Raw genomic sequence first — 239,183 nt, 5'->3', positions numbered from 1 at the left:
AATACAAATTATGAAATTAGATAAAGTCACACAAACACAATACTGTCTCCAGAACTAGAACACATGTTTGATTGTTTAGGAACCAGTTGATCCATAGATTGCTTGACCTATGGGATCTATAAAATGTGACTGCAGGAAAGCTGATTTCAGAATATGAGAGGACATCACATGTATATATGTATGTTATATATATATATATAGTTCCTAAACAATCAAATGTATTTTCTAGTTCTGGAGACAGTGTTGCCTACTTACACAGTCTCATGTCTGTGTTGTCTGTGGGACTGAAACCTTTGACCTTCGCCAAGCTCTCGTACTTTCCCAAACACGACATCCGGCTGCACCAGTGTACAGGTTGGTCTCTAATGGCCTCCTCCAAACTGCACCATCATGGTCTCTGGGAATCATTGATGTCACGTCGGTGGAGGTCCTTGGACCCGTATGTAAATATTTGCAATTTGGTTAATATTTTATTTGCCCCCAGTGAACATTGCTGGAGATGTGTTGTCTGGGGTTATTGGGAAAGTGTGCGTGTGGAGCATAGCCCCACGTGTTCTCAGAGAAAGTGCCCCGTGCTTTTGTTTGTTTGGTGTCTGGAGAATGTTTTCATTCCGCTCAGTCTCACGCAGTTCAGAGGTGATGTTTGTGTTTTCATTGACACATCTCCATATTAGTTGAAAATAATCATAGGGCTCGTCCCCGCCCACCATCCGAAACCCCCCCACCACAACGCAGTGTCAATCACAACACGCAAATTCTCTTTGAACAACCGTTAACCCAGTTTTCATGAGGGTTGAGACTCCAGAATCCACAATCCTCTCTCTTTCTCTCCCTCTCCCTCTCTCTTGGTAAATCTCTCCAAGATCATTAGCTCCCTTGTTTTCCACCCACAATCTTTATAGACTTTTCAAGTGGAGTCCCAACAGCCTGTGAAACTGTCCTCAGAAGATCAGAGGGATGATAACAAGCAGCTATTTCTGGATCGGGACAAGCCTCCTAATATAAGGCAGCAGCCTGAGCGAAGAACCAAGCCTAAAAATTCTTTGTTCTCGTTCTCATTTAGCCAGAACGAAGGAGGGTGGATACAGGAGGATGAGATGCTGGAGGCGTGCTGGGGTGTCGGTGTGAAACTTTTGAAGCGTTGACGGGGCCTGTCCGTCTCACTGATAGGAGCCATGTGTCGTTATGTAACATCGGCCGGGTCCGAATGAGACGCTGGTTAAATGAAATCAGGAACGTGGCCTGTTCTTGTCTCAGCGCCATGTAAATTCTCTGGTGAAAGTTAAACTGCTTTTCTCTGTCTAAGCTTCTAGGCCTTAACAGTGTCTTAAACATTTAGAGCAGCTTCAGCAGTACATGTAATTGTTGAACAGGTCTCACAAAAACCACAGAGAAAATTATTAGTTGTACAAAATACTTCACCGCACTACTACTTTACTTATTATTGCGGAAAATGTCTTATAATAACTGTTGTGTCAAAGTGTAATGACAATAAAGTTGAGTGCAGTTGAATTAAACATTTCAGGCAATTAGATGGGGACTTATTTTTTATGTTTAATCAATAGTCATTAAATTACAGGTTAACCTTTCATCTATATTATAGGAACATTAGGGTGACTTATGCATTTTGGTCACTAAAGGTTACAGTAAATTAACAATGACACTTTATCTCGTATGAATATTAGTTGCCGCCGCATGATGCTATAATAACTTCACATTAAATTGAGATGTAGTATAAGTGGAAGTAGTCATTACTGTAGATAATTCTTATATTAGAGGGTTTTTTCAATCTAATGATCATCTCATGATGTTCACGTTGCTTCACAAGATTGGGACTTTGCATCCTGAGAAAACAGAATTTATATCAAAGCTCAGAATTAAAGGTTTTCATGCTGAGATTTGAAGATATTTCCGTAGTTCACACATTTTCCGTCTGTATGTAGTGAGACATACTGTTCTTTTTCTAACACTTACCTGTATTAAGTTTGTATTGTACTGAATGTAAGGCAGAATTTGATAAGGCAGTTAGCTCAAGGGTGCACCTGTGTGTGCTACAATGAAAAACTGACATTTCAATTGATTATTTTGTGTATCTATTTTCGCGAACCCTTTACTTTCAGAAATATACTACAGGACAACAGGCACATTCATTTGTGCTTTGTGTATGGCTTGTTGAGATTTTTCATTGTTTTATTCGAGCTACAAAGTGGGACCAAAGTTTAATTATCCCTGAATTGTTGGGTTTTTTTCTGTGGCAAGAAGTTTCACCTTTTATCAGCTCAAGGTGAGAAAACGCAGGAAAAGTGCGAGTGGAAATGTAACAGCATTGGTTGTCAGGGAAAGTGGGTCTTGTAAAACTCACGGAGGGTTGTGTTTTACAAATTAACATGCATGTTCACCATCAGAGGAGAGGAATGTAAAGTGAAGATTTAAAATGCGTGAAGCCGTTAGAAAAGCAAACAACTGGCACACTGGCGTCTTATTTACCATCAGCTCATTAGAGCAGCTCAGTCTGCCCGGCTGATGCACTTGATCATGCATTTCTAATATCACATTAATAATTTCTGCATCAGCACTATAAATTCAAACATCACTTTAGATTTAGTGCAGGTTTTTTCTCACTCGCAGCTTTTACATCATTTGATTTTAATTGAGTTTGAGCTTCTTAAAATATTCAAACTCAAGGCCAGGCTCGCTTCAGAAATCCAAACATCCACCAGATTTCAACCTGCATGGGAGCAAGATTTATAGTCATAGATGCCGATTCATTTCAGAAACCATCATTTCTATACAAGGTCACTGTGCTCCACAGAAAGTCAAAATCATCGACCCCGCATAAACTCAATCTCGAGCATAGGATGAACAGTGTGTGACTGTGATTCCATGTAGAACACACAAAATCATTTCATATCTGGTCATGTTATTCCATATGTCGACCTCCGTGTTACATACATAAATCGAGGCTTGACTGAATTATGAAACGCGCCTCATTCCCCCCAGTTGCTCTGATGTAGTTATTGCACGATGCTTTTTGGTCTTTTGATGTTGCTGCGAAGTCGTGCCATCTCTTCCACGGGCCTTTGAAGTCGTTCTAGTTGCACTGCGTCGAGCGGGAGGCCGCGCCGCCGCTCTGCCAGGGCCTACTGTGGTCACAGTGTGATACTGCAGCAGCACCGTTGATCATTTTCATATAACCGGTTCATCTATTCCATTTGATGTCTCTTTAAATTAACCTGCAGTATCTAAAAGTGGAGCCCCCCCCCCCCCCCCCAACCCTCTGGCTCATTAATCATCGTTATTTGACTGGATTATTTGAAGCTGGGGCCTGAAAGCAACAACACATTCTCTGGCCTCGTGGAGAACATGGATAAGTGTGCCGCTACCATGACGTATGTAGATGAACAGTCAGCGTGGCGTCTCTGTGAACTATGCTCTTTGCACCACTAGGGAGCATCAAAGCACTTTTAAGAGAATGTAAGATTTGAATGCTTTGTGTTTGACAGAGCCGAGTTTGTGTTTGAAGATTTTTGCAGCAGGGGTTCGAAACTCTTTGTATGGGTGTATCGGAGAGGTTGGGGTGGGGGTATGTATAAGTTCAATGTAATTTTTGTGTGAAGTAACAATAGAAACAGGCTCACAGGGGGAACTTTAATAAGATGTTTCCATTATAGGTTGGTGCTGAAGAGGGCTGGGATACCCGGAGGGAGGAGAACTTTGAAGGCGTGTGTTTCAGATTTTGAGCCGAGCAACATTCAAAGGAGTTGCTCTATATGTCATAAAGCATAATTCTTTTTTTTAAAAAGACAACATAAAGAACGTGTGGGATGCGGGAGCAGTGTAGACGAGGTCAAAAACAACAGCATAAAACAACCTTTGAGCACAGAGCACTCCCTCCCCATTTGGTTTGAAATGCCGTTTGAAGTTTACCATGAAAAAGAAAATCGGCTTCATATGGAGGGGGCTGTTTTCAGAATTATGCATTCAGAAACTCTTCAATGCTTTGATGAGTGTGAGCACGGAAGAAAAGCCGATCACAGCCGGCCAAATATAATTTCAAATAAAATTGGAGCTATCAAATGTTCAAACACAAACTCATACCTCAAATTGTTGTTGATTGCGATGCTGAATGCGTGGATTAGGTCATTTTATTTTCGGAAGCGCTCCACATTTCAGGCAATTGATGCCGAAAATGACCTTATATTTCAGTTCAGAGCAGAAGATGTCTTTTTAAGGAATTAATGTAATTTGGATGTTTTTTGAAATACTGAGAACATATAGATAGAAACGCAAATATCTGGCAAGACTTCCTAAAGAATGCACTATATCCAAATTAGTGTCCAAGTAACTCACCACCTCCAAGTCTTTCACTTCTTATATTTATTTTAAAACTGAGCAGTTTATCTGTGAGATGAGAACAAAACAAAAAGAAGTTGTTCACAAAAACGACACACCGAAAAAGAAACCCCAATATCATTTTAATCCATGAGTGCATGTAACATTCAAACGTAAAAAAAAAAAAACCATACCTACCGAGAATATCGACGTGATCTATATTTGGATCTGCTGTGACCTTGCTTATGCGCGCAATGGTTTCATGAAATATTTGTGTTGATGAAATATTCATTGGACAGGAAGCCAGGTCAAAAGGCATTATGCCCAACAAACATTAAATTTAGTGGAAATAATAGTTGACTGCATGTTACAGATACATCACCACTTGTAAAAATACTTGTCACCACATGCACAGGTTTCTGTTAATTACTTAAACAGAGCATTGTGAAGAAGCCCCACAGCCACATTGGAAGGAATGTAACTGAAAAGAAAACGAAAAGCATGTCTGGAAAATAAATAAAATAAAAAAAAAAAACATCTAAATCTGATGGAGCTTTTTTTTTTTTATATGTATAAACACAACATAAATTACTGTTAATATGACTAGTACAGACATTTATTCAGTTTCTTAAAAAAACAGCATAAAACTCTTGCATAATTTACAAAACATGGTGTCCCTGTGCTGTCCAGGACACAGCTGTGCCTTCTCCTCCCCAGAGAGAGTCCGTCATACCTTTGCTGTCCTTTTTCTTCCACGATGAATATTGGGTATTTAAACAAAGAAACGTTTCATTTTTTTCAGTTTAAAAGCATCTCAAGAGAATAAGACATGTCAATGTTTACAGTGCTAAATCTGGTATACATAGTGGCTGTTTGGTGAGGATATCTCTAATGTCAGAAGTCTCTGATTTGAAAAAAAAAAACAAAAAAAAAAAACATTCGCTCAAGGACACTGCTCGCTCGGGGCGTGTGAACTCATGAGCCCTGTACTTCCAGAGAAGTGCAGATATGCATAATGTAAACATTTCCTTTGCTCTTAGAATACTCTGTTGAGACAGACTTTTTCTTGATTAAAAACAAAAAAACAACAACAGAAGACACCTAAAACTAGCTCACGGTTTCCCAAACACACAACTATGTCTCTGATTGAGAGTCCAGAAGGCTTGTGCTACAGAGAAACTGACCTGTAAAAGCCATATTAAGGCTTGGTGTAGTTATACATTTACTCTGTAGTCCCTAGATCACAATGCACAGCATTGCTTTTGACCGTCTGTATTTTTTTTTTTCTTTGTATTTTTGTTTTATAGAAAAAAACACATGGACACTCGGGATACATATCGGCAAACCTTTGATTACAGCTGCTCTTCATTTCGTCCGCTGGCATGTCTCTACCAAGACTTTGTCTCTTTGGCAGAAATTGAACGGTGTAGTGTTACCTTTTCCCAATTTCACTTTGCCGAAGAAAGTGAATGTTATTAGCGCTGTCTGCTAACTCTGGGTACTGCTCGATGGAGAGCACATAGTACCCATCATACCCCAGCACTTTCCCACTGCTCAGAAGCTGCCTCTTCTCTCCCTCTGTCCAGGGGCGCACCCCTTCCTCACCCTCCCGCACTCGCTGCTGCTCCCTCGCCCATGCTCCCGCAAAGGCGCGCTGACGAGCGAGCTCAACCACCCGCGCTTTCTCCTCGTCCACCGTGGATCCATATCGGATGTGGAGAGCTAGAGCCCCAGCGCGAATCTCCACATCTGCAAAACGGCGAGTCCGACTATCCATGACCGTGGTGGACTGGGAGACGGTTACGTTGACGCCGTTCTCCAGAGTCTTGTGCCCACTAGTGAGGTGCATCGCGGCGAGGTCGGCGTCCGGAAGGCCCGGCTTGACAAAGTAGTGCGTGTCCCGTCCCTCTATGGTGAAGTGGAGGTCTTCCAGATAGAACGCGTTGTTCAGGATCGTCGCAACCTTGATGCAGTCCTCACTCGCCACGTTGAGTGTGTGGGTGTGGATGCTGCCCTTGTAAATGGCGAACATGACTGCTCTTCCGATGGGAGACATCGCCGCAGAGAACCACAGCCAAGACTTTTCACCCCTGCGACCTCGGCTGAGATGGACCTCCGGCAGCCGCTCGAATGACAAGAGGGAGTGTGCTTGTCTGGTTACTTCCTGCTGGACCCCAGAGATAGACTGCAGGAAAAGTGCAGTGAAACGTTAACGCCTGAACATGGCACAACCCGGCTCTCCATGCTATTTAGAACCGGCTCCTGCTCTGCTTCAGACAGTTTCTCCTCCCTGTCTGAGATAATGGTGTTTTTAAGCTGTGTTCTCAGACCAAAAGCAGATAAATCTCCCATGACAATTTTACTGCAACACTTTTAGTGTAAAAGCATCAGACCAAAGAAACCTGGCATAAATATCTCCAGATCTCAGATTGGTGTAACAATAGCAGCACCAAAATATCATATATATAAAGTGAGAAAGTGTGAAAGTGTGTTCAGCTGGTTACTAAAACCAGTAAGAGGAAAGTACTCTTAGCTTATTTTGTGTATTATTATGCAAATATGGCCCAATTAAAACTGATATTCTTTGAAATACAGCGTCAAAATACTGGTGTAGAAGACAAAGTATTTTTCTTTCTTCTTTGTCTGAACTCTGACACTGTAATAAGCATTTTACCTCTTTAATAGTTGTTTTCTTTTCCAGTATTCAGAATATTTATGTTTAACATGCACACAAGATGTTAATTGTACCCACCGGCAGATCATCCCACAGCTGACTCTTCTTCAGCTCGTAGGATGGCATGCTTAAATCAAATTTCGGGACTGGAAACCCAGGAATGGTGTTGTGAAGATGAAAGCCAAAGGTTACCAGCCAGCTGTTCACATCTGTGGAAGGAAAAAGAGATGAAAGGCAGAAAGTTCCAGGTTACAACGCATTTGCAGATAAAATAATTTGTGGAGAAATTCCTCTGCAGAAAATATAGCTGCAGGTTCAACTGCAATATCTCTTACCTGCCACATACTCTCGCACTTCATGGACCTTGCTGATGGGGTTGTTATTTCTGAACATGTATAAATTAAAAGGAGCAGGATCTTTGCTAACTCTCTTCCAAGTAGATATATCTGGAAGCGTCCACCTTCCCGACATTATATCGTAGTCCTGCTCCCCAAAGTGCAGCAGCTTGGTCAGGGGGTCGTACAGTCCTCCGTGAAACCCGAGAACAAGCTGGAAGTCGGGGTTGGAGTCGAAGTAGACCTCGCCGTACGCCGTGTACTGCAGCTGTTTGACCAGGAGTCCGTTGCTGGTGAAGACAGCCAGAGGTGTGCCGGTGTTATCACAGGCAATGTAGAACTCCTCCCCGCTGCTGATCTCCATCGCGAACAGGTGGCCTTGGAGGTCGTAATAGAGCGAGGTGATCTCTGAGCTGGAGTGGTTGTATACGTGTGTAATCCTGGCCGGGTAGCTCAGGTCTGCGTAGAAGTACTGCAGGTGTTGGCCCAAGCTGGTTTTGGTGGAAACTCTGCGGCTGAGTCCGTCGTAGCGATACTGAATCGTCCAGCCGGCGCTCTTGCTATAAACCCGCACCAGGAGTCCTTTGGAGTTGTACTCAAATATTTCTGCTCCTCTCTGACGGAGGAAACCGTCTTCATCCATTCTGTACTGAATATCTCCGAGACGGGTGATGCGGTCCCTCAGGTCGTAGCGCAGAGGCAGAAGTCTGGCACTGCTTCCTGCATTCAACAGGTGCAGGTTTCCGTTAAGGTCGTAGGTGTAGCGCCACATGACCTTGTCGTTCAGGTACACAGTCTGGAGCTGTCCGTCCACGTCGTACTCGTAGCTGTACTTGGTGGTGTTTGCAAAGGGACCAATCTTGATCTCCCGCTTGGTGACTCGGCCGACGTCGTCATACTGGAAGGTGATCCAGTACATGAGTGAGCGAAAGATCTCGTACTGGATCTCCTTGATGCGTCCGTGTGCATCGAAGTGTTTGGTGTAGGTCATGACCGCCGTGGAGATGATCTGATTTATGTCATAGTAGATGACCCCGAACTTCCCAAACTGCTCAATCTTCCCCGAGATGTCGTCGAACTGGTATAGATCGATGGGCAGGGGCGTTTCGTTGATGACGCCCTGCACGCTGGTGACACGCAGGCTGCTGTCGTACGTGTAGTCGAAGCGCGCGTTGACCATACCGTCCTCACTGAAGCGGAAAATCTGCCTGTCCACCAGGGGGCCGACTTGCCGATAACGAATGGAGCAGATGAAGCCTTCATTTTGCAAATTGACGGTCTTCAGCACGCCCGCCATTTCGTCGTAGGTGAAGCTGACCCTGGTGCTGTCGTACAGGATCTCTGACAGTTTGTTCTGCCTGCGATACCGGTACAGGACCCTGCGTCCCGTGCCGAGGTGGGCTACTCTCATCAGGAGGCCGTCTTCGCTGTAGTCCACAGCCACTGAGGCGTTGCTCTCTGGGGGGTGGTACAGGTTCCTGTAGTATCCCACCGAGCGGATCGTCTGCATGGTGTAGCGGGCCACACTCGGCATGGTGACAGCAGAAAGCCGGTCGAGAGAGTCGAAATCAAATATGTACTGTCGCTGACTGTGGAGCAGGAGCACCATGGACTGCAGGGGGAGAAGAACAAAAAAGCAAGTGTCTACTAGAGTTGCACATTTTTTATACATAATACATGTGGAGCGCAAGCAGAGTGAATAGAAACTTTCTGTTTGAGAAAAGAATATGAAAAATGCACAAGCTGGTGTTAACTATTACGATGGTGCTGCAAATTGTCTCATTTGCAGAATATATGCAGTGTTAGATTTGAGTCCAAAGAAATGCATTGAAAAATATAGACTGCTGTAACAAACATTTGCTTAAGATACAAAATTTTTTTTATGATCATCTTGTACGATCATTACATTTATTACCATGAGCAATGTTTACACTGATCACTTTATATTTATAGAGACTTGTGTAATTCGTATATTTCAAAATGCCATTTGGAGTGAGGCTTCTCTTCTATAGGTTCGCCACCTCCTCCGTTTAAATGTCATGCTCAGTCATCCGTCACCACATCGAGGTTCCCTGTGCTCCCTGAGCTCTCGGTGTTCCTTAAGTCAGAGTGTTGACATGGCCTCTCCAGGTCACGCAATGAAAGGATGTGGCCATCGAGCAAAAAGAGCTCTGCGTGTTTCTATAGCGTTTTTCCTATCAATAGAGTTTAACATCTTTTATTTATGCTTAGTATACCTGCACCATACTATGCCTTTAAAACAAATCGTACAACTGTTTCCAACAAAACAAACATGCTTTCAGTATTCAGTCAGGAAGATGTGCAGCTATAACAACTTACTAAATTCAGTGACAACACAATGGGCAACAGATGATTCAATAATTAGGCATAAAATAATAATTCCTGTACCAAAAACAGAAATGGGACCTTCATGAATGAAAAAGAGTTTGGCTCTTATATTTATACCAATTTGAAAAGAGGGTAAAGCAACACAGGGAAATTGCTCAAATAGCAGGTGGTGGGAGCACTGAGTGTTAACTGTGCAGAGAGCTGAAGGTGACTGAACCTCACCGGCACCAAATCCTGCTGAATTAAAATCTGGTGATGTGAATTATCATAAATATGTACATGAATGAATAAAAGCTACTCTCATTTGCAGCTTAGCTCACTATTTTTCCATTAGTTTTATTTATTTTATAATAATAAACTATACCGCTGGAATACATAATATTCAGCTGTCTTAAATAACAGTTGGGAATATTTTAAAATAATCTAAACAGGGGGGCAGCATCCATCTTGGACTGTTTTCTCCGAAGAGATGAAAGAATTGGATTTGATGGTTGCATAATGCTGTTAGGGCTCGTGTTCCAGTGTGTTGTTTCAGTATTTACTCAGTTATACTTCTCTCTTACTGTTGCTTCTGTAAAATTGATTGGAGGTTTATTTTACGTGCGGTGTCCGGCTTGTTTTCGGGTCCAGACTGCTACCAAATCAATTCAGTCACGCCTGGGCACAGATCTAAAGATACCGCCGCCATCAGCTGCTTCCTGCAGGAAGTCTAGACACCACGTCTCGCAGCAGCTGAACCCAGGTGACACTTTTTTTTTAATAATAGACCATTTTCACATCGGAGAGTTTTGAGTTGTCGTGTCAGGGAACAGTGAAGGTGTAATTAAAGACATTAACCATCTCTCGGATGTGTTAATTGTTGCAGCTATTTTTAAGTGAGCCTGAACGATCACCAGTAATGAGCTGTCACCGTTGCACTTTAGCTGAAAGGGATCTATTGGCAGAAACGGAATATAAAATCATCCTAGAGATGTTTTCACTAGTGTGTAATCAATCTTTTTCTTGAGACCTTTATATTAACATCGGGAGGGGGTCCTTTCTATGGAGGATATTTTTTTACAGTAGCCCAGACTGTACAAACTAAACACCTTTTGAGTTTTGATTTCTCTTTCATGTTTGGACGGGGAAGGTGAGTTGCGGGGTGTTCTGCTGCAACTTGCAACTTCACCACTAGATGTCAGTTAATTATACATACTGAACCTTTAAGTTGTTAGCTCTGCTAAAGTGGTTATATTTTTCCGGTTGGTTTGTTTTAATTTACTATGCGAGCAAGGTCCTTATAAAAATTAGACTGTGCTATTTGAATGTGGTTTCATAAGGGAGCAGTTGAGCCTTGGTGGATGTACGCACTCATAAATACGTAATCACCTTCTCTTTAATAGTCTGTTGTTTATTGAATATGTCTTTATTTTTAATGGATACTTCTGTTTCTAAACGAGCGGCTGATCTGTGGAGAGCGGTGTTTCTCTCCCATGCATGCTGAGTGTATATTGTGGACTTCTGACATCAAATCTGATTGTGATGCATGATAAAACCAGGACCTCCTGTGTGGAGCCATGTTGATAGATGTACCTTTTCCTGCGGTGACCAAATATCTGCCATGGAAAAGCTCTGTTCTTGTTTACTGTGAAGATGAAGTGCAGCTCGTAAAAACAAAAGCTACACTTCTCCTTGGATCTACTCAAATTTGTATATCTTAAGTATTTGAATGATGCTCATAAATCTGCAGTTTCTATGAAACGATTACTACGTTTGCTAAGTACCTCCGTAATAAGCAGAATTATACGCATTGGAACTGGTGATTACTTCAAAATAAGTGTCTTCAGGGTGACCTCTGCTACATGTCAGGGTCTTGATTCACCCTGCAGCGATAATGACTTCCCTGCAGGACGATACATCTTCTTTATTGCCTCCTCTGGTCATTTTATTTGCTCACCTGCTCTAGGTAGGTGTAACTCCATATCTTCCCATCAGCAAACACCCTGGAAACCAGTCGGCCCTGGCTGTCGTACTCCAGCTTCTCAGTGGTGGGACCTCTCTGCAGGGCACTGATTTGGCCGCTGCTCGTTCGGCTCACGTTCACCGGCAGGAGCTTGCTGCTGGGCACCCAGAGCACCGGGTGTCCCGCTGTGTCGTATATAATCTTTAAGAGGAACTTCCTGTGGTCGTCGTAAATCTTCTCGGTCCTCAGGGTGCGATCATAGTCGACTGAGAGAATGTTTCGTCCATTCACCTGGGGTTAGGATTTGATATGAGAAGATGTAAGAAAAAAGAAAAAGACAATACTTCTCATAAAACTACTGGTAATAATAACTTAGCTGTTTAAAATAGCACATCTGCACATAAATTGCACAGGAGCTCCATATGAAGAAGACACTCCTGGTTTTGATAACACTGCTCTTTGTCTGCCAGGCTCTTTAATGCACTGATTTTCACTACAGTTGTCACAGAGATTAACACCCCCTTCACGAGGCTCTTTAAACTGAGACACGCTGGCAATTGTTCAGGTGAGCGTAAATCACAACCTCCTAAATTTACTGGAGATGAAAATTACTGTGAGGCAAAGGAATCGCCCAAGTTAAGTTCATAAAGTCGTGTAGGCCATAAATCTAAGAGTCACATTCTGAGGAGAAACAAGAGGAGGTGAACTCGTGTACGGCTCCGGAATATTGATAATGCTCTATATATAGAACTAAATGTTGATGTGCCCCATGAATTTAAATGGTCACAAAGAATTGCAGCTATTCAACAGTGACGCAGCCGTAAATATACTTTGCTAGACACTGATAATCAGTGTGGGAAAACCTGGATCCCCCTCATATTGTCACTGCCATGCTCTGTCCTCCACTGATGCTCAGCAAGGTCACAGCGGGAAACGTCCACTGGTGTTTGGACAGAACGTGGCAAAGATCACTCGAGAGAGAAAAGGGGAAAAACAAAATCCAACGTACCCGGAGCTTGCGTCCAAACACGATAACTTTCCCTCTGGCTTGCTCTTTGCGGAAGCGCCACTCAACCAAGTTCTGCCCACTCTCCCCTGGCAGGCTCATGTTGCGTCTGGCCACAGTCGGGTTGGCGGCACCCGCCAGGATGTGGGGCTCAGTCTGGTAGTGGGTGTCCATCCCGTTGGCATAGGTGATCCTCAACGAGTTGTCGAAGCCGACCTGGTAGCTGCTCCTACACTGATCTGTGAGGAGTGAGCAGGAAGCGTGACTCACAGCAGAGGAGTCGATACAATTACATCCTTAAAAATAAATTACCCAATATATAAAATAAAAATATAAAGATATTTATCTTTAATATAAATTACATACAATAGGAAAATATGTGCAATATATTGTGCATATGAATGTTATTGATATTTAAGTCCCTAAAAACATTGGGCATTTCCCCCCTGAGGCTAATTTGCTGTCAGATGAGGGACAACGGATTCCACCTATAATCTTAAATACTAAGAACTCGGAGCAGACGATTTTCAGATCAGAGGAATGAACGTGAGTGATGCTCTGAAATAACCGGAGCATCTGGCTGTGGCCAAGAGTAGAAACCATTTAGACGCAAGGTTGATACGTCTCCCTGACACCCAAACCCACACGCTGAGAGAGTAATCATTTACACTGTCGTCTGTCAGACCCTCGGAGCTGTAATGATACACGACTTAAGCTTACTCAACATTGCCCCCGTGACCCCCCCGACAGAATGACAAATAACGGCCTCGGAAAATAGCGCGGAGAAGACGAGTGCCATTTCCCTTACCCTGAGCCAGAGTGTAGAAGGCACGGAGGGTGGAGGTGTTGGTGGTGATGCTGATCTCCTCGTCCGACATGGAGCTCTCGATGTCCACCGTCAACGCGCTGTATATGTCCGTGTACAGGTTGTTCACCATGCCGGTGGGGAACGTCACGTTCATGAGCCGTCCCTCACTGTCGTAGCTGTGTGACGGAGAGAACACGGGATGACAAGGCACTCAGTGGTTTCAATTATCTCCTCTTTTGTCCTTGTTGTGTAAGAACTTCACTGTAATTAAAAAGTCACATTCTCTTTCTTCAGAGCGCGAGAAAAATGGATGTCGACTCAAGTCACAATCCAAATATTTGATGGGGGAGAATGACACATCTCCTCAGTGATCATTTTTACGCACACTCACCAACACAGTGTGTAATAAATTTCAATTATTTTGGGATGAATGATGTGTCAGTATAATCTCAACTGAATGCTTTGCTGTTTTGAGTTATAGTGAGCATATCATTCACGGCCTAATGTGACATGACACGGCTCGTTTTGTTCAATTTGACTACTTTTCTAATGTATGTACGCCGACTCATCGCGTCCCACACACTCCCCAACACTTTCAGTGAGACTTACTCGGAAAAAGTTGTAAATGTTGTTGACACCGAGTTATTAAAGTCTTAACTAGGCTATTTTATAGATCTGAGGCACATTTTATAATTAGATTTCAATTACATGTTCACCCTTGAGCAGTTCACAGGTAATTTGGTTCCCAATTATAGAGTAAACCTCAGATATGAAACCAGACACAGGGTCACACACATTTACTCTTTGTGCCTCACGCAGTTAGGTTGCAGCTAAAAATTGAAAAGGAAGATAAAGTCAGACCCAGTTTTTTATTGAGTAACCAGCTCATACAAAAGTTAATTGAATTAATTCCTTAACCGCAGCGTAGTTAACCCTCTGAAAACCGACCTGTGGCTGAGTCCTAACTACTCCATGTTTAAATCAATGTAATATAAAAATAATAAAAGATAAAGCATACATTCGTTTTGCAGCAGCAAAGCCAAAGATCTCAAGCCTCTGCCTCATCACCTTGTTCAGTCGTGACAAATCTCAAATAACTAAAAAGTTTCCACAAATTCCTAAAGGAGTGTTAGGAACTAATTCATTCATGCTTCTATATTTATAATTATTCAGGATCGATATGTTTTGTATGTTTATTTAGCTCAATTTGAAAAAAATGTTTAAATTTAAGACAATTTCAGTTTGTTTATCATCCATTGTGTTTTATTGACTTACACAACTTTTAGCTTAGGTTGAAGAGATTTTTAGAAATAAGAAATGTTTGATGATAAATAATTTCACAGAATGCAGGAAAGTCAATGTCAGGGACGGGTGGTTCATTTCTATTCCACAGCTCAATTAAAACTGCATCGTGATCTGAGAGGAGCCGGCACGGATGCTGCTTTTTTTATCGACTTATACTTAACAATATCTGCCCGAATGCAAAGACGATTTGTTAACATCTTTGCATTAATATGTATGAGGTGTGCTTCACTTGAGCCATGTGTGGGTTTTACCGGATGCAGAGGGCTGAAATGAATCAGAGCCCAGATCATGGTCTTGCCAGTCGCCATCATACTTACTCATAGAACGTCGTCCAGCCAATCTCCGAAGTCTTCGTAGCCAGCAGGCCGTTGTTACCATGGTAGGTGAGAAGAACCAGCTCCTGTCCCTGCGTGGTGAGAGTCTTCAGCCGGCTGTTGGTGCCCATGGAGAGCCAGATCACCTGGTTGTCCGGGGCCACGATACGCACCGGCATGCGGTTGGGATCCCTGCGGATCCTCAGGGTGTTTCCGCTGCTGTCGGTCACAGCCGTGATGTCGTTCTCCGTGCTGTAGCTGAACGTGAACTTCAAGTCCCCGGTGAGCAGGCTGGCCGTGTGCTGGTGGGTGCCGTTGCTGTCGAACGCGTACAGCTCCTGGGCGTCGGGGGAGGCCACCTCGTATGTTCCGGCGCTGGAAGTCAAAGTTGGCCCGTTTCGGCTCACGGCCCGGATGCGGATGTTGCCCAGATCTGCCACGTAAAGCGTTCCATCTGGAGCCGCCACTAAAGAGGACGGGGCATTGAGCCTGGCATCTTTGGCATAGCCGTCCCCTGTCTGGTAGCAGTCGCAGTTGGCATCGTTCTTGCAGTCGCAGTCGGAGAGAACTCCGGCCAAGTGCGTTATCTCGCCATCCACAGAAACCTTCCGGATCCTGCTCATCTTTCTCTCATCTGTCTCGGCTATGTAGATGGCGCCGTGGAAAGATATGGCGATGGAAACCGCTGATTCTAGAGGGGTTAACTGAGCCCTCTGACCGCCGGCCACTCCGCGGTCCAGGCCGGCCAGCGGGCAGTGGACGGGTCGCCCGGCTGCGATGCTCACTTGACCGTTCTCTGTGATGCGCAGCACTATGTTGTTGTCCAGGACGTACAGGGAGTTGTCCATGGGGCTGACGGCCAGGTCGGTGGGCCACTCCAGAATCACCTGAAAAACAGAACATAATCAGATTAATATTTTAACCCCCTACAGGACGAAATTACAGTGTGATTACACAAATCAAATCAAATATGATTGCTCCTTACTCACAGCAATCCAGACCCAGGGTAGATTTAATTAAATATCCCCATATATTCAATATTTTCTCGTTCTTGCTTTTTATGATTAATAAAGTGCAGGAGCACGAGCCCAGTACATGGGGCTGGAATCAATGGCGCACATCTCAATTTACATATTATGTAATCTAGTTGTTGATTAAGCTGGTGTGGGAATCAAACATGCCATATTAGTGACAGTGTAGCCTTTCTACTCCATTATGCACATTTATCAAACCTAGACTGTATAATTTCAACGAGCCAGGAGGGAAAAAAAAGAAATAATAAGTGATGATAGAGCCTGGGGTTTATAAGTTTATCTCTTATCTTAATGGTTTAATCCCTCCTCGCATTGCTCAACTTGTACGAGCACTGATACCAACATTTTAAGCATAATTCTGACCACAGCGAATTGATGAGATGATTCCCGACTCTTAACATTTATATTGCGACTGAGATTTAAAGTATCAGCTCTTCATTCCCCCGTGTGACTGTGCTGTAGCTAGAAAATAACCTTGAGCCTGCACTTCACGCCTTCCTGCACCGTTTGTGCTGCACTAACCGGAGCTGCAACCTGAGAGAGAAACTCCCTGTGGGGGGGGGGGAGTGGCTGAGGTCAATTAAGTGTATTAAAAATAAATCAAGTAAAATATACTTCACACATTAAAAGAAACTAGTGCCGTGACGTTCCTGTTTATAAACAGACTTTGGTGCAGAGTGAAGTTAGAAAACTTTGAGTTAATCCCACCTGGTTTATCTGCAATGAAGATTTCATACCCAATGTTTCTCATGAAATGAAACTGAATTTGCTTCATTACTGTTCACACGTGTGTCTTGTTTATAAGTTTGAATGATTTTCTGATCTTCAAAATAAAAGCTCTGTTATTCCGTTAAATATAAAATTAAGGTTCAACTCGGTCAGACAGTTAACTAACAGTTAATCAACAACTAGCTTCCCGACCCGCACGCCACCGCACTTTCTCGGGCAATTTATCCAGTTTACGAGATATTCGTTCCACGTCCATTTGTGGAATTAGTAGGTTAATGACATTAACCACATCTTGGAAGTGTTTTTGATCTTTTACAGTCTGCTCGTCAGAAAATGTGTCTGTGCATGGAAAGTTTATTTACAGCAGCAGACTGACCTCGACCTCCGAATACACAGCAGTTCGGATTAAAACTGTAAAACTGCTTGTGAACTGTGCTGTTCTCCACAGGGTGATCAATAATAAAACACGGTGCCTTTCAGGCTGCCACCAGTTAAACTGCAGCGAGCCAATTCTCTGGCTCGGATGCCTGAGGATCATACAGTCTTGCCAAAACAATGTCTTTACCGGCTCAAAGCAAATTACTTGGTTAATTTGCAAAAAAGTGACAAGCTTAATCCTTTGTCTTCATGTTCTCCCCCCCCCCCCCGCCTCACGTTCACCACCCACACATGCGACAGAGATTTCTTTCTCCTCTGTTTACCTTGAAAATACTCTCATGTTGCCAAAAACACCCTTTCATTTTCCTTCTAGCTTTTATTGTTTTTATTATTTCAACGTATTCCCATTGTTAACGAACCTTTTAAAAAGGACACGATAACACGTGTGATATCTGCTCGCACTTTGGATGCCGCACTTCTTCCTATCTCCTAAAGTGTTTTGTTTGTGCTCTTTCTCTTTGGAGGCTGATCTGGATTGAAACAGAAAACTAATTAAAATGTAAATTGGATAGTAAAATGGATGGAAAAGCAAACAAACAAAGGAAGAAACAACCACAAAAAAAACAAAAACTCCCACTTATGTAACACGTGTAAGAGGCGGCAGAACCTGATCCTGTGGCAATCTCCTTCTCAGCAGTTCACTCACTTTCAGAGAAAAGGGAAATAGAAGATGCGGCGAAGGCTTCCTGTTTAAAATGATAAAACCCCTTTTTTTTTATTGTCCTTCATTATTCATCTTAAGTAAGTCCTCAAAACTGTGGAACTCCCTTAAAAGAGAAAGGGCTATTACGCACAGGGACCTGCACTCCTCCTCTGAATGACCATTGTGCTGCATAGAGCTACAATCTATTGTGTAACGGCAGGCCGCTGCTTTTATGTCGCCTCATTCCCAGATACTGTAGATGGTAAATTTAGTCGGACAAAGCCGGCCGCCATCAGGAGCCACTGAGGGGAAGGTTTTATGTGCTGCTTCATTATGAGCTGCTTCATTATCATGTGTGGCGTAAGTGTCCTCAATCCTGAATTTCCAGTGGAACACTAAACACTAATTCAGCTCCAGCCACATCACAACAAGGCCCCCAAAACCGAATAATTATTCCTCCCTGCTTATCATCTGCCGTGACCTGAAAACTCATCTCTTCAATAAACACTTGACGTCCCCACTTCCTGCCTGAATCACATCCTCCTCCGAGCAACATCTTTTTATCCCCGCTGTACTTTCCGAGAAAAAATACTTTGCTCCTGTTTAGAGCTGGAGGAGGAGAGAAAAAAGGAAAAATGCAATTTCTTCATCTCTTGTTGTTTTCTCTCCCTATAACAATTCATTCTAAGAATGTTGAGCTTTTTTTCCTTTAATGTCACCGCTATTTTATTCAGGGTAATACCTGTCAGTCAAGTGCCATTTCTTTTCATTTAGCATATTATTCTAAACAGGAAATATTCAGTTGCATAAACAAAAAAAAACTTCCTTGGCCCCGACAGGAAATAACAAGGTGACTTAGTGAAAGAAGACAGAATTTATAATATCCGAATTAAACAAAAAATTGAAGGATCATTTAAAAGATCACATCCTTGAAACACACTAAACAGCCGAGTTCAAACGAATGACACCCTATTCTAATATTATCCTCCTACAGCAGCCGGAAAGATTATTTTTTATTAGTTATTAAAGTAGGGTGACTTATAATAGAAAAAATAATAATAAAACGCCCCCGCGTGTCTTTCTCTCACTCAAAAACCAATTGCTCCTGAAAGATTGTCACTCATGAAAAACAAAAGCATATATTGCATATGAAATATATATGGAGTTATGCAAGGCTGCATATTAATGATGAGTCACGGGTGAGCAAACTGAAGCAGGAGTCAGAGGGGCAGCAAGCGGGGGGGCGGGGGGGCACAGGTTGGTGCTGTGACAGGCTCTGTGGGAGGCCGGGTTCACGGCGCTCTGGTTCGTGTGGGAGGCTCCAGGTCACCTGATTGATGTCCATGCTGTTGTCACAGGTCAGGGGGCGGGCCGACGTCAGGTCGTTGGAGCCGAGGAACGTGGAGAGGATGCCGTTCTGGTCCACCTTCCGGATCGTGGTGCCGTCCACAAAGTAAATCAGACCATTCTTGTCCACGGCGATGCCTGTTGACATCAGGTAAGAGAGGAGGAGGGGGGGGGGAGAACAAAACAAACCATGTGATAACAGGACAACAAGGTGGATACGCTGCTTCTCCGCTTGCATGACTCAGTGGACGGGAACACGACGGATACATGTGTCAAGCTTGCCTTCCCATTATTCAGGTCACTGCAAAAAGCACACCCATCAATATTTCACCGGCTGCTTTTCTGGTTTTAAATAATTTCTCAGGCAGAAGTGGGAAAGGCTGTATTCATACGGCATATACGTATATGCACTTGCCACGTCTCGTAACCCCCCCCCCCCGTGCTCTAAAATAAGGACCTCGTGAGGTGTGTGTGTGGGGGGGGGGGGGGGGGGGGGGGGGCAATGAGCAGTACTGTTTGGGAGATTTTTATCGACAGTGGCAATCATCAACAATCTGCACAGCATTTGAGCATTTGAGGGAATGAATGAGCCGGGGAGCGGAAATGACAGCTCCGGCCAATTTTAGACTGAAAGGGGGTGAGAGACAGTTGCCATGGGGACAAGTGTGGACTAAATTGTCTCGATGATTGAGTGTCTCCGCTCCGAGACGTAAGCTGCATCCGAGCCCGTTTGGATTTACATGCGGGGGGGAGACTATTTGGTCAAACTCCACATTGGTGTTTGACGCAGCGTGGCCCTGGGGTGATTTCTGCAGACTGAGACTCTGATCTCAGGAACATGAACATTTTGCATATTGGGAGGTTATGTTTTTTTTTGGGGGGGGGTGGGTTCGGAGGGGGGATTTTAAATATTCTGAAGTAGCGTTTTACCTCCAGAGTACAATTTATTTTTCATTGGGAGTCTTTAAAAGCGTCTATGGGAAGGTGAGTGGTTTGGTTTGACCTGTGGCCGGGTCTGCTCAAGATTGCTTTCTGCTGAAACATTGACGAGCCCGGGGAGCCCACGGTGAAACCTCGGGAGCCGGCTGTTTGACAGTCTGAGATTCTCAGACAGATGAAAAGTGTCACATTTGAGCAGAGTTCACCAAATGTCTGAGAGGAGGAGGGGGGTTGGGAGGGGGGGGGGGGGGGGGGGGGGGTGAAGCCATCTGCTGTTTCTTCCCTGGCCCGGGCTTCCACCCACTCGATCATTAGAGACGCTCTCCCTCAAGTTGCCTTCACTCAGGGCCCTTATCACCCAGCTGAGGCAGAGCATGAGTTGTTCATTCAGAGCCGGGCGACAACGGGCGCAACACAATTCATCTCGGCCTTTTCATCCAGAAGAATTGGGGAAAAGTGGGCAATCTGAGCACAAATGACACATGTACTATTTGAATGTGGACAACAGGTTGTGTGCGTCGCGGGGAACTGACATGTGCAGTGCTGGTATTATTGACACTCACAAAAGATGTTTGAGACGAAAAATATCTTCATTTTCCAGGATTAAATGCAGAATAAGTTCAGTTAATTAAGCTGGAGGAGCTCCTTTGAGAGGCAGCAGCTCTGCACGGACTTAATTGCATCGCCCCAAGGAAGCTGTGTTTGTCGGTACAGGTTTGTTTGTTTGATTGTCAGCAGGATTCAACAAAAATGGCTTCACGGATTTCCACGCAACTTTGTGGACGGATGGAACACGGGCCAAGAAAGAAAACATTAGGTTTTTTGTGTCACTTTTTTCAACATTGCTTTTCACAGGAGTGTGATTGGGGAACCTTCACCAATTTTAACATGGAATAATCAATGGCTATTATAAAGAAAAAAACTATTTTAGAGACTTAAATCCATGATATGAGATGAAATTCTGGATCCAGCAGACTTAACTGAGGTTTCAAAGGGGAACTGTTGAGGTGTGTGTTGTACTGGGTGCCATTGTAATTCATAAAAGCATTGATTTGAATTCTTAGATTATAGTCCTGCTTAGTTTTTAACTTAAAAATGAACACAACCAAAATATGTATCTGAAAATCTGTCGGCTCAGAGTTGGCACAGACGCCAGTGTCCACATAAATTGAGAACAATTCATCGCCCCCCCCCCCCCCTTCCATTCAGTACGACATCATCACCAGTTTTAAACGATACCTTTGGGTCCAGTGAGCGACGCCTCTGGAGCTTTGCCTCCGTCGCCGCAGTGGTTCTCGTCGAAGGGCAGGCAGTGCTCCCCGGTTCCGGCCACCACCTCTGCGTTCGCCTGCAGATCCTTGGTCCCCGTCAAGGTCTTCGGTCGGTAGATCCTCCGGGAGTTTGTGTCCGACACGTACAGCTGGCCGGTTACTGGGTGAGTTGCCAGGTAATACCGGTGCGCTGGGTTGTTGCTGCAGTCGAGACAACACCTCAGTTATATATTGTCGTTGCAAACAGGGAGTTGTTTTTTTTTTTTGCTTTAAATGTCATCACAGTGCGGCCGAGCTGCTAATACACCTCTGAATGTGACCTAATGCAATAATCTCTGAAAAATACCTGCAAAAACTGTGAATGCCAACGAACCCCTAATGAAATTTAGCCCAGTTTCTCCCTCTGAATAAAACATTTAGTCAAGAATATATCCAAGAGTAGACTCCATAATATTTCTCCAGAGAGTTAACGTTCTTTTCAGTATAAATTTAAACTGAATACAGAACACATCTTTTTTTTTAAAGGAAATACTCTCGGAACATTCAAGGGAACGTGGAGAGTTGTGTTTTAATACTGACCAATAGCAAGTTGTGCATTCTTTTAATAGTAATGAAATGAGAAAACCTTCTTCAGGCTCACTTGTTTGATTTAATTGCTTTTAAAGAGTTGACAGTTAGTAAACAACAAGGGTTCATTTTCTCTGTATTTAAGCCGAAATTAGACATGTCATTCTCCAAGACACACAGCGTACATGGCTGTTTAAGTGTAACTTGTTTTTCTTTCCAGTCCAATTGCAGCTTAATTTAATCTTATAATCATCTCAATTAATGTTGTGAATGTGGATAATGAACTGAAGAAGGTGATGAGATGTTTTCACCGTGACAATATCTGACAGAGACAGACAAACACCTGCACAAGTAATGAAAACTGCCACGTGGAAGTTTCTGCTTCAGCCTCCAGGTCCACAAACACATCCAAACACACACAAACACACACTCTCTCTTGTCTTTAAGTAGTTGTGGGCACACACGCTGACATGATGCATTACCAAGCCCTCCTTACCCTAACCGTAACAAAAGTTTCTGCAGGTTTCAACAGGTTCAATTTAAGATCTTTATAAAACCACAAGACAAGTTTGACAGATGAAGGAACATCAGTGTCCAAGAATAACTTTAACGTCCCCAGAATAGAGAATAACCCTCGGAACACATGGAAATATTTCAAACCTTGCATGCCACCAAACTATTCCCTTTCTTTAACAATAATAATAATAATAATTAAATGGAAATTAACATAATATAACCCTCCATAACATATTTGAGAATAGTTAGTTTTACCACGCCCATGGAAACCCTGTTAACCACCATCACCAAATGTCCGACCCCTGCCCTTTCCGTAACCCTAGCCTAAACTTAATCCTAAAACAAACACTTTGCCCTCATGCAGCCTTTTGAAGTTGTGAGGACAACCTCAAAATGACCTCACAATGTCAAAATGTCCCCTTAACATGTCAATTTCACCAAAAGTCAAAATGTCCTTACAAACCGGTGCTTTTGAACCAAAATTGGTCCTCACAACTATAGAACGACTTACACAAACACACACACACACAAACACACACACACACACACACACAATCAAGGTAAAAACAATAAGCAGATATTTTGGTCGTGAGACACTGGAGAATTCCCACAGCGGGAGAGAAAGGGCAAAGCCTTTGAGAGCGGATAAGAAGCAGACAGAAGGTTGAAAAGATGGAAGTCAGACAGAATTTAACAGGATACCAGTACAGTGGGGGGTTCCAGTTTGCAAAGCACAAATGACAACTTGTGTGCCAGATCATTTTATTTGGTATCACTCCCCTGCGGGGAGAAGCCTTTAGAAGTTTCAGAAACGACCGGCTCATGTTCACAAAGTGCAACAACTAATGACACTGCATCTGCTGCTGCTTATTTGCATTTATTTTGCCCCGTCTCATAATGAATCCAACTCATTTTTGAATCAGAACTAATGTGTCTTAAGATTGAGAATCAAAACATTTTTTCGGCACATGATTGACTGATACTTAGATTTGAAGGAAGTCAATTAAATGATAATTTTCCATGTCGGTCTCTTTTAAGCAAATTTAAACAAACCGTTGACAAACCGTTGAATTAACCTTTTGTGTTCAGGCAGCGTTGATGCATGGGAGATGCTCACGTGTCATTAAAGAGCTCAAAACAGAGGCCGTTAATATGAAAAACATCTTTCTTTACGGAGCAGTCGTAAACACACGGCGTCTCTGCTTGTACTCCAGCTTAATGGAACCCCGAGTCAATACTGGTTGGCTTAGAAGTGGGATAATGTGACGGCAAAATAAATGTGGCAATGAAACATCTTTGTGAAATGATGAAGATGGAGTCGTAAAACCTGACAGCCTTTATGAGTCAAAGTAAAATGAACCAAACTGGGTGGATGCAAGTTCCTAGAAAGAAATTCACAGAGACGCACACAAGTAACTCTCTCTTTTACAGTCGACGTGCCGGTGGGTGGACGCTATAAATGAAACACCTGTACGACTTTATGTTCGGTCTTATAAAACAGTCCAGCAATAAATAAAAACCTTCGTGAAGCTTCTGATGTTAAACAAGTTTTACGGTTTTACTTTATGGTGTAATATCTAATATTTTGTTTACCTCTTGGGTTAAAAAAAAAGAACCCCTCAGACAGTAGCCATAAAAAAAGTCCAACGTGCAGGTAACCTCAAGCCTCCGATGATCCAGAATCCAGAAAGTCTCATATCAACCTGTGCTTTAATATTTCCACACACTTCTTTATTGTCCTTGTTTGAACTCCCTCTTCAGGACACATTTTTAAAAGTTTGTTTTCATGGGACTCGAGGTCTAACTTCATCCTCAATCTTTCTCTTTGGTCTCTGATCTGGCTCTGATCATTTTCGACAGTTCTATTACCTCCGCTGAGGAGTTCCACACTCGGGCTACTGGACGGATGACCACAGCCGTTGGTGGAAGGATGTGGTACGAGTCAGGAAATAATACAACTTGAGGATCAGGGGGCGGATCCAGACTTCTCCACTTTATTTAAACTTGAAAGAGGACGTCTTGTCAACATTTAGTTAATTCAGGGCACATTTATGTGTGGTCAATTTGGTGCAAATCCAAATTAACAACTTGGATCTAGAGAATTTGAATGTGGCTTCATAAGGGAGGAAGGTGCTCTCTGAGCGTAATATCTTATTTTGACTCTTTTCTAATCCACAACATTTTTATATCTCTCCACCGTAATGTTCTGGGATATTAAAACAGTTATTGTTTCCAATTGTTTTCCTTCAATTCAAAGTTTTAGCTTGTAAAACACCTTGTAACTGTTTTAAAAGGTGCCGTATGAATAAATCTTACTACTATCATAATCGTTATTATTCACTGGCTTTCTGTAGACGCTCATAATTAGCATAATACCTTATTGCTATGGCCCACACAGCCAGGACTGGGATGTAATCTGAATCCAATCACTTTATATAACTAGAAAACAACAAAAAACAAACAGAACATCTCTGAACAACTTTGTGAATAGTTTGTGTGCATCCCGGGAGGAGAGGAACATTCCAGTCTTTTTTCTAAATGTGTGTGTTTCATGGCTGCAGTTCGTTTCCTTTGGCTTCAACCAAAGAGAAAACAAACAAACAGAAAGATCAGTCGTATCCTTTGAGCTCTAGTCAATGTAAGATATAAAAAATAAATAATAAATAGGTCACATGGTGTGAAAGTGATCTGGACCGTTGTGGTCAACTATCCTGCAGCTGCGGACGCCCACAGATCTTTGGAGGAAAATAAACACAAAGTTTATGCGAGTGACTGATGACAAATCATGTTTCAGTGCTCTGCGGGGGGGGGGGGGGGGGCTTTTATTCTCTCTGAGGGTCAATTAAGCTCACAAAGCTTACAAGAAAATCCTGTGATCCAGGCACTAATCAAAACTATACTGCACCTGCAGCTAGAATAGAATGAAGGAGAGACAATGGACTCTGTGGTGGAGGGGGAGGGGGGGGCGTGGTGATGGTGGGTGGGTGGGTAAAGTGCTGTTGCAAACAAATCAGGCCAATTGGTGTTGATTCTAAATTCACCCAACAGGAACACGCAGCACATCATTTCACTGTCACACCGGAGACGTTACCTCGACGGGCGGCTTAATAAAGTTATTCCAGTTCGCTCTGCGGAGCACCTCTGGCACTGCCGGTCAAGTTAATCACGGGACGACCTAATTGCCACCGATCTGCAGCGTCACTCGGTTCGATGCCGTTGTCTTAATCATGAATACAAAGCAGTTGTGTAATCCCCCCGCGGATAGCAGCATCTGCCGAACCGCCATTACCGGAAATGTAATTATAAGCTTCACAATGGCACTGTTAATTGCAGCACTGTTGTACTGGACTGCATTATAATGTATACATATATGCTGATTGTATACATTTACATTAACACCCTGCTGGAAGGTTACTGCTCAATTCTTTTTTTATAATCTGTTCCAGGGGCCCAGCGTATGTCGTGGCCGTGTCGTTGATAATCACATCGCACAAATCTGAAAGATGTAATCAACCAATAATTGTGTGTGTTATAATAACACTTGCTAATCAGTGGTGCTTAAGGTTAACGCAAAAGAGAGAGTTACTTGTATATACATGGAACAGATGATGGAGGTGATGATAACGGGAGAGCGACAGGAAAAAACATGCACTCAGGTTGAGACACCTACCTGTGTCTAAAGTCTTTATTTCTACGACAGGGAAGAGGACGAGCAGGAAAAGAGGAGAAGAATCAGGACAATGAAATTCATCAATCTCAAAGGGGATACTTTGACTTTTCTTATTTTCAGTGTTATTTGTCCGCCAGACGGCATTCTTGTAGAAATTACTTGTCACAAAGGCCAAAAAAAAAGCAGCGAGCGACAACTCAGGCACGGTTTTAGCTCCTTTCCGTAGAAGACAGTCGCCGGTATAATCCCACAAGCTAGAGGGAAACTCGTCCCTGAGGTAGAGCAGCAGTTTACTTGAGCAGCGTGAGAGTGTGTGTGTTAAACACAAACTTCCTAATCAGCCGACCAGGACTTCACAGAAAGTCTGTGCGATGTTTAATTGAGCCAGCGAGTGGGCGTGTTGATGATATAACTTCTCAAGCGTGTTTTATCGAGGCGCCACTCCTCCTCTAAATTGAAATAATTCCAGTAGATGAGAAGAATCTGCGGTTATGTTCAGACCCGATTCTCTGAGCGCTGCCCAGGCTTCATCCATAAAAACGAATAAATCAATCGATGTGTTTCGTTGCCTCTAACTCTCCTTATCAGTCTGCATCACATCAGAGTTCTAGAATCAGATTCCAGTGACTCTGCTGGCTGACGCATCGTCTTAATGGCGCCGTGTCTCACTCCCTCGCTCGTACTGGTTCCCGTTGTCAGGGAACAAACATGTAAATGAGAACATTAAAACGCTGCGTATGTGTGAGCACAGAGTGAAGAAGACGAGCAAAGAGATAAAGGTCTGAGAGCGAGTGACACTAAGCAGAATCAGAATGCGACGCGGCGATGTCATGAATATGCTGATTGGCCCATTGCAGTTCCACAACCGTGCAGCCGCCGCCATGTCCTCCATTTTGCACAACGACCCTTAACGGTCCGGCCAAATTTTCCGGGGGGGTTGCTACCTAGTCCTGCTCCTAACAAGTGTCTGCTGAGAAAAATACAAACTGCCGAAAAGTCCGAAAGTCAAAACATCCCTTTGAGAGCAAACCCAGCCACTGGAGAAATCACAGTCGTTCTGCAGAAAGTGGAGAAGTGGGACAGTGGCCGAGAGTTAAGACCACAGGGAGGGAAACTGGTGCTTCTATCTACATAAAGCCTCATCCTGCATTACCACTGCTGTTCTCCATTCAACCGCTCATATTGAAATATTGATTGCTGTAGCAACTAATGCCGACTTTACACTCAGAGCTGTTGAAAGGGATTAAGGGAATCCCATATGATGTGTTTAGGCTCTTGCACGGCCACGATGCATCATAAATGCCAACAGCTTTGGTTTCAGATACTAATATCGAAAAAGAAAACAAGCAAATACTCTGCAAACGATGAAGATACAGTGCGTTTTGCACAGAAAGGGACTCTTCTCCTACTCTAACGGTTTAAATCTTTGCCGCAGCCGTCACCTGGGTTGAATTCAAACTACCCTCACTGTGTCTTTTGTGTCGGAGTGAATTTAACTTGGCTTCTTCACGGAAGTGGTTTGTGTTTCTCTCCTGTTTGCTCGGAGACACAAACCATTTCTGAAACCATTATTTATCCTGTAAAGTGTTGCTGAGCATGCACGCTCCTTAGCCCCGGCCTCATCCCGCTCCCCATTCATAGTGTTGTACCCCCCCCCACGAGAAACTGCCCTGTAGTGGCGGATCAATGTGCAGGTGCGTCAGCAGGTTACTGAGCTAGAAAGGATTTCTTTTCATAACCTTTTTGCCTTGTCCACACTAATGCAGATATTTAGCAGAACAAACTTTTTCCTTTGTGTTTGGGGGGGGGGGGGGGGGGGGGGCTCTCGTTCACAAGCAGGGCGATACGGGGGGGGGGGGGGGGGGGTTACGTTTCTGTGTCCTCGTCTGGAAGGAGATATTTTGTCAAATCAGGTATTATTCGTCAAACCTGAGGGAAACTAGCTGCAGTCGTGAAGACAAGGCCTCATAATCCTATCGCTGACTCACACACCGCTCGATGTGCAGCGAGCTGCTCGCACCGCTGTGACCCCGCCTCCCCCCGAGCCACTCTTCATATGTTTGTCATTTACGCGTCTCGAGCAGGACGATCGCCCAATGTACGTTTAATCAACACCTGCTACTCTGAAATAAGCCAACTGGCCGAATCAGAGTCACTGCAGAGAGAAGCCAACTCGGCATGAGGGCGTAAATCATCCCAATTACACGCTGAAGACAGGATGTCTTTCCTAATTATGGAGATGGATGGGGGAAGGATTTCAGATTTCTATGGGCAGTGGAGAGACGTGTGTGAGTGGAGGTCTGTCCACCGTGACGTTTCAAGTTTCCCTCTCCACACCGAGCACCCGATGTAGAAAAGTTTATTTTCTGTTTTTGTCAAAGTTAACATTTGTCGCTGAAATACTGAAATACAAGTAAGTATAAAAAAAAAAACATAGAAAAACATAAATTCAGAATAATGCTAATTCTCTTTTGCATTAAACCTCTTTCCTTCAACTTAACACTACACAAACTGTAGATAATTTAACACAAATTTCAAGGTTAATTCTTAAATAAATAAAACTTTTAACAGTTTAGATACATTTAACAAAACAATAACCTATAAAACTAATCCATCTAAAAAGTAAACCCCTACCAAGGGCCTGGTTCTTACCGGAGCTCCATGATACTCGTGACGTTGCCCGACGGGTAGATTCGGCGGATGTAGTTGAAGTCGCCGACGTACAGGCTCCCGTCGATGCCCCACGCCAGAGCCACCGGCGCCAGCAGCTTGTTGCCCTGGGCCTGTCCGTTACAGCTGGGGCACGAGATGCTGCGGCGCCGCCCGTTCCCCATGACGGTGGAGATCACAGGCGGCTGCAGGGAGATGAACTGGTTCTCCCCGCTGCCTTTGTACAGAATACCTGGGGAGACGAGAGGGCAGAGCTGAGGACACGGCGTGTTTGTGTCACCGCGAGCACATAATGGACTCGTTTCTTATCCTTTGCCTAAACAGAGAGTCTCTTGAGATGCAGCCTTTATATGACACATCCGGCTTAAATGGGAACAGTCCATTTGCAACAGGCTGATATGGAACATGTTAAAGGAAGGGGTCCACACTTTTGAGTGGGTTCATTCAATATGTGGTTGGGATGAAAATAAACTGCACAGGTAAGACTTTCTTAATGATACAGATGAAGTGATATCCAGCTTCAGCCAAAGAGCAATATATATATATGTATATTTATATATGTATGTCTTAACTAATTCATGTTTATTAACCCTTAAATGTTGTATTGCAAAGAATCAGGTGAGAAAATCAATACCACTCAAATATCTGTGTTTTAAAAATGGAACTGGAGCCAGGAGGTAAATATCTTAACAAAGGGAAAAAAGTTAGTTTGACTCTATCCAAGGTTCAAAAAGACGCTTTGCTGAATTGCATCTTGTTTAATTCACACACAACCAAATATAAACACGACGTGTTAATGTTTTTGACATTTCTTTGTTGATGCTTGACTGTTCTATCTGTGTCCCGACTCCAGCTCCATTCTAAACACTTACAACTGAAGTATTGTGACGAGAGAGGACAAAACATGACATGGGGGAAGCTATGCCTTATTCAATTAATTACACTTATTTAACCTTTGAATTTAAGAGAGAGAAATTACAAAAAATATATTTAGTTCAGCTGAAAAAATTCTCATAAACGTGGTGAAAGAAAAATACACTTAAGGACATAATAGATGTATATCCAATGACTTGTTACTGTGGTTACTGTGGTCCTTGCTCTAACTAAAAAGTTTTTAATTAGGACAAAAATTAATGACAAATGCGGTTTGTTTATTACACAATTTTAGGGTGTTTAATTATACACTACTTTAATAAGTGTTTGCTTAATTAACACTCAAAGATAAGGCAGCGATCAGATTCAGATAGTGCAGAGCGGTCGACAGCACACAAGGAAACACGTTATTATAAAAACCACTTCTCCCTCAGAGCTCGAACATATTGGATCTAAAATAATCTTTCTCCTCGACAGATGGACTGATTTCCCCAGGTCCGAGAAGAGGTGGAGAGCACCACCCGGGCCAGTGTACCTCCTCTTATAATGGTGCGAACATTTCACTGTGGACTCACTGGATCTTTCTTTCTTTTCTTTAGGTGGGATGGTGTGGAGTGGGGGGGAGGGGGGGGGGTGGCGCTTACACTCTTCAAAGGGGGAAAACACATCAAACGGAAAGACGTGCACGCTAGAAGCTGTTAATTATTCACATCAAGTAACTTGTTTGACTTCACACTGCCTCTGTCCTAATTAGCGGATCTATGACACCACTGAATGGACACATAATGTCGCTCTCCCACGGCGTCACACTAATAATGCCCCCCCCCCCCCCCCCCCCCCACACACACCCTGATTAGTTCCTCTCATTGATTTAATTGATTGAAGGGCAAATTCGAATGGAGGCCCGGTCTGACCAATCCGTCTTTTGGTATTCCAGAGCGTTGCACCCCCGAGCCTCTAACAAAGACAAATAGGTCTGGGGGACAGCTTTATGCGTGACGCCATCAAATGTGCGACCTTGGGACTTTAATTGAAATGTGATCCATGTGTCTGCTCAGTGAATGAAACGCACGGTGCGATGGAAACTCTCGGCTGAGCAGAGAAAAACATGGCGACAAATGACAAACAGCGTGACTAGAATTTCACGTGGGATGTTTGTGTAATAGCTTTTTAACATTCACCCCAGGAAAAAAAAAGACAAAAGATGTTTCTAATATCCAGAAGCCTAATGCGGTATGTATGACATGGATCAGTTGTAGCAGTGAAGCCGTCGAGGAAAAGGTTTGGCCGGCGTTCAGCACAGAGGAGGAAGAAGGGAAAAGAAAAAACAAATTCTGAGGTCATTTTGGCAAACTGCCGCGGTCTGTTCTGTTTACACTTCCATCACGGTTTACTGTACACAAGTCTTACTGTAGGCTATTAGACAACATAATGGAATAGATTAAATACACCAATCAATCACCGGCTGCCCCCCCACGACCAGTCCCCACATGGACGCTGAACTCTTTCACTTGGATTTCCTCACAAACACACACAACCGCTGCCACTCTTCTGGGGAGCAGCTGTGAAGTGAGGGAGCAGATTAAGGTTCAGTCTTCTCCCCTCAAGGACACATGGTCATGACACATTACTGCTGATGATTGTTGCGAGGATCGAGCTCGTGACGTCTCAGCTGGAGAGCCGCGCTGATGGGAATTCGGTTTCCTCGCTCTCCGGCGCCGCGGGCCGAGGGACGAGGGACTCAGACGGTGGCCGCACCAAAAATGGCTTCAGAGTCTTTAAAAGTTATTTATACATATTTTATGAATTCACCGCGCTCTGCTCTGAGTTCTCATGGAATCCTTAAAGCCGCAAACAAAAAAGAAACTAAATAGAATTTATTCGATCTGGCAAAGTCGTGTTGTTTTTCTTTCCTTCCCCCGGTTAAAACAAGCTTTCAACAGATTCAACAGAGGAGACTTCAAGTCAAAGTGCGGCAGCTGAATGGATTAACAATTAGAGACGTGGCTGCCTATTGATTAGTCAATGACTATGTGTGGAGGCGTGTTTTGACTTTCGGAGAGAAATGGAAAAATAATAATGAAATCAAATCACTGTTTTGCTTGGCACACGCAGAGAAAGAGCTTTTTAGAAAGTCTGAGAATCGGTTGTCTCTCGCTCTCACTCTAAAGATGACTCCGATACTGATTCATCCAGCAATTACACCGCCTGTAATGTAATGTCAGCTCACGTCATCTGCAGCAAACAGCCACACACACTTTGACTCTGGCAGCAGTGGGAGATTTGCCAAATAGTAATGGAAAGAGAACGAAAAACAAAACATAAATGTGTATTAGAAAGAAACGAAAGTGACTGCGGAGCAAACCTGAAGGCAAATGTCTACCAGAGAAAAACAAAGCTGAAAATAGAAACGCATGTACGGGCACATTGGAGCCGAGTGGAACAAGCTGTTGCTCCAGAATATTCACCCACCTGCCTCCCGTTAATAGAACTCATTACACGACCAGCAAGGCCCTCGCTCTACGTCCTTTAAATAAGCAGATTCACTCACTGATGACTGTTTGTTCAATTGATTCCACTTTTACAGAAGCATGACAGAAGGCAGAGATTTTTCTTTGATAAGAGGCTAATTTGAGTCGTGTAGTGAAAATACTTTAATACCGACTTAAACGCGGCTCTATAGGTGATTAATGGTTCAAATGCAAGGCCGAGCCTCAATACCTGGTAAAAAAAAAGAGAAAGAGGAGAAGTCGCAGCGCCCCGAGCAATGTCACCTTGGTGCCACGTGGAGAGCACAGAGACCGGTAGGGGAGGAGCCGCAGTGTCTTAATTGCTCCGTCCTTCTTTGGTCTCTGTGTCACTGTGTCTTTCTAAAGATACCACCCGTGTTCCCGATGATTCACAGCGATAAAGGCCAGAAGTGGAAAGATCTCTCAGGGCCTCTGATGCTGTACGAGTATAAGCTCCCTCCGAGATACTGAGTTCCAGAACTCTGCCTGTGTCCACTAACAAACAGTTATGTTCCCCGAGATAGTTTCCCTACAGTTTGAGGGGGAAGCCATATCTGCTCGTTACGAGGAAACGGAGGGGGGGGGGGCAGGAGGACATGACTGAGGCACAGACACCGGCAATTTGCCTTATCTAGTTTGACAGGCTCTGGAGTGGAGGCAGAGAGAGGCAGAGAGAGAGAGCGAAAGAGAGAGAGAGAGAGGCTCGGGTCTTTGGCCACAAGCCATGAGAGGAAAAAAAAAAGTCCTCAGATGTTGGGAGCAATGTGAAAATGAAGCAGGAGTCACAACAAAGAGCGATAGCGAAACGTCTGGAGCTGAAGTTCTGTGCGGCCGCAGAGGACCACCACTTGTTAACATGTTGGGTGAAGACATTAGTCAAGGTTTACAGCATTAAAGAATCGATACGGGGGGGGGCAATGAAGGCAAACAGTGATATTTGGATTCATCGTCACGCCGGCTGAGGATATCGAACTGCATCCGTTGCCCGAAAACCCACACGGGCCATAAATCACACGTGTCAAAAAGTGGCCGGATGCGAGACTGAATAATTCAGTTTGGAACGAGAAAAATGCAAGAAGATAAAACTAGATGCCGAGTCCCGACCTCTGTGATAAAAATGAGTATGTGTGAGGGGAATGACAGACAGGATTATAGATGGAGATATGATACTTGGATGTGGATACTGTAAAAACTAGAATACAACAAATTTTCTACCAAAACCATTTAACAGACGTATGGCAGGAACACACTGATCCAGGCAGAAGATGAACAACGTGACAGAGAAGTGGAGAAATATTTAAACGTGGCTCCAAAATGGCTTTTCTTATGTGATGAAAAAAAGACCGGGGACAACTTTGTCAGTGTCACAAAATGTAGGATGACAAACTAACACTGTGTGGTGACGTGTGAGTCAGTGGGCGTTATCACACAGTCGTCGTAGATCAAAGTTGATGTCGTAGCCGTGTTCATTAGATCCATGTCGCACAGCTGCTGAAGTCTCAGAGTCTGTAGGCGCCTTTGGAGAGCTTACTGTCTTTCAGTCCAGCTAATAGGATTGCAGCATGAAACCCTTTTGGCAAATTGATTAAGCTCCTGTCAGACGTGGCTAAATGAGACAAACACAAGTTTGCTCAACTAATTTTAAATTCTTTTTTTCCCCATTAAATTTTCAAGTTTGTAATTTATTTTTGGGGCAGTGCTTGAAGAGGACGAGTGGAAGGTGTAAAACCGCCTTGGGGGGGGGGGGGGGGCGGGCACAGCCGTTAACTCCGCAGGAAAAAACTCGACACCATCTGGTTGATGTTTTATTTCTGTCAGCACTGGTTCCACGTAAACGTGTGAACCGGCACATGACGGTTTCTCCTGCGCACCAACGAACAATTTTCGGATAAATCCACACACGGCGTAGCTCAGTCTAATAAAGGATGCAACACACATTAGCATATCACACAGGCTGCACCTATCTGTTGAACGCAAAGAAAATGCTTCTCACAACTGCAGCTCCGACTGTGATGCTGCCACAATGAACTCTTTGGATTCGGGGTGTGCTACACTTGGAGACAGGTGGGATGAAGCACAGTGCACCAGCAGCAGTCGGGCTCGAGGCACATTTCCGTGTTCTCTTTCGCACACTTCACAAACTTCACGTCCTGGATGGCTTGACAGATTGGGTTCGGCGATGGGCCCCTTCTGTACGTCTGTTCTTTTAATGTTCAACAAAGAAGCAGGACAGAGGAGCATCAAAGCAAAGGAAGAAGACTCTGTTTGAGGGAGCTGGCTCTCTGACAGGTTTTCCACAACCACGTCCAACAGAACACTCTTTGTACCATCCCCAAGATGCACAAGGACCTAATATACATCCAGAATAGATGGACTACAGTAACTGTGGAAACCCGATGAGCCTTGTAGAATAAATAGCAGTGCCCTTGCCAATGTGTAGATGTGCAAGTAAGATGCTAGAAAACACTACACTCAACATCTCTTTTTCAACAAAACAGGCTTCTCTGGTTGCCAAAATATCTCGTAACACAAATGACCTCGGAGGTTTATTCAAAGCTCCACAGACCAGGCCAAGAAAGACTCAGTGGCCAGTGCCAGATTTATACTCTGAGCCAGGCGGTTGCAGAGGGCACGAGACGAGGCTCCAGAACTCATGTTAACGTCTTCATATCATACATGGAACCCGTCACCGGGGCTCTGTCAGGGGCCACAAAGATTAAGATTACTTGCTTCGGTTCCCTATTTCTTCTCCCGTGTGCTTTGAAGAACACGTTATACGTCTTATTCAATATATCAGCACCGTGGACACGTATGGGCAACGAGCTGGAGTCTTTTTTCATGCACAATTAGCCGCACAAACACTTTGATAGTGTGCTGTTAAACCAGCAAACCTCATTACCTTCTTCAACCTCCCCGGACCGACTGGCGGCGCCTCAGATACTGCAACCTAATCACATACATGCTTTTTATTATGATAGTTTGTGTCATTTAGGAACCGAGTCGTTGCAGAACTCTCAAATGAGGTTTAATTGAATTGTTAGTAATACATCAGTCACACTGAATATAAATGCAACAATGACAGAGTTAAGCTGGTGAACGCTTTTGCAGTGAGGCAGCCTCACGGCGTCTTGCACTAAAAGTGTTGATAGCCGCTGAGGGCCGATTGTGTTGCCTGATAAAAAACTCACCTACTGCTAAATTTGGACGCTTTTGCTGCCTCTTCAGAAATCAACTTTATTCTAACTACTGCAAAACACTGCAGAGGGAAGTGATTCAGAGAAAACCTGTGAGGTGGAACCTGCGACCTCTGAATGAGTAGGTGAAGGTAGGTGTACAATAAATCTCTGACTTGTACAAGCTGGCAAAAGGCAAACCGGTCATGCTAGAAGATGTTTTTGCATATTGAGTCACATTCCGTCCTCTTATACACGACATTAAGAAATATTTCATCTCAATAGTAGACTCACTTTTAAATGAAAAACATTATCTGCATCCGGATGATGGAGTTTTCTTTATCTTTAACACAAAGTCCTCTGAAAACTCATTTTTGACTTGACAGCCGCTCAAAGTCAGAGAGACACTGCAAAGATTATTGTTATTTCAAGTCATTCACAGTTCAATCTACATGTTAAATGTGCAATGTTATATTTCACAATGCCCGAGTTGACCCACACACTCAAAAGCACTGGATCTGTTTTGGATGTCTAGAAACAAAAGTCTGAGAAAGGATGAATGGATTGATCAACACATTACATCAGCTTTAATATTTCACATTTTCTCTTCCTTATTGATACAAATAATGTTGAATGAGAAGAACTGAAGGAACACATGACTGTAAGACACAATAAGCTGGCTAGAACTAAACCCACCTACCTACCTACAAACCTATAGCTACCCTCCAACTTACCTATAACAACCAACCTACATAACTTACCTTCCTACCTACCCTCAAACCTACCTACCTATTAACAAGCCTATAGCTACCATCCAACTTACCTATAACAACCAACCTACATAACTTACCTTCCTACCTGCCAACAAACCTACCTACCTATAGCCACTAGCCTCCTACTATCCATCCATCCACTATAATTGTTGGGTACTACTGATTTAAATCACCCCCAAAAAAACGAGTACACAACAAAGAAGTAAACATGCAAGAGAAACCAACCGAGCATCCAGTCAAGAAGTCCGATCTGACAGCGTAAGACTCAGGACTCTGCTGAGGGCCATGACTGGAACCTCCACTATCTCCCAGAGGAAAGGGACACAAATTGCGTTGGACAACTGGAACAACAGTTGTGAGCTGGAGTGGGTTTCATGTCAAAACAGCGGCCTGGCAAACTGACAACGCACACCACCCTGAGGCCTACTTCCTGTAATTGCGGTCACATTACTGCCTGCGCAGTTAAAAACACGGCTCTGAATTCTCTGGATTATAGTGTGTGACCTCCCGGTGCTGCAACTCAGCAGTGACTCTGTGATGTATGTATATCTGATGGTTTCATTATGCACGTTTCACTTTCTCTCGCTGCTGCACCGGCACGACAAAGACGCCGACTCTTGTCCGTTTATTGTACTTGGCGATTAAAGCGATCCTGGTTGATGACAGAGCAAGAAATTTAATTTGCTTTATTGAATTAATGCAAGAATTAAAACATGACGCCTGTTCATCAAAAGCCCTGAGCCTTCATGAGCAGCCAACAGGCCGTCGTCCTGGAATAGCTGAGCCGTGTGGAATCCGTGGCGAGCCTTGCACCCCCGATGACTCGCTCGCTGATTTATTCGATCATTACTGTGAATGATCAGCCCTTCAGAACTCTCCTCTATTATCTCCAGATGGGACGACGAACCGTAATTCATTTTGATTCACATATTTATCGAGGGTGATTCCGGGTGAAGACTGCCTTCCTGTAACCCTAAGAGTCCAACTACCCCCCCCCCCCCCCCCCCCCAGCACGCACACGTTCACACCCACGTATGCCCAAAGGAGCATTCTCTTACCGTTCTGAATGTCCAGTACGTGGTGTTTGTCCAACATCCAGCCCCCCATGTTGGCAGCGTCCAGCTCAAAGCCTTGCAGCATGGCCGTCCTCTTCTCCCAGAGCACCACATCAAGGCAGGACTCGTACTCGTATCCCACCGACACTGAAAGTAACGACAGCAGAGGCCCGTGGTGAGCGAGGTGGCGACCTCCTTACCCGACACTCACAGCAGCAATGAGGCCTGCGCTCCATAACACATTCAGCACACGTTCTCGCTGTTTTCTGTATCCGCTGCTCCGGCGCTCTCATTGACTCGGTAATTTCCTCCAGCTGGGATGATTTTAGCAGACCTGTGGGGGTTTCTGTGTTTCACCTGCACAGTTTGTATTTTATGGGCTCTCCTCTCATTTGTCTGTTTTATATTGTGCGAAAAGCAAAATCAAGCGCAACTGCGGAACAGTGTGTAAAGTGGCATGAATTATTTAGACAATAAAAGGCTCGGATGGAGCACATTATCGTGAATATCATAAATGCTGGGATACGACCACAGCCGTAGGTCGTGAATGAATCCTGTTGACTGTCGGGGGTCGTGAAGTTTTTCTTCTGTAAAATCTCAAACACACATCGTGCTTTACAAAAATCCCACAGCTGTTTTGGGGGGGGGGGGGGGTGGATTAATAAGGTGATAAAATGCGCTTGTAGTTTTGCATAAACAGGAAAATATGATCCATGACTGGTGCATCTGGATCACAGCGTGGTGGCTGGTTGCTGTAAAGGTCGCGAACCCTGCCTCCTCCATGTTAGTGAAGGGGACAGGGACCAAACTAAATATCCACACTGCAAGTCAGAGATGTCTTCTGTGTATTTAAGAGGTTCTTATTACACTGATTTGTGTCCAAGTTGTTATTATTTCTGATAAATTTGGTAACTAACTAGTGTTATGTGAATAGCTATTGGTTGTGTGTGCGTATATTGACTCTGGCTCTGATGGCGGTGTTAATATCTGGATAGTGGGAGGAAGTAGAGAAGCATCATCCATCTATATATACAGTCTATGATATAATCCCTAAAGCAGTGTGATACTTGAGATGACACTTATTGTTATATAAGTATTATATAAGATATTCTCTATGATCAGATCAAAGGGTTCTGCTGTTATTTGTCACTATACCGACTCCTTGCAGGACATTTTTTCACACTCCTGCCTCATAGGCCATTTTTTATTCAGTGCACTGAAACTAAAATATCATATATGCAAAACAAAGAAGTCAGCAAAAGACCAGTGGCCTTAAAAAAATTTGGCGCTGGGGGATTTCAGGATTTCAGACAACTCTGTTAATATTGTACATGGTAATAAAAAAATTAAAAAAAGTCCCTGACTGAAAAATCCACTCTTCAAATAAAAAGGGAGAATCAATATTCACAGGTTCAACCAGGGTTCATCGCCTGAAGGTAGCTCAAGCATCTGACAATGAACCCATGCTTACACAACAGTCTTTAGTCGGCACGTCGCAGTGGGAACTCACCCACAGCCTCCGCCAGGCCAAAGACCTTCTGGTTGTAGGCGTCTGTTTTGTCCCAGATGAAGGTGTAGGAGAGGTCGGGGAACGCAGGGAAGGACTTCTGGAACTGACGGCCCATGACGGCCACCATCAGGTGGACCTTCATCAGGCCAAAGGGGAGACGCTCCGGGGTCAGGAGCACCTTGAGGATGGGCTTGTAGCCAGCTGCCCTGGAGCTCAGGTAGACCAGGTTGAGGTCACTGCCTGGTATGGCCACTTGCTCGTGGAGGACCTGAGGATTTTAATTAGCAGTCAGGCTGGTGCCAAATACACAGAGGGAGGTGTCCACTTCACAGGAGCAACAGGAGTTTGCTGGTATTTAATGGAGAGGAAGATTGTAATTACAGTAGATTATATGAAATGCTAAAGGGATTTCAAGCTACACTATGTAACGTCCCCTCAGCTACAGCGCCCCCTGCAGCCACACAGGGTTATTCATTCTCTTGGGCTCAGTTTCCAGGTAATTAAGTGATTTACATTTTGGGAGAAAACAAAAGTCTGAGGATCTTTCAACCGGAGCTCTGACTGCGTGGTCGCTGAACCGAAACACAACTGAACGTTGGATATTACCCATGATCCCCGGCTTTCCTGAACTGCGGCTATAACAAATACACCCAGACTCCCTTTAGAATTCTTGATATTTTTAAAAAGTGTAGAGAAAAATGTTTAATGACTTCCAAGTCTCTTTGACTGATGTAAGGTTCGGCATCGCTCTTGAACTTGCTTGGCCCGATTCTGGTAATTTAAGCGGCGGCTCACAGGCGATCGGTCACCAAAGTTACACAGAGCAAGAACCGGCGCTCAGGGTGAAGAGTGGGAAATGAGCGAGGCACCGCTTCCTCTATTCCAAGTCAGTGAACCGTCAAGCTCATTTTGAAGCTGCTATTTTAAGGTGTAACAGTTGCATAGTGTTGCTTTATTGAACAGAACCATTAATGTCATGTACGAGAAAGGGTTGTTAGGTGTTGAACTCACACATACAGACTGTTATATTCTACACAGTACAGTCAAACCTGATGAATTTGTGTTGAGTAGCAAAGTATTAGAACTAAGTTCCTTCATATGCCCAAACCCTATTAGCTCGTATGCAAATTGAGCTGAAACCTCCACGGGCAATTAATTCATTCTTTGTTAGCTGAGAAAGCCAAGGAACTTTTTACATGACAAACTCTAAGTGTGGAAAAGTTAGACTCTTTTATTTATTTTTTTTACTGTAGAGTTATAGTTCAAGTCCAAGTCCAAGCTTTATTTTCTCCCCCCAGAAATGTTTTGGTTGAACCGGCGACAGCTTCACTGTCACATTTTGCATTTGGGGATTTTTTTAACTCTGACTGGAGCCAAATGGAAAGAAACCAAATTCCTGAGGCATGTAACCTCCATGTGGTTTGCTCCCAGAATTTATCAGTGTTGCTGTGAGACAATTTATGGGCTTAGCATTTGGGGAGAAGCCTGAATTCAATCGAAGCTCAAAGGCAAACAAAGCCAGGGAAGCCATGGTGAAAGGAAGATAACAGCATTATCGTGACTTCTTTATTTGTGTGTTCACGTCAGTAAATCTTCTAATGTTGGGATCAAACACGGGTTAAACTATTGAAGTCCTTCATTCCGAGGAGCAAATGTGGAATTGACAGTAAACGCCATTGCCACGTGACGCCTGTGTCCCCTGTGCAGACTCACCTGCGTCTCGGGGATGATGGGACTGTCCTCTGGGGACGTCTTGTACAAGGTGGAGAGGGGCGTGGCCACGATGAGCGGGTGGGGTCTGAACAAGCCGGTCAGGTAGCAGCTTGGGATGTCGTTCTCCTCCCGCTTCATCACCACCGTGTCCATCACGTGGAACACGTTCCAGGGCAGCCACACGGTGCGGTGCAGCGTGGGGAACGGGGCGCGCTCGTAACTCAGCGTCAAGGAAGCGCCGCCGTTGGCCAAGAGGTCGAACCTTGACAAATGATCATGACAATGTAAACACAAACAGGAAGTAATCGGATAAACAGCTTATTTATGGGCTATAGATATGGTAGATGCAGAGGATTCCTGGCTGATCTGGTGACATGTGGTGCGATGACAAGTAGCTGGAGTAACTGCTGAGAACATGGTGTCAACCATCGATCCATTATCTGTACCACTTGATCTTTGTGGGCTGCTGGAGCAAATCCCAGCTGACTTTGGGGCGAGAGGCGGGAAACACCAGGTCGCCAGAGGTCAACATACAGAGGCCTTCAAACCATTCATGCTCACGTTCACACCTACAGTCGATATAGAGTCAAAGGAACCCAACTCCAAGCTGCAGGTCTCCAGCCTGAGGGAGAAGCTGGAGAAGAAACCTACGCAGCAGACATGGTAACACTGTGACATCCAAATCCCAATTTAGAAACAATAACTTTGTAAACAAGTTGTTAGAACAGGTCCTTCAACGGGCACTTAGATTGTAAATCGTTTTTTTGTATCACTCATTCGAGCCTCCAAGAAATCAGTGTGTGCACATGAATAAATATGCAAACAGTAAATAAAGGGGACAACGCTGTGAACTACAACGTCTGAGTTGATATGAGCACTTCTGCCTCTGCACCACAGTGTCTCTCTTAAGGATGTCACATTTCCACATCTCGGTAATTGGTTCTTTCAGACGGGGATAATGGCCAAACTGTAAACTGTAATAATTGTATAATTTAACTTTAAGTGCAAAGCAGCAGAGTAAATAATGATTTCAACCCTGAGCCTGACAAAGCTTCTTTTTTTTTTCTTTTCTACTGAACAGAGAACTTTGCTCTTCCCTCCGTGGAGCCTGCACATATTATTATCATTCACTGAGTCTAATTTATGACTTTTGTTCAGCCAGGCATATCGTAAGAAGACACTCTCTGGTTGAATCTGGTTTGGAGTGTTGAGTCTGGGGACTTTTCTCTGGTGAAATGGTTTTAATTAGTACATTACTCAGGGAAAAGTTACTGGTTTGGAAATGAAGGCAGAGTCTTTGAAGTGCTGCTCTATATATCCGGCGAGCTCCACTACCCAGGGGGTAAAGCATCCGTGTGGTGACATTGCATGTGCAGAAACACACACTCTTAGCGGATTTGAAGCCTTTTTTTGCACGTGGCCCGTGCACGCGCCTGCACCCAGAACGACACACGGACACACACGGACACACACTTCCAAGCTGTGCAGCTGACCTAAAACAGCTTCCTTCTCGAGCTGCCCAAAGTGGAGGGAGCACACAGCTGCAAGAGGCCATGCTTTGAAGCCCCCCCCCCCCAACACACTGAGCCGATCTGTTGGCTAACCAAGTGTGATTATCCCCGAACCATTTATCACGCTCCTTGTCAGAAGAGTTACGGGGCGGAATATCAGAAGGAATCTGCTAATCCTCAGATATCTGGGGACCTAAGGATTGTACTTCATAACAACAGCTGAACAATTCTCTGACACTCACAGGGCTTACGTTTCCACACCACTGACTCATAAACACGACCTCTGTACGCCGGCGCTCTGGTTCACCATCTCTGTGGAGCATCTACAAAATAGAGGCTCCAACCCGAAAACGACCCCCCCCCCCTCCCCTCCTGCAAAACGGGTGACACACGATTGTCTTGTATGTATTTGCACTCCCATTATTAAGGAGCCGTCTGTGGTAATAGCCGGAGAAGGTCAGACAGTAATCTCATGTTTTACTACACTGCAGGCAGATTGATTCCACCCGCGCTGATTCAATGCATTTTAAACAGCCTGGTTCAAAATGGCCTCCACCGCGGTGACATTTGCATGAGGAATTGTTCTAGGGCACAATGTGCTGCCGTTTGGATTTATTTTGAACGCCTTTTCTGGAGAAGAGCCAGGACGACCCTCCTGGACAGCTTTTAAAACATGTTTTCCCCGCACTAGTCCGGGGACAGCAGAGGAATCGTTGCAAGGGCAAAGGTCGAGCCTTGAGGCGGAGACGCGGCTCGTGTGTATTTGTGGAACCGGTGATGATGGATGCAGATGGATCCTCGTCTCTCCCCTGCACCTACGGACACATCTGCACACAGGGACTTGCTTACATGCCATCTTGCCGGGTGACGGTGTAGCCGAACTCCGGGTAGTGCAGGAAAGACACGTTGACTCCAATCAGCGGCGTCCCGTCTCCGGTGAGGACCTGACCCCGGATGACCGACGCCAGGCTGTGTGGGCAAACAAACAAACACAGGAAGGGCTGAGTAAACAAACAATGGCAGCTGGCATCAGCGAGCGGTTAAAGCATCAACGCTGCTAACAACGGCCCTCTCTCTGCCAGCGGGGGCAGCGGCGAGGTATGATTTACTGACCGTTACGGGCACACACATGTCAGTGGCTGTTATTCATGAAAATGGCACCTCACACTGCACCCCCCCCTCCGCCTGTGTACTGCTGTTAAAGGCCCCGTAATTCAGAGAGATGAGCTTTTCAAGACATCAAGGACTGAGCAGATTTTGCATAATCTTGCACATGTATTGCAGCATTTATGTTCTTCGAGTACACTGAAGTGAGGCCAATTTCTCCCCCCCCCCTCCTCTCGCTCGCCCTTCTATTTCTATTAAACCTGTTATTATTGTGTTATTAAAACAACATACAAACAATGTATAGCTCTCAGGACATGTCCCTTTGTAAAAAAGAACAGTGGGCATGAAAACGGGAAGAAATGCTGGAGCCAACATGAAATACACACACACAGTTAAATGATCAGACTGATGAGGAAAGTCAACGTGGTTAATGAAGTGTGCAGTAAACTCAGCAGCAGGCGTATCACATGAGGTTAATGAGTGAAACAGCCACAGCCTCGTTATCACCCTGACCTCGCTGAATTCACAGTTTCCCCCGAAATTGTATTTTTGAGAGGACGTGATCCAAGTGTGATTATTCTTTGCAAGTACTTTTATTTCCACAGAAAATAAGAAAAAAAAAAAAAAAGAGCCTTTTGTCAGTGTCACAGTCGAGTCTTGTGCTCGCCGGTGTGATGAATCTCTGTGGCGATACCTGTGATGAGAGATAATATATCAACAGGGATTGTGCTGGAACAAGCTCTTCAGCTCGGCTACAGATTTTCCTGTTGATGTGAGAAGTTGCAAAGCTCGGCGGCCGACGTGTCAAGAGCCACTTTACAGAAGCTCCGAACAACAGGATGGAGGCTGGAGGCAAACTGTCACAAAGAGAGAGAGAGAGAAGGGGGGGGGCAACACGGCGATAGAAAAGAATCGCCACGGCAGTTCGGAGAGGCGTAGCCATGAACAGAGCAGATGTGGAAAGAAAATGCGTCTTGAATGTAAAAAGGTTTTTTGTTGGTTTTGAAGGTGGTCTCTCTTTGTAGAGACGAAAAACTCTCTCACCTTGTTTTTGTGCCATCACACCTGGTGGCTGCTTTATATAACCCACCTCCCACCACCGGCCATAGAGCAGCACCACCACGGCAGGCGGCTCTGGGTTAAATAACACCTCTATACTAGGAAGTCCAGCATGGGAGACCATTACTCACAGCCTGTCCCCACCCACCCAGATCCACCCCCCATACCCCCATGCTGGAAAATGGATTTACTTCTCGTCTAAAGACTTCTCCACCTCCAGCCTCCCCCCCCACCCTCTCTCGCTCTCATCAGAAAAACTGCATTTTCCTCCTGACATGTTTTTGCTTCATAAATCACAGACATGCGAGGTTCATACATGATTAAAGCCCCGGATATCGTCAGCGATTATTCAACCCGACTGCTGGGCCTCTCCCGTAACACTTTGCCCCAAAGCGGCTTCTCCTTCGCCTCGAGTGTGAAGTCATATTTAAAGTCAGTTGTTTGAAAGTAAGTAGGGGAGACGCGGCGATATTTCTCCATCCACATTTAATCATAACCCACTTTTCAACCGAGCCGAGCAGAATTTTTTTTTAAAGTGTCCCCTCTGTATTTGTCACCGGTCGGCCAAAATATGTCTTGTTCTGGCCGCTTTATCTCCCAGGGTCATTACGTATATGAGGCGAGGACGCTCATCACCTTCACCCTCCTCTTTATCCCCCCCCCCCCGCTGCACGCCTGATTCAACCGTCTCCCATCCTTTATTTACCGGCTCGGGGAGCAAGGCCACTTAAGGGCCGCGGCGAGGGTTCACTCTTTCTCTTCCCTGTGTCTCTATCAATCTTTCGAGAGGCAGACGGATGCAAGAAGAGCCGAATCCCCCCCCCCCCCACACACACACACACACCCGAACAAACGGCGAGTTGCACCACCTGCTGAGACCCCAGATATGAATCGCACAATTCATGCATTCTTATCTGTCATTGTCTCACGCAGCGGCTGTGGAGGAAAAACACCATCTGAAAACCCACTGGGAGACGAGTGCGGGGACATGCGATACGGCTGGAGGACTGGTGGCGTTGTTGTTTCGGGGGGGGGGGGGGGTCGAAGAGGTGTAGAAAACCACAACACATGTTTTATTCCCGGTGCGACGCGGGGGACAGGTTTACTGCCGGGGTTCTGAAACCTGACCGCACGCCGAAACCCCGCTCACTTCTTCCTGGCTTTACACTTTGTCTTCTCCAATAGAGAAGGAGGGAAGTGACCTCTAAGTGTTTCCCGTCCCTTCACCGGCAGACATCAGATCCCCCCCGCGAGGAGGCGGCGCAGCCACCACCGCCTGTTGGAAGTCTGGATGCTCCGCCGGCATCCTTCCAGTGCTTCAAAGACCTTTTTATAATGTATACTCTGCAAAGGCTGTCATAAATTATTCACCTTATACCCCTCAAATGAATGTTTGAAAAATATGGGTCTCGTTGAACAAACTCTGCCACTCCTGAAAATCTTCCTCTCGATGTGACTTCTTCATCCGGCAATCATCTCATGTGTGTGTGTGTGTGTGTGTGTGTGTGTGTGTGTGACACGCGTGTGCTGACGAGCCACGCCTCTAACTCGACCACGTTAAGCGCTGCGTTCGATTCCCGAGCTTCCAAAAAGGTGGTTAGACGACAAAACTATAACTTCTACAAAAAAAAGATGAAAAAGCCAAATGAATATTTTGAGCAAGAGAGCTAATGCCACTGCCAGACATGAAATCGACAGTAAGCTGAAGACAATGAGGACGAGGATTACTGAGAACCCGGCTGGGGGGGAATCGCCTCTTTCTATATTTTCAGTAAAGCATGCTATTTACATAAGGATTACTTTAAACTATTGGAGGAAAATATTCCCAAAGCCTTCTGCACACAGTTGGCAATCACTTTCCTCTCCATCACTCACAGAACAAACTCTGCCCGTGGTTCTGAACAAAGTGTGGATGTGCACTTGGGTGAGAACTAGAACCTCTCTCCTCGGTTTGCACAGGGACGTGTCCTGGTTGTCCTGGAACTGGATAATGTCTCCGTTTCCTTTTGGGCAACATTTTAATTGACTTCTTTACCTTGGATTAACACCTCTAACTTGAATTCTTAAAGAAGAAGCTCGACAAGATTCACGATCAAGAACTGTACTTTACCTCCTAAATAATGATGGGTGTGTTTTGGCCACAACATACAATTAACCAATCAGAGAGCCGTCTCCAGGCTCGTTGTGAGCCCGCCTCCGTAGGCGTATATTACTCTCTTCATCATGTTCCCCTGCAATAACAATGACACGCTAACAAGTGCTGCTGCTTTAAGACGCGGCTGACAGCCTCTTGTTTTAAGATCAACTCGCCCATGGACGCAAGTGGTATTTAAATAACGCAATGGAAAATCACCACCTCGTTACTCTAAAACTAGAAAAGTCACTTGCCAGCATTGCCAGATTCATGAAAATTATCATTTAGTGTGCGATAATTTCGCCCTCTGTACAATGCACAACGAGTAATATCAATAATGTCAATATTTCCATCTTTTAGACAAGGTGTAGTGTAGTAAAATATTTCAGTGTTTATGGATCATGCTCATCTCATGTGACAGCTTCCCAGCCAATGCTAATTCCTCTTAATATGCGTTTTATAAAAGTAATATTTATTTATAATCAATCTTATGTATTGTAACTAAATTACGAGCCTCTATGATGCGTGGTAATCTCCCATCAGGGCAACGCAGAGTGTAAACATGATTATAGGAGCCACACTGGCTGCTCTGAGAGAGTTTACCCAGCAATGATTTCCGTTAACATCAGCATGTTTTTAAGCCGTTATTAAACTGAGCATCCTCACATTGTTTCTAATGTGTTTGCGTGCTGAGATTTGCTAATGAGCTCTAACCCCAAAACACGTCGGGCTGCAGGAGAGTTTTTCATTTATACCAGTGAATCTGCATTTTTACACCCATGTCGGTCCAGACTCATAATACTGAGTGAATGTGGTTCTAATGAGTTCAAGGACATTTTGACCAACAAGTTCATCTTTGAGTTTCTGCCAAATTTTGAAAAAATATCCAAAAGCTGATCCTGAGAGACTGAAATTCATGAGGCATAGGTCACGCTGATGTTGAACTTTGACCTCTCACCTCCAAAAGTCTAATCAGGTCATTCTTAAGTGTAAATAAATGTCTGTGGCAGATGCAGTTAAATTCCATCGTCGATAAATCCCATCCACATAACAGGAGGTCACACTGACGTTGCATTGCGACGTTGAAACTCCAAAAACTAAAAGTCAGAATGAACGTTTCTAGCAAATGTGCAGGGATTCGCTCAATTTGTGCAGGAGATAGCTTCAGACTCGGATGTGAAGGGATGAACCCAGAACCCGATGCCTCCAGCTACAGAAGTCTGTGTCGCGGAGGCATAATGAAGCTTGCGGCAGTGAGACCAGATAAACACACTCGCTGGTGTAACTGCAAAGACAAAGGGAAGTGAGATTGTTTGACGTTTCAGAGTGGCTGCACAAACATCGGTGCCTCTCCCCAGCCGCTAATGAGACAGCAAACAGCCGACGTGATCCAAATAATTAAGAAGCTGTCAGAGCTTCATTAAGCCACTTGCCTGCCGTTGAACGGGTTATCCCAGGGTATCACGTGACTGCCGCTGGGACCAATCAGAAAGCTGACGCGGTCGTAGAAGCCCTTGGACGTGGGCTGGCCGGCTGAGCTCTGGCCCTGGCCCGCGATGGAGGTGGGGTCAGGCGAGCCGCGACAGTAGGTCTGACCCTGGCAGGAGATCTGAGCGCAGCAGTCCGGGTCCATGCAGTCCACGAGGCCGTCTGGAAAAACAAGAGACAGGGGGGGGGGTGAAGCTGTGTTGACCTGGATGTGTTCGGGTCTGACTAAAGAAACAAGTGAGCATCTCCATTACTGTGTCGGGCTTGGAACATGGACCCCAGTTCATTAAAGTGACAGCAGAGATCCTGACTTGACATGAAAGTATTAACTATTCAAAAAAAAGTGCGTCGCCTCATATGAACCTCAGAAGTTCTGGGCTTGTTGGTCGGTTTGAGGAGCAGCCAATCAGAAATCCAGAGTTGTTAATACATAGTCTCCAGTAGAATTCATAATTGATCTCCTGTATATTTTAAAGCAGAGTTTTTAACAATCTGCTCCGCCGCAGCATTTGCATATTCTTTCCAGAGATGTTTTATGTATGATTGATTTGTTTTGTTTGTTTGCTCTGTCACTGAGGAGCCACATCAAAGCCAATTTACTGTCTGCCACAATAAGCGATGCGCACACAAGTTCCTTTCTTGTTTAGTTTTTTTTCTTCCAGGAGCTAAAAGACTATTTGTACCAGGCTTTTATTTCTTCCTACCTCCCTCGTTATCCTTGCCATCTGAGCAGAGCGTTTCGGTCGCTACATCGCATCCCAGCCCTCGCCATCCTGACTGACAGATGCAGTGCCAGACATTCTGATCCAGGACGCACCTTCCGTTGTTGTTGCACAGCCCGGGGCAGCCGTCTGTCAACACATCATGTACGTGTCAAACAGCAGAGCAAATCAGAACGAGGCCGTGAGGGGGAGAAGAGGAAGAGGAAGAGGAAGAGGGATGGTGGGTGGGTGGGAGGAAGAGTTGGAGGAGAAGAGGGGGGGTATTACAGATTGGACAGAGGCAGATTGGAAGAAGGACAGTGCTGAGTGAACATACAGGTACGATACACCTCTGACAGGACTGGGGGGGTGGGGTGGGGGATGTGGAGGAGGGTGTGAGGAGATACGGTCGTTTCACATGAGTTTCAGGAGCTTCGTCAAAAAAAGTGAAATGTATGAGATCCGGAAAAGAAAGAGGAGAAAAGGAAGAGGGGAAAACCGGCTGTTTCAGAAGTTAACAGGCCAGACCTGGAGGTTTTTGGTGTTAAATCCGAGTTTGAGTGATTCCTTTTGAGCTCCCTGGCACAGTGGAGTTGATTCTCTTTGGCTTTTGGGTTCGAGATTGATACAAAAAAAAGAAAAAAACATTCTCCCTGATCTCCGAGCGGCTGGAAACCAGTGGCATGTCTCGGAAAAAGTGGGAGGGGCCCATTGCAGATGTTAGAAAAACACTCATGTGAAGTAACAGCAACATCAAAAGGAAAACAGGGTGGGGGGGAGGGAGGGAGGTATGTGAATAGGAGGAGAAGAACAGGGACGATCGAGAGTCATCACAGATAAAACAGAGCCCTGGCTGCCAGATCGCATTCCTGCTGATAGTGAGGGGGGGGGGGGGTGAAGACATGGGTAGCCCCAAAGAAAACAAAGAAACAAGGACTGAACCACACCAGTTGGGGGCGTTGAAATCTGGAAGACACACTGAATTCAGACAGGGGGGGGGGGGGGGGTGGAGTCTGTGTTGAGACGGACAGGAGATGAGGGGACATATCGGTGGGGGGGGGGGTGGGTTGAGCAGGATCACAGCGGAGACATTATGATCGACTGGGACATAGAACAGGTGTAAATACGCCGTGCTAGGAAAGACAAAGAACAGGGAGGGATTGCTTGTGGCAATCTCCCTGGGAGGAGGGGGTGGTGTGTGGAGGGGGGTGGGGGGGTGGTAGTGGTTCAATTTACCTTTATATCCTATCTTGACTGCTCCTATTACACGAGCCGAGGAAAGGGAAACATTTGGAAAAGAAAATTACTTATCTCCGAGCTAAGACTGACAAACACATTCTACTTATTGCTACTTACAGGGAGCATAAGAACAAAAAGAGGAAGAAGAAGTGGAATCGGACATGAAGCTGATGTACCTGCCAACTTTTGTTTATTTATGCGGAGAAGGAGCCGTGCAGGGTTTTATTTTTTTGTGGATTCTGCCCTAATTTCAATCTGTCAGCCGTTTTGAGCTGAGCAGCTAGTGCTAAGCATGAGCGACAGGATGTGGCTGATATTACTGCAGGAGAAGAAAGCTGCAAGCTCGCCCATTGTTTCATAACTGAGGTCATAAATAATAAAAAAGATGTTCTGCTGGATCAGGAAATCAAAAAAAAAAAAATCAAAACAATCCTGCATCTAGAGTGTAAATCTCAAGCAAAGATTTAGTTTTTTACCTGATACTCTGGAATCCAGGGCTATACATGTAAGCCGCGAGGGAGTCGGAGAGACAGATACAGACATGAGATAGAAAAGAGTTAGTCAAGGGAAAACAAACAGGACAATACAAGAGGGGAAACTGATTAGAGAGGGAGAGAGAGAGAAGCTGCTGATTTTAAAATAAAAAAAAGACCCTCCTCAAGCAGTTTATACAATCGTCTGTCACTTTCCCATTGATCTGTGCAGAGATTCTTTATAAACAGTCTTTGGTGCAGAGGTAAAACTTTGCGCTCATCCCACCTGGTTCATGTGCAATGGAGTTTTTAAAGTCAATGTTTGGATTTGCTTTATAACTGTTCACATGTGTGTTTGTGGCTTTTATACAGGTTTGAATAATTTTCTTTGCTGGTGTTATATCTTTGAATTTCATGTTTCATGTTTTTAGCCTAAATGTTCCACTGTTTGAAGAACAGTTACTTCATTTACTTTGCATTTGGCTGCAACGCTGTTTACCCCTGAAACTCCAGAAGGGTTTTGTGGACTCAAACACTTCACCCACCACCTCCATCGGCAAAGAGGTGAGTCGATAATTAGTAAATATCATTTTTGGGTGAAATATCCCTTTAAGCAGTCGACACAATCCTCGGATCCGAGTTTGCAACTTTTCAAAATGAAAGCTTTGTGATTCCGCTCAGTGTAAAGCGTAACAGCAACGAAATGAACATTGTGCTTTTACTTTGAAGATTATTTGGTAAAGAGGAAGTGATTCAATCGTCTATCTGAGGACAGAAGAAGACATGTTCAGCTGGTTCCACAGACTGAAGACTCACTGTCTGTCTCTTAAATCGTATTAATATTGAAGGTACTGAACTTGATGGACGGCTTGTGAGACACGAGAGCCACATACAGACAGAGCAAAGAATCAGAGGTAGATTAGATTCATGGTTAAGGGAGAAAAATGAACTGTTTGAAAAAAGTTCAAGAGTTGAGTTGTTAATTTAAACTGGGAGTGATTAATCAGAATAATAGATGATAATCATTCTCTCTCTTTCCCGTAAAAAAAAAAGCGCCTCGGATGGTGATTACACTTCTCTCCATAGGAGGCAACATAAATAAATTCAGCATCTCCAGCTCCAGTAAAATATTCATTGTTAACACTCTCCATCTGCTTTGGTTAGCCGGAGCCCGACAGGAGGACGGCAGCCCTGCTCTGGATATCTGAGTGTTTTCAGACTGTGTGAGCCACTTTCATCTGGGCATGCTTCAAAACATTCTACTGTCTGCTTGTCAGGAGCCATGTCGTCTCACCCTCGCTCTAATGTGAACGCATCATGAAGCACAGTACTAAAGTCCTTCCTCTTTTTGTTGTTGTTGTTGTTGTTGTTGTATGTTTTTTTTTCTTTCAATTTCGCAGGCATCACCACTTCAGTGATTTCCACAGCTGCACGGCGGCGGCGGCACATTAACAGCGAATCAAAAAACACCTTTGTGGTAAACTGTGGTGCTGAGAAAGCGGTCGACAGCGGGTTAAGGCCTGCATATAAAACAGGATCTCGACGCGTGGGACAAAAGAACGGCCGAGGAAGTCCTCTATTCAAGCTTTGGCCGTGTAACGTGATTAGAAGGCGCTTTGTGCAAGTGGCAGTCATTCAGGGTTTGAAAGACTAAATAAGCTTCTCGGCTCTCCCAAGAAAAAGGTAAAACGCGATCGCCTATTCATCGCCGTGGCCTCCAAAACATGGAGTTACTTTCCCGACGGGGGGCTCGAGGAGGAGGAGGAGGAGGAGGAGGAGAGAAGGAGAAAATGGAGGGCGAGCAGTTTGCCCAGAGGAGGGAGGGATTACTGCGATCAGGAATGTGACCCCGCCGTCAACCCTCTCCCTCGCAATCTCCGCCCCCCCCGGAGAGGGATCTGCCTCCAACGAGAGGAGGTGGAGGAGGAGAGGGCTTGTAAATACATAATTGGGGTTTGATGGTTTTGGAGTGCGAGATCTTTGTTTCTCAGAGATGAGGTCGCCATCGAGAGGTTTGTGATGACACTCGGGGAAACGCGGCTGGACGAGGCGTGTCAGGGTTTAACCACAGGACCTTTGACGGGGGGGCGCGGTGTCGAGGAGGTGGGAGCTAAAGGTCGATAGAAAGTGACGTCTCAGAAGTCATTATTCTCACTAATGCCGGTTGAAGCACCGCCATCTCACAAAAATGATATTCCAAAGAGGCCTAGCCGTGGCTTTTCAGCTCCCTACACACCTGCCCTTGACTCGCTAATACAGGAGCATCACTTCAGCAGTCTAAAAGGTTGAATATCTAAATGGATGATAGAAAATATTACAAAGTTGCTGTGAGCTGTTGCAGAAAGGACAGGATTTAGACAGGAGGGAAGGAAACCAAAGATCACTCGGCTGAAAGCAAGGTGGATTCACATTTTCCTGACTCCTTTCTGTGGAATAGATGCTTTAAAATGTATTTTAGAAGCTGTTTGATGTGAGATTACTTTTAGTTTGATTATCTCTATTGAGAGAAGTGAATATTGATTTTAACCCATGACCATCTGCCCCAAAACAACATTTCGTGAGGATGTGTGAGTCTAGAGGCAACATTTGCTTGTAGAAAAGGAAAAACTGGAATGTTTATTTGTCATGTTTGTTTATATTTATGGAAGGAATAACATTCAAAGGCTTGATTTAATGAAAACTAGAAGTTTTCCACAAAACTGAATGGCCCAGATAAAACAGATGGGACGAGGGCCAGATAAGAAAATGCTAAATTCTGGCCTGGACCAAGAAAAAGGGGCAGATCAAGGATATTTAAATATTATTTTTTTCTTTAAAGCCAAATAGATATCTTGTTTGACATTTTTTACCAATTTCTAAAGGAATAAATCCTGGATCTTAATGATTCACTTGGTGCGGCTGGATTGAAGTTGTGGTCGTAAGGAAAGCTTGTTAGGAATCAAGAGGCAGCAACAGATCTGTGTCCTGAAGCCGGATTCAAAACACTGACACTCACACTGACACTCTCTGCCATTTTTAGCCTGTCCATGAATGAACTTCCTGTACTCAGTGCCCTTCTGTCAAGTGTGTGTAGGTGTACAACGCTGTGTGTGTGTGTGTGTGCGTCACTGCGGCTCACCGATGGTGCAGTGTTCACCCGTCCAGCCCTGGTGGCAGTCACACTTGCCCTCTCGGCAGACTCCGTGGTCGATGCAGCGTGGGTGACAGTCCCTCTGCTCACATTCTGGTCCTGTCCAGCCTTCCTCGCAGTGACACATCCCGCTGATGCATGAGCCGTGGGGACCACAGTCCACCACACACACCTCTGTCGGGGGGGTGGGGTGTGTGGGGGGGGGGAGAAAAGGCCAAAGAGACATGAAGCTTCCGTTTCGGGAAAAGCAAACTTTTTGCCGGAATATTTTGTATGTATTTTTTCATTTTGCAAAAGATTGATGCGTCTGCCAGTGAAGAGAAATGCTCTGATGTTTGCTGAGACGTGTTGGTTTCTTTAGTCATGAGGCAACAACTGCAGTGTGAGATAATATTTCATCAAAAGAGGCTGAAAATGACTGTCATCTATTAAAGGAAAGTTTCCGCGGCATCATTTCACATGGAAAATATCATAATTTACTGCTTCCTCTCCTGCTTTATGGATCTCAACGGATTTGTCTTGTACGCAATTCAGTTTTTGAATAAGGGTCGTCTGGGACACAGTTGACGTGAAGTGATGGAGCATTGAAAACTCTGATGAAACAGAATTGTCAATCAACTTTTAATCAGACGCCATTTTACTTAGACACAAAATTTATAATTAAGATAAAAAGGGAAACATAAAAAGGGGACAACCTTTAAATATTATCATGTTAATCACCATATATATCCTGGTGTTATCAATACTGTGAGTTCAGGCTACAGGCTGTATATAAAGATGGTCGACATGTCTCCAATCCCTCCAACTGTTCAGATGTAAAGCCAAAGTATCCAAGATGCACAGTAGTATGCTAATGACAATTTGGAATGTGGAATTGAACCAATTACTTTAGTCAGTGGACAACCCTCTCTACCTCCTGACCAACCAATCATATCAGAGAAATTAACACCTGGGAATATACCAGTGTGATAAGAACAAAAAATGACAGAAACCATGTTTGAGTTTTTAGTCTCTTTTAGTTTGCCCTGTGTCCCGCCCACTAACATGGAGCAGGTGGGTGGGTTTTATGACTTTATGACAAATGGCTTCACTTTCGGGGACACGCCCGCTCCCTGGAAAGTGAAGCCAAAGGGGCCTGATCTTTATATTCAGTCAATGGTTCGGAGAATAATAAAGAGCCTTAAATTCTCAGCGCTTGACATTTAATGTGTAAATTCTGTTCCGTGTAACACAGAGAGAAACAGCAGCGGCTCCTCCGAGGGCAGTGAATCCAGTTTAAAAGGAGCCTGTGTTCAAATGCACATCGAGGGGATAAATCTCAATGTGCTGCATCAAAAAGAAACAGTTTACATGTATTTCATGTCAAAAGAAATTCTGAACGACTTTAATTTAGCTTTATCGTCAGTGCTGCAACCAGAGTCTGAGCATCTGAGCTGCTTATCACACTAAATGTGAGTAAACTGAGTAATTACAGTGGAATAATAGTGAAGGAGTTCTTGCAGAGGCCATTTTAATTTCTCACGAGTGCAGAAGCCGTAAAAAATATGAAACCAAAGCCACCGTCGCCGGGAATGAAAAGTCGAAACTCACAAGAACAAGAACAATAAGGCACAGCAATTAGCTCGGTCTGAAACCTTCTGCGGCAACTCGTTTTCAGCTTTTTGACATGTTCTGAAAGCTCATTTGCATCGAGCACACGGGCGGACGGCAGCGAGGGGCCGTGGGTTTGAACAGCTTCTCAGTCTGAGCTCAATATGTTTTCCTGGAGTGCCCGAGCAGCTGTGAGTCTGCAGCTACGTTCAGAAAAGTAAAAAAACTCAGATGATTAAACCCACGGGTGGTAAAGTAAATCAGGCTGTACGAGGCTAAAACTGCCGCTCGACAAGCTGCGGCCGCTCTCGTGCGAGGAAGGGAAATGTTCATTCGCTGGGACCGAGAGTTTCTATCAAAAGCCTGTGAACCAGAGGAGCCGCGACAATAGCCATCAGAGAGCCGGAGGAAAGTAGCTGAAGTACGTCCTCAAACGCTAAGAGACTGGAAGCTGCAGGATGCTTATGGAACCACTTCACTGGAAAGTTTCTGACTCTTTGACAAACTTCGGTCGGGGGAAAGCAAATTAGCCAAAGAGACACGGAACAAGTCATGGATGAAATATGTACAGATTTGACTCATGTATTTTAGATTATTTTCTACCACTGCTTCACTCTCATCCCGTCTATCGAGGCCCTCCTCTCTCGCCGCCTGTTTCCAGCTCTGTGAATAGAGTTTTCCTTCGATTGAGAGACCTTGGATGCTTCTGATTAAGTCGAGCCGACACTGTAGAATATTAAGCGCTCCTCTGGAGGGTAGTCATTAGATTCCAAAGGGATACCTCCTTCCCATAGAATCCATGCAATCAATTTTTCATTAGTGCAAAAGTGTTTATCTGCCTTTAACATGCCCCTGACTCGCGCTGGATAGGGGCTGTGTGTGGTCGATGCATGCTGCGCGCTTGTTAATTAAAGTTTATTTAATTGAAGAAGAGCTGCAGCCTTCATTAAGAAGGAACCCTCCCCTCCGCCCAGGTGGGTTAACTCCCCGACTTTCAGACGGCGTCGAGGCCGGACACGTCAGTTCTGCTATCGACCGGCCCGAGACGTCTCGCTGAGTGAGACGCTTGTGTCCGGAATATCGAAAAGATTTAACTGAATAACAACTCGCAGGACACTAGAGAAAGAACTGAAGGAACTGTTCACCAAAACAATCATTCTTTCTTTGGGATCCGACCAAACAGGCCGCCTGCTGCTTTTAAAGGTCTGCACGTGCATCTATCACATCACAAGATCCATCAAGCCTCCTTAAGCTTTAATTCTTCAATTAAATTTCAGCCAAGAGGAATTTATTGGAGGGCTTCTGAACCGACAGAAACAAACTGCAACTCCGGCTTTTTAAATGTTCGACCCGTGTGCTTGAGTCCACTCGGGGTGTTTTCTTCTCCCTCTGGGTTTCGACACAGAGAGAAGGAATCTATTCTGCTAAAAAAATCCAGTGCATAAATTACCAGTATCTCAGGGAAAGATAACAGATGGGAGGGGTCGGCCTCTGAACTAACATGTCATCTACCTGTGTCCAAAGGCAAAGTCCCTGAATACAAAGCAGGTGATGAATGAAGAGGCTCTGCACCGAGGGAACACACGATTGTCTCCTCTCCTCTAGATATATAAATTACCGGGAGAAATTAGAGCACGAGCCATATGGACGTTTGGGCCTATAGCTATATCGTCTAATATAAATGTAAAAAAAGGAAAATGGCAATGAAGATGTTATTAAGCTCTTATGACAAAGACATTTAACTGATGCTTGATATTTTACAGATGATCATTATCATACAATTGACAATAAAATGGAGATGTAACATTATCCATTTTGCATTGTTTCTTTAGAAAGTTCACTTTTGAAATAAAAGACGTGCGAGGTCACACAACCTCTGTCGTTTCCTCTGTCGTTCCCACACGTTCTACAGGTGTTGATTACTAAACTTTGGTGGTGTGATGCCCCCATGGGTTGGATTTATTTATTCTGAGACATAATGAGGCTGTGACGTTCAGGTTCAAAATGTCGGCAGCCAAATCCTACTGAGTCACAGTGCAGGGGTTTGCGTGATAATGGACATGTGATGGGGACGAGGCTCATTAATCCACATGAGTTAGATGAAGAGGGAAATGATCTCAGGTCTCGTGACTGAAACCACAGACTGAGTTTTCTTATTCAACCGTCTCTGGTGAACATGGAGTGTTAAAGCTCACAGAATGCACGAGGAGGATACGAGTGTCGGCGCAGAATGAGGTTTTGCCATCGCTCCTTTATTTAGTTCTACGTCCCTCTCAGAGCCTGAGTGACTCGTGGATATCAGAAGTCAGCATCTGTCGCCTCACACCCCTGAAAGTGTCTGAGTGTCACCCTGTGTGCTGGCATGGCCGGAAGCAGGATATTGTGTTTGGGAGCGTGTGTGTGTCTGTGTGTGTCTGTGTGCATGGAGAGATTTTCCCATCACTTATTGGAATTAATACTTTGAAGGGCATCTCCACATGATTACCTTTAGAAGCCGATGGGCCAAAAAGATATCTCCGCACATTATAGAGATATAGAGACAATCTACAGCTGATATAATTAATATAATAAATGACTCTCCAACATATGATGTCAGAAAATCACGTCATGTCCAGAGATGAATGTTTTCCAGGTTTCTCTGCATCTTATCAAACTATAGACACAACCTAGGGCTTATATAGATCAAATTTTAAATTCATCATAGTCGAGTTATGTCATCGTGAAGTCATATAGTGAAGTAATAAGAACAGACACCATCAACCAATCATTCATCATCCTATATTATAAATGACATCATGATGTTGCTAATAACAGATTAAATTATTACAAAATAACGTGCGTGGGAACATCTCCCCTCAGAGGCCTTTTTAATGTTTCCTTTACACTTTGTTTCATGTTGTCACTTCCGATTACTTAGTTTTACCAAATTTTCAGAATAACTGAGACCCTTTAATGCATCTTGGTGAGTTTGAGACATTTATACTTGATGTTCTCATCAGGATAATTGATCCAATTTGTTTAGATATGATTCAAAGTTTCAAATGTGCTTAATGCAAAGACATGAACATCCCAATACTTCCTCGTCATCGTAACTGTCTTTCACACCAAAGTAAAGCTTCCCTGGACGTGATATAGGAGGCGATTAACCTACAGCTTATAAGACATAGTGCTGACAGGCCTGTAACATACAGCCCATCACTCACTGGATGGACCACATCAGTCACTCAGGCTTCCATTCATCATCTCTGGTGCACGTGCACACACACGCATGCACACACACACAAACACACACACACACACACACACACCTGAGAAAACACGAGGAAAATACCGATCAGACTGTCGATACTATCCTCAGAGTTAAGTTTAAGATTGAGACACGTTCATGTGAGAAGACAAATTGTGACTAAATCTAAATGTTCACCAAAGACATACATTCACCAGAGATGATGAATTACCTCAAGTCATTCAAAAACCAGCACATACATCACATCCTGTGAGTTTATCTTGTGTTTTGAGTTGTGTATCTACTTAATATGTATGAGTCTTAAAGAGGCGGCTACATGTTGACATGTTGTGGAATAAATAAAATAAAACAACTCCTCGTTACAGAGACTCAAACTCCATCTGCAGAAAACAGTGAAAAAAGATGTTGCAGACGTGAACCGGCTGTTTGAACGGAGTCAGTGGAGCAGATCAAAAAACTGCACTAATGCATCAATACATTAATAAATCAATCACAGACCTCAAATGAAAGATTACAGCTTCAAGTAGCTTAATATGCCTTTTAATTCATTTAAAGCCAAAGTGTAATGTGTATATTTTCTATTAATTTATTCCAATAAACAAAGAGCGTCTGCAATCTGAATATTTATAAACATATTAGAGCTGAAAACAATTTGTCGATGAATTTATTTGTGAGTTAAGTGTTTAAGTCTTTTCAATTTTTGAGTTAACAAACCAAATTGAATCTTTTTATCAAGCAATATAAAGATTTTCTCACCATTTGTTCGACATTTAATTAAACAAATGGATGATAGAGACGTAATTTAATGAATTAATAATGGAAAGGATTGCAGTTGGAGCTTGAAACCCGACAGAGAGTGGACACAGTGGACACAGTGGTTGTGAGAGGTGGAGAGACAGTGAGACGGGTTCTGACCTATGGAGCAGTCGGCGCCCGTCCAGTTGGCCTCGCAGACGCAGGTCCCCGAGTCCGTGTTGAAGGTGCCGTGACTGGAGCACTGCTCGGGACAAGTGCTCTTCAGGATCTCGCAGCTGATGCCGCCCCAGCCCGGGTTACAGTGGCACTCACCGTGATGACAGGCGCCGTGACCGGAGCACGCCGGGTCCACACAGTCCACTGAGGACACACAGCGAGGGCGACAGCCCTGTCAGTTTACCACGAGCACACAGCCTATCAAACCTCCTTATTTACCTCGGCCGCTGAAACACCGCCACCGGCCAAATATCCCATTTGGAGGGGAAGTGCTCCGGTGCCAGATGATGGCCGGTGAGCTGCAGCCTCGCATTTTGTGCCTCGTTTCATTGGTAGTCATTTCCTACCCTATATTCAACTTATCTCCCGTGTGGTGCATTACAGTGTACTTCCAACACACTGAAAGCATAATTACGCCCCATTACAGGCATGAGGAAAGGAGCCCAATTAGAGTCTAGACACACATAATCAATTACTATTAACAATTTACAGATCAACTCGCTGATATAGGTTCATAATTGGCAATTATGAGCAACATAATCAACCCATTACTAACAAGGGGAACATTTTGTGACAATGTTATTGTGCTTCCTCTGGAGCTGATTGCTCTGTGCATTTCACTATCTGCCTGGACACCGGTATTGATTATTGAGCCGAACCTATTTGTCGCCCCGGAGCTCTCGTGTGCAACACACTGAAGCTCCTCATGCCAACGTTTCCCCAACGATTTCCCTTTAAAAAAAAACACACAATATTCTCATTGAGCGAACTCAATATCCTTTTACACGTGAGGTCAGCGACCTGCACGTGTAAATCTGAGCTGATAATTGCCTTTTGTCTGCGCGGGGATCAATAACGTTAAATGAGCTGAAGTGAAGGGGGGGGGGGGCGGACCCTCCTCAATAAAGGAATAAAGGAACAGATGTCATTGTTGGGAATCGATTTCAACACGGTGTCTTCAGCTGGGGCACATTCCGGCAGGTGCCTGCATCAATGGGCACCGAGCAATCAGTTCCAGTCTGCGCCCTCGTGTGGTCTCGACTCCGACGCGTCGCTTAATTGATACACACGGTGTCAATAACAACATCCAGAGCATTACCTGCTCAGCGGAGTTGAAAACAGCGATTGTCTCACCGACGCACCGAGTCGATTCCCCGCCCCCCCCCCGAGCTCAAACAGAAGCAAGTTGCGATCTAACTGCTTCAAGCCCGACGGGGATGAAGCAGTTTTTCTTTCTACCTTGTTCACAGTTGGAACCCTTGTGGCCCTTGTTGCACACACAGCTGCCTGCCACGCACAGGCCGTGCCCCCCGCACTGCGGATCGATGCACTGGGCGGAGGGAACGTCACACTCGGTGCCCTTCCAGCCGCTGTAGCACTGGCAGCGCCCCCTGGTGTACTGGCCGTTGCCGCTGCACAGGACGGGACAGGAGGCTGAGGAGAGAGAGAAACGAGATGTCGGGGGTCCATCTGTGCTTTTTTCTTAAACGGAGGTAAAACGTTTAAATAAATCCAATTAAAAATTATTCATAAGAAAGTTCACACTGTCAGGTCCATATTTTGATTCAACATGACAAAATTCACCTATTTTACAACTTTCTCTGCGACATTGTGGAGATTCTTTTTCAAAACGTTCTGATTTATCCCCTTTACAAACCTCTCGCTCCATTATAATGGAGATGAGCCGTTTCTAACAGGAGTTCCTCCCTTGTTCCTCGCTGCATTTCAAAGAAACACGTTCCAACTGTTTTCAAAAGGACATATTTTTGGTTTCAAGGTGGTTTTAACAAACGTTGTGGCTGAGCAGGAAAAACTAGTTCCTGAGGTCGAGACAGATATTGACAGTTATAAAAACCTGATCAAAGTAAATCAGCCACTTTTAATTGTGCTTGATTGTAATATGTTTTGTCGTCATTTCTATTTGTGTATTTGTATACTTGTGTCCGCATTTTTTACTCATACTGTGTCGGTCTCATGTTCTTTTTCTTTTATTTCTTGTATTTTTACTGTACCATATTTTGTATGGTTAAAACAAAAGTTTGATAATGTGATCTGTCCCTTTCAAACAAACACGTCTACCTGTGTTGATGAATACATGTACACACAGTACACAATGTACACACAGTTCTCTGTCAATGTTGACACCGTCTCTAAATTCCCTCAAACAAAACATTTTGACATTTCACTGGCGACTGCCTGGAGACCTGTTGGCTGACACATCTATCAGTCCCAGTTCATCTGCAATAAACCATCATACTGGCTGATATATATATATATATACGGTCCAGGAGATTTATTGGTCCAGCTCTGCCAAACACAGTTTGAGGGGGAATATGAGTGATTTTTCTTTTTTTTCTAATCTTTGAGCGAAAAAACAAAACTCCATCCGTCGTCCTTTTGTTCTGATGGAGCAGGAAAACTTTAGAAACATAAAACTTGACATTCTCAGCACACAAGTAGAAATGAGGCTCATCTTAATGGGTCCTGTTGTCAAGCTTCTACTGTTCCCTTTTCAGGTAAAACAACACAAACTACATTTAAAGCTATTCATTTGCAATACAAACACAATTTAATATCAGTATTATTATTTTTAGAAATAGGCATCAGCAAGTCTGTAAATCTATGTTCTGATCTGATGTCAGGTCTTTGAAATGTATTTGATTAACTCGGATAAAACCGGAATTGTTCTTTTCCCAGAAACCTCTCTTTCTTTGCCGACTCCAAAACCAGCAGGTGCACTTTACAGCCAGTGGCCGGTGCAGTTTGAAGAGCAGCACTCCGGAGGATATTGTGTATTGTTAGATCTATTCATTGGTAATAATTAAGTTCTATGACGTTCATTCTCTCTATTAAATTTGTTTTTCTAAGGGTTTGACCTGAGCCAGGACATAAAGCTATGAAAAACTTAATAAACTGCATAATAAATACACCAGTATTGCATCTGTACTCCGTTTTGGACGATACACTAAGTCCAGATATCAGAATCAGTATCTTAGAAGGTAAAATGCTATCGGAAAATCTCCCGGAGAAAGATATTTTTAAAACTATGCGGTCAACTCACCCTTTCAAATCATGTACAGAACGGACAGAACAGGAAGAGAAGAGCTTTATAATTACCTCTGGAGCAGTAGGGCCCGATGAATCCTGGGAAGCAGTGACAGGATCCCGCCACGCACTCTCCGTTCCCGTAGCAGTTGTGCGTGCACTCCATGACCGACTCTGTGGGCGCAGCGGTTACAATATATTAGAGTCACATTATACCAAAATCCCACAGTACAGTTTTAAAAAAAAAAGAAATTCTGCCAGAGATATCCCAACTTTTCTCCCCCCCCCACCCCACCCGCTGCATAACTCTGAGCTCTCTAAGCATCTCTTATCTGAAGCGCTGGAATCAGGCACGGCATATATCTACAGCTGTTTGTCCACGTGCCACTAAGGTCTAAGCTTCCAGAACAGGCAAGCTGCTGCCCGACTCCTTCCATCTGAGCCATGCTAAGCAGAAGCCACACAGGCATTTCATATGAGACCCAGTAATTCCATTTCCTTGACACAATTCCCCCCCCCCAACAACCCCCTGAATGACTGATCATGCCCAACACAAGCCGTGCGATCTCCCGAGTGTTTACAGCTCCAATCCCCTCTGAGTTGAAGTTAATCTGACACATCCTACAGACAGATCTCGTGTCCATTCAACAGACCGCTGCTCATAAAGGGCGCCCCCCCCCCCCCCGAAAGACCCGGGCCCCTCATTTTGATCGGCGTTAAGAGGGCAAACTTTTTTGTTATTGCTCAGGCGTGTATTGGATGTTCAATTGAGCCCGGGCGGTGGACCCAGGCAATTTTGACCCCCCCACACATCGATACCTTCATCTTCGTGGAGCCGGATCAATGGAACTCCCCGAAGGAAACAGAAAAATATGAAATAAATAAAAAGCCCTTAACTCAACCTTAGTGTTTCTGCCGGCTCAAAAACCCACAAGGAAATTTCACAACACTGAGGAGGTTGTTAGGCGGGATGGATCAATGCCGTGTATGGTCTGGTGATATAGTGTCGAGCACAATAATCCACAACCCTCAGGTGAGAACCTAGATCTGCCTCCTGGGGGGGGCGGTGGGTGGGGGGGGCAAAGTTTGAAAAGCTCAGCTTGTTTGTACGGCTGCCACAATTTCCCAACAATCTTTGTGGTTGTCCTTTCGGGCCCAGCTGAAATTAAAATCTCCCAAACATGTCATTACACATCATTCCAATCAGACTCATCATTTGTCCTCGTACCCTGGATGATGGTGTTGTAGGACACCGCCTCCACGCTGCGTCCATCGTTGTAAAACGCCAGGTGCCACACCCCCGAGTCCAGGTACTGGATGAATCCGGCCTGGTGGACGGTGACCGGGTGATCCAGCCGCGCCCTCGTGTCCAGCTCGCTCAGACTCCGGTGCTCCTTGGCGATGAGCCGGCTGCCGTCCAGCAGCTCCACAAAGTCGTACTGCAACACAAACCACAGCAGGCGGAGCGGATTCAAGCAGATGCAGACGACAGGTTGTTTTTAATGTGGGTGTAATTGAATCAGACGGTGAAGAGGAGAGAGAGTTCAGGAAGTTTAGATTTTCTTTCTGCTCCACTGGTGATTTTTTCCTCACGGCCCGAGAGGAAAAGAATCGTCAAAGTTGTGATTCAAGACACAAACCACAGCCGGTTGTGTACAAAGCAAATATTGGAGTATAACAAATGTTGGTTTTTCTGTGACAGTTTTTTTATTTTATTTTTATGGGGTTGACAGATGTTGTTGGGAGATTTGTTTGTTCGCCGATGGAGCTGATATGGCTCCGGGGCAAATGCTCCACATTTTTGCACAGGAATATATTGTAAACTCTGATGGGAGTGCACTTAAGAGGAAGGTGTTTTAATTATTTGTTAAATTAACATAGCTAATTTCCCCTTGGGGATGTGAGTACTTAAAATGCTGTTTTGTTCAGAGCTGCAAAAAATACATGAAAAGGATAAATCAAGTCAAAAAATAAGCTTTTATACAATACACATCTTTTTATTTATCTTCGTATAATTAAATTAAGAAATCATTGGTAGACTTGTGTTTAATGTGTATTGAATTGTTTAAATATACGTTGTCTCCCTAAGTAGAACCTGGTGAAATACAATCAACCAAAGCCCCAGAAACAAAATGAATTAAATCAAATATACACTCGTTATTTTGTCAATACTAGATATACAGCAGACAGCCGCTCGTGCACAGTGCACTCTCCGTATAAAATAAATATGACGTGGTATATATCAGAAGCTTGTATTTTCTACCTGATACCTGCTGGAAATGCAACTGTAACAGTCTCTCTGTCTCTCTATCTCTCTCTCTCTCCCTCTCTCTCTTTCTGTGTATATACATGTTTTCTATTACCAACATTGATTTACGGGATAAACAAGGAGCAACCAGTCATTCCTGCCAAGTGGAGCGGTGCATCTGCTCCCAACGCCGCACCTGCTCAACACCTGAACCTCTGCCTGAGTGAAGCTGTGAGGGCACAGAGCACCGCAGCAGAAGACCGTGTAACGCACACCGGCAACCCCCCCCCCCCCCCAACAGGCTACGGGCTGGAGAGCGGGCTCGGCAGATGCAGACAGATCCCCCGGCTGAGGCGGTTGTTAGATACACAGATGCACCGAGCCGATGGTGAAGGCGAGAGATGTGATGCACACACACACACACACACACACACACACACACACACACGCACACGCACACACACACACACACACAAACACACGGAGCTGGAGCTGGTTTGAGGAGGACTTTGGATTCGAATTCCGCGAGGAGGCTGCTTGCAGAGAGCTTTGATTAACCATTGATTTTTAACTCGCACAAATCATTTAGATTTCTTAAAAGAGTAGAACATCGTATGAACTTAGAATATAGAAATATAAAATGTCGTGTTTTTTTTCAGGGGGTCAGTTCAGCGGGATCGTTACCTCACTGTGATGTCACACCCGTAAACACAAAGATCTATTTCGTGCCTCGGGAGGATCCGACACACACAGGTCACACAAACAGGGGGACGGCAACAACAGCTCTAAACATGTTCACAGCAATAAAGTCCATAGAGAGAAATGGGGGGGGTAATAAAATAAGATGTAATTTTGTTCCCTCTCACAATAAAATATGGGAAAATTAGAGATATGGAACATTTTTTTCGGACTATAATAATTCCCCCTCCATTAAAATAGGAAATAATGGGCAGTGACGATGCTGGGACTTTTAAAACTGTCTAAAAAATATTATATTTATATTGGTGCAAAATATGAATGTTTATTTCACTTGAATTGTTTATCTCAAATCTGCAGATATTTTTAGATATTAAATGTTTTAGCCTCAATTAGATTAATGTTCAGTCTTTCTTTCCAACAGCAGGTGATTTTTTAGCTGAAAGAAGAGAACAAACAAACCTTCACCTCAAATAAAACCACTGAAATATACGTTCATCACGACAAAGGGTAGAGAGACTCATTCTGCACCTAATTACAGTAGAGGCCAAACCATATGGTTTTCTGGAGACTGATGCTCATGCAGATATCAGGAACTTCGGGCTGGTTAAAGTTTAAATTTCAGTTTCAGTGGATATAGAAAATTATGACAATAAAATGATCCTTTCTGCTCTTGAATACGGTTTGTGGTTTAAAACCAATTGACCGTAGATCAATTACTATAACCATTATATTGATATATATTTGACTTCTGCTAAATTGCTATAGATTTAAAATTATAATGCTATTATTATTGATATTGTTTTTATCGCTCAGCCCTGGGGGGAGGAGAAATGTCAAATACGGACTTGTTATCAATTCCTACGATGCTTTAACACCCAGATGACAACGATTTTACAGTTTAACCATAAACCTTATTATAAATAACCATAAATAACAAGACTTAATAAAATAAAAACTAAATATATAGAACTCAAAACCAAGAAAATGTTTTCAAGTTAAATGTCTCTTCTTCAGTGTATAATCTGTATAATAATCGTTTTCATATTGGCTCCTATCAGATCACACGTTGGTAAAAGGCTGCCTTGATATTGTGATTAAAGATATTTGTTCTGAAACGCTGTTGGAATCCAATCAGATCTAAAACAGCATTTGACCGACATTCATCAACTCTAAATGAATGATGCATAAGTCGGCAGCTATTTGCTCACACACAATTATAACTCAGCTATTTGTCAGCACTATGTATCCATCACCTTTTTTTATTGAGGTCCCTTGGCCCCTAGTGGCCACACATCAAACACCGGGGCTCTAAATCAGTATGTGCACAACATCCAGTCTCACAGAAACACAATGGACTCTTTGAAATTGTTAAAAGAACAAGATGACGGGGAGGGGGGGGGAAGAAGAAAAATACATTAAAACAGGATTTAGTTCGGAACGTCTGGAATGTGACAAACATGGACCCTTGCAATCTTTCAGTTGATTGGCAAACAACAGGAAGGAGAGCACTAAGAGGGGGGGGGGGGGGGCTGTGAGGTGGACGCTGTGATTTAAACCCCTTTGAGTAGATCAGGGGGCAGGGGAGCGATATTAACCTGGCGGAAGTTGACTTCTTTGTGTTGCTGGCTCCAGGGAGAAGCAATAAAACAGTTCATCCCACAAGCCCTGAACCTCCGGGCCAAGTGCATACATCTCGATTAGCTGCTGTGAAAGCAACACCCCCCCAAACTCATCTCAATCCAACAATGCCGGGCGAATAAAAGGCGAGAGGCCGAGCGTGGAGAGACTGGCGGATGCCTCACGGAGGAGGAGGGAGGAGGAGGAGGGAGGAGGAAGGAGGAGGAAACACTCAGAGCCTGTAAGTTCTCCAGACTTTAGATTGAACCAACTTGGTCTGGTACTTAATAACAACTGAGCAGGAATTCCTGAGTGGAAAGAAACACAAAAGTTTGCTCGGTTCAAACTTGTTTGCTTTGTATCAGCACAGACAGACACTCGATAGCAGATGGAGGAAGTCTATACGGAGGTGGAAAGACTCTTGTCTTGTCAAGCTGTGAATAAGACTAACAGTCAATTTCTCTCATTGGGGTCTTTCATGCTCAGTTAAGTAAATGCATTGATTTGTGCCGGCGGTACCTGAACTGAATGTAATTTAGGGAGGAAGCCACTATGGACACCGAGTCCGGCATTGACAAGTTTGAGTGTCTGTGTAACAATCGGCGGAGACATAAAAGTAGTGTCTGGTTAATTAGTGTCCGTCGGTCTTTGATTTTTTTGTCGAGCTTCCTTCTTTCACCTTGAAAGCGCCAGGCGGCTCACCTGTTGTCAGCAGCATCGGACTCTCCTCCGTCACAGAGTGGCCCTAACTGTCTACACTTGAGTGAAGCCCATCTTTACTGAAAGAGAATGTCAAGAAGGTGAGGCTAAGAGCTTTTGCAGTCAAGTGCGGTGGAAAGTGGCCATTGTCTGAGTGCTTCCATCACCGTGGGCCCGACGTCGGACATTCAGATCCGGAGAAAATGTCATTCAAGTGACACATCAGACATTTTGGAAACACTCCAGTTTGCAAATGGCAGACATTTAGCAGAAAGGGGACGAGAGTGCACGTCCGCGCACGGAAGAATCGAAGCTGACGGCAGAAACCAAACTGGGGCTCGGTTATCACGGCTCCACGTCTTGAATATCCAATGAGGGATCGGATAAGGGCAGATAAAGAACCATTTTTTAATATTTTATATTTATAATATTCGATTTTTCTTTTAAAACTCTATAAATCCGTTTTGATTGTACTTATAGAAATAAGCCTCATGGGGGGAGGGAAACGGCCTCTTTTTAACCTTAAAGCTGCGATTAATCAGTTTCTTTTCGGAACAGCTGATCACATGGTTACATTAAATGGAGAAGGGGTCGCGTGTAGTGATTAACCCACAGAGAATTATTATTATCATTAACTCATCAGTTCCCCTCCGCTCCCTGCAGCTTTTCAGGCTTTTCTTCATCTTCATCACTCCAGTTATTTTTAGCCACGGTTGGAAGATGTTTTCAGAAAGAAAAATATAGATTTAAAATGTTGATTTTGATCAAATAGTGAGATTTAACATTTAAGTTGACGGATATTTCCCTTTGGAGTTGGAAGAGACCGAAACAGAGGGGGAAAAAATCAATAGTGGAATTAAAAATCCCACATCTCTGCATTATGATTATTGATTGAATATATCAATATTATGTTTCCGACTTTTAAAACCTCCAGGTAACCAAAAGAAAACCTGAATAAATAATGAAGGTTTAATGACTATTACTTTAACATCCTTGATATGATGCAGAGAGTGAATCATGTGTTAAAGACACAAGCAGTTTCTTCTGATGGGCCGGTGTCTGTGGAAAAACTGGGAAATGACTTAATCCTATACTGGTTTAATTTTCTGTTTTTCTCACTATAACGAGAAACAGAATTTCCCATTATCTCTTTAAAGTTTGGTTTTTACTTTGGGGATAAAACAGCTGAAATGTATGTAACATGCAGCAGAAGCAGAACTAAAGACAATTATTCCCACTCAAGTGAAAATTTGTCTTTAAATTAATCTTTAATTTGCCACCGCTATGAACAATTGGTGAGATTGGACCAAATAAGGCTGTATCTGAAAAAAAGCTGTCTTCCATTAAGGAGGTTATGTTTTCATTAGTGTCCATTTGTCTTTTGTCGGCAGGATTACGAAAGAAAATACGATTTCCACGAAACTTAGTGGGAAGATGGAACACAGGCCGATAAAGATCAGGCCCCGGACAAAGGGGCAGATGCAGCCGCCTCCCAGGGAATAAGGCTCAGATCATGACTTTAAAAATGTGACATATTTATGGAACTGATATCTATGAGTGTATTCAATTTGGAGCTGGCTTGATTGAATTTAAGGTCTGTTGGGCCTTGACGGAGATATTTTCTCTGCCCCGGGTGGAATCCTCCTTTATGTCGTCTTCCCTTCGGAGACTCGTTGTGTCGTTAATCTCAGAGACGTTAACCCGTTTTTAAAAAGATGTCTCAGAGGGAAAGCCTTTACCTGCGTGTGAGTGGGAGCGAGGCCCTTTCGCCCGTAGACTCCGATCAGAGCGTTCTTCTGCACCGAGATGTTGAACTTGAGGAAGCGCGGCTGGTCCATGCTGACTTGGGAACGCCAGAACACCCCCGGGGGGACGCTCTGCCCCGCCCGCTTCCCGATGTCCACCTGTCCCGTATCGATGGAGTTGTTCTCCTGGAGCAGCACGGTAGTCCTTCCTTTAAAAGACATTACACCCCCCCACCACCATCAGATTATGTAAGAATGAGAAAAAAAGCAGCTGAGGTCAAACATTGATCATCACACTGGCTTTCATGCAATCAGTTAAATCCTTCCACAATCATCTCACACACACGATATTGCTTTTTTGTGTAAATCTGATATCCGGATATCAGCAAATGCTGCGTTTTATCTTTTGCTTGTCAGTGTAATCAGATTCCTTTATTCAAGCAGGAGCCGAGACAATAACACAGTCACATCTTTCCCCAAATGAGCAGTGACCGAGCGAGACAGGATTAAAAGTAATGGTTCCCCGCGGCCCATGATGCACTGCTCGGCGGAAAAAAATGACCGGACATAATTGGCTTTTTATAAGACTCCAACAGGCCGCATCTCCCATCTTTTCTCTGGTCCCGGTGACTCATGGAGTCAGGCTCGGCATCAGATAAGGTCTAAATGGAATCTGTCAGATATACTGAGTGCCACCGTTCCACAGCAATAACCGCAAATCAAAACAATTTGGAGAACGATGTCCTTAAACTGTGTCCTTACCGAAGCCAAAAGACGGAGGAATGGCCGGTTTTAACATGACTCATGAAAAACCGTCGCCTGCAGGGTGTTATCACAAGAACAGATTTCATTGTTAGGAAGAAGAATCTTTAAAAAGCCTTTAAAGACGTCGCCGTCCAAATCCGTGCTGTCGAAGAAGCACGGATTTGTTTGTGCTTTGTTCTAACCGGTGGAATGACTCTTCCCTCGTTAGCCCGGATGATGAGGAGTCGTCCCGCCGCCTAATAACAAATCAACCCTTTTGCTCCTGCATCTTGTAGGAAGCGTTTCAGTGTGTGGGGGCTGTTAATACTGCAAGTGCCTGTTTGTGCCAGACCTCGATTATTTACATCCCTCTGTGTTGTGTGTGTGTGTGGGGGGGTGTGTGTGTTTGTGTGATGAGGCCATTACCTGTCACTTTAGCTTCAGTCAAACTGAAGACTGGAAGCCAAGTTTACCTCCGGGGAGAATAATAGCCAGCTATTGATTGCCTTTAAACAGTCCAAAACCTGCCTCATGCTATCTTAATTAGCAGTACTTATGAGGATTTAAATCTAGCCGAGTTTAAACAATTGAGCTTTCTGCCCGGGCATACTCAACTCAATTAATGCTTCCATGGCTGTGCATTATAAATACAGCCGTGTGCTCGGAGATTAATTTAGGTGGCTTTTGCGGTAAAGGTGAGCTGAGAGCGGGCCCGGCTGCTTGTTGTCGAATACACAATGGTCCCCCAAAAAAAAAATTATGATTAGGCTGCACAGAGCCGTCTGGAATCTGCCAATTAGTATTCAGCAGGTGAAAAGATCTCAGGAAACTCTAAAGGCTGACTGAGGGTCGAGCATCGAACGTTTCACTCTTGTCATTCAGGCGGCTGAATGGTACCGCCGCTGCACTCCGTCGTTCCTAATTGTCATTTAAACCTTTGGGTTTATTTAAACGTTTGTGCTTTGAGGGACGTTTAACCTTTTAAAGTTTGATTTCCCACCAAAAAAGCATTCATAGCAGGAGTCCTCATTTTCTTCATATACATGTGGTTTTATTTTTCAATATCATGCCACAATTTGTTGACTTTATTACTTTCATTTCTGAAAAGAAAGATGTGACCATGATAGCAAAATATATTTCCAACGCTCAAAACACGGACCAAAGTAAATTACTACAATAAAGAAAAAAGCAAAACAAAGAATAAAAAGCATTCGTACTTCAAAAGGCTCATTCAGAACGTTAACTAATCATTTAGTCAGATGTGGGTCTTTCATTTCCTCACCGTCAGCAGCCAGAGCTGTCACTACGCTCGACTGAGTGGGCCCTGTCTTCCCAGCTCCTCCATTTTCAAAAGCCGGCTGGTTGTCCAACTCTTGCAACTGCCAATTGAGGCCGAAAAGGTGCATCGCTGTGAAAAACACACACAGACACACACAGACACACACACACACAAAGGAAAAATCTGAGTGGGCTTGTAGAAAATGGATAAAAACAAATAGGCAAATCAATGCACAACCCAATCAAGCCACTTCAGCTCAAAAAGACCTGTGGGGGAGCACAATGGATGGAGCCAATGCAGGTGGGGGGGAGAAAAAAGAGACTGTTTAACTTCCAACGTTTTCAGTTCACATTTTAGTCTAGCTTTTTTGCAGCTTCTCTGCCATGGGTGTCTTTCTTTTGTGCAAACACAGAGACTCGCCAGAGCCGCTTCAATCAATACCCAGGAACCCTGTTGCTCTTGCATGATTCCTCTGGGAGAGCGGTTCATTAATGTGCCACGCAATCAGTCGCCGTATCAAAGACGAGGAGCAGGCGGGATTTCTGCTCCCGACACAAAAGCTTCACTTCAGACGGAGCAGTCGAGATACGAGTCACTCCACTCCTCAAAGTCTGGAAACAAGCGGGAAGGACACAGTGGTAGAGCGGCACGCCGGTGTGAGGAAGAGAGAGAGATAGAGCGACTTGATAACGTGTGAGTCGGTGAATTGAGTCGCAGCAGCAGCAGGAAGTGTGTGGACAAGATGTTCCTCTTTACGTCTCTTACATAACTAAACTGCGCCGGGCTCTCGATCGGCCGACCTGCTTTATTGTCACGGTTTCGGGATTCAACTAAACTGTGCTCACGTTGTTTTTTTTTGGGGGGGGGGGGGGGGAGAGAAAGTGTGGTGCCTGTGTGAGCGCAGCGAGACGCCCAATCTCCTTCAAAGTCACCGGGCAGGGAACATGCCGAGGAGGCATCTTGATTTCCGACCATTTGATCTGCGGGTAGGAACTTTTTCTACAACACCTGTCGCTCGCTGGGAAGATGGATATCGACCGCGGCAAATAACTCCAGAGGGGGATGTGGGGCCCGCGGAGAATATCAAATATAAAAGTGGTCCAGAGAAAGGAAAACTAAACACCGACCATGTAGCAGGCTGGTAAAAAAGACAAGTGTTCTCATCAAAGCCTGCAGAACGGAGATCCACACAAAGCAGTGTCCTCGGTGGATCAAATAAACAGGTGCCCCTGGAAATCCAATTAAATATTGCAGATTTAACATTGAGTGATGATGTTTAGCTGCCGCCGTTCATTCAGCCAGCGTCTCCATTAGTGTCAGAATCTATTCTCACGGCCGCTGGAGCAAACCAGCAACATCACCAGCAGCAGAAATGAATACTGACTCCTCCGTCAATATTTCTGACAAGTCTGACTTTTCTAACCACCCTGAATGGTTTGTTCTGACAGAGCCTTCGAAGGTGAAAACTTGTTTTTGGGTTTATTTTCTGCTCTGAATCTTTTTATTCGTCTGTCCAGAAAATAAGCAACTTCAAGTAATTTGCCAAGAATCAGACACGTCTCTAAAAATACTCCCAGTACGTTGTCTTGGCCTCGTTGAACTTCAAAACTCATTTTTTTTAAAAACAACTTCTCCAAACAGCAGGATGTATAAATACGTCCGTCTCTTAGACTTATAGACGGCATCGGAACCAACATGGAGGGTTAGACATGTTGGATAATGTGTACTGAGTCGGAGAGACATTTAAAATACTGATGGAGCCGAGTGCCAGAGCTGAGGCGCCAAAGAGGAAAACAAAAAAAATGTGACACATACTCAAAATGGCTGACAGCCAGACATCAAAGCAGGGTAAGTGTTACTTAAGGGATAAAAGGTAACTTAATCCTTTTACTTGATAAGAAACGTATATAGTATTATACTCGTATTAGGTGAATGAAGCTCTTTTAAATGTTGAGAGAGACGTCTCTGTCAAAGCTGACACTAAGCTTTAATAAAGGAGACGTACATATATATATATATTTATATATAAATACATAAATGCATCAGCAACAGTCTGTCAATCCATGTTTCCAAGTCTTTTTTTAATAAAGATGTCTTGTTGCTTCTGATGAAAAGTATAGTTTTCTTTGCCGAGCTATCTCTATGAATGTATTTGTTTGTGTGTGTGTGTGTGTGTGTGTGTGTGTGTGTATCTCCTACATGTTCATCTTTTTAGGAGAAGTAGCAGATAGTTCAGTTAGACAGTAGTTGACTGACCGACTCACTGACATTTCTTCCCCCAGGGCAGTTGCTGATACCTTAACTAAAAATAAAACTTAATGCGGCACCTTTAGGCTAAAAAAACGAAATAAATGACTTTACACAAGTGTCCTTGGTTTGATTCCTTGTTGAAGACTCTGGTTAATTCCACATGATGAATGCGGCGACTCCCCACAGCTTAATGCACTCCCCTGTATCATCAGCTTCCCAGGTCTGCAGAGTGGAGAGCTAATTGTGTGAGGCAGTGGGCTCTGGTGTACCCGACACGCCACAGTGCCACAGAGAGCCGTCCCCACTTCACTCTGCTTTAGTCCACCGGGGCCCCGATCCCCACTTATCTCATCAACAAATTGCTCTGAGGTGAATAGCCCTCCTTTTCTTCAAATTAGCATAAGTAGTTCCTGCAGCATTGGCCTGTTCATTTAATATTTCTGCACCATGAGCTGTTCTCTTCTTGGGTGAAAACGCCGGGAAAAGCTGGACCTCAAATCGCAAAATGTCAAAAAAGTGCCCTGTGGAAAACCTCCACCGGCCGAGAATGGGAGGTTCACCACATCGCTGGTCTGAGCTCTGACATCTACGTGGTGTTTAGTGAACAGGAGCCTTCACACTTCTGCTCCAGACAATCCCGGCTTGCTCACACGGCAAATTCACCACGATCTTGTTCACGCCATTCGTGGTCGTGTTGCTACCTCGAGCACACGCTGTTAATTATGCTCCAGTAGAAGTGAAAACAAATTCAGAGCAGCGACTAGAGGTGTTAAAAATAGAGACGGGCATAAAGAAGCGTTTCCTGCTAAAATATGCTGATGACACTATTCTGATGGGCAATGTCGCCCGAGGATAATTAGTCCACTTACCGGTTTGAGAGGTCGCCCCATCTGGAGTGGGAGTGTGCCAACAACAACTCGGAGCGCCGCGGCCTCCCAGTGATTTTGGGATAAACATTGTTTTTATGCTGGAACCTGGTTTGCACATCTCTCCAGAAAACTTCCCAGGGGGCACTCGGGGAAATAAGCTGCCGAGTTCAGAGCGTGACTAAAACGTTCCCTCTGTGTGGGACAGCGTCTCGGGAAAAAAAAAAAATACTCCAAGATTGACCAGGACACGGCTCGGTTCTGCCAGCAGTGGTGTAATTGAAAGAAAAAAAAAACTCTACACTCTCTTTGGGATTTCTACTAGATTTGAGTTGAGTAGCAGAAGCAGTTTGTTTCTCCCCCCCCCCACCCCTAGATCCCAGAGCACCACCAGCGAGTAGGTATCATCCCCTGTTCTCTGGGAACTGCCGGGAACTTTGAGCACCGTGTCAACAACTTCACGAGAAACAAGCACTTTGATCAACGAGCCAGAGATCTCATCTGTTTCCAATGGAAAACACACGAATACAGCAAAAGAGTTTTTCCTCTTTGTCTGATTATTAATTCATCACTTTTCAACACGTGAAACAAAATAATTCATGCTTCACCTTTTTTAAAGAAGCATATAATATTTAAAAAAGTGTATAAGAGCCTGACTGGGACTTTTTGGGGCTGAGTAAAGTAAAATACAAATAAAAGTAATGTAAAAATAATAACAATAACTCATGGTGTCGGTCTATAGACTGAAGTGTATGACAAATAAATGTAATTGAGGCTTTATATTCAACATTTTATCCAGAAGCTTTATTATAAATAAGTATAAATTAAAAGAAAACAAAAATATAACAAATATAAACAATGGGGATTAAGAAAAAAGATGTAGTTTTAGCAAAAATTATAAAGTTTTCATATAGGTTCATATCGGCAGGATGTCAGTCGCACTCTAATTATTGTATTTGTGTGAAACTCAAAATCAAATGTCAGACAATAAATGTCTCTTGTCTACTACAAACATTTTGATCAAACGTGTCCACATTGAAGACATTTGTCCACTTTTAAATTTGTTTCTGCTTTTCATCTTCAAGTTCTAAAAAAAAAAATCCCACAATCTGTTTCTGCTTGCAATCAGAGGCTGGAAACTGGACTCTGTCCTGATTGGCTCGTTATATCTGAGCGAGCGCTGAAATCGTTCCAATCAGTGGAGCTGGAAAAAGCTTCACCTCAGCAGGTTCTCCTCATTTGAATAGAACAGCTGCTGTTGTCGGTGAGACGGGTTCCAGTTCCGTGACGGTTCTGCTTTCTTAAAATATGTTGAAAAAAAAAAATCACGAGGTATTTTCGTGTACAGAACAAATAACATGAGAGAATTTCTAAAACTATCACTTCAGTACAGGTGTGCTTCTATTTTTCTTTGCACTAATGGGATTGTGTTCACTGACAGTAAGACGGTTCTACAGTGTGTGTTTGCATTATAGTCGGATGAGTCCCTGCACCTGGCAGGTGAATTTGGCGGCGGATGAAAGTGAGAGGAAGTGGTGGAAACACTCAGAGACACCTGAGGCAAGTGGCAGAGGGCTGCATCTGTTAAACACACTCACACATACAGACACACACTCGCCAAAAGAGCGAGTACACACACACACACACACTCTGGAATCAGACCAAACACACACAAATCCCAAACATCAGCACGGCCTTAAATCAAACAGGTCGGTGAGTGTGTGTGCGTGTCAGGATGAAAATGCTGTGAATGAATCTAATCTGCGAGAAGTGTGAATGACAACAGCTGAACAGAAGCAGCGTCCCTGCTCGTTCCTACTGTATCTGCCACGAGCAGAGGCCACAAAATAAAAATAGCATGTGATTCCCAGACACAGAGGAGCAGTTAAGTTATAAAAAACGCACGCGGCACATCTGTACTAATTTTTTTTACGACTCCACATCATGAACAACAACAAAGTAACAAAAACAGTTAGGTCAATAAAAGGGAAATGTGAATATTGATATTGATACGGCGCATTTATGACCTCTCCTCCAAGAGAGCACTTCCCTCTCCATTCGCCAATAAAACACGGGGTTATAGGATCTTCCCGACAACGCCGTATTTCTCCTTATACAACTGTGTCACATTCCCTGCTGCCTCCAAGCTGGATGAATACTTATATGTCCGCTCGGGGAGGAAGCCACAGTGTAAAGATTAAGGGCCTGGATGACAAGGGAGGGCATAAGGAGAGATGAATCTGTAACAGGTTTATTGCTGTGGTCAAGATTCTAAAGGTTAGCAAGAAGTCAGCTTTGACACATGCTGTAAAAAAAATGCTCGAAATCTCTCTCGTAGGAAATAATGCCCCAGAGGACGGGGGGGTGTTTCCTGTTTGACAGAATGAGCAAGTTTTGGTTAGTACAACAAAGGCTTCGTTGACCAAGGTCTTCTGTAAAGATCAAGTGTTTCGGGGGCTGTTTTCCTTTTCTCTTCCGAGGGCTCAGCTCCTCCACTTGTGTTCCGTTTTTTTTTTTTTGACGTCTCCATCTGTGCTGGTCATTTTAGAACTCCCCTGTTTTAACACAAACCCCCCCCCCCCCCGGGGACGCAAATTGGCTGTCGCTTTGCAAAAAAAAGCCGCGATCAGAAGTGTGGGAGTGATGCACAGGCCCCCGTCAAAGGGAGACAGACAGGGATGTCATGTCGGGGGCTGCACCGGGGCCATGTCTGCAAATATCCGACTGAAAGCTTAGTCAGACAGACACCGCTGAATCATATCAGGACATCTGCAATTTCTGCACTAAAAAAAAAAAAAAAAAAAAGGGGGGGGGGGGGGGGGTGAGGCAGTGAAATAGAAATACTCCTGGCAGGGATCAAACTTCTTACAGATTAAGAGCTACGCTGGCTGCATTCACTCCAGGCAGCTTGTCTATCATGTGTTCCATTCGGCTGAATGACAAGTCTAAAGATTGTCTAATGTCAGCGCGGATAATGGAGTCGTGTTTTCTCTCCTTTAAAAACTCAAAGAAAACGACTGGTTCTCATGTAGTGTGAGCGACGGCCTCCGCAGCATCTCCACGTCGAGACACAACAGCAAATATCAGGCGTCACTGTTTACTGCTCATCGTGTGTGTGTGTGTGTCTGTGTGTGTGTGCAGATCATTCACAGCAATTAAATTACACGTTTCATTCCTCAGGATCTTGTCTCGTGCAAGGATGGGATCTCAGGGAAATTTAAGACCCTCCAGAGAATCCAGATGGAAGTTAAACCTTGAACATCTGGTGATGTGAGTGATTAACAGCCGAGATGTTCACCTCCTGACCTCCGTCCAGACACGACCTGAAACTGGACCTTCTCATGTGAACAGGAGAAGTAACGGCTGAAGGTAAAAAGAGCAGCAGGAGTGTGGCCTTTTCAAATGACAAGTTCAACGTGTTCTTAAAAGGTCCAGATGTGGAGTCCTGGGGGGGGGGGGCAGTGTAGATAGAAAGAAAGAAAGAAAGAAAAGTAAAACATGTGATTAAGAGTTAAGTTTCAGGATATCAGATTTGTAGCGTATGATTATCGCGGGCGAAGGAATTCACGGTCGTGATATTATCGCGATATCTTGAACATATTGTAAAATTAAATTAGTGTGATGGGATGTGAACCAGATGTTTCCTCAGAGAGAAACAGGAATAATTCAACATCTTAGATTCCACCTTCCTTAATGCCGTCCAAATGAAAACTAACTTTCAGAGTAAAATGAATATGTAAGATATTATCGTTTTTTTTGGGGGGTGGGGGGGGGTGCTTGTTCAACGTGGGACTAAAACACAACCTGCACATGCATCAATTCACAAACGGTCCAAGAAAGGAAAGTATTTTTGGACCTTGCCAATAATAAATCATATCTGAGTAACAACAACTGGGGCAAGCTTTATGCAAGAACTATGAAAATCACCATATAACATATCGCAGCTGTATCACATTGTACACGCTCCGCTGTGCACCATGGGACATGTGGACCTTTCAGTTTGTGGTGTGACTCGTGTCCAAGAACCTCCAAGAAAAACGTCTCGGGATTGAGCCGCTGCCAAATCCTCCAGTGGGAAAACAGGCCGAAGCGTTTCGATGAGAATGAAACTCTGACTCCAGCTCTTTGTTCTCTGCTCTCTCCTCTGTGAGCGTTCTGCTGCGTCGCTGCTGCGTCAGTGCGCCTTCAACACTTTAGAACACAGGTCAATATCCCCGTGTCCAACCCCCCCCCCCCCCCCCATGCTCACTATCATTGGAAAGGGCAAACACACACTTGTGTGCCAAACAGCAAGAGACTCTGATCCTCTGCTGTTTTTCCAACCACTCTTAAGTAGAACTGATCTTTATGAAAACCTACTGACTTCATATTTATGTTCCTGGATAAACTGAAGTCAAAAGACCAATCTGAATTTCTGTCTCTAGGAGTGTGTGTGTGTGTGTGTGTGTGTTTGTCTTCACACAACTAACCATCGTATTTAATTAGTTTTTAATCGATGGTGTGCGATGAGGTCAGGTGACTTTAACCCTGATGTCCTGGCTGTGTGTCTCGGGTCGTGTGTGGCAGCTGAGCTGTGTTTAAAAAGTGTCTCATAAACTCTGAGCGAATCAAACAAGCACAAAGTAAACTCCCAGAACCTCCTAACCTCTGATTAGTGTTTGGTGTTTATTGTTAACGTGTAAAGTGAGTGCAGATCAGCAGAAATGAACCTGAGGGAGAATTCATGCAATTGGGGAAAGTCTTTACAGAATTAATGAGCAAGATTAAGTCGATGAGAGGTTATAAAAGCATTTTTCCATTAATTTTCAATTTTCCATACGGTGAATCGCCCAGTCCTACCACAGCTGGCAGATTCTCTTCATTCTCAGAGAAGCTGCGCTCGCTTCACTGAAACTCACCGGAACCATGCGAGGACACAGAAAACTTACAAAACAAACAAACCCAAGGTCCTGCAGCAGGAAATAAAATGTTTTCATGTTGAGAGTTATTGCTGTTTTTCATTTGTTGAAGAAATGTCAACAAAAAAATACTCAAAACTTTGTGAAAGTTGTGTAAAAAAACCAAACACTTTGGATTCTTTTCATCAGAGGAACCTTGTGGGCTTCACAGTTCCGGAGTCGCCATTGTTAGTTCCTGATGTTGCCATATTTCTTCAGATTCTACACGTCTTCAAGTATGTGTGAAAGGAAAAGAAAGAATTATGCAGAATTTCTCAGAACAATGTGCAGAACACATAAGATCAATCAGATCTTGTGTGTTTATGAATGTTGCTTAACGCCGACATGGTGTGAAAGATTCCACTGCATCACATGACAGAACAATCCCTTATTTTCTGGTAAACTTAACAATGTTAAATTTCTCTTTTCAAATATGAAGCGACGCGTGCAAACTCGTTTAAAAAGTCAACTTGAGCTGCACTGCTCCAATTTGTAACTGCACACTCCTCTGTCATACACACCCTCCCAGTTTGTGGCCTATTTAAACTGGAAAGATTTCCCATCTCTCCCTCTGCTTGTCAAGTTTCAGTTTCGCTGCCGGTGGATTCAGCTCAGCCTCCACCTGAATAGGCTCCGACAGGGGGGTTAAAGATTTTGGCTTGTAGACTCTAAATATATATTTCAATAATTCAACTGATTGAGAAACTAGTAGAGAAAAGGGTTTATCAATAACCCTAACCCTAACCCAATCCAAGCTGACACTGGCTGAGAGGGGGCGGGGGGGCTCACCCTCAGTGGCGAAACTACCGGGGTGGCAAGGGGTGGCAGCTGCCACCCCCCGAAAAATGCTTGCCACCCCACTTGCCACCCAGGTTGTTAGAAGTGTCTCCAATATACATTTATTGAATGGTATTATATTTTTTGCTACTGAAGCTGTTGATCTCATTGGTAACTTGTTTAAGTTTAAGAACTAAAATCTTTATGTCCCCCCTCCCCTGTAAAATGGTTGAGTCCATGAATCCTATTTGCTCTCTTCTCACCGTGCGCATCTGCCGCTTCATTCAAATGAAGACAGAAACGGTTTGAAAGCCAAAGAACTGGAGACAAGCCCACTGTACGCTTGCAGTGATGAAAAAAGGTACAGTACAGCTGAAACTTGAATCAAGAAAATGTGATGGGTGGTCATATGTGATAGACAATTCCGTTGTAATTTCAATCGTTTCTTTAATTGCTAGCTTGCAAAAGTCGATAGGACTAGTAGCTAGCTCGCTATACAGCTGCATTAAAATGTGAGAGGATGACTCGGTTATATGCTATAGACCCTATTGTGTATGTGGTATAAAGGCTGGGACGAATTTGGATTATAAATATATTAACTGTTTTCATTAGCGATTGGTATAAATAAATACATATAGACACCAGGCATGTGTGTTTCCAACAATAAAAATACTTGACTTGACTTTGTGTGTGTGATTTGCCACCCTTGAATTTAACTTGCCACCCTTCTGCCACCCCATGTAAAATTTTCTAGAATCGCCACTGCTCACCCTGACTATGTAGAACTATGTGAGCTCCTCACAGACAGACCCAGGCCAAACCCGGGAGTTGAAACAAGAACCTTCCAGCTCTGAGGCGACGGAGCTAATCACTGCACCACCGCGCCACGCTAACAAGTCTCATTCATATGATAATACCATTCCATAATCTCTTGTGCACAGTTTCCCTCTGATCTTGGAATCTGGGTTTGTCTCGTGAAAACTGTCCTCGTGCACACGATGCAACCAGAATCTAAATCTACACGTCGGAGCCTGATCCGGTCGTGAACACGGTCTTACCTATGCAGTAGCAGAGGATGATCGACAGCGCCACAGCTATGCCCACAGCGATCATGGCGGTGCACTTCCACGAGCAGTGCTTGGGCGACTTCTTGAACTTGAAGGCCCCTCTGGACAGGCTGTTCCTGGGCAGCGGGCGTGCCGGCGTGGAGTAGACGGCCCCCGTGGCCATGGTGTAGCCGGGGGCGGCCGCGCCGAAGAAAGGGGTCGTTCCCGGTCCCGTCTTAAAAAGAAAGTGCCTGCAGGAGGAGAACGTTTATAAAGGAAGACATTTATTATTATTATTATTTAATCAAATGTCCACATTTCTAGATGTGTTAGTATTGTGTTTGTTTGTTGACTGTGCACTTTTGTTTGCTCTCTCGCCTTCAATTGCCCCTTGGATGACAAATAAAGTATTTTGAATTTAAATTAAAATGGTTAAATTAATGACGGGTTGTTCAAAACAGAATCTTAAAAGTCTGATTCATGAAACAACCTCAACTCCAAGAAATCACGTTTCTATACAAGTCCAACAAAACATACAAATTGATGGAAATGTTTGCAATTCACACAACAAGGACACATCATTAAATTAAATATAACCCAACATTTCAACACTTTAATACGGAATCAAACAACACAGTATGTCCTTCCACAGTGTCGCTCCCATGGGAATCAGACTGCAGGAGGCACTGGGTTATATTCCAATATCCAGTCTAATCCTGACATTGCAGGAGGTTAACAAAAAGTACCTCATAAAAACAATCATCTCCCACTTGCCCTTTTACAACTGGGCCTTTGCTAATAGCCCATTATACCTGGGGTAATTAAGAGGGTTTAATCAAATGCACTACGGAGTGATCGTCCTATTAACTTTTAAACCCCACGTGAAAAGCTCTTAAGTAAATGAATTAAGCCTTGTTGCCACTCTTGCCACTACTTATAGATTAATACCCAAATGCCTCCAGGCTTATGGGGACAACCAGGGAAATTGGACAGATTGACCAAGCATCGCAAATGCGTCTTACTGTCTAGGACTGTGGAGTTTAACCACTCAAGAATATTAGAGAAAAGAAAAATGAATTTATTATTTATTACCAGTTACGTAGCCTTTTTGGAGTGCATAACTGTTTTATTTTCTTAGATAATGGATAAATCATACTTAAACTTTTAAATTCTGCTTTGAGTCGAGCAAATGATTGACTACAAAGCAATTTTGTTTTTTATTTTGTTTTTTATTCTGTATTTGATGGATTTGGTGAAGGACAGAAAGTAAACAGGACGAGAGAGTAATTCAATTTCCGAATAGCAAATTTTAGTTAAATAAAAATTCATATAACACAACTTCCATTATTCAGTTGCCTATTTCTTTACAACCTTTTCTTCAGCCTGATATTGTCTCATGATTCTGTTCACGTCTGTCATCATTTTTATTTTTTTTATCTATTTCTTCTCTTTTACTGCATTTGTCTCTCGGCTGGATTTAATTCTTCTTCTTTACTTCTTATCGTTTGAGCGTTCTTTTCCTTTCCCTTGATTGTGAAGCACTTTGGCTCAAACCCCCGTTGCTCTCAATGTGCTACATAAATAAATCTGACTTCACCATCGCTGTTGTTTCTTTTTTTTTACCTGAACGAAACTACCCTGTTATTACTTCTCGGCCGGGGGAGGTTAAGTGCCTTACTCAAGAGCACTTCAACACCGGGTAAATAAAGTAGAGAGGGATAAAAATTCACTTCCTTGTCCAGACACTTTCGCCACAGTGATCAGCAGCTACCAGAATAAAAGTTAAAAGTTCTTTAGAAACTCTATGTGAGGTCGGGTCAATGAAAAGAGAAGAAAAGACGCAATCAGAGAAAAATCTGCAAATTGTTCCAAATTCCCAAAGCAGCATTTAACAAATCCCTTGAAGAAGAGCAAAATATATATCTAAACGTCAGTTTACAAAAACAAATGTGGGTTGGATCATTAGATTGATGTTATTGTTTGGAGAGGAAGGAACAGAGGAGGCATGTTTCTTCCCAGTTTTCCAGCCTCCTCTTATTTCTGTAACAAAAACAACACAACAACAACCTTACACGTTTCACACAAGTTGCGCTTCATGTTCTATAGATATTCCAGGAGTAAGTGAGTTGCCTTGGAAACAGCTTATTTAAATACACCAATAAACTGATAAGTCGGTGTTTGCTCATCAATTATTTGCGTGGCATCTCTGAAAAGTCTCGGTGTGAGTTTTGTCAAGGTTTTCCTTTTTTAATCCTGCCGGTAAATCTGCAGTAAAAGAGCTTGAGAAGAGCTCATTAGTGGAATAAGTGCACAATCTGAAGCCGAGCATTAAGGATTGAGAATCCGTGTAGGTCCCTGGTTACAGGATGGTCACGGTGGGTCAACAAGCTTTTGGGCGAGCCACACTTCAAACGGATTCGAACGAACGACAACGACACTCCTTTATTTTGGACTGAATGTTTCAAAGTGAAGTTAATCACATGTTGGTTTAATACAGATTTAATGGATGTCAAAGAGGGGACACGTCAGAAGAAGGATTTCAGTCACGCTCTCTGGTATTTCAGCTACTCCCCCACATCTCCTGTGAGGATATATATCTCGGAGCGAAATCCTCCTCTGATCAATTCTCGGCTAAAAAGAACAAATGTCAAATTTGGATTGTCTGGCTCCTCGATGGCCCGATTGACACCCGCTGCCACGGACAGACTGCGATTCCATTTAAAAGGTTACGGCCGTGGCACCGCTGGAATGACAATGCTGCGGGCGGCTGCAACCGCCGAAGAAGAAGAAACTGGGATTCTTTAATCTGGAACAATCTGTACTCTAGCTGCGGCAGCCTCTGTGATGTGCAGTCGGATATGAATTGAGGTCAAAACTGTCAAGACGTAGGAGGCGGCAGACGTGAAGTCAGACTCAGGCAAATAGACACTGCTATCTGGGGAGTTAAGTGTAAGTGGACGCAATCTGATGAGGTGGACAAGAAGCGACGAGGACGTGTGAGTGTGTGTGCGTGTGTGTGTGTGTGTGTGTGTGTGTTGGCAGGGGTATGCATTCTATTTGGGGGATGGTGAATAGCTGTTGCAAGTTGTTTGAGGATTTCTGGAAACAGTTTGGCTTGTAAATGAATTTATTTATCCACGATGTTAGTACATGATGTTCCCAGGTCAGAGACACCTGAACTAAAAACATCAATGACTCATCTCTAGTGGAGATGCAGTGCTACAGAACACAGGAAGTCGGACAAAATACAAATCAAATGCCAACAACCTATTTCACCATGTTTGAAAAAGGGGGGGAAAGATGCCCTGGATCTGCTCAAATGCGGATTTGCTCAAAGAAAGAATAGAATAGAAGAGTGCTTATCGCTGTAAAGGCCCAAAAGTCACAGAGATTCAAACAAGCTACAGAAAACAAACTATCAGTCGCCTAAATATGCTTGATTTTTTAATGCAGGCATTATTCCCTAAGAAATTAGCGAAAACTTCCAAAAGCAGCAAATCTCATTATCCTGGATCCACATCCTGATGCAGATCTTCACCCTAAATTTCACAGATTCTTCCCTTATCCTTCCACAATGTTTTGTGGTAATCCGTTAATGCATACTCTTGCTTAAAGGAAACAAATAAACAAAGATAGAGGTAGCAAATATTTCAAACTAGAAGGTGTTTAGAGAGGACAAACCTCCCTGAATGCTAACGCCCTATTCTGTCATGTTAAAAATGTCCGCCCCAAACTGAATGGGCTCTTACTGGGGGTATTTGCCAAGAAATGGATTCAGTTGTTTCTGCAAGCTCACAAACACCAAAGACATTTTTACATCCTTGGCGGAGGTAGAGATAAAGTGCTTGAGTTGAATTTGTGATTCCCAGTAACCATATGGCCCCTTGAGGGTTGTTTCAACTTCACTTTTATCACAGCCATTTATATTCCTTTTGCTTTCCACTACTGCAGAGTGAAAGTGAAAGTCAGAATCCGTGTGCACCGGCGTTTGCCAGACACACTTCCGACACTGGACATTTACTGCACTCTGTGTTTAAAGTAATTCCGGCTGCTGATGTTTTCCATGTTTTTCTAAAGAGGAGAATGAAGGGGTCTAAAGATGAAATGCTGTCGGACATGATTAACAAACACCGGAGCGGTGTAAACGTCTGCAGCTCTGCACACGGCTTGAGCGGCTGTAATTGATTACAGCAAGTGTGATGCAACACGCCACATTACTATGCTAATCCAGGCTGCCCCGGTGATAGGGACGTCGTACCCCGGGAGTGAGAGAGGGAGAAGGAGAGCGAGAGAGAGAGAGAGAGGGAGGGAGACGGAGAAGAGACAATCAAGAGAGTGTGAGAGCGAGGGGGGGGGGGGGGGAACAAGCAAATGAATGGCTTGTGTGTCAGTGTGAGCGCGGTTGTGTTTGCGTGCACCGCTGCCTTTCCCATCGAGAAGCCGGTAACACAAAAGCAGCAGCAGCCAGCCGGGTCTCCTCTGCTCTGCTCTCACAGCAGCGCTTGTCATCGGGGTGACATTTGAAAACATCCTCACAGAGGACAAAGGACTAAACACCGAGTGGGAGGGTTTGTCTCTGGCTAAGCTCCGGCTGGAGGGGCGAGAGAGCAACACCAGAAACAATGCAAATCAAAGCCCTCGGAGCACGTTATCTGCCCATTAGCTGCTGCTCCGAGTTAGCGGTGCAAGGTGAGAGTCGGGAATAATCCGGCACTTCTAATCCACGCTCGCAGAAACAACTAAAAAAAAAAGGGCTGCAGATGTGTGGCAAGGCACCGCTGCGTCTCGGTTTCACACCAGCCTCCGCCACCAGGTCGCCACCTGCCCGCTCCACAGGGGGTCGGCCAACACGTGCTATTCTGGTACATCCACACCCGTGTGGTGCCATCTTGAGCAACTCCCTCCGAGTGCTCAGATTGTTTGCACACTGAATTCATCAAATCTAACAAATTTGATGAGGGAGAGGAGCTGGGCTGCTATGTGCACTTTAGAGATGGAGTCCAAACGGCCTGAGTCACATTCTCTGTGGATTAATCTTAAAGGACAATAATGGTGCAGACATGTTTCCACCACAGGGAAAAAAATGCGTATTTAAGCCGCTGCAGGTTAAATTTGTAACGTGTAATGTATTTTTTATATGAACTGAACTATTTAGATTGCTCTTCACTATCTGTATAGCCTCTGTCCGTGAAAGCTTTTACAGTCGCTGCCAAAACTCATCTGGAGCAGATGCACTTTGCGTTGCCAGCTGCAGGCAACAGTTTACACAGTGCCCGAAAAATAAGAGGAGAAATATTATATTGCAGGACTGTGGAATAGTCACTGAAATGTGTGCTTGGCTCCGGAGATGTTGGCAAAATAAACAAAAAGGAAAACACATGAGAAAGAGGAGAAAAAAAATATATATATATCTTGAGGATTACCACTTTGTCTACACCGCCATCCTCTTTGGCAGGTGACCAGCGATCACTGCATCACTGCTTCTTCCTCTTCCAGATGGCTAGTTGGCTGCTAGCTTCCACATGACTAATCAGTCCTGGTGCGAACCTGACACTGTGGCTGGCGCACAAAGAGAGAAGTTCAATTCCCCTCCTCTGATGTGAAGCATGACTGGGTGACTCACGGTTTTCACACGTGCGTCCCACAAAACAACTACACGCACTCGCGCACACACGTAACACAAAAAAAAGACAAATCCCAACAGGATCACCTCTGCTATTCTTTTCTTTTCCGCCCGTGAGAACAATTCCAACACATTCTTTTTCCATCAGGAAACGCGGCTGTCTGTGGGACGCCGCACCACATGATGACTCTGGAGCGGAGACATAATTTCATTTCACCAGAGGACTCCCTTGACACACGAATCCAATGAGGATTGACAGCACGTTTATAACTGCTCCGTGTGGCTGGGCAGGCCTTCAAAAAGCCTCATTCGAAAAAATGTCTCGCTGAACCTCTCTGGTTCTCCAAGTGAGGGAGAGAAAACTGCTGAAGTGGGCTTGAAAGGACATACTGTACATATGGAAGAGCAGACACCTACCTGCCTCTCATCCAGCCGAGCACTCAGGGAACTTATAGCTCCGGCTGCCAAGGCGCCAGAAACACAGATTTCACACATGCTGATATGGTGGATTTTAAAGAAAGGATTAAGTGCTGCTCAGGTATAATTACCACGTATGTGCAGTGGCCTCCTTGGAGTTATGGCAATTCATTTTCATAATGAAACTGAAAGGAATGCTGCTAATTGAATAAATCACCGAATGCTATAGGAGTGGAGTCAAGTGGTTCATCCGGGAACCCTGAGGGGGATTATTTAAAAAAAATTATTCCAAACACTTTTTTTTTCTAAACAGCAACAGGACAGCACAGCCACGTCCCTGAGCCCTTTGAGTGGAGTGGTGTTAGCTAGCACGAGGCAGAAGTGGAATCATCTCATAGATTTATCTCGAGTATAAAATCTGTTTCTCTCACGGAGACAGAAACTGCAGAGAGGATAACTGATCCTGATCAGAGCTGATCCTCGGTCTGGGATCAGAACATCTCATCGCCGTCATCGTCCTGCTTTAGTTTCAGAAATTACGATTTTATGTACTGTGATTTTATGTACTGTGTTTGCATTAATACAATATTGACTGATATGTGTTTACACCCCTGTCCATCGGTTTGTGTGTTTGTGAGCAGGATGATACACAAAACTACTAAACACATTAAACTTGGAGGAAGAATTGAAACTCAGGCCGAGAAAGATCCCATTCAAATTGGCACAGCTCAGGAGGAAGCACTGAATCATGGAAAATGTTATTTCTCTTCCTCTTCCACTGAAAGATTGTGTTTTCCTTCTCTCCTTTACCGACAGGAGGGTTAGTGTGATTTGGGGATAGAGAGCCTGTATCTAGATTGGCAGATTTTTGACATTTTCACCAAGTTTCCCAGGGAATAATTCATGGATCTTGATGAAAAAACTGGAAAATTGTGCATAATTTTGGTGCAGATCCAAAAGTATTTTAATGTGGTTTCGTCGGAGGGGGGTTCGCTTTTCTTTTTTTTACACCACAGAAACAATTACAGCTGCAAACCTGTAACTACTAAAACCCATAATTATGGTAAAATCCAAAGGCCTTGGTAGGAGGTACGTGCTCCACTATGCTCGTACTTAATTTTTGCACTTTTCAGACGCATGAGTTTGATCCTTTAAAGCTACATGAGTAAATGAGCTGAAATCAAACTTTCCGTGTTAACTTTTTACAGTGGGATCACAGCGGGATCGGAGACTCCTTCCACTCGCCCACGTTCTAATGAGCCGTCGGTACAGACGCAGTCACACAGTGCAGCACTTCACTCATTTAGGAGGAACAATGAAAAGCCATTCTCCATGAAAGCCGGTCGGTATTGAGTCAAATTAGCACAGTGCTGCTTTGAAGACCAACACTTTTATTAGAGGTTACACACGCACATAATCCATTAATGTTAATTAGTGCAGAAGTAGCTAACGCCGTCAAGTGAGTGCTGCGTTCTCAAGGAGGTCATGTCAGAGAGAATTTATTAGAAGAACATCAGAGCACTGTGGTTTGTGTTTGAAAATTTTTTTTTTTAATCAACTGACTAATTCTCAGTCAAATGTCACGTGTGATCACATGTGAGCAAGGATAAAAATCCATATCGATGGTGAGGATTACAAAAGAGCATCACGCCCGTGTGTGTAGTGTACGTGCTGTGCAGGGACGCCCCCTGAAGGCAGCACAATAAACACTCTCTCTCCAGCTCGTGCTTACATTTGCTAACCCGGTAGTTTTCATGACATGTGCAATTATGTGGTGAACCTGGCGGCCTTCCCTTTTGGCCCCACTGGTCTCCGCTCCCACCCACTGACAAGCACTTGATTTAGAGTCCACTGTGCTGATAGTGATTTATGCCTCACCTGATGATAGGTGTGCACATATTGTTTCGTCGATGTGCGTCGATGACAGCCCAAGGTCACGGCGCGGTTAGTGTTCAATCACCGCGTCTTCCCCGAGAAAGCGGAACTGTCACCGCACATCCCGATTGATTCAGTCAGATCACAAGACGTCGTTGCTCACCGCGGATTTCAAAGTTTGCGTTCATCTGAGGCTCGGAGAGGGTTGTTCTCCGTGCCAGGCAGATATCGGGCGAGGACGCAATCATCTACTCAAGGCCGTTTCCGAGTCAGAGCACAACGTACCACACTTCATTTGCCAGGATATTTTTGAGCTCACTGATTAGGAAAGATGTAACTGATGTTTTTTCAGGGAGGTGGAACTTGGCAGTGGCTCTCGCGACGGTTATCTTGCACAGCAAAAAATTTGATGTAAGACAAAGTCTGCTTCTACCAAGTTTCCTGTTAAGTTACAGCCTCTCTGATTCTAACTGGCTCGCTCTCTGATGTTCCCGCCGTTCACTATCATCACGTTCTTTCCTGCAGCTCTGTGGGATTTAGTATCAGCTCCTAATTGTAGGTGCATAAAGAAAGCAGAAATAAGAGTCCTTCAGAAAAAAATATATAGCTGTATTCATCAAGCTCAGCAGATACCATATTAAACCATGTACAGCAATAATTTAACAGGATGAAGTGTAGTTCTTACAACACACACTTAAATATTGTAAGTCCTGTATTGAATTATCATTTTAATACCCATCAATGTTTGCAGGTATATCACTAAAGCACATTAATAAAAACCATCAGGTGTTGAGAATGATTAACATTATTTTTAATATTTAATGTTTAAATCATCAATTGTTCGCAGCTCCACTGTTGCCATGGGGAAGATGTAGAATATTCGTGAGACTATCAACTGCAGCGAAAACCAAGTTAAGGTTGAAATCACAGAAACACAAATATTAATGAAATACCAGTTGTTTAAAAAAAAACACTGCAGTCACTGTTAAACCTGCCAGATTGAGTTTTATGAATATGTCCAATATGCAATATTTCGAAAACACATCAAACTTGCCAGTGAATTAATCAGACCAAGCCGAGAGCAAGAGGCAATAAAGCTATTAAATTTAATATTATTAAAAGAAATAGTTATTACTGCTATTTACTGTGGTTTAATTTATGGATTTGCCCACTGGCTGGCATCTCCATATCATTGTGAAAAGCCCTGTAAAATACTTTGACATATAACATTCACAAAACCCATAATTTCACCGAAAACGAATTAGAATTTTAAACATCACCTCGTCCTTTAAGCTTCTAAAATGCCTCAGCTCATCATTTGTTTTCTGACTCAGTGAAAATTGCCTCATGGTAAACACCTGGACCTGAATTTCCCCCTCCCGCTGGAGGTCATCGCGGGTCACTCACCTGCTCTCCAGGGCCACATTGCTGCCCAGGACCCAGCTGTCCTGCAGCTGGACGCATTCTGCCGTGCTCTGCAAGTCGGCCGCCAGGCCGCCTGTGGGCGGAGGGCTCGGGCTCCTGTGATTGGCCAGTGAGCCGCGGCTCAGGGACGTGATGGACGGGTGCTGCTTGTGTGGGGGTGGGGCTGGTGGCAGAGGTGGAGGGCCTTGCGGACTGGATAGATGATCCCCTGAAGAGAAACACACAGACATCAGAATATTTAGAGTATTCTTGCAGTTGCAGAAAAATCCAAAAGGCAGTAATCTCCTCTGATGGTTTTAAATTGCACCCAGAGTTAAGAGACTGGGTTGGTAAACAGACAGCAGATGGATACGATTATGCATCTGCCTCGTGTGCAGGATATGACAGCGTACAGCCAGCTAACAGACCTGCAAAAGTAAATACAACCGAGAGCAAGACATTAAAATGAGATGCAACCACTGCAAAAAGAAGGGAAATAAGTGCTGCTTTTATGGCGACACACATAATAATTGTCGCAAAACACCAAACGGCTGACAGTTGGGTTCTCTTAAACAGAAGGTCACTTAGAGAGGCAGCTGTTCTTTTATGGGCGCTTAACGCAATGTTTCACGTTTGATTACAGCCAGTGAAGACTCTCAAATAACTAATGACCAGAACATCCATTAGAGCTCTGAGAGAACAGGTTTTCCAATTTCACACAAAGCTGTGTAATTGGCCCCCAGAATGGCATGTGGTGATTATCTATCCATCTTCCCTGTTTAAAAAGGTAAAAACCCACAGTGCTGACAATTCTGATTTGCTCCAATGAGCCCCGAATGGGTATCCTCTTTCTTTCCTCACGGAGGCTCGGAGAAGATTGAGAAAAGCTCGGATATTCGTCTTTTAGGAGTTGGTTTGTTGTTTTTATATTGGCAGCATGAATTTTTATAAAGCCTAAAGGAGTTCAATTCAAAACCTATGAAGGCTGAAGGTTGGTGCGGGGTGCATGATTTTACTTTTTTTTTACTTTCTCAACCTTGCATGAAGACCTTGTGGACTTAGAGCCACGGATCAAAATCGTTGGCACGACGGAGCTACTTCATTTGAAAGGACGTTATTCATTGTTTTGAAAAGAGCCATTAGTGGCCGTGCAATTTTCGTCCTTGTCGACGTGGTTCCACTTTACACTGCGCGTCCTTCTGTGCATAAAGGAAGCTGTTCAATGCAGATAAATGAGCCTTGAATCTGGTTGCACACAGGAACCGGAGTAGAGCTAGGACGTTATCGCCAGAGCTTTGGGGCCAAAACCTTTAAGCTTCAGTAGCAGCAGCCTATTCAGATTCTCTCTCCCACGCTCAAACTAGAAATACTTCAGAAAATATAAAGTAAACCGTAAAAACTACTGCAATAGGAAATGATTACAGAGAGTAAAACCGCTTCCCCGGCAAATTCACAGCAGGAAACTGCAATAACGTTTTAGCAGGTGCCAGTTGTTCCAATTATTTTGTGACTGATTACTTGCATTTCCTTAAATACGACGTAATGGCTTCGAGAACATCTGTTTCATCCGAGTGGAAAACAAACAGGAAGACAAATAGACTTGGAGACTGTTGACGTTGTGCTGTGGATATATCAGGAGGATTCCGGAGTTATCAGAGTGCACAGGACCAATCTAACTGATTCCCCGCCGCAATTACACAGCAGCAGCATGTGGCTATAAATACCATAAAAGCTAAATCACCAGGAGCCAAATGAAAGTTGTTGTTTTTTGTCCTCCCCCTTTTTTGTGGCCTGTGATAAGACTTTGATCAGACCCAATCAAACGTGATCCCCTCATAACCCAAAACAACCCTGTTCAGAGGCAGAGTCCTGGGATATGAATTACCTGAGATAAACTGTGGTATTGGCATTTGAAAATTATACGTCTGCCATGACTTGGTGATAATGAATACAAGATGTTCCACTCATCTCCTGGGCTAGACGGTGAGCCCTATTAGAAAAGTGCTAAGTAGGCTAATAGAAATGTGGATTATCTACTGACACGGGCTGGTTTTACTTCACCTCGGGGTCTTATTCCACCGTATGAGCCTGCAGCAACCACAAGCCCCACTTCCCTCTGCAGAGGAAGAGAGTCATCCTACGTTTAGGCGAGAGGAACGTGAGCTAGAAAACATTATTTTCGAGTAAAGCGAAGGTTATGAGCCAAAACCAACCCAGAAGTAAATTTCAAGCAATCAAGTGAAATAAGAATTCATTAGAAATAAGTGCAGCTTCCCATTAGAAAAAAAACATAATAAACGCCAGCCTGTTGTACAACACATAATAGCTGCTGTGTTTGCTACCCTGCAAACAACATCTTATTATCACGCCCACATGTTACACACTCAATCCCCTGTAAACAATTTGTCCTCCCATTACGCATTAGAAAATAAAGATACATGACAGATATTGCACAATTCTCTATCCATTTATCTTTGTTGTCTGCGTATTGATCCGTTGGCTCACAGTGCACGTCAGCGTCTTGATTGCCCTTGTGTAGTTTTGCAGCCGCCGCTGTGCTGCTCACAATGAGAGGTTGGAAAACGCAGCACGGTCTGACCTCACAGCCATTGAGGTTTGCATTGTGTAGGTGCATAATGGGTGATGTAAACAGGGCAGGCACGGCAGCAACAAAGATGAGTGTTAACGGTCGATCTCCAATCAATTTCCGACGAATCGATATTTTTGAAAAAGGCACGACGGAGCCGTGACATGCAATGCGCCATGTTTCAGGTGAAAGCTAAAGCTGAGCCCGATGTTCTGAAAACACACACAATCCCAAAACCTTCAAAGGAGCGGGATTTGACATGCGGCAAATCTGACGGCATAATCCCTCAATGGACCGAGGGAACATAAAACCCCATGAACTGAATTAAACCGACTGTATGCACACTTTGCAAAAAGCACACAAAGACCTTTTCAGGGTATAAATAAGACCTAGTACGAGAAACGCTGTGTTTCAGTCAGCTGTGCAAGGATGAGATGAAACGGTGAGTCTACGGAAATAAAGATGATAAAAGTGTTTTGGTGACGTCAAACATTTCCCCAGAGCTCCACAAGAGGATTTAAGAAGTTTGAGACTTAGGGTGTCTAACTTCAGCAGGTGGAAAGTTCCAGATAGTGCCCTTATAGCGACAGCCAGGTCGTCCTCTGTCACAAGCTCTGACCTTGGAGCAGATCTCAACGGTCAAGACGGCCTACAACACGTCAATAAACCCCGGAGAAGCATTTTGAAGCGAGAGATCGTTTCGTGCCATTAAACGTGAGCAGTTCAATTCCAAAATCAATATGAAATCTATGCAGTCGTGCTTCTTTGTCCGGGTAATAAGCCGAGCACGGTGGAGGCAGCTGAAACCCTCGAACAGTCTGTAGATAGAAGCTCGTACAACTCTTTGTATCAGCAGTTGATAGAATGACCTAATTTTTACATCTGCAAGAAACAAGACTGAGCAACATTTCTGACTAGGTCATCAAAACAAAGGTTTGTGTGGAACATTACTCGACAGATGCACGAGGAGAGCTGATGGAGCTGATGGCGTTGAGCAGTCCGAACAGCACGACCTAACACTCATCACCGCTGACATCGCCATACCTCCACGATTTAATATCACACAAGCAGGTTGTCAGATTTGAAAGGCTGCTCGTACCTGTGGGTTTCAATGGCCTGACTGATGTGGAAATCACAAGAACCCTGGTGACTTTGAATAACCTGACCAAGAGGCAGCGTGCATATGGAAGACAGAAGGGGGCCAGGAACAGAGCCTTGAGGGACGCCCCACCCCCCGCTGAGCCACTGAGGAGGTGGACTTACAGAGAGTGACCCAGACGGTTCAACTAGTGAGGTGATAGTCAGATAAGAGATTTGTGCCCTTGACTTCTACCCAAGTCTCTAAGCTATGTAAGAGGATTCTCTGATTAACAGTAGTGAAGGCGGCACTTAAACCCAAAAGAACAATCTGCAGTCAGCCATAGGTCATTAGTAATTTTAACAAGCGCTGACTCGATACTATGAAGTGCTCTACAACCAGATTGGAAACTGTTAAAAACACTGGGCTTAGGGGGAAATAAATTGAAAGGAGATTACTCTCTTCAAAACTTTTAAAAAAAAAGACATTTTGGAGACTGGTCTTTTAATTATTTCGGGAAAAAAGGGAAAAGTCCAAAATGAGGTTTCTTCAGCAACGGTTGAATAATGATGAGCTGGAAACTGCCTGGAAAAGAACCAGGGGCCAATGAGTTGTGAAGAAATGTGTCAAATGACGGGCTGACAGTGTAAAGTACTACCTGGAGCAGTTTAGTGCGGGTGGTGTCCGGGATGCAGGAGGAGGAGGAGCTCATGCGTTACTCATGACTAAACTCCTCCACACTGAGACTGTAATGGGTTGAAACTGGGTAAGAGAGGCTGAATTAACATGAGGACGGAAGGAAAGGAAGCAGAACTAGACAATGTTCTGCTCAGCTCAATATTAGCTCCAAAAAAGAGTGGATAGTAAAATGATCTGCCTTAAACAGAAGCTAATTTTGATATGTTGAGTCTATCTTTAATATTCTTTCTGATAAATAAAGATTCTTTTGAAAGAACTTGCAGACTTCTACTGTCGCTTTGAAGTCGTTTAAGGACTCAAGCATGATTCTTCAATCAGGGGGGAAATCTGTTTTCTGTACAAGTCTGAGAATAAAATGTTTTAACTCAGAGAATGTGCATTTTTCCCCCCCCAAACAAAAAAGCATGAATCCAAACAAATATTTTCCCTTCGTTCTCGGAGGCTTTCATGTGCCGGTCTTTGTACCCTGCACAAGAAAAGGTTGCTATGCGACCATTCACTCCAGTTTCAGCTGGAATGAAATGACAAAAATTCAATCATTGTTTCTTTCACTCAACTGTCATAACCGTACAGTTCACCAAGTCATATCAAGGAAGATGCAACATCAGTGAGCGCCACAACAAACATCCCCCCCCCCCCCCCCCCCCGCCGACCAACTGCACATATAACATGAGAAGTGCACTGGTCAGATGAGCCATTGCAAATATTGCTCATCGCCAACTTCTGTCCTTTTACGTATTCAGAAGTGGAACTCGACTTCTCTGTGGATTTTGAGTAATTAATAATGCATTCAAACTTTTTTTTTTTTCTAATTTATAGGGTTTTATCATCCCTTCAATCAAAAGTTTTCCCTTCACATGTCTGGATTTTACACAGACACCATCGGTCTGTATATACCGATAATTTTCAAACAGTATGGAACCTCGAACAGATACGACTCCATTTGCTTTTTGGAGCACTCAATTTCCCTGAGCACAGTAGGTGCTGGTGGGTCTGAGTGCTGCTCGGCACAGTGGGGACCGGTCTCCAATTTGAGGCATAGGTTTGAATGCAATTTCTGACCAACAGCTTTACACTCAGGAAAGAGTCTCTCTGTGATGAAAACCCCAAGAGTGATAACCTCAATGTGATTCCCTGTAATGAGCGAGACGGGGCACTGCGGCGACAGCGGTGCAGCGGCACAGTTTACTCCAGTTAAGGTTTGAAAGCCGCTGGGGCAAAAACCAAGGTATATATTAAAATGTGTACTTTTGGCACCATGGCATTTTGAATTAGGTTATCCACTGCATTGCATATGTTGGCTTGTGTGTGTGTGTGCATTTTTTTCTAAATAGGAACACTAAACAATGAGCCTTTAAGAAAGCCTGGCCCTGTCTTCCATCGAGACACACAGGGAATTAAGATGGCCTTTAAAGTGCAGGCTCAGTGACTGGGAAGGCAGATGAAACAGCTGTGTGGTTTATGGGGCTTTGCTTTGAAATCAGATCAAGACGGATGCCTCCTTTGCATAATTCCTCAACGTCAGCTTGTCATCATCTCCATCAGCAACATGCTTTTAAAGGACCTCTGTGATTAATACTGCATGCCAGCACTAAAATGACAGACTCATTCCCGTCTTAATGATGCTTGCGATATCTATCAGATGATGCTTTATGAAGCCTCTGTGTTTTTACAGAAACACTTCCAGTTTCGGTGGCTCTTAACTCTTAAGAGGGTTTTCTCTTCACAGGAGACGAGTGCATCGGGCTGCGTTAGCGAACTGCAAACGCCTGCAGGCGTGAAAACATCCCACAGTTTTTCATTTTCTCATAAAAATGTATTTCGGATGCAGTTAATAATGTTTAAAATGGTGTGTTTTTGTTTCCTTTTGAGTTCAAATTTAACAACAACAACCTGGAACTTGTTGATTCCACCTTGTATGTTATTAAAATATATATTTTCTGAGTAGTGCACTGACAATCTTTGAATACCGAGTCAGAACACATATGAAAGCTGCTTCTAAGAAATGTTTTCTTCTTTTATGTGGATCTTCACCAAAGTAAATGCACCCAAAAATATCAGAACCCTGAACCTGGTGGAATTTTTAAAAATCTTCTAGATATCAATGAAAATGTTTCTCAATGTCGAAGAAAGTGAAACAAAGATCTTGGATCCAAACCAACATTTAATGGGTTCTTCCCTGACCCAGATCACATCCTTCCATCAAGTTTCACTGTGATTCATCCAGAAGTTTTTACGTAAACCTTTTAACTAACAAACAAACAATTGGCAAAGTGAAACTAAAATGCCTGCAGGCGTAAAAACATCCTACAACATGTCATTTGCTTCTGATATAGTCATGTCATTTCAAATGGTTTAGATTTTTGAAATATTCATCCTATTCCAAAACAACCAAGTTCAAATTTCATACCGTTTTATTCTTCAACTTTTTCGATGTCCCCTCTGGACTCAGACGATCAGGCCCATTGGGTTTCTAGGATATCCACTCCTTTGAAAATATATTTGTTCCGATGAAAGCTCAGAATACACAACACACACTGTGATGGTCTGACACAGAGTCAGGACACAATTAAAAGCCGTTTTGCACTCACTAAAACTCGGTGAAAGCCTTTTCATATTCATCGTGTAAGTACTACAGCCAAAGGTCTTATGCCATTCTGCTCTCCATTAAGAGACTGATGCAACTACTAATGCAATTGAAAGGCCATTTGCTTTGACTGGCCTGCCCTTCATCAATAGGAAAATTGCAGGATGTGTGCATCATAAGAATTCCATCAAAACAGAGCAACCTAAGGAGGTCACGCGTTTTCCTTTTTACACAACAATATTCATAACTTACATTAACAAAAGTGCAGCATCTCTGCCTTGCAAAATTTCTAATAATATGTGAAATAATAAAAAGGCAGACTGCAACCAGAAAAAAAAAAAAATCCCCATTCAGTTTTATTTGAAATGAATAATGGATGAACTCCAGGATGAGACGTCCCGTTTGGGCCGCGGTAGCATGTTTATATATGTCAAATCAATAAATTAATTCTTATCAGCTCCTGGTTTTTCTGTTCACCTCCGCTCCGGCAGTATTCTTAAAAAGAGATGGAGGAGGGGTGGAGTTGGGGGGTGAGGGAGGGAGGGAGGGAGGGAGTTGGTGGTGGTGGTGGTGCCCGGTGGAATTCGGGGCCATTAGAACAACCTTGCCCTAGGTGAGTTTTGGGATTTACTCTGCAAAGAGAGTTGGCAATTTTCAGGGGCTTGGGGTTTAGAGGGAAAAAATAAAAAGTAGAGGAAGAGGAAGATGAAGAAGCAGCAGCTGTTTGAATTCCATCAAATTTCCAGCCAGAGCACCTCCACTGCTCTCACCGCCTTGCCCACTCTCCTCCTGACTCTCTATCAGATCAAACGCAGACATTTCTTTCAAGACATTTCTCTGCAGGGTAACCAGGATGTAACCAATATTTCAGGGGTTACATAATCATTGCAGTACAGGAAGAAAAAAGAAGAAGAAGAAAACAGGCATCAATCCATTTACCCAGACTACATGTGCTCCTGCTCAGTCACACAGAGGGCACGCGTCAACTCACATCCAATGACTGCCGTTCATTTAAAAAATGCATGATTTTTAAATACACAAACTTAAAGCCACCGAAGACGCACAGTGATTCTGAGCAGCCGCACGTTCGTCCATCCATCTCCCTCTGTGTCTCGCTCCCTCTCTCACCCAGACATCGCTGCAGATGGCAGATCATCGTACAGATGATGACTGCTTAGCAGTTCTTCCTGACAGCTCTCCGATTACATAGCAATTAGACTCCTTCTCAAAAGCTGCTTTGACAATTAGCCTGCTGACAAAACACTTAGTTGTATTTATTCATGTGTGGACAGCTTCGCCGTCCTTGTTTGTCCAGAGAGAGATTACGTTCACACTCAGGTAAAATGTTTTTTAGTGTCAGTGCAGGCGGAGCGGTGTCTGCAGCCCAGCGTGGAAAACACATGAATACACGACACAGGGGGAAATGTGTCACTGCTCACACAGACCAGAGCCATTCAGGATGAAGTCATTGTCAACAGAACCAGTGATATTAAACTCCACAGTAAAGATTTTGAATGGGTATCAATAAATGTTGATTTTTAAACAGCTTTAAAAGTCCTTATATTTAGTTCCAATGTAACAGCATATTGAGTTTCAAGTAATAACACAAATGAACTTGTAAATGTCAAGCGCCGTTGACATTTACATCTTTTACAACAAATAGGCAGATAAACGCATTTATTTCTCTCCCATTGCCGGTGGAGGAGTTTGCTTTCTTCTCTTGACGGGGCTGCAGTACATTCACGATACCGAGGAAAAAAGGAACAGATGTACAGAAGTACACAAACGCTCGTGGCTATTTACGAGCCGGTGCCCGAAAGTTCAACGTGTGCCTTTACGTCACGCCAGAGAAGCGGCAGCGGCGGCTGACAAGTGGAAAAGAGCCTCGAGTTATCACCGCGATGCTGGAAACATCGATGCAAGAGTTCAAAGCTGGAGGAGAATGATTAAAACCTGCTCCTCATGATCTCTACCAGATCTAAGGGCTATAAACACAGCACTGTCATATGGTTGAGGAATCTTTGACCATCCTCTCACACAACTGTATATCCCACTATATATTATGTACATTGTATAGTACACATTATATCTGTACAGGAGAATAGTGCCTGTCTAATGCCACAGATAGTCCCTTCGCTCTATTAGCAGTAGCCAAGGTCAGGTTATAGACAAAGGGCCAAACAGCAGTTCATTGTAGTGTCTATGTTGAGGGACTTTCATATCACAGATAGGGAGAGAGACATCGACTTTAACTCTTTTGCGTACATCACGGAAGACGTGAAAGGACACAATTCCAGCCATTCATGGATGTGCTGTTGTAATGGGTGAGAGAAGTAGAGGGAGATATACTGGGAGGCTGTGGGAGACGTCTTCAGACTTGCTGCTGATAATTGCTCATGTTGCTCTGTTAGCGTTTGTATACTGTTCCACCTCCTGGTTCATCAAGTCCTCATTAAAACCTTCTGCACAAGAAATCCGCTGCTGCCTGAGTTCTCCTTTCACCAACTTCCAGGAAACGTCCATAACACAAATTAAGTTGTCATTTAAACACTTCCAATGACACTTCGCAACATATGCACTGATCTGAATGTGACAAGAGAAAAGTGCATGTGGATAATAAACCAAAACAAGATGCTGAGAGATGCTAAAAAAGGGCCCGTAATCCTAAACCACTTTAGCAGCATCTCTTGTGTCCACGAGCTTCATTTCTCATAACGCCGGGGAAAAAAAATAATAATCTCCCTCCGTCGCTTGTCAACAGGAGAAAAATGTTGTCATCATTGCAAAAGCCACGTTGGCTACAAATCCTCGGCCTCCCCGTTCGGCGCGCGCCCTTGACGTGTTGTTATAATCGCAGTATCAGCAGCAACCTGCCTCCGTCTGTCACTTCATCAGCCATTTTTTTCTGATGGCTGAGCACCACAGTGAGAGCCGGTATCTCCGACTGTATAATCTAAACAAATCAGCAACAAGGCAGCGGGGAGACCGGGCCACGGGAGAGACGCCTCCACTCAGCGAGTCACTGTGAATCACTGGTGAAAGGCTGTTTTGCTTTTTCTTTTAACCAGGGGTCACCATCTCCTGCATGGGGCTTCCACTGAGCCGGCCCTGAGACGAGTCATTCAACGGGTGTCTTAATTGCCGCCGTGGCTCAAATGGCTCGGCTCATCAGGGAGAGCTGGTTTGTTGTGTTGATGCCGAACTGCAGGAGACGACATGAATCCTCGCTAAGTGTCGGCCACCTCAAGGGAAGCTGGTTTAAACATTCAAAGAAGCTCACAGACGGATTTTTTAAGCAGTTTACAAACGAACCAAACTTCCAAACATGGATTTGAATGAGTGAATGAACGAGGGATATCGCCCACATCGTCTTAGGGGTCATGGAAATATGACATGTGTACTCGGGGAGAATTATTCATGTGCCTCCCCGTTCATTTACAGCTCGCTTCCCCAATCACTTGAGGAAATGGGTGCAGGGAAAAAAAACACAAACCACTCATGGTTGTATTGGCACAGTCTTTTTTCCCAATGGCTGCTATAATTGCATTTCCTGCGCAAATCATTCAGTTTGTGGGAGAACCAGACAAAGGACGCGGGATCCAATCCGAAGAAAGGGAAAGTCTATCTTTCCCCTGATTAATTGTTGGCGTATTGTTCTCAAGTGGATGCACTCCACTCGCACAGATGACTAATTTTCACCTCCATTGTAGGACAATTTGAGGAGAAGGAGATTTATACAGTGTGTATCTTTCCCACCACATTGACACACAGGGAAACGGGTGCCCATAAAGAAACTATATAATATTGCACAGAGGTTGATGTTTTTATAACCTGCTTCCCCGCGAGCACGTAAAGTTTTAGCTGAGTCTGAGTCTCTATACTCTAACTGTCATATATACCCTGCATATTTCTATTAAGATTAAAACTTCACACACACACACACACACACACACAACGCAGCAATGCCTTATTACAACACAAACTAACACCTAAAAGAGGCTCAATTATTTTGGAATAAATAAGTTGGTTTTACAATAAATAAAACCAACCCTGCTTATTTGACAATGTAATTGATGAATAATCATTATAACGACATTGACTATATGATCAATTAGTTAGATCGATGTTACCGATTGGTTATTTGATTATTTTCTTGATTGATCATTGCTTTGTCCATAAGAAACGTATTTTCTGTGAAATACTCTAAACGCTTATTTAGTCAGATCAACAAAACCAAACCTTAAAATTTAAAGTTTATTATGATATGATACAGAAAATCCTCACATTTACCATAAATTTAAAAAGTGAAAAATCTAAATAGTTGCATGTAGATTTTTGTTGTCAATCAGCAGATTCTTTTAAAAGCAGATTAAGTTAAGTTTACGTTTGTATTATTTCTTATACAACTTAATTTATGCGTTAAACAAGCTGATTTTTCAGAATACAGGACTAGGTGGTGAATATCCCATGTACATCTTCTAGTCCTATATTCTAAAAACGAATTATTTCCTGGATGAGATTTGAGAGTTCTTGTAGCATTCTTCTCTAAAAAAAAATCAGACTGAGAGTTTAAGCGTTTCTTGGAGCACAAAAAAGAAAGTTAGAAAACACTGTATCACATACTTCCCTACTAAGTCTCATATAAAACACGGTACATTTGTTCCTTCATCAAGATGTATTTATGCGTTGCCACCCACGTCTCTAAACAGATGAACCACAATGAGCAAAACGAGGCAGGGTGGGGCTTTTTTATTTTTTTCCTCCCGACCGACTCCTCCAAACATTCCCACACAGAGTTTCCCGGTAAGCCAAAGAGAAAAATGTCTCTGCAGTGTCTGTCTCCAGAGCTACAGTTTCAACACACAGGCTGGAAATCCCTGTGCTTTCCAAAGAGCTTTCCTTAAGGCCACGGCTATGAATTGATACCCCACTGCTGCATTACTCTGGGCCACCAAGCACAATACGAGGCAGGAATCCTAATAATAATAATAATAATAATAATAATAATAGGAGGAATTGCTGTTTCTTTTCCACCCTCATAATGTCAATAACCTCGGTGGGCATGAGCAGTAAACTTAATGTGTGCAAGTCCATGTTTGGATATACGGGCCGTGTTCACACACACACGCACACACACACAGCATAAGCGCACACTTTGATGCTCAGCCTCCCAGCACTACTGGTGTTTTTAGAAATGTTTCCGTCAGAACACCCTCTGCCTCTCCTGACATGAACAACTGAGATGCAACCTGCCGACCCTCTGAGGCTCGGTGCACGCTCAATCAGAAACATGATATGGCCCAAGGCTCTGTGCTGAGGTCACTGCTGGAGTCGTGAAGACTGATCATGCATGAGGTAGCAACACACAGTGTTTCACCCACTAATGTGCCAAGCTAGCCATGCTGCTTTCTACCGATAGTATTCTGCTGCACAGAACCTGAGCTCAACCTCCCGAGGAAAACCGCACTCTACCTCAAACTCTGAGTTCCGCGCAGTGAAATGGGAAGTGGAGGAAAAAAAATATTCAGGCACAGCCGCTCAGAACAACCAGCACCTCCTGCAGCTGTCAAACATTGTGACTTATCTGAGGATTCTGTGCCGTTAGACAATGACACTGTTGTGATCTGAGGAGCGATCCACTCTAATCAAGATGACTTCACTTCCGTGCAACCCCGGGTTGCCGGCAAAGTCTCTTAAGTGGCCCCGGCATCGCATTTCATTAGTGAAACCGGCCTTTAAAGTTTAATCTACTGTGCAGTCATTCTTGATTTTCAAACCGCATCCTCCCCCACACACACCCCCCACCCCTCTCCACTTCAGAGTGACTCTCACACGTGTCTGCAGCGTGTTAATCAATAATAAAAGTAGTCAGGGAAGTCAGACCCACTGTCCTTCAAAATCTCTCTAATGCCGCTCTGCTTGACAACAGCAGACAGCGCCGCCTGCGTCCCAGTCTTCATTCACCTCACAAAATACCACCCTAAGCCTCATCTGTCATGTATCGGCTGCAGCCTAACATTTCACTTTGTTTGGCAGACATTGATTTTTACCTCCAAGGTGTTGTCAAGGAGGCATCCGACTCACGCACACCTCCCTGTGTTGTCTCTCAGGAGGCTGCTTTTGGAAGGAAATCGCAGGAGCACACACAGACAGAGGAAAGCTCAGAGAAACGACTGTATTTGAAGGCAGCCTAAATTATTGCCAGATCTGTCGAATAAGGACACTGGTGATGGGGATGAAATGTGAAAACTACGAGCTCATCACAGCCGAATGTCTATGTGCCTGTTTTGTGGCTTATCTAAATCGGTCTTGTTCACACTGCGCTCAGAGGCTCATATATACAGATTCAAATATATAAACTGTAAATGCACATAAAGATGCAAGCTGCATAGAAGCATCAGATCAGCAAGTGAGGATCTATGAGACGCTGCCAGCCATGCTACGCTCAGATGCTCCATCCATATGTCGGGGGTGTTTTCCAACACAACAAATCCGATAAAGACGCTTTATTAACTTTAGTCTTAGCTCAGCCTCCACCTCACCCCTGTGCGCACACAAACACACACACACACACACACACACACGAAGGGACACGTTTGCAGCCTAGTTGAGCAACACTTTATATTCATTAAGTGTCAGGAGGATATAAAATATCGGGTTTAAAAGAGCAACAGTACATCTTGTTTTAAAACATAATTTGGCAGCACAGAGCAGAGATTTATGAGGAAGCCTTGAAAGAAGCATCTTTCCACAATTCCACAATAGCATATAAACACCGGCAGCAACACTGATGTTAATGAAGCACACTTGTTTAGCACTTTTAACTCAATTTGCACTGAGGTACAATGATGCAATCCATTTAACAATCCAAAGAAACCTTTTTAAGAATTAAAGCAACACTGGGCTATATTTTTTTTGTTAAAATATCAGCTTCAAAAAGAGTTTGTCATTAAAAACCAGCGTTTATCTCCAATATTCAGCAGGAAACTTTTAAAATACAAAGAATTCCAAAAATACTTTGATTGTTTTGTTACAGCTGCAGCTGTTCAGGTTCTGGAAGCCGAGGATCATGGGTAATGTCCACATTTCAGTTGTGTTTGGGTTTCAGCCTTGGTCAAAACGTTCTTCTTGAAAACGTCATAATTACACAGAGCCCAACAGACATAATCTCGATGTGTGGCTGCAGGGGGCGCTGTCCCTAATTAAAGGGCAATCGCGTTGCTTTTCGATTTATTAAAAAGTAGCAATGCAGCTGCCATTACTTCTGGTCCAGAGCAAATATGATAGAGGAATTAACAACATAAATATATGATATAAATAACTTTTCTGAAGTATCTCGGCCGTCTGAGACGAGCAGACAAACAAACATTACAGTCGACAGGGATGATAGAAATCTTGCAAATGGCAAATCCTGCTTCGTGTAACTGCTGCAGTGATTTGCTGCAATGAGCCTTCCTCTCCTCTCCGGGATCAATCTCAGCCCCATTTTGATAATTTGTTGGAAAAAAAATATAAGCCATAATCATAGTGTGAGCATCTCTCGCTCTTTTTCCAAATGGACTCCACGGACAGAAAGAGACATAGAAAGAAAGAGAGAGGAAGGGAGGGAGGGCTTGGCTGTGCATCTCTTGGCTGCTTGCACAAGAGGAAATGTACGGGCATCTTGAGCCTGCTGTGTTTTTAAAAGCTTGATGTAAATATCCTGATTATTTATGAAAATGAAAGAGACAGCTGGAGAACAACTACATCTTGTAAACGCACGACAGAGTGGTTTCCTAGAGTTGACTTAAGGGGGGGATATTCAGAGCAAAAGAACACTCTGAATTTCCAAAATTAAAGTCGTAAATTTAAGAGAAAAAAATTGAATATTCTATGAGATTACAAAATCATAAATATGCGAGAGAAACTATTACATTCTCTGAGATTAAAGTCACAATTTCACAAGTGGGGGTTTGTGTCAGGGAACAACATCACTTAATTTTGAAAAGGCCACTTGCTGAGTATTTTAACTGCAGCAGTTAACTAAAACTTTGCAACCAGATTCAGTAATAAAGTAATATTTACGATTTAACTTTAAGAATATAGAAAAAAGTTATTTTCCCAGAAAACTTTAATCTTATATATGTATAACCTATCTTATATTCATACTATGTGATCTACTATTATGCCCCTTCACCAGCTCCACAACTTTCATATTATTATTGTTTTGTTTTTGTAAACTACTATGGCTTTAATACACTGTTGTTGAATTTGTCCAGAGTTAAAAGGTTCAGTTCCCGCAGCAGCTTAATATGTTCATTGTGCGAGATGCTTAACTGGTTGTTATTCACTCTGGAACAACGTCAACTAAATGTTTCATAGGCAAAATGTATTTTTACTGCAGCTAATAGCACAAGTAGCAAAAACTATCATTCAGGCTAATGGCTGCAAATGCAATCATTGCTACTTAATGGCTTTGACGAGTATATGTATAATACACTAACGAAACTGATGAGGAAACGTCTGTCTCCTTAATGGAACAGAATCTGCATCTATCTCCGCTGGAGCTCTTTGCGAGGCGACTGTGAATTATAATTTTGTTTCCGTCCAAAGAGCGACTGTGCAGATTTGTGCAGGCAAATTCCCACATGTAATTATCTTAGGTAAATGTGTGTGTTTGTGCCGGCAACATGATAATATGTGGGTGGGCAAATGAGTGCTGTGAGGGCAGCGGAATGGCAGGAGAGAGGTAACAGACGTGTGTGGAGAGGCTCCATTATGCTTCATCATTTAGCCTCTTCACACGACTCCGCGGGGCGGCTGCATCGTGTGCATATCTGCAGTTGTGTTGCTGCACTTGTAAACTATGCAATTGGATGTTTTCGTGCCGCAGCAGGCATCAGTTAGCACCTCTCTCACGCCTCTACATCTGAAATGCATTAAATCTGCTCGTGTGCCGCTCGCAACTGGATGCAAATTTGTCCCCGACAGTACAGCCTGAAAGAAAGTGTTTAACAGTGTGGAGCTTGTTTGCCGCTCACCTGCTCAGATGTTGTGCTTCTTGGTTACTGGAAGTCGTATTTTATCTGTGCTGGTGGATTATCTGCAGCAGCTATGGAAGGGGGTCTTTGCCTGGGATGCACCTTGATTTTTTTAAAACACATGTTATCTTTCATAACACTCAATACTGAATTAATTACACCTGAACCACTGCTGGGCTTGTTGTTTTTTTTGGTCAAACGCAAGGATAATGAAATGTGTTGAAATCGCATAAGCCCCAGATACAACTGCACAAAGGTCGAGATTTCAGTTTCATGGCTGAGTGCGATAAATTGTGCTGGAAAATGTCTCATCAAATTTCACTAGTCATGCTGAGAGCTCACCCGATTTCACCCCCCCCCCCCCCGCCCCCCTGTCTGTACCTGACAATCACTGCAGGTGAATTTCATTTGCAGTTTGAGAATTACAGAGAGACTTCCAAATAAATGGACATTCTGCTTTGGCTTTTCGAAGAAAATAGGAGGAAAATACAGAAACTATCCAAAAGCACTTGTTTATATCGTGTCAGAGCAGGAGGTGAGGTGGGGATTAGTGTTGTCCAAGGTTATCGACTTTGACAATAGAGGTTTAAAATTAAACATGACGTTCCATAACTTCCTTAATTAACTCACAAGGCTTTCAGTTGTTGTGAACTTACTAATTTCTCCATCGCAGGGCCTGAAGCTGAGAAAACCCTCGAGCGTAAAGGCTGTTTTTTAAAGGTGCTGCGGAGATGAAGTTATAATGTGAAGTAAACATGTTCTGCTGTCACTTCTCTTCTGTTCAAACGACAGCTTGATGCGGTCGCCCGACCGGCGCCGGCCCGCCTCTCAGCGGCGCACGCAGCAGAACGCCAACGACTGGGAAGCGTCTCCGCGGTGGAAGCCACTGATCGTCTTTCAGATTGGGTCTAATCGTGTTTGCTTTGCCCCAATTAGATGGGGAGGGAGGCTGTCAACACACCAGCCGGCTCACGTCTCCTCCTCCGACTGTCCCCGCGCTTCTCCACCCGCTCACCAAATGGTAGCAGTGGGAGGCAGAGGACGGTCCACGCTCACACCCGGCTGAGTCACTTCACACTGGAATACATCCATCAGAATTAGGATCATAAAAAGCCAAGACGAGGCTGACAATGGAAACTGAGGAGTGAAATCTGAGAGAAGAGGGGGGGTTGGGGTGGGCAGCATATGGCGTCGCAAAACCATAAGTTGTCTGTTGATAAAAGGCAGCAGCTGGTTAAGTTTCCTGGCTGGGATTAATACTGTATGACTACACCGTGTATTCTTTACTCCTGACCAGATTCAAACGACTCGCAGACGTATTGATACAGCGAAACCCACAGTTGGCACCACAGTCTCCAGTCACACTTGTTTCCAGTGTCACGTTTCAGCCATAACACACAATGTGAGGCCGCTATTTTCATGAGAATTCCTCGTGCGTATTGATGTCATATTTTCCCTTTGCCTGCAGAAGCTCCAGCCCCATGTGTGAGGCCTCATCCAGGCTATTAACCCTTTTTGTTTTATTTTTAAATTGCATCAACTCTGATACAGATGCACCTGGCGTCCACACTAAGCCCTGGAGTTTTAGTTTGAAAACTCCAGGGCTTAGTCCGGACAGGCAGAAACTGAGATGTTTTGAACACCCTCTTGCTAATTGGGTCTTTCTGGTCATAACGTGGCCTTTGCTAATTCGTCAGGCTCCAATCACTCGGCTACCAGTGTACAACACAACATAAATCCTCCATTACAAGCGCTGCAGTTAAATTTACCATTTTACAAGCATACAACAGCTTAAATGCAGAGGAGACGATTATTATGGGATCAATTCCTATGTACATGTGCGTGATTAGTGTGTGTAAGTGGTCATATAATATGTGTTTTAAGGCATATAAGTATGGATGAGTATTAAAACAGACACGGAGCCACAACCCGCATGTGGAAAGAGTTTAGTGTGGATGTTTCCCGAAGCTGCATCATAACAGGATTGTCCACTTTAACACAATAAGCAACGCAGCAGTTTGGAAAGTCCCAAGATGATATGCTTCACACACAATCTGTGACGCTGGACAGGATCTGATACCACAGCTAATCACCCTCACAAACACACACACACACACACACACACACACAAACACACACACACACACACACACACACACACACACACACACACACACACACACACACACACACACACACACACACACACACACACACACACACACACACACACACACACACACACACACACACACACACACACACACACACACACACACACACACACACACAACAACAACAATATGCCTTCTCCCTGGCGTCAGCACAAACATGAAATCTTATCTGATTATTCACATTGAATTATGATAATTCATCACACGAAATGATTATTCAACACCGGTGAGACGTGCCCCCCCCCCCCCCCCCCGTGAAACCTCGACATGCTCCTGACGCTGTGCAAACGCTGGAAGACGATGAACGTTGACCCCCGTCCTGATGTTTATTCAAGGCACCGTCAATAACGTGTAATCCCTATGATTTAGTTCTGCCACATTCAGAGGAAGGCCACTTTGTCTCCTACATATTCATCGCCAACTTGTATTGACTTAATGTCTTGTCTGGCTAAGTGTACAATGGGAAGTGCCATACCTGCAGGATCAGTCAGTGGGAATATAAGCGGAGGGGAAATGCATACAGGAGATTCTGGGATTAGCTGTGAAAGCTAGTCTGCTAACTCTGTGTCGGGTGGGGGGGGGGCTGGCTGACAAGCTGGGACTAACTTTCAGGCAGATGTTTGGCAGAAAAGCTTACAGCAGTGTCCTAAGGAGAGAGAGAGAGAGAGAGACAGAGAGAGAGAGAGAGAGAGAGAGAGAGAGAGAGAGAGAGAGAGAGAGAGAGAGAGAGCGAGAGAGAGAGAGAGGACTTTGAAGTGCCCCATGTTGTCGGTGGCTGCCGTTCAAAGACACACACAAACACTCGCGGCATCTCCAAACTCCACGGGTCCTACCTGTGGCGAGCCAACCTGTGGTTACAGTAGCACTTCGCAAATGGGATGTCAGCGGCTGCAGCAAGTCACGTTCACCGGGAAGCCTTGGTGTTCCCGGAGTGACAATAGAATCTCATTGTCAGGTGCTTAGTCAGATAAGGTCGCGCGGCCCGCAGGGATTAGCGTCTGCTTTTCATCAGTGTAATGCTTTTAAAAAATCAGGTTTAGCAAACGTGCGGTGGATCAACCAATTTAAATGCTAAACCCTTTTTCTCTCTAACCAAGATTGGGGCCAGGGGCTAAACACGTACAGATAAACAAATCGACCCGGTGGTAAGGACTGGGAGCGGGGGGGGGGGAAACAAATGAGTGACCCTCTGTACCTGTGTTTGTATGGGGGGGGGGGGGTACTGGGCGATATGGCTCACAAAGTGCCAAGGTGAGCAGCTGAGTCCCTTGTTCGGTGCGATAATACTTCCAGTGTCAAGTTCCTTGGTATAACAAAATAATAATGCTGGATATGCAAACACAGCTTCAGGAATTTGTGATAACAGCAGTAGGAGGCGGTTTTGAAATGTCACTGGTTTTGTCTTTAACGTAACGCAGTCGGAAAAAAATAAGCCTCTTGTATGTACAGTAGCTAAACGCACCGCCGCCGCCCACAGGAGCAGTGGAATTAGAAGCCGGCTGGATCACGCTGGGAAGTGACATTACTCTGTGAGAGCGGCATAATGATCGCTATCAATCTCTTCATTGTCGAGTCACATTACCGGGATATCTGGGAGGAGCACTGTAAAGAAGGGGGAAGGAGACCGCCGAGAGACATCCTCCACCGCGGCGGCCTGGCAGTGCATTAATCACCAGCACGTGGAGGGACCCTCTCTCTCTGCGACCGGGCCGAGCTCTGTCAGAGTAAACACCAGCCAATAGAGACGCTGCTACATCGGAGGGGGGGGGGGGTTCCACCACGTCTGCAAAGCGGGCCAGCTTTCCTCTTTGCAACGCACACGACTGTCACATTTCTTTTCTCTCTCCCACCTCATTTCAGATTCACAGTTTTCTCTCAGGCCATTTCAGAAAAACGTGTCAGTTGATATCTTCTGTCATCTTTCTGAACAAACGCGTAGCCGGGCAGGATTTGACAAAACCGTCATTACTTTATAATCAGCCAGGCTCGACGGCGGTTTTGCTTTTTGCCGCAGACGCATAACCAGTCGACGAATCACTGTGTTTAAAAACACCAGCACATCTGACATGCACCATGAAACAGCTGGATGGACGCTCCACCAGTTTTCAAAGCCTGTATGAAAAGGCAAATCCCTGAGAACTGGCAGCGTCTTCAGCCATTAACTCCATCAATCTGAGTTTGTTCCATCAGTTTCAATTAGTACGACCGCCGATACAAGTGTCCAGCCTGGGGGGGGGGGGGTTGAGTGGGTGGGTGGGGGGGGACATTTTTGGAAATGAATTTTCTTCTTTCTTTTTTTTCTCAGTGATTTCCTTCGGTCTGGTATTGCAGCACACATGTCAAGTGGTTTATGAAACACCCATTCCCTTACTCCGCAACTGCCGTCTAAATAATGAATACTCTGCCACTTGCAGCAATCCTCCTGCTGCCATCACCCAGAAATAGAACAAAGTCAGACAGGACACTCCTTCTGTCTCTCTTGCACTTTCCAAAACAAATAATGCAGATTTCCTAGGGAAAATTATATATAATAACCACCCCTCCAATCGTACCACACATTAATTTACTCGCCCCAGTTCTAATTCCCTCCCCTCCAAAATGGTTTTTAGTGTGAATAGTGTGAACTATTGTGTTGATTCGTCATTCTTGGCCTCATCTAGGTCGTGACATCAAAGTTTTGCCCGGGATCCATTTGAAGGCAACATCAAAGCGTGGGTAAGCCGAGCGATTTCAAAAAGGCATCGGGAGGTAACCAGGATGGTACAGTAACTGTGAAGGGCACCTCTGGGCGGCCTGTGATGGATGATGAGGAGGAAAGACAGAAGGGCAGAGCGAAGCAGGCGAGAGGCGGAGGAGATGGGCACAAAGAGAAATTACAGGGGGGAGAGAGGTGAGCTTACTTTAGAGGTATCCTTAATTAGATGGAATGTTTGCCCTCTTCCACAAATTCCTTTATGTGGTGCCAGGAAAAAAAAGACCAAAGCTGATGAGTCTGGGGAGAACTATCTGCCTAAGTGGCCTTTTATTGAGGGATAAAAAGCTCGTCTTCGCCTCTGTTCCCATCCCCTGCCCCTGATGGTGGAAGAAGTGAAGGCAAATGAAAGGAGGGGCCAGGGATCTCTGACGCGCCCCATTGTATGCAGATGCCATGAACAGGACCAGCCATGGCAGATGAAACCTGTGGGCTGCCTTTTGAGATCGCAGCCAATTACGACCAGGGAAAACAAACAGGAGGGAGGATGCCCACAATTTAACACATATCTGAATAAGCTAGGATATAGGGGTATTTTGTCAAGCCTGAATATCCAGCCCTTATCTCTACTGCTTATCCTGTGAAGGTCACAGGGGTGGGAACTGGTGCCAATCCCTGCTGTCACTGGGCGAGTGCTGGGGCACACCCCGGACAGATCGCTGGCACATCGCAGGTTGAACATCCGGACAGAAACAACCATTTACACAATCAACCCTAATCACAAACCTAATCTGTCTCTGGACTGTGGGGGAGGAAACCCCATGGAAACACAGGGAGAAGAGTCAAACTCCACACAGAAAGGCTCGCTAATTAGGATTCAAACCAAGAACCTTCTTGCACAATCCAGCTCTCGTCTGAAGATTCACTCCAAAAGGATATTTAACACGTTATCGCCATATTACAATCAAAGAATTCTGGTTAAATGTCAATGAAATTGGAACGAAAGAGAACCCGCACACAGCTATGATCATCTGAGCAGGTGAAATACGGCTTTCATCTAAAGAGGTGGCATAGTTTGGTGCTTGCAGCGGTGCTGATTGATCAAGTGCCGCGCTAATGAAAGCTGGGAGACTGAGGGAGATTAGATGGCTGCTAAGCTTTGACCCTGGACGTGGAAAACAGCAAGGGCCGGGGATTGCCATCATAAAGCAGCTAAATGGCTTATTTCACCTCCAGCTCTGGTCGCCACCCACTGGCCTCGCTGTTTTGATAATGACACCCGTAAATGTCCGTAGTAAACAGGCTGAGGAGCAGGATCCCACATTACACCAGGCGGGGGGATCATTAACTCGTGAATCCTGGTCACTATACGGCGAGACAAACACACACACAGTTAGTTATGCGTTGCAAGAGAAACAAACACGGACACAAATAGACTGAGACTCGCTGCAAAGTCTGAAGTAACTTTTTACGATGCTGAGTTTTGAGGAAAAGTTTCCTGTGTCCCGTGGTGGTTTTAATAAGGTAGCCATCGTGGTTAGTGTGCAAGGTCGGCGTAAACACTGAATACACAGAGGTCAAATATGAAAAACATGGAATATCAAACAAACAACACAACAAAGTATAAGCATTCAGAATCCAGTCAGCCTCACCTCGTTTTCAGGACATATGGGAGTAAACTACACAATTTATTGTGAGAAGATAGACTCAAATGAGGCTACTGGGAGGCATTCTGCAGGGGGTGAAGAGTTTGAACTGGTCTGTGACCAGTGACCAGTGACGGTCAACACTGAGTTTGCCCTCCAGACCCGGGGGCGGGTTTTCGAATAAATTCATAAATCTGCATAACCACAAAATATGCAGTTAACGGCCTTGTCCACGAAGTAGGATGAAAAGAAAAAGGATAAAAAAAGTAAATTTATGTTAATTCATGTGCACACAGGGGTACATATACAAGTCAGTATTTATAAGTATATACATATATGCATATCTGCTTGGAGACTTATCGACTCTCACTTACAAAACACATGTTGTTCTTTTTAACTCCACTACATCAATCTGAAAGCTGTGTGAGCTAATTCAGACATTACAATATTTACATAAAACATACAATACTTAATGTAGTGTTTCAAGTTGTTTCACATTTATGAAGTCACCCCAGTCCACAATGTTAGAGATTAAAATACAGAACCTTTCTATCAATACATATATAAAAGAAGTTATTCAACTTCACCCCACCCACCTATAACTCTGCATCACTAATAATCATAAACTTTCATAATCCGTAACAATAATTCAATATTATAACATGTCAGGCCTCAGTTAGTTTGATTTTGCTTGAGATTGTTTTAACAAATAAGCAGGACCTTTACTTGTTAATGAGTATTTATGACTGTGTGGCATTGCTTCTTTCTTGTAAATGAATAATGAAATATAGATAATACAGACAAATGTAATGCAGTTTTAATAACAGTTAGTATCTTCAGATCTGTGGCGACTGGAACCCTGTTGTAAGTGAAGCCACCGAAAGTGCTTTGCTTTAACTTATTACAAAGTTAATGTTCATTGCACAGTGTAATGGCTTTAGAATAATGACACCATCAGCGATTAGATTGGTTCCCTCTTCGACTCACAATCATTATTTAATTCTGTCAATTCCGCCACCAGGACATTGTGTTACCAGAGCAGGAAGAAAAGAGCCCTCATTGTTTTTTCTCTGGCAGCGATCGGAGGCTCCCCCCCCGGGAAACTCGAACACAAGACGAAGGTGGATCAACTGCTTACATTAGAAAACGACATCATGAAATAAAAACAGAGCCCTGTTCGCCAACAAGCCAAAGACAGAGAGAGGTAGAACAAACCTGGGACAGGAACACAAACTGGATGGATTGAGTTGTCCTCCACCTCTATCACAACACTGAGAGTGGCTCACAGCTCCAAAGCGGTTTGGGAGCTTAGAGCCACAATCAGCCGCACTCGGTGCATCCCCGCCATCGAGATGACACATTACAGGAAACCTGCCATCAGACGGAATTTCCCCGTGTTTGACAAGGTGAAGAAAATCCAGTGCAAGAGCAAAGTGAAGTGTTTGTTTTTAGAGGGACTCCGAGCGACCGAGTCCCCGGTCGCTCGGAGTCGCACAGCCGCACCGTGATAACAAGTCAACTTCAGTCAATCACGAATCGCAGGCTTTAATTACCCCCCCCTGAAAGTTAAGTTCAGGAATTGTGTTTATATTTCAAATGATATAATTCCAAACAATCAATTAATTTTCAGAATTGATTTTTTGGTCCCCCCCCTTTGTAATTATGTTTCATTTTTAATTAACCGCTCCCAATAGACACTGGTACAGGCTTAAAGGTGGGCTGATTTCTCATCCACGTTATGTGACTGAGTTTTAATTAAAAACAAGGGTTCAGTGTCTCCCAGATGACATCACTCTGTGGACAATTTCACACTCACATGCTCCTCAAAAAAACCTATTAAGATTAATTTCAGATGTGGATATGAAGATAATGTGAAATAGGAAAAACATATTGTCTGTCACCTGTCTCTGCTGAGGAGGCGGGTTCAGGGAACCAGCGACCTGCTAACAGGTGAGTGTGTTCACAGATTGTACTGCATGTACATTACATATGTATACATTCCGGTAGATTACAGTATGTGTGTGTATACATGATTCCTTTGATTAAATATGTAAACACAAAGATTTCCTGGTTCTTTTTTTCCCACATGTTTGCCCTGTGGGTGTTTTCTTAGTCGTTATGTTGAGAATACGATGATTAGTGAACTAATAGGATATTGAGCGACTTCTTTCTGATGTTTATTATTGGATAATAAAGCTGCTGACATGGTTCCTAGCCAGACACGAGTCTAGCACAACATGTACTCGGAGATCGAGCCCCGTCCAATGAGCAGATGCAGCCCTCATTCAGACATTACATAAATTAGGCAACAGTTCACCCTTTCACGACATAAATTATGGAACGATTGATCGCAGAAACCGCATCATAACGCTCAGAAGCCTTTTCTTGGCAACGGCGCTCGTCGGTGCCGAAAGACCTGACGTGTGTTTGCCAGTAAGCCTTAAGAGGAGAACCCGACTGGCAGAGCCGCCTGGTGAAACACGAGATAAGAGAACTCAAATAAAAAAAAATCACCCAGACCCCAACTGTTAATGCGAAGGCCGAGCAGCTTTGGTCCATCGAGAAAACCATGAATCAAAGAGCGATGCCTGTGCACACTATTGATAGTCCATCAGGCCGTTATGATTTATGATGCCGGAGTCATTAATGCAATTCTGATTTCACATTTACTAAATGCCACCATTAAGACTTTACCTCTCCTGGAGGATGCACCACCACTCAGCATGTATGGAGGTACATTCGCCTCCTCCGCCTCCAGGGACGCAAACCCACTTTTCAATGTAATTACCTCTGACACATATAAAGATGGCTGGATCACAATATACCCACCTCCTCAGCAGCACGCCCCCACCCCCTCAATTACCCCCCCCTGCACGCTGCTGCACAGGCAAACACATGTAGCTGAAAGTCTGCAACTGCAAAGAGCCCCACCGGCACCGTGAGGCTGCGGCTTTTAAAAAACACACGACTGATGAATGTTAAAAAGAGCAAATACATGCATAATCGAAATTAATCATATCCTGCTTATAGAGAAAGCTAAAAATATACCTCCCCTGCTCAGTGCTGCACCTCACAGGCCTGCAGAGTAAGTCACTGTGACGCCTGGTGTGGTGCAATGCTCGGGGGGGGGGGCTCCCTCACGTCTACCTGCTTGCATCTTACCTGTCACCTGTGAATGTGACGTGGGGATGCCACGGTGTGACCCGTCGCAGCACTCAGCCGCTCGGCTCTGCCTACACCGGCCACCACTCACTACACACCAATTACTCTTTGTCTTTGTAGCCATTGGTCTGCTAAGCACTTCAATCCATCTCTGTCTGCGAGGGCCGTGACGTCAAACCCGGAATGATTAATCAAAGGCAAGTCAAAGCCCGAAAAGCAACACCAAGGGTTCCCTCCGTTTGCATACGTTACCCAGAATCCTTCATGGGTGTCATGTTGAGACAATGAATGTGAGAGGAATTCTAAAAGCAGCAGCAGCAGCAGCAGTTCCTTTTTTGGGAGCAAGAGCCAAGAAATACAACTACAATGTGTTATCTTTCTGATGCGGTTTAGAAAGCTCCAGGCGATTTACTCTAATATTGTATTTCATACAAATTCTGAAAAACCTTTTGCTCCATTTGTTCCTCATAATCAGGCAGTGTTTCTGACGATGTGTGAGAAATATACTCATGAGAACTTGAATTCCAACACAAAACCCCTCATTAAAGACACTGTGAAAACATCTTGACCCTGATTTAGTCTGACCATGTGCCTCCAGCTATTCCTCAGTGCAAATACCCCCCCCCCCCCAACACCTGCAGGACATATAGTCTTTAGGACAAATGCACAACACTGTGTTATCAATCTACATGTGTTAGGCTGCAGAGCCATTTAAAACACAGCACACAACGCCCCCTCATAAGAAGAAGAAGAAGATCCACGAGGGGATTGGAAGGAATACAAAAGACTGTATATCTCTGCAGTAACAATAAGGCCTGTGGCTGGCAGAAGAGCCGCCCGAACACAGCCCTGGTTATGCATTAAACATTATCCCGCCACATCCAAGTTGTTGACAGATGCACTGCGTGTGTGCAACTCCAGATTTTTAATGTCCGGCACGAAAAAAACAACCCCTGATACAAAATGCAGTGGAATCAGACACAGATATGAATCTGGGTTAATTCCCCCCCGGCTCGTTGTGAGAAGGACGACAAAGAAGTTGGTGTGTTACCTCAAAAGAAGGCGTGTGGCAATCCCCCCCTCACTGAGGCTCTACTGTATCAAGGTCCACTTCTCCGGCTGCGATGCTGCTTTGTGCCGGATTTACAAGCTCTCCGGATTCCCCCTCCTCTCTCCCCTCTCCTCTGCTGCCACACCAGCCGCACGCTGCACGAGAACACCACCACAGCACCGGCACATGGACGCCACTCAAACGATGTCAGAAGGGTTAAAACCTAGTGGACCGGAAAGTCACACCAGCGACGCTCTACTTGCCAGCTATACGGCTGCCGCACTCACCGCCAGCTCTTCACCACCTCCTCCTCCTCCTCCTCCTTTTTTTTCCCCTTTTTCTTTAAACTCACCCTATCTCACGGGCTTCTCCTCCCCCTCCTCCTCCTCCTCCTCCTCCTCCTCCTTGTGCGAGATGGTAGACGAAAGGCGCTGGGCGATTTGCACCACTCTATCATGGATCGTGTTACACTGTCTGGCTGTAGCGGCGGTCACACATGATAGGCTAGAGGAGCTTCGCGTGTGTGTTTACCCCATAAAAAGAAGTAGTGGGAGAGGAGGAGGAGGAGGAGGAGGAGGAGGAGAGGGAGGAGAGGGAGGGAGGGAGGCAGAGGTAGGCTGCCTCCCTTAAACCCCCCCCCCCCCCCCCCCCAAAAAAAAAAAACCCTGGATAGGTCTCCAGAAAAGATTACCGAGCTGTAGGTGACGGGGCTTTTTTGACGTAGGACCTTGGCGTGGATTCATGAGACGGTCGCTGAGTAGCTGTAAGTGCCACTTTTCAAACGTCTCTCCTTCAGTGTGACGTTTGATGAATCACACGTGAGGCTTTATCTTTGCTTTGCTTACACCACGCACACCAAAGACCCTTTTGTCTGGACTCACACGTTTAATGTCTCGTGACGTGTGAGGCTCGTTAAAGAACAGCGGTCGGGCAGATGCGATAAAAACAACCACAGATCCAAGAAATGTGATAAAAAAAAAATATGAAAAGCCTCGTCTTCCATTGAAAATGCTCCTGTCACATCGTGATGTTTTGATCAGAGTCGAGTCTGAACACCAATAATTAGTCAGACTCGCCCCAGTCGATGTTTTGATCTCATCTCGCCGGCTAGTCTCAAAGTTGTTTATTTACTTTTGACAACATCCTTAAAAGGGTTTGTGAAAGATGCAATGAGAAAAAGAGTTTATTCAGTAAATTTGAAATGCTGTTGTCCTCATTATCTTATAACAGAATTGCCTCCTATAGCGTAAATACAGGGTCATATCTAGTTCACAGTTCCAATATGTATCCCTGATGGATATATATAGCATCTGCTGCTATCAGGGAAATATTTAGGTCGCGTAGTTTCCCTGAGCTTGATTGCATTATACCGTCTCCATCAAATATAAATGTGTACACGGATTGATTGATTAATAGAATATCAGCAATTGGTGTGTCCATTACTTTTTCTATTTGCCTGGCCCAAATGAAAAAGATTAGCCTCTTGCTTTCCCGTGAAACAGACAATATAAGTCGCTTCCAGTTTTGCACATTTAGTCAAACTCTGCCCTCTATTAGCGACTCGCACACCGGTCTAGACTTCGTTCTTCTAAAAGCAACCTAGACCAAGTCAGTTTCTCAGTTACAAGTTTCAGACGTGGGTAAAGTAAATTAAAGCGGAAACTTTCCTTTAAAAAAACTAAGAAAAATACTAGGTCAAATTAATTTAACTAACTTTCCTCATAGCATTTCTGACGGCAGCTTTAACTGGTTCCCTAAGCATTTTATTTACATTTCCATAAAGATGGTGGGCTCACAGTGGGACGATTAATTAAATAATGATCAAAACCCGAAGAAACAAAGATCTAGATATCCTCATCTGTCCCTGGCATTGCTCAACCATAACAAATAGTGGATCCTACACAGGCCCGGCCCGAGGCATAAGCGATACAAGCGGGCGCTTGGGGCCTCCTGACCGCCAGGGGGCCCCCTATCGGAAAAAAAAATTATAATTAAAAATAATTTAAATAATAATAATATTAAATAACTTAAACAAGTGACCTGATTGAATGAAATAAAGAATACATCTATACAAGAAAATTCTGATTTTACGATCAATATATCTGCCAGCGTACAAGTCATGCATATCAACTGCGTGCTCAATCTGCTGACAGATAATTCGCAGTCATAGACAGACACTGCATAATACTCAAGGTTAAATTGGAAGGGACATATATAAGCATGTCATCTAAAAGGACGTATCTCTCTGGTGCCCAAAAACGGAAAAAGAAAAGGACAGAAGATGAGAAAAAAGAGCAAGATAAAGGTATGATTGCATGATTATTTAAAATATGTGTTGAACTCATTTGAGGGAGGAGCAGCTCAAGCTATCATAGGAGTTAGCTAGCTAGCTAGCGAGTTAATGTCATCTTATATTTGACATCACATGAGCTATATTCATCAACAGTGTATGTATCTCATTAATATACATTTATCTAGGTGTATATGTCAACGATATTGGCAGTGTTTAGGATGTTCAATCAAACATGTACTGCTAGCTCTTGCCAGGCTTAATCTAACGTTAGCTCGCTGACTGAGGTGGACATTAGCACTAGTAGCTAGCTACATGAAAACAGTACTGTTTTATAAATGTGACATAGTGGTGAGTCTGACAGCGACTAAGTGCAGAGTCTTAGTCCGTGAGATATCGGTTTATATTGGAGGAAACAGCCAAAGGTGAACTTAACCTTCTAGGTGTAAGGGATGCAAGCTAGCATTGCTGTGCTTGTGCACGTTAGTAAAAGTGACATCTCAGCCAAAGATGGAGCACAATGTGCGCTCTGCTCTAAGATCTTTGTTGAGAGATGGCCTATTGGTCTTTATGAGAAAACACCATGTTGAAGTGAGGAGACGTCTGTGATAAAAATATACTTATATTGTATTAATATTATATTTAGGATGTTAAGTGTTCACCACACTGCAATTAGGCTGTGCCTTATTTTGCCTCACTAGAATAGGAATGGTTACGTGTGGAATTGTTTGTTAATGAGTGTAAGTAATGATGGCAAAATAAACTAATTTTTCATAAACTCACTATCAACTATGCACTTTTGCAATGTTATTTTTTCAGGAACACTGTTGAAGTATTTTGGAGCACAACCAACTGTACCTGCCCCCGATGTGTCATCAAGTGTCAGTGCCTCCACAGCTGATGATACAGCAGGTGAGGTTTTTCTTGATGGCAAATGGCTACATAGTCTTTTAATATGACATGACACATTTAAAAAAAAATAATTACATTTTTTTTATTTGTTGATTTATTTATTTTATCTTTGCAGGTTCACCCCCAGCAGACTTACAGTCACCTGAAAGTGAGGAAGAACTTTTACCCATTGAGGAACAGTTACCAGCATTGACAGTCACTAATACACCGACTTCAACCTCTGCCGGCATGACAGGTCAGTTAATCTAACAGTTTTTGTTTTATGTTGCCTTACTTAACTGTGAAATATCTTGTGTTATGTTATGATTCTATTTTTGTATCTAATGTCCCTACAGGTCCTTCTACAGCATCCACTGCTATGGATGTCCCATCCACTCCCTCAACAAGCACCAGCTATCAAGGTGGATCAACAGCTCCTCCAATTGACCCAGCTGAATGGTCAGCATTCCTGTCTGACTCAGAAAGGACTGATCTGGTAAGAAGAGGGCCAGTGCAAATTAGTGACACCTTCACCTTCCCCAAAAAATCAAATGGTCGAAGCTTTCATTACCATTATACGTGTAGACAATTAGTTAATGGGGTTTAAAAGGTTAATTGAATACTGAGTCACTTTCATTATTTAATCTATGTATCTATGTAACGTTCTATTTTTTATTATATTCATGCTTGTCTATTTTGGTTTTATTTTGTAATTGGAAATTGCTAACTTAATACGCATTTGCAAATTATTTATTTAATATGTTTGTGATCGTTTGTTTGGAATACAGAGGCACTATCATTATTTATTTTTTATTTTTTAATGTTATTTTTGATAATACTAATGTTTGTGTATTTTGATTTCAGTTTAAGATTGCACATTTACAAATCTGTTGAAAGATCTGTTTATTAAACTGATACTTTAAAAAAAAATACAAATGCTGTTGTATTTAATTATTTTACAATTTAACTTCAGTAAACCACAGTTGATGCTTTACTTTGAATATGAAAGTTTAAAATAAATCTGTGATCTAAGTGCCCTCTAAGGTTAAAAGGTGACTGTTTTGGTGTAAATAATGACTATAATAATACAGGGGTCTATCAAGGGACAAAAGTCTAGAATATATTTGGCATGAGAGCAACTGAATGAGCCTTCCAGGCCCAAGAGGTCAAGGGGCACTGAAGCCCAAGCCTAAGTCACCATCTCAATAAGTCAAAAAGCAAAATGCTATGAATATGCTTAAATTTAGGTATTTCCCTTCTCCAGCTGGCCATATAAAAAATACAGGAAATCACATCTACGTAATTCAGTATTAATACAATTGATAATGTCAATTAATTCATTGTCAAATCATTGTAGTGTGACATTTTTGTCAATAATCGTCGAGCGCAAATGACTCCGCTAGTGGGAGGGGGGGCCCCAATATCAAATTCTGCTTAGGGCCCCCGAAAGGCTTGGGCCGGCCCTGATCCTACACTCTTTCTTCAGACCCTCCCTCCTGTCCAAACCCCAACCTCCTGTTTGTGACACAGAAAAAAAGCTGTTTGCACAGATAGTGAAGACATCCACATTCGCGACAGCCACTTTTAACCGCAGCGAATGTGGATCAGGTGAGTTGCTGAACATCTGGGCTGATGGTTCCAGCTGATATGCTGGAGGGTAAATGAAATCCCCTGTTCTCTCAACTGAACCGGAACATAATGGGGCACTCTGGCCCCAGTGGCAAAGTCATAAAGGGACTTCCAATGCACATATATTAACTATAGTGACCTCGATGACCTTGTTCCACCTTCAAGATGAAAGGATTCCATCGTGTCTATATCGTGAAAAACTGCAGGTTATTCATGGAATTATACTGGATTTAAAACTCATTGTGTATATTCATATCTATATGAACACACTGAGTTCTCCATGAATAGTGTAGTTTGTGTATTTCTAATAAAGATGTGCACTTGCTGCTCCTCTGCCTGTCTATCCTGTGAGCAGGTTCAGGTTGCCTCCAGGTATTAAATGTGCTACACAAACAAAATGTTCTTTCTTTTCATTGACAAAATTCCGGCTGCACCTTTTCCTTTATCCTGTTCTACACGTGCTGTTTCTATGTAACTATAGAATCGCTGCTCTTTAATTTTTAAATAATCACCTGTCAAACCAAACAATACGTAGTAAAAAAATAAAAGCCCGTGTAAAACCGCTGTTGACGCAAATGTATCCACTCCGGTCTCGTAAAGTCTAATAAATCGTGCGGCACTGCTTCGTATCTTATTGCCAAATCAATGAGGCATTTCATTTCTATAATTTATCCTGCATCACTCGGCAACACTCGGCTTTCTGTAATGAGCAACAACTAAAACAGGAGCGATAAGGCGTCTTTGAAGGTGGACATCAAAAGTGACGCCTCTGGGGCCGAGAACAAGGCGGCGAATTCTTTGACATTTTCCCCAGCGCTGCCGCACACCGACTCAAAGCGCTCGGTCACGCCTGTGGGGCTCAAGTGTGGGGGGGGGGGGGGGGGGGTGGGGGGGGGGGGGGGAAGAATATGCTACAAGTGTGGACTGTGCTCCCTGTAATCCATGAGTGTCCCAGTTACGTTTGGCTTGAGTGAAAAACTCAAATCGAGTGGCCCAAATTATTATGTTCATCATCCGTCCTGGAGAGACGGCGTTTCGAGACCCAGTGGGAGACAGGCTATTTTGAGATGGAAGCATTTCTGCATTAGTCACTTTTAAAAACACCTCAGAGATTATGTCAATTTTGTATTCTTTAGGGAACAGCGATCGCCCTCGTTACAATTCCCACCGGGGGCTTCAAAGTGAGATGGTCGATTTAAAAGTAGACCCAGTCACATGGGCGAGTCAGGGCCTCATCCACGGTATCCTAATGCTCGTTTAGGAGATTTCCCTGTGTTCTTAATGACAACGTCAACAGAGCAACAACAACAAAAACACAATCCAGAATTTGAGCATGTCTTGCCATGTTGTTTGTAACGGTCAGCCGAGCACATTGGGAATACAGTGTACGGTGTGGATGTGTGTGGAAGGCTTGTTAGAGCCCGGTAATTGGGGCCGGCAGAGTAAGCAGTGGCAGCTGGAGAGGTGGTGGGCTTGGTTTGGGGTTCGCTCGGGGAATAAATATCAATCTGCCGGAATACCTGCCTTTGGACAGTCACTCGTCTGCTCTTATCCGTCCTCTGTCGAAGCGGGATTACTCCGAAAGCCGCCCTGGATACAGAAGCACCTACAGCCAAGTGGCTAATTCTCACCACAGCACTGTGTACAAACAAAGGGGGCGGGAGGAGGGGAACTGGTTTCTCGCACTGGCAAGGATGCTGCAGTATATTTCAGCTGGGTAAACAATATGGGAAACGGGCCAGGACCATCTTCTCGTAATATGCTTAATTCTTCACAGCTAATGGGGGGGGGAAATGGACTCTTCTTTCCACTGAAGAGCCGTTGCTAAAAAGGCGGCTATTCAGCCCACTTTCAGTTTTGACATGCCAAAGCTGTCTGAGGTGCTGAGTTACTGGGGAGTGGGATGTGGGCGGGGGGGGGCGTTAGGTCTCCTTGTGCTGCGTGGTCTCAGTCCAGCTGGCCTTTAGAATATGGATTATGTGATGCCGCAGCCAGGCTCTCGCTCCACGGGGGGGCCGGACCGGGTGCCCGGCTTCAGTGGACTCCCCACCGAGACCCCTGGGTGAGAGGACGCCGAGAGCCCCCTTGGTTCTCAAGGCTGGATCACTGAGAATGCAGCCGATGCTTCCCACACCAGCACCACACGTCAATGTGTGAAAGAAAACTAGCAAAATAAAAAAAAAAAGAAGATGAAGAAGAAGAAGAAGACAGTGAAGAGGGGGGGGGGGGGGGGTGGTGAGTAGGTCGGAGGAGGGAGGGGGCCGCGGCGTCGACCACGAAGCAGAAGCTACGACTGTGATTGTGGCGGAGCGGCGACACATGCGTCACTGCCAAACACAATGCCTGCTCTGTCTGCCGCAAAAAGAACAGGGTGAAAAATAGAAAAAGAACCACAGAGTGCAGCTGTGCAGCAGATTTACCTTTCAGAAAAAAGTCTGGGGTGATAATAAGCATCCGAACGACAGCTCTGTGCCGCTGCATCCCCGACCAAAGTTAACCAGAGGTCCTAATGTCGAGCACCAGCGGCAGACACAAAGGTCTGAGCAGCGGGGCGCCGCCGCAGCTAGCACAGCATGGCTAAATGGGGCAGGTGATTTCCCATCTCCTCCACTGCCCTCCAGGCACAGCCAATCACTGCCGGGGAGAAGTGGCGCCCCAGCCTGCGAGCCACGCACCCGGGCGAGTGGAAGGGCTAGAGAGGGAGCAGGAGTCTATCTGGGACCATGCATTATTCACATGCACCGCTACGGCACTAAGACCTCCACAAAGGAAAGGCCTCGGGTTCCATCAGTGCCGACTTGTTTCCAATCTATTATTGATGGCAACACTACACCCTATACTTTTCCCTGATTTACTGGATTCTATCATTGTTTCTATAATAAAAGCTATTTCCAGTAAAGTCTGAGCAAATGAGTGGAATATTTCCCAGCCCGGGGCCAGCGGGGGCTTCTTGGCTTTAGTTTGAAAAAACACAAAAACACAAAAACACCTAAATATGCATAATATTCTCACGTTGTGTGCGCAGTGGAAGCTTCCAGCAGCGTGTGTGTGTCCTCGCCCTTAACACGCAGCCGAACCCGAGCGTGCACGTCGTGCTAATCATCAATCATGTCAGAGGTAGGCTTCCATGCAGAATTAACTTCAGTGTGGAGACCTCCAGTTAGACCTAAGTGAAATAAATGAGCTATCCAATTACCACATTATGATCACATGTAGTAAAAAAAAGGTGCCGCGACAAAAAAGAAAATCCCCCATCAGCAGCTCCCAATTACCTAATGGTGACTGTATGCTAATGTTTGAAGCCATAAAGTTCCCCCCCGAAAAAAATTATTATGATTTCAAGCCAGTGCCCATTTACAGCCGGTTGTCATCCATTCTTCTGGTTTCATGTCCGGAGGCCAGAGGACGCAGACTGGACTCGGGCAGCACCGAGCCGTCATTAGAGCCCTCGTGTGACTGTGCTTCATCTCACAACTGTGAAATGGGCCAAGAACTTTTTAAAGGAGTAATGCGATGAAGCGATGGGATAAAGATGGTCATCAGATATGAAATGATACACTATCAGTGTGTGTATTTATTGTCATTGCATTCCCAGCCGCACAAAAAGCCAAATTATCCTTTATGTTAAGATTCCTATCGAAATATGTTAAGAAGGCGCCGGGCTCTTGAACTCGGAGGCGGCTCCTGGGATTTCGTGGCGGTGTCGACATTATTACAGCGCACACATCAAAGATTTCCCCCCCGAATCTCTGCAGGAAACACAATCAATCTGCTCAGTATGCGCGGCTGTGACAGCGGGCCATCTCTCCCTTTGAGGATGTCGACTCGTTTGACCGATGTGCAGTCGATCCCCCAGATTGTGGCTAATCATCATTACCAGCTGCTTAAACAATGACTTTCCTTCAGCCGGCACGGCTTCCAGAAAGGACACGAGGGATCTGACGGGGTTTTTTCTTACGGTGGCTTAACACTTGAGTCTGGATTTAAGGAATTACGGCCGACTTGGACAACAACAACATGCGCCCACTCTGATCACCCGTCCAAGTCCTCGACCACGGCCGGGCTCGCACTGGGAAATCCGTCACTGGAATTACACTAAACTCAACAGTAATCTTTGTATTTTCATTTCTGTTTTTTAGAAAGGGGTGAAAGGAGGTGAAGGAATTTCATTTTGTATATTTGCGGTGAGAGAATAAACGATGACGGCTGCACATTTCCTTAAAATGAAAATTTGAAATATGTATAATATAAAACAATAAAGAGGGGAAATCAGGACAGATGCAAAGAGGGCACAGGTTTGCGAATTCTCCAAAAATGGACAGCGGATTATGAAAAATGACTTCTTCCTCGCAGTGCTTAAAGGTTAGGTCTCTATTACACGGAGAGCAAAATGTCAGCAGTATCCCCTGAAAGAGTGGACTGTGATATTAATGGAGAGTCCAGGGAATGGGCTTCCCCTGACTGAGTTTCCCCTCCACCAGACACATAATTCATTGAGTTGTCAGCCAGCACCTGGTGCATGTAACACTAACATCTACAAACTAAATGATGGAGAGAATCAGGCCCACCCTGGTAGGCAGCCGGTGGCAGAGTCAATGTTGTCCAGCGAAGTATAATAGAGAGTAAGAGCACCGCCGCTACCAGATTATCTGAGAGCTCCTCGCCCCCAGAACCGGAGTCGCCACCGAGGACGTATCAGCATAATGTTCCATGTTCCGGGTGGAACTGTTCTTTTTATGTTGCTCTGAGCTACCTTGGACATTGTGAGGATGTGGGGAGGCTGAGCAGACGATACACCAACTCGAATTACAACAGAGGAGACAAATTTCCTTTTATCTCGCAATCTAAAAAGCCGAGGATCTGACTTACACCCCAAAATAAACAGGTTTATGAAAAATTTAAGAAGGAAACAAGTTATCCCTGGTTCGAGTCGGTGTGCGTACCAATTTCATATTTATCCCTGACCGCAGACACCCTCATCGGATTCCTAAAAGCAATCATGCAAGAATTTTCCCATGTAATCTAAGCATGTAGCATCACTTCAGACATAAATGACAAAGAACGGTGTGCGCCATGGAAATATGATAGACCCAGACAGGATGACAAGATGATTTAATATGCTCCACAGTCATCAGTCACGTTATCTAAGATGCAAAATGGCTTCTGCGTGAGGCAGACGGTGCCGGTGGATTATATGTGAGTAATATTCTTCTGCCGTGGTAAATATATGGTGTCATGCAGCAGAGGGTGGAAGACAAAATTCTCTCTCAAGCTTTTTTAATGAAGTCCCAAATGTCGTCCTCGCACTTCTTTCAAGAGCAAACTCGGAGAGAACTCCTCCAGAAGCCGGACCGACCCTTGGCGAGTCGCCGGGCGACTTGAAAACAAGAGGCTCCGCTGAGAGGACGAGGACATCAGACATGGGGACGCCTCACAGACGAGGACTGAACAGGTGGACCCTCAGAGTCTTATCTTTGTGATTGAGGACGTTTGATGAATCGCTCCGGCAGCTGGGAGCTCCGATCCAGGGTCGGCTGAGAGCGTCCTTTGTCCTGGAAAAACTAGTTAGATAAAAGAATACTTTTGCCGACCCCTTTGCCGAAAATTACTTTAATCATCCCCCATTTTTATAATTCATTTGAAATTACCCTTTACCACGACGTCGCGGCAAAAAAGGGGGCTAATAGAAAAAGCGATTTCACAGTAACACCATTAAAGTGAAAAATGTCAACGTAACGCTGTGTTTTCGGTAAGTGCAGCAGGGAGCGTCAGAGGCTCGGGCTTAAATTAGAGCCAACACATTTTTCTCTCAACAATGGCGCGGAGCAAAGAGGGGAGGAGGCAGGGGGGGTGGGCGTCCAATTACTGGAGGACTGTGTGTCATCTCCGCACAGTCAGGCGTCTTCAGCGACGTATTAAATGTTTGACATCTACAAAAACGACTGAGGAACCAGGACTCGCTGCTGAAGATCATTTGTTTTCACAGGGAAAAACTCAATATTGTCTCTCTGCGTCCATTTGGACAAGTCGCTCTGTTGAGTCACTGTTTGCCGCTCGCTGGCCGGTCACTTTACACCACATGAGGCCAGAGGGGATGAGCGCGGCAGCTGATCAAACTTTGCACAGTTCTGCTCTTTCTGGATGGAGACGCAGCAAGTTGGTCAGAAAGATGAAAACGTTTGTACGGAAAAATGCAACGGCAACAAAAGACTCAGAAATAAGTAGAAGTCTCTGGTTGTCACTTCTCAAATGTCAATGATAGATTTTTCAGTCATCTCTAAAAACTAAATTGAATATACTTGGAGATGGACTATTATATCAAGATGAAAAATTATTATTTATTTTAGGTTTAAAGACAGATTGTTTGCTCCTGAGTGAAAGTTGTGGTTTTAAACTCTTCTTCATGAACAGATAATCACTTTAAAACATTTTAAAATCTAATGGGGAACAATAAACCATTTCAAAGTGCTTTCCCAACTCATTAGTAAAAGTCAATACATACGTATATAGATCCTTTGTTGTATAGTTATTAATGATAGTGTCTTTGGGCAAGATGCTGGAACCCGAATGGCCGCTCATAGATGTTGAATCCACTTCTTGGAAGTCGCTTTGGATAAAAGCGTCGGCTAAATGACTCGTAATGTAAATGTAACAAAGTCAAACATCGATGAGTATACTTTGAAAATAGTTTCTTATTGTTCAGTCTCATCAAAAAAGAATAGAAAATAAAAATATTAAAACACAGCTAAGATTTTAGCTGGGGCCAGTGCCCCCCTGCCCCCACCCCTGGATCCCCTGGATAGAGGGGCTCTTGGCTGCTGCAGCTTTTATCTGTTCAGTCTGTAAATGTCTTCCTTAAATTTTTACGTTTCTAATGTACTGTATTATGGACGTGACAAATGAGGCTGAATCAGAAACAAGAACAAAAGAAATTAATCAGAATTAGAACTCAGTTTGCCGCGGCCGCCCCAAAAGTTAGTTAACGATGTAATAAAGTTTTTTTTGCCAGATCAATACTGTTTGGTGGAGCTCACTGTTCCATATAGTTGCTCAACTGTGAAGGTTAATGGAACAGTAATGGATGAACAGAGGGTTTTTATAAAACACGGCGCTGCACTTGCTGCACCTTGTTTAATGTGAGCCCCTTATAGGAGGTTATTTTTGCAATTTATTTTACATATTTATTACACCTCTGCCAGAAGAAAAGAAATCCCTTTGGGCACAGCAAAGTTAAAGCTGAACATTTAAAAGTAAAATATAAAAAGGTGAGAAACAGCATAACCAACTATAATGAAATGACATTCAGGGTGATAGGTTTTTTGTTGTCGTATCTTTTGAGAGCGACAACACAGTTGATATATCACCTTTGACGACAGATTGAGCGGACATGTGTTCCAATGCTGTTTTTGCTCTGTTCACTTTGTAAAGCCATTCCTCAGAAAATCACCCAGCCTGCTCCCGTCTGTTTGTGGATCCTCTCTCTCTCTCTCCGAGCCTCCAACCTTTTCCAGCTGCAGTGCAAAGCTCCCGCCGACAGCTCCTCCGGGTAATGTAGAAAAAGACAATAGGTGGAAACTGCTCTAACCTATTTGCCAAATGGTCCGTCATCTAATGCCCCGGTGCTGCTCTATTGTCTAATCCTACTGCCGGGGCCTCTAAAAGGATACACCGGCCTAATAAGATGAATGGGCTTTGACCCTGAAGCTGCTAAAAGCCAACCTGGCCAATTTATCTGAGTGACCTCTACTCTTGGCAGACACGGCCCTCACCTCTCCGAGAAGCCTATTGGGCCGGATCAATAGCGCCGAGGAGAAACAATCCAGAACAAGCAGCGTCTGGAAGTTTGCATTCATCACCTCATCGCCTTGTTAGGACCCTGGACTGAGCACTCATTTGCAAAGAGCAGGGATTTGCTTCATGCAGTATATTTATTATGTTCGGATGAAACATGCTCAACGTAATTTGGGTTTAAAGTGATTTTTATTTACAGTCGCGCTTTTCAAATCAGCTCTAATCCAATCGCCTATTCTCCAGTCGCAAATGGCCGATGTCAAGCAAGATGAGAAGGGTAGAAAAAAATCATGTCAGGCCCTGGACTGATTCATCGGTAATTTTATTATAAAAAACCACAATCGTGGCTATTCCAGGACCGGGACTGCAACATGGAGAAGTGCAATTTAAGGGGAAAATAAGATTGTGTCGACTGAATTAAGGATTCTGTTTCATGTTCTGTTTGTTGGTGTTGGGTTGTGCTCGAGATAAGATAAAAGGGCCGGATCATTCAGGTGGAGACGGTGCACGGGGGGGGGGGGGGGACGACCCGTTTACACGACAGTCTGTTTTCTTTCTTTGAGCATGAATCAGTTTACATGGTATACGATATCAATCGTTGGCCTCAAATCTATATCTGCAAAGTGCTTAGGTTTGCATGGGTGATTAGATGAATTGAACTGAGAACAGTCTGTTACTTGAGCACCCCCCCCCCCCCCCCCCCCTCCCTCGAAGGCCTGATACCTAATGCCTTCCCTCTGCCTCTGAAGTGACCACAGTTTCAGGATGCTTCGCTCCGGGCCCTCGGCCAGAGAGCTTTATGTATTCCGATACCATTCATTTTTAATCAGGACCAGAATATCCTTCCAAACCCTCTCGCGAGTTGCTTTGGCTACAAGACTTCAATTTTGCTATATTTTAATTGATTTGGCTCTTCTCCTGGTTGTCGACCGTGAGTTTGATTGTTACTGGTCCTCCATAATCCGGGGGAGAGCCGCCGCACCTCTCGTTCTCTCCCTCTTCTGTGTTTCCAGCTGCTCTCGTCGCACAATTATGCAATTTCTCGATACAGTGTGGTAGCATAAAAAAAAATTCTGCGTGTTCAGCACATTTCGCCCGGCTTTTCCATTTTGACGCGCCCCAGCTCTCCTTCGCAAGGCGGCGGAAGGGTTTCCTCACATGACTGCTGAAGAGAAAGGGACGTGAGAGGAGGGGAGTGAAGGGGGACAAGGGGGGGGGGGGGTCTTCTTCTGTGGTATAATGAGTTTGACAATGAAAGTGACACGGCGTCCTCCCTGGACCTTGCCGTGTGCTCAATCATAACAATGGCTCACCATTTCCTCCTCTAGATACTGACCTTTCTCCCTTAAGGAAAGGAGGTGTGTGTGGGCGATGAAGTGCATACAAGTGTGTGTGTGTGTGTGTGTGTGTGTGTGTGTGTGTGTTACTTCATTGTGCTATCACCTTCCTTCCAATCAGCCTTGAAGTCCTTCTACAGACTGTCCTTTAGCAGGGGTCCTTTTTTTAACTTCAGTGGGAACACTGGTCTATTTTCTCGTGTTGTGTCAACTACTTTAAGCTCGGATAACACACTTCAAGATTTTGGGAGCAGCGGCAGAATTAGGCTTAAATATATATATTTAAAAACCCGTCACCAAACCAGCTTACAAGGTGATATGATGCTGTTGGACCAGTGAGACGAGCTGCCAAGATTTCATGCAAACATCCACCAGTCAGATTATTTTAGGGCCGTTTCCCTGAAAGTTCAGAGCCCAGAACTGAGGAGTGACAGAAGCGGGAGTGACGTGCGGAGAAAGCCGGGAGCGTGAAGTGATGGTGCAGGGCGTGGAGGTGACTCCGCCTCCTGCCCTGCTCCATGCTCACGTCTCAGCTTCAGCCTACTTACTGTAGCTTCTGTGACATGTGTGTGTGTGTGTGTGTGTGTGAGGTTTCTACTTATCTACTAAAATAAAACATTTAAAAATAAATCTAAAAATATTGCGTCTTTCAAAATCGTCCTAATTTGCCCTTACCCACAAACGTCCCATGTCGACACTGAGGCGTCTCTAGATCATATTTTATAGCCATTTATTAAGTTAGGCCACTTTTAATTGTGGTTTTTTCTGCACGAACAAAATAATATAACATAAAATTCGGATCAATACACTGAACCACTGGAGAAACGTTGTACAGTGAGTCAAGATCTGAACTTTAGATGATAAAATATTTTATATTATTCTACTTAAATGGAAATTTCTTCACCTGGAGGCGTTCTTGGTATCAACCTATGAGGACACGGAATAAAACGATTTCTTAATCATGAAAAGGAATATTATATACATAAATATCTCCACATATATTTATGATTGTTATCATGTTGTCATCTTTCTTTACACTAAAGAGCAGCCCTTACAAAATAAGGGTTTTAAATGATAAACAATTCATGTTATAGCTGCTGGTTATTGTGCTTTCCATAATAATGGAAAACATCTAATAGTGCTCGACTTCTGTGCTTTACTCATCTTTTATGTACGTTTGATTATCGTGAATATTTACGGTTTAATATAAAAAGAAACATGGAATGTGTGTGTGTGTGTGTGGGGGGGGGGGGGTTGTTATGCCCTATGAGTTATGTCTGCAGGACTTCCTCTTCCTCAGGCTGAATTCAATCTGAAAAAAAAAACAATCCGAGAGCCAAATGTCTGTGACCCTCCCTGTCGCTGTCTATTTCAAAAATGTGACGGGCGGGGCAACATACACCCCCCCCCCCCCCACCGTGAACATTATTGAATTATTGCCTGTTAAAAAAAACTCCTCTATAAGAGATGCAGCAGCTGGTGTGCAGGCTCCATTTCTGTGCACGAGCCTCCGACGTCGACTCCCTTCACCTTATTAACTCGGGCAAATATTCAGAATTATGTGAAACACTGAGAATCAAATGGAGAAGGAATCCCTTTGATTTGTGGCATTGTTCGAGCGGCGTGAAACCGCTCACATGACGAAAACTCCCTGAAATCCCGACTGAACTCGAGTCTTTTAATGAAACATTTATTCATGTGTATGAAAGACTCAAACCCATTTCCCTGCTGCCAGCGAAAAGATCCAGTGGTGTAATGTGCGGTTAAAAGCTGCTCTTAATTGCTAAACGTCAAAAAGGAAATTAAAAGCGGCCTAACACAATTAAAACAATATATTTAGTCTATACTTTCCTCTTTATACTCAATTAAAAGTATCTGAGAGTGTTTAGATGAGTGGATTCGCTTCGGTTTCACCATCAATGAACTCTTTCGATTGCCTTTTACCTCCACGGCCTCGAACACCTGCCTCCACGATATCAAGTTGTGAGTGGATGTATTGTGTGTTGCTGTGTGTGCGTTAAACACAATTCCCAGCCTCTCCCTAGAACACCGAGGGGTTTTCTGAGCTCGTTGTCTTGCTCAAGGACACGTAGAAAAGACAATGAACAAAAAGACTTGTTCTAAAGCCTCGGTATAGAGAAGAAATGGGGGGGGGGGGGGGACCGACAAGCAAGCGTGACACGAGATGATCCTACGAGTGCGGGCAAACAAAGCAGGGGGACGCGTCTACATTCAGATGAGACAACAAAAGAAGAATCACCTTGACTTACAACTTTTTGATTGCCGACATCCAACGCTAAAGAGAGCAAAAGGTCGAAGCCGCCGCGCCATGACAGGGGGATAGAACAAATATATATTCCTGTGTCCCAAGATAGGGGGAGAGAGCGAGAGAGAGAGAGAGGAGATCGTAAAGAGAGGAAGACCAGGAGGCAAATGGATGGGGGGGGGGGGGGCTGCCACCAGTCTGGGGACAACGTCTCCAGGAAACCAGCAGCGCTCCAGGAAATATAAATATATTCACGACGATATACAAAATGAAGACTGTGATGCTCTTTCCCTGATCGTCCCAAGCCTCTCTCTCTCTCTCTCTCTCTCTCTCTCTCTCTCTCTCTCTCCCCTCACTTAACATCTGCACTCTGTGATTGTGGTTCCGATTGTAACAAAACACAAGATGTCATGTTTTATTCACTTTGCAGTTTAATATTTGTATATTGTGTTTCCAGTGGTGGTTGGTTCAGAAAAAAAAAATAAATAAATAACCCCACTGATGGTCCCTGATTGCCGAAGAGACACCAGACACACCTGTAATTACCAACAACACCACCGGGCCCACATGCTAATCCCGGTGTTTCTTGCATTGATATTCATAGAGTACGAAATGCCTTCCCCGACTATTTCCGTACTGCATTGGTAATACAATCACTCAATTAAGCCGTGTGATGAAATGAAATGAGCCATTTTCTCTCGAGGATGGTAAATAGTGGCCCTCATAATTGACAACTGCAGAGTGACTGCTAATCGTAATAACATGTCCTGCAAACTGGCAGCCGGCGAGTGATTAGACCCCAGTCAAGGATACTGGGCTCGGGGGGGGGTTGTGTCGGTGTTGCCTGGCAAAAAATGAAACTTAAGCCAGAGCCGGGAAATGTTGATACTTGACGTTTAGGTGACAGACAATAGACGCCGAGTAAATAGCTTTTTTTACGATGCAGCTGCGTCTCCCGGAGATTAACCCGAGTACTGGAAGCCTCCAGGCGATAGCTGCACACGAGTGATCCGCTCCATCGCAGGAAGTCCAGACATTAAATCAGAAATTGTTTAAAAGTCAATTTTTTAGTGTAATGCAACAACACAAAAAGGAGCAGTTGGTAAAATGTGAGAATTTGCTGTTTTTTTTCTGATTTAAAGTCAAATTCCTTTTGGCTTTTGGACGGAGGCCGATCATCACGAGGTCTGATCGCGTGTGAATTGATCGTTTTCCACAATTTTTTAATAGACTAAATGATTAATGGATTCATTTAAAAGGAAAACTAAAAAGGTAATTAAAACGGCAGCCCTCATTATGAATGATAAAAAAGAAAAAAAAAATCCACTGCACCATATCCACATTATATAGCTGACAAAATACCTTCCATCAAGCCTGAATATTAATAATCAACCACAAGCATCTTCTGAACATCTCTGTGTGTTTTTACATCCATGTTGTCAGTGTTAACTCTCATCTTTGTATGAAAGGGACCTGGTAGCTTCAAGAAAATCTGTTTTTGCCAAATTAAAATGTAAATTTATACAGCGAGACACTCCAAAGTCTAATCAGATCATCCACTCTGCGGGGGGGGGGGGGGGGGGCCCTCTGTGGTGTGAGCAGAAACTTTTCCACCATGTGCTGCTGGTGTGTTAATGTGTTGACAGGAATTTGTCAGCACCCGAAGACGAACGGCCGAATCCCAGAGCGGCCAGTGTGTCGCTCGCTCGGCTGAAGCTTCAAATGTCACCGACCTCAGGAAGCAGGGCGCCGGCGTCCACCGGGGCTTCACCAGCGTCACGCCCAAATAGAAAATCTGCTCATGACACCGACGAGCCCGACACCTGCTCGCACCTTTGACACCATATTCGACGCCCCCCCCCCGAAGCACTAACAATGTGAGCACTTAAACTGGAGACGGGGGAAGTGATGACAATAAATGACGGCAGTCAAAGCGCCCCTCCTCCTCTGACGAGACATGAGACACCTTCCGCCTCCCGCTAGCAAATGATGAAAATGTTTTCTCAGCCCTGTTTGGCGTTTTCTTCAAAAAAAAAAAAAACACACATCAGAGATGGCCGGCCCTTTAGACCAAACAGGGGGTGGGGGGGGTGGGGGGGGAGAAAACCCCTCTCTGATGTTATTTATTCTTTTTTCGTGGTCTGCTTGTGCCATATTGAATTATGAAAGCAGCGAGGGAGGATTTCTGCCTGCCACGATCAATACGCTGATTCCACTGTCACAATACAAGGCGCAGATCTGAGACAGGAGTTTGACAGATGGCGTGCCACCTTCGTCAGCATGACGTCCCGTGTGCGCGCCCCTGTGTGTGTGTGTGTGTGTGTGTGTGCGTGTGTGTGTGTGTGTGTGTGTGTGTGTGTGTGTGTGTGTGTGTGTGTGTGTGTGTGTGTGTGTGTGTGTGTGTAAACGTCTGTACTTTCGCTGGCTTTTTCCTATTTTAGCGAGATAAAGTGCGAGGAAGCAAAGTGAGAGTGTGTTCATATATGTGTGTGTGTGTGTGTGTGTGTGTGTGTGTGTGTGTGTGTGTGTGTGTGTGTGTTCGTGTGAGGGCAGACGAGAGCGAGGGAACAGGAACACATGCACACGGAGACGCATGTTCGCGGGTGTCTGATACGCTTTCATACTCCCACCCAAAAAGCCTTTGGTGCTCGCTGTGCTACAGCACACTCTGCTGTGACTCCTCCACTGATTTAATTAACCTTTCCCTGGCACCGCTCACACAATGAATCTGCGAAGCTATAAAATGGAGACCTCTCACTCGGACAAATTATTTTCTGATACATGTCCTCGTGAGCAGTGCCGGACGCCGACAACGAGCCGGTGAAGCGAACACGGCGCCGAAGCTTCCAACACAGGCCGTCCACCGGGGGCGGGGAAACATCCATTTTTTATTTCTCCCCTCCCCTCACAAATGATTTAGGACGGAAGGTGCAGGCCGGAGCGAGTGATGCCTCCTCACAGAGGATGACAGGCGTTGCAGGAGAAGTCTCTCTCTCCCACCCAGAGGTCAGCGGGGGTCGAGCCTCTCCCACTAACAATCAACCCCATGTGTGACGGTTTATAGAGGCGCGGGGAGCTGTCACGAGGCGCTGCAGTGCTGTAGCTGCAGCACCTCACAAGTCAGCGCGCGGTTTTTCACACTCTATTAGGAATACAACTCAACTGGGCCATGCTGGGTTCCTGCTCCGCGCAGTCATTCAAGTTTTATGAGCGGAATAATATTGATTCTGGAGTGAGCGCAGTCAACATTAGAAAAAAAAAAGATCTTTCTCTGTTTCTCTTGTGTGTTCACCTTTATGCAGCAGCTATACATTGACCTACTTTATGAATATTTATACACAGCAACAACTGAGGCTAAACTGTAATCATTTAATATTAAAACATTGAAGTGCTTTGCAAGTAAAGTGATAGCAGAGGGCAGGGAACTGCAGAAAGGCGACATACCCACAGAGGAATAAATTTACAAATTGATTTATTAATTAATTCACAAGTTTGCTCCTCTCAGGCAGCACAGCACCAACAATATGCTTTGAGTTTTCACATTTTTAGATTATATATATATTAAATAATGAAAGTTTGACATATATATATATATATATATTCTATCCTTGTAAAAAGTTGAATTTGACAAAAACAGTCAAAAGGGAATGGTTTTCAAAATACCAAAAAAAAAATATGCACATATTTATACTTTTCCTTATGTACCCAGGGACATCAAGTGACCCATATTCTAACCCCATGCAAATCAAGTGTCTGCATGTTTTTTTTAGATTATTTCCAGCACAAATAAAGCTTTGCTGCTCACCTTGAAAAACCAATTTCATATTTTGTGTTTGAAAAGCAGTTTTTCTTCTATATGAGCATTTCTTTCAATCGCACTACAAAGTACATTAAAAAGTTACTTTTATTAATTTACATCACGACATCCGTTCAAGTCACTTAACAAAAGGTCGAGAATTGTAAACATTATAGAGAAAAGCTGCAATTCCCACAAAGAAATCTCCTTTTAAAACTTTAAAACAACCATTTGCATCCTCTCCATTCTGTGCAGTAATTTATAAAGATGCAAATCACAGTGTTTCATGTGTTCCACAGAATAAAGTTCCCATGGGGTTTACATTTTCTGTTTTTGCAGCATCAAGCCCCTTAAAAATTTAAAAATATACTGAATTATATATGTACCTATTTGATTTTCTGTACTAATCTCCAGCAGCTGAAAAAAGGCAAAGCAAGGCAATTTTATTTTATAAAGCCCCTTTCATGCACAAAGGGTAGATTCACTGGGCAGCACAGGGACATTAAAAAGCAACACAGAGATAAAATTCAAAGAAAACTATTTAAAATCTGAAAGTTAAAAAAAATGTCATGCAAAGTCAAGGTTTAAAAAGAGTGTTATATCAGGGGTGAAACAATTAAAAAGGTTTAAAGAAATAAAAAAGGATAATTCAGCTTTAGAATCTAGCAATTCAAAAAATAAAATAGCTTGAACAATGTAGAATAATAAAATAAAAATATAATAAATGGTATATGACCTTGTAAAAGTGGCTAGTTATATGGACTTAAAATTTTAATTTGACTGAAAGCTGCTCCTCCCTGTTTGGAGCTCACCCTGAGCAGCTCCAGCAGACCACTCCCCCCCATGTGACCTCAGAGGTATCCCAAGGTCATACTGGACACGTCTGTGATGTTTTTGGGAGCGGCTCCATTAAGAGATTTTAAACACTTTAAAGTCAGTCCTGTGGCTCACTGGCAGCCAGCATACAGATTTAAGTATTTTTTTACATTTGGTTAAAACTCACAAAGCTGAGATTTCTTAGTCTTGAGTGCCAAATTGTCTTTTTCCTGTGTAAAGTCCTCTGTAGCAGTCGGAGACAAAGTTTAGACATTTCACGGTCGGCAAACTGCTTAAAGCTCACTTTTATATATCACCTCGGCCGCTGAGTGCAAACATTTCTTTTTTTATCAGGGTGCCACTTACTGCGAGGTTACACTTCAAGTTCCAACACTTTACAGCTGCTGCATGTCACAGCGCTAATGTAACACGAGACGCTAAGTGAACATATGTGCTGTGAGTGTGTGTGTGTGTGTGCACGTGGGTGGCTGTGTTTGTGTTAAGCAAGCTATCACTGTCAGGTAAAGGCAATGAGTGTAAATTACTCCCGCGTGAGGAAAACCAGCGTGGATTGTGTTTTTTATTTATTTGTTAATATCGGCACATATTTATTTATAAGGGATCTGATGAGTCGCTGATGAGAATAATATTTTTAAACATTAGAAAACAGGCAATTCATGTGATTTTTAACAAGAGGACATCAGGGGTATGGTTCTCTAATCTTTACAGCAAACTGTACTGTGCACTGCTCATGTAATCGATGCTGTGAACACACAGGACGCCGTCATCTATTGAGACACGCAGCAACTGCTCAGGGTCACGTGGACATTCTCACAACTGGGAAGCCAATAAAACCGACACTTTAATCAATCAATTTTGTTTTCAAGGGATTCTATCAGTGGCAGGGGATTATCTTAAGTGCAAAATCAATGCAAGCTGCTCAACGTATATTTCTTCTTTCCCTTTTTTACAACTTTTTTACAGCTTCGTGTTGTTAGAATCTACAGTGATCCTCTAACCCTAATAAAAATAATAATAATACTATTAAATAATATGTTAAAGGCCACTGTAATCGAATTTGGAGATTGTTTTTTTAAATATATATAATTATTAGACGCAAAATAAGTAACAATGTGGATATTAACATTGTTTTAAAAGGTGCCATGATCCCAGACCTCTTTCCCCGGGATCAGGGAGGTTAAACCCGGCAGATGCCGCTCTGCCGATGCACTGAGGCTCTGGTACTTGTCTGTGTCGAACACTAGAACAGAGCGAATTAGAATGAAATATTGAGTTCATTTATGAATAAGTGGGGCTGAACGGCCCCTTGTCGCAGCTTCTGCATGCATATTCAGCTGATGGAAACCTTCGGATGGGCCATTTCTCTTTGCTGCTTCATTAAACAGTGAAAGTCAAAAGTGCAATGCCTCCTGACAAAAAAAGAAAGAAAGAAAAAAGACCGAGATCTATGAAGATGGAACAGAGGCGAGGTTTTGTCTTTGCTCCGGCTCAAAATCCAAATGATGAAAAGGACTTAAGCTTTTGAATTCAGGGGTTAGAATGTTTTAAAAGTTCCATTGTTCTCTGTGCAGCAGAGCAGTTTCATCAGCGTGTGCAAATGTTGTGCATTAAAAAGAACAGAGACACACTGATGTAAACATATGAGTCATTAGGGGGTTTATTTATAAAACACTTAAAAGCATGGAAACTGGTCCAGCAGGGCTTGTTTATTTTTCTCTGTAAAGACGTCAGAGAAATTCTCTTTCGGTTTACATTGTATTAACAACAGCCAATCAGCAGCGGTTTCTGGAGATGAGCCCAAGACAAACTGCAGAGACAGTGTGTGTGTGTGTTTCTGTGTGTGTCTGTCTGTGTGTGTCTGTGTGTGTGCTGGAGAACAGGTGACCACCTGAAAGCAGACTCCCAGCATTGTCTCGCAGAATGAGGCAGCGGCTGGTGATTTGGTTTCATGCCTGGCATGTTCCCCAACAAATGTGCCTGGAGCCGGGGCACTAAGGAGGCGAGGGTTATGTTCACCGGCACCTCTGTGGTTAGGCTCCGGCTTTTAGTGACTCATAAATGTATACAGCGTACCGGACTAAGGCAAAAGGCCAGACGCTGGAGCAAATACACGCCCTTGGATTCTGATGGCATTTTGAAAAAAGTAAAAGATGTACTCAGCTCCCCCCCCTCCCCCTCCTCCTCCTCAGCCGCCACCGCCCAGAGACGAGCTCCCTGTGATGAATTCTGCCATTAAGAAAATGACTTGTCTCAAATGTCAGAATGAAGCCAATGTTTTCAGGATGAGAATTGATGGCACACGAACACACAAGCCATTTTTACTTTTTTGGCCTGTCCTTAATGTGCTTGCCAGGAAAGTGTGATCAACCCTAATTATTCTAACTGCCTGCCACTCTGAGATCATCAGTTTCCTTTAGAACAATTAGAGCTGCACGTGGAATGAGGGCGAGCGAGGACTGGACGTGGGGTTGAGTGATGCACAATGTCAGGAGCACTCAACGTCACAGAGGAGATTTTAAAAGCTTTACACTGAAACATGTCAAGCTGAGAGGGAACAACACAAATCCATGAAGGGCGAAAACTGATTGAAAGGATGCATTTAATTAAAAATAAATAAAAAAAGAGACACATACTGTTGAGAAGCAGCACTGAAAACCATTTTAAAAGCAAAGTAGAAGACGTGTGAATCATTTTTTAACCAAACTGCAAACTGGCCTTTCAGGGAGTCGTGGTAAAATAAACAAGGGAGCATAGAGCAACAAAGCAGGTTCACAGAAGTCCTCTGCTCGTTGCCTCCGCTCGAGGGAACAAAGATTTGCCCTTTTCAACAGAAAAACCCTCGATCCTTCCATCTCAGGTTTCCAGCGCGATCAAATTTGCACTTCAAACCATTGTACCCATTTAATCAGCCATTGTGCCTGTCCAGTCAACCCACCGAAGAATTTCCAGGCATAATCTCACACAAAGCTATCTTTGACTATGCGCTAGCCCGTGGGGGAAACTTTATCAAACTCCTCTGCTTCCTGTGGAGACGGACCAGGTGACCAGCGGCCGCTCAATCACGAGGCCGGAATCTTCCGCTCATGCGGCGAGGACTCGCGCCTTTGATCCAAAGAGAGGCAGCTGCAAAACGCCTCTCCAGATACCAGCCCCGCCAATCGCAGCTCGCACCCTCCTTCCACCAATCAGGGGGCCTCGTCTCCAGCAGCCAACCCATAATCCAACCTACTGCTGCTGCTCTTTCCCCACATAGTGATTTTCTCCCCCCTTTGAAAAGCAATGAAAGCATGAGCCGCAAACAAATAAGCTTTTCAAAGCTCCAACAGAAAGACAACGTGTGCCCTACTCACCCATCTCATTGTCCGATTTATTGTCCATTTCCGTGTCAGTGAGCGTCAGCGCCGAGTTAGAGCGGCTGGAGAGGCACGAGTTCTGCCCAGACTTGGCCCCCGTTCCCCAAAGAGTCATGGTACGTTCCGGTGATACAGGCTCATGGTTTTCTGTGGCGACGGGTCCCCGGGAGTAGCTGCTGAGCGGGTGGGAGAGGCCCGTCTCGGGGCAGAGCGCCAGGCCTCTGCGAGCTGGAGGCTCACAGATCCCGAGTTGCCTCAGCGAGAATGTCTGCCCTGTGAATGACAGGAGTTGTAAAGTTAACAAACCAAGCAACAACGCGGTTAATGGCCGGGAGCCGGGCGGGACAAAAAACACTTAACCCATGAGCTGATGGTGTGGGGAGGAAGAGGAGGAGGAGGGTTGTTAAATTAAAGCCATTACAGCATCCTCCCAATCTGCTTAACACTCATCAAGACCCAGGGAAGCTTTTTCTTTAACTCACATCACGGAGCAGCTTTGAAATAACAAACTAACATTTAACTTCATTCAGGTTGACGAGACGTGTCAACCAAACACATGAAATATGAGAGAGAAAATATTGTCCTCTGTTTATTATTTATAGTTTTTAGAAACCAACCCTGTTTCCCAATACATCATTACCATAATTTTGTTTTCTCTTTGATTGTTCAGGCTCATTACTTAAGGCTCTGGTGTTGACTGGGCACAGAAATAATGGCCTCCCATGTCTTCAAAGACACTGTCGTAAAAAAAATAACATTTATTTATTTTATTTTGGAGAAAGAACACAAGCGTTCTGCCAATAAACAAAAATATCCGGAATTAACCTCATTAAAAAGTGCCCGAATTAAAAAATATATTCTTAATGTTTCAGTGAATTCATATACTCATACACTACTTTAAGATCAATAGCAGACTTTTATAGTGCATGTGACATATGAACTTAATTAACTGCATGATATGATGTGTGGATTGTTCTTTTTAACTGAGTGTACTGTAAGAGTACATCACTGCACGAAAGGTTACTTATATTTAACTCTAATGCACCAACCAGGAGAAGCACTCTGAAATGTATTGTATTTTTTAACAATGACGATAAAGTCAGTTTATTCAATTCTATTCTACGTACAACTCAAATCACATTGGCTTCTTATATTTTTTATCTAAATCTTTTAAAATGTTTATACTATAACAAAATTGGAAATCATAAAATGTTATTAATACAATTTATTATAGTATTATTATTATAAATTATATGAATATTAGCAGTTATCATTGGTCTAGATAGTTATTGAGCAATACTTAAGTACAAATACTAATTACTTAAACTTAAGGTCACTCATGTGAACTCTGGAAAAAAAGACAATGGAACAAAATATTTCAAGTTTAATTGATTTAAATTGATTTTAATTTAAATTGATTTTATACTTTTGTTACCTTGTTATGTGTTTTTTTTTCATTTTCATAAAAAAATATGCAAGATATAAATAAATATATATATATATTAATAGATGTGTGTGTTTGTGTGTGTGTGTGTTTTTTCAAAGTCATTGGACCAAATCTGGAAATAAAATAAATAAATAAAAATGTCTAATAATGTTTAAATGCTACAATGAATAGACCTGTTAACACTAAAATCCATAAAATTTAAAATAACCAGATGTAGATGTTTTTCCATATATCACACACACACAGACACACAGACACACACACACACACACACACACACACACACACACACACAGAAACACAAACACACAGACATACCAACACAAAAACACACCCACACACACTTGGAGCAGATATAACACCTTCATCAATCCACACATAGACACCTGCTCTTGTCCCGCCCCCACATGGATCACATTAAAATCTGACATCTCCTGTGACGATGTAAGAAACCATCATTACGACTTAAATTTGAAAGAGGGAATAAAGAGGAAAGCTGCATTCTTCCAACAACGTCATCATAATCCCATTAATTCTAAAATGGGCACCAATTAGCAGCAAGGAAATGTAAGGGAGTAATGGATAGATTTTCTAATTGCAATCTTATGAGCCAGAGGAGTGCCATAAAACAGAACAAACTGCTCAAACTTTTTAATTACAGAAATCACAGCACTTTCCTGCAGCCAATTTAAGCAGCGAGTTATTTACCGAGCCTCTCCTGCTATTGTTCTACCAGCGTCCAGCAGGGTCTGTGCTTTATGGCCCGAGTCCACCCAACTGGATCGCACCCAACGTGAGCTTTCCCCCGGACGTTTGTGGGAAATGAAACAAAGCTGTGCCTTTGTTCGACATAATTTAATTGTATTTACCGCTGACTGGATCTCATTCTGTTGTGTTACTTTTCTAACGTTGTTGTCCCCCCCCCCCCCCCCCCCCCGCAGATTAAGGAGGAGATAAAACTAAGGATTCTGCAAACACAGACAAGAAAGTCCTCAGATCTATTTGTGTTCACTGATGACGTTTGTCAGGTTTTTGTGTTTGTCGTGCTAAAGTCGTACAACCACAGATTTGTAGCCAAATGTTTCCTCTTCGCATTTTGGATAGGATATTTCTAGAAATCTGAAATTTGTTGTTTGAATCGACAGGTCATCAAACTAATACTCTGACAATAATACGCCTCAGAGTTAAACACAACCCCACAGCATCAGTGGCCCAGTCAATAACCATCCCACTCAGCTTAAACATGGAGATTCATCTGGCGAAAAAAACAGAACCGTGAGTGGAGTAACCATTTGCCCTGGCTGACCTGGCCTGCTGTACTCCACGCTTTCCTTGTGGACCATCTCCTTGACTCTGCCTCCGAACAGCATCCGCGTGGGGTCATGGTCAAAGGCCTGGAGCGTCTCGCTGGAGCTGTAGGATTTCTGAGTGGGCACGCGGCAGGCTCCCTCCTCCCGGTCGGAAGAGGAGGCGGTGTAGCGGCGCTCCCGGTCCTGGTCTCTGGCGCAGTCCCGCTCCCTGTCTCTCTGGCTCTTGGACAGCGAGCAGAAAGGCCGCTGCTCCCTCACCCGTTCCATGCTGCCTGCATGCTGGGTGTCCACCTCCCTCCCCTTCGGCACAGACGCTCCCCTCAGACACTCGCCACTGGATTATTTCTCTCTCTTTCAACCCCTCCTCCTCCTCCTCCTCCTCCTCCTCTCCTGGTTGGGATGCTCGTCCTGTAGCCGGCTCTCGCCCCCCCCCCCAGCCGCACCAAAACTCCCCCCCCCGGCTCCGGAACCTTGGCCGGTCACTCCTTCAGTCCTCGCAGTCGTCAACCCCCTCTACCTGGAGAAAGAGAGAAGAGGAAAGGAAGCAAGGAGCTCAGATAACACTAATCCATCTGCTTCATCTTCAAAAGCACACACTTATCCCCCTTCTCACTGCCCCACCCCCACCTCCCCCCATCCCTGAAACCTCACCCGTGAACTCTTGCCATACATGACTTCCCCTCTTAAGAAGAACCCTTCTCCACCCCACCCCCCCCCTCTCTCATCCCCCCTGTTTTTACAGCCCTCAAAATCAAGTTCATCTGCAGTGTGTCGATTTTTGAAAACTCGTCCTTCACACACACACACACACACACACACACACACACATTCACACACTGGAGAAAAAGCTGTTTTAAAAAATAAATAAGCCCTGGTGGTTTTCACAGTTTTATATTTTCAGGGAAACATCCAGAGATTCCTTTTTCTTTAGTATTTTTTTTCATATTGAGTTGATCCACAAACTAAAAAATCTGCCATGTGTCAAAAGCTGGTGTGAATCAATAAGACTGAACATCATGGAGGCCGGGGACTTTCCTGACACCATCATATCGTGCTTTAATTTTTAATTAATCCCGCGGCTCATAGAGAATCATAACGTTGACCCACGATATGCATGTTAACCCAGAGTCAGATTACATACATAGAATAGCAATGATGAGAAGAAGATGACATAATATAATTAATTTGTTTTTGGGGATGCGTGTTGGTTAATACCACGCTTCTCTCCAGGAAGTGGTACTTATCCAATCTAGTTCTGGTTTTAATCGGGAGGGGACGTTTTCACCCCTTGTTGCTTGATTTGTTGGTTTGTTGTTCAGAATAGTTACACAAAAACTACTAAGTGAATTCACACTTGTTGGAAGGATGGGATAGGACCAAAGGAAGAACTGGACAAAAAGGCAGGTGAAGGTATATTTTATCACTTCATTTATCATTGTGTGAAAGGGCTTTTTTTCATGGACATTTTAACTGGCAATAATTCACAGATCTTGATGTCGTATCAGGTATATTTATGAGTGTGTTAAATTTGGTGCAGCTTGAACTGAAGGGGGCTGTTGGGGCCTCGGCAGCAGATGGTTTGTGCTCTACTGAGTTTATCCAGGTTTTGAGATAACTGTGAGATTCCATCCTCCATTCACAACGCGTGCAACTTCCCTCTGGGTGCTGAAAACATGGGGAAAAATAAACCTGGAAAGTTCCAGCAAGACAGCCCAGCTCCTCTAGATCGTGCAATCAACAACTTTCACAGGGGCTGCTTCTTCCATAGGAGGTGGTTCTACTCCAAAGTGATTACAGTGCGATCTATGGATTAGAGTGTTGACTCGGATCGCGATTTTCTGTCTGAGCCCAAGAAAAAAACGAGTGTAGTCTGACCTGCTTGTATCCAAACAGAGCCGATTACAGAAACCCAAATATCGTTCCTGGTCGGGTCCCCTCACTGTGGATTAGTCGAAGCTCTCTATACAAACTTGGGAAATTGTGTATTTCTATTATTTTTTTTGGAGGGGGGGGGGGGTGAATTGATCCTTTAAACTGAAGTCTGACTCTGGTGTGGAAACAAAAAGTCGATCAAGAGATTAAACATCAAACAAAGGGTGAAATGACGCCGTATTCCTCTGAAAACACAGAAAACCTGTCCAGTGCCATTTTGTGTAAACCAGTCAATAACACCGCCTACGACCCAGCAGTGCCCCCCCGAACCCCTCTGACCGCGGCTCTGAGCGAGGATGTGCCTCGCATCGAGAAGCCGGATTAGGCTCTGTGCTCACCAACGTTAGACGTGAGTCGGTGTCAGAAATGTTCTTCAACTTGTTTGGAATTCAAAGCTGAGCCTCTCGCAGGTGGACACCGGGCTCTCCAATGTGGACAAGGGGTGTGAGAATGGGACTAATCTGCAAAAAAAAAAAAAAAAAAAACCTTGAGTGGAATGTGGATGAGAGCCCCGGTGTGTCAGAAGTGTTTATTACCAGCCATTTTCCACCGCCTCCTGACACACTCGCAGAAACACAACGCACTCTCATCCCTCTCCTGGCCGAGCTGTGAGTCTGGAGTATCTGACTCCAGCTTCCCCCCCAAATGAGATCTACTTCATTTCACATCAAGCTTTAAAAAAAAAGAAGCCAGGATAGCGCAGTGTCGCGGTGCAAGATAGCGCCAGCCCCTGGAGAGACCCCCCCCCCCCCCCCCCCCAAAAAACCGGAGCTAGTCGCTGGCAGAATGCAGGGACTCGGGGATAATGAAAATTGGGAGCTGTTCTAGGCTTCTTCAACTTATTTTTTCCGGTCCCTTCTCGCCGAGTTGCCGGTTATCATTCTGTCCCCCGATGGGCCGAGATGCAATCAGTGACACTCTCTCTTGTAACCCTGAGAGTCAACTCCGAACACTCCCACACACACACACAAACACACACAGCATCTCTGACTCATCTCTTCACTCTCAGGATCGCACACACCCGTCCAGATTGGCAGATTAATGCACAGGATGAGTGCGAGCGGACACGCCCAGGAGCCTCCCTGATTACGACCCCCCTCGTCTTTATGGACTTGTAAAGAGATTTCCACCATCTGAAAAAGCCGCTCACGCCACGAGTCCTGCCCACCGAGCCGCCAGCCGCCACGACGGGAGGAATCAGATTTGTGTCCTAATCGCTCATAAACCCTTAAGTGGACAATCTCGTCCCCGTATAAACATTCACACTTTTCTCCGAGGACCTGCCCTCTTTTCCACAGCTCATCAAAAACCACGAATTCTTTGCCAAAACCCCTTTTTTCTTTTTCATTTAACCTTTCCAGTGTCACCAGCTCCTCCATTGCCTTTTAGACTCCACCGTGCCGTTTGGATCGGGACAGTCAGTCACCCATGGTCGCTTCGGTGGAACAGTCGACTCTGCAAAATTAGTGTCACGCAGAGGTCCTCCAGCCAGCCAGCGAGGCAGGGAGGAAGTTCATGATCTACGCAGCGCTGCTCAACACGTATGCCAACGACTCCCATGCCGGTTGAGTACAGTCCCCTGGACGCCTGGCACCGTCCTACACCTCTGCACTCCTCTGAAGCACGAACCATAAACCATCTGTATTATATGGTGCGGGGGGGGGGGGGGGGGGGGACGTGTCCAAGTCAATTGGCTCTCGGGGTAGTTGGAGAAGGTTCAGGGATCTAAGTGAGATTTACCTGTTTCATGTTCCAACATACAGTTTGCTCTTCATCACAGATAAGAGCGGAGCGGGGGGGGGGGGGGGGGGGGGGTTGCACGCTTCCAACTTGAGGGCTTGGAACCGACGACCAAAAGGCGAGACCAACCTTTTTAAGCTGCTTCGGAGCCAATAATTAAGTTGACATTTCTCTAATATCATTCAGTTTGTTATTCATCAAAACCTGTCAAAGGAAAATATTGATATTTTTGATAATTCAAGCAAATGGGGAAGTATCTTAAGGTCTTAAAAGTGTCTTAAGGTCATCCCTAAGATGCTGGATGGACAATTCAACTTGTGGAACTTGAGATTGGGTGTTAGTTTTTTTTTTTTTTTACTCTCTGTTACAGACTAAAGCATTAATCCAAAAATATGAGCATAAAAAATTGGAAATATGAAATGAAAATAATTGTTGGTCGCAGTCCTATAATTACACAGTCTTGCATAAGGAAACTACTTGACAAGAGTTTAATTAATTAATAATTTAAAGCCTCTGAAAGCTCAACTTTAAAACTTAAACACTTATCTCTGACACTTATTACTTATGGCTTAATAAGCAGGAATCGAATTAAAAAAGTAAAATATCTTTTGGTATTATTTATACAAGTGCCCATATAATGCTTCTTGTGGTCCCTCCCACCCCCCCCCCCCCCCCCCCTCTAGTCTGTCATAGAGTGTTTCTGAGCATGTCGTATGTCTGCCAAGTCACAAAGGCCACAGTCTGCAGCAGAGCGAGTCAGAACACCTCATCTTCATTCCTGGATTTATTCCATAAAGTGTCTACGTCATAGGTACCAGGTCCACCGAGCATGAGAGGCCTTTAAGGATCTCATTACTACACAGAGAAGCTTACAGCTGATCAGAAAACCTTAGGGTGAAGGGGCAGAACATTTGTGATGCACACTCAAACCAACTGAGCCATCGCTAGTGGGTCAACTGGCCAATCAGGGCAGATTTGGTTTTTGGTAGGTGGGCTAAGGGCTAAAACATAGCATTTCCAACTTAAGGCTACAACAGGCACTGCAGCTATGGGGGGTAAAGATGCTTAATCCTGATTGGTGCAAGGAGATTTATGAAAATGTTTTCTCACCAGAGCCCCGCCCACTTTTAATCAAGTGAGGAGAGCGCATTAAATAATTCAGAATGAAAAAATAGATTAAGAGAAGGTTAGCTTTTGGGAATCTGTTGATTTTACATTAATCTTGGTGATTGACCTTGAAGATGATCAACATATTTGGGACATAATATATTTGAATCGTAATTTTGGGAAACAAGATGTGTTTTTAAACGTATTTTCTGATATTTTGACCAAAGGATTCATCATATTTGAAGTTATCAGCAACGTTAACTGATCCCAGGTCCCTCCTAAGAGGTCTCGGAACTGTTAATGACTTGTGTGTTAAACCAACTGAATAAACAAATGTGCCGGCTTAGACTGAGTTGGCACACTCCCCTGACTTCAGCAGACAAAGCATTTTTTGCAAAACAGGAGAAGCCACCGCTGACCAGAATGCTGAAATGGCAAACTCCCGGAGCCTTTGTTCGGTAATTATATTTCCACAGGGTTTGCTGTACATATCAGCTCAGATCTCCCCGTCTCTGACCTCTGTAAATAACGGTAATAAAGAGCGAGCTTGTCGACGCCGGCGTGTCCCTCCAAGACAATCCACCTGTCACCAAGTGGCCAGGCCGGTCCCCTCTACCCCCCCGCCCCCCCTTCTCATCTTGTTGTTGGCCACTTGCCGGAGCACAGATCACACGGCGCTCAGCCATGGGGAGTGGTGAGAGTGGTTGATGGAGCTGGTGGAGATCAGGGCCGGCTCCCTTTAACACAGCCAGCACCTCCAACAATAGCCGCCTCTGACAGCTTTGCATAATTCATCTTGTCGAGTCTCTCTCTCTCTCTCTCTCTCTCTCTCCCGCTCCCTTTCCTCCTTGACGCTCCTCTCTCCCTCTCCTCCTCCAGTTTCTCCTCAGTTCTTCTTTTTATTTGTGCCTCCCGGCGCTGTGAGGAGAAGGGGGAGAGGGAGAACCAGTGCAGTGTTCCATCAGATGCTGCCTGTTTCCCCCCCGACACCAGTGATTTTAGAGACACACAAGTGCTTGTCTGTAGCACGTTGCCCAGGCTCCGTGAATTCTGGATGCCATCTGAACCAGATTGTGTAACGTTCCTCATCGAGGCTCAGCGACTGAATCCCTGACTGCAACATGGAGCCGGGGAACTATTACCTGAACGTGCTCGACAATCCCAGTCAAGATGATCAGTTTTATGTTAATCTGATCTTTCCATGTGTGAGTTTTAAGGGGATCTGATCAGCTGCTGTGACGTTTCCCTAGTTGGTAAAATACCAAGGATGTTATGTTTGTTTGTTTGCAGGAATACAAAAACAACTAGTGTCTGTATTTCCTTGAAACTTGGCGGCAGGATGGGAAATGGGCCGAGAAAGACCCTGTTGAATTTGGGGTTGGATCAGGACAACATCCAGGATCCCCTTTCTTCAACATTGCATGACATGATGGGGTTTTATTTGACATTTTCACCATTTTCCCAGGAGGTAATTCATGGATATTGATGGGAAAGGCAGACAGTGTGTGCAAATTCTACAGAATGCCATTCTAGACTAAGATAATTTATTTTTGCACCAGGGAGGGTTCCAGTCCCACTGCGTACGGTGAGGTTTGTGTCTAAAATGAGCAAAATATGTTTCGGTAATTTTGACAAGGCCCAGGGAAATTGTTATTGGTCTCAGGGAACATGCATGTGACAAAATAATCCAATTAAATAAGCTTTATGCATCATCTGCTCTTTTAGCGTTTTCCCATTGACTCATTATTTTTACGATTACAAATATAGGTTTGTAGAGAACTTGTCGGTCTAAGATTCAAGTTTAGGACTTTTTAATCAAGATTTTGAAAGAATTCCCAGCACTTTCTCAGGGGAATAATTACTGGATGTTGATGACAAAAAAATTTGGGGGAGTGATAGCTTTGATTGTGTGCAATTTGGTGCGACTTGATTGAATTTAAGTGGACTGTCTGGCCTTGATTGTGGTATGTGCTCCACTGAGTGCCTTACTGTTAAGTAATATAGTCCCATGGAGAGATTTTTGGGGGTATTAGTCAAATTCTAGCATATGTGCAATCATAAATCATTAAGAAAGTGTCAGATAAAGACCTAGAAAGTGAGCAACTGGGGGAAATAGAGCAAACAAAATCATGACAGCATTTACCAGCAATTAAATTCCACTGGCAGCTCCATCCATGGCGAACTTGGTGACGGATGAGCTTACTAAACTCAGCGAGACTCTGAGGGAAGATGATGAAATCCTGCACCACACTGAGACAAGTCTCTTGTCTCAGTGCATGATGCAGAATATTCACCAGTGGAGTAAAGTGATGAAAAAAAATCTCTGATACAGCCACTTCAGATTATTCCACTCACACTAAGCTCGGAGCCTTTATCCCTCGTAGTTTCAGCACATTCTAAAAGACAAACAAAGCTAATGCGACTGTGAAAAGCCAATCGCCAAAGAGCTTCTCTGTGCTCAGTGTTTTGATTTGTTTTTGTTTTGTTTTTTTTACTTTTCTTGTCTGTCAGTGGTAAATCACAGTGGTCAACGTCTAATCCTCACCATTTTATTATTCCCCCTTATTTTGTCTGGGTGAATTAAATAATAATAAAAAAGGCATCTGCCAGTGCCAGAATGCAACATAATAAGCTGAAGGGGGGATGTTTACAAATCCCCCAAATAACCCTTCACCAGTGACAGTACGAGTTATATATTCATTGAATCCTTAGTGGGGGGAAAAACCGCAAGCGCAGCCAAATTCATTTTTTAAAATGTAATTGTTAGGTATGGGCAACCGGAATATAAAATAAGCAGGATTTTTCTATAATGTTTGCTTCTGCAGTATCTGCCTCTATATCTTCGATGGTAATAGCAGGTTATTCAGTGCATCTGTATCCAAGGCTACTGGTATTGAGACCAGCTCTTATCAAAATAAGTGCTCCCTTCCATATCACACACCCAATTACACCAGACGGTCTTAATTCAAAAGGGCCACAGTTTGCCGTTCTCCCATATTGGTATCACTGGGATATCATTTCACACCGGGGTCTGGGGGATGGAGGGAAGCACTGACGTTCAATGTGCGTTTGTTTAATTGAGAATCCAGCAAGGCGGCGTCAGCAATCGTCATCCGATGCTTACTCAGGATGAAATGACTCCACGGCGTGCAGAAAATAAAATCCACCGCACAGACCTGTGGCAATTTACAGCCAAATCCACGACAGACCTATTGTTACGGAAATAAATTAAATTGAGGTGATACCGCGGCTGCATGGTAATGAAGCTGGAGAGCAGTCACAACCCGGTGAGGGGATGATTGAAAGAATGAAATTCACATCATATCTGTCCACAGAAGTATCTGGTAAACAAAAGGAAAATGGCTTTGAGACCTCCACTGATCCTGGAAGAGAAGCGTACTGCAGGTATAGTGTTTATTATTTACATAAAAAAACACCATGCTCCTGAATCACGAGTTCTCAAATCCAATATCATCCCCGCTTGATGCTCTAATCGAGGCATCTGGAGACGTTATTGTAGCACAACTGTAGCCCATCAACAGAGCATTGAGAGAGTGGCTGAGAGTCATTACTCAAGCTGCATTTGAAATGCAGGGAGCATACAAACCTGGGCTACTAGATAAAAATTCTAATGCAGACAAATATCTAAAGTGCTGACACCGGGTGCGATTTAAATGCATCTCACGCAACTGGGTGACAAAGTAACCCTACCTATTGTTGTGCATGTACCCGGGGAGATGGAAAACACAGCAATCATACGCTAGTGGCAGAAAACTGAAGGGTATCTGGGGGGGGGGGGGGAGCTGGAGTGCAATACCGATGCAATATCCAATCTGACCAGACGCTGAGTCTGACCTGCTCCTGCACCGGCTGCGCGTCAACATGACTTGTGCAAGAGGAATCAAAATACTTGCTTAAATAAAATGAAAATAGAACTATTTTCCACTTAACAGAGAATAATCTAAGGAGTGTGTTTGTATCTCGAGGCATGCGGCGCCACACAAACCACACAATGCATAAGGAAACCGTGTGTTTTTCTATTTTTTTCTCCAGTTGTCAGCGTTTTAAAAAAGGAGTATGTAGGTCATGATGGCACACTTTCAGAATACTGAGAGACTGCAAGCCTTATTAAAGAAACATCAATCTGAGGATTCACCAACATCGCACTGGTTTTCTCTGACTTCCAGGGGTGAACTTGGAGAGTCTGCCCTGTAGCGACTGGCCAGCTTCAGGATGCATGTTGCTCTCTCCACTGGAAGTCAAAGATTGCTGACCTGTATACAGTCACCCTGGCTCCGAGGCGCCGGATTTACACTCCTCAACGCTCGGATATTCAATATTTTCTTCTTTTTTTTTTTTCGCCAGGCTGAAAATAAACAAGACCGAGGGAAGTGTTGCTGCTCGGCTTTCCGCATGAGCCGGCCCCTCCGCCTTGTCCCCGTCGCCGTCACCCGTCAGACCTGCAGCTTTCTGCGCCACAGAGGTTCCATCAACTGAATTATTGAGGCCGTCAAGAAGCTCCTTCAACAAGCATAGCTGACGCCCAACTTCCCACTGGGCTGTCCGAGGGCCACAAAAGACCCAACCTGAGGCTCTTGGCAGCTTGACGCTATTCTGGGAAACCTCCTACTGGGCTAATGGTGCTTTGTGCAAATATGGAAAAAGAGCAGAACTCCGTCTGCAGGAATTTGGCAAAGAAAAGGAACCATAAAGGCAACAGAAATATACTTGTTCCCTCAATACTTGAGTATTACCTACACAAACGACTAATAATGATTTACAGGGTAAATCTGTCCACGTGTGGTAACTAGCGCCAGAAAGAAATTGCCATAATGTCTTTTAAATATGTAACATTTCCTGACTTTATATATAATGACTGTATTTCTCGAAGGCCTGAGCCGAGACACTGCGCAGGTATTCACTCAAGGCAATTTTCCCAAGCAGCGAGCACAATGCATTTCTATTTTATTCTCCCTATGAGGCGACCGAGCACATTTCCTCCTCGGCTCTGCCCAGCGGCCCTCGGCCCGGAGCGCAGTGGAGAGATGTACCATTCCACCGTCAGGCCCACTCCTCAATCTTGCCCACTTGGTCCTGACCCAGAAAGTCCACCGGTGCACGCTGAGCCATAAATGTTAATCTGTAGGTTACCACAGTGTGAAGCGCCGCCGCTCCCAGAGCCGGACCAGCAGGACAGCATCCTGTGGCTAATCACAGGTGGCTTTCATCTCAGCCTGCTTTGGCCACAGGGCCGTGGTAAATATTTGAAACAAACCCAAGAGCCGCCATGTTTGAGCGATGGCTATTTTTTTTTATTTTTTTTTTTAAAGCAACCCTCATACACAGCTAAACAACAGTCTCAAGGTAATTATAAACAATTACGAGCTCGGCTGTTTGGTCCATGAACTCCTACGCATGCACACATCAGCCAGCCAGCTTATTTGCACGTTAGTGAGATGCAGGTTTCTGTTGTGCACAACACATGAGGTCAGGCAGCGAGGCTACATCAGCCACGAAGCAGGTGCGGTAAGCTTCTCCCTCGAGATCACCTCTCTCTCTCGCCATCACAATGCAATGACAGGGATCACATTATACTGAGTAGACATTCCAGATGGAAAATACTATGTAAATCCATTTTTAGCCTAATGTCAAATTTGCTGCTAGGTGTTACTCAGACTCTTTGAGGCATCCGCATTTCTAATTTAATAAAAGACAGGATAAAAATACCTCTCCTGTTATATAAGGGGATTTGGTAGAAAAACACCATTAGAGCTCCAGACACAGCATTAAGCACGTGCAGTCTGAGAGGGCTCACATCCATACCACGCTTTTTTTTCCTCTGGTGTTTCTTTCCCCCCCGTCTCTTGCTCTCTCAGGCAGCGTACAATGTAGTTAAGGACCACAGTGGTAATGCATCAAGTCCTGTCACTAAATATTCCTACACTAAGCACATTTCAAGAACATGCAATCTCCTCCCCCTCCCCCTCCCCCCTCAAAAACATCCGAGGGTGACTTTCAGCAATAATTGGCAACTTGCAGGGATAAAACATGTTTTGTTTTTGCCATGAGGGTAAAGTTGTGTGTAAGTATCCCATTGCTGCAGCAAATAATCCCCTGACCTGAGGTCCTTTAAAAGCCAAGACACGCTCCCCCCCACCCCCTGCCCCCCCCATCCTGGTTTCTTTACATTTCTAAAAAAGACCCTAAACCCTTCACGGCGTGCTTTCCTTCCACGGGAACTATTTATCACGATGTCTGGCCATTCTCGTGGGAGGACAGAGGAGGGGGGGGGGGGGGGGGGGGGGGGACATAACGAGGGAGAAAAACAGGTGAAGGGGAGCGCGGGCCGACAATAGCCGGGCAGGCTGTGTGTTAATAGTAACAGATTAGAGGGCAGTAATTATGCAAAGTAAATATGACGTGGAAGCGATCCGTCGAGCTCGGGGAACTGTGGGTAGTTTGTCAGGCTGAATTAACCTTCGCATGTTTGCTCCGATGTGTTGAAACAGGCCACTCGGCCCATGCTGTTTGCCATATCAATTGTTGTAATTCATAAGGTCGTCTCCTCGGCTGCTGTCGGCATCCACAAGTAATAAGGTGAGATATTACATAGGTGCATCAACTCTCCCTCCCCCCCGTCTCCCATATCTGTGGAATCTGAGAGCAGTAATTCTTAAACTGAGGGAGAGGAGCCATCTTGATTGTCCCCCAACAATCTATAAAAGTGTTTAGGGCCAGCAATCACGCAGACATCGTCCCTAAAGGAGGCAGTTCTCATCACGCAGAATATTAAACTCTCCACAGGAATAATGAAAGGGGATATTACTTAAGGATGGGAACGAGGAGTGGCAGTGTTGTGTACACAGCTTTTCTAATATCTCTGAATTAATTAGACGATTGTGAGTCGCAGGCGTAGTAAAAAAAAAAGAAATAACCTCGAGAATTTCACGCTCTCGGCTGCAGCAGATATTGTAGTCGCTTGCTTTGATTTGCAGGATTAGAGGGCAATGGAGTCTGACGCCGGGGCAGCGGGCTAGAAGCGCCGATAAGGGGTCACAGCAGAAAACTGTCTCACGGCTTCATTGTGTCACGGAGAGAAGTCAAGAGGTTTAATTTGTGTGTCTGCACAGAGCTGCGGCAACAAAATATGTGGACAGCTCATCCACCCGACTCACTCCAGGTGTGGTTTCTGCAGCGTGGAAACACAACACACCCGTTTGATCAGGATCCTGGGGCAGAACATTAGTACCACGTCTCATTCGGGGGAAAGTCCACTTGAATTATCATCAGCTCCTCGGAAACATAAAAGGAAAGATAATGCAAACTGCACTCTTGTCCTCGTGTCCCATTAGAAAAACCACATGTTCAATATCACCCAATAAGTGTCACTGTAATGCTTTTACAGGGCCGGCGCAAGCAAGACGGACTGTTTCTCTGGAGCTGTGGAGCCCTTTGTGTTGTTTTGTGTTCCTGGTCTTATGTGGCCCCGGACACAGCCAAAGGCTAAAGATTGAGATGAGAGTATCGATCACTTGCCACTTCACACCTATAACAAACCTCAAACACTATGAAAATAGAAATAGATGTTATGATTTGAGGGAGGTGTGTGTATCTGTGTGTGTGTGTATGTGTGTGTGTGTGTGTGTGTGTGGAGTTGGGGGTGGAGATCTGCTGAGCATTTTTCTTACTCTACTCTTCCAGTCCTTGTCACAGGAAGAGTGTAGGAACTAGAAAATGGCCTCGGCGGCTGCAGTTCCTCAACAGCACTCAGGACAATAGCCATAAATCAATTGAGCCGGACAGAGATAGCGTGTCCTCCTGGTGCTATCGTTGGACTCGGATGCAAGTGTTTGCAGATTGTGTCTTTAGCCTGTTCCGTGGCACGGCCAAATCCAATCGTTTCTCTCTGGCTCAAGCCGAGCACCGACACGGGTCACACAGGGTAGTGTGTAGCTGTGACACGGCGGAGAGGGAGATGAACCCACCTGAGGTCTAAACCAACTGCCCAGAGCCCCCTTTGAATCCTTAGAAAACAAACATTTACACCACAAATTGCACATCTGCCGCCTGGGGGGGGGCACGGCGCTCCCATCCTACACTGGAAATACAAGCCAAAAAGTTGCAGCATCTGCAGAAGCATCCGAGAGGCTTTGAATCCCACCGTAACAGACACAGCCTTCCTAGAGGCCTCTTTCAAATTCACTCAAAGACTCTGATGAAGTTCCTCCACCTCCTGCACCTGGGGCTGGGACCTCAGTGTGCGTGTGTGTGTGTGTGTGTGTGTGTGTTAACTCCTCTGCACTTGAATTATTAGTGAATGGAGCCTGCTAAATCTCTGCAGGTGATTCACACTGAGGCTTTCAAGCTTTTATATGACATTTTACGTGCAGATAAATTCACTTTTCCATTGGAGCGTTGTCATCGGCGGGTGTCAGCTGCTGGTCAGAGGTCCTGGTGAGGACACTTGGATGAGGATTAACTTCTTATTGTCCTCGACTTTTTTTTTTTTTAAATAGATTGAAAATCCACAAAGAGCAGCGACAAATAAAATAACCTTCTTTTGACATTTGAAAAGAGCCAAGACCTCTTAAATCTTTTTTTTTTTTATTCTAATAAATGACACTTTCTAAAAAAGAGGTTGAGGTTTACAGTCTGCATCAACATGCAAGCCCCCCCCCCCCCCCCCCCCCCCACCCCTGTTTAGAAAAGACAACATTTGAATTGGAATAAAAAAAAAAAAGATCCACATGGTTTGAATGGAGATGTGATTAATGCCAGATGCTGGTGGCGGGGAAGCGGGGCTGGGACTGAGGCAGCCCGGGATCTCGACAGGGGGACTCGGGGATATCGCGTACGGACCAAATTAGAAAAACCGTTATCGAACAAGGACCACACGGATCCAGCCATTTGTCTTAAATTACGCGCGGCAGACGTGCGTTTACAGCCTCGATGAAATGAGAATAAGAAGAACCGTGCACTGACCTGCGTGAGGCTCCGTGTCCGAGGTAGCGGCGCGTAAACTTCCAGCGGTGCGTTGTTTTAGTCCAAAACTTGCGGAGCACTGCGCGTCGTGCGTCCTGGCGTCTTTTCTCGCACAATTTCCCGGCGTGCGCGGTAATGACACAGTTGCACGAGCAGAGGTGTCGGTTGCGGGGTTGAATCCCGCCGGTTTGGCTGACGAGGCTCGGCTCGGCGGTGCAGGAGCAAACCCGAGAGCTGCAGCTGCCAGCTCCGTGTGAAGCGAGACGTGTTCTCCGCCGCTCAGGAAATCTCTCCCCGGTCCTTCCTCCCCGTGGCTCGGATCAGCCTGTACTTCCAGCGATAGGCTACAGTTGTCAGGTGCTGAGGAGGGTTTGGGATATTTCTGCAGAAAGACAGTGAAGAAGTCACTCGGCGCGGATGCGGAGGCTCTGCAGCCGCTCAGCTGCTCTTTTGTCCGATCTGCACTTGTCAGCTGATAAACTGCGCATCCCGCCGCTTCCTTCCCTGCCTCAGCGTCGCCTCTGGTCTGCCTATCAGCGCCAGTGTTGGTGCTGCAGGTCGTAAATAAAGAACCAGGGTCAACTATGACCTCTGGCACGCAATCCGCCGCACGTGTGAACTGAATGAGTCCAGTTATTTAGGGAGGAGAACACCCGTCACCTCCCAGGATGTTCTAACTCCACCAGTTTGGTGCCATCTACTTGATAAACACAAGTTTTTTAGCCAATTACGCATTAGATAAAAAACAAATTGGCAATGGGTAGATGTGGATGAGTGTGAACCACAGCATCCTCTGTCTCCCTCCCTCTCCCCTCTCCTCCTTTTCTTTTGAGAAGCTGTTTATCTAAGATTACTCATGGCTGCGCGCGCCGCCACATAATTGGCCAACTCTCCCCATGAAAAAAAAAAATCTCCAGTTTCTCACCTTCAGTCTGACAAAAGGGGAAGGAAACGGGAGAGGCAGACTTGTGCAGACGAATGTGTTATTTCTCACAGAACACACATAGCAGCGAAGGGTTACTGGAGCTGTTAATTAAGCTGTTTGACAAACAAGGAAAAGGCCCAAAACCACGTGGAGTTCTGATGAGAATGCATGCTGGAGACTTGCAGCCCCAATAGAAGCTTGATTCACATTGTTGTTGGTTATTGTGTTGCTCCGTGCACCGCCTGTAGTGGAATTGATCAACGGCAGCAGGGGTGGATATGCATTGAATGCGTCCAATTTAAGTTTGATCAATCAAGGACCTTGAAGGAATGTTCGTCTGAGGGGTGCTTTCAGGTTTTTGAGGTTTTGTCCCCGTGTCTCTCAAGCAAGTAAGATCAGGCTGTTGTGGGTTTGGTTGGTGATCTTGACAATTTCTTCAAGAGTGAAAACTCCAGCTACACAAGTCCATTTTGCCTCAAGGGCCCTTTATTTTCCCCTCCTCATCCCGGTGTTACAGACCAACACCACATTTACTTTGAATTAGCTTTGTGATGAAGAAAACCACACCCAGGACCCAATCTGATAGGCTTCAAATGATAGCATTTAGAGCATAGAAGGCAGAAAAAGCAGAATTTCATTAATTACAAAAAAGCAACAGCCCACTAATCCCACTAGAAAGGCATTTGGAGGCCGAGTCGTTTCGGTTCAGAGGGAGGGAGAAGAGAGGAGGTCTAACAATACCAGTGGTAGATCACAGACCCTCGAGCCGTGGTCCGCAGGCCCCATGGCTCAATAGGGGGCCAACTACTGCAGCTCTGACTGGGCACATTTTTTTTTTTTCTAATCCCTTTTTCCTGAATTTACCCCCTCGTCCGACCACATGCGGTGATGAAGTTATCACTGAGGACAGCTTTTCTCCGAGCAAAATCAGCCCTGGCCTTCGAGCGCCTGATTCTTTTATTATCCCCGGAGCACATCAAACACTTGCCTCCATCAAATGGCATTATCTGCATGAAAGGCAACTGCCCAACAATCTATCTCCAACTCTGCCATTCAATGTTCGGTCAAGGGCAATGAAAAAAGAGCGATGAGAGAAAAGGAAGGACATAAAGAAGAGGAGATGAATTCTTGTAGGGGGCTGCGGAAGCCATACTCCTCTTGCCCCCCCCTCCCTCCCTCGTCCCTCTACTTTAAGTCAAACTACTTTTTTTTTCCTTCCTGTAATATTCTTGGAGGCTTTTCATAGTCTGTACATGGAAGTTAGTTACTAAGCAACATATTCTAACATGAAGGTTCTTTTAGGTTTGGTACGCCGGGGGGGGTTAATGACGGATTAGCAGTCCTTCACTTTTCCTGAACCAGAGAAAATAGCTCTTTCTTTTTCACCTTAAAAAAAACCCATGTGACTGCATCTCTCTTGTCTTCACTTCCCATCCTGGACACAGATCTTCCCTGTTTGTTGTGAGACCCCCTCTGCGATGGAGAGGCTCTGCGGTTCCTCCCCTGACTCGCTCAGTCGTTGAGTCCGTGAAGTCAACTGTGCCCTCTGTTGGAGACCGGTCACTTTCAACATCTAGATTCAAAGGCTGCAGCACAGTGTGATGATGATGAGGGTGCGTTCAGTAAACAAGCTGGTTTTGCATGATGGGGAAAAAAAAAAAAGCATTGAAGGAATTTCCAACTGAGATGTGACGACTCAACGGGGGAAAAAAAAGAAAGAGCTGCTTTATATCAAACAAATGGCCCAAAGACAAATTATAGATTGATGATAGATATTCACAGGGAAATGGTTTTATCAGTGAGAACACACGACGCTTGATTCAGACATCCCGCAGTGCAGCACCTTGTTTGGATTCAATCATTAAAGCCAAGAATTGTCATTTAAATTAAATGCAGGAGCAACCCCCCCCCCCCCCCCCCCCCCCCCATTTATTTGCAGGGAGCGTGGTGGGACAAAAACACAAAACATGAACCAGAAACTTCACCATCGAAGCCCCAGAGCACAGCATACATTAAAGAATAAAAGCCCATATCTCTCCTCGCCTCCTTATGTTTTACACATGTATAGCATCAGCGGAGAAAACAGATGGGCCACACCACGGGGACACAGAGACCTGTAGACATTATAAAAAAAAGCCAAAGACAAATTATGCATACGCTCCCTTACTCCTCCGACGTACATCTGCAGGAATTTGTCCCCAAGGGGTCAGACAGCGAGTCTGATGTGTTCAGAGCGGAGCCTTGTCTTGTCCGACGACTGCTAAAAAGCAGCAGCAACAAAAGATGTGCACTCCGTATATGTGCAGTGCATTATCTTCACACTGTAGAGGCTATTGCCTTTCCTGGGTCTGGCATTGTGTGCCGCAAACTAAATGGACATGTATAAAGGGATTGGACAGAACTTCTCTTTTCATGTGGAAATGAATCCCTTCCAAAAGGGACAAAACAGCTTTCACCCTCGGTTATACAGTGAGGGTTGTAGGGAGGCAAGTTTTTTTCTTTTATATTTTACCCCTGTACATCTGAAGAAAAGATGGAAAATCTCAAAAACATGTATAGTACGTATACAAGTTTTTGTCGTAGGGAATATCAGCAGATGAAAAGAAAAAAGATCATCTTTTCATGTGTTAGCTTTTTGCAAAATTTTACGAGACGCATGAAATCTTCCACAGTCGCCCACAGTGAAGGAGGACAGAGACGGATGCGTCTCGCTGCCAAGCTTTCAAATCTCAGAGGGCACGTTGAGACGAGGAGGGAGGGCCCCGGCTTCCTTCTGACGCCATTTGCTGAACACATCTATTGATTGTATCTGCACCGAGTTGGAAGAGGAGAAAACCTGAGTAACAAAACAGCTACACAACTATTTTTAGGGACATTGAAATGAAATTAGAAGCAAAATAGATAGTTCAGGAATTAAGTTCATAGCAATTTGTATTTAACCAGATGCTACTGTACATCTTAAATACAAAATCCTTTAAAATGTTTGTTCATAAAAACAATCCCTTAACTCTTAAAGCTTCAGGCTGGCAGAAGAGGAGTTTGCATGTTTTAACACGTGTGGCTAAAGACGAGCAGTAAAAATCTATATATAACTTTAGAAGTATCAAACGGGCTCCGTGTCATCTTTAAGTTTTCCAGATGGACAGACATCCTAAAAGGGACGAAGAGACCTGAGGCGAATCAAAGCCGGTGGCTGGAGACCTCGTGAACTATATTCAATTAGTTTTTACAAAAGCTTAAGCGGTGAGTAAAGAGGGGCCCGTGTCCAGAGATAAGACACGCTCTCACTCTCTGGCTGAAAGGGAATATCACAGACAGAGGCAGAGCAGGGGGGGGGGGGGGGGGGGGTCGTTCTCTCTAACTCTGTTCATTCCATGTAATGCTGCATGTGTGTGGATTTTTATTTTGTTTTTTATGTGGAGTGGATGTGCTTCTGGGCAGCACTAGGACCTGTTCATGAATAAAAAACCTAATCCAGTTTTTAGAATGCACTTTTCAAAAATGGTGCGATCGATGATATGAAAATAAATCTTTGAACCGTTCAGTGCACTCGTCTAAAAGTGAGCTCGGGTAACTGCAGATGTTTCTATATCGATGGATTACTGAGGTGTGTGTGTGTGTGGGGGGGGGGGGGCACAGACTTCATTTGCTTTTCTGCTTAATTGTGCCAACTGTACAATAATTTGGTGTGTGACTTCTCCTGCAGCTGACATTGGGCGAGAGGCGCCGAGGCCGGACAGGTTACACATCTATCACAGGGCCGACATGTAAGGAGACAAACAACCGGTCACATTCACATTCACACGCTGACTCGACTGAAGAGGGCCGCAGCTGACAGGCAGGTTCAAACCCCTGAACCTTCCTGCTGTGACCCGGCCGTGCCGCACACTGCACCACCACGCCACACATGTTTAAGTGAGTGTAAGAAAGTTAACTTGTGTCCATGTCTGTGAAGTAAGTCGATGGTGCTCTGCTCATCAGTCAGATTTTTCTAAAAAGGTCAGAGTTCATGAGTTTTACGAAATGGAAGTTCATTGAATGATAAGTTAATAGTTAATAAGTTAAAGCTAAATCTCGTGACTGCAACACCAAGTACACCAGCTCCCACGTTTCCTTTGAAAGCAGCATGCATATTCAAATGTGTTAATTAGAAAAAAGCAGTTTCCTGTTACAGAGAATATAAAATGTTATGCAAATATGATAAATTACATATGTTTCTAACTTTATATCCAATCACTGGAGAAGATCTGACCTTAGAGCTTTGAGATATAAGTTGAATAATAAACATGTTACATCAGGTAATTATTTGTGTACATGGCAGAGTACACAAATAGGTTGATTTAGATTTATGTAAAATAAACTGCTGAAAGTTTCAAGTTTTTTTGAAAATTGTTGGTTTTATCGTTGGAAGAGTCATTGATATTATATATATATTTATGTCAATTTAGATATGATGGTAAAATCTGCATCAGCCTCAAAATCCAATATAAACAGGACTATAGTTTATTTGGATCAGCTGAGTATCAATTGAAGGAAATCAATCTGAATAAAGCAAACCACAAGGTTACATATTTAAAAATGTATAATAGCTTTCAATATCTACTTCACATTTTCAAAATCAACAAACTACAAATCATATCTCAGGATCATCATGTGATCGGCACTGGACATCAACATTAACAAATCAACCTTAGTGAAAAGACAGAAATGTTCTTTAACAGATATAAAGGCTGGTTTCTCTTTAACCAAAATGCTATATAACACACTTCAGTGCACGGACAGTCCTTCTCCACTAACTCCACAGCAGAAACACTGATGCTAAAAAAATAAATGTCAGAGCACTCTCTCTCTCGTCTTTGCTGCCTCTTCCTGCACTGCAGGTGAGATCCTCTGTGTCCTTGTGTGCACTGTGTGCTCAGTACACTTCCACTCTCCCACTGTTGAATCGTACCTGCGGCTGTGTCAAGCCCATTTTAGCTGAGTTCAAGTCGATTCCGAGACTAAAGACCAATACTTAAGTCCTATTCAGGACTGAAATAGGCAATAAGCTGCTCACACGTCCTCCTCCATTGCAACATAATGCTCGGAGTCGCAGTGAAATGAGGAATTACACTTTGGTTTGTAGGCTCCTGAACACGGCTGCTGCGTTTCTGTATTGTTTTCTTGTTATCAATTTGTGAAATTCCTCAGAAATAAATTGCGCTCTGCAGACTTAATCTCGGCCCTAAGAAGATCATTTATTCTTTTCTTTTTGTGATTTGAATTGCAAATTACAAAGTCAATTTTCAGTCTTAACCGATGAGTTAATTTATTCATTTGGGAAGATGCTGCTTAGCTGAATATAATAAATCTGAAATGGAGCTAAACAGTGTAATTCTTTAGTACTGATATTAAAGAACAGATCTCTTGGGGGGGGGGTTTCCGTCAAACAAAGCTCTTTCCAACTAGTAGGGAATTAGTTCACATATTGGAATGAAGCCTTCAGGAATCGTAAATGAAGGAATAAAAAGTTCTCCTCTTCGTAAACTCTCAGCATTAACAGTTTGAAGTCGACTTATTTGTGAAATACTCCTATATGAAGTATTGAGGTGTTTTCACGTCTCGACACAGCCCAGAGTTCAACGGGGAAACATCTCACACCGAGGTGAAGCAAGACGCTCTGGAAATAACTGCTGCACGCGGTGAAATCTCCGTCTCACACTCTCACCTCATGATCCGCCACGTTAGTCGGAGAACACAGGAGTCGCAATCTGTCACAGTCATTTGAGACTCGGTGGAAGAATTATTTGGGTGCATCTGCCAGGCGGCTGGACGTGTAAAAAACTCCTACCCAGCAGTATTCATATTTTCTTTTATGCTAATGAAGAGAGTATATAAAGATGGACGACGTGTCTCTGCCTCTTCCCTTAGCACAAAAACGAAAGTATTCCAGATGTAGGTGCTACCATCTTGCTTATGACGTCAATTGGAGCAGTGATCGTGGTGTGAAGCAGCGTAATAAAGGTCCTGTCAATCACAACGTTTTTATAGGTTTGAATAAACCTGCAAAATCTGTCAATTTTACATTTGAGCGTACATTAGTGTGAAAATAACTACGTAAAATGGGAGAAACTCACAAAGAGAAACATGTTTTTTAAAAGTACAATGACCTTTAAGATAGGTCCATGTCCAATCCACTCACATGGAGTAGTGGGGTTATAACCTGTGCTGCAGTCAGCCACCAGGGGGCAATCCAAATTGTTTCTGGCTTCACTTTTGGGGAGCTGTCATGTCTTCCATCGTTACATAAGTGCACAATGACTTTAACATGTTAAAATATTTAAAGGCTCATTTATACTCAATATTCAATAGGTAAACAGAAACTGAGACGAACAGATGCAGTACCACATGATATCATGAGGAGGCAGTGTAGCCATTGGTTTAAGCAAGACAACCGCTGGCTATGAAGAAGAACTTTAAACAATGGCTGAACTTATTGAGGAGAGACTTTACGAGTTGGTAAGAAACTTCAATCATCTACATGATACTTCTACATTCATCTTTCGTCTCGTACATTATCATATAATCTCCTTCACTGTCACCATGCTTTCAATTCTGTGCTGCCCTCTAGTGGATGTATTGCTTTACAACCATGACAACAAAAAGGAGATATAGATGTGGGCAGTGGCGGTTATATCATTTGAAACAAACTTATCTCTTTGATTATACTTAACCTTAAAGCCGAACGTGTTGATGGACCTCTCTTCATATATTATAAGTTCCCATAGCTACTAGTTTGGTGTCTAACTTTACCTGTTTTGAGTAATACCAGAGCCAGTCTTTGAACAAGGAGCTGCCCCAGTATGAAATACATTCAGTGACACCTCCTGTCCTTTTTTTTATTTTTAAGAGGCAGAATAAAGGTCAGTGAGAAATGACAGTCAATCACCAGAGACCACCCTCCCCCCGCCCCCCCGCCCCTCCAAGAAATCCTGACTACCTCCCCTTCAGTTAAAGACACAACATAATCCTCTGTCTTTTCTGAACCTCCCTCTGCCCTAATAATTCCCGTATAGTTCCTTAATGAGCTTGAGTCGGGCCTATGGGAGATTAGCCTGTAACTGTCAGTGGAGAACAAGCGTGCCGGTGAGACAACACAGGTGAACAGCGGCGGCGTACAACAACCTGCTATTTCACCGGTTTGACGTATGACCGAACCGCGGCGTCTCCTCTGTAATGTGTCCTGCCTCCGTGTACTTGAGATGTGGCGGTGCCGGCTCTACACGGCTGCCTGCTCTGTGCCGTTCACTCTGGCATCCATCAAATCCCCCAGCGGCAGTGGATTGAAGTATTCCACATCGTGCCCAGCACAAGATCCCCAAACTGTACGAGAAAATGAAGCTGGGATTTAGACAATATAAATGTGAATTTAAATGGATTCGAAACCCACCTTGTCATAAAACTCGGATTTACCTATAAACAGCAGCTGCACCGGCAAAATTCCTTGAGCCGTGCTAGTCGAAGTGATTCCGATCTAATGTTAGCTAAGTACGCCATTATGCGCTCCCTAGCTGGTTATTGCACTTAGAGCAATAAGCAATAACATCCACTCAGAGAGGACTTGGTTAAACGTAGGCAACTTTTGTGTGCTAAAAGTGCCGCGGTAAGAAAACAGCACTGCGTTTATCAAAGCCTGAGTGAACGCTACTGTACTCCAGCACACGGCTAATGAAGAGATATGTCCTCCATTACGGGGCCATATTCCTGCTGCAGCGATTAGAAAACTCTCCAGAGGGGCTCCATCACAGGCTTTCATTGAGTCTGGACCTTTGCAAATCTTCATATCCAGCACAATTTTCATAAATTGAAGTCTAATGAGCACAGTTGACATAACCATGATTTATTGTCTCAGAGGCTTACCAATTTCACCACTGCAATGCAAATTATGAATGTCAAGGGTTTAATCATATTCATACGTATCCCCAACAAGGGGAATGTGATGCGTCACGTGAGTGAAAGAGGCCTAAATGTCACTCTCTCTTTATTGTAGGTGCGTTGTGATAATACTTGCAAACATGCAAAGCATTAACAAGCTCCCTGAGGTGGCGTGATATTGTTGTCGGCGAGCACAGAGCAATATCTTTGCAGGGATCTCTTTGGGACGCTCTGCTGCGTGCCGCTATATTACCACTGCTCCGTCTTCAGAGGCATAATTACCATAATGACGTTGTTAATGTTATGCGGGTAATTTGTAGTATAGTATTGACACCGTAATTTGGTGATTGATTTTTAATTCTTGCATGTGCTGTAGGTAGAGCGGCTCCTGTTATTAACTGCTCTACACGGAGGAGTAATCAGAGAAAAAAGTGGTGAGCCTTTTATTTTATGGCCCGTTTTTTTTTTTACCACCAGAAAAATCTATTTTTAGACCCGAGTACTTTTCCTCTGTGAGTTATCGGAGGAGTTTTAATTCAGGATTGACAGCGGGGAGATAGAGAGAGAAGCTCTCAGGCTTGAAGTCAACAGGAACCTTACTGATTGACAGCTCTACGTCGTCCTCCCAGTCTATGACCACCCTAAAAGTGTGACCAGGCAATTTTTCAATTAGTCTCCCCTTACACCGAGGGGGGGGGGGGGGGTCCGAGCTCGAGCTCTGGATCGCGATGGATGGCGAACAACAGTCCTACAGTGCTCGGTCATTGTGAGAGCAGGGCAAGCATTGATAACAGCCCGTAGCACTATTGACATGATAACATTTCAGACTGCCGGGCCACGGTGGCACTGAGCTGCAATAAATTGAGACGAATGATCAGTCGATGACAATTTCCATAATCGTTATACCTTCCGTAATTCATCAAGGTAATGATACCCGCGTCCCTAATGTCACATTTATTCCATTTTGTGCACAGCGGCAGGCGCAGAGCGAGCGCCCCCCCCCCCCCCCCCCCCCCCACCCTCCTACCCCACCCCACCCCTCTCCAGAAGGATTGATTACACACCAACTGCATTTTGCTCCTGCTTGTGAGTGGAAGAGCAATGTGTTATTTGACCAAAAATAACAATGAAGGGGATGGGAAACGCAATCTAATTCCACTCATTCAACTTCCTCTCCCCCCCCCCCCCCCCCACCCCCGCTGTGACAGGCGAACATGAGGCCATTACAGTTCGGCTCTAGCACCGTTTCTCTGATCCCACGGGGGGGTGGGGGGGACGGGTGGGGGGGAGACCGATCACTGCTTCCTGGCTCTCAGAAACACATCAAGATTCATCATCACCGCATCTCCTGTCTCCCTTTTTTTGTTTCTGTCCCCTCCCCGCCCCCCCTCTCTCGCTCCTGCCCTCTCTCCACTCATTAATGGCATAGTTTCCTCTTTGACAATTATTCGCCACTATTGGCAGACGGTGGCCGTGTGAGCGAGCGCTGCGATTCAATTACAGACGCAGTCATTCGCGTTTAATTTCCCGGCCCCAGAGATTGTTTGAAATGAACGTTGACATGTGAAAAGCGCACCTTGACGGGGAAACAACTCCATTCAGGGAGGCGGTCGCCCACGGTCGGGCAAATTCTGAAAAGATCATTTCAATTCGACACTCCGATGACACATTCAGCCAACTTTTCTCCACCTCTCCGCTCCGAGGCTCTCATTTAGGAAAACACTCCTGAATGTATTATTATCACATTGTGGCTCAACGCCCTTTTTCCGCTGACAAAGTTGCCGCAGTAATTCAAGCTGCCAATAGCAGTGAGGCTGTGCTTCCATTCAGAGGCAGGACGAGGCTGCAGCATAAATAATGAACTCAACACCGATGATGTTAGTTTGTATTGAGCCTGTCTGAGCCACAATCAAGTGGAAACCACCGAGGCCGACCCCGGTGAAATGATTTCAGCGGAGCAGAATAATCTGGTTTCATTCATTTACACATTATGAGAAACCTAATTGAAATCAGAGACTTAATCTGAGATTAATTGAGCTTCTGTGGGATGTAAACATCTGGCTCATTTCACTTCCATTTCTCATGACTGGAGCAGAGTTGTACGGGTGAATGTTGATGAGAGGAAGCCACAGGCCAGTTTGCACAGTGAGTGATTCTCCTGCATCGGCTCCTCCTGGCTGGTCAGTGTTTCCCTGCAGGTTCCCACAGGTGGTTAAAGATCTCATAGCAACAGGCTGGACTCCGATGTGCAGATATGAACAAAGAAAGGGCTGGAGGATAATTCAGTATTGTGCCATTTTACAAATCACATAATAAACGTTATTAGCCTTTATTTTTTGGCTTATTGAGGCAGAGAATAGTTAAAGCCCAGACAACACTGGATTATTTTGTTTGCCGTGGATATTTGAGTGATAAAAGTAGTTATTCAAGATCTTTTTATTAGTTTGTGCACACAAGATATAAAAATATTATTTTCTGGGACTTTCAACTGCAGATAGTTGGTTAAATCTGTTACCTCAGCCAAGGTCGTTATGTTCTTTCACTCCTGTGCGTTGATTTGTTTGTCAGAAAGATAGCTAAAAAAACGACTATACACATTTCCAACAAACTCGTTGGAATGATGGGGCATGGATCAAGAACAAGCCCCTTGAATTTTTGCTGTGGAAATGGAAGAATCCAGGAAATATTCTCGCGAGACAGATCATTTTATGGCATTTCAAATTTCAAATTTCCCCCCTGAATAATTCACGGGCCTTGATAAAACGTTCAGATTGATGTTTATGAGCGTGTGAAATTTGGTGCCGATCCAAATAGAAATCTGGATTCGAATTAATTTAGCTCGGGTTTAGGCATCAGCCGAGGTTTGTCCTGTTCTAGTTGATTAACGAACTAAAAGATGAAATTATGTACAATGAGACAAATTATATAATGGAGACAGTTTTTGATAACCGTATTTTTTTGATTTCTCTGCTTCCACATCTTGTTACTTGTCAGTTAAGATTTACCGAATGCCATATCTGACAAACTCATATTTGCTGATTTAAAACTCTTTCTATTATTGACATCTGAAAGATGGCTTAATTATTAATTCCAGTCTTATCACACAGCCTGAGGCGTGTACATTTATTTTCACGATTGATTATTCTCTCCTGCTTGATCTATAAGACGTCAAAAAAAACTTTGAGAAATGACCGATACATTTCCCGACGCCCACGGTGCCATCTTGAAATGTCTTGTTTCAGCCAACGCTGAGTTCACTGACAAGAGTTCACTCCCATGCAAGACAAAGAAAAGCAACAAATCCTTCACAAGTGAAACTGAGAAATGTTTGACATGTTTTGCTGGAAATACAAAAGAAGAAAAATCCCTGAGATATAAATGATTAACTGAAAAACAGTTGCTGATTTGTTGAGCAGCATTACGAGCAGGGATCACATGCCCTGCACCTCCTCAAAATGCAACTCCACATCAGAGTCCGCATATGGTATGAAAAAATAACAGGCTGGCTGAATTCAGTTCAGTGGAATTATTATGTTTTCCAGCTTTGGTGGACTATTACGTGACCCGTCGTCTATTCTCTCCTGCAGCCCGTCTCTATGCACTTACATAAAACCCACTTCTCTTTTACTTTTCTTTTTTTCCCCTCACCCGAGCAGTCAGGGTTCAAGCAGACTCAAACTAGGATTTGAAAGGAATGTAGCATTGGAACTTCATTACTTCAAGTGCCTCGGCTTCTCCACGTCTTCTCCAAACTGTGAAACTATTTCTTTTATGATATTCTCTCTTTGATTAAGTGTAATTCATCATCACAAGAGCTTACACTGCAGCGGTCTACCTTGCATTCCCCTACCAACCTGAAAGACTTCATGCCTTAGCACACCTGAGAGGTCCTCATCCCTGTAGAAGCCCCTTTTTTCTTCTATGGTATTTGCAGTGATCGAGTATGCAGCGTGTGTAGTTGTGTGTTCTCCCCTCCAAGGTTCAAGCATTCACACCGACGCCTGACTGACATGGTATTGACTCGTCTCTGCAAATCTCAAGACAAACTGTCAATACGATTGTCTCGGGAAGGTTGAGCCAACAACTGATTCTGTATCGTGACAGAAGCGTTTTCAGTTTTTTTGTTTCTTTCAGGGGAAATGGTGGTCAGAAAGTGCAGGGGCCATTTTCGAGCCGATGACGCATCGACATTCCAATTAAAAAAATTGCAGTGCAACTGGAACTTAAGTTTACTATTAAGAAAAATAATTATCTCAACATCTTTCAAAGATGAGAAGAACTTTCGCAGCAGCTTGGCTGAGCACTACAGAGGGCATGAGCAGCGGGGAGTGGATATAATTGAGCTGAAATTGGTCTCCCATGGCAAAGACACTTTGTTCAATCTAACGCTCCACAGTGATTGGACGAGCGGCTCTCTCATTCCTTCTCTTGGAAAGAGGTTGAAAAGAGGCCCGACTATTAGGTTGCCTACCATCAAATCTTTGATAGGAGACTTAATTCTCGCCTTAAGGGATAACAAGATGTTTTTATCGCCCATACACAGACATTAATGCTTTGAATATTATCTGATATGGTCATGTCTACAACAATTCTTTACATATTCATGGTCAGAGCACTATGAACGTTTAGTCCAAATGCATTTAGTGGTGCTCAACAGTTTAAGATACATGCATTGCTAAAAACGTAATTCCTGTTCTGTAGATTCCACATGTGTGTAACGTTGACGAAAGCCTAATGTTCTTATGTGAAGTGGAAAATCAAACTTGTTTATATCTTCTGACCTGAACCTGCGTTTGAATAGAATAATCGATTTCTCATGCATCTCTTTTTGGATCAATATGAACATGTGGGAGAGCAGGAAGTGGAGCTTGCAGGGGTTCCTCCGAAGTCTCCAAAGATACAGAGCAGCATTTCAAAGAGAGAGGAGATGAAGCAGCTAAATAAAGGTCTTCATCTCCTTCTGTTCTTTTGTATTCAAGTAGGCAGCATAGGTTCGGCTAACAAACGTGACTGGTAAACCCTAAAATAAGATCCTCTGCAATCTTTCGTTCTCGGATACAATTTGCACTTGAGCAAATTCCAAGGCCAAGAGCTTTTTTCAGCCGATGTAATAAAATGAAATGTTGTCAAAGTCCCACATGTTATAGTGTCAAAGTAAAACCGAGATTTAAAATGTTATAATCTGTATTTAAAGGATTAATAATCAACCCATTAAACTAATATGCCTCTGCGATAACAAGTACTAATACACAATGACATGTCCTGATACAAAGAGTACAAGGTATGTGTGTTTAGATCATCACAGTTTGAAGGTATTAAGTTTCAGAGGAAGTTATGTCGATGCAAAAGTCAATAAACCTGGTGAATTACGCAAACAGAAACATTTCTTCAAGGCATTGACATATGCTAAACGGACTGTGTTTGTGTAGGGCTCTCTGAGTCTTAACAAACACTACAGGTCACATTCACTCATTCTCACACAGACACACAAACACATTGACTCTACTCACACTCTGACAGCTGGGGTCAGTTCAGGGTTCAGGTGAAGCACACGTCAGCTTCAACACCACTTGACCTGCGCTCATTAATTTCTCCTTTATTAATCGACTCTATCTGAACAAGAAGAATTTGTATGACAGCTGGAAGCATGTGTATATCCACAATTATACTGGATATACAAAGTATATATAAAAATGTAATTAAAATAAATTCTGTGTGTTCTTCTTTACAGACATAATCCATTTACACACTAACAATGGATCAAATTACCATTTGATTGGAAAAAGAGTTGTTATGAACCAATAAGAAGTTATTGTCAGACTTTGCAGTCTATTTTGATTCTTCTCACAGTCTTTTCTTCAACAAATGTCTGCCAGACAATAAGAATCCTTTTTGACTCTGGCACAATGTGGCAAACCCAATTTGTACTCTTGTTAGTTGATGATAATCTATAGCGTCTTGTTTAAAGCTTTTTCCCACTCACAATGGAGGAGACGAGGTGATTGTCCAAACATAATATTTTTTCTATCAACATTTTACACTAACAATGAATCAAATGTGTAATTTGAAAGTTTGTTTTAATGTATAGAAACCCAAGGTTAGAATTCTAGCACCTCTAACTGTTGCTGTTGTGATTCACTCTCACAGTTCTTATTAGTGTTATTCTGAGTCACAGAAGGCAGAAGTTTTGTTAAGACCCAGTGTTCGAGCCTTTCCCTGCAGCAGAAACACAAAGTTGGCAATAAACTGGTGAACTTTGAGGAGCGATTAGCAACTCCCTCGGAGGGTTGTGGTGACCAAAGCAGAGTTTAAAGGAGTCAGTGTTTAATTTTTATACAAGACAGTCTCAGGGGGATGAAACTACAACCGCCATTGTTAAAAAGGCAAAGTTACTTGTTTGCAAAATGGCGTTTATAAAAAATACATTCGTCGTGTTTCGAGCTTCTTGTGCTGCCCCCTGGTGGCCCCAAAACCCCCCAAAAAGTTAATCTAAGAAAGATTGCGAATCTTGAGAATAAAAGAGCTTTGTTCCCTGTTTTGACACGAAACCTTCAATCACAGACTTCGGGGATTAAAGACTTTTGCAGATGTTTAAAGGTTTTGCTCTGCGTGATGTCGAACACAGAGCAGCCAAAGAGACGATCAAACAGAGGAAACAAAAGTGCCAACTATGCTGCTGAGTCTGTCGCTCCACTGACTGACATTTCTCATGATAAATTCATGGCTGTGACAAGGCTGAGTGACTCTCAGGGCATGGGTTAATTTGTCAGGAGGCCAACGGAGCTATGAGTGGTGACACAATGACAAAGCAGAATGTCACCCCTCCGTTGTGGGAGAGAGAGAGAGAGACAGAGAGAGAGAGAGAGAGAGAGCGAGAGAGAGACGGAGAAATAGGCCGTGAAGTGGCTGACTCTTTAGGACGCATGATACCGGAGATATGCGGTGCTCACCTAGCCATGTCTTGAACAGCGGGAGTTCAGGCTCATCTAAATCTACTTTATAAAGCTTTATAAAGCTTTATAAAGCAGCACTGAGAATGAAAGAATTTTGTACACACGTTTACTTATATAACATATAATTCTGAGACACCTGCAAGATTAGCTGGATGTTTATCTATTGTGCAACTTTGCAAGTTTCCAAATATTGTCCTTTTTACCCCAGAAAATAAACCGGATATACGTATGACAGATATTTTACATGATTATTATCTGAATAAGTTGAATCCAGTTGAATTTACTGTCTTTCTCTGCTGAAGTTCAGTTTCCTACTTATGATTCTCTGCTTTTGCCGTAGACTATATATACAAATGGACCATAAAGTGAAGCCACAGCTACAGGTCATCAAACACACCTGCTCCATGTTAGTGGATGGGACATACTAATACACGTTAAATACATTTCAAGTACTTCTTATCATACTGAATGGTAGCGCTCGTATCTGTGGTATTTTGGACATTCGTAATTAGTGGAGACAAGTTGACCATCTTCAATTTATGGCTTTTACATAAGTGATTTGTAATGCCGCCCTTAGACACCACACAGTGTTATTGATACCTGTGCTTAGATCATTTTTGATGGATTATGAATAATGTGAATACGTCCTAGAACATTATTTACGGATATTTCCATCACAACTGCAGCCAAATATTTGGAAATATTGATGTATGACTGGGGATGACGAGCTGGAACTACTTATGCATTTATAATCACTTCATAATACTGCACTCTGACCTTTTCAAACGACTTGTTTCTATCTAAATAAATTCATACAGACAAACATATGTAGCATTGCCTCCCCTGCACGGTCAAAGGTGCTTGAGCTTCATTAACTCGACTGCAATAATCATCATGATACATTGACCACGAGCATCTATGCTAATGGGTTCAAACATGACCTGTGCTCTTAATTAATGATGTCATTAGTTGAGCCTATTCATGTAGGTTTCAATCAGCGTCAATGTATTTGTCTTTTACCTGTGAGGCAGTGAAATGAGCTGCAGAGAACTCCTGGAGACTAAGTTTGTGTAATCACACTCTCCACTTCAAGAAAAGCTCCTTTTTTTTTCTTTTTTTTTTACTTAAAACAATTTTCTACCTATTTAGTTACTTGGCAACCAGAAGCGGACTTCACCTACTCCATAACGCTCCTTGTACCTGATGAGCTATTTGTTACCAGTGACCCTTTTACAGGCAAATAGCATTTTGAGCAGGCGGGGAGAGTGAACTGGTTTTAATGGTGTGATTGTTACATTGGCTTGTTTCAGTTCCATTAGACAAACCACGAGGCAAAGGCCACGACGGACAAATAAATACATCGGACATCAAAAGACTATTCACGATCTTTGAAGCTGAGGATGGCGGTGTCATGGGGTTCACTTCACCGAGATGGATGAGTGCTCAACCTACTCATCTTGGCCAGAAATAGGCTTTGTAAATTACTGAAGTGGACCAGGTCTCCTGCTTGCACTCAATTAACCACCCCCAGCTGCAGCCACAGACATCAGGTTGCTGCCGTCTTGTACAAGCTGCCCTCCTGCCGCTGCCCCATGCCCCCGCCACCATATGTCAGGTGTTTGCACCACTCGCCATATCGGACCGCTCTACCTCCACTTCCAACGTAAGAGCACACAAGGGCTTGGTCCACACTGCTGTCCGGATACTGAACAGCTTTTGAGAGAACTGTGTTTGGAGAAACGGACCCTGGTCTCCAGCCCTTTATGGGTAGATATAGAAAAACCTCCTCACCACAGTGGAAACAGAGTCCAGAAACTCATGTGCCATTACCTTGGTTAAACTTTCAGACTTGCTTCATACTTCTTGAGTTATTTTCTCCGTTTTAAACAGACGGATGACAATGAAACCAAAATGTCAGATATGCAGTGGTTCATACCATAGTGAATGGACTTGCTGTAATAATGTCAAACATGCAAGGAAATAAAACTAGAATTCAATAAAGTGCAAACCTCCTCTCAAGGCCCAACATGCCGAACTTACCTGTGTAGTTCTAGCAAAGTTAGAAGCAAAAAGGAGGTAGTTGTATAATCTGCACTAAAGGGTATACACTCAGAGAAATGCCCTCGGAATCTAAAAGGGGAAATATAATGCCCATGTTTAAGAGTTTACATTTAATTTGTGTTATTACTTGAAAAGGTTAAAATGCTCTTATGTACAGTAAATTGCTGCAGCTCCTCTTTTCAGCCACTTACGGAAACGCTTGGTCTCTGTAACACTCCTCGTGATAAAGCCCCGTCTGTGAAAAATCGGCCTGTTGCTTTTCCTGGTTTAGTCAGTAGCCATGCATGATGCCAACGTTTTGGGTATCACATCCCAATGATGCAGGAGTATCGGCCGAGCCACTGGCAAGGCGTCTGAGGAGAATTCAGGAGCAGCGAGTTCAATGGAGCTTTTAACTTTGCAGACCTTTTACAAACACATAAAACCTATACAACGCGCTGTGAAAGAAACCCTGACAGAAGCATAATAGGTGTCCTTTCAGGAACGCATTGAAAAAGACCTGGTTCCATCTCTTTCACTGGATCTCTAAAATATATTGGTTCATGCTCGGTGCCCTTAAAGCTGATATCGGCTACGTTTTTGCATAATCCTCAAACTAAGAAACAGACACAGGTGAAAAAATAAACACCTTGGAAGAGGATATTTAAAAATAAAAGTGGCTCAGGACATAAGCTATCGTTGAACACCTTGTTCACAGAAACCAAGTCTGAATGAATAAAATCTTTAAAAGGTTATATTTAGCGTTGAAGTGCCCATTAAATAACCTCTATCATGGTTGCATTGTGCTAATAATGACCAGAGGCGGAATAACAGCATTTTCTTCTGCACCGAATCCCACAGATCTATCCTGCCAAGTTCAAACGGTTGTGCAGCCACATGCAAGTCACTGTGTCCTCACCAGGGAATTGAGGAGCAGAGTGAATGTGTGATGATTAGGATGGAAAGGAAACAATGGAAGTAACAGCCTCCTTCTCGGTTTCCATGGCAAGAATGGAACCCAAGGTAAAGCTTCAGACTCAGATCAATCTGCGATTCTTCATGATTTCCTGAAAACCTCGCACTAAAGCAACATGTCATTTTCAGGCTGTTTCGATTCATTACTTATCAAAGGAAGCCTAGAGGCTGAACAATTATCATTAGTTCAAAAATAAGGAAGGGATCTGCGGAACAATTAACGTGATAAAATATCGTTTGATTAGATTACGGGAGGGCTCATGTCGTGTTAATCGTCCTCACATCCCGAGGACCCAGTCATCCTTCGGCCCCCTCAAGAGTCCCGACCCCTAAATGACACAGCTACTCACATTCTGCCCAGAGCTCGAGGCAGTGCTGGAACCACCAGTACATTTTGATGCATAGAAACAAATGCTTTGATTTGGTTGATTTCTCACAGAATAACTAGAATCTGGATGAAAGCTGTTATTCATGAGCAGTATGGTGCGAATCAGAATTTGGATCTAGAATTTAAATGTGGTTACAATCGGGGGCTGCGGTGCCTTGGCGGAGGTTTGCTCTCTACTGAGTGCCCTTCTGGTTATTATTGGTTTTTCTACATGTGAATTAGAAAGTACCATTTCTGTGTGTTGGATCAAACACGATGCTTCTCTGCTGCTTCACAGGTGAGGGGTTGTCTCGAGGTTGTTTTAAAAACATTTTAATGAGCGAGACGGAGGAAAAGAGAAGTTAGAGTCTCTGAGATGTGGAATCAATAATCTGCTGGTGAACCTACAACAAAACATTATTTACAAATCAATGAGAATCACCTTTTTTGATATTTTTTTACCGTGAGCTGCTGTGAATACATAAAAGATGGGCTGTTTTCCAAAAGCATTCAAATTCTGAGGGACACCTAATGTAGCCTCAGCTCACATCTCACTCTTTCAAGTCTATAATCGAGTTCGCACGGAGTTAATCACATTATCACGTGTGTTCCCTTTTAAATGGTAAATTCACAGGCCAGGCTGCTGCTGCATAGGTGCCTGTCTTATACAGTATGTGCTTCCTATTTCTTACTGAACAAAAAAAAAAAGCGTAACATGAAAACCTCTTCAATCCACTCCCTCCTCCTACACATGCTCACGCATTGATTATCATTGTATAGTGTATTTTTTTTGCATTCTGCATGCCAACCACATAGCAGATGAGAGGAGGGGAGCATTAAGGGGCTTGGCGACTGTGGGACCCCCTGCCGAGATGAGAGGGGAGGTAAGAGCCAAGGAGAGGGGAGTGTGGAGAAGGCCAACCAATCGGCTGTGCGCTGGGAATAGGACCAATCATGGCGACGGCTCGGGGCTCTGTTGCTCCCTCTCTCGCTGTAAATTTCCCTTTTTCGTTACATCTCTGTCTTATTTACTTCTCTGTTCTTAATCGCTTTCCCTCTCGCTAACTCTCAGCCCGTCCTTATCGCCGCTGTCGGCCTCATGAATCATGTGATCAGGCCTCGCGCACACACCCACCTCTTTTAATCCCACTCCAACCTCTGCACCCCCGACCACACCCCTCCAATTCCCCCTGTCAACCCCACCTCGGGTTTTTCCCTCCCTGCTCCGACAAACTCTTTCCTCCCCCCTGGTTTCTTATTCACCAGCCACCCTGCTTTACACAGTCCACCCCTCTTTGTCAGATTATTATTCTGTCTGCAGTCACTAAGGAGATGCACACACCATCCATCACAATGTACAAATTCTCAGCGCACGGATTCGGTCGGGTCCTAATTAAAAAGCCTTTCCACTCGTTTTCTTGAGAGATAATTAGACTTTCATCTCACCAGGATGCCACATCCATAGATCCATTCTCTTCTTCCAGGAAGCTTATAGGAGGAAAAATAAATCCAAGGGTCTTTAACCACTTGCCTTTAGGGCACCAGTCAATAATTAAAGATATCGTTTGTAACAAAAAAGTCCTTGAGTTAAAAAACGGAAAGAGAAAAGGACTAATATCTTCAACTCTGAAGGGAAATTGGTTAAAACCGAACAGGGAACGGTTCTTTTAAGTAAAGGTCAGTGTTACGCTTTGCATAAGGCCTTGTTTAAGAGCCCTCTTGAGTTTAACCCATTGTTTTCTTTCAAAGTAACAACCCTGGTGCAGTGGTCCATTTATAGTTGGACCACTGCAGTGCCTGGGTGTAGCTGTGATGTGCGCTGGGAGGCCGCAGAGCGTCGGGCCTGATATGAGACAGCTGGAGGGGTTGAATTATTGAAGAGCACGGACCAGCTCCGAAACACGGGCCATGTCCTCCCAGCTGCTCCGTGTGCTGAAGCCGACACTTCAGCAGTCGTCAGACGTGTGCAGTTAACGGGGTCCATCTGTTATTGAGGCATAATGAACACAGTCAGAACCCACGGAGGAATGAATCACTGCCACATTATTAGCGCAGGAAAAATAGCAATAATTGTGCCATCCATACAGTGGCAACGGTAATAATTATGACATTTTCTGATTATAATGATGATTAGGAGGCAAGCGACGGCAGTGGAGATGATGATGATGATGATGATGATGATGGTGATGATAATGAAGATGATGTGTGTCTGCCATGATGATGACGGCGCACAAAGCCACAGGATGGATGAAAATCAACATGGTGACAATATTCACATTTATGTTCATTATGCATGCAGGAAGCAAAACTGATTTGCATATCGGCACTGGACTGAAGGACCTGGAGGACGGGCAGAAAAATAACAAAACATTAAAACCATGGCGGATGTAATTGTTGACAGCCTCATGTAAACACCTGCCAAATTGAAAAGTCATCATTCTAATGTAGAACAGGCCGGTGATGAAAGGCATGCAGAGTGTAACCTCCAAAATCAATAACCAGCCTGCCTTTCATTACATAAGTGAAATTTGTATTCATCTCAGAGATATATATTTATCCCACTTATACCCTTGGCTCGGGAGCAAATTCATTTAGTAATGATTACCTGACTCAGGTAAAACCAATTTCCATTCACTTGTTACCCCCAAGTCGGAGACAAGGGCACAGCCGGGGTCACTTTTCAGCAGTTTTTCGGTTGCAGGCGCACCATCAGCACTTGATGCCATGAAGCGTGTGTGTGTGTGTCTGTCTGTGTGTGTGTTTGTGTGTGTGTGTGTCGGTCAGCCTTCCATTTGCTACAACACTGTCAAAGAAGGTGCGTTGCAATGACACAAACTGAGGTAGTGCATCCGGGCTTTCAGTGCTGTAGCCTAGTTTGAAGGCTGTCAGCGAGGCTGCGTGGGCGTTGAGCCGCCTCACTCCCATCGTGAACCGCGGATAAAAATACTCAAACAACTCATAGATGGCGAGGAGGGGTGGGGTGGGGGGGGGGGTGGTGCCGGCACATGCACAATAAGCTGAGCGAGGAGGTAAGGAGAGAAATCTTTCTCTTAAAAGAATGCACGCTGCTTCATTGAAGAACACACGTCACTGCTTTCCACAGGCAGGAGAGAAGTAGGAGTTATTTCTGTAAACATGAAACACTTTAGCCCAAAGGGAGACACTGTCACTGCAGCGTGCCTAACAAGGAGCCTCGGCCTGAGTGTGTGACTGTAGGTCGGAGAGGAGTAAACAACTTGAGATGAACTCACTTCCTGCGAGGAATCACGATTGTTCTGTGGTTTGTACGACACTCTGCCGACGGCGGAACCATCAAACCCATTTCTGAAAAAACAATCGGAAGTAAATTCTTAAAGCACTGCTGATTTATCTGTTGGCTGATAAAGAAATGCTGATATGAGGCTTTCACGGACACATTGGTCTCTGCATTTGTTTGTTGATATGAACACTTTTATTTTACGAGAAGATGCAGTAAAAAATTTGCATTTAGGTTTAAATTTCAAAAAAATTAAATAAAAATTAAAAATATATTCTTTCAAGTTCTATATAAATGGTTTACTTTTTATTAATTATTATAAAGTTTATGGTTTGACTATGAAATATTAAGTTTGACCTAACAAGGGCTTAGGATAACTTAAATATCGGCCAATATGTTGGTAACAAATATTATTAATCCATAATATTGGTATCTTCATGTCAGATGTTAGTTCACTGTTTTTACTAACAAACTAACTTTACTAACTAATTTAACATCCACTTATTAAAGATCATTCCACTGCATGATAATTGGTTTATGCTTTGTGCTCTGACTGAATTGAATCCATTCTTTTTTACAATTACCTCAATGCCTGGTGTAATTTCCATGCAACACAACTCAACCTCTGCTTCAGCTGGTGGACAGTGAGCCCCACGTTATCCGGTCTGATCCCATGATGAACTTCAGACTGAGTGTTTTTCAGAAGTCAGTTTGAAGCTCGAACCTCCAAGTTCCATCTCGCTCCGTTGATTGGACTCCAGGTTTTGCTAATTCTAGCTTCCAATTAGGTTACGTGGATGTCATTAGCCGAGGGGCTCACATACTTTCTCCCACCTGCACAGTGAATAACAGCTTTAATTATGGACGGGAACAATTCAGTGATCTGTGTGTTAAAATAGATTTTGTTCATAATTGCAATTTAGAATAAAGTATGACACACTATTAGAACACAGATAATAATGAACACAGATAATAAGGAAGGGTTCATTTACTTTTTTAAATAAATGTTGGGGCAAATTAGTCCATGTAAGTCTTTAATAATCAAATACTATTGTATAAAATATGTAATAAATTGGATCTTGGTGGCATTGGTTGGGTTGGTTTGTTGAGATCTCATCATTTATACTAACAGATATAAAACAAAGATAAATTAAACAAATGATTGGTAGATGACTTCTCAGCTCTATCTATAATCTAAAGTTCATTATCAGATTTCCTCTATGTGACTTTTTGTTTTCCTAAAACAATACAAAGCTCAACAGAAGGTAAAACAACAGAAGACTGTGGCCGACAGACACGGGGCCAAACCCTGGAAATTCAGAAGTTGGCGAGTTTACTCCCAGTTCATCAAAACGTTTTCTCAAGCCATTCCAAAAAGAAGAGAAATGGGCCGAGGGCAAAACCCATTTTAATAAAGAATCCGCTGGTTTTATTTCAACTAAGGCACAGACTTTATGACGGAGAGAGAGAAACATTCGGCCGTGTTCAGCTGGAGTCGATGTAAAAAAGGCTTAATGAAATGTATTTAACTCCTCGGGCTTATCAAGATAAAAACCAGTTGCCAGCTGCTCCCCACAAGGCAACATTTGGAATTTCACAGATCATAAGGTTTGCTTGCAGTTTCATTTACACAGCCACTCAATTTGTTTCTCTTCATTACAAAACCACGGAGATAAGTGTCGCTGATGCCATCAGCAGTCATTTTGTGCGTGGTGTGGATGTACCGACAGAGCATCGCACGTTTCTTCTCAAAGTTCACGTAATTACCTCGTGAATGAACGGTTCCCTGGGCCTCGAGCGGCGCTGACCGCTGCTAATAAGAGCTGCTGTGCACCCGCAGTGTCGTAATTAAACATTCGGCGATCTCGAAGTGAGGGGATTCATGTGCTTCTACTTTAAATCTGGTTCCACATGCGATTACTGGAGATCTGGTCCCTGATAGATTAAGTGTTTACACGAGTAAACCAAAAAAAAAACGTTCACCCTCTGAGATGTTGCTCCTTCTGTAGGAGGAGGATCTCATCAGAAGAAGTAGCTCAACATCCGAGTCCTTGATCTCCATCAAATAACTTTACCTTTTACACTTTGACTCAATTTCCTTTGTTTATATCTGTGGAAATCGTTTGAAGCGCATATTGTTTACATGTCAAGTGAAAACAGGACCCCCCCCCTGTAACTACCTATGGCAATGGTAGTGGTTCTCAACAATTTAGTCTCTAATTAGCTGTTGTGAGCATCTGACAAGAACAACAACATCTTTGTTGCACTGCGGGGGGGAGCGGGGGGTCAAACAGCGCCGAGCTGGAGGCAAGATAACAGGAACACTCGCAGGCTTAACGGCTAAAATTAACTTTACCGCTAAATCCGTGCAAATCTAGCCAGGACTCTAGTTGAATGGTGCCACGTTGGTGATTAATCAACATGCACCTAACAGGAGAAAATCAGCAGCCTGTTGCCAAGTCAGACGTGCGTCTTACCTTACGAGGATTTGTTATGGATAATGATAGTTGGAGACAATTTTGGATTTGGAACACTGTGGTGCACGAGGCGCATTAGCCTTTTGATTCCTGCCCTGCTTTAGGGAGAGATGTTCAAAGCTCTTCCCCAGCAAAAATGCCGCCCGCTTTCAAAGACCCCCTGCTGCCTGTGTCAGAGCACCAGCTCTCTCTGTTCTCCATAAATTAAAGTTATCCCAAATGTCTTGTGGCATAAATGGAGGCTTCAATCCTCTGCACGCATTAATTAGGACCATAACACAACCTTGACGTCTCCTCATAAACAGCAAGTGTCCTTTCCCCTCAAAAGAGTGTCAGCTTTAGTTGATCTTTAAAAGAACGCGTGGCAACAGGAGCCGCTCTGCTGGTTCTGGGTCAGTTGTTAAAAAGCGGCTACGTTTCACGGCACCCCCTGTTGTTGTTTACAATCGCCGTCGTTCAGCTCACAATTAACAATAATTACGTGTCGTCCTGAAAGAAGCTGCACACAGACTTTTTTACCAAAAATCCCTTTGAGAGAATTTCAGTTTTTCGGTTGATGTGCAGAGTTGCGAAAACTTGCCGCTCATATATTTATGATGACAAAAAGGCTTTATTAAAGAGAATATTGATGAAAATACTGCCCCCTGGGAGTATATATTATTGCATATTCCCAGTACAGAAACCTCAGAGGTAAGAGCATTGATTACATTTTCCTGTCTTCTCTTGCCCTAATTAAAGATCTAAGGGATAGCCCCTCATGGGAGGACCAACTCGGCTGTTTCATCTGTTCACCACGTCACCACAGTTCGGGCAACAGCGGCACGCCTCCTCTCTTTTCTTACCTATACCCACTAATGCTTAAGTTCTATTGTGTAACAGAATTCACTGTGCTGTGACCAGGGAGACTTTCTCTAGGTGGCAGGTTGAAGGGAAGGACACAATGTGAAAAATAAAGCTCACACGGTGATTTAAACATGTATGAATTTTCAGCCACAGCACGACATTATACATGTTTCATTGGCTCAGGAGCAATTCGAGAAATTCAAAGGTAGAGAATTATCACAGCTTCTTCCCCTCCCATTCAAAAACCCACATACTGCACGACAATGCAGAAAAGCGATGGGGAGTCATCAATGTGAGTCCATTCCATTGAATCGGCGACATGTGCCAATCAAAATGCCACCGATGACGACTCTGATGATGACGGAGCATCGAGTTAACACGCTTCATTATGCCTCCTCATTATCTGGAGTGATGCACGCCAGGCGAGCTTCGACAAATGGACCGCTCGCCTTCACAACAGCTTCATTTGAATGTGAATCAATAATTCTCTCTCCGACCTGAGAGAAAACAATGATCAAAACAGGGACTACAATACTCTCGGCACTCCGGGAGACCTTTTCTTTTTCCCGAGGAAAGAAATTGGCCTTAAATTCAATTTGAAAATCAACAAGAAAATCTTTACTAAGCAAATGAGCATCCATTGTCTGGAGGTACCTGGAGTCAGCGGGGAGAGGATAGGTGTCCGCCACTGATTGGAAGCTCCGTTGCCAACAAAACAATTCAATTGTGCAGCTCAGATTAGCTGTTTGTCTCAATCGTCCGAATAATTCCTCCCACATTGATTCTAATTACCTTCAATTGAACCGCTTGTGTTCTAGGAAGCAGTGGTAACAGTGGTCAGTGTTCAGCAGATCCCGAGGCTGATTGTATTCCATTCACCATCCGGAGTGTTGTGGTTTTAAAACCCGCTGCAGAGGGAAAATGTACTTTTAAGATGTGACATTCGAGCCAGAATCGTATTCCTGCCAAAATATCTCAATGAGGCTTCGTTCAAGAGGTTTGTGTTTGTTGAACACAGCAAAAACTTTGTTTTTCTTCTTCATTTATCTGAGGAATAAATGGGATTTGACGGATATCTACAAATAACTACTTTATAAAATGTGAAATATTCAGTCCACACATCGAATCAATATTGAAATCTGGTTGAACTCTGAAAAACATCCAGGAAATAAAAATCTGGCCACATTAACAAGTATATTTGCTGTTGCTTATACGTTTTCATATCTCATTTCCTATTCTTATATTTTTTTATATTCTACATTTCTACTTCAAATTCCTTGAATGTTTGAACCTACTTGGCCATAGACCCCGATTCAGATTTTTGATGTACAGTCAAAACTAATACTATACTATACTATATATATAAAGATATCTATCTATATATATAAAGATATCTATCAATCACTTGTTTTCTCTACAGTGTGTTAAAGACAATTCATACCTGTCAACCAACCAGGACCAAGGTGACGTATTTAAAGTAGAGTTTTAACATTTTTGAGAAAAACACGTATTTGCGTATTGAACTGTTAACTGCCAACATTCTGAAACTTGACTCTTTGCTCAGGAACAATAACTTCATGAGGTTTCTGCTGATTCCAGGTAAAAAACGAACCATGTTTCATGAGTTCTTTCATAAATCAAACATTAATTGTATAAAAAAGTGAGAAAAGCTGCAGGACTCATTTTGGAGAAACTCAAATGTACTTTTAGTTGTATAGCCATCAAATGAGAAGAAACTGAAAACAGAGAATTTAAACCAAAGACTTGACTTTAATTAGTCAAGTAAAGAGTCCTCCGTTGTTTTGGTTGCTTTCACATGGTTTTAATTTTGTTTTAATGACATTGAAAACATTTGTTATGTGACCAGACTATTCATTTCTTTGACATAGTATTTAAACTGTACCTAAACACACACAAGACGCATGATTTGATAATTCTGCCATTAATTGCCAGCTCCAGAGGGTTGAATGCTTCTGACACTCGAGCGATTTCTCTCCCAAAAGAGAAACGATTCGACCCAAACAGCTTCCCCCCCGCAGGTCCGGCCCTTCAGGACGGGTCAGGAACTCACTCCTTCACAGAACCCGAGTCTCCATAACCTCGTGTGCTCTCGTCTCCGTCGATCTGCGTTACCAAGCCCGCGTTGACACATGCATTCCTCTATTGTGGAATTTCGAGTCTAAGTTGTCAAGAGTCCTGACAAATTGCTTCATAACCAGCCAGTCCAAGAAGCAGCTGTTGTCATGGCTGGTGGTAGACATCAGCATGAACTGCAGAGAGAGAGAGAGAGAGAGAGAGAGAGAGAGAGAGAGAGAGAGAGAGAGAGAGAGAGAGAGAGAGAGAGAGAGAGAGAGAGAGAGAGAGAGAGAGAGAGAGAGAGAGAGAGAGAGAGAGAGAGAGAGAGAGGCAGCCTTCCCGTTGAATTATGATCACTAACTGCGCGCTGTCATGTGTTCAGAGGGGTCAGAATACAAAACTCTGTCAGGCTGGATAATGATTTACATTTCAAAATCTTTTTTCCTCATCTAAACTCGCTTGTACAGCACTCGCTTCCAGATCACGGCTTGTCAAAATAAAGGTCCTATCACTCCAAGTGATTTTTTTTTTTTTTCATTCCTCCAGTATTTCTACAGTTGAATTACAGCCAGAAGGAGGGAAAACAAAGTTGAGCGGATGTATTAGCCGTGCCACTCTCTGGTGATGCATGGCATGAGCAGCAATCTTCATTTTGTTTGGGCTTTTATATTTAATATTGAACACATTCATCTGAAACGCTGTGCCGCCTGAACACAGGATCATTTTGAGTAGTCGGGTACATACATACAGTAAAGAAATACTTCCCAGACGTTTACAGTGTATGTGAATGGACCTTGAAGTAGAATAAAGCATTAATCTATAGAGGACAAGGATTAGATGGTTTAACACTCCAGGAACAAGCATTGTTCTTCTTAATTAACACATTTTCTTCAGCATTAATTTCCTCCATGTAGATTATTTACAAACCCACTGACGGTCATTAGTTTACCAGCTATGTGAAGTTCACATCTCAAAAGGCTCTCGTGATGGAAACAGATGGATTTCCAATAACCTTCGGCTTCTTTACACCTTTTTCTGTCAAGAGCGGGAACATTGTGTAATCTCAGGTGTTGAGTTTTGAAACATATCACCTTGAATTAAAAGGTTATCCTGTCCAGTGCGGTATGAAAAACATGACAGGTAATATTAACACCTTATTTATACCAATGAAAAGCTTTCACACCATAGACTGTATATGAAGACGGACGATGTGTCTCCACCTGATCCCACTATCCGGAATGAAGCCAAAATATCCCAGATACAAGCAACACCACCCTGGGGGTTGTTGCAGTTGTAAACAGGGGATGGAGCTGTGGTATCGAGTCTCACCTTTAAATCACAACATTTTATAGGTTAAAAAAACTAATACCTAAAATGGCAGAAACCATCTTCAAGAAAAATTAATTCCAGGTGTACTTTTTTAGTTGGCCCATGCCCCATCCACTAACAGGGAGGAGGTAGGGTTTGTGACCTTTACTTTGAAGAAGCCTTCCTATCGTCCGTCCTTTTATATTTTATATTTATACACAACGAAAAAAGGGCCCAAGATCACAAACCATCTCATGCAGTAACATATAAAGACGACCACTGCGGATCCATTTAACGATTTGAGAAACACAACGTTGCTACAAACGCAACCAAGACATCAACTTCATAAAACTCTCCGTCGATTCGTTTGTTAGACATCAATCACAAACAGGCTATTGACTGAGGAAGACAGGTTAATGATTCTCCAGCGGAAAGAGGAATGGCTGCTCCTCACTTTGCACGGAGCCACTGAGGCCTCGGAGAATCGTTCACTGTTGAGTCGACATGTAAAACGATATCAGTTACTAGATTTACGTCTGCTCCTCCTGATAGTGTGATCCTGAAATTTCTATTCATCACTGTGACACTGAGGTTTAGTAATTTGTATGATCAGTATTATCTGTGTAGGGAATACGTGAATAAACAAGGTAGCGGGAAAAACAGTGAACAGCCGCGAAGGAGCCGGATACATTTATCTGAACAAGCTCTAGAAAGATATTTAAATTGGATGTACTCTTCCAATTATTTGATAACAATCCCTAGTCAAAAAGACTTTTGACAATTTAAAATAAGTCCTTCAGGAATCAAAATCAGGATTTCTTATTTTGGAACAAAGCCTCCAAGATTTAAAGCCTAAAGTTGGATCTTTGGGCCAACTCCCCCCCCCCCCCCTCCCCCCCCACACTGCTCCAAATTTGTTTTGGCACTGCAAGGGTTCAAGAGTAATTTTGAGATAACTTCCCATATTAATAAAAGACTTGATGACACAAGACCTGCGAAGCAATTATTTACTCATTAAATGGGTTAGCAGGTTGGCCTAAAGCTGTGGAGGCTAATTAATAAGGTAGTTGGCTCGGTCCCTGACGGGGAGGCTGTATTCCCTCTGCGAGCCGGCGACTGAGGGCTCCAAGTGTTTTTTCCTTTTTGTTTTTTAACGGAACAACACTGATACAAAGTCACTGACAAAGGCCCTTGACCCCAAAACTCTTCGAGCGTGAAGCCTTTGAATGCAAATGAAAATAAAAACATGGAGGGCGACCGCCAGGTAACAGCTTAATGTCTGAATATCAAATTGGGTAATAAACACTAAAGCTCCTGCTGAGAAAAGTATTTCAAATTTCTCTGAACATATTCCAGAGGAGTTTTATGAGAGAAAGCGAATGTCAGAGTGTAATGCTCCACAACTAATTAACAATTAACAATTAACTAGTGTGTGAGTGTGTTGAGGATATTTCTAAAACGCTATGGTCCCAAAATTGGAAGACGAAAAATATCTCAGGAAGAAAAAGAGGTGTCAAACACCAAATAAGATTTCAACCCACATTTCCTTTCCAATATTCCACATTTCATTTTCTGAACACAGCTTCATATCCAGGATGGAGGATTTCCCACTTCTCAACCTGGTAACCAAAAAGTTTAGACTTCAACTCATTAGGAATTCTCCAGCTGTCATCTTCAGTGTTCAAACCCTTATGTAACGTGTTCCTCTGACCTCCATTGTTGCCCAACAACTATGAAAAATACATCAGTGAAGCCACAGTGCAGCACCGGCTGACATGTTCCTTCACACAACGACTGACTGACAATAATTCCGTTGCAAGTGCACTATTAACTGTGAGATGTTTGAGTGATCATTGTTAAAAAACTACAGAGTCCACAGTTGTAATTTTTTCCTAAATTCCGACTCCTTTATACAGATTGATTGTTTGTTTGTTTGTGAAGTGAAGGGCTTCGGGTCTGCACACGGGCGAGAAGTCAAAAAACACATGAGGAGACTGACACATTGTTGGGTTCTGTCTTTTTTGTGAGCTTTTTCAGACAATAAGAAAATACAGACTAGTGCCAGAGGGTTTCTTAAATGTTGACTGAAATGTCTCTTACATAAAAAAGAATAAAAAGTAACTTTATCAAGTCTTAACTTAAACTCGCCGCTTCATGCTGTGGTCACGAAATCTTCAATAATTCTTTAATTAAATCTCATTGATATGTGTTTAAAAGCCACTTCTCAACGATAATTACGACAATTACAGTTGTTAAGTCGAAGCTGCGAAGCGATGGTTTTGTGTGCTGCTGATTCATAATGGGGGCGTTACAAGTGAGTGTCGAGGAAAGTTTCTAATGAATGTTTTTTAGATTTGTGCTGTAGTCGAGTGTTTCAGACTGCAATTTTCACACCAGGTTTTAAAAATGAATAAAATTCGCAGATTTAGTGCAACAGAAATACGTCCTCAAAATTAGCTCTACCAGTGACACAGATTGTGTGTCTGCCAGTAACACAATGACAGAAATAGTTTAATCCCCACCATCATACACTGGGCTGTGCAGGATAAAAAGCCAGGGAACGGCCCCACTGTTCCCACCTCAAAGCCTAAAAGCTGTTCGATAGCAGCACCACAGAGTCGAAAAATAATAATAAAAACAGGTAATCAGTCTCTCCATCAAACAACTCCAATCCCACCTCACCATGAGGTTACTCCTCCCCAGACATGTGTGTGTGTGTGTGTGTGTGTGAGTGTGCGTCTTATCAGGACTTCTCAGGCAGCAGGGAATACAGAGAGAAAAAGGAAAAGACAGACGTGCCCCTGCCAAAGCTGAAAAAAAAAGAGAAAAGTGCCTCTCCTTGCTCTCTTATGCGTGAAGAGGAATTGAAATCTCCAGAGTAATACCTGTGGTTTTTGTGATACATTTACAGAGACACCCCCTTAAAACACCTTCTGAAGATGTTTGAGGATCCGGTTTCAGCAGCACTTGGTTCCAGTGTGGTGGAACAGACAGGAGTTCTCCATCTGGAAACTGTTTACTTTTTTTTAGGAGAATAGATTCGAACATCCACCTCACTTCCACTCTCACATGTGGCTCCACTACCACACCGAACCATTCAGACACATCAGCAGGCAGGGAGCCAGACCCTCGGCCGCTCTGTAATAATCTGATTTAAGGTTTGTGGTGTGAGCTGCAGTTCAATTTGCAATCAGCGTGGTCGTGCCAGCGCCTGACTCCATCGTTAGACACGCTGCGTCATAAAACAGAAAGAACAACACCGTGTGGTTAATGCTTCAGCCCCATCCTCTGGATCAGAGGCACAATTACATTGTGATTGACTTAGCTGGATCACCGGAGCTACTGATACGCACAATCCTGTCGCTTCCCTTTGTCTAAACATCCCCCCCCCCCCCCCCCCTCCTCCGAGCAGAGTGACTCTAACAGACCCTCGGTATGTGGAGTGCATCCAAATCCTTCACAGAGATGTTTACATTCATCACTTGTGACTAACGAAAAGTGCAGCACGGAGATGAACCTAATAGAATTAAGGAGCCTCTTCCCAGATGTAACTTTGCAACAGATTTTTTTAATGAATTGCTTTTATCCCTAAGTCTTTGGGGGTGTCTTTGTCCAACTTAATTCAAATTGATTCCGGAGAGATTCGGCTGAATGAAAAATAAATACGAGTAAAGGTTTGTTTCCTGCTGCTGGTTTTGCATTTGTTCAACAAATAAACTTCAGCTCATTGAATCTTTTGTCAGAAAACACACACGACGGTCGACATTATTCCAGTGTCGGACGGGAATTTGCACTCAACGGGTAATGATACACATTTTTCTTGTATTGTCAGAGAGATGATTCTCATATCATGGAAAAAATAAATCCTCACTTCAACACAAATAAACGTCAGGGGATAACACGACTGGACTGTATGACATTAACGGAGCGTTACTGCCAATTATTTGCAGACACAATGCCAAGAAAAATAAACCTCAAAAAACTGTAAAATAACAAATATAAAAAAAGAGGAAGATGTTCAAAGCTTTCAGATTTGGAAAGATGCGGAAATAGCACTAAAAACAGTTTAGGGAAGCATTCGAATATTTGGTGCAACTGTAAAGTAGATGCAGTGGATGCAAGGCTCCTAATTTGTGTGGGGGTGCACCTGTCTAGTTACTGTAAAAGACGGAATGAGCAGTTTAAAGTTTCTCCTGAGCAATCATCCAACCTACGGACAGCCGCGGCTCATCCTGACAACAAACCATTAAGCGCTCCACACTCTGCAGGTATTCTCCGCTAAGAAACAAACTTATCTTCCTTCCCCCCCTGCAGCGGCAGCACCGTGTACATGACACCTAACTGGGCAGCGTCCTCCTCCTGCTCGCTGGAAGTCTGACTGTTAGTTAGGAAGCGCCCGCACGGATCTGTCTGTAATCAGCCGTGTCTGACAGTCTGTTCTGCGGGCTTCAACTGGATGAAAAAGCAAACACTGAACGGGCTCAGATCCTAGTTTGCAGGAGACTCAAAACATTCAATCAAGGATAATACAGCTGCAGCTAAGCTCCTGGAGCCTCTGTAGATGGCTGAGTGACTATGCAGATTTGCTAACATGATCTCAAGAGCTGATGTGAATGGATGGTAAAAGAATAATTAAAAAAAGACAGGAAAGAGAAATTTATTTACAAATGGTTTGGCAAAACGAGGTGTTGGTGTAGAATGACGTTTAATATATGTTCATAGAATGTAAAACTCTGTATAAAATGGTATATCCAGAAGGACTTTACATACAGTAAAATGCAATGTAGCATTTTGTGAGACTTATTTCCCAGCTGCCTGAAAGCATGAGCATTTTATTACCTCCACCGAAGAGGTTGCGATCCCACCAGCGTCTGTTTGTTTGTTTATCTGTTATACAAAAATAACAGAAATCATTTTCACATGGTGGAGAGTTCAAGCATCGAAAGAACCCATTCCATTTTGGTGCAGATGCGATTAAAGGAAAAAAAAAAAATTTATGACAACTACATCATGTAGTTTACCAGACTCCTTCCTTTTATAGTTCTACTACATAAACTAGAAAATGAAGTGTAGGATTCTCCAGCCTTGGCTTTATTCTTGTTTGACATTAAAAATGATTTATATCATCAGCAGACTCAAGATTTTTAGTTAGTTAGTATAAGATTTACTGGGTTCACTTAATAATATGCAACATTATATAACATGAGTAAAGGCCTTACAAATATATGCTAAGTTCTTCTATCGTAAAATCAATATTTGGTTTTTATTTTTGCTACTTTTCACGATGACAATGTCTCAAAATTAAAACCACAGTCAACTCATAAAGAAATGTTTGTATATATTACAGCTACAACGTTGTGTGTAAACGCATTAAAACTTGAGTCACTTGCACAAAAAGTTCAGAGCAAATACGTAACTTGGACTCCAACAATCGTTAAATGCTTGAGGAGTGAAAACCCAGTTGCTGTCAAGCCCTGAGAGAGGAGGTGTGTGAATAACATTAGCGATTAGCTCGGTAATTGGGATTCCTTGGCTGCGCCTTAGAGACGGTGTTGGGGGGGTGATCCTCCGGTCCTCCTGTGTTTTTTCTTTTTTTAACTTTATGAAAAAAGAAAACTTTTTTCTCTCCGGTGGAGTTCCTCACTTACGGATTTTTCCTGATAGATTTAAGTTTCCTCTGAAGACAGATCTGTTCGGCTGAGTACTTTGTCCCGTGCCAGCCATCCACTGAGAGACTTCTGCTTCTTCTCGTGTCCGACAGCTGGTATCGCAATTTACCTACCTGGCATTTTACCCCGTTTATTGCCTTTGAAAGTTGACTCGTCTTTTAACGAACTTGTTAATGCCACCACCTGAACTCCCCAATTTGCAGCTATGGTACAAAGGAAGGTCTCTGGACAAACTTTGCTACCATCTGTTTTAGACATTATGGAGGAAGTAGCTAATTGACATAGCTGGCATTCATTTATTAATTTCAGTGGAATTAATCCTTATACTTTCATGTCCCTTGTTAGCGGTGAACTAAAGAAATGCTGACACGATAAGTTCTGTAAAGAAATCTCACAAATAACGGAGCTCTATCAAATAAACACAAACACGTCCATTGTTCTTTCTGAGCAAAAAAACAGTTCCCGGCTCAGAAAATCAAAATGAATAATAAACTTAATGAATGTGGAATTTTTTTTTTACTAAGCACTTAAAACACAACAAAATTGCCCCATTTCAAAGTCTCTAATGCAGACGTCTCGTGACAATCTGTTCCCAGTGAAAGAGTGAGAGCTAGTGAAGGATGACATTGTTTTATTTCAGCTCCTACAAAGGAAGCCGTTTCCCATCATTTACAGTTTATTCATAATCAGCCAAACTTCAATAATAGTGCTGCTGCATCCCTCTGGGCTGTAACACGTCCCAACGGAGCTAATTGTTGCTTTCTCATTTCATGTCTTCATCTCACTCGGCTACGAACAACCGGGAACAAATATAGGTTTTGGATCATTCTGCAGAAACACAAGATTATTCTGAATATTTCCTCGTTACTCACAGTTGATTGAGGTAAAGCTGCAGGCAACCAGGACCACTCAAGGTCGGTTTGGTTAGATGATTATTTTACTCCATCGTTTACTACTGCAAACTGTTTTTTAAACGATTCTACAGCGGCTGCAGTGACACTCTACGTCCTGCACAAGCAATTAACGTAACCATTGCAAAACTTAAACGCAGTTGGACGAAGTTTTTACCCTGATTTTTAACTGCTTTTCCCGCGATGCTAATTCTGACTTAAAAAACAATATATATTTTTGTCTAGCTTTGGATATTTGATCATTTTTGGGGTAACATCCCAGTTAGAAAAGCGTCTGTGAGCAGCTTCTCTTCTGTGTAGTGTTGCATAACCACAGCTAATCAAAGTTATTTTTAAATATGTCCGAGAACGATTTTCAGAATAAATTGAGCTATTTCTGTTTGATATGCATTTATTAAAAACATATACGGTGCAAAATGTAAATATAGAAATAATAAAATAGTTTGAATCACCATACTGTATCATTCCTGTACCACATTTTGACAGCAGCTGTCAGGTAGCAACACTATATGGTCCCAGTGGGATTAAATCCAGCAGAGGACTGGTTGAGATATCCATACACATGTTTTCCAGATGCCCTCTGAGACTGTTATGAAACAACTTGAAAAGGATGTTGGTGATTGATGAAGTTATTATTAAAAATCTATTCTTTTAGCTCCTCTTCTTTAATATCGATCAAAAACACAGGTGAAAGTAATGATACTCCCTTTCTCTCTCTAACTCTCTCTCATCCATTTTTCTCTATGTCAGATACCCCTGTCAAAATCACACCAGGACGTCCCATTGTTTAAGGACAAACCCAATGAATAAAATATAAGTGGAAATTGTATTTTTCATATGAATAATGTAAAAGAGGGCACGCTGTCGGTGTCCACGTCTCAAGGTTAGACTATATTGTGAGTTTCCACACCGAGCCCGAGCTTTGTTCTTGTTTTGGTACAAAATGAGAGGATTCAATTCTATCGAGTGTCTTGCTCTGAGGGACACTCTGCCTCCTCTTGCACGATACGAGATTCCAGGGACTTGAAAGAGACATTCCAGGACCCAGCGTGTGTCAAGTGCCGTATGGTGCGACTTGGGGAAAAATGCACCAGAACTTTCCACCACAACCAGCTTCCGTCGAGGCCATAATCAGCTGCTTTCCCACCAGGGGGTAGATTGCAGGAGATGAGGGAAAGGACTGATGGAACACCGGGGACAGATTTATGTGCTGAAATGATTAAAGATGACACTTAACTGATGGCTCCGTGCCAAATAGTGCTCTCCAAGGGAATCTTACTTTGATGGGTGACTCCTAATGAAAATACAGACCATAAAATCCAAAGGTTTACATTCATCACTTGCTCCACATTTGATAAAATGAATCATCCTTTCCATTGAGCAGCAGATACGACCAGACTGTGTTGGACGGACATGCAAAGAAGGGGAACGTACTTTTTGCATCAGATAAATACTGAACTGCCACAGTGTGATACAGGGTAAAAAGAAAAGGAATCGGTGAGTCTGACTCTTCTGGGCTTTGGTATTGATCGTCTGCTCCTTATTTAAAATATACAGACATAAAGTAATCAATGGGGATACATTTGGACCACAGTACACCAGGCATATTCCATTTCCTCCTTTACTTAACAGAAAACAAAATCCTTTAGCTACACTCCTCTTTCAGAAGTGACATTTCCGCCAGAAGATGATTTATTATATTCAAGCAAAAATCTTAAACTGTGACAGGAAAAGGCGTCGAGCGCTAAAAAGTTTGATGGGGAAGTGATAGATGTTTTTTGTTGTTGTTCTTGTCAACTTGTCATTGTTTTATGTGAGTATTTAGTGAGTGTTTTCTGTGAAGTAAAATAAAAATAAAACATCACAGCACACCATTCCACTGCTACACTCTTATACATGTGAGAGCTGCTGCCCGGCTCTAACCTTGAAAATGTACGACTTCATGAGTCGATGTGGACCACCTGAATGTAAGATTTGTTTTGGTCTCTGGCCAGACCATCTCATTTTTGAAGGCGTTGCAGGCTCAGCCGAGATCTCTGATCTTCTGAAATCCAATCTTTGTGAAGCGCCTCCTTTGAAAGATCCGGCCTCTGAGCTGGGACGGAGCTGTTCAGACCTGCTCAGCTTTCAACAGCCGTTGCTGTTTCTTGTTAACATCGGTTCAGCCAGACAAGTCAAGGAACTGCCATGATTTTCTCATTGCCTAGTGGGAATGTTACACAATCCAAGGACTGAAAACTTTAAGATGCAGCGCCGCAACATTCTGACTCATCTCAGATGAGAGGGCTGCAGGAGAGTGTCCTATGCAAGGAAACTGGGTTTCAACTAAATCAGAATGTTTTAAAATGCAAGCATGTTATTTTTGTCCAAATCATCAATTAGTTATATAGATACGATTAAGAGACGTAAAGCCAGACATGACATTAAACCAATGTGAATGTGAGAATAAACCCTCCTTAAAATGAAGCCAGTAGTACAGAGGAATAAAGGAAGATTGTTATTTACCTTCCTGGACTAATATACAGTGCTACCCTCTTCATGGTTTGCTAAGAGTCAAAAGGCAAAATAACAACAACAACACAATTTAATAAAAATCCCCCCAAAATAACTTTGTCCATAAGTGTAATTAAATATTACTTCTCATATTTCACCTCTGATACCAACCGCAAGACAGTGTGAACCAAACAAAGAGTAAATAAACAAGCTCGGCTGCTGCTTCTTCAAACGATGCAGGACACAGTTTTTGTCCAGTATCGCGTGTAAAGAATACAATAATGATAATTACATTCCTGACAACTTCAAAAACTAGTCGTTCTAACAATGCAATGTGTTATATTATTTATAATCATAGAAACTATCTTTGAAATAGTTCAGAAGTCCTTTCTTGTGCAGTAATATTTTCACAATTTGTTTTCTCCAGATATAAAAAGTTCTGAAAAGGTTTCTGCACAAATCCAGGGACTGACTGTACTTTGCACAATCCAATCTCTAGTGTTTACTAACCATGGATTGCACAATCCCTTCCCATTGTGCTTATAGTCTCTTTTATATTTGTACTTTCACAAATACAACACAACAAACTCCTGTGTAAACCTGCTTGGCATTAAAACCCGATTCTGACCGATTACTGCTACAGTGGTTAAATGCAATACTACAATCCTATTAAATGTACTTTCTTTGATTATATTTACCAGTATTATTACTTTATTTTATGATTATAACTGGTATTATACTTTCTTTGATTATTATTATGGTGATGATGATAATGATGATGATTATTATAATTAGTAGTAATAGTTGTGGGAGTAGTAATAGTAATAGTAGTAGTAGGAGGAGTAATAGCAGTGGTATTATTATTAGTAGTAGTTACAGTAGTAGTAGTGGTAGTAGTAGTAGTAGTAATAGTAGTAGTAACAGTAGTAGTAATAGTATTAATGATAGTAGTAGAAGAAGAAGAAGTATTAATATTAATAGTAGTATTAGGTCTATAGCTAGTATCAAAAATCCTTATACCACAAAATACAAGTCTGAGTTCTTCCTGCTCCAACGCATGCGTACTGCGCCTTTAATGAGGACCCCGCCCACTCATCATGTGACACAACAAGGAAGTAGAAATGTAACTTTTCAATGAAAGTCTGTGTAACGTGCCGTGTTTGGATTTTTTAAATCCTGCAGCTCGTTCGTAAGAAGCTGAAACTTGGTTGTTTCTCGTTCTGCGGGGACTCGACTCCTCCTGTGACGCGAGGAAACAGAAACGACTGAAGGAAACAACTCGTTTATAGATTGAATATGGTTCTAAAGTCCGTGGGACGTTATTTCAACAGCACAATGTTTACATCCCTCCTGTGCACGTTCACGTTACTGTTCCCACTCGGTCACGCGTCCCTTCCGCTCGTCATCAACACGTGGCCTTTCAAGAACGCGACGGCTGCAGGTAAGAACCACCATTAACAGTCTTTGATTAGAACCCACGTGATCTCGAGTTCCCTTCATTAGAGAGCTCGTTCTGAAGGAATCTAAAAGCATGCAAAAACAATGCACTCACTTAACCACCCAAAACAATATATATAAATAAATGCATGTGTTTCATATTGTTTGACATATTGTTTATGTGTGAGTGTGGGCGTTCATTATCTCACACACAAGTTCCAGGGGAATCATGCACAACACTTGTTTCCACTGTACTGAAAAGCAGCAGCTTGGCCACTTTCACCTGCTTCTCTCTTTTTAACATTTTCATGCATTGAACATTTTATGACAATGCCATAAATCCAGCCACGGCACAATTATTCAAGTTGGCAGACGAAGCCTTTTTCAAATTGAGCGCTGACATTTGAGAGAGAGGCAGAGGTCGGCTGAACCCGGCTCCCTGTTGACAGTCTGATGTGACTCATTTTGCAGCAGCACTGTCCCCTATATGTATTTTTTTTTTTTTTGTGAAATCAATCTGCTATTTAAACAGCCACTACGTGTCTAACAGTCCAGTTGTAGCTGCAGACAGGAGTTGTAGTTTCACAAATTGATTCGGGAAGCTTGTTTTACTGGGCCCTGACTAGACGTGACTCATGAAGGTGGCTTTGTGTGACAGCCTCGACTTGTGGCGCACTCAGAATGTTCTCGTCTCCTCTGTCTTTTTTTGGGATTTCCACTTTTGGTACATTTTAAGACGTCACCTCAGGCTGCAGGAGATGGTGAAGGCCAGTTCCACATTTTCTGACACCTGAAATATGAAACAACAAATCTATCGATCAGCAGAAGACCAAATCTAATCTATAAAAGGAGATAGAAGGATTGATGTGTGTGTGTTTTGTATGCATAATGAAGTGCAAACTCTGTTCTGGCCACATAATCACAATTTTCCGGATCTCCTTGCCCACATTGTTATGAAATATTCTTCTTGCAGCACCAGAAGCTTTAACCGCACAGGTATGTAAGCCCATCAGAGTCTCAGACGCCGATAGGAAATGGGCCAAACCCGCGAGGCATCGTAACTGCCACTGCCAGCTCTGCCTCACTCTATTTGATTTCCTTCAGGATGATACATTGGACACGTTCAAATTGAAACTGAAAATATTTCAGCATTGCTTTTCACTTAGCAGTCAAGTGGTTTTCCAGCGGATGCACAGGCCCCGACACCGGGAAGAAGAAATGACAGGAACGGTGCTCACAACATCTCAAGCAGCAGATCAAACCGGCGGGTGATTAAAGGGAACTTAAAAATCTCACCATTCGAGATGGATAGCCTTTAATTTATCAGATGTACGTCACATCTCATCCCCGAGGCAGCGGTGAAAATGAAAAATGTGCCCAGCGATCTGTTCTGCGGCTGGATATTTAAAGGTGTAGTCTGTGAGCTACCTTTATTATTTTTTTTTCGGGGGGGGGGGGCTTAGGAAAGCAGCTGACAATAGGAGCCTAATCTCTTTTTCCATTCTGTGGTATTTTCTAAAGATTTGCAATGTGCAGTTTCATATTAAAAAAATATTAATAATGTTATCGTCCAGTCAAGAGCACTCACTAAAGATGGCAGATGAACAGAATTTATAGATATTATAGAAATCATAACTGATATGAGGAGGAGAATTTGTGGTTGTATCCCGCTGAACACAGATTACTGGTCTGAGAATTTAGTGGCAAGCTGGTGACAGCGCTACCAGTTGGTATTTTGATCCCCTGTGGGCACTCGGGGGGGATCAGCGGGGGATCAGTGACCAAATGCTTGTCAGCTCACACTCGCTGTTTATTAGCAAGTGGACATCTCGTGTGCATCATACAAACTTTTAATCTGATTAGTTAATGTACAACTTAGCAAATATTACATAAAGTCATGCAATATCTAAGTTGTAAACAATGTTTCTCAAGAGGTTAGCGTCACAGCAAGAAGGTTCCTGGTTCGAATCCTAACTTGGCCAGTGTGCGTTTGTCTGTTCTCTCTGTGTCCTTGTGGGTTTTCCCTGCCTTTCTATCCCTTCTTACCCAATGGCCCCCGGGATTGGCCCCCACAAGATCCTCAAAGGATAAGCAGACTTCTTGTTAGCGTTATTTAGTTTGATAGAAACTTGCTTCTCCACGTCCACAGGAAACATCAACATGCATAAGTATCTGTAAGCCCCGATTTCAGGCCCCAAATTACCCTCTTTGCTTTAATAACTTCATTGGCAGTGGTTGTATTTCCCATCATGCATATGTTTTGTGTACTGTACACCGGGTGACTCACTCTTTGATGTGTTGTAGCGTGGAGCGTGCTGCAGTCCGGCGGCTCGATGCTGGACGCGGTGCAGGAGGGCTGTGCCCGCTGTGAGGTGGAGCAGTGCGATGGGACCGTGGGCTACGGCGGGAGCCCCGATGAGTCTGGAGAAACCACGCTGGACGCCCTGATCATGAATGGGTAAATCATGGCATAAACTTGGCTTTACCAAAAATAGGAAATTCATAATGCAACCTAATGAGGCGGTAAAGGGTGATGAGGATCCAGACGTATTTTGTAAAATAGCTCTTTTGGTAAAAGCCTGAATCTCCAGCAGTGCTCCGAGCCTGAAATTGCTCTTAATGAACAGATAAATGGTTTTCCCTTTTTTTAATAATAAATGACCTATGTATAATTGAAAATGTCTCACTCTAATAAGGCACCTGCAGATCTCCAATGTATTGTGCAAATGACAACTTGCTCTGCTGCTGTCAGTGCATCTTTAACATTTACAGGATTAACTGACTGACCTTTCCAGCGAGCCTTTCTTTAATAAACCTCTAATTATCAGTCTCATTAGGATCTGAAGGGTTTCCAATCATTAGGTCCTTAAACACAAACATTTACACCCTTGCATGCCATCATCGGAGGCAAGTATCATCTCACAATGGAAGATAAATGCACGCAGCAAGCTGTTTGTTATTACTCTGTGAAACGTTCCCTCCTCCATTTTGCAGGGAAATTGACTTTTTTCTGGTTGCATAGTCATGAGTGTTTTCCAGGGAGCGGATCATCTCCCACACACGATCCAATAAAGCTGCATAAGAAATGCAGTAGTTATCACTGGCAGACATATTTTAGATAGATACTCAGAGCGAGAGAATCCAAACACCTGTACAGTTTCACCCAATCCAAGAGAACATCCTTAAAAAAACTGTTGTGAACTTGGGAAAACAACATTCAATTTTTGATATTGGGTTTAAAGGGGAGATGACTCAACCCTGTGGCAATTCTTCAGGCAAAACTTTGTTGTGATGGATTAAAATATTAAAATATATAGAAGCATGAATCAATACAATGCAATCCACGGCACTGCCACTGTAACCTACCGCCGTTACATATAGAGTCCACTTCACCCTTCACACATTATCAAGAATAAACTGGACATTATACTAAGACTATCAGATGTAGTACAGAGTCTGTGTAGAAAGGTGGAGGACGTGTAATCTCCCCAAGAGTGGAGTTCAATCCTCTGCATTATAGCTCATACAACCTGCCTCCTCCATGTTAGTGGATGGGACCCAGACTCAAATTTCACATTAGATAATTTCTTAATTTTACTTCCTTTTCACACTTCACACCATGACCACGGCTGTGCTGCAGACTGCGGCTTCAAATGACCTCCAAAGCAAAAGCGCAGGATATTTTTAACTTAATTTTCCTGTCCACCTTTATATGCAGTCTTTGGTGTAGTGTTGTTATAATACTTGTATTAGTATTATCAGCGTTATATAGATATCACAAATAGGGTGATAAGTAATGTTAACCTTAGTAGCATTTCATGGGCTTGATTCATTTACTTAGCTCTCTACAAACACAATTAATTAGAGAAATAATATCCAGAAAGGTGTCTGTCAAAAGTGTCAGTGTTTTCACACACGTTAGTTCTAATTTGCTTGATTACCTGTGATATGTAAATTATTGAGAGTTAATCAATAGCCTGCCTTTTGTGAATAGGGGCAGGGACACGGCATCTGAGATGTGCTGATGTTGTGGTTTGTATTCTTCACCAGTACTGGTTTATAGAGCCGATAGACGGGTCACCTGCTGACTGTGGAATCTGCCACGACTCTGGTCCACTCACCCTGCAGAGGGACAGTTCATTCACAGTGTATTGTCTCCGCGCAGGGATACGATGGAGGTCGGTGCAGTCGCGGACCTGAGAAGAATCAAGAACGCCATCGGAGTAGCCAGGGCGGTTATGGAGCGCACCGATCACACACTGCTGGTGGGAGAGTCAGGTATATGAGGTCTCATATGTTTAAAAAATAAATCTGTTCAATGGTGGAAGGGCCCATCTTAGAAATCCTGTCATAAGAGATCCAACACTGTCCAAGTTTGTTCTTAATTCATTTGTCTTGAGCCAGTTTGAAAAGGAATTAAAAGTGTTTAACGCAGCAGCTGGATTTACATTAGTCATCTTCATTAAGCAGGTGTCACATCAGGGCAAAACCCTTGTAGGCACTTATATGGTGCCTGATGTCTAATGGGTCACTTGAATAAGCTTTAATCCCCTAGATCAACACCATAAGCAGTCGGTGATGAATGCATGCGTCATAGCTGCAGTACGATGCTCTGAGCATAAATAGAACGATTGTATAACAGCCAGAGAGGAAACATACAGTCCCAATTGTAAGTATATAGAAAGTTATAGATTTTTATTTAGAACCTTTTTAACGCACAATGTCCAAATCACAAGGGTTCAAGCCGGGTGCATTCTAAAGAAGGAGGTGTATGCAGGGAAACAAGCTGGTAGACATGAGTCTTGTGGATGATCGGAAAATGATTTCCATGGTGAGGAATAAAAACCCTTTCATTTCTGCACAGCAAGTCAGAAGCACTCTGCAGGACGTTTTCTTGTCAGCAATAGAGGGGAAATGGTGCCCAGGTTTCACTTCACAAGAAACACACAAAGGGAATCAGGTTGAGTTCTGGAACAGAGTTGTATTGAGTGATGAAAGCCAAAATCGGCCTCCTTCAAAATTATGGAAAGAGGAGAGTGTGAAGAGAAAGAGAACAGCTCACGACTCAAAGCCGCCACAATTTCACCACTGATGGAAGCAACGGGATAAATGCACAGGAACACAGGAGGGAGTCAATCACAGTCTGACTGAGCAGCACAACTTGGTGACGACCACACAAAAGGGAGAAAAACCCACATAACGGGCAAGATCTGAACGAGGTTGTACTCAAAATCTTGAGCCATTAATGTCCAGACAGTTGGGTCTCGTCTTTATTTGACTTTCACGTATAAAGAAAGCAGCCGGAGAGTCTCTGGAACATTCAGGTGAGCAAGAGGAAGGAACCTGACAAATCGTTTCCTGTGTAGAAATGAAAAGGTTTTCGTCTGCAGGACAGAAAACATCGGCTCTTGTCACCAAAACCCCTGCATCTCGTTGTCTTCCCAAGTTGACGTCTTCTTCTGTATTTTCTATGTGTGCGACATGTGTGTTCTTTTTGTTTTTTCTCCGTTGTGCGTCCGCCAAGTGTTAGAAATGTCAAGCTTGCCCTCTCGCTCTCCGCTGTGAATTCCCTGGACATTTCCCTCTCCATCCTCTCTCAGACATTCTTCAGACATTTTAGGGGGAAAATTCCTTTGCCTGTTGTAACCGACTCTGACATTTGTGTGTCACATACCGACGTAGACCGATTAACTTCAGGAGAATGTCTGGAGTTCAGTGCACGTCTGAAAGCAGCACGAGGGACGATAACTAGAGAAGCTACAATGTCCCTGTTGTTTCCACAGATCATTATCAAGTGTGATGATTTCATTCCTACTTACAGATCTGTCTCTTCTGAACCCTCGTAATTCTGGCACGATGTGTTGAAAGAGCTAAATCCCCTGCAGAGTTCTTTCAGTGTTGACGTGCTGTAAACCCAATTCAAATGAAAGCTGGTATTTGTCACTGTCTAACAGTGAAGCTAACAAGAAAAATAAAAAGTATAACACTCCGAATACGAACACTTTTCACGGGTAAGTGAATAAAAAATATTGTGCAGAACGACGAGGAGCACAAGTCTCTGCGATTAAGTTTAACTGAAGGTCAAAACCGAAGTCTATTATTTCCATACGACAAGTGTCTTCTAAATCAAATCGTCTGGCTCATATGTCAAAATATATCACAAGATCGGCTTATTTTATTTTATACCCCCGTGAAGATTCAATTCATTACGGCCTATTCATCCAAATTGAGCCGGGATATCCGCGGAAAAGGAAACGGAAAGGTCACCACTGTTCAGAAAACAGGAAGCGGTGGAACACGTCCTCCCTCATGAGGCTGAAAGCGACGAGACAAATTGAGATCAGATTGCCTCCGATTCCATCCTTTTGTTTGTGACCTTTGTTGTTATTATCACCCAAGGTCAGCAGAGTATGTAGCCCCGCCACCCCACCCCCACCCCACTGAAACTATCACTTCTCTCTCTCCCCGCAGCCTCCATGTTTGCTGAAAACATGGGCTTCCCTGCCGAGGACCTGACTACCAACAAATCTGTGAATATTTTCTCACAGTGGCTCGGGAGCAACTGCCAACCTAATTATCGAAAGGTGTGTGTGTCTACCGGAGTGTGTGTGTTTTTTTCCTCACCTGTTCGGGGGGGCTACAGGCGCGCTACTTTTAAAAGATTGATATTCGGCTGGGAATTTGACAGGCATCCTAAAGTAGTTCATAAAAAGTCAGCATTTGTGGTAAAGGTGATGCCCTTCAGCGGTGGATCGCTGCAATCCAGGAACTCAAATAAAAACAACCTCTCCTCTTCACCGTCCCTATAATGAGCCCAAATCTCCAGATAGAACAGTTGTTTTTCATTTCAAGTCAGCTGTGCCACAGAGATTCAGGGTCCTATTAATGAAATTTACTATATTTACACTTGTGGATTCCCGGTACACAAATACAATCCTCTATTGATGTTCGCTGAGCGGCTTCACTACGAGACTTGAGAGATAAGAGCCCCGAGCAGTGGAGGGAGGGAGAAAGCTGATCAATTCCACAATTGGAGTTTTTTCTCCCAAAGCGTTCTAGACCCATTCCAGCCAATTAATCATTTGGTGTAGCAAAGTACAATAAATACCCTTATCAAAATGAATAATAGATACTTGGTGCAGAGTAAACTTCCATCACTAAATACTGGCAAATAGAGAGCCAGAGGAAAGAGCACACAGTATTGGTTACCCTGCATGTACTGCATGTGCTTACTGCAGCTGTAGTTTGTATAATGTGTTTTTTGAGCTGTTTGCTGGTTCTGTAGTAATACTAGATGCAGCTTTTTTGTGTTGCTGCAGGAATTGAGTCCTGCAGCAACACCTGCAGGAAACTTGAAGCTGCTCCACTGCTGCTGCAGCTGTTCAAACGTTTATTCAATGATCACTGAAGCTGGACTCACAAAAACCTCAGCTTCAGAATTGTTTGTTTGAGCCACACACACACAGACAGAGGTTTCTGGATTTATTAGATAGACCATAAAGAAAATCTGCTGGACCATTTCCAGATAAAAGCCTCGTTGGTGGTCTGGTGGAAACTTCACAGCTTTACCAGCATGAATCTGAAGAAATATGTCATTATTTCCCCTTTACCTCGACTTAAATTATTCCGTTGACAGGCCTTTTCTGAAAAGTTCCAGATTGTTGCTGGGGTCACCGGAGAACAACTGTACCTTTATTATTTATAACTTAAGAGACTGTTTTCAAGGGTTTTACCTTCGCCTGCATGAAATGGAATGTAACAGACTTGGGTCTATGAATAATGCACGGGCACTTCCCATACAACAGGCCGGTTGAGCCCAACTTTGCTTTACTGAAGGCATGATGAACACACACATTCCACATAAAATGGATCTTTGTTTTTAATATTTAAGTTTCTATGGCTCCCAGTCGTATATTTTTTGCCTCCGTTCACTTAAAAACTCCAAATTTGACACTTTTATTTTTTATATTTTGAGCTGCATCCCACTTACCTGTGAGATCAAAGCAGCAGAACACAACGACTAAACTTTTCACACCGGCCCCGGGGTCAACCGGGGTCAACCGGGAACACTCAGTCATTCACAGGACGCCTTGAGGTGGAGAGAGAGAGAGAGAGAGAAAAGCTTTTGTCAAACCACACTGCACTCCGACAGATATTCACATCTTGTGCTCTGTGCTGGCTGACCCCCTCCCCCCCTCCGAGTCAACTTTGAATGAATGAGCTGGTACAGTGGGCCGCCTGTGTGTCTCGATAAAAAATGGATTTTGAGTGCCGAAGGACACATTTTTGCAGCAGCAGGAGGAGGTGGTGGAGGAGGAGGAGGAGGTGGAGGAGGTGGAGGAGGAAATCGTACTGGGAGGTTTTGTCCTCGTAATGTACAAGACCACTGGGAACGTGGTTTTGTCAGATTCCGAGCCAAACAAGACTGCCAACCATTTATTATGAAGTACCAAACTAATCCAGGACAATAGTGCTGATAGTTCCGCAAAAGAAAATGCCTGCAGATCAGCGTTTCTCCTGTGCTATTACAATAATTAAGTAGCAGCACACTGGTGTTATTCTGTCCGCTGATGTTTTCTCTCCTGTCAAAAGAATGTATTTCCAGATCCCTCCCAGCACTGCGGACCCTACAAGCCCAGGGCGATGCTGAAGGAGAGGGAGAGGGCCACGCATGCTAATGTGCACTCCCACGACACCATAGGTGAGTTTTATCAGTTAACAGCGAAAAGGGAAGCCGGCTTTTCCCCGGACACTTAACAGTTTAGTGTTTAAGCACTTAATTGAAACGAGCCAGTGATAAGAGCAGGGGTTTCAGCAGCATAACATTTCCACTGGAAGAAGAGATTATCAGGGAAACACCTAAATGTTGAGGCATTACCTGAGTTTGTTAGCATAAGAAGAATAATCAACATTGAACATTTTCAATCCTGTTCTTTAGCAGAATGAAGTAAAAAACTACTGCTGGACGGGACACAGGCCAAGAAGGAACCTATTGGCTTGGATCCCTCAGACATTTTCACATTTCCTCAAATTCCCTTTCTTTGTTCGCCCCAGGGATGGTGGCTGTTGATGGAGACGGTCACGTGGCTGCAGGTACCTCCACCAATGGAATGAATCATAAGGTTCCAGGGTACGTCGATGAGGTTATTAGTGTCAGAAATGGGCAGAATATGATTTAGGGATTTTGACGAGGCCCAGGGACATTTGTTCTTGGATGAAATCATCCAGTCTTTCAGTTATAATCTCATGCTTACCATTACTTATAGGTTTGGAGAGAATTGTACAGTTTGAGATTCAAATTTAGGAGTTTGAGTTGGTCCAGCTTTCGAAAGATACTATAAAGAATTAGTCTTGTTTGGAGATGATGCTGTAAATCAGCTTTTTCCAGTGTGTTTATAAGCATTTAGTGCAGCTAGAAAAAAAAGTGTATATTCAGAAATATGATTTGCCCTTTTTCTGCTCTGTGTATGAACCCTGTGGTTGTTCCTGCCTTGCAGTCGTGTTGGGGACTCTCCCATAGTCGGAGCGGGGGCCTACGCAGACAGCTCAGCCGGCGGTGCCTCGGCGACTGGCGATGGAGACATCATGATGCGCTTTCTCCCCAGGTACCTCATCAATTGTTCTGCTGTGATCAAGGTCATAACTGTGTTGGTACCTCGCTGTGACTTTGTGCCCAGATGCACGGAGGGAAAATCGATGTCTCCCATAAGATATATATAAAAAGGGAAGGTCAGGACTCTAGGGCCCTTCAGATTAAGATGTTCTTATTCATCTCAGAGAAAAGGATTTGGATGTGATTGGAATGCAAGTCATGTGAATGCAATGTGGACTCATTTCTCAGCTTTTAAAGCCTCTATAAAACACATGGAAACACATGTGTAAGTTAGAATGAAGCTGCATGTGAAGACCGATCGGGTCACAGTGTCCCACGAAGGCTCCTTCAAATGCAGCCGACAAACACGTCCTTCCCTCCCCGAGCAGCACAGGCTCCAATGGGTGGATCCTTCTCGGGCCGACCTATCCCAGTGTTCATTAGGATTCAGAGAGAAGATGCTGGGCTGTGTGTAGCTCATCCTCCAAAGGGAGAGGACCCCTGAATTGGGGAAATGGCTTAAAATGTCCTCATGTAGGAAATGTCCTGAATACGACAAATGTGCGAACTCTGTCGAATGGAGGATATTGAGATTTGCATTTGCATCATGAATTGTGCTGGAAAATAGTTTATCATCATAAAAATCTGCGTGTTTAAGACGCCTTGACGAAATGTTAACACCTCCATGCTCCTGAACCAGATTTTTCTTTTTCTCTAACTTCTCTTGACAAAAGAACAAAGTTTCCAAGAATATGGACATCCGTGACACGTGCAGATTTTAAACAGCCACTTCCTGGCGTGAGCTTCTCGGTGCATGTGCAACAAACGGCATTAGAAAGACTCGAGTGGACTATGTTGCCCCAAAACTGTCATTTGTACATTCCACAAGAGGCGAGATTTCACTTAAAGCTGCTGTTTGTTTATCAGGCTGTGAGAATGTAGCAGCCTCCGAAGATTTTATTTTTTTGTAGCTTTATTTATCCCGGATAGCTTGGTGAGCCCACATGCTGCTCTTTAAAGTTTCACTCCGCTTTACATTCACACCCACACCTGAAGGGATCCTGTTTCAGTCATGGTGGGGTTTTTCATCCGAGTCACATCCTAGTACTATTGGGGGCTGATTTTTTCAAAGAGTGTGTGTGTTTTTTCATTCATTCTCAGTGCCCAACTGTTTCACAGCAGGCTACAGATTTTAATTGATACGTGTGTTACAAGGCTACACCAGGACTATCAAAACATCAGAATAGAGCACAACCCCCCCACCACCACCAGAAAAACTTTTTTCTCTTTTAAACCACAAGAACAAGTTAACAACTACAAGTCCAAAGTTCTGAATACTTCCCTTTAAAGTCGGCCATGAGGAATATTCAAATGTAAAATAGAAGGGCACCCAGTGGAGTGCACACCTCCGCCAAGGCTCAACAGTCCCCCTCTGAAAACACATTTAAATTCACCAGATCTGGATGTGCACCAGATTACACACACATAGAAATATCCCTTAAACATGTCAGATTATCTTCATCAAGGTTTGTGATCATTGATCTGAGACATTTACAAAAACTATGAAAACATTCTCTTTCTGTCATAGAAATCGGTCGAGTAGTTTTTGTGTAATACTGCGAACAAACAGAAATAGAAAAGTTGACCTCCTTGGGGGAGTACAGAGGAATATAACTCGCGCTCATTTGCGAATGTGTGGAAGAAAGACACAGCGTGGCATTCAACCATCGTAAGCATTCAGAGAGGAACAAGCTTCTTTTGAACAGATGTCTCTCTCGTTATAAATGCGCCCTCAAGATAAGGGAGTAAACAGCACCTGTAGTGTCTGTGTAGCACAGAAAACCTGGGTCTCCACATTTCCTTATTTTGTACTAGTGAACCCCTGAAAAGAAGTTTCACAAATGTCTCATTCATATGAAGGGAGGCTGGGAATGAAACCATTAAAAAAAAAAAAGATCAATTTCATCATCACATGCCATAATCACACGCACATCCCCGACGTCGTCCTCTCCGTGGTCGGTGGCCTCGACAGCGCTCTTTAAATTTGCCCCATGTGCACCGTGTGTGTGATCCTGCCAACAGTTACTTGGCCGTGGAGCTGATGAGGACCGGGGCAGATCCCTCAGCAGCCTGCAAGATGGCCATCTCCAGAATCAAGAGGCATTACTCAGAGTTCTTTGGAGCCATCATCTGCGCTAACACAACAGGCCATTATGGTGAGTGTTTGGGTTCACACACACAGACTGTGCCGCTCGCTGCCAAAGGAGATGAGGCAAACACCTGACGCACACACACGCACGCACACACACGTCTTTTTTATTACGTTTGATTGAAAATAGCCTCTGATTCTAACCAGTTACGAACAGCATGTGACTATTTCTTGATAAATTAATTAAAAATATTCAAAAATACATATAAAATCTGTGAAAATAGTCTCAACCCGTATTCAAAAATGTATTTAAAAGGCTTAAAAATACAAAATAAATGTAGAGAATCATACTCATGAATACATTGTGCTTTTTTTACACCTTTATCGATGCTGATCATTACAAAAATCTCACATTTTCTTAGAGACGAAGATTTGAGGAAAATTGTAATCCTTATCATTTGTGTGCAAAGTTTGAAGCAGGCAGTCGCTTCAAAACTTATATTAAACCGTCTCCTGACAGTGTGTCATCCACTCACACTCCCCAGCACCCCCCCTCTCCTCCCTGTGACTGCTTTGTTCTCATGACAACACAGACTAAGTTTAAAAATAATCACAGCGGCTAAGGCCACATGCAGTTTCTCTTCCCTCCATCAGAAGAATCATTAGAGAACCTTTTCTTTCTCATATAAAAATTACACTTAGTCCAGGATTCTCTCCATTTACCGTTACCGCTCCACATTGTCTTTCTACCACCTGATCACACACACGTTGTAAACATAGGTATGAATAATGAGACATGAGCTTAATGACATTGAAAAGATCCAAGGAGGCTGTAACCACAGCGGCTGCAGTCGAGCGAGGGGGTAAGTGTGAAGGATTTAACAGCCGCTCACATTTGGCCTCGCGCGAATCCTAAAAAAAAAAAGACAAAGTTCACTTTCGGCCTCAGGTGATTCCGAAGACTTTTATTACAACATCCTTGTAGGCAGATGTTTTCAGTGTCTCATTATATCTCAGCCAGGAGCACCGGCGAACCAGGAGACAGCCGACGACCTTTAAAACGAGCCTGAAGAGGTTAAACACGTGGGTGTCGCCACCAAGTCAGAACAGAGCGAACCTGAAACATCTGCAAGCTTCCCTCCATTTCTACTTTGTTGTCTAACCATGCCTTGGAGTGAGAATCTTCACAAACATCTGCATTGACAGCTGGAAACAGCTGGCGTGAAAGTTAAAGGAATAAATCCTTAAGAAGGGATGAAAGTTGTTCTTCTTCTGTGACATCTCTAGTTTCCTCTCTGATCTACTTCAGGTGCAGCCTGCAACAAAAGCCCTGGATTCTCCCAGTTTCACTTCATGGTGTCAAACTCTGAGTCAGACGCTCCGCTTCTCAAATCCGTGGACTGCTTCTGAACAGCTCTTATTCTCATGCCTCTCTTTTGTATTTAAATTAATTGACAGACTTCACGCTGAATTGTCATACTGATGATGTTGGTTTTATTCAAAAAGGAAATAAATAAAAAAAGGAAACAAAGCACAGTTGATTTATCACAGTTTCTCTGTAACAACTGTAACGTTATTTATGTCTAAAAGATAAGGAGAATTTAAATGCAAACACTTCATTTGATAGGTATTCTCTGCTCAATGTAAATTTCATCTGCATATTCCACCAATTTTTACGATGAACTATCATGTCCCACTTATATTTCCATTTATTTATATGACCTTATATGTGGGGTCAGCACATCATTTGTATAACCTGCTAGTAGAACACATTAGCAGCCAGGGAGGATGGCTAACCCCGGTCCACTCTCTGCCCACTGGAAGAACTCACACTGTTTACCCTTTTGAAAGCTGCAGGTGTAGAAATTCCGACCGTTGTTGGGTCCTAGTTTCAGAACAGTTCTCATTAAGCAGCGTTTGCCATGGTGACAAGAAGGGAAGTGCTGGTCTGCCCACTGCAACACAGAAAAACACGCTTCTCATTAGTTAGTTGTAAAGACTCATTATAGTCAGTTTAAATTCGATGCAAATAAATGTTTTGGCTAACACTGTAGACGCTTTATTTCTGTATTTTCCAGGCTACACAATGTTATATAGAGCTGAGTTCTTGCTTTCAAGTTTCACCTCAAAGAAGTTGCACTTGGTCTCCCTGGGAAGCGAGCAGCCGTAGAACTGCCGTCCCTTATTCTCCCCGTCCTTGTGGACCACTCGGAGGACAGCTGGACGACCATGGGATGCACAACAGGGGACACTGGGCCTGGAGGAAACCGAGGAGCCGCTACTGGCTGCTCCTGTTTTGCGCGAACTGACAGAAGTGAAGAGGCGCTCTTATTAGCATGAAATAAATTCAAAAATAACACACAGGGAACACCTGTCACGTCAACCCTCATTAGAGAGCAAACAACCACTCCTCAAGCGTGTGATGCTACGTGTGGGTAATAATTGTATTTGCATGTAACCTCTACAGCTACTCATCAATCTGTGTTTCTTTTTAACAATGCTGCATTAAAAATTCAGACAGTTTTTTATCCTACTTATCTTACTGAAGCTGCAAAAAACTTCTCTTATTATAAACTTATTCACGAATAGCCAAGCAAGGGATTCACTCACCCGGAGTGGGGGGTTCCATTTTGAGCATTGTTACTGGGAAAGGGACTGTGATCAATTCTCATTTTCTTGGATGGCTGACTGTAGGAGGCCAGCGCCTCCCCATTGGAGAGCTCGGCATTTTGCTTCTGCCAGCCACCAGAGGCATAATTGGGGCTTGGTGTCCCTTGGCAGACTCTGTATTTATTTAAACCTCGCTTGGCCGCCAAGGAATTCGAATGACTGCCGGCAGGGGAGAGCGGGGAGTTTACAGGCTTTGGCTTCTCGCTCAAGTCGGAGAAAACAAGGGTGGAAGTCCCGAGCCCGGACCTCCAGTTGATTTTGAGCTCCTCCTGTGGTTTCTTGAAGGCATTGCAGGGGTACTTAATCAGGTCGGTGGCGAAGGGGGCTGCCTCGGTGCTGACGTGGTCTTTGTGAACTGTGAAGACGAAGCCACAGTGAGAAATCAATTCATCTTCACAAGCTGCAGCTGATCATGGTGCACTGGCTGCTGTTGTTAGTGTGGAACCACAGAAAGTGTCACAATCCGCTGTGCTGATAATATCCACATGCAAATGTAACCGCATTTATAAAACTTTGAAGCTAGGTAAATGTTTGCCATTGTGGTTAAACTGCATTCCCTGGACTACTGCCATTAATTTACCCTTGAGCAAGGTACTTAGCCCCCAACTGTTTTTAGTGGTGCAGCGTTGTGGTCAACTCATTTATAACTTGGAGAAATGCAAATCAGGGTAATACCGAAAAGCAAAACACAACCTTCCCTCTGGAAATAAGTTGTTATTATTCATTTATACAATTAAAAAACAGGAACAGTTCATCTGCAAACATTGTCCTGGACTTTGCACATGTGTCTTTTCATTTGTAGATCTAGTTTCCATCCAGGTTTTCATCCCCCTTTGAAGATTAAATGTTTTACAGCACAGGCTCAAATAAGATTTTGTGGCTTTTTAACACCAATCAATGGAGGAATAGCTATTTTTACATCCGTACCAGTGATCTCAATTTATTTCAAATATAAAATACTTTTTATAAGCACTATAAATGCAGCCAGATGCTGGGAAATGCGGGTTTTCAGTTCCGTCCAAAGTGTGGCGGCAGGAGAATGAGAACATCTGATGCAACTGCAGGAATCCAAGCCAAAAAAGGAAAGGCTGACATACGATAGTCGGCAATTTACCCATGCCTGAAAAGCTCAGCATAACCAAATGAACCATGGGGAAACTGTGGTCTGGAGTCAGTGATACTCATGCTGCAGCTATTCGCTTGTTCAGTCAGCTGTGATGTGAAAAAATATATATATATTTGAAGAGTGGCAGCAAGATTCCCCCCCAAAAAACACAAAATATTTAAAAATACCATTGGACTGAGGTTTGGCAGATGCAACAGACGGATTTCAGAAGATTTCTTTCACACACTCATTCACTGCTGCCGTCATGTATCTCCACACAGTCGGAGACAAAGGGGCAGTTGACAGACATGCTCGTTATTTGTACACAGACGCAACCACACATGTAGAGATCAGTTTGCTCGTCTGCAGAGTCACTGCAGCAGCTCGGTGACTCACTCTAGAAGCACTTGAGCCTCGATGGCGAGCGGACACGTGGGATCATTCGGCCTGAACCCGCAAAACCGGAGCAACTTGTATTTTATCTCTTGCTTACAAGGACATTGTCGCCCCATTAAATTCCAATTCACAATGTTTGACTCACCCTCAGGTCTCGGAGTGAGGCAGGCATCACAGGCTTTGGCTGCTGGCTGGTTGATGAGCGTGCAGAGCTGACAGGCCCAGTCTTCCTCCTCCTTCTTCGCCACATTATCGCCGGCTGTCTTATTGTACGCCCATTCAATCAGGCTGTTTCTGACTGGGAGCTTACTAGATAAAGAAAAGCAGGGGCGACAAAACATAAATCTTTGGGACTAAAAAACTGGCTTACTAATGAAGGAGACGTGCACTGAAGCTGAAATCACTTCACTGACTGAAAACAGTACAGAGAAAATGAGTAACTCGATATTCATTCTACAGCTGTGACTCAGGAGGTAGAACGGGTCGTCCACTAAGTAGGTCAGTGGTTTGAACCCCAGCGGCTCCAGTCTGCATGCTGAAGGGTCCTTTGACTCTGAACTCCCTTTGCCCCCTGGCAGTGGGTGAATGGTGTATGATAGAGAAAGCCCTGTGTGAATATGTGAAGGCAACGTGTACTGTGAGGCACTCTGAGTGGTCGATAACACCAGATGAGCTCGATATAAATTCAGTCCATTTACTGTTATTTTCCAATGTGGTTTTTGATCTGTGAGAGAAGACGAAAAGCTTCAGAGTAAAAGCATAAAAAAATGGCCTTAAAGTTTACTCAAAAACCCTTTGAAGCAGCGTTAACAAAAGACGAGCATCATAAGCACCGTGAGTTTGATGCAGGACAGATGTATCAGCGTTATGATATGTGTATATATGTACAAATATATATATACATTTATCGTAAAATGTTTTCTGCATAATTTTTTCTGTGAAATTTACATTTAAATATCAGCCAACTGATAACCAGCAGTCAGGTTTTATTCATGATGTGTTATTTTTGCAAAGGTCATAGGTCGCACAGCTTTTTATTATGGAATACAAATATTCCTCTAAATGTTTTAAAAGAGAAGGAAAATGTTTTGCTGGCTTTTTGTTTCTTGTTTTTGGGCGAGTACCCACAGAGTTGCACATGAACATACATTTCTTTGATTACTTATACAAAAAGCAAGTTGTCCTGGGTAGTGGAAGTGCAACATGAATTATACATATATACATCGTAGGACAAACTGGGTGGCCCCATACTCTTAGTGGTTCACACAAGTCAAACTGTGTTACAGGCAAAGAGGAAACTTGCACTGGGCTAACATTTGCAGTTTAAGCAGAGGATGAAGATATGTGAGAAGGCAATGTTTGCTCCCGGCATACATGTTAGTGCTCCGACATGAAGCTCGACTATGTTTGACAAGAAGGCAAATCTGCTCTACCAACAGTAGTAGAGCAGGAGGAAGGAGCGGTGGCTTTCAGGAAACTTTCCTCACAGATTGCATTTATCAGCTGAGTAATGTGTTGTAAGGGCTTTGGGCTCTAACCCCTCGCAAAGCTTTGCTCAAACACAACCCAGGAGGTGTTGAGCCTGTGCCCTGTCTGGCAAACATAGCCTTACATGCGCATTAATACCCCCCCGCCCACTGCCGCCATCCCACTTCTCACTCCCTGCCAAGCCCATCTGCCTGCAAGCATGGCCCCTCTAAAATTGAACCTTTTATCTAAAAAGGCTTTAGAACTTTCTGCAAAGACTTTGGTGTTTGAAAAAATGACACCTTGTTTTACTGTACTGTAGTGGTGTCGCCTTTTAGGCAAGAAAACATAATAAAAAAACTCTACTGTTACAAGACGATTCCAGGTTTTATCACATTTCTACAAAGAAAACATTTAACATTGTAACACCGATTTGCCAACAACGCCTTTGCCAGCCTTCAATGAAAGCATCTTTACAAGAGCTCAACACAAAACTATTGCAGTCAAATTGCCAGTGGTCTGTGTGAATCTCTACCTGATGTCCACCCTGCTGGGATTTCCCGTCTGACAGTGCTCGCAGAAGTAAGTCATCCTCCCGTTGTCTCCAAGACGACAGACGGTGATAACGTGGAAGCACTGGCCGCACTGGGGACGCTTGTAGACTTTGTAATGTTTGTTGAGGGCAGAGCCAGATTTGCGGCACTGATCGGAGACAAGAAAGGGCAGAGGACAGCGAATAGAAAGATTAGGTTAAAAGATAACAAGAGGAACATTCCACAACTTATTCGTCTGTTATGCATCGAAGGAGAAGGAACATTTGTTTTCTGACTCCTGCTCCTCATCCTCAGCTAAACATAGAAATTGAATCTATTCTTGCAAGTTCTAAACCAAAATGTAAATATGTATGAATCTCAATAAACAGTACACAAACAGATCTACAATAAATAAATACAATTTGTCTGACCTTATAAAACAGGAGAGTAAAATCTCGCGTCATTTTCACCAAGTGGTGGATCTGTTCGTCCGCCAGCTGCTGCACCTGAGGAGGAAGCAGAACTCAGTTACAGCTCACAACCAGAGAGGGAAGGAGGAGATCTCATTTGTCTGCAGCCTCGTTTCAACAGAGAGACGAAAACGCACAAATCAATAATACAAGCATATAACCAATAAGACAACCGGACATGAAAACCTGGATCGAAAGTGATGCAACAGAGAAAAATTACATTTCAGAGAGAGAGGATTTGACTAGAGAGGAAAAAACACTTGTAGCTCTGTCAGGACCCTAGTGGACTGGATAATGGAGGGGAAGTTCATAAAGATTCAATGGTCCCAAAAGAAGAAGGGGGCAAAAGTCCTGGATTAATGTCTCGGCCTCCGGTGCTTTATTCATGTCCCCAATCTGATGTTTTCTAAAGGGAACAGAGCCCCTGGAAGCGGAAGCAGTGCTCATCCTGCAAAGGGTGTCTTACTTCCAGCGGTGAGGTGAATCTGTAAGTCAGATTTTTACTCTAGTTTCCTTGATAAAAATATTCCTCAAGAGCAAAGAGAAGGCAGTGGATCGTTCACAACTAAAGAGATATGAGATAGAGATGAGTTGCCTCTTATTAGGACCACAGAGGAGGTGTGTATCCAGAAAACAAGCAGAGCTAGGAATGTGCAGGAAGGACCATCTAATGGGATTTGTCCAGGGTCTATGATCCCAACTCTCTCCCAATGCCCCCCCCCCCTGCAACCCCTCAAAACCTCAAACCTAGTGGGATGCGTTCTCTGAGTGTTTTATGTAAATAAAAAAAGACTGTAAACATATTTGAGTCCCAACATCCCTTCAAAGACAGAACATTTCCATTTTCCAAACTGCACCGATGAATAAGCACGTCTACGCCACCAAGCATATTTTTGTCTTTTCCCCGTTTCACCCCTCCTCATTGCGATGCGCTCCACAACCACACAACAGATTTAACTTCTTTTTTTTTTTTCCTGTTCCTCAGATGAACACAATCTATCATGTTTTCCATACCTTCACGCCCGGGTGGAGGCCCGAGTCAAACAGGGCTTCGTTTTTAATGATGTTCCCGACGCCCGGCATGACGGCCTGGTCGATGAGAACGTCGCAGAGCCTCCTGCTACTCTGGCTCCTCACCGCCTTCTCGGATTGGGAGAAGCTGAACTTGGAGGAGCACACATCCAGACTCTCCATAGTTCTCACCCTTTGCTCGCAGTCCTCCGTCAACCTGCGAGCACACAATTTCAAAGTGCGGTAGCAACTCTGAGAATATATGGCCACTGTTACTGCAAGCGTGCCACCGGGTCACGGGTGCACTGTGGAGGCTACACATTTCTAAAATGGTTTATTTCGTTTATACTCAGCCTCAGTTTGTTTGTTATGAGACGGAGCAGCGTAGGTGAAATTCTCAGACAGTAGAATTAAATGTGTGTCTGGCTGCTCCGGGAGCGTGGAGTCGATGAACAGGACAAATGTTGAGCCACGCCGGCTGCGTTTGTCATGCAACAGCCGCCGTGTTCAGACACAGACTAATGTAGGACATACTCCCTGTGTGCGTCTCCCCGTATGAGACTCATACCCCAAGGTGAACTTCTGTCACCTCAATCTATCCCGGCAAGCTGGTGTCCCCATTACCTTATTTCCACAGTGCTGTCAAAGAAGCACACAACGTCGTTAGTCAGGTGTATTTCCAGCACTGGTGCAGAGCCCGTCCTCTCCTTCCTCTCAGCGGGGTTTATACGCATTGATCCATTCATACCGAAGTGGACTCTAAAGGAGGTGAGCATGAAAGAGAGGTGGAAAAGAAAAAGACAAATTTACTCTGAGGATAGCGGGTCTCAATCCATATAGGACTTGTCAACTGAAGGACAAAGAGGTGGCCAGACAGTGGGAGACTCCATCTCAGCAGTGTGTCTACAGACATACTTCAGTACTCACATACAAGCCACTGGAATTTGACCATGATGATTATAGAACCACTGCTACACTGTAAAATAGAAAACCATTCATATAATGGTGCCTTTCTATTTAATATCTCTTGCTGTGAAAGATCATTACAGACAATGTTACAAATGGGGAGTAAATTACTGAATTGAGGCCGAATACTGAAAACTAAAGCAACACCGCCCATTACAATAATAACTGGTATTAATCCGTGAATACAATGCAGTGAAAAGAGCTTTGATTTTATAGAAAACTACTGAGCAAGTTGTTTTCAGAGCCTTATTTCAAAAAGCTGTTCCCCTCAGTCTATAAGAATCAAGGCTTTATTGGCACTGAACAAAATAATACAACGAAATTTGCGGCAATAAAAAAACGACACACACACATCATAGCATTCTCATCTTATGCTGGTCTATGCTTTGTTATTCTTTTGTTGTATTCAGAGATGTGTTGCTTGGTTATTGTACAGCACTTTATATGTATTATATTCTCTCTGCAGGTATCTGACCCCAGAGCTGCAGGATTCAGACAGTCAGAGCTGAAACCTGATGCTGCACAGCTGTTCCTGGTCTCTCTCTCTCTCTCTCTCTCTCTCTCTCTCTCTCTCTCTCTCTCTCTCTCTCTCTCTCTCTCTCTCTCTCTCTCTCTCTCTCTCTCTCTCTCTCTCTCTCTCTCTCTCTCTCTCTCTCTCTCTCTCTCTCTCTCTCTCTCTCTCTCTCTCTCTCTCTCTCTCTCTCTCTCTCTCTCTCTCTCTCTCTCTCTCTCTCTCTCTCTCTCTCTCTCTCTCTCTCTCTCTCTCTCTCTCTCTCTCTCTCTCTCTCTCTCTCTCTCTTCCCTAAGTTCCTGTGCTGGGCCAGTCGAGGCAGATGGCCGCCCACATCCAGTCTGCTCCTCCAGGTTTCTTCTTCTTCTAGCTATTGAGGGAGTGTTTTCTCTCCACGGTTCCCAAAGTGCTGCTCATCGTGGCAACTGTTTGGTTTCTCTATACATATTTTTTTAAGGTCTTGATCTTCTATGTAAAGTGCCTTGAGATAATATGTATGATAATTTTGTGCTATACAAATAAAATTGGATTGAAAAATAAAATAAACCTGAGCTGTGTTGTGTTGCGTAAACGTCCCTCCACGTGTAGGAACAGTGGAGGCCCGGAGGAGGGCGCTGTGGGGAGCACTACTCTCACAAGAGGAAAACATTTATCGAGGGATTAAGATATAATATAAAATAAATTATTATATACAGTACATAACATCCATGTGGGACCGACTTCTTAGAAACTGGATTATTAGATTATATATATTATTTGGGGCCATTTATATTGTATGTACTTTTGAAGTATTGCATGTTTTCTTATTTTTACTTAACTGAAATGTTTTTTGGACTTTGCTCTTTGCTGAACATCTGTTGTGGGACCAATAAATAAAATAAATGATGGATGATTGTATCTGTAATTCACAGTGTGTGTGTGTGTGTGTGCTTGTTTACCTTAACGCCCTCGGACCAAAGTGCATGAACAGCTCCTTCCCCAGAGTCTGAACCCCGGAGAACACACAGCCGACGAAACCGAGGAAGACATGTCCCCCGCTGTTTCTCTGTGGAGACACACACACCCGAAGTTAACACACAGCTCCACTGGTCAGGGAGGACATGTTGTAAACAAACACAACTCAACACAACAGAACTCACCGCTGCTGTCTTCGTCAGGCTTCCTCTGAACTCTCTCACTTTCTGTCCTCTCTTGACCTTGGAGCGAATCTTCTCTCCGTTCAAAGTGCAGCCGGGACCTTCCACCATTTTCCAGATCTCTAGGAAACTTAACCCGAGTTAGAAATGAGGGAAACTTAACCCGAGTTAAATGCGCGTGTTTTTTGTGCTCCAGACTCCGCGCCAAGAAATTGAATGTGGCGCATGCGCGGTGCGGTTCAGGTCGGATGTATTTCCGGGTTTGTTCCCAAACTAAAGGAATGAATCAGATTTAATTTGTATAATATTCACAAATCACAATATGTCTCAAAGAGTTCAACAAAGTTTTAAAACTACAAAGAATACAAATTAACAGGGAAAAATAATAATAAAGACAATACACTTAATTTTGTAGCACTTTTAAAACACAGAGTTTACAAAGACAACAAAGCAAGAAAAGTTAATTAAAATTTGGAATACGTAAAATAGTTCTTCTTTCAACATTGATAAGGAATAAAACAATTTGTAGCATAATAGAAAAGTTTGTCAGTGTTTAAAGAGCAGATTAAGCAATTTCTCCAAATGTGTGGTGTATTGAAGAGACTGCAAATTGTGATCTGTTAATTTGGAGGTTTTATTTTACAATTTGTAGTTTCAACATTGTTCTGTGAAAACATTATAAAAGAAGAATTGTCAAAAAATATCTAATATCTAGAAGCCATGTTTTTTTTATCACGTACTAGCTCTTTTCAGAATTGTCATCCGGGGACAAATAACGTTTTTTGAATAAGAATTTAGATTGTTAGTGAATGTTAGTCAATGTTGTGTGACCGGGTGGTTAACTGCAAACACGTCTTTGGCCACTTATAATGTAATTATTGGGTTGGAGGTATTTTTTAAATTTTATCACAACTTTAATAATCATCAAGTTAGGTGTGTTCAAATTATGACGACCTGCACATTACTTCCTCCTACAGGTTGTGGTTAGATTGCAGTATTGGGTTATTATTTTGGGTGTAATACTACGATTACTTCAATTACTCATTTAAAAATCCTTGTCCTTAATAAAAATAATAATAATCTTCCCTGTGATAGCCTACAGCACCATACAGCTTTTGTTGTTGTTTTCTGCAACTTCCATATGGTCCGTCTTCATGTTCAGTCTGCTGAGATATCTGCCTCCTTCCCCCTCCCAATAATAATAATATTTCACTCCTTCGCATGGTGGAGGAGTTTCATCCCTTCTCTTAATTTCCTCCATTCTTTCTGCCACACAGCTGTTGTGTTTCCCGATAATGGAGTAGTACTCATTTGTCCCAATGAGCTCACTCACAATCTGTGTCTCCACTGCCTCATTCCCTTCCATCCTCCCCACATGGGCAGGCACCCAAAGTAACCCCCAGCTGAACCTCCAGCCTGCCTGGTCCCATATAACATAATCAACACATCCACCTCAAGGCCCTGACCCAGCTCCTTTGCATTCCCCCTGTGTCGTCAGGAACTGAATCCCGACTTGAGAACCCCAGCTCGCCTCTGTTTCACCTCTTCTTTCACTATGCGCAGCCACTATTTGTCTGTTCTAAGAGATTGTAACAGATTTTCCACTTTGGGGCCCATCAGCATTCATTTGTTGAAAATGAATCAGTTGTTCTTCAGCCTCTCCCTTGTGATGTCACCCTGAGATATGTTCCTATTGTCTGTGAGACACTGACGTCTGTTTCTGGAGTGGATTAAAATCGGTGGTGATACAAGTGGCCAGTGAATTACAGTGGGCGTCCCCAGCTCTCCTCACCCCATCAGCCTCTACACGTCTTCATTCATCTGGAAACACTCCCACAGTTTTTCTCAGCCCCACTCCCAAGCGTCTTCCTGAAATAATCTAATTAGGTTCTCTCCTTTGTGTCCCTTTACTTTACTTATGTACTGCATGGGCAGTTTTGAACTCTGAAAGGTTTCTGAAAGCAGTGGGTACATAAGTTATATCAGAAAACAAGAAAATTGCAATGTTTTTAATATTATATTTGTATTTCAGGTGCCCTCTGTATATATGCTACTACAGACCTATGCTTTTGCTCATTCCTTTGTTCATTTGCTAGTTCTACTTCACTAATCATGGACCTTTACAAATAAACCTGACATTATAAAGCAATAAATAAACATATATAGTAATAGCCCTTGACTTCTGAAAGTTATATTTTAGTTGGACAGTGGCGACCCACCTTTATAAGATGAGAAAGATTTTCCTTAATCCCATATTCAATAGCTTCTACATTTCCATTGTGACACAGCTTAACTTCTCAAATGATATGTAAAAGATGCTATAATCTTTTTTGAGAAAAGGTCTCATTCAAACTATGATATCCTCTAAAGACATGTTTTGATTTTAGATTTTGATCATCATGCAGCCTTATGCTAAAGCATATCTTAACTTTTAAACGAGAGCCATCACATTAATGCTTTGCTCAAAGACTCTTTTCCTAAGGATGACTATACGATTGTTCAATAATTGTTTTAATGCAGATAAATGTCTTTATGATAAATAGTTCTTGATCAGTTGTAAATGTTGAATATTTGTCGAGACCAGGTGTTGTTATTTACCAAATCAACTTCCTAAAAATGGCTGCTGATGATGTGGTTTCATTGGATATGAAACAGTGATTCATAAATAGGAGACAAACACAATTATCAAAGACAGATTTCTCTTTATTCTAAAAGATGATCCAATTCAACAAGGGTGATGTTTTTATTCAATATCATATCCTCTCACGTGCTACTTCAAATATCATAGAACATAATTCTTCCTTCAATGTACTTTTGCATGTTGTGTCACAGAAGTAAAAAGATCAACAGCTACATGTCAATCTTCACCTTCTTTTTCCTTTTTTATTCTTGTGAGTGTCCAAAATGATACGAAAGTGTAATTTAGTTAGTGTTGGTGCTAAAGTTTGATGACGCAGTATCTTGTGCCAAAATCTTTAAAAACATCAAGCGCCAACAATCTGCAGGAAATAAGGGGATACCGGTAGTTCTTTCATTTGTCCAGTTGAGGGCGCTAAAGCACCATACTTAAGACTGAGAGAGAGATAGATAGATAGATAGATAGATAGATAGATAGATAGATAGATAGATAGATAGATAGATAGATAGATAGATAGATAGATAGATAGATAGATAGATAGATAGATAGATAGATAGATAGATAGATAGATAGATAGATAGATAGATAGATAGATAGATAGAAGTAATTGCTTGATGACATGTTGACTTTCATTGAGAATGCCATGGTGCGTTAAAGTTCCTGAAAGTTTTACGTCTCCTAAATTCTGTCCATGTAGAGTTTAACTGCCAGATGTTTGTTTCAAGAATCCCATATGGCAGAGAAGAATAAATAGATAAAGGAATTCAAAGGAATTATAATTTTCATTACTGTCACAAGATTTTCTGCATGGTCTGCCTGTGTAATTGCAGCAACTTCTTTGCTCTGCAGTTTTGCCATCCAGAAAACCCTTCTGTGGGCCCAGATAAAAATAGGTTGACTATATGTTCTCCAGCCAAGTGTACAGCCGTGCCCTCCTCCTCCTCCTCCTCCTTCAAAAAAGAAAAGGCAGCGCTCAGCAATAATGTCTATTGAAATCTGAAGCCGCCCTCTCTCACATTGGCCCCAGAGGAAGTGGAACACTTGAAGGTGGGTCTCATCCATGGAATTGTGATGTAATTCAATCCAAGTGAGGTGATTGTGCCCCCTCTCTCCTGCAGGATCCTGGGATAAAAGCAAAATAATGTGTCCTGCTGTGTGTCTGCCGAGTTTCGCTCGCTCCACACAAAGAGACATATTAAAGATTAAAGGAGAATAAGCCCATTTCTCCTGATGGGGCTCAGATGCTCCACATTCTGTGTGTTCGGTACAGGCGGCTGCTTCAAATCAGATCAGAGCAGATTCATAGTCATAAAAAGACAAAAAAGTGTCGTGCGGAGTTGTCGATGTTAGTGAAGTGTGCAGAGGGGGATCCCCACTGTGTCTTCAGGCGTCTATGGCTCAAAAGGTTTGTCCATTGACCACGAGGCCGGTAGTTTGATCCGGGCTCCACCTGTTTGCATTCCAAAGTGTCTTTGAGCAACATACTGAGCCCCCAAATGGCCCTGGAATAAAGTTCTACATGTGTTTGTGTGTGAATTGGTGTATATGTACATACATTCACCACATACCTTACACTTACCTTAGAAGTTTGGTTTGGTTTTAATTTGTTATTTGATGCTTTAAAAATGAGGTGAAACATTATAATTTGACAGCTGAGGCTGACTCGTGATTGGACGAGAGACTCTGGCTCAAAATGATATCACCAGTGCAAGATGGCAGCTCCCTAATGCAGATTATTTGGGCTTCAGTTTTCATCTCTATTTACAGTTTCTGATCAATGCATGTCAGGTTTTTTTTCATATTCTTGTATTTTTCTATATTCTACATTCGATTTGATGTATTTTAAAAGATAAAAATTTGACCTTTCTCCCTTTGTACTGAACACGTGTTGCTGTTTCCTCAACTTTCCTGTAAGCACGATTCTGAACAACAAAAAACTTTTAGTTGTTGATGAGCCACCATGTGACACCAGCGACAGCTAAGAAATTAACCTTTTGCTTATTTCATTTTGCTGCAATAACACTGACATCTGTTTCCACCAAGAACAAGAGAGGACACACTCTCAGCTCTGTAAAAATACGGGAAAGGGATTTTTTTTTTTGCTGTGAGACACTAAAGAGACTAAACTCAACCTCGGACCCGGTGGAGCGAGCCGCACGCAGCCTGCAGTTTGTCAGCCGAAAATATAAAAAGTGCATCTGCAGTCGCACAGCTCTCCAAGATCTAGATGATCACCCAGGCGTGGCCAGAAAACTGATGAGCACTGGAGGGGGAAAGTGTCAAGGTGTGTAGAGATAAACACATTGTGCTTCCAGGTGTGGCACAAAGAGAGGAGCCAGCATTTTACAGCTTTACACAGCAGAGCTCCTGTATATATCAAGGATTCTCTCCCTCCCTCTGAGGCTGCACGCCATCGGAGATCAGCTTATAGAGGTCCAGAGGTTCCATGATTCTGATGGCTGATTGGATCCTTCACACTGTGAAATAACTTTATCAGCTGCAGAAACTCTATTGCTGCTTTTAAATCCTCTCTTAGAAACATCATTTTACTTTTCAAAAGCCTTTATCTCTGGGTGAATTACTATTTATGTTGTTTACTTTTATTGTATTGTTTTTGTTTGTATTTGACTAAATTTAATTGTTATTTTATTGTTGTTTTATCCTGTTGTTAAGCTCTTTGTAATTTTGTCAAAGAAAATCATATTCAAAGAGATTATTTTTATTATTATTTTTATTATAAAAGTAGGGAATCAGTAAATATGGGATTTTAAACAACTTTACCTTGTGCATGTACAATGTGAGTATGTGCAATTTGTTTTGTCAATGCTTAACACGTACTCATATTTCTCACATATGCATCTTTATGTTGACATTTGTTTTATACCCAAGCTTTATTTGATCTTCCTTGTAATTTGCTTTGTCGTATAAACTTCAGAATCTAAAACGTTTTCATATTTTGAGTCACAAATTATGAGACCCACATGTTCATATATAATGTCCAACTTTACAGAAGTGAAAGACATCTTCCCATAAAATACTTCACGAGCATAAACATAAACAGAAATTGATCTTAGCATCTAACAAGCACTGGAGTGGACGTCCTTGATTCTCATTGGTCACATCCTCATCAATATGTCCATGCTGTGTTGCCAACAGCACAGACTTGCTGTTGAATTTTTATTTGTTGGAGGTAATAAATTGTCATCGTTAAATCTCAAAAACAATCTCCAGTTTTAATCCACATCCCCCACACGTTCTTTATACTAATAAATTACTTTTACTACACAGAAGTAATTTCCTTACGATCAGCCGCCCATCTGATGGAGTGGAGTTGTTCCACAGAATCTCATCTGGTAGTGATTCAGTTTGTCCAGCGCAACATCTCTACAACTGCTTCCCGCCCTTTAACTTTAAAATGATCCCGCCAAGTGATCAGGTGGAGAAATCAGTGTGAACTGCTTCAGGATGTTTAGATGAACTGAGGATTCTAACATCCCGGACTTTGGATTTAATATTTAACGTGAGAAAGATGGTCGCTGCATAACTCGACAATAACCACGATGACCAGCTGATCTCTGACAAACCTTCAGGCTGTTTTTCACTGAGGATTTAAGATGAACCAGTAAAAGGAAACTAGAGTTCAAGACAAGCTTGTACAAACAACTCTAATTTTATTGATGAAGAGATTCCTAATGTTTCAAACTGATTCTCTCCAGTCCTGCAAAATTGTGCAGCTGTTGATGATGCATTTAAATGTACAGTAAGTGAATGGGTCTGATCATGCATCCATATACATGCACTGCACATGCATGCATACATCATTAATGCATGTGTTTGTAATCATAACATTTCTCTCTGTGTGTGTATCTGTTATTAAACAGATAATTAATAAAATACAATTCTTTTCATCCACGTGGCTGTTTGATGAATACTTGATGAGCTCTGAAATGAAATAAGATTTCATTCATCACGAGTGTGAAAAGCCTTTTCAGCTGCAGGGACATGGAGCATGACCCTGCTATCGATTTGCAGTGAATAATTAATTCATTAGGGTTGACCCCATAAAAGAATAGTCAGCGATGTGACTGTGCATGTCTTGTATAAAAATAACCGATTTGACTTTTCGGACTTTTAACTTCCAGGTTGACTCAATGTACAGAGGAGTGTGTATAGTAAATTTCGACCCTCAGACAGAACGGTGTTTATGTTTTTTCCTCTGGAATAAGTATAAAACTGTGTGAGAAGCAAATATGACAGTTGTTCCCTCGCTGGCGAGAAGCTTAACTGCAGATGGAGTTGCGTTGCTATGCAACTGGGATTTCAAAAGCACTTGCAGTGGCAGGGTCACATTTCAGCGTCTGTCTCCACCGGCTCGGCAGCAACTGATGACTGCTAATAACGCTATTTTTAAAGCTCCTCATTTGCGACTCTCTGAATGTGGAATATTCTGTAGCACACGAAATGCGACACTGTTTTCATCAGGTTATTTCATCTTTCTTTGCTCAATCATACATTATTATTATTATTATTATTCCAGGGACGAACTCGAGTGGCACTGTAAACATTATATATCCATTATCCATAATCCAGAGGATAAAAACACAGAAATGAGAATATATTATTGGATGGAGATGTAAAGGCCGATAGCTTTCAGCTTCTGAGCATCATAATATTGACTTATTGTGTTATTTTTCATCAAAGCAAAGGAAAGCACGTTTTTCCAATAGACCCACACTCTCCAGCTGCTACTCTATAATCTACAGGGTGAGTTAAATGCACCTCACGTATAAGTGGTTCATGATTTCATCCTCCCTGCAGGATTTTATATATTATTGTCCAATAACTATCTTTATAAAGCCATGGATTGTGAATAATATCACACTTTAGGGCAAAGAAGAAAAAAATGCTCTTCACGCCAGCACTCCTCCCTGAACATACACACACACACACACACACACACACTTGCAAGTCCCAACATACCTTTATCAGAAAGTCTTTTAAAGTCTTAAAGAGCCCAAGTATTTAATCTGTGTAAATGTCAGAGCTCATGCTACCCCATTAAATATCTATTTCATTTCTTAATCTCAAGTAACTTCCTTCTTTTGTGTTGCAGAGGTAAATTAAGCAATCGCCTCAGGCAAGAAATGATTCTCGATGAGTGTGCAACCATCTGTTGATTTAACTCTTATTAAAACAATATGAGCTGTATTATATAAAAGTGTTTTTCCAGTCTTTTCAAACACTCACTTCCAGCGTTTTATTCCGATCACCACACACACACCACATTTTTGGCGCAGCCATCAGGGGGGCAATTAAGAATCCAACATCTTGCCCCAGGACACTTGGGGAAAGTAGACTGGAGGAGCCGGGTGTTGAACCTTCTGGTTTGTGGACAGCTCGCTCTGCCTCCTGAGACACAGCCGCCCAGTATGGGACGTCGATATTGCAGAATTAAACCCTGGACATGTCACCAGAGTATTGCAGGGTCAACATACAGAGACACACAACTACCCACACTAAGAGTCTCCAACAAACATCACCACAGCCTGCATGTGAGGGAGGAAGCTGTAGCAGGAGGGAACACACGCACCAGGAGAACATGTGAATTCCGGGAACCAGGAACTTTGTCGGTGTTAAGCAACAGAGCAAACCACCACACCACCGTTTTTAGTTCCTTAGACTAAATATAAGAAAAGAATGAGTCGTTAAGACGGCTATGTGTTTTCCTCCGGCCGCTCTGGCTCAGCTCACCACATCAAACCACATCCCAGCGCTGGAGTCACACACGGCACCTTTCATAGTCAGAGGCCTGCTGGGAGACCCGGAGCAGGTCACGCCGGGTCTGTGAAGTCACGCACTGACTCAACCGCGGACTGACCAGGAAAATAAAAACAGGATATAACAACTTTCTTTAACGTGAAGTCAACCACCGGGAACAACACATCACAGCAACACTCACAGGCTGGTGCCGGAGGCCGAGACACTGGCAGAAAGGTCAACGCAGCGGGACTCACACACCCTGGAGCTCTGTCACAAAAGCAGAGTGAGTGTCTGGCTTTTCTGACACGTTACTGATGAACTGTTTCACAACAAAATGGCTGCAGAGACAGAGGGAAATCAACAGATCAGTGTTTTTCAGATTTCCCCTCTAGGTGGCAGCGTTCCCTTGGTGAACAGCGACGCTCTCTCTTGAGGAATTGGACAAAACCACTCGTTTCACTGGCTGTGCTTGTTACTGGGATAAGTGGTGAACCAACAGGCATCAAAATAACTGCATTAGCTTAAACCGAGACGTGCAGCTCTTTCATCCAGACGCTGCCGCTGTCAGGAGCAGGAAAAGTTAATCGTCAGTCGACATCATTACTGCAGCCTCTCTTACCCCCATATAGTGCACGGCCCGCTGTTAGGCTAATTCGATAATGGTGCCTTTAATTAGATGTAAATGATGGCAGTTGCAGTAATGGACATCGCAGTGAGGGAGTCTCAGAGTAATGTCATCAGACCAGACTGTGACCGAGCTTCCATCCCCCGAGCAGCAGCCACGATGAGATGTCCTCGAGCTAAGCAGAGGTCACACGTCCTCCTGACCTTTGACCTGAAGAGGGTTTGAAAAACAAACATGGGCAGATGACGAGTGAAGCGTCATCACATTAGTTTTCTTTTTGGGAAAAGAGTGGGGCTGATTGAACTGAAAGAAGGATTAATTTAATTTGGTATTACAATTAGGAAAGAGTGAGGGACAGACTTTGACCTTAAGAACCCAGCGGGGTGGGGGGGGGGGGGGGAGGGTAGCACGCCATGCTCATATGAATCAGCTGCTTCAGACCTGATGGAGACTTCCCCCTGGAGCCTGTCGGTGATGAAGAGGAATGGGCGATCAAGTGAGGACGTCTGATGAAGAGCTTCTGATTGGACTGTCTGATCCCGAGGTGGAGGTGGTGCAGGGGTGGAGGTGGATCACCGACGGATCAATGACAGGGAGAGAGAATGTTTTTAACTTTGACAGGTTACAGGTAATTGGCTCGAGGCGAACGTGTCCGGCTGGGATTGGATGAAACGAGAGAACGAGTTGACGGAGCCGAGAGGAAGAGGGACGTGTGGCGCTGACGTAAAGGAGGCATCAAGAAGATGATGCCTCCTTTACGTCCAGAGCTCAGTGAATGTCCAAAACCAGCTTCAAACATAGGAGTCAAGTCAACACCAGAGGGGATGTAAGGAAACCACCATCCATCTTATACTGGTCAAATATATTCTTAGTATTTAATTAATTAAAATATAAAATTAAACATATTTCCTTTGCTTCAAAACAAGTTTTCATTCACAATATTTTTCTCCAGGTTGTTTGTGTCATGTTAGTAACAACTTGTCCTTTAGCTAAATACACTGTGTTTAAATTGCCCTGCAGCCCAGTATCATTACAGTCCCTTGAATGGCTCTCCTCACTGTGTTCAGTGAAGTATCCAGGCAGGTCTAAATGCAGTGCCCACATCTTAAAAGATTTTCTCATGGGTGGATTAAAAAAAAAACCCACCAAACTGAGCTCATCAGAATTGGAACTAATTTATTTGCAGAGCTCGGACACGCACGTCAGTACAAGCTGGTAATAACATCTCTTTAAGGGGAAAGTGCTGAAATGCAGAAACAACAGCACGGAAAGGCCGAGTCTCAATTTACTCCCTAAACTGTTTGAGATCTTTTTAAAGTTTGCACACGTGCAGGAACTCGTGTCAGTGGTTTGTTGAGTAACCTGTGGAACACAACTTGAATACTTGGACTGTTACTCCCTGTCATTCGATTGCATCAGCTCTTATGAAGCCGGGCCGACGTCACACTCAATATCGATTTGATCACGCGTGTGTATTTGATGTTTTTCTCAGTCATCAGCGATGCACAGTGGAGAGAATCATCATTACACGGAGGATGTGGTATCCATTTTGAAATATTCTCTTTTGAAGTGGAGGCTACAAAAGAAATATTCCAAAGGGGGTTATCGCCTTTTTCCAGGAAGTCTCTCTTTCAACACCAACTCCAATTTCACTTTGACGGACTTTTATTCTGAATTAGCATTTTGCTCTGATTTATTATCCAGAACTGAAGTTGCCATCTGCCTCTAACGACAACGATGTATCTGATCTCAGCTCTGGATCATTGAGTATAAAAAGGAAAATCCTACACACATTCAATTCAAACAATTGTCTCTATAATTGTTCTTCATTAATTCTCAGACTTAAATCAAATGATCATTTATTTATCATCTTGTTAAATGATCGTTAGACATCTTCACGCTCAGGTTCATCTGAGATTTAATTTCACAGACACTGACATCAGACGCCGTCCTTCACAGACACATGAGTCACCGGCTGAAGAAGACTCCCACCCAATGATATCCTCACACATGTTTTCATTTCACCGTACAAGGGTGAGTCATCGCAGTTTGTACCTCGACAACCGAAATCCCCAAACTGCATTATCCTAACTAAGTGGAAATGGTCAGTAGAGCTGTCATCTTCATTTCTTCTTCTCTCAACATTAAGATCTTAAACACATCCTCCGCTGCTGCTTCTCGTTAGAAACAAGGATCACATCCCGACAGTATCCTGAGTGATTTATGTTTTTAAAGGTTGATCTTGTGGAAGGATCTGAGATAAGATGTAGAAAAGGAAAGAAGGACGACAGTGACTGCCTTTAAAATGCTCTATATATAAGATGGAAGACATGGCAGCTGTCCAAAGGGAAGCCAAATTGTCTCCATCGCCTCCTGGTGGCTGCCTGCAGTACAGGTGATAAATCCCACCTCCTCAATGTTAGTGAATGGGACATGGACCAAATTAACAAGTGCAAACAGACGTCAAATACATTTTCTTAAAGATGGTTTCTGTTATTTTAGGTATCGCACTGTTGGATGTTCAAGTTTTCATGTTTGTGGTTTTAATTACATGTTTGATGAGTAAAACATCATGAACAGATAGTTGGAGGAAGTGGAGACGTGTCATCCATCTTTGTGTTGCTGCCACCCAATCACACACACACACACACACAAACACACACACTGCACTGCCGATAATCATGCATTAATATTCCCAGCCTGCGTCTCATTTAAGTGAAATATGATCAGAGACTGACAACAAACAACACAGTGAAATCAGTGGTGACTCAATTAGTGCGACCGGTGGATCGACCATTTATCATTTGAATTCTGTGCCTCTCACTTACACAGTTCAGAGATAATAACACACACCCACCCACACACACACACACACACACACACACACACACATACACACACAAACTCACAGACACACACCAGTGCAGCACTGAGCCATCACTGTGACCGGTGCATAGATTTCCTCAGATAATCTTTTGATCTGAGGCCTTGATTTTTTTTTTTGAGAAGCTGCCGTGTTCACAGGCGCCTGCGGCTGCATCTGAGTTCTATCAGCGAGTGTCACCACGGCCCTGGAGGGAAGGAAAGACGAGGGAAAACAAGACTCTTCTTCTATTATTCTTTGATGCACCTCCTCACACAACACGGAGCGCTCAGCTTCAGTGGGAGCTTTAATTGCTGCGCTCCAGCGAGCGTCGCGGCTTCAGCAGAACAACCTGCCTCATTGTCCATTGTCTTCAGGAAAATAAAAACCGGTAAATTCTGAGATATGACGCTTTTTTGGCATATTCACAATGTGGTGTATTTACGACCTTTCAGTCAAAGTGTAATAAACGGTGCTATTAATATTCTTTGCCTTTAGAATAATGTGAAAAGCAGAGAAGAAACATGAGGAGAGAAAGATGCAACATGTTTCCTGTTCAGACTTGAACTGGTGATGTTTGAGCGAACAAAAATAGATCTTTAATCTTAACTTTGATTCACAGGAAGTTGACTGAAGTTCTACCTGTCAATATTCTGCTGTATCCATTGTGGTTATGTTCCCCTATGTTCTCTTGGACTGTTAATTAGTGCAACAGCCAGAATGGGAGCACTGGTCGGTGGTTGAGCACAACATTGAACCTCAAACTGCCAATTAAGATTTTGATATTATGGAAATATATTTCAAGTTTTCCTATAACCGGAGTCGTGATGTCCAGTTTCACACACACATGTATTTGATACATTTTAGACTTTTGACTAAAAACAGTTCCTAAGTGTTGAGTGAATGGGAAATGGTTTGTATTTTCAAACTGCTTTATGATACAGTTTTGCCTTTCACCCATTCACACACACTTTTTCATAGAGTGCAAGTATGTGCGACACTTTCTCTATCATACACTACGGGATGCACAAGACCTTCTGGTCAGTGGACCACCCGCTCTACCCCCTGAGACAGCAGAACCTTAACTTATTTAAGCCCCTTAACATACGTTAAAGATTAACTTTTTTATATCTTTAACAAAAAATGTAGAGCGCCACGGAGTAGAGCGCTTACCCAATGCAGTCCACTTATGAAACCATGTTTAAATCTGCTGAAGCAATATTTCTATTTGGATCTGCACAAAATTGCACACCCTCATTTTTATTAGACCTCTAAATATGCCTGATTGTTTTCTTTAAGATTTGTGAATAATTCCTTGGAAATCTCTGCATGTAAGTGATTCAATATCCCGCCCCTCTTTCTTTGCCCAGGTCCCATCCTTCCACCAATTTTTATGGAAATCCGGTCAGTAGTTTTTGTGGTACCCTGCTGACAAACATAAACTCTTTGGTGCAGATAATAAATAAGAAACTGTGTTTGAAATGAACAGAAATGTGGCATCCAGCTCCAGAAACAGCCGGTTCTGAGGGCAGGATCCAATCCAGAACCATCCAGATGTAATTATTCTCCCCAGTCTGCGATAGTAATGACTCGGGTTAAGAGAGTAAACAAGTCCTGTGGTGAACTGACAAAGACGAATGACAAACTCCTTCCTCCACCCTCCAACCTCCACCCTGGTGATTTGTCAGGGCCAGAGACGCTTCCACTTCTCCAGGCTTGAGCTTGAAATGTCCGTCCTGAGCAGGAGAGCTGGAGAAGCAGAGGGGACGACATGGAGGAAATGATGCTCTAATTATCTAATAGGCCACTTGTGGTCGTCCCTCTGGAAACGGCCTCGTAACGGCTCTGTAATGGGCTCCGTCTCACGCAGGTGCTCTCCCAGTGTGACTGCCGCCACCAGCACAGATGGAGGAACTTCATCTTCCTTTTCCTCCCGCCGTCATTTTCAATTTTCCTTTTTTATCTCGGTAATTTAGCGCCGCTGTCCCTCACTGTGATGTCTTCTAACTGCACTGGTCATCTGTCTTTCTCATCGTCCCTCATTTACATTAAAATTCTTTAATTAGACCAGTTTTTTCTATTTGGAATATTCTTTAAAAATGTTACGGTGACTTTTAAATTTTGATAAATGTTAAATAGAAGCTTTCTTAGCATTAGCAAATAACTAGCATTAGCAAAGAACACTGAACACTTTATTTTTAAATCTACAAAGTTACATCTGGCAATAATTTTTCTCTTGTTTTCGATGTTACAGTGATTATGTGTGTGACACAAGGATCACAATCAGCTCGTGGGCTGTTCTCTTTGAAAGGTGTGATTATTATAATCTAACACACTGAACAGGATGCATTATAAAACAGGGACAAATTATAGAGTATTGTTTCTTAGAGGAAAAAAAGTCTATTTGGTTGAGATGAGACTTTGATTCAGACAGATTTATTCACAATTACCGTGTCGCCTTCCATCTCCTTGTTTTTTAAATCTGTCCGTAGATAATCTAATTTTTGCCACAATCTCAATCAGCCGGTGATGCCGGTTGTCTCCTCTGTCTCACCCTCTTCAATCATGATCACATTTGAGTAAATGCACCAAAAGTCTCATATATATACCACATTACGTTCTCCTCTTGTCGTGCTCCTTATTGAAATATCTTTTTGGAGCCAAAAAAAACCTTCTATTTATTCAATATGTTTTTTAGTGTGACATCTCAGTTCAAATAAGAGGTAAACAGACAGTAAGGCAGGTGTAAGTATTTGCCGTTCACGTGCAAGAAAGAAATGGAAGTGAAACCACTAAATTCAGCTGATGCAGTTAAACCACGACAGCAAAAAAATGTGGAAAAAGTATATTAAACAAGAAGAAGAAGAAGAAGAAGAAGAAGAAGAAGAAGAAGAAGAAGAAGAAGAAGAAGAAGAAGAAGGAGGAGGAGGAGGAGGAGGAGGAGGAGGAGGAGGAGGAGTGGGTGGAATCCATCTTCTGACCAGACAGCAGGTCTTTAACAAGGCTTGAAATATCTCCAGGCATTTTAATTGTCACATTTTCCAGGTCTCAACATTCACCAAGAGAAGGAGGAAAAAAAAACACAAGCTCGTATTATGAACTGAATTTGAAGCGTGATATTAAAAACATTTAGCAACAGAAAAAGACAAACTTAATTCAGACAGAAACAAGTGAATTTGGGAGTCATCTGTCAAACTTTGTGTGCAAACTTTATTATACTGTTTTGTTGAACCAGCTGCTGTTTTACTCTATGCAGATGTGGAGAATCTTAATATTCAATGCAAAAATATTCTATATCTGAGGCAGAAACATCAATGGAAACAGATGTGATTATTTCAAAACCATTTTAGACCATTTAGATAAACTGCCGAACCACAGGGGGTCGTTGCTGGGTTAGTTGGTTCAAATCCCAGTTGACCTGCAGTGAGAAGCGCCAACGTATAGACACGACCATTCACACTCACAGTCACACCTATTGGAAAAATCAGAGTGTCAACAGAAATCTGCACGTCCTTGGACTGGGGGAGAAAACCCACACAGACATAAGGAGGCACTTCAGTTTATGTTCTCCTTCTGTTTCCCCCTCTGCTGTATTGATCACAGTTTGACGAATAACAAGGTCAGAACTCGAATTAATGAATTGTTGTTCATTTTCATCGAGCATCACGAGCGATTTGCCTCTGATAGAACTGTAGGCAAAAGACATGACTCAAAGTAGGGATGATGGAAAGGCTCATTTTAAAAATTATTATTTTTGTCATCATTATTATCCTCCATCGTTATAGGTGTGTGTGTGTCTGTGTGTGTGTGGTGTGTGTGTGTGTGTATGTGTGGTTTAGCTGAAGACACTTCATTTTCAGCAGCCCTCCACATGCTGTTGCCTGGCAACCAGCTGTATTGTCTCAGATCAGAGCTGCAGCCTAAAAAATATAAAGTCTCAACGGAAACGACCAAACCGGGAGTTTCCTCCTCGTCAAAGGTGTCTCTGCAGCTGTGGATCACACAAACAGCTGTTTATAGACGGTGGATGCATAAACATGATGCTGCGTCATATGCTCGAAACCTGAAATCTGTTAAGTAGTCAGATTTATGGCAAGAACTGGGATCTCGTCACACTTTTCACAATTATTTCAGCCCCTTCGTATGTAGTGAAACACTCTAACCCCCAAAACGTCATGTGTCAACATTAAAATCGATCACCACACTTTGTAATTTCTCTGAGACCATAGACGGTATAGAAAGATGGACGACATGACAGCTCCCTAAAAGTGAAGCCAAATGTAGCTCGGCCGCCGCCTGGTGGCTGGTCATAAACCCCGCCTCCTCTATGGTAGCAGATGGGACACGGACCAAACTGAAAAGTCAAAGTACAGTAAGTTTATTTCATGAATACGGTTTCTAACATTTTAGGTAAGGCTCCAGTGAACTTTCAAATTTCATATAGCTTGCATATAGTTTAACGATGTAAGTAAAATATATCTTTGGCTATAAGCCTCAAACCATGTGCCTGGGAAAATTATAAAATTCCTTAATGGAAATATAAGATAAAGCCTTTGGATTCTCTCTGTGCAGCAAAACAAAAAATATCAGTTGCAGTTGGACGCTCTGATATAAAGTAAACACACTCACAAATTTATATCTGTTGTGTATTTGTTGTGAGGAAGTGTTAATGTTCTCCAAACTTGACTCTCGCCGAAGTGACGCAGCAAACTATACTGATGAGCAGTTTCATGCAAAACGACTGATTGCACTCTCTGAATCACACATGAGGTACTTTGAGTTGCCGAGGCTGCAGCCTTCAGTCACCAAAGAGAGAGGGAACAAGGTCCTGGGCTTCACGAGGGGGGGAATCCTGTGAGAGCTGCAGAGGGAAGCTCCTCCTCCCTGCAGGACCTGGGTCTGGCCTGAGGGGTTGTGTACTTATGCATTAAATAAACCAGTGAAGGTTCCTGCTGAGTAGCTTATGTCATTGAGTCGCACTGTATCGGTTGAAAATCTGATGTTATTCCCTTAATCACTGATATGCATGTGTTTACGTTAGAGAGAGATATGGAAATATTTCTCATGCACGACTGTCAGTTCATCAATATTCATGTAATCAAAGTATAATGACAGTATGACCCCTTTCTCGACAGCTTCAGTCTCATCTATGTGACGTTTGCATACAGCAACTCATAACTTTTAACCAAAAGGCCGACTCTCCTGTGGACTAAGCTGGGCCATGGCAAGGGCTATCTCCAAAGAACAGGAGAGAGGAGCTTTGACTGAGACGAGCCAGCTGTTGCACCACAGCCCTGCCAGTCATATACAGCTATGGATATCACATCAAAGACAAAGACTTCATGTGTCAATGCGCTTGAAATTATTAATATTTGAAGTCCGTCTTGTCAACTGGACGATGCAGGTGTTATTTGTGCATTTTAAAATGTTTTACGGAGCAAACACATCCAAGGATTTCATCAGACTCGTCCCCTTCATGAAACATTAGGTTCAAATCTGCAGAGGAATGAATACGGTTGCAGATTTTTATGTGTGGATTCAGTGGTTTCAATATCTGGTTCATATTTTGACACAAGGCAGCAAAGTAAAGCTCATCTCTCAAGTATGTCAAAAACAAAAATTCCAGTTTCATATAAATGAGAAACAAATGTTTGCAGCGCTGACTCGGAAAAAAAATAGGCTCATATAACGAATATGTTGGGAAGCTGCAGTGCATTATCTCCCGTATTTCAGACGGAGTAAACAAGGCTGAACATCTTTGTGCTCGTTTTCTCACGATTAAGTAGGCCATGTTATTTTCCCTTTCAAACCGGCACAGATGTGGACAGAGAGTGGTCAGAGCTCTGGTGGTCACGGGTGTGGCCGGCAGCACGGAGGGGTTTGTTTTAATACGTCCGCTCGGGGAAAATCCTCTGGGGGAATATCATTGATTCCGCTGCAGCTGTCTCACCGTGTTTGCATGCCTGGAATTGGGGTTGGGCCCTTTGATCTAAATGAAAACGCACCGCAGAGGTTTTGCAGCCCGGGCGAGTTCAAGCTCAAATCAGAGAGAGCGCTCCCACCTCCAGATTTTTTCCCAGGTTCCCCTGCAGAGTTTACCTTCTGTGATCAGAGACATGGGAATAGCACGGCCCGTCGCCTTAATCCATCTCTCTCTCCTGGCACAGCCCCGCGACCATTTGGGTTCTCCGGTGGAAACACTGGGAGCCGGTGCCAGCAGTGGCAGAGAACCAACGCCTGCACGAGTTCTTTTTTATATCAACTCTGCTCTATCATCAGTCGACAGCTTCACCACAAACTGGATAATACCGTGAATGTAAAATAGATAAACAAGCAGGGAAGCTGAGAATAAAGTTCTGATGAAGTCTGAATAAATATGTCTGAACAACCCGCAAAATAAAATACAGATCAACATAAACCAGTTCACCTACAAAATGTAAACCAATCAATTTCCAGTGCAGAGCATAGGACACTGTTGTGAGAGAGAAGAAGAAATAAGATATGAGATTATGAGACCATAGTTTGCCTCCTGGGGGGAAACAGGAGTTTCCTTCACACCGCTGAACACACATGAACCTGAAAGGTGTTGTGGGTAATGGTTTCCTGAGGTGACCCAATAAAAGAAAGTGTCTGACCATTCCCATGGAGACAGGCTGGGGAGCGGTGCTGTGTGTGAGCAGTCGAGTGGAGAACCAGACTGACCTCAGACCAGCACTGGACACAAGCCCACCCCCCTCCCCCGAATATACACAGAGGACATGGACTCCTCCGACTTCACAGTGTTGTTTTTGTCAGCGTGTGATCATATTTAACGTGTAAGAGAATATTTAGACTTGATTGTCATTTATATTCATAGAAAGATAGATAGATAGATAGATAGATAGATAGATAGATAGATAGATAGTTAGATAGCTAGATGGATGGATATATGGATTTGTAATGCAAATTTAAGACCACACTTGAAATTAATCACATATTTATTACTGCATTACTACTTAATACCAATATTAGTGTTTGTGTATATAGAGATCTATAGTAAAACTATGGCTGCACTTACTCTCCTGGCCAATAGGTGGCACATATAGACACATATTTAATCTTTTCTTTTAAATAAATATATTTATTTTTGGTAAACATATCTCATCAGTTGTTTTTTTTCATTGCTCGGTTGTTTCTGTCTTTCGTCTCCTTTTGATTTCGTATTCCCTTTATCATCCCCTCTTCAGAGAGTTTGATTTTATGAGCAACATTTAACAAATAACTTTTATCAATAAACTGGCAAAATTATGCTTTTAAGTCTTTCGCACTATCATGAAAATAAAAATGTTCAATCCAACAAAAAATTTGGATTTTCTCTTCAAGTATTTTATTCTTTCGTGTTATTCCCTCTCTATTTACTTAATAAATCAATATATAAATATTTTCAAAATATTTCATGCAGAATATTTAATCTGGTGCTTCTTTAATAGTGATGGTTTTGTTAGTAACTAGTGGCAGAAACTTGGACTATGGGCAGAGAAGGTCTCTGGTTCTTCTCTGGTTCGACTCCACGGAGAAACAACAAAAAGACGAACCTGGATTGATCTGTCCAAAAATCCAAGAGTCTCCCTACCCTGTCTAGTGCCCCTGAGCAAGGCACCTTACTCCCCCAACATCTGCTCCCCGGGCGCCGTACATGGCTGCTCACTGCTCTGTGTGTCCTGCACCAGATGGGTCAAAAGCAGAGGTCAAATTTCCCTACCTGCATGAGTGTGCCTTTGCATGTCTGTGCATGTGTTTGGGATGAATAAATGCATCTTACTCTTAATCTTAATTTGTAGTTATT

The 239,183-nt window shown here is 43.4% G+C and overlaps 3 protein-coding genes and 1 long non-coding RNA gene across 5 annotated transcripts; 2 read left to right on the top strand and 2 right to left on the bottom strand.

The window, feature by feature from the left end:
• Positions 1-4,409: 4,409 nt before the first annotated feature.
• Positions 4,410-144,454, bottom strand: si:dkey-237h12.3 (teneurin-3). The gene is made up of 30 exons (XM_062393972.1): positions 144,058-144,454; positions 141,302-141,577; positions 90,422-90,647; positions 81,112-81,350; positions 71,227-71,352; positions 69,195-69,409; positions 63,421-63,631; positions 62,265-62,366; positions 60,387-60,581; positions 59,091-59,291; positions 53,327-53,512; positions 50,212-50,232; positions 49,733-49,753; positions 48,500-48,646; positions 47,741-47,957; positions 42,857-42,976; positions 40,497-40,758; positions 38,784-39,051; positions 37,277-37,420; positions 28,872-29,121; positions 26,220-26,240; positions 21,435-21,667; positions 19,240-19,394; positions 15,069-15,952; positions 13,447-13,622; positions 12,642-12,877; positions 11,627-11,923; positions 7,342-8,953; positions 7,085-7,215; positions 4,410-6,517 (listed from the first exon to the last, which is right to left on the bottom strand). Exons 1-30 carry the CDS (start codon positions 144,326-144,328, stop codon positions 5,765-5,767), a joined length of 8,196 nt encoding a protein of 2,731 aa, XP_062249956.1. The 5' UTR covers positions 144,329-144,454; the 3' UTR covers positions 4,410-5,764.
• LOC133958940 (uncharacterized) lies at positions 119,297-120,554 on the top strand. The gene is made up of 3 exons (XR_009921747.1): positions 119,297-119,419; positions 120,224-120,316; positions 120,432-120,554. It is a non-coding gene; the product is annotated as an uncharacterized LOC133958940 (long non-coding RNA).
• Positions 144,455-197,140: 52,686 nt separating the features above from the next.
• Positions 197,141-210,656, top strand: aga (aspartylglucosaminidase). 2 transcript variants are annotated; one of them, XM_062394037.1, is made up of 9 exons: positions 197,141-197,470; positions 199,771-199,924; positions 201,632-201,744; positions 203,938-204,050; positions 206,059-206,167; positions 206,521-206,596; positions 206,964-207,071; positions 209,141-209,274; positions 210,517-210,656. In XM_062394037.1, the coding sequence occupies exons 1-9, from the start codon at positions 197,326-197,328 to the stop codon at positions 210,615-210,617; spliced, it is 1,053 nt and encodes a 350-aa protein (XP_062250021.1). In that variant the 5' UTR covers positions 197,141-197,325; the 3' UTR covers positions 210,618-210,656. The 2 variants fall into 2 exon arrangements, with proteins under 2 accessions (XP_062250021.1, XP_062250022.1); XM_062394038.1 differs by lacking the exon at positions 210,517-210,656 and adding an exon at positions 210,225-210,499.
• Positions 210,657-210,678: 22 nt separating this feature from the next.
• On the bottom strand, positions 210,679-219,680 carry neil3 (nei-like DNA glycosylase 3). Its single transcript, XM_062394036.1, has 10 exons — positions 219,476-219,680; positions 219,275-219,381; positions 217,484-217,618; positions 216,863-217,076; positions 215,810-215,884; positions 215,381-215,547; positions 213,524-213,687; positions 211,818-212,232; positions 211,332-211,512; positions 210,679-211,162 (listed from the first exon to the last, which is right to left on the bottom strand). The coding sequence occupies exons 1-10, from the start codon at positions 219,581-219,583 to the stop codon at positions 210,980-210,982; spliced, it is 1,749 nt and encodes a 582-aa protein (XP_062250020.1). The 5' UTR covers positions 219,584-219,680; the 3' UTR covers positions 210,679-210,979.
• Positions 219,681-239,183: the final 19,503 nt, after the last annotated feature.

The sequence above is a fragment of the Platichthys flesus genome, chromosome 8, assembly GCF_949316205.1.
Source record: "Platichthys flesus chromosome 8, fPlaFle2.1, whole genome shotgun sequence".
Taxonomy (NCBI): Eukaryota; Metazoa; Chordata; class Actinopteri; order Pleuronectiformes; family Pleuronectidae; genus Platichthys; species Platichthys flesus.
The sequence above is the reverse complement of the archived record's forward strand: the minus strand, read 5'-3'. Positions and strand labels throughout refer to the sequence as shown.

Bases quoted from the DNA above. Each gene is read 5' to 3' on its own strand.
- si:dkey-237h12.3 (XM_062393972.1), bottom strand. From the start codon at position 144,328: ATGGAACGGGTGAGGGAGCAGCGGCCTTTCTGCTCGCTGTCCAAGAGC. The intron at 53,513-59,090 runs GTCAGAACCCGT...CCCCCCCGACAG, and splicing joins GGGCGCCGACTGCTCCATAG to AGGTGTGTGTGGTGGACTGT. The intron at 13,623-15,068 runs GTAAGTATGATG...TCCGTCACACAG, and splicing joins GGCTGGACGACGTTCTATGA to CTACGACAGTGAGGGACGGC.
- aga (XM_062394037.1), top strand. From the start codon at position 197,326: ATGGTTCTAAAGTCCGTGGGACGTTATTTCAACAGCACAATGTTTACA. The intron at 199,925-201,631 runs GTAAATCATGGC...GTCTCCGCGCAG, and splicing joins GACGCCCTGATCATGAATGG to GGATACGATGGAGGTCGGTG. The intron at 206,597-206,963 runs GTACGTCGATGA...CCTGCCTTGCAG, and splicing joins ATGAATCATAAGGTTCCAGG to TCGTGTTGGGGACTCTCCCA.
- neil3 (XM_062394036.1), bottom strand. From the start codon at position 219,583: ATGGTGGAAGGTCCCGGCTGCACTTTGAACGGAGAGAAGATTCGCTCC. The intron at 215,548-215,809 runs GTCAGACAAATT...GTCTCCGATCAG, and splicing joins TTACTCTCCTGTTTTATAAG to TGCCGCAAATCTGGCTCTGC. The intron at 213,688-215,380 runs GTAGAGATTCAC...TTCTTTATCTAG, and splicing joins CCCAGCAGGGTGGACATCAG to TAAGCTCCCAGTCAGAAACA.